We start from the raw sequence: 273,239 nt of genomic DNA on the forward strand, positions 1-273,239 counted from the left end.
AAGGGGAGAAGGACAGAGGCACAGAAAGAAACAGGTGAGCAAGCTGGACAGAGGGCTTGATGGCACGATGGCAGAGGCCATAGGACAGAAAGATGCGGACAGGTAGGACAAGGACCGGAAGGACTACAAGAGCAAAGAGCAGGGCAGATGTGGGTACTGAAACATTAACAGGGGACAGTTGGTGTGTAATTGAGAAAGACGGAACAAAGGACAGAGTGGGGAAAAGAACAACATGGACAGAGAAGGAAAAGCCTAGGATGAGCAGAGAGGAAGGGGAAGTGGGGGAGGGGAGCAGGATAGAGAGAAGAAAGAACCTAGGAAAGGCGGCAACACAGAGGAAAAGGGACAGTAAGCAGGATGCAGTAAAACGTGCAGATGGGAAGTAGGCCATACAGAGAGCAAACAAGCAGGACAGGGAAGAGGACTGAAAAGCAGGCCAAAGAGACAGACGGGCTAGGAGGAGACGGGGGACAGAGAAGGGTTGCAGATACAAAGGGGAGCAAAGGCAGCCTGGGATGCAGAACAGGGGGGACACAGCCTCAGGGACCTGGCGCTTACCACAGCTCCCACTCTGGGCGCTGCCAAGAGGATTTCACGGTTCAGACACTTCTCGCTCGCTCGCTCTCCCGGTTTCCTCCTCTGTAAGGATCTGGAGGCTCAGCTGTCACCTGACCAAGAGAATACACAGGGGTGCATCTGCAACAATGGTAGGTGGTTGTCCACAGCCCTTGTATTTCATAGTAATCTTTCATAACAACTGAATAGTGGAAGGAGAAAAAAGATACACACCATGTCCACAAAAGCTTTTGTGGAGAATACTTAAAGAAAAACAACAAAAATAGAAATATTAAGCAGCCAGTACATCAGTTTTGTTAACATACTAGAAATTTCCACATTCTTTACCCTTTACCTTGAAGATGTCACCCAATTCTGTCACTGTTGACCATTAGCATTTTTTTAAATTTTCATTTAGAGGGAGAACGGGGGAAAAAAAAAAAAAAGAGGGGTGAGGGATTGTAGTGGGTTTACGTGGCAAGGTTTTGGTAGCAGGGAGCCATAGGGGTGGTTTCTGTGAGAAAGATCTAGAAGCTGCCCCATGTTTGGGAAGGGCCCCATTGTTTTCCAGATCTGAGCCAATAAGTGATGTTGTTTTGCGCCTCTGTGAGAGCATATTTAAGACAGGGAAAAAACGCTGCACCAGACAGCAGCCGGGAGTGAGAGAACAGCCTTGCAGCTGCCAAGGTCAGTGTAGAAGGAGGGGCAGAGGTGCTCCAGGCGCCGGAGCAGAAGTCCCCTGTGGCCTGTGATGAGGACCATGGTGAAGCAGGATGTCCCCCTGCAGCCCATGGAGTACCACGGTGGAGCAGGTGGCCCTGCACTGACGGAGGCTGCCGCCTGTGGAAGACCCCTGCTGGAGCAGATTCCGGGCCGGACCTGTAGCCCGTGGAGAGGAGCCCACGCAGGAGCAGGTGACCTGGCAGGAGCTGCTGCCCGTAGGGGAGCCAGGTTGGAGCAGTTTTCTCCTGAGGGATGGACCCCGTGGTACGGACCCATATCTGGAGCAGTTCTGGAAGAGCTGCTGCCTGTGGGAAGCCCACGCTGGATCAGTTCATCAAGGACTGCATCCCGTGGGTGGGACCCCACAGCACAGGGGATGAGAGTGACCGAGAAGAAGCGGCAGAGAAGAAGTGCTGTAGACTGACCATAACCCCCATTCCCCCGCGCCGCTCAGGGGGAGGAGGTGGAAGAGGGTGGATGGGGGGGAAGGTGCTTTTGTTTTTTTTTTTTCCTTTGTTTTCTCACTTCTCTCGCTTGTTAGTAATAGGCAATAAATCTTACTATCTCCTTATGCCGAGTCTGTTTTGCCCGTTACAATAATTATTGCGTGATTTTCTCGTCCTTATCTCAACCCTTGAGCCCTTTTCACATATTTTCTCCCCATTCCTCTTTGAGGAGGGGGAGTGAGAGAGCGGCTGTGGTGGAGCTCGGCTGCCCACTCGAGCAGAACCACGACAGGGATGAAGTGGCACAGCCATTTCTTTCCTCAGTAACACGAGCAAAAAGCTCACTCAGCAAGAACATGCTTTAAATCAGTCCATCCAACCCAAGAGGGGACTCCACCACACACACACACACTCCCGCCGCCTCTTGCAGCTCTTCCCACATCCCCCCTGCCATCTCTCAATGTTCGTCCCCCCTCACCCCCAGACTCCCAAAGCCCAGCACAGCAGAGACTCTCCTCCCCCCCCTGCCGGTAGGGTCTGCTCCAGCACACCCCCAGCCCTGCACAACGGCTGTTTCCCCAGAAGCCACTGACCGCAGCGCCCTGACCACCCGACTGCCTTGCCCCGCACATCATCATGGGGCAGCCCTGACCACCAACCTCGGTGCAGCACTGTGCCTCGCCATCCCGTCCTGAGCAGAGCCCGGCACAGCTCCTGCTCCGGAGAAGGGCGCTGCCATGTTGCCATGGCCAGGGCATGCAGTGCCAGCCCTACAGCATTGCTCGGCTCTTGCTCCTCAGTTAGCTCCGCATGTGCATGGAATCAGAGCAGCAGGCATGGCTTGCCGGAGCAGCACTGCTGTTCAAGCTTAAACAGAAAAACAACAACAACAACACACACAGCTTTATGCATTTACACAACTTAGGGCAGAGGTTGCCCCTTTGTTGGGGTGGTACGCAATAAAGGCACCTACTACTGTATAGATGGCTTTACTCTAAATTATCCTGCTAGTTGCTACCTCAAAAAGATATGCTTAACTCTCTCAACATTGAAATGCATCAGCCTATAGACTCTGACCTACCTAAAAAAAACCTGCAACTGACTGAAAGAAAATCAACTCACTTACCCCAAAAAGCAGCTCGGGCAGGATGAGCTCTCTGATGGGATGCCTGTGGCTCATATACCATTAGGCACTACCCAGCACCCCGCCCCAATAGCCTGGAAAAGGGGAGGAGCAAAGCAAGGGAAGGGAGAGAGAGCAGGAGTAGCAGCCTCTGTGTTAAATATCTGCCTTAGATCAACAGCTTGCAGTGTTACTGGAAGCAATAATTCATATGCTTTTGCTTCAACTTTTAATATCAAAAAGACAATAATCTAGGAGGGTAACAGATTACACGCCAAAAAAAAATCAATTCAATGTAATAACATGACTCACAGGAGAAATCAGGCACTTGAGTAGGCTATCTGAAAACAAAAGGTTACACAGCTGGGTCAAAAAATAAATAATAATAATAATAAAAAACAACAATCAAGGTCTGAAAAGGGTACAGATACCCTCAAAGGGCACAGGAGAAAAAAACAGTGGTATTTAAAAGACCTACAGAACCTCAGGAGGGACCTGAGCAGAGCACACAGGTTCTTTGGGAGGAGGGAGGATTGAGAGCAGGTAAGGCAGGGACTAGAAATGCTAAATAGAGGAGAAAACAAGTGTTGGGGGCCTCAGGCATGTGCAAAGAGAGTAAGGAGGGCTCCTGAGAGGACAGGGGAACAAAGGGAAAGCTGCTTACCTCTGGGAAGTCATCCACGATCTTTGTGCCATGGATGTTTGTCTCACATGCTCGACACACGAGTTAGGGGTCCCCATACGTTGAAGGCTTCTTACCTCTGATAAGTCCCCCCTGGGGCTTTCTTCTAGTAGATTATGGCTTTCCCAGAGACTGCATGGAGAGGCCCTTAGTCCCCCTTATAATCGGAGAGATCTCTCTTGCACAGAGAGATCCTTGCCTGAGCCTTCACAGCCTGTGATGCCATGTGCATGCAGCTGTTCTCAGGAAAACAAGCAGCTTTACAGTCTGAACTGTAAACAGCACGCGTTTCTTCTGGGCAGGTTTCACATCATCATCTCCCTTCGCAGGAAATGGAAAAGTCACTCCTGTTTGCTGCTCCACCTCTCCCAACATCTCCCTCCCCCCCGCCCCCCATCTTCCCCTGCTGATTTTGCTCCTCTTATGTCGCTGCACGCCTCCACCTTCCAGAGCAGCTCATTCTCATCCAGTTCTCCTGCATCCTGTCCCCAGCTGTTCCCATCCCACAGTGTTCTCAATGGCAACATTAGCTGTCACTCGGAACTCCTTCCCGCTTGATACCCTCTGCAGCTATCCCTGTTGTGGGAATGGCAGAAAACTCTGCAGGGCATCTGTAGCCATAAGGTTGAAGAATGCATTTACCTGGAAGTTTCTGATGAAAGATTACAAAAAGAGTCACACCTCTTCGCAAATGCATTACCCCTTTCCAGAGAGACACTAAGATGTCACATGCCATCTCTCTGTAACTTTTTCAAATTCAACAAGGATTTGCGGTATTACAAAAAATAACATTAGACAGAGAAGACCAGTAGTCCTGACAAATTCCCTAAGTCAGGAGAACCTGTCCAATCAACCCCAAACCGTTCATTACTTTTGAAAGCCAAACGAGGAGGTGCGTATTCGACTCTTTCCAATCCGTGTTCTTGTTCTGGCTTAACCTAGCAAGCAGGTAGCGCAAATAGCACCGTGGGAGACTTGGGAAGAAAAAATAGTCAAAGCTCATGGGTTCAGATAAAGACAGTTTAATTGGACAGAAATTAAACACCTCCGGCTGTTTCTCTGCCCCAGCTGCCAATCCCGTGGGTCCCAGCCTCCCTGGCACTCTCCCCTCCCCTCTTCCTTGCCGGGGAACACCAGCCCCCCCCATGACACCTGTCCCACCGTACAAAGACAGCACAGACCTAAGCGCCCCCCCTTCCTTCGCACCACTACCCTCCTGCCCGCTGGCCCCATGCCTGCAGCTCCCTGGCAAGATGACCTGCACACCCAGAGGGACTGTCTGCATCTGTCGACAACACCCCTCCCGCAGCCGGTGAAAACGGGGTCAATCCCCAAGGCCCTGCCCCCTCCGCACCCGCCCCGCTATGGAACCTGCACCCACGGACATGGCGATGGCCACTGGACACAGGGCTACAAACACAGATGGGAGTGCAAGCCAGAAGGCAAACTAACTCGTGCACACGACTACTGGGAGGGAGGGAGGCTGCAGTGGGGCTCCCTGCCCATACGTTCTCCCCTTCCCCTGGGGGACCATGGGGCTTGGGCATAAAACAGCGTCCTTCCCTCTGTCCATCTCTGCATCCGTCCAGTGGGGAACCATTGCCTCCTGCAGCCACAGCCTGCAACGAAGCACAGGAGAAGGAAGAAAAACGAAGGAAAAGGGCACAAGCAGGACACAAACAGTGAGAGAGAAAACAGACAGCGGGCGCAAATGGACAGAAGAACCACCCAGAGGGCAGGGAGCAGGACAAGGATGATCAAGAGGGTTGGTCAAGAAACACAACAGAGGCACAACTGCAACGACACGGACGACTGAGAGTCATAAAAAATTTACTATTACTGACTTAAGACATTTTTTGGTTTGGGGAAGTAAAAAACAAAACACACCATAGCAGAGATGACTGTTTAACAGCCTCTGCATTTCCAATATTTGAAAGGAAAAGTCACGAGGATAAGTGCAAAAGTATGCAGCTATTACCAACAGAGACACCAGAGGTAGGCTTCTCAATATTGCTTTTGGTATTTCAAAGGGAAAACATCAAGCCTAATATTTTTCATCCATAAGGCCTTGGGGAGCAAGCAGAACCCAAGACTCTTAGTATGTCTTCTGAGAATCCCAGCTTACAGTTAATGGCTTCTGGTCGCACAGGATGAGGCAGAGGTATAATTAATTCCTTCATCTCTCTGGTGTGACTTTTAGAAATGTTCAAATATGACCTATGACACATTCTGTTTCACTTGTTTAATTATGCTTGGCTACATATTTCCAATGACTTTTTAACTCAGTGGCTTCACTTTACTTCCAAGTCAGCACTGTGCAAACTTACGTCCCTTTTGAACACAGCACTGGTCCTCATTTTACCTCTAAGAGCTACCACTGCCACCACAGAGCTAATCCTGGGACACTTCATTTGCAGAAAAACAAAGAATAAATTAAAAAAAAAAATCAATGAAGTATACATGCTTGTAATAACTTTATCTCCTAAACCCTTCTCCTTATGCCACCTTTACAAATGCATTCTGGATAGAAAACTGTGATAACATTTTGTTGTTCTTGGATCTGCAAGCGAATAGCTGTCTCACCATGGTGCAGTGGCACAGTTCAGTCCTGTTTGGTCCCAATTAGTGGCTGGTCAGAATATTTCTGAGGCTCAATGAGACGGGCTTTGGGTTCAGGTGTGTCCCAAAGGAGAAGCAGTTCCCACCACCACCAATAAGCAACAACTCCTTTTCATTTGGCAGAAAAACACTACTATGATTATGCAGCATTAATGGCCACTCCAAATGCTCCTGAAAAGAAAGAGATTTTAAGTCCTTAGCCTGAAACAGAAACCTGTGTAGTCTGGGGGACACCAGCCAGTCACATTCTGGAGAGGTACACAAAGGTCAAGATGGGGAATTGGACATAGAGCAGTAGGACGTCTGGACAAAGTACTCAAAAATCAGAAAGGGAATGAGAACTAGTAGCTTCTCTAATTACTCAGAAATTCAACATCTTAGGGTGGGACTTTTTTTTTTTTCCGTACTAAGGAGCAAAGGGAAATGCAGTAAGTTCACCAGTTAGGCACCTGGTAAATTCTGTTTCAATTATCGTGTCCACCAATCTGGATCAGACTTAGGAAGTAATCTTTGAACATACAGGACTTCAACAGATGTATACCTCATACAGTGCTGTAGAGATACTTCATATAGACACCTTCATTAAAAAAATAAGGACAACCACAATGGGTGACCATTTAGTCAACTACACCAACTACAAATATGGACAAAAAAAGATACCTAGAGAAGAACGTAAAAGCAAGAAACCATAATGTACTCTTCTAAGATACTCCACTCACTGAACAACTTGCAGTTCAGTGATTCTGAATGAGAGAATGTCTTCGTACTCTCCAGGCCTCTAGAATTACTGGATAAGAAAATCACCAGGAGTAGTCAGCATGGATTTGCCAAGGGGAAGTCATGCTTGACCAAGCTGATGAGTTCCTACAGTGAAATGACTGGCCTGGTAAATGAGGGGAAATCAGTGGATATTACCTACATGGACTTCAGTAAGGCTTTTCATAGAACCATAGAATCATAGAATGGCTTGGGTTGGAAGGGACCTCAAAGATCATCTATTTCCAACCCCCCTGCCATAGGCAGGATGCCATCAACTAGATCAGGTTGCCCAGGGCCTGATCCAACCCGGTGTTGAACACTTCCAGGGATGGGGCATCCACAACCTCTCTGGGCAACCTGTGCCAGTGCCTGGCCACCCTCTGAATGAAGAATTTCCTCCTAACCTCTAATCTAAATCTCCCCTCTATTAGTTTAAAACCATTCACCCTTGTCCTGTCAATATCTGATTGAACAAAGAGTTGCTCTCCATCTTTTTGATAAGCCTCCTTTAAGTACTGAAAAGCCACAATGACGTCACCCCCCAGAGCCTTCTCTTCTTTAGGCTGAACAGCCCCAGCTCTCTCAACCTATCTTCATAGGAGAGGTGCTCCAGCCCTCTGATCAACTTTGTGGCCCTCCTCTGGACCTGTTCTATCAGTTCCACCTCCTTCTTGTGCTGGAGGCTCCAGACCTGGGCACAGTACTCCAACTGGGGCCTCACAAGGGCAGAGCAGAGGGGGACAATCACCTCCCTCAACCTGTAGGTCATGCCTCTGTTAATGCAGCACAGGATGCAGTTGGCCTCCTGTGCAGTATTCTATAATATGGATGCAGAAGGATTGGTAGCTGCTTTTGCTTATGAATTGTTTGGCTTGACTTAGATGCAAATCTGTAGGCTTTAGAACCTACCAGTTCTGTTCTCAAGTATTGACAGTATTGTGTAGCGTATGTGGATTGGTCCCAAGTTCTGAAAGACTGGAAGTATTGGTTTTCTGTGCAGCACTGGATACTATTAGTATTACTGCTTTTATACATGTGTTAGAAGGTGATAGCACCAAAAGTTTTTGGCTAGTAACTCTCTATGTGCTTAAAGTAGCCATGCACAGAGTGCATGGTCACATACATGGTCACATACATTACAGAATCATATGAGAGATGTCATATACATTAAATTTTATCATATATTTTTTTATATTGCTCTATTATTTTGGATAAAACTTCATTACCATTGTACCATCATCACTGCTATGGAAAAAGCTGCAATGTCAGCCAGATGTCCTCATACTGCCTATCATAAAAAACAAATCTGTTACAAATTCCAGTTTCATCTGTACATGTGCATCCTATCCTAGGTATCTCAGGAAATCTGTTACGTTATGTAAAAGAAAAATAAAAGCTTTTAAAGCAAGAGGAGCTTTCTCCAACCAGTATTAACACAGATTAGGGCTACTCACATAGACAGGTTCAGATTTAGGAAAGTTTTGCCCAGACTATGCCAAAATCCTGCTGTGTAACAAGCACACTTGTATGACTGAGATGAGATCAGGTCTTATGTTTGAGAGATTAAGGCTTATGAGTAACAGCTGAGGGAGCTGGGGTTGTTTAGCTTGGATAAAAGAAGGTTCAGGAGAGACCTTATTGTACTTTATATTTACCTTAAAGGAGGTTGTAGCAAGGTTGGGACTGGGCTCTTCTCCCATGCACCAAGTGGTAAGATGAGGGGAAATAGCTTCAAACTGTGCCAGGGGAGGCTTAGGTTGGATATTAGGAGAAATTTCTTTACTGAAAGGGTTATACGGGATTGGAATAGGCTACCCAAGAAAGTGGTTGAGTCACCATCCCTAGAGGTCTTCAAGAAATGTTTGGATGTAGAACTTAGCAGCATGGTTTAGGGGTGGACTTGTCAGTACTAGGTTAAAGGTTGGACTAGATGATCTTTGAGGTCTTTTCCAAGATGACTGATTCTATGATTGTTTTCCAGTGAATTACAGAAAAGAATCACAGAAAAGTTGAGGTTGGAAGGGAACTCTGGGCATCATCTAGTACAACCACCCCAGCTCAATGTAGGCTCAAGTTGAGCAAGTTGCTCAGGACCTTTTCTAGTCAGTTTTTGCATTATCTTCAAGGATGGAGACTCCACATCCAGAAGAACCTGTTCCAATGTTCAATCACCCTTACAGCAAAAAGTAGTCTCATATTTAATTGGAGTTTCCAGTACTTCCATGCTGTTTTCTTCTTGTACTTCAGGCAGCAGCTACAGCACACAGCAATACCCACTGTGAAGTTTTAAGTGAAATAATACCACAGACCTTCATAAAAACTAACTGAGGCTCTGGTTTAATCTATTCTCATCATCCACTGACATCCTGAAATTGCTATATTTGTGCACATCTTAGTACTGCACCCAGTCTGAAATAGTGCAGCTCTGTGCCCTTCTGTCTTTTGCACACTCAGACTCTCCCTCTCTTAAGGCTATTATGTTCTCAAGGCTGGTCAAAGCACTTCAAAATTTGATTCTACCACAAAGAGGTAGAATCTAAATTCTACCATGCACAAATTTGACTCCTTTGCTTTCCCTATTCCATTTCAAGAAAAGGCCCTGAAGTTACCACCTTCCTTCACACAACACTGTTTACCCTGAAAAATATAATCAGTACTTACCACACTAATTGTGTAGTCCAAGCAGAGACCAGTTATTAAGTCAATGACAGTGATGCCTGGCACAGAGAATGAGTGAAGCCACACTCCACCAACAAGCAGTAGTTTTCCATCATGCACGTGAGCAGTATGTGAATACCTGTGAGTTCAAAATTAGATTGAACTCCATTAATAATGGGAGACAGCTAGAGGCAGGCCAAAGATTCACTGCTGAACACCTTCTACTTACCTTGGGATGAGAGGAGGGTGTGTCTCTACTGTCTGCCACTGAAAGCCGTTCTCAGCCTCCCTCAGAAAGAAAACTGAACCTAAGGGCTGCTCAGCTGCTCCCAAACCTCCTGCAATTAGCACTCCTCCTTTCCAGCTACAGGCACTGTGAGAGTGACGGCCTTCTGGTACTGGACCCTCAACAGGAATCTAAGAAAACATAAGTCCAAGCCTGAAGGTTGCCTCTCTTCCCATTTTGTCTCCTGTGGGATTTAATATTCCTTTCCTTCCTGCCATAGGATAGGTATAGCTGGGGAGGGGAACAGACTGAGTAAGCACAATTGTAGAATCAGAGAATCAAAGAATCATAGAATGGCTTGGGTTGGAAGGGACCTTGAAGATCATCTAGTTCTGATCCCCCTGACGTGGGCAGGGATATTACCTGCTAGATCAAGTTGCCCAAAGCCTCATCCATGCTGGCCTTGAACACCTCCAGGGATGGGGCATCCACAACTTCTCTGGGCAACTTGTGCCACTGCCCCATCACCCCAAGTAAAGATTTTTCTCCTAACATCTAATCTAAATCCACTCTCTTTTAGTTTAAAACCATTCCCTCTTGACCTATCATTATATGCCTGAGTAAATAGGGAAGAATAAAAAAATCCTCAAGCTGCACACATGGGGGTTTCCTCTAAGGATGGCTACATAGAAGTGTTTCAATTTACACTGTCTTCAGTATTTCTCTAGATTTTATTTAATATTGTTCAGCCTTTATAGAGTTTTATTTCTGCACATGTATTAGAAGTAACTTTGTTTTCCTTCTTGCACGCTGCTCTCTGTTCAAGATACACCTGTGAACCTTAAGTTTACAAATACATGGATTATAGAATCATAGAATCATTAAGTTTGGAAAAGACCTCAGGATAATGTGGTCCAACCATCACTCTACCACTAATGTCACCCACTAAGTCATGTCCCTAAGCACCACATCCAACCTCTCCTTGAACATCCCCAGGGATGGTGATGCCACCACCTCCCTCGGCAACTCATTCCAATGCCTGACTACACTTTCTAAGAAGAAATGTCTCATTTCCAACCTAAACCTCCCTTGGCACAACTTGAGGCCATTCCCTCTGGTCCTATCACTAGTTACCTGTGAGAAGAGGCCGACCCCCAGCTTCCCACCCCTTCCTTTCAGGCAGTTGCAGAGAGCAATAAGGTCTGCCCTGAGGCTCCCTTCTCCAGACCAAACACCCCCAGTTCCCTCAACCACTCCCTCTAGGACTTGTGTTCCAGGCCCTTCACCAGCTTTGCTGCCCTTCTCTGGCCACGCTCCAGGGCCTCGATGTCCTTCTGGGAGTGAGGGGCCCAAAGCTGAACCCAGCACTCGAGGGGCGGCCTCAGCAGGGGGACGAGCACCTCCCTGGCCCTGCTGCCTGCACTACTCCTGACACAACCAGGATGCCGTTGGCCTTCTTGGCCACCTGGGCACACTGCTGGCTCATGTTCAGATGAGCATTAATCAGCACCCCCGGATCCTTTTCCTCTGCACAGCTCTCCAGGCACTCTGCCCCAAGCCTGTAGCGCTGCATGGGGTTGTTGTGGCCAAAGTGCAGGACCCAGCACTGAGCCATGTTGAACCTCATCCCTTGGCCTCTGCCCATCGACCCATCCTGTCCAGATCCCTCTGCAGGGCCTCCCTATCCTCTGGTAGATCAACACTTCCCCCCCATCTGCAAACTTACCGAGTGTGCACTCAATTACCTCATCCAAATCATCAATAAAGATATTAAAGAGGATGGACCCCAACACTGACCCCTGGGGAAAAACCTCCAGTGACTGGTTGCCAGCTGGATTTCACGCCATTCACCACTACTCTCTGAACCCAGCCGCCCAGACAGTTTTTAACCCAGCAACGAGCAAGCCATGGGCTGCCAGCTTCTCCAGAATACTGTGGGAGACTGTGTCAAAGGCCTTGCTGAAGTCTAGGTAGACTACATCAACAGCCTTTCCCTCATCCAACAGGCGGGTCAGCCGGTCATAGAAGGAGATGAGGTTGGTCAGGCATGACTTGTCTTGCAGGAACCCATGCTGACTGGGCCTGATCCCCTGGCTGTCCCACACATGCTGTGTGATTGATTTCAAGATGACCTGTTCCATCACCTTCCCTGGCACCAAGATCAGGCTGACAGGCCTGTAGTTCTCCATGTCTTCCTTACAACCTTCATCTGGTCCAGCCAGCTGGTCTAGCCAGCCTCCTACCTCTAGCAGGAGGTCTAGGGGCTTAGGCAGAGGTAGTAGACATATGCTGGTATTCAAGAGATCAATGACTGCAGGGTGCTTGTGAGGTAAGTGCACCCTCAGCAAGTTTGCTGATGACACAAAGTTTGGAGGAATGGCTGATAGCCCAGAGGGCTGTGATGCCATTCAGAGGGACCTCGACAGGCTGGAAGGCTGGGACAAGAGGAACGTCATGAAGTTCAACAATGGCAAGTGCAGGGTTCTGCACCTAGGGAGAAATAACCCCAAGCACCAGTACAGGCTGGGGTCTGACCTGCTGGAGAGCAGCTCGGCAGAGAGGGACCTGGGAGTCCTGGTGGACAGCAAGCTGACCATGAGTCAGCAATGCACCCTTGTGGCCAAGAGGGCCAACGGTATCCTAGGGTGCATTCCAAAGAGTGTTGCCAGCAAGTCAAGGGAGGTGATCCTGCCCCTCTACTTAGCCCTGTTGAGGCCACACTTGAAGTGTTGTGTCCAGTTCTGGGCTGCCCAGTACCAGAGGGACATAGAACTACTCAAGTGAGTTCAGAGGAGAGCTACTTAAATGATGAGAGGACAGGAGCACCTGTTGTATGAGCACAGGCTGAAAGAACTGGGCCTGTTTAGCCTGAAAAAGAGAAGACTGAGGGAAGACCTCATCAATGTGTATAAATATCTGAGGGGAGGGTATCGAGAGGATGGAGCGAGTCTCTTTTCAGTTCTGCCCAGTGACAAGACAAGAGGCAAAGGGCACAAACTGAAGCACAGGAGGTTCCAGCTCAATATGAGGGTGCACTTCTTTACTCTGAGGGTGACAGAGCATTGGAGCAGGCTGCCCAGAGAGGTTGTGGAGTCTCCTTCTCGAGATATTCAAAACCCGCCTGGCTGTTACCCTGTGCAATGTGCTCTAGGTGATCCTGCTCAGCAGGAGGGTTGGACTAGATCATCTTCAGGAAGTCCCTTCCAACCCCACCCGTTCTGTGATTCTGTAAGATATAAGTGTGCACAAATGTTTGCTAGCAAATTTCAAGTTGTACTAGCTGGCAATCAAGAGACTCACAAAGCAGGTAAAAGAGCTCAGGATCTGGGCAGGCATCTCAGATGTGCAGAGGGACTGTACTGATACTTGATGGAACTGCAAATGCACACATGCCTATCAATCTACAGAATAGAGGCATGTGTGCTCTGACTACTGAACTTCCAGTCCTTATCAGCCAAAGAGAAGGGAGGGAACTAAAGGCACTTGACTCTGGATTTCATGTGAGTCCTGGTAATGTTATACATGGGTGCTGTTGAAGGCATCATCTTATCTGTAGCAGTCAGTGTAGCTGGCCATGCCAGTGCACTCTATGTGTGCACATATCTATGTGTCTTTGGGATATACAGTCAGCTTCACTACCAGTTGAACCTGCACACAAGAAAACAGCTGCCATATCTATTAGCCCGGGACAGATACATCCCAGGTCTTTGGGAACACTGGAGAGGATTCCAGTGGCCAGTAAGGAGGAATTTCCAGGCCCAGAGCTGCTGGAAGTGACCGCTACTTATAACAACTGTGAACAGAATTTCCTCCATGCAGTCTGGAATCATGCAGTCTACCATATGCTTAAATATGGTAATACCACTGTGATTTAGTTGAGCTTCCAATAGCACAGCACTTTCTATTCCCCAGGGCCTCCCTATGTTCTTACCACAGCGCAGGAAATTTCTGGAGTGTGCAGGAAATACCAATCTCCTAGCACTGGCTGCACAGCAGAGCGGCCTCCATATATAAAGAGGTACTTCTCACCTGCAGAAAAACAGAATGAAGGAGAAAGAGAAGTTAGAATTTGCAATGTCACAAAAGCAAAAACTTATATTTGCATGGAAGGAAAGCTGAGCTGAGATAGCTGGTCATGCAGCTGTATACTGTTTACTGTTATGTATACTGTTTATATGAAGACATACAGCAACTTAGAATCATAGAGTCATAGAATATCCTGAGTTGGAAGGGACCCTTAAGGATCATCAAGTCCAACTCTTGACACCGCACAGGTCTACCCAAAAGTTCAGACCATGTGCCTAAGTGCACAGTCCAATCTCTTCTTAAATTCAGACAGGCTCGGTGCAGTGACCACTTCCCTGGGGAGCCTGTTCCAGTGTGCAACCACCCTCTCTGTGAAGAACCCCCTCCTGACGTCCAGCCTAAATTTCCCCTGCCTCAGCTTAACCCCGTTCCCGCGGGTCCTGTCACTGGTGTTAATGGAGAAAAGGTCTCCTGCCTCTCGACACCCCCTTACGAGGAAGTTGTAGACTGTGATGAGGTCTCCCCTCAGCCTCCTCTTCTCCAGGCTGAACAGGCCCAGTGACCTCAGCCGTTCTTCGTACGTCTTCCCCTCAAGGCCTTTCACCATCTTCGTAGCCCAATAAATTGTTTAAGAGATACAAGCATCACCCTTTTATCTAGATTTTTTATAAGGCAATTGTAGGAATAAAAATATTTCCACTGAGATGCCGTATACTTCATGCTCGTGATCATTGAGAACACCCCCATCACCCACTTATATTATGTACTGTCTGAATGTTTAAAGTCTGAATGTAATTCACACAACACAGTCACAAAACCAAAAGGAACAAACATGTTTTTAAATACAAATAATGGAGTTAAGGAATGAAAATTCAGACAATGGAAAGATGACACCTCTAGAAAACCCTAAGAGCATAAATCATAACAACACAATGACATGGATTGACAGAAAACAACAAAAGAGATGAATCCTCCTAAGACAACAAGAATGCATTTTTTCATAGAAAAGGGAGATCAAGGTAATTTAAGTGTGTTGGAGAATCTGGAGAAGCCTCAAAAAGGAGGTACAAAAGGTGCACTAGTAGTCTGGGTAGATGTCAAGAATGTGCATCATGTTTTCATAATGGACTGTGCAAGTAACACAAGTATTGATCAATTACTTTTGCTGAAAAGCAAAATCAAGGCAAAATAAGATGATACAATACAATCTAACAAAGACAAAAGCACTGTATTATTCATAACATTTTATTTATGCATTTAATTAAACACTGCCCCACAAATTCAAAGTACGCTTATACTATAGAGTAGACTAACAACTACTTAGCAATCTCCTGATGCTCTCCTTCAGTAACACCTTGCCAGCTAGTAGAGAATGACATCGCTTAAGAAAGGACAGCTTTAACCTCCTGAATTCCACTCTCAGTCTCACCACTGACTAGCTAACAACTGCTCTAGTTTTCATCCATTACAATCATTATCTTTACTAGAGAAACCTTCAGTGTGCCATTGCTGGTCTTGATTCTACACCTCACAACTAATGAATAGTTATCAACTGCTAACAGAAGTGCAACATTTCTTCTGAGGCACTTCTTCCAAAAAAAAGAGCCATGGATCCTACTCCATAATGCTTTAAAATTAAAATACTGCTCTTCAGAGAAGAAGTCCTGAAGCTTTTTTTCTGGCATGATCAATCATGAATCACTTCAGCCATAAATGATCTCAAAAAATCAGTCTTCCAAAACAAATTATATACCTAGGTTTCAATTCGGCTTACCACTGGGGATTATGGGGCATATGTAATCAGAAATTATCATATTTCACGTTTCAAGAAGAGCCCTTTTGAATATATTTTCTACTTTAGAGGGTACTCAGTCTGTGATAGTTGTATTAAAACTAGGAGTGTGTGGTAGTTTTACCCTAATAAGCAGCTGAAATCCATCATAGCCACTCTTTCACTCCCCTTCCTCAAAGGAAAAGGAGAAAATATGGAAAGGGCTGAAAGGTTGCGATAAGGACAGGGATCACTCACCAGTTATCATTATGGGCAAAACAGACTCAGCATAGGGAGTTTAATATAATTTATAACCTATAACTTATGGGCTAGAACACTGAGAAACTAAAAGCAAACTAAAACACCTTCCCCCTGTATTGGGTTTATGTGGCAAGGTTTTGGCTGCAAGGGTGAGAAGAGCCCAGAAGCTAACCCGTGTCAAATAAGAGCCAGTTACGGCCAGCTCCAAAAAGGAATCTGCTGCTGGCCAGAGTCGAGACACTATGTGATGTTGTTTGTGCCTCTGTGAGAGCATATTTAAGAAAGGGAAAAAAAACTCCTGCACAAAAGGAGCTCAAGAGGAGTGAGAAACAGCCATGCAGACACCAAGGTCAGTGCAGGAGAACAGGAGGTGCTCCTGGTGCTGGAGCAGAAGTTCCCCTAAGGCCTGTGGAGATGCCCATGGTGGTACAGGCCATCCCTCCACAGCCCACGGAGTGGAGCAGATGGTGAAGCACCATGGTGGAGCACCATGGTGGAGCAAATTTCCATGCTGCAGCCTGTGGAGGAGGCCACGGTGGAGCAGGTTAATATGTCTTGAAGGAGGCTGCGGCCCATGGAGAGCCCCTGCCAGAGAAGAATCTGTCCTAGTGCTGTAGCCTGTGGAGAGGAGCCCATGCAGGAGCAGGTGATCTGGCAGGAGCTGCCACCTATGGGGGACCCCTGTTGGAAAAGTTTGCTCCTAAAGGATGGACCCCATAGTATGGACCCATATGGGAGCAATTCTTGAAGAGCTGCTGCCTGAGGGAAGCTCACATATGATAAGTTCAGGAAAGACTGCATCCTGTGGGAGGAACACCATGCTGTAGCAGGGGAAGAGAGTGTCAGCAAAGGAATGGTAGAGAAAAAGCATCATGGAATGACCGTAGCCCCTGTTTCCCACTTTTACCTTTGAATATTACTTCAGTTGTACTGTGTCTCCAGCGCAAAGCAAATGGTTCAGCAGCAGGCTGCAGACTTACAAGCTCCACTGTAATGTCATTTGGATCCGAGTCGTTACAGGTTTTGGGGAACTTTAGCCACAGCATTCCCAAAGCTGCATTTGGGGATGTTCGTCCTCCTACCACCAGGGCCAGGCTGCTTGAGAGACATGACACAGTATGGTACAATCGCTCGTCTGTAGAGACATAAGACATCACAGTTCACACTGATCTTCCATGAAATTCAGAACCTTTGCATCTCTTTGACTGTCAGTGTAATTGCACTCTGACGTCACTTTCCACTAGATGCTATTTCATAGCTAGCATAAAAACATCCTCCTTATCCTTGCCATCAATACCCACCTTGTGATACTCACCCCATCTTTTATCATGATTTTCCTTTTTCACACATCCAGCCTTCCAGTAGCCTTCATGCTTAATTAGCACATGAAAATTTCTCATACGACAGTGCTGTCCATTCTCCTCCCCAAAGCCTCCAGTGGTCAGAATTACATTGGGTGTGATAAGAGCAGAGTGGTGACCATAACGTCTCAAGCCAGAAGCTTCAGAGCGCACTTCACACACCAATGCATTGATACTCCCAACTATCCTGACAGGACCATGATGATGAGGAACTGAAGGCAATGAGAAACAAAGCATGTTAAATTTCATACAAAGAAGCAACACCCACACTTAAAATGACAGATTAAGCACAACTATTCAGCTTTTCAAAAAGAAAAAATCGTAAAGCAAGTCGGTACTTCCAATTGACAATCTGACATGCCCTAGAAATCAAGCTGTAATGATTTACACTACCCTGAGTCAACTTGTCTCTAAATTGGAGACATGGATTTAGCGGATGGACCACTAGTTGAGTAAGGAATTGGCTGGATGGTCAGTCTTAAAGAGTTGCAGTCAACAGCTCAATATCCAAGTGGAGATCAGTAACAAGAGGTGTTCCTTAGGGGTCAGTATTGCGACTGGCATTATTTAACGTGTTTGTCAGTGATGTGGACAGTGAAATTCAGTGGACCCTCAGCAACTTTGCCGATGACACCAAGCTGTGTGTGGTCAACACGCTGGAGTTTAGGGATGCCATCCAGAGACTTCAACAGGCTTGAGAGGTGGACCTGTGCAAATGTCATGGAGTTCAGCAAGGCCAAGTGCAAAGTCTTTGCAGCTGGGCTAGGGCAATCCCAAGCACAAATACAGGCTGGGTGGAGAACGGATTGAAAGCAGCTCTGAAGAGAAGGACCTGGGGATGTTGGTTGATGAGAAGCTCAACACAAGCCAGCAATTTGTGCTTGCAGCCTAGAAAGCCAACCATATCCTGGGCTTCATCAAAGTGTGGCCAGCAGGTCAAGGGACGTGATTGTGCTCTACTCTGCTCTTGTGAGACCCCTCCTGGAGTACTGTGTTCAGCTCTGGGGTGCCCAGCACAAGAAGGACATGGACTTATTAGAATGAGTCCAAAGGAGGGCCATGAGGATGATCAGAGGGCTGGAGCACCTCCCCATGAAGACAGGCTGAAGGAGTTGGCTGTTTAGCTTGGAGAAGAAAAGGCTCTGGGAAGACCTCATCGCAGTACCTAAAGTACCTTACAGTACCTAGAGGGGGCAAGAGAAGGACTCATTATCAGGGATTGTAGGAAAAGTAGTAATAATTTTAAACTAAAAAAGGGTAGATTTAGATTAGATATTTGGGAGAAATTCTTTACTCTGAGGGTGTTGAAGCAGTGGAACAGGTTGCCCAGAGAAGTTGTGAATGCCCCATCCCTGAAGCGTTTAAGGCCAGCTTGGATGGGGCTTTGGGCAACCTGGTCTAATGGGAGGTGTCCGGGCCCATGGCAGGAGGGTTGGAATCTTTACGGTTCCTTCCAATCTAAGCCGTTCCATGATTCTATGATTCTTTTCCATCCTTTTCTGCTCCCTGTAACACAGATTTCAATCTTCAGATGCAGACAGAATTGCTTGTGGTGCTGTACTATGAACAAGACCAGTGATGCTAACCAGGTTAAAAATAATCTGCTTTCCACTCTGAAAAAGGAAGCAAACAGCCAAATGCAGGAATTTCTTGGACTGCTACTGCTGCCAAGTCTTTTTCATCATGGAAGCACAGCCTTGGTCTTGGCTTTACTCCTGCTGTATCACTTTTCGCCCATTTAAAAAACAAAAAAACAACATACAGAAGATTTCAGAAACAGAAATGCTACATACACAATTCCACCCACAGGAGATAACAAAAAAAAGAAAAGAAAACTTGTGTTACACAGTCCCGAGTGCTCTCCTGGACTGCTTTGATGGTGCACTAGGTATAAGATATAACAACCTATCCTGGAAGAACAGAATGGCCCAGAGAGCTATATATGGAGGCAAGTTGGAATAAATTGAAAAGACAGAGTCTGGTGGATCCCAAAAATAGAAGGAAAAGCAGGGTAGCCTTGTGTTGCAGCCATCTATAAACAAAAGGAAGAACTGTTGGGACTGGAATGTTCAATAAATTAACAGAAATTAACATGAAACTGATCAGAACCACTTGCCAGGACACAGCTCTGGCTTTGCTAAAGACTGTGAAACCATTGTGATGAGGATGGAGAAAGCTAATCAGGTGGTAGCATCACATGCATTCCTTACTGAATTTTACTGCCTCCTAAAATTTCTCACAGGGAGACACATGAGATAAAAGACTATAAAAACTAGTCAGTATGTACCTGTCGTACTGGATAACAATGGAGTCCAGGAAGGTTCCATCCCCTTTGATGCAGTCAAGACAAAGTAATGAGAACATTTCAGATGCCATTCCTGTAGAAAGCCAAAGAAACAAAAACAAACAAGGGCTCTCAAAAATCTCAGAACAAGTGGCAGTAAGGATCTAAGAATGGCCAGAGTGATAAAGTCTTAGATCAACCTGGCTTAACAGTGTTTCCAACAGTGGCCAAAATAAAAAGCTTAAAGCTGAATCTGAGAAAGAACAAGTACATATACAGTAATACCTTCCCTTCTCCCAAATGTTTACAGCCCAGGGCTTTTCTGTTTTATCAAACAATCCCTGGATTTTTCATCCAAGAACCTATACAGTTGCTTTTTAAACTCACATAAACCTCTTTCACCTGTAACATACTACAGCAAGGAATTCCATAGCTTCATTACAAATTGCATGATGAACACGATTTTTTGGAACCAGTTTCCCTTAATGCTACCCAGTTCTGATAATAAAAAAAGACTGCAGGTTGTATACCAGCGGAATTAAGATTTCTTAAAGGTCATGGAATGTAAGTGATTCCAAAGAAATGACAAATGTTCAAAGGTGCCACTTGGTCACTGACGGTCGACAATACCTAAATATGATTTACAGTTTCGCTGTGGAATCACTCAAAGGCAGAAGCACAAGCAGAGTACTGTACTGGAAGTTAGCAGCAATACCAAACTACACCCTGGCTTTTGTGGACATCAAGTAATTGAATATGTTTATCCCGAGGGAACTGAATAATTCAGACAATTATGTGACAAGAAGGCACAAACATGAAATTAAAAGGCAAAAAAACCCACAGAATACTTAAAGTGGAAGAATACACTATTTGTCTCTAGGAAAATTATTCCAAAAACAAGTCACCCTCAGCAGTAAGTATGTATTTTACATTTCTAACCTAATTCTATCAAGCTTGTTGCCAATAAGACTTGGATCTTACTCTATCTGAAAGGTTAATTGAAGAGCTCTATGCTTATATGTATCTTACTCTTATGCAGAATGTCCGTTGTGGACTTGTAAACCTCCTCTGTAAGGAAATGGTAAACAGTCTTTACTTTCTCACTGTATGAGTATTTTCCTCGATCTACAATAATTACTGTAGATATTGCTACACCACTTTGCAAATCTGCCAGAATCTTTCAGTCAATATTATTTTTTCATGTAGCACAACAGATCCTGCGTGGAGGCAAAATAAATGCAAGTACATTAAATTGTTTTCATACTGTGGGCTATTAAATTTCTAGAAAGAATTATAGAGAACCACAAGGTTGAAAAGGAAACTTATAGTAAGCATCCTACACAACATTCATCTCAAAGTTACTTCAAAGTTACTCATTGTCCTTGTCCTATCTTCTCTCCTAGACTTCCAATAGTTGCAAATTTGCCATCAGTTAACATAAAAATGGCAGAGAATATAGTCATAACTGAATTTCAATCATTATTATAGGAATGGCTTCACAAAATCAGACCAAAAGATATCTGAAGCCAGTAAACTGTATTCAACAATGACAAATGGTAGTTGACTAGGAAAATGCAAGAGAAGCACATACTCCACCCAGGAAAGCTCCCAGACATTTGCAGATCAGGAACCTTACACAAGGTATATTTTTTATGTATTTAAATGATCCTCTATTGATTTCTTTCATTAAAAGAATTGCTCCTTTAACCCATGCAAACTTTTAGCATATATAGCATCCCTTATGCCACCAGCTACTTTGCTACGCTGAGACTGCCTCCTCAGGAGATCACTCACTGAGGAAGGAATAAGAAGCTTTTCTAATATATAAGAGAGTCTTCTTCCGATGTTACTTGAGGAGGATTACCTCATATTCATCAAAAGGCTCCAGAGACTGCACTCTTTGTTGTTCATTTTCTGGAGTACAACAGGTGAAAAACTCATTCATATCCATGACACTGCACTCAGTCCAGCCCTAAAACAGAAATCCCTCAAAATCATTACTTCTGGAAGAACAGAGACTCACTTCCCACAAGAAAATAAAGACCTTAAATAAAGTGCCTCACGAGCCTTTAGGACTGTCTAGCTGAAACAGCAGCAGCCCAGATTGCAATGAGGATAGACCTCTTGCCTGTAAAATTCTGAAAAACGTAATTACATTAAAAGCCTTAGAGGAACCCATCTTGCCTTAATTCCATACCAGAACATAGGCTGCAAGTTTGCAGAGACCTTCAAATGACTAGTCATGTTTACCAGAAAGGGCAGTGGCTTTGCCTTGTCCCTGTTTGCTTCAAACCATAGGTGGCCCAGATGACAACTTCGAAAATAATTTAAAGTTACAATCTACTATAATTTAAAGTAAAATTAACTTAAAATTAACTTAAAATCAAGTTAAATCTACTATAATTTAAAGCTACATCTACTAAGATGTTGAAGGGCTTAGAGCAGAAGACGTATGAGGAGCGGCTGAGGTCACTTGGTCTGTTCAGCCTGGAAAAGAGGAGGCTGAGGGGAGACCTCACCACAGTCTACAGCTTCCTCACAAGGGGGAATGGAGCAGCAGAAGCTGATCTGTTCTCTTTAGTGACCAGTGATAGGACCCAAGGGAATGGACTCAAGCTGTGACAGAGGACATTCAGGCTGGATATGAGGAAGAGGTTCTTCACTGAGAGGGTGGTCGCACACTGGAACAGGATCCCCAGGGACATAGTCACAGCACCAAGCCTGTCAGCATTTAAGAAGCGTTTGGACTGTGCTCTTAGTCATATGGTCTGAATTTTTGGGTAAACCTGTGTGGTGCCAGGGGTTGGACTCGATGATCTTATGGGTCCCTTCCAACTCAGGATATTCTATGATTCTATGATCTTTCCCAGGTAAATCAGGTTTCACAGAATCACAGAATCACAGAATTTCTAAGTTGGAAGAGACCTCAAGATCATCAAGTCCAACCTCTGACCTAACACTAGCAGTCCCCACTAAACCATATCCCTAAGCTCTACATCTAAACGTCTTTTAAAGACTTTGAGGGATGGTGTGCCCTAGGGCTGCAGGTACTTACTTTTTCAAAAAAGCGCCTCTGCTGAGCCTCACAATCAGGGTATTGTGACAAAGAATGAAGTGCAGAGTTCAGCTGGCTAAAATGCTGCTGCATGACACGTCCAAAGGAGTCCTCAGGGTGCATCTGCTCATACAGCAGAAAGCATGCCTGAGAGAAATGCTCTGCTGCCCACTGAATCAAGGCATCTGACCTGTCAGGCAGATGTACATAAGAATAATTAAATAATTGTGGGTCCAGTTATTATATGGCACATGCAATAATCTTCCTGCAACATCATAAAGCATGCTATTAAGGCATCCTGACAGAGATAATTTACAAAAGAGAAGCCTGTGCTGGGGACCTATGAACATGTCCTCCTCCATGCATGAAGAAATAAATCAATCATTTGAGGTTTTTCCCTCTTTTTTTTTTTCCCCTTTTTCTTTAAGAAAATAAAAAAACATAGAAGGTTCACAGAGTAACAGAACAACTGAGGCAGCAGGTACCTCTGGATGCATCTGCTCACATCCCTGCTCCAACAGGGCCACCCAGAACCACTCATCAAGGACCATGTCCAGATGGCTTTTGCAGATCTCCAAGGAGATTCCACAGCCTGTTTGGACAACCTGTGCCAGTACTCCATCACCTGCACAGTAACGAAGTGCTTCCTGATGTTCTGATAGAAACTCCTGTTTCAGTTTGTGCCCATGGCCTCTTGTTCTGATGTCACCTGGAAATCAACTACCACATTATACATATGATATAAGGAGCTGTTTGGGACTTGCACAGAATCCATGAGCTTTTAGTTATAAGACGGCTGGTCTCCCAGCCCAAGATGACTTACAATGAAATTGCTTCTTTTCACTTTACCACCTAGCTAACACAGGGTAATTCAACTGACCTGCTGTTTTCCAGATAGGTGAGCACCACCTCTGCTATGAAAAGGGTGGGGACTTCATTGTCCAGTCCTGCTTCTTTTAGGGCTGTACTCAGCTTAGACAACTCTGATAAATCCACTCCCAGTAATTTATAATCTTCTCCAGAAAAGGCAGTAGTGACTCCTGTGGGACAAAAATGATACAAACTCACTACAGTGTTCATGCAGTACTGAAAACAAAAAGGACAAACAGGAAAATCAGCTCCACCAGCAATCATTTATAAGGCTCTGTCCATCAACTCGATTTCTCTGCAACATATACAAGAAAAACCCGTAACTGAATGAACCACAAAGGGATAGCAACAAGAAGCATCAGTAAGAGACCCATTAAACTCAGAACTAAAATTCCATTATTCCTAATACAAAGTTCTCCTACTGGTTTCCAATAGAATTATATTTACTATTACAATAAAACTTTATCATGTTTACTTTAATAACATTTTTATATTACCACTATAATTCAGAATCAAGAGCTCTCATTTATGGACCCTTCAGTTCAGGCTAAGAAAGCACCATTGCTTTGTTACAATTTGAATGTTTTCCCTCACAACTGTAAGAATATTCTCAAATTTAGTTGTGGGTTTGGTGCTTTTGTTTTGGTATTTTTTTTTGTTCTTTTATTATTACTATCTTAAAACCAAACTTCATTTTTGTGAAAGGGTATGGGATTTTGAACTAGGACATGCTAACTGTCTGCAAATACTAAGACTAGTCTTATAGATCCCTGTTCTCAGAAATAACTGTCAACTTACATGTACATTATCACAGCACGCCTCTGTACTTCATAAGAATATAAGTTGTATGCTGCTTGAACCTTTTCAACCAAAATCAGATCATAAACTAGCAAGTTTGTAAAGTGACTTTAGAAATTGCCTGCTCTATGCCTCTATACTAGTGCAATCCAACAATTAAATTTGTCCTGAGAGCTGATAATTTACACTGTTCTCAAAGGCATCCATTAATGGAGGTTAAATGGCCTTCATAAGCATCCCATGCCAGTGTTCCCTGTTACTTTCTTCTAATATCTAACTTGCCTATCCATCACTTCTTGTCCTCTAGACACAGAGAACAGAGTATTGCCAGATGTTTTGACAACTGTCTTTTACTTCAAGTATTTGGAAAGTTACTGGTATGGACAGAATTCTTTTCCATAGGATGTTGTAGATATTAAAAACGAGGATGGATTCAAGAAGAAACTGGACCAGCTTATGGAAGAGCTACTCACTAAGACATGTTCAGCTGCTCATGGGAGACAGGAACTTGTGTTCTACTTCACAGAATCACAGAATTTCGAGGTTGGAAGAGACCTCAAGATCATCGAGTCCAGCCTCTCACCTAACACTAACAAGTCCTCCACTAAACCGTATCACTGAGCTCTACATCTAAACGTCTTTTAAAGATCTCCAGGGATGGTGACTCCACCACTTCCCTGGGCAGCCCGTTCCAATGCCTAACAACCCTTTCGGTAAAGAAGTTCTTCTTAACATCCAACCTAAAACTCCCCTGCTGCAACGTTAGCCCGTTCCCCCTCGTCCTGTCACCAGGCACGTGGGAGAACAGACCAACCCCCACCTCGCTACAGCCTCCTTTAAGGTACCTATACCGAGCAATAAGGTCGCCCCTGAGCCTCCTCTTCTCCAGGCTGAACAAGCCCAGCTCCCTCAGCTGCTCCTCGTAGGACTTGTTCTCCAGACCCCTCGCCAGCTTCGTCACCCTTCTCTGGACCCGCTCAAGCACCTCCATGTCCTTCCCGTAGCGAGGGGCCCAAAACTGAACATAGTACTCGAGGTGCGGCCTCACCAGAGCCAAGTACAGGGGGACAATCACTTCCCTAGACCTGCTGGCCACAATGCTTCTTATACAAGCCAGGATGCTGTTGACTTTCTTGGCCACCTGAGCACACTGCTGGCTCATATTCAGCTGACTATCAACCAATACTCCCAGGTCTCCAACCACTCATCTCCCAGCCTGTAGTGCTGCTTGGGGTTGTTGCGCCCCAGGTGCATGACCTGGCACTTGGCCTTGTTGAACTTCACAGTGAGGGCCACATTCTGCTCCCCATTCCCTTCCACCAGTTCAGGGTACTGGGTATCCAGAGAACAACTGGTTTTGCCGCTGAAGACTGAGACAAAGAAGGTATTAAGTACCTCAGCCTTTTCCTCATCTCTTGTAACTAATTTTCCCCCCGCATCCAGTAAAGGATGGAGATTCTCCTTAGTCTTCCGCTTTGCATTGATGTATTTGTAAAAACATTTTTTGTTGTCTTTAACGGCAGTAGACAGATTGAGCTCCAGATGAGCTTTAGCCTTTCTAATTTTGTCCCTGCACAGCCTCACAACATTGTTATAGTCCTCCTGTGGACTGCCCTCTTTTCCAAAGATTATAAACCCTCTCTTTCCTCTTTTTTTACTTAACTTAATAGCTGTTCTCCATCTGTATTTAAACTGCAAATTACAGTCTAAATGTAGTGGCTTGCATATGTCTCTGTTGTATTTCATTCCCCATTTTCCAGAACATACTTCAGTCCTTAATCATTCTCCTGACCTATCACAGAGCATGCAGCAGTTTGCCATTGTTTTTGTATTGGTAAGCTCAAAGTTGGACATAGTACTTCAAAAGATGTCACAGAATGAAATTGAGCTCTTCATAAACCCATTGTCAGCTACACATCTTCTAGTTATCTCCCAATACTTACAAATGGTTTCTTTGTTCCTTTTTTTTTTTTTTTTTTTTTTACCCAGAAAATGAACATATACAACTTCGTAGTTCCTCTGCCATCATGCCTAACATTTAAAAGGCTGAAGCTTTGTTTGTTTCTTCTGGAACATTTAGCATCCACAACATGTTCCAGAAGTATCATACCTAATCGCTCCCCTTCAGTATCTCCCACAAGTGCTGACAACTCTTTTGTTGTTTTGATCAGAGTAGCTTTCTGGCATGCCACATTTGGGAAATCCACCTCATACATCACAGTGTGATGCAGAAGACCCATGTCTTTCAAACGGAAGTACAAGGAGTCAAAGCCAGCACCTAAAGACAGGATCTGCAGATAAAGTATCAGAAAATAGTTACATTCAACTCTAGCAGCACCCTGAGCATCTACCCGTGAAGAATATTCAAGTTCAAGAACACAATCTGTTGAGTGACAAAAACAGGCAATGTACCAAAAGACGTAGGATATTGTATAGACACTGTTCCCTCCCAGATATTGCTGTCAGAGTGACAAATGGAGAGCCAGTAGCGACAGTCAGATTCTCCGTGCTCTTCCAGGGAAAGATCACAATAGATGCACTAATAAGCTAAAAGTGCCAAGATGCAAAAAAGATTTTTCACAAGTACAGTGGAAACTACAAGTATACCCAGACAAAGAAACTGTACCTGTGTCCTAGGATAGCTTTGGGTCTTTAGCAGAAAGTCTTGAACACAGTGATCTACAGCACGGGCACGGATATAATAACCCCTGTGAAATGAAATTCAATTATTTCTCCAATACTGGCGCCCTGTTTCAAAAAAAGAACCAGACCTTGATAATACATACAGAATTCCTGTATTCAGTGTCTTAACCATCAAGACTACGAATAACCCAGAGAAAACGTGTAGATATTCTAACTGGACCTGTTCCATTTTGCATGCATGAATATTCAACGGGTGAAAAGTACGAATCCAGATGGTTCAGATACTTCCCTACAATGTGGGTGGCCAACATATGAACTCCTTCTCCCAAATCAGACAGCATAGCAATATGAAATTAACTCCTTTATACGCCCTGTTGCTCCTCCAAGCCATCAAATCCCTCACTGGAATGGCGACGCCGGGCCCCGCGCACCGCCCGCTCCTCACCGGTGGACAAGCGGCGCGCGCCGCCGCCGCCGCCCCGCCAGGAGCCGCAGGAACCGGTCCTCGAAGTAGCCCCGCTCCGCCGCCGAGCACTTGCTGATGGCGCTGCTGCCGCCGGTGCCCTGCACCTGCCGGGACACGGACACCGCGCTGGCGCTTCCGACGGACTCGGGCGCTTCCCCGCCAAGGCCAAGAGGCACCCGGGCCCACCGGGGCGGGGCGGCGGGGCCGCGCACGGCCAAGCAGCGCCCAGGGGCTCCGAGGGCTGGGCGGCTCTCACCGGCGCCGCCGAGCCCCAGCCTCTCTTCGCCCGGTCTGCCGCCCCCCTCCCCGAAGCCCGCCCAGGCACCGCCGGCCGGGCCGAGGCCCCGCCTGCGCGGAGACGTCCCGGGAGGCATCGCCCCGGCCGGCGCACACTCACGGCGGCGTCGCGCGGGGCGCACGGGCGCCCGCGGCCCATCCCGCCCGCACCGCCCGGCAGCGCCGGGCAACCCGACCGCCGGGCGCAGGCCGCGTCGCACCGCGCGGCGCGTCAGGGGCGGGACGCTGAGCGTGGAGCGCGCCCCCTGGCGTCCCGGCCCGCCCCGCGGTCCCACCCCCGGGCGACCGGCCTGCAGCGGCCCCCCCGCGGGACCCGGGGACCGCGATCCGCCCCGCCGCAGTGCCTCGCGCTGCCGCCGCGGCGCTCGGCGGATCGCGAGCGCGGTCTCGTACCTGGGCCCGGTAGCGAGGGAGGGCCAGAGGCACGTCGCCATGGCAACGGGCAGCCTCCGCGCGGTAAGCGGAGGGGCGGGGGGAGCCGCGTCAGAAGCTGGGAGCGGGGCTCCCCGGGCAGGGCGCCGGGCTGCCCGGAGGGTGCCGATCGCCCTGGCGGTGCGGAGGGCTCCGAGGCTGTCGATCTCCGTGACGGGGCGTGGAGCGCTCCGGAGCAGGACGCAGAGGTGCCCGGGGTTCGCCGGGCTCGTCGTGGCCCTGCTGCTGAGCTCCCCGGCGGGGGCGCAGAGCTCGCTGGAGCGGTGCGGAACTCCGTGCGGCGCTGGAGTTGGAAGTGACACCGGCGACTGCACGTATTTTGGAACATAGCTTCTTGGGGCTCACAATCTGGCAGTCTTCACGACAGACGGGCAGGGGCAGGGGGGGTGTCTGTGGTAGAGGAGAAGAATGTTCCATGTTATTTCTCTTCAGGGCTTGCGCTAGGAGTTCCAGAAGAGCCACGGAAGCCTGAACTGTTAGGTGTCTTGAGTACTGTGCTTGCATCCTGTGCAATATATCTCTCTATATATTTCACTCCACAAATTACTATATTGTGCATTAAATAAGTTAGAATCTGAAAATGTCACTTTTACAGAGAAATGATCAGTATGCATATTTCTGACTGGGACCCATGTCCCAGCTCAATCCTCAACCCACTGTTAGCATTTTTTCAACAACCACGTGTAAATTTGAGGTTTAAAATAAACCTCTCTGAGGTTTATTTTATTAGTGTTACCTCTTAGGTGATGCCTAGCATATTCAAAATAGCCTGTAGCTCCCATACTTGTATTCCAGAAGTTTGCACAGTTTCTGCAGAGATCAAGGCTTCCCTTCCCTCCAAGTTCCCTTTTTGGTAGCTGTTCATCATTTTGTTGGGCTTGTCACGTTTCTAGAATCTGGAGATGATATTTTGATTTAGTTGCAGTTATCACTCAGAGGGAACGTTAGCCCATCCTGCTGGCACTTCAGGTCCTGCAGTATTTCTAATTCTACAAGCATCCTGAGAATGATGATGGAAAAAAATGCTTGGCAGCAAGTTGGGGAATGGTTACTCAATTTACTGCATCCAGCTGTCCCAGGAAGTCCTTTCAAGTCCTACATTTCTATATCCATAATCTTCTGTGCAAGCTCTGTGAGAAGACACTGAAACGTGAAGTAGACATCTTGGGTTTAACATGAGAAGACAGACCCAAAGAGCTTTGAGGGAGACTGGGAGGTTAGTTTCCTGTCCTCAGGACAAGGTACCACATGCATACTCCATGAGGGGAGGCTCTTTATTGGATTTCCATGGTGAAGGAAAAGATGGTGTGCAGCCATTCTTGTGCCTTTGTGTCCAAACCCTATCTTCCACGGGTATAAAATCCTGTAATCACTCGTAATTTTATCAGGCTCTAGTTTAAAAGCAACTGGGATTTTTGCTTCTATCTCTTTCTTACTTTGCAAAGATGATTTAGAGCCTGATTGCTGTAATAGCTAGAAAACTCATCCAGACTTCTTGTTGCATGTATTCATAGCCATCTTATATCCATCTAGATTCACAGTTAGTCTTAATATGAAATGGTTCCTTTACCTTTCTGGCACTGGCTCCAAGTGTACAAGCAGACTAATTTATCACCACTTGGTCTGTGTTTTGCCAGATTAAGTTTAGCTAAGCAAGTTCTGTTGGTGGGAAGTAGAAGGCTTTTAAATGCATTTCTGAGAGGGGATGGATGCTATGTGCAGCGGGTGTGCTGCCGTAGCACTACTACATCTCTGGAGGTCCCTTCCAACCCCTTCAATTCTGTGATTCCCTCTGGTTTGGACATCTTTGCAGGCTGACATGGGGGAGGGATGCCTCATCCTGATGTGCATGGCAACCTTCCCGCCTGCTCTCTCCTTCCACTCCTTTGAGGATTCCCCTGGGGCTCTGCATGACATTCAAAGCCTGTGAGGAATGCACAACCCACCCCCTTTAACATAAAACACATCTCAGAGCAGCACAAGCATCTCGGGGCCCCATGCTGCTCCCACCCCCAGCCAGGCGGGCGGTCTGAGGAGAGGGGAGCGCATAATGAAAAGCATTTGCTGCAGCAGCTATCTATAGTCTTTTGTTTGGGAGCAGGCAAGGGACAGGCGTGGCCCTGCCTGCCTGACCTCAGAGCTGACGTCAGAGAGCCCCAGATGAGTAACTGAGTGCTCTAAAGGGAGAAGCGCAGCCAGGATATACGGAGCACAAGGTGCAGGGCATCAGCATCACCGAGAAAAGAGGTAAATGGGAGGTGTTATCTCCCACAGAAGGGTACACTATATACACATGAGTCAGGCTCTGGCGGCAGTTCTAGGTGGCCCAAAGATGTTGGGGCTTCTCCATAGATTGACTCAGCAACACAAAATATGTGCTTCTGATCTACAGTAAAGCATTTTTCCTTATTTGTCTTGCCATTTTAATCACTTGGATGCATGCTGCAGGTTATCAGTTGCAGCACAGTCTCTGTGTCAGCTTGCATCTGCAGAGCAGCTCTAGGAATGGTAAAATGGTTACACATCTGCCTTGTGCTATCCAGTAGGACTGTGTATGAACAATATTGCTAACTAAAATAATTGATTCTTACGTCACCTATATTGTCCTGTTGCTCCCAGTCACTGCAACAGGGAAGGGCTGGGCTCATCTGCTAACCTAGGGCAATGTGGTAAGATCCTGGAGAACATATGGTATGAATCTCAGATCTCAATCATTTTATTTTAATGTAATATCACAGAGAGGTCTGAGTGACAGGACAAGGCCTTGTCAGGCTAAGGCCAATATGGCAAAATTTAGAGACCATAACTTATAATCGTAATTTCTAAGTCCTATACATACATGCTACACTTGAACATACAACCTAAGTACTTAACAAAATACAACTGGGTCATCAAGGACAATTATTAACAAAACAAGCTACAATCACAGGAGCCAACTCCTGGTCATTTTTAAGAATTTCAAAAAGGAACCAAAACAGTACATTATAATCCAAAATAATCTGCTGCCAAGGAAGATACTGTGATTTTTTTCACTGTAGTGCTCACCGGAATCTTTTCTCCTCTTCAAAAAGAATTATGGAACAAAGTTCAGAAGATACCAATAGATACTAATGACAGGGACGATGGAAAAGGAAAGAAGACATAGTTATCTTATGTCTGGTGATAAGTTAAGAAGCACACAGGACAGTTATGAGGGCTCTTAAAAGACAAAAGAAGTAGTGCACTTTATTGCCTTGTAGAAACTGCAGTAGAGAAGGGGGAACTAAGGTGGAATGTAGCTATACTAGCATGGAAAGAGAATATTTGCAGCAGTGTTATAATGGATGAAGACTCGTGAATTGACAAAGAGGGTGAAAAGAACTGGCTGAGGAGATGTGAGAACAAAGAATGTTGAGGTATGGTTTTGTTTTTCTTCTGTTTTTGTTTTGCAGAGATCTTGGACCAAAACATCTTGAGCAATTACAAATGCACTGATATTTATAGGATGAAAATGGCATATCTTGTGAAATTGTTGTATCCTTAATACAGTATCAGACCTGGGCAAAATGGTGGAACGTTGCTACACACTGTGAGAGGGAGCAATGGTTGTCATTAACTATACAAGCATTATACATTTCTGAGCAAGATAATAAGTTTGTTTGTAATGCCAGTGGAGATACATTGATATGCTAGGAGGTTTGCTTCCCCGTTTTATTCCCATGCAATATTATGGTCTTTTAAAATATCCTTTCTAATAATTTAGAACTTCATTAAGTTATATTATCCATTCCATATTGAAGAACAAAAGCTTGATCTCAGGCAATGCTGTGGTTAAGTTTTTCTTTAAAAATACTTAAGCTGTCTGAAAAATGTCTTGAAGTCTTCTCCTTGCAGGAAGATGCTCGTATGCTTCACATCAAATGATACTGACCTCCCAGTCTGGCTTTCATCTTCTTGGTGGGAGGCACTCCTTATCTTGTAACCCACCATTAGAGTTCCTATACTACCTGCTGCTTTCACCATTTTAAGTAATACATTACCAAATGTGTCTTTTGTATTTACATTCAGTGATTCTCTGGACATTTTGTGAATAAACATGGATTGTGGCAAAGCACCCATGATACTTTTGGTAAACTAATATGGCATTTTTTGCTGCATTACACTTATGTTTATGCTATTCAAAGACCTTATCACACCTTCTCAATTTGCTTTCTCTCTCTAAACAGATCAAACTCATTTATTGTGCAGTATGAGGTTTTTCAAAAAGGTGTGAGCAAGATTGGACTCTTTAATTTCTGTTTAGGGAAGTTTCAGAAGTAACCTTTCTGCCTTTGTTTACAGTCCTGATGTATGGGGGTGTTGCTCCACCAGCCGCTTTAATCATCAGACCTGAGCATCTCCAAGCTCACTTTGTATTTTAGAGACAAGGACACTGCCTTGTGCTTCTCTCCAAATGCAAAAATGAAACACTGTCTGTTTAGTAATTTCTCTGGTGATTTGAAAGCCTTCAAATACCTGGCTGTTACATTGTTTCCTCCTCAAATCTCTGGAGGATTTGAGATCAAATTTTCCCATCTGTAGAATGGAGATAATAATTTTCTTACTTCCAAGGTGGAGAACATGAGAAAAAAAATTAAAGAATTTTGGCTCATGAGAGACAGATACAGGATTTCGATAAGGTATTTGGCAGTAGTGTATGAAGACCAACGTCTTTGTGCAGGTGCTAAGGGAGCCAACTAGGAAAGGTGCCCTCCTAGATCTGTTGCTGGAGAACAGAGAGGGTCTTGTGGGAGACGTGGCAATTGGCAGATGTCTTGGTCATAGTGACCAAGTTTAAAATTTTGGGGGACAGGAGGAAAACTGCCACCAAAATTTCAGCCCTGGATATGGGGAGAGCAGACTTTAGGCTGCTCAGGGAACTGGTTAGCAAGGTCCCCTGGGGAGCTGTTTTTGAAGGCATTGGTGTTCATCAGTGCTGGTCAGTCTTTAAGCACTGCCTCTTAAAAGCACAGGAACAGGCAATTCCAAGATATTGGAAGTCAAGCAGGTGGGGCAGAAGGCTGGCTTGGCTGACCGGGGATCTTCTTCTGGAGCTTAAGCAGAAAAAGAAAGTGTATGGCTGCTGGAAGTAGGATCAGACAATGTGGAAAGAATACAGGGATGCTGTTTGCATTTGTAGGGGAAAAATTCCTGCAGCCAAAGCCCAATTAGAGTTGAAGCTGGCCAGGTCTGTGGGAGCCAATAAAAAGTGGTTTTTTTGTTTGTTTGTTTGTTTTTAATTTGTTTTATTGTTTGTTTATTTGTTTAAATATGTGAATAGAAAAAGGAGGATCAAAGAAAACACAGGTCCACTACTTCATGGGGAAGGTTACCTCACAGACAAAGACATAGGCAAAGCAGAGACATTTAATGCTTTCTTTGCCTGTGCCTTCAATGCTAATGATGGGCTTTGGCACCCTGGGTGCCCTGAGCAGGAAGACCATGATGGTGGCAATGATAAACTGCTAATCAACACTGAACGTGTGCAGGATTTGCTGCTCCACCTGGATCCATACAAGTCCATGGATCCGGATGGGATTCATCCCAGGATTCTCAGAGAGCTGTCTGATATCATTGTGGGACCTCTTAATTGTTTTTCAATGATCTTGGGAATCTGGAGAGGTCCCAGTAGACTGGAAGCTGGCGAATATACCACTTTTCAAGCAGGGCAAGAAAGAAGACCCTGGTAACTACAGGCCTGTCAGTCTCACATCAGTGCCTGGTAAAGTTATGGAGAAGATTATCCTTGAAGTTACTGAAGTGCACCTGGGAGACAATGCAGTCATTGGTCCCAGCCAACATGGGTTCATGAGGGGAAGGTCCTGTTTGACTAACTTGATTTACAATAAGATTGCCCGTCTCATTGATCAAGGGAAAACAGATGATGTGATCTTTTTGGATTTCAGTAAAGCTTTTGACACAGTTTCCCACAGGATCCTACTGGACAAAATGTTCAGCATACAGTTAAAAAAAAAAACATCATACAATGGGTGAGCAATTGGCTGATGGGCAGGGCTCAAAGGGTTGTGCTAAATGGGGCCATATCAGGCTGGTGGCTGGTCACTAGTGGGGTCCCCCAAGGCTCCATTTGAGGGCCAGTTCTCTTCAATGTCTTTATAAATGATTTGGATATAGGACTAGAAGGTCTTTTGAGCAAATTTGCTGATGATACTAAACTTGGAGGAGTTGTTGACTCTGTCGGGGGTCAAAAGGCCTTGCAGAGAGACCTGGACAGATCGGAGAGATGGGCAGTCACCAACCACATGAAGTTTAACAAGAGCAAGTGCTGGGTCCTGCACCTGGGACGAGGCAACCCTGGCTATACATACAGACTGGGCGATGAGACGCTGGACTCACAGGGTGGGATCTGGGAGTTTTGGTTGATAGCAAGCTGAATATGAGTCAGCAGTGTGCCCTGGCATCCAGGAGGGCCAACCAAATCCTGGGGTGCATCAAGCATGGCATTGCTATTTGGTCTAGAGAAGGGATTGTCCCACTCTACTCTGCGCTGGTGCAGCCTCGCCTCAAGTACTGTAGGCAGTTTTGGGCATTACAGTACAAAAAGGATGTGAAACTATTGGAGAGTATCCAGAGAAGGGCTACTAAGATAGTGAAGGGCTTAGAGGGGAAGACATATGTGGAGCGGCTGAGGTCACTTGGCCTGTTCAGCCTGGAGAAGAGGAGGCTGAGGGGAGACCTTATCGCAGTCTACAGCTTCCTCACGAGGGGGAGTGGAAGGGTAAGCACTGATCTGTTCACTTTAGTGGCAAGCGATAGGACCTGTGGGAATGATGTCAAGCTGTGACAGAGGACGTTCAGGCTGGATATGAGGAAGAGGTTCTTCATTGAGAGGGTGGTCATGCACTGAAACAGGCTCCCCAGGGACGTAGTCATGGCACCAAGCCTGTCGGAGTTTAAGTAAGTGTTTGGACTGTGCTCTTAGTCATGTGGTCTGAATTTCTGGGTAAACCTGTGTGGTGCCAGGAGTTGGACTCGATGATCCTTATGGGTCCCTTCCAACTCAGGACATTCTATGATTCTATGATTCTAAGAGCTGATGGAACACTGAGCAGTGTTTTTAAACTTTTGGTTTAAAATACGTTTCTGTATGTAACAGTGGATAATTGTCATCCAGCAGGGTTATTTCAATGGGAGTCCCGCAAAGCAGTTCATGGTTACAGAGTGGTAGCTGTGTCCTGGAAAGCAGGAATTAAAGGATTTATTGATTGCATTAGATGACCAATACAATATGAATTCTCAGTTTGATGATAAAACTAGATAATATAGCTAGACCAAAATCTATTTTGAAGAGTAGATAAAAAGGGCAATGTCACAGAATCATAGAATCTTTGAATAACTTGGGTTGGAAGGGGCCTTAAATATCATCTAGTTCTAGCCCCTCCTCCATGGGCAGGGACACCTTCCAGTAGACCAAGTTGTTTAAGGCCCCGTTCAACCTGGCCTTAAACACTTCCAGGGATGGGGCACTCATAACTTCTCTGGGCAACTTGTTTCACTGCCCCACCAGTAAAGAATTTCTTCTGAATGTCTATTTTAAATCTACCCTCTTAGTTTAAAACCATTCCCTCTTGTCCCATCATTATCTGCCCACATAAAAATTTGTTCTTCATCTTTTTTATAAGACCCTCTAAGTATTGAAAGGCTGCAATGAGGTCTCACTGGAGCCTTCTCTTCTTCAGGCTGAAATATCATGTACAAAGGATGATTGGTACTACTTATGTATATTTCATTGCTGCAATGAAATATAAATTTCCCACAGCATTCTCCTGAAGAAACTGGCTGCTCAAAGCTTGGACAGATGTATGCTTCATTGGATTAAGATCTGGCTGTTTGGCTGGGCTCAAAGCGTCGTAGTGAATGGAGTTAAATCCAGCTGGAGGCATGAGTGGTGTCCCCCAAGGCTCAGTATTGTGGCCAGTTCTCTTCAATATCTTTATCAATGACCTGAACGAGGGGATCGAGTGCACACTTAATAAGTTGCAGGCGACACCAAGTTAGGTGTAAGCATCACCAAGTTAGGCATAAGCGTTGATCTGCTTGAGGGTAGGTGGGCTCTGCAGAGGGACTTGGATAGGCTGGATCTATTGGCTGAGGCCAACTGTATGAAGTTCAACAACGGTAAGTGCCGGATCCTGCACTTGAGGCACAACAACTCCTTACAACGCTACAGGCTGGGGGAAGATTGGCTGGAAAGCTGCCTGGCATAAAGGAACCTGGGGGTATTGGTTGATAGCTGGCTAATATGAGCCAGCAGTGTGCCCAGGTGGCCAAGAAGGCCAATGACATCCTGGCTTGTATCAGAAATAGCATGATCAGGAGGACTAGGGAAGTGATTGTCCCTCTTTACTTGGCTCTGGTAAGGCTATACCTCAAATACTGTGTTCAGTTTTGGACCCCTCACTATAAAAAGGAAATCGAGGTGCTAGAGCGTGTCCAATGAAAGGGCAACGAAGCTGGTGAAGGGTCTAGAGAACAAGTCTTTAGAGGAGTAGCTGAGGGTGCTGGGGTTGTTTAGCTTGGATAAAAAAAGGCTCAGGGGAGACCTTATTGTACTTTATATTTACCTTTAAGGAGGCTGTAGCGAGGTTGGGACTGGGCTCTTCTCCCATGCACCAAGTGGTAAGATGAGGGGAAATAGCTTCAAACTGTGCCAGGGGAGGCTTAGGTTGGATATTAGGAGAAATTTCTTTACTGAAAGGGTTATACGGGATTGGAATAGGCTACCCAAGAAAGTGGTTGAGTCACCATCCCTAGCGCTCTTCAAGAAACATCTGGATGTAGAATTTAGTAGTATGGTTTAGGGGTGGACGTGTCAGTACTAGGTTAAAGGTTGGATTAGATGATCTTTTCCAGCCTGATGTCTTTTCCAGCCTGTGTGATTCTATGATTCTATGATTAATTACTGGCATAATATCAGTGTTCTGAGATCAGCACTTAAACTCATTCTGGTTTTAAGTTGTAAGGAGTTCTGGTTTGAGACCTCCCTTTTAATCAGAGAATGAAGGTACACAGTCTCTTTAGTTTTAAAATGATTGTAAAGTTATCTTTGTATCCACAGTGGGGCTTTCAGAAAGTCAAGTCCGATCTGGATTTGGACTGTGAGTTCAATTTTGTCAGCATCCTAGGTATGAGGCCTTCCATGTTCTTCTAACAGATGACTATTTCTTGCCAATTTCCTGATGTTTCAGGAAGCAGCATGTTGGCATGTTTGCCATCAGACATGGTGCTGCTTTCCCCACATTAGATCTCCTCATCCAAATGGTGTTAAAACTAGAATCACATTCACTGATTTCTTTGCAAGAAGCTCAGATGAACTGCACTAGCAAAGGAAAAGTATCTCTCCAGTGTCTTAAGCCCCATTTCTTCACCTTTCCTTTATCAGCTTCACTATTATCTTTGCTCCCACGAATTCATAACCTAACACACATCTAGCCATATTCCAGGAGTCTCTGGTCCATGAATTTGGCCTCGTTTATAGCATCTGAACCAGGATGTCATCACATTGGGGCCCCACACATAGATGGCAAGGGAGGAAACAGTATAAATTATGTTGGGCCCTGCTTTCTTGTGGTGAGATCTCTACTTGCCAGAAACTTCTGGCCTTTGTTCTGAGCTGGGAATGGTTTTCGTAATGGAGAGGGAGGCACTTTCTATTTTGAGTGGAGAAAGCAATACCAGGGAAGGTTTTAATTATCTCTCATCAGTACAAAGCAGCCAGCCTGCTGTACAATTGCAGGAGTTGATGAACAGTGTAGTCCCAGTCCAGTCCATTACAGCAAGAAGGGCTGCAGGAATGGAGCATGTTCTTACCCCAAGAGAAAGGGGTCTTTGAGAAAGGGGTCTTTGTTGGAGGATAAAAGGAGTTCTTAGTAAGATCCAGAATGGACTTGCTCCCAAGAAGAAAGGACTTCCTCTCTCAGGTTTGGAGCAATAGAGAAGCAAACACCAATTAGAAATGTAAGGGAAGCACAGTAGGCTTTTCTCACCTTTCTTCCATCTCTCAGCTGAGGTGACATGACATTCTGGTATTGTCCTTCTAAGACATTCTAAAGACTAATGTACAACCTGGGCTACTGCAGTTCATAACCTACCAGGGAATGTTTCAATCATGTGGAAGATGCTCGTCTTCATTTTCATGCCTTGCCTTGCAACCGTCCTGTTTTTCTTCAGTGTAGCCTGGTAGTCAAGCACTTTGGGTTCCTGGTATGAAAATTATCTGATCAGTATTTTTCAAATGCTTTGGGGGGAAGTGTTTTTGTTTACATTCTGCTCCTACTTTTTAGTTCTTCATGTGTTAATTCTCCATCTTGTTACCACTATCTGTTAGTGGTTCACATCATCTTTGCTAGATCCTTTCTCTGCTTTGTTTTTGCTTTCCCATTGTAATCTGTACTGTCAGATGCATTAATTTTCTATAAATGATAAACAAGCCTTAAATTTTGCTTCTTTACTTGAGAAATAAAGAATCAACAATAAGCACAAAACAGAAAACCTGTAGTTGTGTGGAATGGAGGGGAAGGATAATGTTTCTCAGAATTACAGGCTTCTAAAAGCTACATATTGTTCATTCTGTCACATGATTATGGTAGAGGATCCTAAAGCCACTGTGAGTCACAATGTTTTATAGGTGATTGAAGTTGGAAATGCTGTCTTGCTGAGTATGGATCTGCACATCAGATATGACAGTCCTGGCAAAGTACTAGAATCATAGAGTCATAGAATCATAGAATATCATGAGTTGGAAGGGACCCACAAGGATCATTGAGTCCGACTCCTGCCACCACACAGGTCTACCCAAAACTTCAGACCATATGACTAAGAGCACAGTCCAAACGCTTCTTAAACGCTGACAGGCTTGGTGCCGTGACGATGTCCCTGGGGATCCTGTTCCAGTATGCGACCACCCACTCCATGAAGAACCTCTTCCTGATATCCAGGATCTTTGGTTTAACTTAACATGATTAGCATGATGCCCAGAGAAACTGTGGATGCCCCATCCCTGGAGGTGTTCAAGACGAGGTTGGACAAGGCCCTGGGCAACCTGATCTACTGGGTAGCATCCCTGGCCATGGCAGGGGAGTTGGAACTAGATGATCTTTAAGGCCCTTCCAACCCAAGCCTTCTATGGTTCTATGATTCTATTATTAGTAAAGTATGTAATATAATGTTTATAATATATTAAATATATATTAGAATAATATGTTTATATGTGTGTATTATTTTAATATACATAAGCATACATCTACCAGTTCTCCCTTTTTTATAATGCAAACACACATGCTCCTGAGAAATGCCATGAAGTTTATCTTGTATAAATCATCTAATCTTCCAGACAAAAAAAAAAAAAAAAAAAAAAGCCATCTGTGTTTTCATCACAGAGATGCCTCCTGTGTAGGCCTAGACTGTTAAATCATAGTGTTTACTGGAGATGGTGGCAGGAGAAAGAACACCTGAAAGTTAAGCTTCATCCATTTCTTGGATAAATAGTTTGTTTTAATGAAATTAAAGCAAAACTGCACTGAAGATCAGTTTCACTGTGTTACACTTGCTATGGTAATACATTTCTGAAGAATTAGAAATGATACTCAAACTGCTGGTGGAATTACTGGGATGAGCAATCATCTACTGAAGTCCAAAAAAAAAAAAGTATTCTTCTGATTTCTCTATTATTGTGACCCTTTCTCACATAATTTTACTTTGAACACTTTTTTTCAGATTTGCCAGGTGCCTGAAGAATGGAGAATGCTTAAGTTGTTTAAGGTTATTTTTTCCCTTCATTACAGAACCACAGAATCAGAGAGAAGGGAGGGTCCTCTGAGGTCATCTTGTGAAAGCTCCTTCCTCAAGCAGGGTCAGTGAACCAAAGATATTTCCTCCTCAAGCTTCTTTAGACTGAGAGGTGCAAATGACTGGTCAGTTGATTTAAAAAAAATAAAAAAATTGTTATTGTTAGACCACTGTTTACCACCTTATATTTTCATCTCATATTTCAATATAGAAAAGAGATAACTGACCAACTATTCTGTCTTGACATCATTAACAGTTTATTGCCACATAACAGATTTCCCTATGCTGGATTTATTTTGTTCTTAGTTTACTTCAAAAACAAAAACATGCTTTTATTATCTAATATTAATATACCAGTTAGGTATATTTTCTCCTTTCCTTTTTCATTGGTTTCAGTTTTACATGATCTAGGGGAATTATGCCACTTAGAAATTACCTCTTTTCCTTTTGCAATTGCCACCTTTTCTATTTGCAGGATACAGATTTGACATGCTGAAAGCAGACATGATCCCATAATTACAGCTTAATTACCCTTTTTTATTTTGTTTTGTTTTGTTTTGCTTTGTTTTGTTTTTCAGTCCATAGTAATGTAACTGAATAGGGAAGGGAAGGGAAGGGAAGGGAAGGGAAGGGAAGGGAAGGGAAGGGAAGGGAAGGGAAGGGAAGGGAAGGGAAGGGAAGGGAAGGGAAGGGAAGGGAAGGGAAGGGAAGGGAAGGGAAGGGAAGGGAAGGGAAGGGAAGGGAAGGGAAGGGAAGGGAAGGGAAGGGAAGGGAAGGGAAGGGAAGGGAAGGGAAGGGAAGGGAAGGGAAGGGAAGGGAAGGGAAGGGAAGGGAAGGGAAGGGAAGGGAAGGGAAGGGAAGGGAAGGGAAGGGAAGGGAAGGGAAGGGAAGGGAAGGGAAGGGAAGGGAAGGGAAGGGAAGGGAAGGGAAGGGAAGGGAAGGGAAGGGAAGGGAAGGGAAGGGAAGGGAAGGGAAGGGAAGGGAAGGGAAGGGAAGGGAAGGGAAGGGAAGGGAAGGGAAGGGAAGGGACACACAAACAGATTTTGATTCAGACATTAACAATGGCAAGATATTCACACAATTAGCTCATTTGTATTGTTAATTATTTGGGCTGTTAAAAGTTTGTATTCTGCATTTGAGTTAAATTGATCTCTTTCTTAGCATTCCATCAAGGACAGTTTTGCATTCTGTTACAGTCAAGCTAACAGACCTATAATTGTTCAAAATACTTTTTATTAAATATAGCTAATGCATTTGGTATTTACCAAATATTTCACCTCTAACGTGGCAGAACCGATTAAAAATTGCCTCCATTAACAATTGCTTCAGATACATATGCCCATTCCTTCCTTCTGGGATGGAGAGGAGATGAGGAGATTTAGTACGAACTAAATTAAAAATAAATTCTAATTGTTTTAATCTGAGAAATTATCATTTCCATATTCTTGTTCCTAGTAGCACCTTTGTTTTTGATACCACGCTTCTCAGGTGTAGAAATCAGTGCCTTCGCATTTCTATAGATTCTACATGAAAGTCTATCATCTTTTCCAAGTAGGTATTCATCCAGGGAAGTCTGGTGCCTTAGCCTATGCAAAGATGGTATTAGGCCTCTGTACAATCACAGAACAAAACACCTGCTTTTGTATAGTGACTCTAAATTGGAGAGACGTGGATTTGATGGATGGACCACGTAGGGGGGATGGTCGTGCTCAAAGAGTTGCAGTTAATGGCTCAATGCCCAAGAGGAGATCAGCAACGAGTGGTGTTCCTCAGGGGTCGGTATTGGGACTGGCACTATTTAATATCTTTGTTGGTGAGATGGACAGTAAGATTGAGTGCACTCTCAGAAAGTCTGCCAATGACACCAAGTTGTGTGGTGCAGTCAACACACTGGAGGTTAGGGATGCCATCCAGAGGGACATTGACAGAAATCAGGTTGGCCAAAGCCCCATCCAGTCTGGCCTTGAACACCTCCAGGGATGGGGCATTCACAGCTTCTCTTGACAACCTGTACTAATGCCTCACTACCCTTACAGTGTAGAATTTCTTCCTAATGTCTAGTATAAATCTAGCCTCTTTTAGTTTAAGACCATTCCCCCTTGTCCTATCATTATCTACCCAAGTAAAGAGTCCTTCATCTTTCTTGTGCTAGCGGCCCCAAACCTGGATGCAGCACTCCTGGTGGGGCCTCACAAGGGCAGAGTAGAAGGGGACAATCACCTCCCTCAACTTGCTAGTCACACCTCTGTTGATGCAGCCCAGGATGCAGTTGGCTTTCTGGGCTGCCAAAGCGTACTGCCAACTCATGTTGAGCTTTTCATCCACCAGAAACCCCAAGTCCTTCTCTTCAGGACTTTCAATGAGTTCTTCTCCCAGTCTGTACTCCTCTCTGGGATTGCCCTGACCCTCATGTGGTTCAGATGGGCCCACTTCTCCAGCCCCTTTGAATGGTATCTCTTCCTTCTTTGGTATCAATCACACCGCTCAGCTTGGCATCAGCAGCAGACTTGCTGGGGATGCACTTGATCCCATCCTCTATGTCATTGATAATGATATTGAAAAGTACTGGTCCCAAGACAGAACCCTGAGGTACACCACTCATCACTGATCTCCACCTGGACATAGGTCCATTGACCACTACTCTCTGGGTCCAGCTGTTGAGCCAATTACTTATCTACCAGATGGTCCATGCTTCAAATCCATATCTGTCCAACTTAGAGATTGGAGTGTCATGTGGGACCATAAAATCATAGAATCATAGAATATCCTGAGTTGGAAGGGACCCATAAGGATCAAGTCCAACTCCTGGCACCACACAGGTCTACCCAAAATTTTTGACAATGTGACTAAGTGCACAGTCCAAACCCTTCTTAAATTCAGATAGGCTTGGTGCAGTGACTACTTCACTGGGGAGCCTGTTCCAGTGTGCGACAGGCTGTTGCACTGTGTCAAAGGCCTTACAGAATCCAAGCAGATGGCATCAGTTAGTCTTTCCTTGTCAACTGATGCAGTCACTCCATTATAGAAGGCCACCAGATTGGTCAGGCACAATTTGCCCTTGGTGAAGCCATGCTGGCTGTCTTGGATCACCTCCTTGTCTTGCATGTGCCTTAATATTGCTTCTAGGAGGATTCATTCCATGATCTTGCCAGGCACAGAGATGAGGCTCACTGGTCTGTAACTCCTTTCCTTTGTGTCTTCCGTTGTACCCTTTTTTAAAAAGGGAGTGATGTTTCCCTTTTTCCAGTCACCGGGGACTTTGCCTGACTACCATTGTTGGACAATAATGGACCTAGTACTGGCCCCTGGGGGAGACACCACTAGCTACTGGCCTCCTACTGGACTCCACACCACTAAGCACAACCCTTTGAGCTCTGCCGTCCAGCCAATTATCAATCAACCTCAATGTTGATCAAGGCTGCACTTCCTGAGCTTGTCTATGAGAATTTTTATGGAAGACAGTGTCAAAAGCCTTGCTGAAGTCAAGGTAGACCACAGAATTTTTTTCTAGGTTGGAAGAGACCTCAAGACCACATTCACTGCTCTTCCCTCATCTACAAAGCTTGTCATTTCATCATAGAAGGCTATCAGATTTGGTTAAACAAGATTTCCCCTTGGTGAATCCATGCTGATTTATCCTGATTTCCTTCTTATCATCCACATGCTTGGAGATGACCTCCAGGATGAGATGTTCCATTACCTTTCCAGGGATGGAGGTGAGGCTGACTGGCCTGTAGTTGCCAGGATAATCCTTCTTGTAATTTTTGAAGACTGGCTTGACATTGGCGTTCTTGCAGTCCTTGGGCACTTCTGTTCTCCACAACCTTTCAAAGATGCTTGATAATGGCCTAGCAACAATGTCAGCCAGCTCCCTCAGCACTTCTGGGTACATTCCATTAGGGCCCATGGATTTGTGGATGTCAGGTTTGCTTAAATGATCTCTGACCCGATCCTCTTCGACCAAGGGAAAGTCCTACTTTCTCCAGACTTACTCTCTTGTCTCCACGGTCTGAGATTCCTGAGGGCTGATCTTAGCAGTAAAGACTGAAGCAAAAAAAGACATTCAGCAACTCTGCCTTCTCTGTATCCTTTGTCACCAGGGCACCCAACCCAACTACATTTTCTCAGTCTTCATTTTTCTACTGATGTATTTGAAGAAGCCCTTCATATTGTCTTTGATATCCCTGATGCACGAAGAAGGAAGAAATGACTAGAATCTGTATCTTGTTCTGGTACTAATTTTAATTAATGAGAGTTGCTGAAGGACTGAAGAACATGAAGCAAATAGCCACAAAAGTTTTCTTGGAATCAGACAGTGAAAAAGCTCAAGACTCCCTCTAGTCTTGCATCAGTCTCCAAGACTGGATACAAATGGATGCACAGGAAGGTGTGGAAGAACAGGAAAAGCATGCTTCATAAGGTTTTCACCTCAGTACATCCCCAGACCCAACATTTTGTGACTCACAGAGTTCATGAGCTGGAGACAGTTTCCTTTATTCAGAAATCCTCAAATATTTCTATTCTGTGAACTAATCCAGGTACCCCTTGAGCCAATATAAATTTTGAGCATCCACAGCATTCTATGGCAAAGAGTTCCTCAGTTCCATGAGTTCTCATAAGAAGTACCACCATCTTTTGTTTATTTTGATCTTGGCTTCTGTTAGCTTTATTTCATACCTCTTTTATATTAGAAGAGGCAGTGTATGAACAAAATCAGCTCCACAGAGCTGAGCAAAATCACCCTCCACAGACTGCTCATGATTTCATTATCTTATTCCATATTCCCCTCATTTGTCTCCTTTCCAGAATGGAGACTAAATTGTTCCTTGCATTGAAGCTGATCTGGACCTTTGGTCATCCTTGCTGCCATCTTCTGAACTTTCTCCTGCTCTTCTGTAACCTTCTGGAGATACAGTGACCATTAAATGCACACAGCATTCAAGATGCATGGCAATTAAAAGTTTGCACAGTCACATAATGCAGTTCAGTTTGGGGTTTGGATTTTCTTTCCCTAATTGCTCCAAATATTTCTTATGTTCTTTTGACTGCTGAGCACTAGGATGATGTTTTCACCAGACTCTTTTAAGTTGAAGCTTTCACTCTCTGTGTAGTAATCATCTCAGATCCCATAATTTGACATGTGAAGCTGAGACTGTTTTCCCTTAGGCTCCACTTTAGATTTGCCTCTGCTGAATTTTATCTGCCACTTTTATTATGAATTAGCTCAGTCTCCTAAGGCCATTCTGTTCTCCCTCAGCAGTCTGTCATCCAAGCTTCCCTCAACACTTAGGATCAGCCACAAATGCTGCCTCACAGATTATTCTGTTTTGCAGCCTGAACATATATAAACTGAAAGCAGAGGTCCTAGTACAGAGCCTGTAATTCTGCACTGGCAGCTTCCCTCTGTGGAATGATCCAACAATTTGGAGTCTTTCTTGGAGATCTTCAAAAGCCAGTTTGACGTGGTCTTGGGCAACCTGCTGAAAGTGGCCCTGCTTGAGCAGGAGGGTTAAACCAGATAACCTTCAGAGATCCCTTCCAACCTCATCTGTTCTGCCATTTGGTGATTCTGTAACTTTCTCTTTCTCTCTATTTCCAGTCTTTTAACAATGTTTCCATTCACTTACTTTCCCACTTTTTTCCAAAAAAAAAAAAAAAAAGTAGGAAAAAAAGTAGAAAATTGACACTACCAGGAAGAGTCTGTCTTCCTCTTCTTCGTTCTTTTCTATTGGGTTTTTATACACATTGGTAAGATCTCCCTAAGCTATATCTTTTCCAGGCTCAGCATTCCCAACTCTCTCAGCCTCTCCTCATATGACAGAGTTTTCAGTCTCTTAAGCATTTTTGTGGACCTTTGCTGGACTCAACCAGACACAGTACTCCAGATGTGGCATTGTCACTTCTGGCTCGAGAGGAGTGATTGCCCCGCTGACCTCTTGGTAACCTTCTTGCCTTCCTCTCTGGAGGACAGCACAACACTCTAGTGTATCTGCCACTCTTCCCAGTTCTGTGTTATCAGCCAGCTTGCTGAGTGTGTGTGCTGCTCCATCTTCCTGATCATTAATGAAGATGTGAAACGTGACTGGACAAACTGGTAACTTCAGGGTACTCCACTGGTGACTGGTCTCCAGCTGGACTTTATGCCATGGATCACAATCCTTGGTCCTGGCATTTCAGACAGTTTCAGATAGTCCACCTCACTGTCCCAGTACTTCATCAGTTTCTCTATGAGGATGTTATATGTGACATCTTTACTAAAGTTGAGGCAAACAATATCCACTGTTCTCCCTTCCTGTACCAATACAGCCATCTCATTGTAGAAGGCTATCATTCCCTAAGGTTAAGTCTTCCTTGCTGCAGTTTCCTTTTGGTCTTTGTGACCTGGGATTCCTGAAGACTACTTTTCTGTGTCATTTGTCAGCAGGGCACCTATCCCATGTATCAGTGAGCCTACATTTTCCTCAGTCTTTCTTTAGCTGATGATGTGCTTGTAGAAGCCTTTCTTGTTGTACTTCACATCTCCCTCCAGATTCAAGTAAAATGGACTTCAGTTTTCCCTACCCCATGACCACATGCTTAGATATATTCCCCGAGTCACCTGCCCTTTCTTCTACCTCTTGTCTGCCTCACAGTGGCCTGTGTTATTTTTAGACTTTTAAAACACATTAAGGCAGTTCATATGTCAAACCTTTTCTGTTTCTTTTTTACTTCTGCTAGGTCAGATGTGGTCTTTAAGTATTATGTAAAGCAGAATCAGCTAAATTTCTTTTCATAGTCTGACTCTGTTGCTGGAGAAGATAGGCATCTGTGATTTAACCTGGTCTAAATAACTTTTTTAAGGATGTGGTAGGCTTATATATTCATTTCTAACCTCTGGGCTGGTTTTGGTTTATGAATGATTTTGATAGCTTAAACCATTTGAGTTCAATGGTGACTTCTTTGTTATGTTCATCACAGTAGCCTAAATTGAAAGTTTATGCATATTTTTTTTTCACTTTTTAAAATATTTTAAACATGATAAGTGTCACACAGAGTTTTCTTGGTCTGTATCTAGGATTCATAAACAATTCTATATTACCGAAACAAACAAAAAACACTAATTTTAGAGATTAAGACTGTGTAATACATATATTTCCACTAGATGGTGCTGTATCATACTAGTTCGTTCGTGTGTGCGTGTGCGTACGTGTGTTTGTATGTCTTCCTCTCTACATTAAGAAACCCAGCTTCCTGTGTCTATTTGTGGCAGGTATATATAGTGCTGTTCCAATGTCATATATGCATGTGGTGTATTTAATGTGGAATAATGGACTGTTGGGTTAGAGTGTACTTTGTTGCTATTTAGCTGATGGCACATACAGTGTATTTGTGGCATATCCTAGAGCATTCCAGTGTACATTGGTTGTAGATGACAACCTTGACTTGTCAAATGGATGTTTGGCCATCTTCAGTTTTCTTTTCCCCATAGGAATTATCAGATCTTACTTCAGAACCTGTTCCTGTGTGACACACCAGAGTTTGAACCCAAGGTCCTGGTAAGTGTACAAGTGTAGATGGGTGATTCCTGGACAGCCAACTTGTCCTTGCAGACTCCTCCTCCCAGTTCTCTGCTGCTAGGCAGAAGAGCCCAATGGAGCCAACAGCATGTGGGTGAGACTTGACTCTGCTGATCTCAGAGCCTTTCCTTCCTGAACAAACATTTTCCATTCTGAAATAATCACCTCACTATATATAGAAAGCACCACCTCCTCCAAAGCAAAAGCCTTTTTCTTTGGAAAGGGATATCCCTCAAATTGTTTTCTTCCTTTTACAAAACACCAGCAAGCCCTTTGCTGTCAGGTTTTTATCTGCCTGTGAACAGTGCTGATCAAAGGCACATGTTCAGCTCACACCAAAATAATCTGGATTCCCCATGCAGGTCCTGTGCTCCCTACCCCCATCACATGGATTTTGAGACTATGTCTGTAATCACAATCCACAGTATTTCGGAAACCACCTCCCCATCTCACTTCCTCCCAGCTGATTTTCAGGGGAACAGAAGGAGACTTGTTTGCTACCAGGGAGGAAGTCCAGGCCTTACCGAGCAACTTTCTAAGAGGCACCTATGAGAATGAGGCACTTTAGTCAGTGTAAGTTCTCAGAGGTTGCTGCCAAATGAGGTCACCCTGCTGCAGAAACGTGGATGAAGAGATTCCAGGAGGATGGAAGAAGCCAGGACAGGAAGTAGAGCAGTCAGTAGCACAGGGCTCAGCTCAGTCAACTTCCCTCTCTGGAAATGTTGATTTCAGTTCTGTCTTGGCTCACAGACTAAAATGTGTTAGATAGTTTCCTTCTCATAATTTTCTCATTCCCTTTTCTCATCATAAAAATCATTCCATGGTTTGATACAGTTCAGCCATCTCTTTAGGAGGGTGTAACAGGGCAAGTAGCACACAAAGGGCAGTTCAGAGACTGGGACTGGGTGACACTGACTTTTCTGAATCACAAAACCCACAGAACTTCAAGGAGAGACTCCTCTTTAAAAACCTGCTCCTTTGCTGAACTATCACATCTCTCAATAAAGATGGATAATCCTGTCTGCTGGGTAGCTGTTATGACCTTGTCTTAGTTATTCTAGTGATTAATTCCTCTCTCCATTGAATAGCAGCTCTTTTCTTTCATTGTTTACAATTTTAGTTTCCTTCCTATTGCTCCTGTTCTGCCTTCATTTTCTAGATTTGAAAATAATATGCAATTTAATTTTTTGTCTCTTACAAATCCTTAGAATTCACTTCATTTTCTTATCTTTCTAAGCTATCCATGTTGAAACTTGTTCTCTGGATTTTAACTCATTCTTGTGACTTTGAGGTCACTTTGACTTTTCTACAGTCTTTATAAAGATTGAACACTAAACATATTACTAAAATTGCAATAACATAATTTTCCTATTGTTCCATGTACTTCTTTTTAGGCAGTTAATACTTCCTTGCAGATTATTGCTAGAGAAGATACTAAAAAGCATTGGACTGTAGAGAATTCTGTGCAAGACCCCATTAGGAAAACTGCTGGAAGTGGATTTCTCATTTGCAGTTAATCATGTGATGTAATACGAAACATGAGTATGCTGTTTAATCTTGCTTTGATCTGTCTCTCATGAAAACCGAGGTAAAACACCTTAAAGAGATCTGTTATATCTGTGTATGCATATATCAAACAAATTAAACAGTCATTGGAAATATTAACAAGTAGACTGATTTATTTTGTTGTTGTTGTTATTATTATTATTTGCATTGTTGTTGTTATCATTTCAAGTAACCAAAGCCTTTCTGTCTCACTAGCAATTTTTGCAGCTAGTGGAAAGTGTTTTGGCTGCATTATCTTCAGTGACATTTGACTTCCAAGTCCAAAATCAAAATGTAACCTAAAAGTGTTTCACCTTAAAGCATTCTTACTATAACTTATATGCATGCCTCTGGATTGGTAGTGATTTATGAAACAATCTATTCAGCGGTCCCCATGACCTAGAGAACTAACATATTTTTGATGAGTTTTACAACAAACAAATAATCTTGGCCTTCTTCTGGGTTTATGCATGACAGGCAGATCCTATAAGATGTAATAAAACTATTAATGGAGTTGTTACAGATTATTTTGTAGTTGGAATTATTGTGGCTATTACATTGTATAAGAATAAGAATTACTATTATTGCTGGGTAGAAATGAAAACAAAAATGTAATTATTCCTTGGTAGGAAGATTATCTATGGTGTAAGAATAATCAGCTGCACCAATATAGACTGAGAAATAATGGTCCAAACAGTAGCTCTCCAGAAAAGTGTTGGGTTTAGAGTTATCTCTAGGCAGAATATGAATCAGCTGAGGGCACACTCAAATAAAAAACAAATAAACATCATATAAGATGGTATAATCAGGAATATGACTTGCAAGATACATCAAGTAACCTCTCTGGCTCTACATTGCTCTGATTAGGCCCTTACTTGTAGTACTGCACTCAGTCTTAGTGAGTGCACTTCAGAGAACATAGACAAATCTGAGAAAGTCCAGTGGAAATGATTAGAGGTTGAGAAAATGCAATATGGAAATATTAAATGCTCTGGGGTAGTGTCTCTTAAAGAAGAATGAAGAGATATGATAACTGCCCTTGTTTGTAGAATAAAGTTGCAAAGAGAACAATCTACTTCTTCTAGTGTTCATGATAGGTAGTACAAGAAATAATGGGTTTAAATAATAGTGAATAAATTTAGCACTGGATAGATTGTCTGTCAAATTTATAAAATGTTTGTTATGGGAGAGCTTTAAGAAGTAGTTAGATGCACATCTGCAGAGCCTGACAGGCACTTCTGGGTTCTTCTGAACTGTCTTTGAGGTATAGGAATGAAGCAGTTGACAACCCTAGATTATTTTTTTTTCTACTGTTTCATATCTGCCTATTCTACGTTGTTTACAAATTAGCTGCAAAGAATAACACTGCTACCTCACTTGCAGCCTTATCCTTCCATTGTTCTTTATTGTACCTGCTTGTTTTCACTTTTGATTACTTTGTCTTCTGGGCATGAATTGTCTTATTGCTGCACTTGAAATCTTTACCTTTAGATGCTGCTATAACTTAAATAATACCAAATGATCTGTCTGAGAAGTCCCAAGTTGAATTACAAGAGAACTGCAGGATGTGAATCCATGGAACTGGCAAAATCGAGAAGACCAGGGCAGAAACAGGTAGCAAAGAGCTACATTTTAAACCCAGCTATTTCAAAGGTTTTGCTGTGCTAGAGAAGTCCACTAAAAAGGAAGACAGAATTCACAATCAAGTGGTCAGGTCATTTAGGGCTGGGCTAGATAGAGCCCTGAAAAGAACAGAGACTGTCATACTCATATCCAGGATACTATGAGAAGGATGGGATGAAAGGGAAGGTGATGGCTGGGCATCCTTACTTTAAGCATGATGTAGTGTAAGTGTGGTGTTAAGACCACTGCCCAGTCCAGCTGCTTCTAGGACTGCCAGATTTCTTAGATTCATTCTCAGAAACAAATGAATGGAAGCCATGATTTCTTCTTGCTGTACCCTAAAACCATGCATCATAAGCAGACCAGCAAAGGGACTTACATTCAAGGCTGCTCATGAATAAAACCATGGCATCTAAATATGCCTGCTGCAAGAACCTTATGTGACAGGAGCTTAGTGTCCATTTAGAAAAATGTAAGAGATGAAGAACTATTTCACTGTAAGGTTCAAATCCAGCTAGTCAGGTTATATCTAGCATCAGTGCCCCAGCAGCATTTCTTTTTAACCAGGCTGTGAATATAGAGCTGCAAAGCTGAGATGGCTGTGCTGTTTGCCAGGTGAAATGACCTTGCATCTCTTTCCATATACTTCATGGATTTCAAAAGCATTCCACATGGCAGAGTTAGACTTGGGATCTCAACTGAAAACACTTATGCATGTCTTAGAGAGAGCTGTACTCCTGACCCCCACATCCTACCCCTCTTTGCCATGTATGCTCCTAGCAGGTGCCTGATTTCTTTTATTTTTAACCTCCATTCTGAATGCAGGAAGCCTTTGCTTGCTGTGAACATCCGAGAATCAGAGCCCAAGCACATCCTAGAAGGATTTCCTGTTTGGGACTTCTGAGCCAGACTCAAACATGCAAGAGTGGAAGCCTCCCAGCAACTTAATCATTCCTCCTGGGCTATCTGCCAGATTGCTCCTATCTAGTTTAGCAGCAGAAGACCATAAGATGCCATCTAGCAGGAAGGTGCTAAGCTGCCAGACCACTCTCCACATGCTGTTGAAGAAGGTGGGAACATGCAAAGTCAGTTCCGGGGTAGGGATGTGTGGGACTCGAGGATCAAGGTCATTGTGGTGGCACAATAGATACATGAGGGTTATCATGGCATCACATTACTCTTCAGTATTTGCCTATTGAGCTAGAGAAACACAAAGAACGCAGAGACCATGTTTTCTATCTATGGCTATCCCACCAGTTTCTAACCCAACGAAGCGTACGCCAGTCCAAGCCAAGAGCAGCCAGTTTCTTGAGAAGAATGCTATGGGAAACGGTGTCAAAAGCCTTGCTGAAGTCAAGGTAGACCACGTCCACATTACTATATATATATAGTAATAAGTTCTAATTTATTAGAATTAGACAAAAAGGACCAATTTTCATCTCTAGCTAGAGGTGATATTTGTGTAAGAATTGCTGGTCTAAGAAGAGAGGTATTTAATGATCAGGCTTGATGTCAAGGGAATAACAAACATCACAGATACTGAAGAAAGGACTGAAGTGAATGATCTAGGCAAATGCAGATTGCTTGTACAAGTTTACAGGGTTTCAGTATAGATTTTGATAACATGACAATAAATTTGAGACCTCATTAATGTACATGTATATAAATATCTGAGGGGAGGGTATCGAGAGGATGGAGCCAATCTCTTTTCAGTTGTGCCCAGCAACAGGACAAGAGGCAACAGGCACAAACTAAAGCACAGGAGGTTCCAGTTCAATATGAGGGGGCACTTTACTGTGAGGGTGACAGAGCATTGGAGCAGGTTGCCCAGAGAGTCTGTGCAGTCTCTTTCTCTGGAGATATTCAAAACCCGCCTGGCTGCCATCCTGCACAACATGCTCTAGGTGATCCTGCTCGGCAGGAGGGTTGGACTAGATGATCTTCAGGAAGTCCCTTCCAACCCCGCCCATTCTGTGATTCTGTGATTATGTGATTCTGTCATTTTGTGAAATGGCAAATGTGATAAAATGCAGCAAGTTTGTCAGACTAGCACATTAGACGACTTTCTTTATAAGTGATCTTTTAGGGGGAGCAGCAAAAAAGGTAGATCAGACTATCTGAACTGCAATGCTATAATGCCACATGAGAAATTATTTGTTCAGATGGAGAAGACAGAATTTAATACAAAAACTGTAAGATGTATAAGATTGGAAAAAAAAAAAAAAAAAAAAAAAACAGCAAGGTTATCAGTGAATCAGAACTTCTAGGCTTGAGAGAATGCACTGGTTTTTCAAGATGCAGTTCTGGAGCTCATCTATTTCATTTTTTGCAGATCTTGGGGGAGGAAGTTATACTGATAAGGTTGATCAGTGAAATAATGTAAAGAGGCCTTGCGAGAATAGCGGGTGACCAGAACATCATAAAAGAAAAAAGATATTATTAAGGACTGACATAATAGAAATAGTATGAAAACTGTAATTTCATAGTAGACTATTCCTTCACTGTTAAAAGGGATGTCCAGAGGTGCATAGTCCAGCCTCTCATTTGAATCAGGACTGTCAACAATACTAGGTCAGATCTGCCTTGAAAACTTGCAAGGGTAGAGATTGTGTGAGTAGCTTTTTCCAGTGTTGCGCTGCTCCCCAGTGAAGAAACTCCTCCTAATGTCCACTCTGAATATCACAAGCTATAATTATGGTGATTGTTCTTGTTCTGTTGTCTACCACTATGAAGAAGCATTTGGCTCTGTCATCTTTTTACCTGTCCTTCAGCTAGGGTGCCATTACGAAGCCCCTTAGCATACTTATCACTAGACTAAGCAAGCACTGCTTAGAATCATAGCATAATAGAATCATAGAATATCCTGAATTGGAAGGGACCCACAAGGATGGTCGAGTCCAATTCCTTGCTCCACGCAAGACCACCCAAAAATCAGACTATATGTCTGAGAGCATTGTCCAAGTGTCTCTTGAACTCCACCAGGCTTGGTGCCATGACCACTTCTCTGGGAAGCCTGTTCCAGTGCCTAACCACACTCTCAATGAAGAACTTTATCCTTAGCCTCCTCTGATGAAGCTCCATGCCATTCCCTTGGGTCCTATTGTTGGTCACCAGAGAGAAGAGATCAGCACCTGCCTCTCCTCTCCCCTTGTGAAGAAGCTGTAGGCCACCATGAGGCCTCCCCTCAGTCTCCTCTTCTCTCGGCTGAACAAACCAAGTGACTTCAACCACTCCTCATATGTCTTGCCCTCCAGACTTTTCACCTTCCTCATAGTCCTCCTTTGGCTGTTCGCTGATAGTTTTATGCCCTTCTTATGCTGTGGTGCCCAAAGCTGCATGCAGTGCTCAAGGTGAGGCTGCACCAGGCAGAGCAGAGTGGGACAATCCCTTTCCTTGACTGGCTAGCAGTGCCATGCCTGAGGCACCCCAGGGCACATTTGGCCCTTTTGGCTGCCAGGGCACACTGTTGACTCAGATTCAATTTGATGACAATCAGTACCCCCAGATTCCTTTCCACGGGGCTGCTCTCCAGCCTCTCATCCCCAAGTCTGTATGTACAGCTAGGGTTGCTTCTTTAGTCTGTCCATATAAATCTGTGTGCCAGGCCCCTAACTATCTCCTACAGTTTTTCAATATCCTTCGTGAATGGAGGGAACCAAAAATGTAGATAGGTGTCCAGGTGCGGCTTCCCTGTATGCCAGGCTGAGGGGATGACTTTTTCCTGTGACCTGCTGCTTGCCCTTCTAATGTTGCACAGTGTGTTGATTGCCTTCTTTGCAATGAAAACATACTATTGACTTCATTCAGTGTCCACCCCAATTCCATGTAGATCTCAGCAGGACTGCAACTCATCGAGTTGGTTCCCAGCCTGTACCAGTTACGGGGTTGTTCTGCTTCAGGTGCAGAGCTTTGTACTTTTATTGAACTTAATGAGGTTTCTGCTGACTCAGTTCTTAAAACTTCTCTCTGGATCTAAGTTCTCCTGTGCAACATATCGGATGCCCCTGCTAAGTACCACCTGAAAATTTGCATTTTGTGTCATCATAGATATGAAGATACTGAACAATATTAGCTCCCAAATCAATGCTTGGCTAAAACAGGGAGCCATCCGCTAGTGGAGCAGCCTTGACGGTAACCCACTCTTGTCCTGTTTTCTTTCTTAGTAGACACTGGCGGGGCCCCAATCACTTGCATGGCAGGCACTATAGATAAGTACTGTCCAGCCCAGACGTTTCAAGCCCTGATGTGAGACAAGGTGTTAGCAGGTTACAGAATCTTGTACCCGGGGCTCTGCACTTGAGAAAGTAGCTGTGGTAAAGACTGGCGAACAGGCTGTGCCCCTGTGATCCTGTCCCCACATCCTTGCAATGCCACCCACCGACTCTCTCCGTCGCCTTCTGCCCAGCCCTCTGTCCCATACCATCGCACCACCTCCCTGCCCTTTGCTCCTTCCTACCCTTTCCCGTTCCCCGGGCCCCCGGCGCCCACTGCTTCCTCCCCATCCCTCTTTACCCCGGTTGCAACCCTTCCTTCCCCGCCGTGCAGCCCCTATCCCCGCCGCTGCTCCCTTGGCCCCTTCGTGCTCCCTGTCCCGCCACACCGTCCCACCGCCACGGCTCCCGGCACGGGACCGCTCCGGGGCCGCGCTCCGCCGGCGCGCTCCGGTGGCGGGGCGGGGATGGGGGCGGCGGGGGGAGCGAGGGGCTGAGGGCGGCGCTGGGTCGGGTTTCAGCAGGAGCCTCCGCGCCGAGGCAGCGCCGACCCGCCGCCTGCCGCCGAGCTCTCCGCGGGGCGGCCGCGGCAGCGGGACGGCCGCGGCAGCGGGAGGCCGGGACACCGGAGCACCGCGGGGGCCGCGGCACCGGAGGGCACCGGAGCGCCGGAGGTACCGGAGCGGCCAGCAGTAACGGAGCGGCTGCGGCACCGGAGCACCGGGATACCGCAGCACCGGGGTAGCGGAGCGGCTGCGGGGCGTCTCGCCGGGGCCGTATCCTGCGGGATGTGAGCGCCGCCAGCGCGGGACGCACGGCGTAAGTGCCAGCGCCGGGGACCGACCCGCGCCCGTTGCCCCGCCGCCTGCGCCCGGTGTTCCGCACGTCCGCATCGCCGCACGGCGGGCCGGGCCGGACCGGGACCGGGCGCTTTGTTCTGCCTCCGCTGCGCAGACAATGAGGCGGGGGGGGGGGGAGGGGGCGGGGGCGCCCGCGGCGCAGCACCGCGGATCCGCGGCTGGACCGGCCTCGCCCGCGGCGCGACGGCAGCGGGGCCGGCGGTGGGAGCGGACGAGCGGGACGGTGCGGGCGCGGGCTCGGGCGAGGCGCCGGGGGTGCCACCGCAGAGGCAGAGCAGCCGCGGGGCGGGCGCTCAGCGGTCACGGCAAAGGAGCCGCGGAGGCGCCGGGCGGGGGCTGCGGGCCCGAGTAGAGCCGTGGCCAGGGCCGGGGCTGGCATAGCTCCGGCACGAGGACTGCACCGTGCAGGGCGTCCCAGGAGCACCAGGGAATAGGGCTGTGCACGGGGACCGGGAGCACCAGCAGGCGGGGGGGCGCCTGACGGCTGGGAGTCCCCGTGGGGCCAGGAGCCCCAACAGTGCGGGGTCAAACGGCCCAAGAGCTCTGAGTGACAGAGAACCCTGGTAGCCTGGGAGTGCCAGTGACCAGGGAACCCACTGGACAGCAAGCAGCCAAGGACATGGACCACCTCTGTCGTGGGCATACAGTATGGCAGAGGCCCAGCCAGTGCTCAGATGCCTGTGGGCCGGGACTGTGGGAACTGGCTAGTGCGAGGAACTTTTATTAGAGATGTTTCCTATGTGGGGGAGTGTTTTCAGAGACAGGACAGGCTAAATGGAGCCCTGGCATGGCACAGAAATGGGGTACACCAGGGATGAAGTGGAACTTGATTGCATCCTCATGAGACTCATTACTTGGGTCTGATATTAGAGGGAAATAAAGCTGTGTGGCAGGGCAGGGAGCGAGCAATAGGGAATGGGATTGAAGTGCTGGTGCAAGAGGGCCAGGTAGGAGGAGATGGAATGGCCAGGAGGCATCTTAACTGTAGGTCATGGTAGACAATAGAAGTTGAAAGTGAGTTGTTAGCCTTGGGCTGCACTGCAAGTGAGGCTGGACTGTGTCTATCTCTGAAGGCAGAGAATCTGAAAGTCTTCAGAGAGACCTGTGTGAATGTAGAAGAGAAGAACATGTTCCAGGACAGTGGAGTGGTACTCAGCAAAGATTAAAGAGGATTCTGCATCCTTCCTGATCTGGACTGGAGTCTCAAAAACATGATAATATGAGTCATGGCCTCTCATGTGAGGCTTTGGATATGGAAGCAGCATCTGCAGCTTTGATGGAGCTTTTGCACAGCAAGCGCTCTGACATATGTTTGTGGCATGCACAGTGGGTGCATTTCTAGCTTCTCTGCTGGGGCCAGTGTAGGCCTGCTTTCCCATCCTCATGGCTGACAAGAGATCCAATGCCACTGGTAGGCAGACAGGGATGCATGCATTGGCCCTTCTGTAAATCCTTATTTATTTTTTTTTTCTAAATGTGACATCTCATAAGCCTAGGCTTGGTGCTTCTGGTGCCCTGGCATATCAGCCCTAGGCCTGGGGATGCCTCTGTATACTGCAGCACCCTTCCTGTCAGCCTCCTTACTTGGCTCTGGACCCCAACCTCCTCCCTGGACAGACTGTGATGCTAACAGTTTTCTTCAGAGGCTTCTGCTGCCAATTGTTACTAGGGAACTCAGTGCCCAATGGTGGGAGGGACATAGAGGGAGCAGGGCAGTCTGGCTCACATTACACAGGCTGGGCCTGGACCAGTTGAGCCAGCCCCTAGCACTGAGCTATCTGCTAATTGGAAGCAGCTGTTTGGATTTGGTGACTCTGCATGCACTGAGGTCACTGCCGTCTGTCTTCCTTGCCGACCCAAGCCTGCAAACTTCATAGGAACAGAGGGCTGCTAGTACTATGGACTCGTGCAATCTGGCAACCTGCAGTTTCGTCTTTTGCCTAAGAGGTAGCTAGGCTTTGAACCTACCCATATGCATCCAGGGAGCATAGAAAGGGAGAAGTTCACACAGACTTTCATCACCCCAAGAACGCTTGTTCCTCACCCCAAGAACCCTAGTCTCTGTTCCTCGGTTGTCCCAGTGCTCTCAACTGCTCTTTGCACTCTCCAGCTTGACTTTACCAGTTTCCCTGCCCCCATGCCAGTAGCCCACAAAACCTCACTGCACTCCCTTCTGCTTCCCAAAAGCCATATCAAGAATCAAACCTTTTTTTTTTTTTTTTTTTGTTCCCGTATCTGTGCCCTGATCAGTGCTGGGCATTATCCAAGACCTTCCAGCTTAATCCTTTCCTCAGCCACTGAGATCACCTCATTGCCTCTCTCTGTATGTCTGTCTACTAGTTCTTCTACCCTTCTTTTCCTTAAGTTTTCATCTACTCACCTGCCAAGGTTTTGAACCCTCTGCCTTGTACCTTCCCATGACCTGGGCAACTGAGTCACAGTTAGGATGATGCAGTTTCATCACAGAAGCAAACTTGGGCCCCATTCCTCCAGTTCTGGATGTGTTTAGTTACCCCTTCAGCTGTAGAAATTTAATTAATTCCAATAGAAAGAGACGGACCTGACCGGGACCACTGAATTGGTGCAGGTCACCAGCTAGCAGCCCACAAGTACAAGTAACTTCTTTTTACTTCTGCTCCTGAAAGAGAGGAGCAGATATGAGGATTCATATTTGCTAGGTGCAAGAACAGTGTGTGGCTTTACTTGCCATGGATGAAGTCAGGCACTGGGTGTATACATACATGTAGGTTTCTAGTTTGTATAGCCCATTGAAGTAAACAGATATTTCTTCATATGAAGAAAACACTTTAAAAATTTTATTTCTGTCACTAACCCAAGGTTTCCACAGGAAAAATCAACCTAAACTGATGTCCTGGGGTGGAAAAGAAGACCAAGGAATAACCATACTACAGCCCCTGGAAAGGGTTAACACTGCTGTAGGGTTCTGTAGACTAAGGGCTGCCATTCTTAGTCCCTAAACTAAGGCAGTATCAGCCACCTCCGTCCCCCAAGACAGGGAGGTTCCTGCCGTCCTATGTCTGACATGAGCAGCTCCTGAGTGTGGTTATGGGACCAGCAGCAAATGCTTTCAAGAGAGTCCAAGTGTGAGCTCATGCTGCCGCCATCCCTGCAGACCACTAAGCCTCGTTTACCGGGGGCTAAAAGCAGCACTGGGGCTGGTGTTCTTCACAAGGTCTTTGACTGCTGAGTTGCTTTGGCTACTCGCAGGGAGGGTGGGCAGAGCCCTTGGGGGCTGACTGCCTTTGGGCACCGGGAGTGTGTCCAGCGTGTCCAGTAGTGGTGTTGCTGCAGGGAGCTGCTCCTCCCTGCTCGTCCCTCCCCCACTGCTGCAGTGAAATGAAGCTACAGCAGGGGGAAATGGAGTGAAGGAGCCAGAATGAGCAAGGAGCAGTAAGAAGGAGACAAAGGAGGAGAGTGAGCAGGGGAGGGTGTGGGACGGGGAAGGAGCCAGAGCAGCTGGCAGTTCAGAGGGAGTTGCTGCGTTCCTACTGTACCACCACCACCCTCCATGGTACCAGCTTGGGGCATCCACAGATCTCTGTGCCAGGCCAAACAATGGGCCCTGTCCGCCCTAGGAGGACAGGATTTTATCCTGGGCATTCCCAGCTGTGGGTATGTCCTTTGCAATAGAGCCATTCTGATTTATTGTTCACTGGATGTAAGCCCACTCCAGTTCTGCTGCTCCCTTCTAGGGACACCCGATTTGCACTTCACATTTTTTTGAGCCTAAATCCCTGTTGTCCTGAAAAGCATGCTACTGGGGAGGGGGGGATTCAGCAGGGTCACTTGTTGGGCTCTCTCCCAGTTTAAGATTGTATTTTTCAGTATAGAGAGGTGCTAGGCTGCTGCTTGTCCAAAAATCTCTGTGGTCTTGCAGACAGCCTTTCTCAGCCTCACTGGAAGCATTCAGCTTTTAAAGGCACAGGAACCCTCTGCTGTAGGGCAGCTGGCTCCAATGTTGCTGGGAGAGCTGGTGGTTGGGAAGAATGCTTGGCTGTGTAGAAAATAGCTTATGTGATAGGGTACCAGCTAGTAACCTCAGCAAGAGGTCAGGTGTGCTCTGCTTATCTGACGTAAGGCACTGTCCTAGGCCTTCCTTCTGGGCACCCTCTGCTCTAACACCTTTTAATCTCATGAGGGATAAGTGATACAGAGCAATCAGGCAGGAGATACCTGGTAGGCTTTCCCTCCACATGTTTTTCTTTTGTCATTCCTTTGCTGCTCCCTCTTAACCAGCCTCTGGTCTGCATTCCTTGCAGGATTAAAGCACACTGCAAAGAAGATCGAGCAACCTTCTGCTCTGCAAGTCCCTAGTAATGGAGCAGATGAAGGGGTCAGCCGTGCTTCTTCTGGAGCTGCTAATCCTTGGGGGCCTGAGAGCAGGGAAGGGCTCTGCCGTCCTGGGTACCCTGGATCTACAAATAGATGAGGAACAGCCAGCTGGCACCATCATTGGGGACATCAGTGCTGGCCTGCCACCTGGTACCAGTGCCTACATGTATTTTATATCAGCACAGGAGGGCAGTGGTGTTGCCACTGACTTGGGAATAGATGAGAACACGGGTATCATCAAAACAGCCCGTGTCCTGGACCGAGAGACCCGGGACCGTTACAGCTTCATTGCTGTTACTCCAGAGGGCATCACAGTAGAAGTGAATATCCAAGTTAATGACATCAATGATCATGCTCCAGCCTTTCCCAAGCAACACAGTACCTTCCAGATTCCAGAGCACACACCCATTGGCAGCAGATTTCCCTTGGACCCAGCCTTTGATGCTGACAGTGGCCTGCTGAATACCCAAGGCTATGTGATTAAGGGTGACAATGTGGGGCAGGCCTTCCGCCTGGAAACACGGCGAGGACCCAATGGGGTCTTGTATTTGGATCTGGTGGTCAGCAATGTCTTAGATCGGGAGAACCGATCATCATACTCCTTGCTTTTGGAAGCCTATGATGGTGGCTCCCCTCCCAGGAGCACCCAGATGACGCTGGATATATCTATCCAGGACATCAATGACAATGCTCCTACCTTCAACCAGAGCCGCTATCATACTCTTATATCAGAGAATTTGAAACCTGGCAGCAGCATCCTTCAGGTCTTTGCCTCTGATGCAGATGAAGGAGAAAATGGGGATGTGGTTTATGAGATCAACCGTCGACAGAGTGATCCTGACCAGTACTTCACCATTGACTCCCGAACTGGAGTCATCAAGCTCAACAAGGGTCTGGACTATGAAGTCAGGAAGGTGCATGAGCTGGTGGTACAGGCACGGGATAAGGCTGTCCATCCTGAGGTCACTACAGCTTTTGTCACTATCCATGTGCGTGACTACAATGACAACCAACCCACCATGACTATCATCTTTCTGAGTGAAGATGGCTCCCCTCAGATCTCTGAGGGAGCCCAGCCCGGCCAGTATGTGGCCCGCATCTCTGTTTCTGACCCAGATTATGGTGAATACTCCAATGTCAATGTCACACTGGAGGGAGGGGATGGTAAGTTTGCCCTCACTACCAAGGACAACATCATCTACCTTATCTGTGTGGACCAGCTCCTGGATCGTGAAGAAAGAGACTCCTATGATTTGCGGGTGACAGCTACTGATTCAGGAACACCTCCACTCCGGGCAGAATCAACCTTTGTGCTGCAGGTGGTGGATATCAACGACAACCCTCCACTCTTTGACCAACAGGAGTACAAACAGAGCATTCCTGAGGTTGTGTACCCAGGCAGCTTTGTCCTGCAAGTGACAGCTCGAGACAAAGACCAGGGTCCCAATGGGGAGGTGCGGTACAGTATCATGCATGGCCATGACACCCACTCCAGCTGGTTTGCCATTGACCCTGCTACAGGTATCATCACTACTGCTGCTCCACTGGATTATGAGAAGGATCCTCAACCTCAGCTGACAGTGCTGGCCACGGACAGGGGAACTCCTGCCCTCTCTTCCTCAGCTGTGGTGCATGTGGCCCTGCAGGATGTCAATGACAATGAGCCAGTGTTCAGGAGTAATTTCTACAATGTGTCCCTGAAGGAGAACACCCCTGTTGGGACCTGCTTCTTACAGGTAGGCACAACTGTCAGGAGTTGATCTTGAGGAGGGCACAGCCAAGGCTATGAGGGGTTTGGGATGGGAGACCTGCCACTGAAGGATGTTTAGTGCAGTTTTCATGGCTTAGATAGGTCCTGATGGCAGCAGGAATGCTAGAACAAAGAAATCCCTACTCAATGTGAGTGGGAAATGGGGCAGAACAGTGTTACACCATTTCTGCATGTAAGTACTGAGTAATATCGCTGATACTGTGGGCAAATCTCAAGGAATTCCTTTGTGCAAAGCATTTCATTGGCATCAGCTAACATTGTGCACCACAGTACAAGGCATTGCTGGCACAAGGATGGAGCAGCCTTTCAGGCCAGGATACTAGAAATGGTGCTCAGGAACAAGGGTCAAATCTGTAGGAAGCTGCTAACTTCTCTCTACCCCTGTGAGATGATTAGGTGAAGTTCATCAGTGTTTGAAAGGCTACTTGTGAATATTAGCATTAATTATGCATGATTGGCGTTGTTGTATTACTTTGGAAGCAGCATCTTTGGAATTTGACCTGAGACGCAATTGCTGCATCAGCCTTCAAGCAGTAAGAGGTCTCAGGTGAGGCCTGAAGGGTTCGTGCACCTCTATCAGGTTCTGTGGATGCACGGCAGTGATGCCATTTGTATGACTCCGAAGGTCTGTTCAGGGCAACACGCTGCCTTGTCCCAGGTGGGTGGGGTGGGGCTAGGGCCAGGGCTGGGGACAGAGGTAGGGCAGAGGCCAAGGGTGGGAGTGGGCTCAGGGCCAGGGCAGGGGTGGAGCAGCTCTGGGGAGTGTGGAGGCCCCAGGTGTGCGCAGGGACATCTTGGCTGCAGCAGCCCCAGGGGAAGTCCCCGCTCCTCTGTGCCGTCCGGCTCAGTGTTGCTTGCTGGGCAGGAAGGTGTTCTGGAAATGCAATTGGCGATGGCAGCTGGGCTCCTGGCCACAAGCACGGGTAGAGGCAGGAGGGAGAGCGGGTTCCACAGAGGAGCTGGGGTGGCGCAGAGCCACAGGGATGGCATGAAGAAACTGTTTGGGTGTGCGAGGCCTGGCCACGGTGAGGACCGGCACAGCGTGGGGGCCAGCCCGGCTCGCACAGCACAGGGGGAGGCGCTGGCCCGGAGGCCAGCAGCAACTGAGGATTTGGCCAGATTTCGATGGTCTTGGCTCAGCCCTCATGTTTCGTTTGGAAACAGCGCGTCTGGGCTGAGCGCAGGTAACTCCCGCGTGGCCCCAGCACAAAGCAAACAGCTCACACATCTGCTGCTGCTTCCTCTGAGCCGGGAAACGTGAGAGGATGGGAAAGGAGGCAGGCCAGGCTGCCGGCTAGGCACCGGGCCGCAGCTGGAGTGGGCCAGGTCGGGGAGCTGGGCAGATCTGGGGTGGGGAGCCTGGATCTCCTGCCGGTTCAAGCCACCCCTCCCCCAGAAGAGTCTTCCAAGGAGCCATTGGGGTCAGCAGTGGCCAGCAGCTGGCACCGTCCCACGGGGTTGCTCATGTCAGCCCGTGTGCCCCCTGCTTTATTCCAGCTGTCTGTGACCTCCAAGCATCAGGGCTTGTCCTGCCTTAGGAGGTGAAAGGGTCTGTGGCGAGGTCTGGATTTGGTCCAGACCCATATAATATTCACAAGAGCCCAGACCATGGGCAGGCACTACCAGCATGATGTGCAGAACACAGCTGCCAAGGCCAGCACAAAAAAAAGGGTTTGGTTCTCCATTGGACCACCATATTTCTAAGCAAGAAACCTTGGGAGGACCAGGTCTATTTTCAGATGTTGATATCTGCTCTCTGTGGGCAGGACAAAATGATGGGAAAGTGAGGAGTCAATGTGAGTGTGAGTGACCAGGAGAGACTAGCTGCAGGTCTCCTGCATGCCCACACACCCCATCCGCTCTGCCAGGTTGGTCTTTGTGTTTGGTGTATGAACAGGGCTGAGCAGAACAGGTTGCTGGCCTGAGCTCCAGAGAAGAAAGGAGTCTCATAACATCTTTGTTTATTACTTGTGTTTATTATGGGCCAGGTCTCACGGTAGCAGACTCTGCATAAGCCCTAACCAAAGGAAACAGCAAACTCACAGTTCAGGTCTCAGATGAGAGAGAAATGCCAGTAGAGAAGGAGCCCAGGGAATCAGTGGACACAGCACCTTCAGGCAAGAGAGCAAGGGATAGTCAATAATCGGTTGTCTCTGTTTCTCTGTGGCCATGAGTTGATAGTATAGATGCTTTAGGGCTCATCAGACCACATTCAAGTGCTATGTTTATATGATGCAAAGCACTGTTCTGGTATAAATTCACCCTGCTGGCTTAAATTTGCTTTAAATATTCTGTTGGATTGACTTTGTACCAGCAAGCTGCATGCATGGTCAGATGTCTTTCTGGGCCTTTCTAACTTTTCATGCTAAATCAAGTATTGTCTGTCCTCTGGCAGCCACTGTAAAGCACAGAGAGAGCTGTGTAACCCCCATGTTGTGAATGGTGGCTGATTTGACTGAAATGTGAATGAGATGAGATGGTGGATTACTGATTCTTGCATAGATTCAATATTAATGATTTTGGAGCCAGGGTTTACATATTTCCCTTGCACCCATACACACAGTTGTTGGGGAAGAAGATCACCACCAATCAAAAGCTGACCAGCAACACATGCAACGTATATCCGTATCTTAAAATTTTGAGGACAGGTCTGATGAGCTTTTGAGTTTGAGTACTGTTTTGTGATTCTGTGGGACTGGCTATGCTGCATGCACAGCACTGGGACAGCCTCTGGGGCTGCACCATGACCTGCATGAAGTGCTCTAAGCTAGATCAGGCTGCAGGAACTGTATTACAAAAAGAGAGTCCTAAGGGATAATCATGATGCATTGGTTATGGTACTGAAGGGGACAGCTGTGAGAGGACACAGCGAGTAGTCACACATTGGGACTGGAGCAGCAGGAAGACTAATACTGACTTTGCTGCTAGAGAGAGTGGTGGAAGGACATTGTTACATTCATTCATTTTCTTGGGACAACGGATTTGGCATTAACCTATTTTCAGACCTTTGCACGACATAGAACAGGCCTCCTCCTGCTATGAAACAAGAAGACAAGTTTCCCAAGACAAGATCGGGAGATGCCTGTGAGCTCCTTAGGGATCAGCATGAGGAGAGGGAGTGCATCATGCTTCTGGGAGAGAGGGCTGGGAGAGCGAGTCTGGGGGTACAGAGGGACTGGGAACATGGGGGAGATGCTGGTACATGGGGAGGTTGTGGGGGAGGTGAGTGCTGTTGTTACCGCCAGAAGAGCTGCATTTGTTCCAAATTCCTGTGAAAGTTATTTCCTTGCGCTGCCAGCAGCCTCCTCCTGGGCTTGGCACAGCAGCCAGCGCCATGATTAATTCAAGTAGCATTTCCCCTGGAGCTGCAGCAGCTTTTCCACTGCAGCCGAGAGGCCCCAGCCCCTTGCGCTCCTCTCCCCCATACTCTGCTCCTCCCCCAGCCCCCTCCACAGCTCCCTCCTTCCTCTGCACTGATCTCCAGCCCCCTCACAGCTGCCCCTCTTCCCTCACCTCTGCTTTGGCCCCAGGCCCCGTAGAACTCCCCTTCCTCCTATAGTCCTTGCTCATGCCCTCCCTCTTCCATGCTGCCCACAGCCCCACACCTGTGCACACTGCTCCCCCAAAGTGCCCGGCACTGCTCCTCCCCTCCCAGAGCCCCAGCCTGCCAGCATACTCCCCCTCCCCTTCCCTCAGTCTCTGCTCCCTCCTGTTCTTCCACACCCCTTGGCTGCTGCCAGCTGCTGTCTTCTGCCCCCCAGGGACCCTTGCTGTTTTGCCCCTGGGGCAGATCTCACTGACAGTGCTCTCCCTCATGGGCATGGCCATGGGGCAGGCACCCCAGCCTCTTCCTTCTCCCCTTCCTGTCTGGTGTTCCCCTGCTTGTCCTGCTCCCTACTCTGCTGCCCCAAGCTCCAGTATCACCTGCATGTCTTGCATCATCATGCCCCATCCTGCTGTGCAGACCCGCTCTGAAAGCTCTCACTACCAGAGCTTTGTGCAGCCAAAGCTCAGCTCAGCACCCTTCTCTGGAGTCCTTGGCATCAGCACCCTCCAGCAGGTCACTTCCCACCCTGCACTGCTGCTGCCCCACTCAAGCCCCCTTGAGCACTCTTCCTTTGCAGGGTCGTGACTTCTGCCCTCCCTGCTCAACACCCAAACTTGTCCGCTCTGCCGAGGTTCCCAGTGCCCTATAACTCCTTGCTGCTCTAACAGAGCAGACATCTGTGTGCTTGTGTGTGAGTCTTTCTCCTACTCTTTCTGCTCCTTACTTTGCCCCTGCTCCTGGAAGAACTGGGACTCCCGGAAAGTTTGTACTCACCCTCGGGTTCCTGTAGCCAGTTGCCCAGCCTCACCCTCCACCAGTCTTATCACCCTGCCAGTGTCTTTGATTAAACTGCTTCCCTTCCTCCTCAAACCCAAGGGCTTTGCTACATTACATTCAATTCTTGGATGTCACAATCTGCCCCTGTGCTCCATACCTAGCTGTGTATGGATACAGCAGCCCTGCGTCTGCCCATGCCTTGGCTGTGGCTGTGGAGCTGCCAGCCAGAGCCTCACCATGTCCTGTAGCTGCTGGGCTGCAGGAGCCAGTGGTGCAGGCATGCAGTGACTGCAGCTGTGCAGAGGGGTCTCCCTGGACGTGGCACACCCCACAGCCTCAGGGTCTGACCCTCGCCTCAGCCACGCGTGCTGGACAATCACTAGGGCCGAACCCTGACCCCACACACTCCCCTGAGGCCTGAGTATGCTGGAGGCTGAGACGCAGTCCGGGAGCCAGAGACAGCTCCTGAAATAGCAGCCGTGGCCGCTCCCTGGCTGCTTTTAGCTGGTCAGCAGCTGTGCCAGGGCTGGGGAGGGCAGGACGCCTGGCACACACTCAGGCAAAGGGAGCCGTGCGTGGGATCGTTGACCACACTGGCGCCAGCCTCCCCTCCTCTCCCACCAAGAGCCGTCACTCTGAGGGGCGGGAGCCCAGAGCCAGATGTTTGCCAAAGCCACAGCGTAACATGTGCGTAGCAGAGATCCAGCCGGGGCAGGGCTCCAGATGAGCTCCCTGCCTGCTGACTGTGCTTGCTGGAGATGAGGAGGATAGCCAGAGAACGGCTGCTGAGAAGCACTCCATCCTTTTCATGAACTGTGGACTGCATAGGGGAGTAGAGAGGTCAGTAGTAAGGCTGGGAGGACAAAGATGGCTGTATTCAAGGGACTCTGGTGTTGCCCTCTAGATGGATCTGTGGGAGGGAAAAGCCTTGACTCCAGGTGATGCAGCTGAGGACTCTAGTGTGCGGCTTTGCTTCTCCATCCATTCTCTGCTCTGGAAGAACCTAAAAGCTTTGTGGTGCCTTGGTTCTACTTCCTTGCATCTTGTCTTGCCAGGGTAGTAGGAGGATGGTGAAATAACAAGACCTCAAAGTTTCGATGACCATGTTTGTCCTGCCAATTCTCCATGTGGTGTGGAGAGGCACACTTTCCCAGCATCTGCCGTCCTTTGCTCAAAGCAGTCATAGCTCCCTGAGATTCGTGCTGTGGTTTCTTCCTAACCCTGCAACATCTTGCTGCTCTTTTCCATCCACTGCTGCTACTTTGACTGCATTAGTCTCATGGGTACCCTTTTGCCCAGCTGCTCTTGACAAGTGGCTGCAGGCTATACAAGCAAAGTTTTGAACCAAACAGGAAAGAAGAGTCAGGTAGCAGATGCTGCTGCACAGTGGTCCCAGGGCTGTGTGCAGGGCTGATGGAGCAGAGCCACTCTTTCAGAAGGACTAAAGCTGACTGGAGTTCTGGGATGTTCAGAAGGGCCTTTGGCTGCAGATCACAGAATGACAAAGGCTGAGATTGAAGGGACCTCTTGTAATCATCTAATCCAATCTCCCTGCTCAAGCAGGGCTACTCAGAGCTGGCTGCCCAAAATCCTGACTACACAATGCCTATGGGCAACCTGTGACAGTGCTCAGTCACCTGCCCAGTAACGAAATGCTTCCTGGTGTTCAGACAGAACCTCCTGTGCTCCAGCTTGTGTCCACTGCCTCTTGTCCTGGCACTACCACAGAAAAGAGCTGGGCTCCAACATCTTTGCACCCTCCCTTCAGGTATTTACAGACACTGATGAGATTCCCAAGCTTTCTCTTCTCCGGGCTGTACAGTGCCAGCTCTCTCAACCTCTCCTCCTATCAGAGATGGTACAGTCCCTTCAGCATCTTTATGTCCACCAGGCCCCCCAGGTCCGTTTCTGTCAGGGAGCATTCCACCTTGGGAGCTCCCAGAATGTCCTGGTGCCTGGACTTGTTCCTCCCCAGGGGCAGGACTTTGCACTTCTTGGTGAACTCCACGACGTTTCTGTCATCCCATTCCTCCAGCCAGTCCAGGTCCCTCTGGAGGGCAGCACAACCCCCTGGTGTATCCGCCACTCCTCTCAGTTTTGTGCCATCTGCAGCCTTGCTGAGGTTACACTCTGCCCTATCACCCAGACCATTAATGAAGATATTAAACAGGACTGGACATGGTATTGACCCCCAGGACTCGTTACTGGCCTCCAACTAGGCTGCACCACTGACCATTACACTCTGTGTCCTGTCATTCAGCCTGTTTTCTATCTACCTCACTGTCTGCCCATCCAGCCCATACGTCACCAGCTTGTCTGTGAGGATCTTATGGAGCACAGCGTCAAACGCTTAACTGAAGTCTAGGCAGACTATATCCACTACATTCCCCTTTTCTATCAGGCCAGTCACTTCATCATAGAAGCTTCTCAAGTTGGTCAAGCATGGGTTTCCCTTGGTGAATCCATGCTGACTGCTCCTGATGATGTTCTTGCCCTTCGTGTGCCTAGAAATGGTTCCAGGATGAGTGGCTCCAGCACCTTCCCCAGGATCGAGGTGAGGCTGACCGCCTCTAATTTCCAGCTTGGAATGGGCTGCTCTTGGGCCTGAAGAAGGTGATCCTTGAATACTAAACAGCTTTCCTGGGGTCCATACGGTGTGCATTAGCGTACAGGCACTTAAGAGAGGCATCCCAGCATAGAAACAGTTTGGGAGATTTCTCCGTAATGGTGCCTTATAGGCGCTTCCCTGCCTCCATGCAAGTGCTGGATATGACCCTGGTTAAGCCCCATTTTGCTGACTTTGTGATCCATTCCTGTAGGTCTATTTCTCATTACTGCTACTACCTCGGAGTCTAATTGTGCTCTTTTAAGACTAAGAGGTGGTAGTTCTCAGAAACTCTTCCCTTATTGGTACTGGTGAGTGGACTAGACAACCCACCTCCTCCCTGAACAAAACAGCCACATGCTCAGATAGTTTTCCAGCTTGCAGCTGTCCTGTTCTAGCCTGTAGAACACCATTCTCTAAAGGGAAATCCTTTGCCATGAAGAGATAATGAATGCATCCTGCTATTGTGTATGGGAAGTGTTTCTGTCAGCAATCAGCTCCTTGCTCTTGAAGACAGAGGGAGATTTGAGACCCATCCTGCTGTAGTCCAGAACGAAGCCAGAGCAATGCAGTTCCAGTGCTCCCACTTGTCTTTGGGTTTTGTTATGATGTGCTTGGCTGCAACATGGTATTTCTCTGTAACCTGTTGTAGTTGCGTAGGGCAGACATAGCATTATTTCTGCTACACTGCCTCTGTGCCTTGCTCTCTCATTCTGCCTACAGCATGCTACTGGGACAACCCAGCCTTCACCCAGCCTTCTCTCAGCCCAGGGTGCACCAGAGTCCCCCCCTGCACACCATGCTAGCCATGGCCAGGTCTAGTCTGCAACAGGCTAATACACCTCTCCCATGTCCTACAGCATACCCCATCCTTATCTGCCTCTTGTGCCCCATGCTGTTCCACTATATCCTAGGCCCCGTACAGATGCTCCCATGGATGCTATCTTTGGCACCTTTCTGTTGTCACCCCCAGTAATACCTCCATCATTTCGCTGTATTGCCATCTTCCTCCACCACCCCTTATCCAGGGTACCCCCCCAGCCATCCAGTGTTGCCTCAGTTCTGTGAGGGACGTACAGATCCGGCACCTGCTCGGGCTTGGGGCACTCCTGGCCTCTTCTCATGACTGCCACCCGCATTGCAGGGCAGCCAGCTTCGTCCCAAACCATCAGGGTATGCTCACAGCACCCTGTTTCAGGGCCAGCCAGAGCTGGTTGCTTTCCAGCAGTGCAGAGTTCAAGAAAAATGCACTCTGCTCTGGAATTCCTTACTTCTGGGTACTGTGGTATCAAACTGTGTAAATTAAGAAAGTAAATACCCACATTCACAGAGAAAAATCCACCACACACTTTAAGCACAAGGACATCAATGCTAATCCAAGAAGTTGAGGCTGGTACAGTGTGCCAAGGAGGTGGCAGTACCGGAGGGAAGTCTCTGAATCATAGACCCTGGCTCTCACAAAGAACTTCAGTTTCCCAGGCCAACAAGGGGTGACACACAGTTGGACCAGATGTTCACTAAAAGGAAGAACTGCCTAAGGATGTGGTAATCAATGATAGCCTTGGCTCTAGCAACCATGAAATTATAGTAATGTTCAGTATCCTAAAGGGAGTGAGGAAGGAGAGTAGTACAGACCAAGGACTTAAGACCTCAGCTTCTACAGGGATGTGTTAGGTGGAAGGGTTCTCATGGGAAGCAGGTCTGAAGACCAAAGCACAGGAAAGCTGGTAAGCCTTTAGGAAATCATCTTCCAAGCACAAGAACAGTCCATCCCAGCACTTGGGAAAACAAGGTTACATATTGGGAGACTGCTTTGGTTAAGCAGAGACCTGTGGGCTAAGCTGCAAAAATGCAGCATATGGGAGGTAGGCACAGAGGCAAGCTACAAAGGAAGAGATTATAAACAGTGCCTGGGCATATAGGGGTCATATCAAGAAAGCTAAACTTCAGGTGAGACTTGTGAGGAAAACTGAGGGTAGTAAGAAGAGCTTCTACCACTGTATTGGTAGCAGGAGGCGAAATAAGGACTTACTGCTGAATGGGGTGGGTGATTTAGTGACAGCAGACTGAGACACTCAATGCCTCCTTTATCTTGGTCTTCACCAACAAGCCCTCCCAGGCCCTTCATGCTTATTGAAAGGGTTCAGAGAGCTTCTTGACAGGGTTTAGGATTGAGTCAGTATTTCTTCAGTGACCTTGACCCATATGAATCCATGGGACGCAACAGGCTGCATCAAAGGGTGCTGACAGAAATGGACTTGTAGAAGTGCTCTTTCAAATGTGGTGGAGACCAGAGGAGATCCCTGACAACTGGAGGAAAAGCACCCCGGCTTCAAAAAAAGGCCAAAGGGATTATCTGGAGAGCCTACCCTGTTGTCAGTGTTGCTTTGGTCTCTGGAAAAATCATGGAATTAGTCCTCTTGGACCATGTGTTTGGCCACACAGAGGAAATTGGGAAGGCAGCAGCCAGCAAAGATTGAGCAAGACTAAATCATGACTGAGCAGTCTGTTTGCTTTCTGTGGTTCATGGCCTGGATCTGTTAGTGAAGGGAGAGCAGTGGATGATGAGTGCCTTGACTTTAACAAGGATTTTGACACCTTCTCCCAAGGAGAGGGTCATGGCTTGGAGAGGCACAACCAGGTGGGTAAGAAGTAGGTTTCTGTATGGTTGGGCTCACAGACTGGTGGCTCGTGAGTTGTGCTATACTTGGAGGTGGGGGCCAAGTGGAGCACCACATCCCTGGAGAATGAGAGCCCATTGGCAGAGGTGGAAACATGAGTTTCAGGCTGGATCTAGGAAAAGGCTTTCCCCATGAGGACTGTCCGGTAGTGGAGCAGGTTGCCCAGAGAGGCTGTGCAGCCTCCTGTGCTCTCCTTCCTTGTGTCCATTGGGCTGGGCAAATGCAAGGCATTTGGGAGTGCTCCAGCAACACAGTCCCCAGATGCCTGTTAATCTAATGGACAGGGGTTTGCAGGACTAGCTGTTTTTTTCCTCACATACCTGCATTACTACAAGAAGGCAGGAGCCTTGTGACAAGCTGAAGACATACAGCATCCTATCAAACAGAATCACAGAATCACAGAATCATCTAGGTTGGAAGAGACCTACAAGATCACCCAGTCCAACCTCTCACCTAACACTAACAAGTCCTCCACTAAACCATATCACTAAGCTCTAAATCTAAACATCTTTTAAAGACCTCCAGGGATGGTGACTCACCCCACATGCATGACCCACCATGGGGGTCTGCAGTTGTCCCCACTTCTGTTCATAGCCCACAGCAGGAGCCACAGCATGCTGAGGTCCTGTGGGGAACAGCAACAGGCACAGATTCCCAGGAGGAGGTTTTTCCAACAGAATCTGCATCTCCCTGACGCATAAACATGCCCACTGCCAACAGCAGTGATTCAGTATATTACATCTCACATAGCCTCTACTCACCAGTGCCACACAGCAGAATATTCACATGTTCCTGTGCTCCTTTTCTGTTCCCTTAACCTTTCTTTCAGGCTCTCTCCTGCAGTACATCTTTGGCTTTACTGACCACCTGTACTCGGCCTCTGCCAATCTCTAGCACCTACTAAACTTCTTTTTTGTATAACACATGGTCTGTCTTGGGTGTTCTCACAGTTCCAGCATTCCCAGGGGCCATTTTTCATAGCACTTTTTCCCATCCTGGCATCCTGCAAGGGTAAAACCTCTTCTTGCTGGCACATGTTGAGAGTTCCAGGTGATATGTAGCCAAAGAGAGAAAATACTCCCTGGTAAAGAAAATAAGAAAGAAGCAGGAACTACTTTCCCAAGAGCCATGAGAGACCCACTGCATTTGGCTTGGAATGGGTTTATACTAAGCTAAAGATGCAGCATTGGCTTCCTAGCCTGTATCTGTCACCAGACCCTGCTGGATTAGGCACTGTCAGACCCAGGCTGCATGGCTTGCAAAGAGCCACAGCCTGATGGTTGCGGTCCCACACAATCCAAACATGGTGAGCAGAGCCAAGTGCTGGTAATATGGTCCATTGACAGTCCTGGGCAAAGCAAGCAAGAGCCAGTTTCAGCGTCCTTCCAGAGAGTCAGGTCAAGGCCAAATGTAGATAGGGACAGAGACAGAGATAGAGTTAAGGCTACAATATACATCTGAGGGGTCTGTCCAGGAGGTGAGCTGCCTACAGCATAGGTCTGGGGTCAATCTAGGAGGCAGGACTAGATACAGTGTTGGAGATGAGTACGCTAACATAGCTCTGGCCAGGCATGGGCGCCCAGACCTTAGCTTGAATGGAGCCCCTAGAGCCATGGACAGAAGGTGTGGGCTAGGTTCCCTGGCTGAGGCTGATCAGGGCCATTAAAGCCTATTAGTGCCCTTAGGGCTCAGATTCTCCACCATCTACCTCTTTAAGGAGGATATTAGTTTGTGTCAGGCAATGTCAGCTCCACATTACTGTGTAGCAGGTACCACTCAGCCAAGACCATGCAGCTAAGGCACAGAGGGCAGTGATCAGAAGGATCCTATTCCCTTAATTAATTAATTATTCAGTCCTAGTTCATATCTGAATTCTAAAAAAAGATAGGCTGGCAATTCTAAGGCTATTTGGAAATAGGCTGCATGCCTGTGGGGTTTGTTTGTTTGTTTGTTTTGTATGTGTTTGTTTGTTTGTTTTCTATTTCCTTCTTACATCAGATGAGGGAAATAATAGAATATGAGAGAGACTACCCCCAACAACACACTGTGCAGCAGCACAGACCAAAAGCTGGGTTGCAGAGGAAAAGCTGACGGAGGAGAAATTAAGATTTTGCTTCCTGCACAAGTGAAGCAAAAGGCAGAAGAGGCAGGAGGAAGCAAGGGAGAGTGTGCCTCTTCAGTATGATGGACCAGCCTGAAAAACGAGCATCCTAATGCTATCGAAGGCATTAGCCTGGAGATCTGGTTGGAGACAAGGGTGCTGGAGACTGACCTTAGGGCCTCACAAAAATCCCTTTAAGGGATTCTGCATTTCACTGCAGACTTTGGAGACAAAATGTTCAGTATGGGTAGTTGTTCATCGGTTCTGCTGCCGTGTTCCAAAGCAGGATGGGAGAGAGGGGACAAAGGCACTCAAATGCTGACAGCAGCTGAGTGGGCAGCAAGCCCTTATGGACAACCCCAGCAGGACATTTTGTGCATCATATAGCACCTCAGCATCTACAGGGGTTGTGTGTGACCACAGTAAAAAGGCTGAATATGTTCTCAAGTCTGTATGCAGGCCGAACTGTGAATATTAAGTGTTTAGCCAGATACTGTATACTCAGACCTAGGAATATCACAACAGCCATGTCAATACTGGTATGTAAAAGGCATGGTAGCAGGAGAAATGTACTAATTGAAAAACACACAAAAATGTGAAATGTTAAAACAAAATAGCTACAGTTTGGCACCGTCACCCACAAGGATCACTGAGTGCAAATCCTGGCTCTATACAGGACCACCCAAAAATCAAACTGTATGTCTGAATATTGTCCTGTTTAATATCTTCATTAATGGTCTGGGTGATAGGGCAGAGTGTAACCTCAGCAAGGCTGCAGATGGCACAAAACTGAGAGGAGTGGCGGATACACCAGGGGGTTGTGCTGCCCTCCAGAGGGACCTGGACTGGCTGGAGGAATGGGATGACAGAAACGTCGTGGAGTTCACCAAGAAGTGCAAAGTCCTGCCCCTGGGGAGGAACAAGTCCAGGCACCAGGACATTCTGGGAGCTCCCAAGGTGGAATGCTCCCTGACAGAAACGGACCTGGGGGGCCTGGTGGACATAAAGATGCTGAAGGGACTGTACCATCTCTGATAGGAGGAGAGGTTGAGAGAGCTGGCACTGTACAGCCCGGAGAAGAGAAAGCTTGGGAATCTCATCAGTGTCTGTAAATATCTGAAGGGAACACCATCTCTACTTAGCATATAGGGTTGTAGCTGCACATTCTGTAGCCTTGGTCAGAAACACAGCATGCACTTTGGCTCTACACATTGTGCCTAGTGTAACCATGGTGATCCTGCAAGCTTGTGCAGGTGTTCTCTACAGGTGAAGTGACCCCACAGCTTTGTCCACGTCTCGTATCTTCAGGCCGACCTTCTGAGCACATGCAGGTGCCTTATGCAGGTGTCTTTTATGCACATGGGGACATGCAAGTGTCTTGGACAAAAGTGCAGTGGTCCTGTGAGCTCATGTAGGGACCTCATATTGGTGTTGTGATCCTGCAGGTTAGTGTATTTCCCATACTCACACAGTGCCCCTGCAAGTTCATGCAGGTGTCTTGTTCCCAGCTGCAGCCTTCTCCTCTTCTTTCTCCTCCCACATAAACTCCTCCTGGGAAGAGCCAGTCTTGGCTCTGCAGGATATTCAAAATCGGAGGCAGGGCTGCTGCAGAGGATCCACTCAAGCTCAGAGGTCTGCCTCCTGCAGACACACGTTCAAGCAGCAGGCCTTGCACAACCCCAAGTGGAGGGCTCTCCCATAGACAGGCTGACCCCATTTTCCTCGTTTCTCAGGCAAAAGTCAGAAGCCTCCTAAGTTACAGTAAATCCAGCTGTTCCAAAATTTTGGGTGGGCACTAAATAGAGAGCCTGGGGCTGATCTGGATTAGCTTTTAGCAAAGTTCCTAGAAAAATGTCCAGACTTGGTTTAAAAAATTCCAGGAGTGGTGAATTTGCCACAGGCCTTGCTGAGCCATTTTGGTGGTTAATTAACCTCACAGATAAAAATGTGCAGTGTCCCAGATTGCCTGTGCTCTGCAGTCTGCAGCCATGGATCCCAGCTGTGCATGCCTGATGGACTGTGGTGTCTGCCATACCTAGTGGCTGATCAAACACTGCACTGCCACTTGGAGAAGTGCCCAGGCAGCATCAGTCCCTACCAGAGACAGCATCGTGCTGGCCTTCAGGGGCTGTCAGGCCCCACAAGCATGGGCTAGCTAAAGGCAAGCAGCCAGCCCCATCCCACAGGAGGCAGGCAGAGGGCATCAGCGGTCTGCAGGCAGGAGGGCTTGGGCTGGGGTCACTAGGTACAGTCCTGTGCCCTCTCCATACAGTGACAGAGACACAATGTGAATTGTACAGCAGCCCCACACTGAACTAACATGGTCAGCTGCTCCTTCAGATGTGTTTGCTGTTCCTGTGTCTTTTCTCTAGACTCTGGTTTAGCACCACACCTCCAAGTAAGACAAGGACCAGACACAAATCTACAGTGCTGGTATAGCAGTGACACAACCTCTCTTGGACAATAAGTGGTCTTGTGCACGAACAGTTTGTGCTAAACCTCTTACCTGCTTCTTGAGGGGCCATCAAAACAGGACAGGGAGGTGGAGTGATAGATACACATTAATGGGGAACTTCTCTCAGGATCCCTTGCACTGGCTGTACAGCTAGGTTTGTGTCTGTTGCCAGACTCTTGGCTCCATCAGGCATTCCTGCAGGGAGATGGTGCTGGGTACCGGGGAGCAGGCAGGGAGATGATACTGTATTGTACGATAGTGAGAGCTCACCTGTTTCTCCCCTGTTCCCAAAACCCCACCCAGCTCCTGTGGCAGAAAGGTGGAGTTCCAGATAACTTCCCCTGTAGGTGTCTGTCTTATGACAGGTCAGATTCATACTCTAATATGAACAACTCCAACTGCTATCTGTCTTTATCATTAGGTCTCTGACTTAACACCCTCCTGTTGCTCCCTGACAGCCTCAGCTTGATATCTGGGGCTCTAGATGGATTCTGATCTGAATGATGCAGGTTCATAGTAATCGCATCCAGACTTGGGGCCCTCATGCTGCACCTCACCTGTGGCCCTGCCAACCAGATACTCAGCCTGTGCTGCACACAGTGACCATTTCCACTCAGTGGCCCCGTCCCAGCCTACTTCATGAGCCCTCTGCAGCCAGCCATGCCCTGCTCTGAACCCCTGAGCCAAAGCTTCCTCAAGCCAGGAGCTCCTGGCATGTCCAAGATGCTGTTGCTACTGCAGGAGCAAAGAGAAAACAGCAAAGGGAGCTGAGGCAGGATGGAGGGAGGAGTTTGAACAGAGCGGGAGGCAGGTGGGGCCAGTTCCCCAGGCTGCTGTCATGGCACCTGTGTCTCTGAGTGCTCTGCATCTGGAGCAGGGAGGGAGATCTTGTTCTATGGCACTTCTTCCAGCAGCTGCTGTATGGTAGGGGAGCGAATCTCCTCTGAAGCGAGCACTGTGCTTGTTGTCAATGTGAACTCAGGTTCTCTTCCTTGGCATCCCCTTGCAAAGGGCCCACAGGCCTTGGGGCAGGAGGGCTGGCGGAGGAATGTCACAGGTGCTGCCTCCCCTCCCTGGGGGAGGGGCTGTGGATGCCAGGCAGGAGAACCAGCAAGGGGCTCCCTCAGGTGCTGCCTCCCCTTCTGGGGTGAGAGCATAATGAAGTCCTACCTTTTCCCACTTTATTCCTTCTTCCCTGGCCCAGCAGTCTCTGGTCTCACTCTGGTTGTTCGTCCATCTCTGAGGATCTGGTGGTAGCTCAGGTTGGGGGCCCTGCCCGTAGGAAGGAGCTGTTTGCAGCCCCCAGCTGGGCCCTTTCCTTGGCGCGCATGCAACGTTCCTGTGCTTCTCGCTCACGGGAGCCGAGGCCCCAGCGCTGCTGCTGGGAGGAGCTGTGGCTGACGAGGCCTGAACTCCACTTCACCCGGGCCTGGCCCAGCTGCCTCCCTCCTGGCTCCGTCCTCCAGCTTTGTTCTCCACACCGAGCTCCCAGCTGGTGAAAGAGCCATGGGCAGTGATGCTGCGGTCAGGGGGAAGAAGCTGTTTTCTACTGAGCTGAGCTGCAAAGAGACAGAGGTGGAGCAGGACCTTGCAGACAGGGAGCAGTTTTAATCTTCCTGCTGTGTCCGTAGATGCTAATGCAAAGCCTGTGCCACGGGGTCTGGTAGGTCCAGCTGTCAGAGGGCAATGCCACCCCCAGGCATTCTTCTCAAAGCCCAGGGCTGCCAGGCACAGAGCTCTGACAGTGGGGCAGAGCCTGGGACATGAGTAAGGAGGGTCTGGTTTGCTTCCCAGCTTGTCTTAAGTGTCCTTGCAGAAGAGAAAGAGCAGAGGGCCAAGGCCAGCTGCTGCATGAGTGTGGGTTGTCTCTGGATGGCCGATCAAGCTGGGTGCAGGGGGGATGCTTGTCTGCTAGATCTTTGGCATCTCTGCACCTTTTTGCACCCACATCCTCCCCCTGTACAGGCTTTTTCTTTGCTAAGGGAAATCTGTAGACCTGGGTAGTGGATGTTGCCCCAGGGTTGCAAGAAAGGTTTTACCTGGAACAAGCCACCTCTGGCATGCAGGCACCCATGGCAGCGCTGTAGACAGCAAGCATGGTGCAGCTCTTGCAAGTCCGCAATGCAGTGCTCCCCAGCCCTGTGTCCCCTCCTGGCAAGTGCCAGTGTAGGCTGACCCTGGGGTGCCTGCTTCTGCCTGCCACTGCCTAGGGCACCATCTGAATCCGTGTGACCCTGCAGGACCTGTCCTCCTTCAGAGAATGCTGCAGAGGAAGTCATCTTGTCTGGGACAAGGATGTCAGGAGTGAGTCATTAACAGTCAGTATGCTTTGCTGTGGCCAGCTTTGAGGGCTGTGCAGTAATTGTGGGCTGTGGAGTAGAGGACAGTAATGGGTTATGAAGGTGGTGGGCTGGGTCTGTCTGCTTAGGCTGGTGGTCTCAATAGTGCTGCCCTGCTTAAGTAGTGCCTTCTCCTATCCAGGTGACAGCCACCGATGCTGACAGCGGCCTCTTTGGCTCCCTTTCCTACTCTGTTGGTTCTGGCATCGGCAGTGTGGTCCCCACACAGTTCAGCATCGACAAGAACACGGGGCAACTGTGTACGGTGCAGCCTCTGGACCGTGATGAGGGCACGTCTGCCTATGATTTCACCATCACTGCTGTTGATGGGGTGAGTGCTGCAGATGCCAATGGGGATGCAATGCTGCTGTCGCAGCACTGTGCAGGGAATACAATTGTCCTTGCCCCTGCTGTTTGCCCCATCTCTGATCTGTTTTTTTTCCACAGGGTGGCTTGAACTCCATGGTGTATGTGAAGGTTTTCCTGGAGGACATAAACGACAATCGGCCAGTGTTCTACCCGCTAGAGTATGCTGCCAGCATTAGCACACAGAGCATGCCGGGTACAGCTGTGCTGCGTGTTACTGCCCATGACAAGGATGAAGGTCTGCATGGGAAAGTGACCTACCGCATTGTCTTGGGGAACTCACCCCCTCTCTTTTCTCTCAACAAGGACACAGGTGAGAGAGCTCAGGGCCAGCCAGAGGAAGCATCAGCCAGAGCAGTGGGATGTGGGAAGATGTGAAAGTCATTCTGAATGTTTCTGTTTGGCCAACTCAGCAATTCAGGCTGCCACCAGAATATGTCTGTTCCTCTCCTGGACATTTCTTCCTTGTCCCAGTGTCTTGGTCTCCCAGCTGCTCATTCTGAGACTCAATCTCTGACTCCTTGGTTCTGCTTCCTGCTCTCTTCTTTATTTGTCCCCTTTTTCTTCCTCACTTTCATTGTCATCCCGAACTCACTGCACCTTTTCTCCTGCACACTGCTTGTTTTGTCTCATGAAGCTTTATCCTGCTTAGTTTCTTGTCCCTGCCCAGTTGCCTCCTCTCCCCTGATCAATTTACTCTCTTCCCTCATAACTCTATTAGCCACACAGTCCAACCTTTCTCATTGCCTGTCTTGTCTCTTGCCTTCTTTGGCCACCAAAATCAGACCAGTTTCTGCTGGGGAGGTGTGTGCATGGGTGTATGGTGCCAGGGGCCCTCAGTGGGACAGGATGGTGTCCTGTGCTTGGCAGAGGCATCAGGGTCTGCCCACATTGGTCCCCAGGTTGCCAACATTTGGCTGGGATGAGAACAGGCCTACTGGCCATCCTAATGCAGGCCCACCTCCTTTGTAGGATTTGTCTTGGAAGGTTCTGCAGTTCTACATTTCCTCCAGGAGCCTACTCACAGCCCAGATCCCACCTGCCACTGCTGCACCCTGACCATTGCCCTGTGCCCCCACATCAGAAGTTCTGTTCCCTCCTTCCCCTCTCCCAAGACCTGCTCTCTGTCTTACTTGTCACAGCCTTCATTGCTGCTTAGCTCAGGATTAGACTTGAGGCTGAGAAGGGAGAATTTGGGGAGCTTTTCCCATCAGGGTTCCTATTTACTCCAGTTCTTCCATGGCAAGTTGCCTTGAGGCACACATTGTTTGCTACCCTTTTAGGTTTCTCATTTCCAGATCAATCTGATCTAGCTGGTGGCATCCCTGCCCGTGGTATGGGTGTTGGGACTATATGATCTTTAAGGTCCCTTCCAACCCAAGCGCCGTTCTATGATTCTACAAATTTCAAGCTTATAGTTTGTCCTGTTGCTCTGGTGCCACGTGATGTAGGGGTGCAGGCTTAGTGCCCTCTGAACATCTTTATTCCCTAGGTGTCATCTCCCTCTCATGGTCCCTGAGTGGTAAAGCCAACACCCTGGTGCAGCTGGTGATCTCTGCACAAGATGGAGGAGGCCTACAGGCACAGCCAAATGCCCGAGTGAACATCAGCATCGTAGAGGGCACAGTCTCGCCCCCCATCTTTGAGCAAGCCCAGTACTTCTTCACAGTGCCTGAGGACATTTTGCAGGGCACCAACGTGGGGGCTGTCCGTGCCCAGAATCCTCCAGGTATGGGCCTGGCACTTTTATATGCAGTCACTTTCCACTGTTCCTGCATTGTTTTGAAAGTCTGGTATCACACTTCCTCAGAGAGCAACCCCATTCTGGGAGCTCCATGCATGCTCAAAGGCATGCACATCTGAATGTGCACCCCAAGATTGTCATTCTGTTCCAGTACTTGCTCTCAAACATGCTTTGTGTACACACACACCATGCACACAAACATGCACAGTGCTGCTCTATATCTCCAGACCAGAGTCTGCCCTAAACAGCAATGTCCGACCCTGCTGCTGTCTGTAGCAGGCTGAGGAGGTGGGCCAGGTACACAAATCATTCCTTCTGTCTTCATTTCCCTATCTGCAGGTCATGCCGATGACATCTTTTATTCCATCTCCTCGGGGGATCCTCATGGCTATTTTTCCATTGACTCTGGATCTGGGCAGCTCCGCACCAGCCTGCCTCTTGATCATGAGTCTCAGGCAGTCCTCATTCTAGATGTCCAGGCCCGAAGTGGTTCACCCCCTGCCTATAGCAACACCCGTGTGAAAATCTCTGTGTCAGATGTGAATGACAATGCACCAGTGTTCCCAGCCACCTCTGACTCCATTCTGCTGCCAGAAGCCACAGAGCCTGGGACTACAGTGTACACTTTGCAGGCTGAGGACCGTGACAGTGGTGCCAATGGTCAGGTGAACTTTGAGCTTGTGTCAGGAGGTGATGGCACCTTCAGTGTTGAGCGCTCAACAGGGGCAGTGCGACTGGTCGGGGCACTGCAGTATGAAGCCAGCGCAGCATACAGGCTGGCCATTGTGGCCCGAGACAGTGGAGTTCCCCAGCTCAGCTCCACCTTCACACTCCTGGTGCATGTGCAAGCTGAGCATGACAATGGGCCCATCTTTGACACACTCACCTATCGTGTGGAGGTGCGGGAAGGTGTGCCTGTCTCCACTCGCTTCCTGCAGGTGCGGGCCCTGGCACGCGATGCAGAAGCCATGACCCTTACCTACCACTTGCGTGCAGATGGGGATGCTGCCAGCTTTGGCATCATGCCCGAGAGTGGTTGGCTGTATGTCAAAAGTGCCCTGGACCGGGAGACACGGGACCTGTATGTGCTCACAGTGCTGGCATCGGCAGGAGGCAGTGCCACAGGGGGGGAAGCCCGGAAAACAGGCACCAGCACTGTACGAATCAGCATCACTGATGAGAATGACAACAGCCCTCGGCTGAGTGAGGAGCGTTACTTCTTCACTGTTCCTGAGAATCAGGCTCCCGGTAGCAGTGTGGGAAGGGTGATGGCAAGTGACCGGGATGCTGGACAGAATAGCCGTCTCACCTACCGTCTGCTTCAGCATGAGCCCAACTTCCTTATCCACACACAGACAGGTGAGAGTCCCCCTGGTTTCTTGGGCTGGGGCTGGCTGGGGAAAATACCCAGGGCAGGTCGAAAGTGATGCAGGCCAGGCCAGTATCACAACAAATTAATCATCTTCCTACCCCTGCAGTGCTGGGCTCCCCAGCAACATGCTTGAGCACAGGCCCTTCTCTAAAGAGGATTTCTCCCTCACAGGGGAGCTCAGCACCAAGCACAGCCTAGACCGCGAGCAGCAGTCCAGCTACCAACTGTTGGTGATTGTGCAGGATGGAGGAGCACCACCCCGCAGTGCCACAGGAACCATCTATGTCACTGTCCTGGATGAAAATGACAACACTCCTGCTTTCCTTCATGTGGCCAGTGGTCAGGAACTGCCTGTGCAGGTAGGTGCAGCAGGCTGAGGTCCTAGTGGGGCAGCAGCATGGTAGCCTCTGGGCTTGGGGGCAGGTAGGGGAAGGGCACACAGCAGAGTCTCAGGGTGGGAGAGCAGTCACAGGTTGCACCCATGCAGCAGCCAGGGCAGTCTGGCAAATCTGAGGGAGATGTGCTAAGATGGGCATGCCCTTGGGAAATAGAGGCCTCCTTGTACACAGAGTGGGGACTGCAAAGGGCTCTGGTGCCAATAGGACTGAGAAGCAGGCAGAAGCTCTTGGCTCACAGCTGCTTGCAAGGAGGAAAGGTGAAGGGGAGCCCCAAACCTGAGCCAGCAGACCCAGGAGTAAAATGCTCACAAGCAGGCAGGCATGGGGTGCATTTATCTTCTGGGTCTCAGGACTTTCAGCATAGCCACTGAGGTTTCTGGGAGGTCAAGAAAGCACTGCCCAGGTTGTTGAGAATCTGTGATGGTCTCCAACCCAGCTTTCCTTCTCAGTATGGCCTGGTGGCTGTGGTCACCCATGCTCCCAGTGTGCTGTGGACTGAGCTATGTCTGTGCTGCTGAAGAAAAGTGGTAAGGACCAGACCTCATCTCCCAGCCCTGCTCTGCTGTGGCCCCTCTGGAGCACCTTCTGTGGCCAGGACACCAGCAGTGATGGATGGTGGGCGATATAGACCCTGTCCTCATTCTGTATGGAATGGGGAGCACCTACAACTGAAAGGATGCAGTTGCACTGCATCCTTACAGCACTTCAGGCAGCCTGCTCAAAGCCACTTGTGTCCCACTGGGTTTTAAACATCCTGGTGATGGGAGCCTTTCCCATGCTGCAGGTCCTGCCAGGGCCAGGCTGTGCTGGCAGGTCGCTGCTGCAGCTGGGAGGCCATTGACATGGCCTGAGGTGCTACAGCTCTGGTCAGGCCTGCCCTGATGGTTACTGCTTCCCTTCCTGCTCCATCCACAGCTCCCCTTGCCCAGACTTTCTCGTGCCTGTCCATCTGACATTCCGCTTGCAGATCTGTCTGGGAAGGCGTGGACTGTATGATAGCATCTCTCAGGGCTTGGTGGAGGAAGGGAAGGCAAAGTTAGTCTCATGCACTCTCTGAGCACTGGCCTTTGGATCACTCCTGCAGGCCAGGGCCAGCTGGCCATTACACTGCTGGGTGTAACAGAACAGGCTCTGCGGAATGGCATTGCTAGCACTCTCCGCAGTCTGCTAAATGTCCTTGCTTATGTGTGGGGACACCGGCAGCACAAGTGTGCTGCAGTGGATTCCATCGTCTGGGCCATGAAACAATGGGAGTGTTCTGCTGGAGCTCAGGTCTCTTCTCTTGCAAAGATACCACAAAAGCATGTGCATCCTTGAGGAGACACAGCAAGGCTGAGGTGTATTTGGAGTTCTGAGGGCAGGTAAATGCAATGAGAGGAAAAATGGGAGATGGCATTCATTGTTGCTAAGTAGAGAGTGCTAATATACATGGCAAAAAGCAATATGAATTTCACTTACATAGTGATGGGCTCTGAAAAGGCAACTGAAGTCTAGGAAGAAGATCAAGGTACCGCTGTAAATACTTTGTGAAAATATCAGCTCAGGACTCAGCAGCAGTCAAAAAGGCGAATCAAATGCTGTATTTTATTAGAAAATGAACAGAGACTGAGAGAAAAACTCATCTCAAATTCTGTGTACATTCTATTGTGCCTTCACAGAATCACTGAATCACAGAACGTTAGGGATTGGAAGGGACCTTGAAAGATCATCTAGTCCAGTCCCCCTGTTGGAGCAGGAACACCTAAATCATGTCACACAGGAACATGTCCAGGCAGGTTTTGAATGTCTCCAGAGAAGAAGACTTCACAAGCCCCTTGGGCAGCCTGTTCCAGTGTTCTGTCACCCTCACCGTGAAAAATTTTTGTCTCACATTTAAGCGGGACCTCCTGTGTTCCAGCTTACACCCATTGCCCCTTGTCCTGTCATCGGGTGTCACCAAGAAGAGCCTGGCTCCATCCTCTTGACACTCACCCTTTACATATTTATAAACATTAATAAGGTCACTCCTGTGTCCTCTTCTCCAAGCTAAAGAGACCCAGCCTTTCCTCGTAAGGAAGATGCTCCACTCCCTTAATCATCCTTGTGGCTCTGTGCTGGACTCTCTCAAGCAGTTATATGTATTATAGTCATTTCATTGAATAAGCAGTAGTGCTATAAAAGGCTCAGAAAAGAGTGTTAATGTGATCTCTAGTAGATAATGGCTTCCATGCAGAGAGAAAATACTTGAACATTCTTTGGCATGACAGATACTGCAGGAATATGACAGAGGTGTACATTGAGCGGCACAGAGCGAGTCATGGGGAAATTAGAGGTTGCACTTTTCACAATACAAAAACTAGGCAGCTTCAGGAAATGACCGGGCAGCAGGTTTAAAATAAACAAAGGCAGTACTTTTTCATGCAGAACATAATTAAAATGTGAAATCATTGCCAAAAGTTGCATGGGTTCAAAATTAGATGAATTCATGGAAAGAAAAAAATCCAGCAAAGGCTGTTGAACAAAAATATGATCTGTGGCTCAGGAAGTGACTTAGACACAGACTGGTGGAAGCTGGGAAGGTTTCACAGGAGAATTATTCCATACGTACCCTACTTCTTGCATCTTCTCTATCCACTGCCAGCCACTGTTTGAGTTGTGCCTCTAGTTGAGACAGTTTTCTTTGGACCAGGTTGGTATTTGCAACAGCCGTCTTGGAGGGTGGACATCTGACCTGGACAAGCCTGCCTGGTGGTAATTTTACTAAGGTGGAGGTTTTTGCAGAGGCAGAACCACTTCTATTGCTATTTATTTCTCTGTTTGTGCACCTGAAATGTCATTTGTAATGGAGCCTGTGTGGATGCTGCTTTTTTAACTCACCCACTGAGTCACTGCTTTCCTCAAGTGGAGTTTGATTTCTGGTGGAAGGGCAGTGTGACCATGTGCATGAAGTTGGAGCCCCTTGTATCTTCGAAGGTGATTATGAACAGTATGGGGGCAAGCCCTGTCCCAACTTGTTACAGAGAAGGGCTTGGAAGGGGCCTCCTAAGCATGGCCCTGCTCAGAGGTGTCCACATAGATAGTCCTTTTCATAAACAGCTGAGCTATATTTAGAAGGTCCTTTGCCTCCACCACTGCTGTAAAATGCTGTTCCAGATTCCTTGATCTGGTAGTTAGAAACCATCTCTTAATTTCCAGCCTAAACTAATTTCTGACCACTTTATACTCATTTGTTCTTGTGCCAATATTGTGTTTTTGCTTAAATAGCTCCTCTCTCTCCTTGGAATTTCCCTCCCCTTTCCTCTATGTTTACAGAGTGCAGTCACATCACTGTTTGGCCCAGCTAAACAAGTCCAGCTCCTCTGGTTGTTGTCCCCCTCCGCCCCCGCTCCCCTTCTGTGAGCGCCACCAGCGTGGTGCCAGCAGCTTGTGCAACAACATTAACACTTGCCTCCTCTCAAAAGCTTGCAGACTCTTTCCTTGGACTCTTTCTTGGATTGCATTTGTCCTGTGTATGCATGCATTGAAGCGGTACCACACAGAGATCAGAGAGCACAGCTGGGTCTGTGAGGATGATTTGTGCTGTAGGATGTGAATTTGGTCTGTGACAGCATCATATTGGTGAGAAAGAGATCAGAGAATCTGTGCCAAGTGGGCTGCCTGTTCTACTGTTGAGGTGTTTATGGGTGCAAATAGTCACCACTGGAGGAGAGACGGGTCTGCCAGCAGGTGTGGGTTGTTTGCTGAGGGTACCCCTAACACTGATGGATGGTGAGGGGCAGTAATGGGGATGTGTCTATTTCCATAACTATCCACGAAAGGAGTGAGTATCCACTAAAGGAGCCTGTGCTCTTAGTCATATGGTCTGAATTTTTGGGGGTTAGACCTGCATGGTGCCAGGAGTTGGACTTTATGATCCTTACAGGTCCCTTCCAACTTGGGATATTCTGTGATTCTATGATTCTAGGAGTTTCCATGCAATGCTGTTAACGTGTGGCCCCTGTCAGGAAGCATAGAGTGTAGTGTTAGCTGAGGATGTGCATAATTCATGCCTTATAGGTACTGTGACGCACTGACACAGAATGGTAGTCTTAAGTGCCTGCAGACAGCCAGTCAGTAGTGCTAACTAGAAGAAAAGGAGAGAAGGGAAAAGCCCTAGGAGTCGGAGTGTTTGGATGCAGGAAGAACTGCCTGATGCATTTCCATTGATCATGAACTGCCCTGGGCTGGCTGGTGGGAATTAAGGGGACCCTTTCCATCGCCAGTGTGAGTGGCCTCTGCACTAGTCAGAGCTTGAACATTTCTATTCCCCTCCAAAGGGGTCAAATGGGCATAGAGGGGGTTTTCTTTGCTGCAGAGGCCTTGGGTGTAACTTTGGTGGTGTCCCTCCATCACCCTGCAGCTCACTGCTGCAACATGTGCCAAGGCTGCTGAGCTGCGTTAAGCTGGGCGGCACAGGGGGATGGCAGGGCAGGACCTCTGTCTGTCTGCTTGGCTGCAAACTTCCCATGTTGTGCAGACTCAGGTCTTGGATGGGGGGCTGTGCCCTGGGCAAGGTGCAGGATGGGTGTAGGAAGACACAGATGCTGTGCTTGGGGTCGGTGGGAATGGCTCTGTGACACTCAGCTGCTCTCTGGGCTGTGCTGCAGGTGTTGGAAGAGAAGCCGTCGGGACTTCTTGTTGCCTCCCTCCAGGCCAAGGACCCTGACGAGGGTGAGAATGGGACCATCACCTACTCACTAATAGGTAGGAGCTGCTGACCTGGCTACCTGTCACTGTTCTCTGTCGTGCAGCCATGACCCTTGTGGGCAGATGGGTGACCACTGCCCCAGCCCTGTCAGGCCACAGTCCTTCCTCCATCCCAGCATGTTCTCTGCCCCTCCCTCCTCTGCCTCTCCCTGCAGCATTTCACCTTCTCTCTGCAGGAGCCTGGGCAGAGCGCTTCACACTGCATGTGGCCACTGGAGAGCTGCGGACTGCCACAGTGCTACGCCGGTCTGACCGTGCTGAGTATATCTTCACTGTGACAGCCAGTGACCGGGGCACGGTGCCCCGCAGTACCTCGGCCATCATCCGCATTCAGGTATCCAGCACCCCAGCTGCTCTCGTCCCTGTACCATCCACCCCTTGCTCATCTCTTGGAGGACACCATTCTGCTACTTGGCAGCCTTCCTCCATACCCTTCTTGCCCTCCACCACCTTCATCCCAGGGCACCCTCTGCCCTTGCTCAACTGTTGCTCCAGCCCCACCATAGTGGTGGAGAACACGGGATGGGAAGAGACTAGCTGCCACTCATTCATAAATGCTCTCATTCGTAAAGTGGTCAGCATCAGCATTAGTAGTAAACATTTTTCTTCTGCAGACTGGGACAGCCATCCCAGTCCTACACATGTTGTTGCAGAGACAACCTTAGAAGTCCCCTGCCCAGAGGCATTAATTCTTCCCAGCATCTACTGAAAACATTTCTCTTGATGTACAGGAATTTCTTCATGTATGCATAGCTTTTGCACTCACCGTCTGGCGTGTTGGCTCAGATAGCTGAGTCCTTTCTCTGTTGTTAGTAATGAATTTAATTTTACAGCAGAGACTCTGTTTCCCCCCCCCCAGTCAATGCACTTTCACAGTACACCATTTCACATCCTGTCCCCATTGTTGCAGTTCCCATGGTCACTTGACTCTCTTCGTTTGATGTTCTGTTCTTTCTCTGTACTGGCAGTGCCCTCTAACTCTGTCAGCAAACCTTTAACGTACACAGCTTTCTTTTATTATTATATTAAATTAGATCTACTGTGTTTCCTTTGTGTTTGAGGAGAGAAGTACTGTGTTAGCCTGGCACATCTGCCTTTAGCCATTCTGCAATACATTTTAAAACTATTTCCTTTTTATGCCATGTCTAACTGTTCTTGTTTTTCAAGTTCCTTGGCCTTCAAAGTGCTGAGACCAGGCTGACACGCTTTTTGTCCCTGAAGTGCTAGTTTGCATGCCCATAATGTAGCTATTTGCTTGGCAGTCACTAGTTCTGATACTCCTCTGAGTTGACAGTTTTGCTGGACTTCATTTTTCCCCAACTCCTTGACAAGAATGCACTGAGTTCTTCAACATGTTTTCCCTTCAGATGACACAATTACTTTCTCTCACTCCCATCCACAGGTGTACATCATCCCTGAATTAACTTCACAATCTTTAATAAAAGCAGTAATAGTATTTATTTAGCTTCAGATCACACTATGTTGTCTTTCTTCTCTGCACCTCTCATCTGAATGAGCATTACTTCTCTTCTTGCCCACTCTTGCTTATGTTTTGCAGAATTGTTTCTGGTGGCATCTGTTTCTATTACAGTGTCTAACCCAGTCACAGAATCACAGCGCGGCTGAGGCTGGAGGTATCTGGTCCAACCCCCGCCTGCTCCAGCAGGGCCACCCAGAGCCACTTGCCAACAACCACATCCAGGTGGCTTTAGAAGACCTCCATGGATGGAGACTCCACCGCCTCCCTTGGCAGCCTCTTCCATTGTCTAACCACCTTTTCAGTGACGATTTTTTTCTTTAAAAAATCTAGTATTAGTATTAATCTAGTAATTTAATTAATTTAAATAATTTAAATAATTTAATTACTCTAGTATTAGTATTAATCTAGTATTATTATCTAATCTAAACCTACACTGGTGCAACTTGAGGTCATTTCCTATTTCCTGTTGCTTGTTACTTGGGGGAAGAGATTGACCCCCCACACTACAACCTCCTTTGAGGTAGTTGTAGAGAGCGGTAAGGTTTCCTCTGAGCCTCCTCTTCTCTAGGCTAAATAACCCCAGTTCCCTCAGCCATTCCTCATAAGATTTGTTCTCTAGATCCTTCGCTACCTTCGTTGCCTTTCTTTGGACATGCTCCAGCACCCTAATGTCTTTCTTGTAGTGACGGGCCCCAAGCTGAACTCAATGTGGCCTCACCAGAGCTGAATACAGAGGGACAATCACTTCCCTAGTCCTGCTGGCCACATTATTTCTGATACAAGCCAGGATGTCATTGGCCTTCTTGGCCACCTGAGCACACTGCTGACTCATGTTGAGTCTGCTATCAACCGATACCCCCAGGTTCCTTTCTGACAGGCAGCTTTTCTCCAGCCTTCCTCAAGCCTGTAGCATTGCATGGGTTTTTTGTGACCCATAGGGTGGTAGGACCCAGCACTTAACCTTGTTGAACTTCATACAGTTGTCTTCGCCTCATCAATCCAGACTATCCAGATCCTGCTGTAAAGCTTTCCTGCCCATGAGCAGATCAACACTCCTGCCCAACTCTGTGTCACCTGCAAACTTACTGAAGGTACACTTACTCCCCTTGTCCAGATCATTGACAAAGTTATTAAAAAGAACTGGCCCTAATACTGAGCCAAGATGGATGCAACTTGTGACCAGCCTCCAACTGGAGGGTAGACAACATTCACAGCCTTGTGCCCAGTGCCTGCTCTCTCATCACTGGGTGCCACAGAAAAGAGCCTGGCTCCATCTTCCATACACCCTCTCTTCAGATATTTGTATACATTGATATACCTGAGCCTTCTCTGCTCATTCAGCAGCTCTGTCTGTCCTTACTTATTCTAGTTCCTCCGGTGAAGCTTGTCTTTCATCCTGTCAAACCTGTGCTCCTTCTCAGCATGTTTTTCAGGTTGTTACTCATCTGTTAGGCCACAAGACCTGTGACCTTGCCTTCATACACCTGCACTCCTCAGGCCCCATGTCCACTGGCTCCCCAAGAGCCCCCCTCCCCACCCTGCCTCCCCAACATGCAAGATCCTGGTATGCACCCCTGACTGCTGCCTCTCCTCTCAGGTGCTGCCATCCTCCCGTGTGCTGCCCCGGCCCGATGCCACCGTGCTGACACTGCACCCTCTCGAGGGGGTCAAGCCAGGGTCTGTGATCGGCTCAGTGGCACCCCCAGATGCCCCTGCACGAGGACAGCTGACCTACACAGTGGTAGGAGGTGGTGGGGATGGCACCTTTGTTGTTGACAGTGTGACAGGGGAGATCTACGCTGCCCAGGAGCTGGATTATGAAGCCGGGGCACGGCACATGCTTCAGGTGAGTGCTGAGGACACACAGCATGGCTATCCTTCCAGCCGACTGGTGCTGGTACAGATCCATGTGCAGGACTGCAATGACCAGGCACCCACCTTCCCTGAAGACCCCATCACCATTGTGGTGCCCGAGAACGTGCAGGCTGGTTCGTCCATCTTCACCTTCCAGGCGCTGGATGGGGATGGCGTGGGCCCCAACAGCCAGGTGCGCTATGCCCTGCTGCGCCAGGAGCCCCCTGGGGCCCCGTTCCAACTTGACAGCCGATCGGGACTGCTGACCCTTCGCCAGGGCCTTGACCGGGAGGCTGCTGCCTCCTTCCTCTTGGTGGTGGAGGCCACAGACCAGGCACGCAATGTCAGTCAGCGCCGCTCGGCAGCTGTGACGGCCCGTGTGTTTGTGACTGACGAGAATGACAATGCACCCGTGTTTCTGTCACCTGCTGCTGTCAGCGTCATGGAGGATCAGCCAACTGGGTTCGTGGCTCTGCACGTGGTGGCCCAGGACAACGATTTGGGAGAGAATGGGCGAGTGAGCTACTCGTTACGAGCAGGCAACAGTGATGGCCGCTTCCACCTTAACCCCAGCACTGGTGAGGGCCTGGGAGGATGCAGGGTGGGCAGCAGAAACACTGGGAATGTGGGGGCTGAGGAGGGTGCAGGCACATGTGGGGATGTAGCATGGTGCACAGAAGGAGAGTGTGGGCTGGGGATTACTGATCACCTGGAGGTAAGAAGGACTTACAGGGTGTGGACAGCCCCAAGCATAGCACCTGGCTGGCGTGACCCTGCTGTCTCTCAAGACCCTGGCTCACCCCAGTGCCTGCAGCCTTGTGACACCTCTGTCCAGGGAGTGGTTGGCCCTGATGGCATGCAGTCCCAGATCATCCCTCTTCCCCTGTCTGCAGGTGCGCTCTCTGTTGTGCGGGCACTGAACCGGGAGGAGGTGGTGCAGCACAACCTGACTGTGGTGGCCACAGACCATGGCTTCCCACGCCGCTCAGCCACACAGCTACTCTCTGTGCTGGTTCTGGATGTCAACGATGAGGCTCCCAGTTTTGAGAAGCCTGAGTATGAAGCACACATCATGGAGAACCTGCCAGCTGGCAGCCCTGTACTGCAGGTGCTGGCCACAGACCGGGACCTGGGTGAGGATGCAGGGCAAGAGTGAGCTGCCCAGTTTGGTCAGGAGCCCTTCTTGGGATGCAACTTGCAGGACAAGGTGCACTCTGCTCCCTCCCATCTGGTTTGGAGAGCCTGGGTGTCCATGGAGGGAGGAACCATCACCTGGCCTGGTAAAGAGGGATGGGATGGACCCTGGGAAAATCTGAGAATGAGAACAGAGATTGATTCCCTTTACTTCACAAGTCAATGGGCTTTGTTCCTTGGAGGTTCCTTATCCCATTTTCCCTTCCACAAGCTGGGCTGGGCTGGGACCTCCCTCCACCACACATCTCTGCCCACACCTTTACTTGGCAGGCAGTGAGAGCATCCTCCTCCACAGTCTGTCTGCCCCCTGGATGGGAAGGCTGGGAGGAAGGAGGTGCGGGGCTGGGAGCCAAGTGAGAGGTTCTTGGCATTTCTGCTGGGCTGCCCTCAAATGTACTCCTCCCTGCAGGTGCCAATGGGCAGGTGACCTATGGGGTTCTCTCTGGGGGACCATTCTCCATCCACCCACAGACGGGGCTTATTGTCACTACACATGCCCTGGACCGTGAGGAGCAGGAGCAGCATGTGCTGATGGGTATGGCTGTGCTAGTGCATGAGAGGGAGCAGCAGACATGGCAGGGTGGGTTATAGGGAGCACAGAGAAGACAGATGAGTGCTCCTCACTGCTGGGGAAGGGTGGTGTTGCGAGGCGGGCAGGCCATGGGAAGTGATGAGGGATTGCAGAGCATGCAGGGTTGTTGGGTGGTTTGAGCATGTAGGAATGCCAGTGATCCCATGCCTGGCTCCCCTGTAATTGTCTGTGACTTGCATGTGACAGCCTTGGTAGTAGCTCCCAGTTAGCAGGGTACTCTGCAGCACTCTTGCTGTGTTCCTGCAGTCTATGCACGGGATGGTGGCCTGCCCCCCAACCTCTCCAAGGCAACTGTGCGGATAACAGTAGGGGATGAGAATGACCACACACCACACCTAGAGAGTGAATCCTGGTCTGTGGAGGTCCCTGAGAACCAAAGCTGCGTAGCACTCTACACCCTGCGGGCCACCGATCCTGATGGAGGCGAGAATGGGCGCTTGGAGTACCGTGTGGCAGGTGAGGAGCATAGGGACAGAGAGAGCTCTGTAGTTTTGTTCTTGGTGGTTGGTAGCAGCTGTTCACCCAGGCTTGCTAGGAGCTCTTGGAAGCATCACCTGTGGCAATTCCCGTTCCACATCAGCTCTCTCCTGCTCCAGACCATATGTTGCTACTGCTTCCTCTCAACCCTCTAGTTTCACTGCCCCCGGTAAATGTGCACAGGCCACATTGCCTCATTCCCCAGGCTCTCTCTGGTTCCTCAGGCTCAAATTAGTTCCACACCTCTCTTACCTGCTCTGGCCTGTTGAATTTACAGCTTGTTAAGTGAGATGTCTTTGTTGTTACACCAGGCATTATCTGTGGCAACAGCACTGCTCTGTGAGCTGGTGGATCCAGTTCTTACACATACACACACACGGCTGGACCAAGCAGGTTCAGTCCCACTTAAGTCCCACTAGGGACTTACAAAGAACAGTTCACTCTACCCTCTCTGGCAGGCCACACTGGGATGGACTTCATGCTGTCCCTCCACGCAGCATAAGTTAGGTCCCTCCTTGTGCCAACCTCAGGTTACAGTAACGCTGTCTTGCTGTTCCCTGTCTTCTTTTCCAGATGGAGACCCTGGGCAAGATTTCATCCTAGACCCTGTCTCAGGTGTCCTCTCCACTGCACGTGCTCTTGACAGGGAGCAAGTTGCTTTCTACACCCTCACAGTGGTGGTGCAAGACCATGGTACCCCTCCACGCAGTGCCACCATGTCAGTCAACGTGCGGGTGTTGGACCTAAATGACAATGCACCTGTTTTTGCTCAGGCCAGTTATGTGGTGGAGGTGCCAGAGGACTTGCCTGTTGGTGCCCTGGTTCTGCAGCTGGAAGCTGAGGACCCTGATGAGGGCACCAATGGGCAGGTTACCTACTATCTGGGCAATGAGTCACTGGGCATGTTCCAAGTAGAACCACAGAGCGGGCGCATCAGAAGTGTCCAGGCACTGGACCGGGAGCGCCACGCCAGTTACAGCTTCCTTGCCAAGGCTGTGGACTCAGCACCATGGGAACCCAAGAGTGCAGCTGTGCGGGTCACTGTCACAGTGCGGGATGTCAATGACCATGCTCCTGCCTTCCTGCACAGCCCGCTGACTGTCAACTTGTCTCGCCACACATCACTCAAGCAGGTTGTGGCCACCATGAGGGCAGAGGACAGGGATGCAGGTGCCAACGCCTCCATCCTGTATCGCCTTGCCACCCCCAACTCTGCATTCGCAATCAACTCCTACACAGGGGATATTCAGCTGCTGCAGCCCCTGGGCTCACTCAGCCAGCGCCAGCGGACTCTCTTCATCCTGGCCACAGATTTGGGGCAACCAGCGCTTTCCTCTACTGGCGTGGTGGTGATCCATTTGCAGGAAGAGCCCTACCGAGGGCTGCGCTTTCCCCGGAGCACCAGTGAAGTGGCCCTGCCAGAAAATGCTGCCCCAGGTATCAGCTGAGCAGAGTGCCCGGCACAGACTGGGATGAAATGGGAGAAGATGGGGAGGAAGAGGGATATTTAGACTGGGGAGCACTGCAGGGTTTTTGGAAGTCATCGTGCTTTGTGTATATCCAGGGGACAGCAGGGCCTAACTGGTGCCCAGGGTATTGAGGGTGGTAATCCTGTGGGTCACAGGTGCACAGATGCTCCTGGAAGGTCTGCAGGGTTCAGTGAGACCATAGAAGGGCTGCAGACAGGCCCTAGAAGTCCTGACTCTCACCTCCTTTGGCAACAGTATCCTCAGGCGGGGCCATGTTCCTCTAGTACAGCATGTGCCCCTGACCTCTGGCACCTGCCCTGAGACTCTGCTGCCCCTTCAACATTGTTCCCTCCCTTACAGGTACTGCTGTCGCTAGCATCCAAGCTGTGCACACAGGGGGCTCTTCCGGGCGCATCACATACAGCATCATCAGTGGCAACGAAAAGAATGCTTTCCTTATCCAGCCCAATTCAGGTACAGCAGCAGGACCACTTGGGGAAGCAGCAAGGGAAGGTCACTTGTGCTCTGCCAGTGCCTGCTCAGCTATCACAAGTCTCAGAGCCCTCCAAAGGCACAGGAACATAGTCTACACCTCTACCAGTAAATTTAATGGTATTAGGATTTGGACATAGACGCTATCCCATCATTGTCCAGAGGTTGCAAATGCAGCTCTTAGCACAATTTTGGTCCCTGCTAACTGGATCTTTCCCCAAAAAATTTGCAGGCCCAGTTCAGAAGTTAGCAGAGGGCAGTGTTCAGGATTTATCACCAGGGTAGCTCACCAGGGCTGATGAGAAGGCTTGAGATTTGGAGAGGGCTCAGAAGAGCTCAGTATACTACTTCTCTCTATTTGAGAGTGGATGGATGGGCAGAGGGATGGATTGAGTGTAAGGGAACAAAAGAGAAGATGGGGACTGGGTGTGCTGGTTCCTCACTCACCCCCTCTCCCCCTGACCCTGCTGTTTCCCCAGGTGCCATCTCAGTTCAGGACTCCAGCAGCCTGGATTTCGAGGCCAGCCCCCGGCTGCGCCTTGTGGTCCAGGCAGAGACAGCAGCTTCCTTCAGCTTTATGGCCATAAACCTTAACCTGCAAGATGTGAATGACAATTTGCCACGCTTCCAGCTGCAGAACTATGTGGCATTCATCTGGGAATCACAGGGCTATGACTCCCCAGTCATCCAGGTAGCACTGGGGGCACAAACAGGGACATCTGAGCCCCTGGCTGCCCCTGCCAGGGTGAGGAGGTGGGGGGCTGTGCCATAGGCCCGTGGCTGGCACCTATAAATCTGTAGGTCTGGCCTTGGAGGTCTGTAGTTTGTAGGGCTCCACAACTGCACTGCTGAATCTCTGCTGTGGCTTTGCAGGTCCTGGCAGATGATCTGGATCAAGGAGTGAATGGGCAGGTGACTTATGCTATTAACCAGTCCCTGCCAATGACAGGCTTGTACCACATCGATCCTCAGACCGGCACTATCACTACTGCTGCCATCCTGGACAGGGAGATCTGGTCACAGACCCGGTGAGTAGGGCCGGAACAACTTGTACTGTAGGTATGAGAGGGGCATAGGAGCAGCATCCCCAAGGCTGCAGAGGATAGTCTGTTACTTGGTGCCACCCAAAGCCATTGCCAAACAACAGCAGGAACTCAGACTTAGTAGTAGCATGTGTAGCAAATGGCACTGAGGGCATGGCAGATAGTCATGAGATGAGCCTGCGCTCTGTTCAGCCTGGATTTCACAAATCTGAAAAGGTTGTGAAGGGGGCAGTGGACTCTTCAGTAGCTGCATCCATTCTCTTTCCTGCCTGCTTAATCCAGACCGTATCTGTTCAGTCCCTTCCCATTCCCACACATTGCACCCTCCTGCTCTGCCACATGCCCTCCAGAAGCTATCTCAGCCCTCTTGCAAGTCCCTCTGCATTCAGCCCAAGTCCTCTAGGTCCCTCACCGCATGTGCACATTCTTGACATCCCACAGTCAGCCTAACCACAACCATGTAAGGTGATGACAAACTCTACAAACCATGAATTTAAACCTCCCCCTACCTTTTTACACATGCATGGTTCAGATACAAGGAACAAGGAACAACTTTGTCCAACTCACCAAGGCTATGTTCCTGCTGTCATATGTATGTTTCAAATCTCTCTTCACTCTTCCAAGGCACGTGGAGGCCTAGGGGATTCGTTCCATTCACATACACATCACTGCTACATGCAAACAGAGGCTCCATGTATTCCCCAGCTCCCAAATATGCTCCAAATGCTGTCACCTGTCTCCTTGCATGCCTCAACACACTCTGCCCACATCTTTTCTCACCAACATTCCAGATTCCTGCCCCTTGCACATGCTATGCTATGCAAAAATATAATACGTGAAAAATGCTATGGATGCATCCACTGTAACCCCCTTGCAAAAGCCCCCAACCATGCATGTGCACATGACAGGGCTGTGCATGCTCCAGACTCTTGTGCCCACATCCCTGCCTGCTCATATGTTCCAAGTGCTGGGCACAAATCCACTGCCCTCCAAACACAAACCCCAAATGTACATCCATCTGCTGCCCCATATTCCGTATGGGCCCACATCCACTGACCCACGTGTACTCCAGATGCTCTGCACATATCCATTGCCCCATATACTCCAGATGCTGTACGTAGTTCTACTACCATGTGTACACACTCCAACCCTGCACACATGTGCAGTGCCGCCTTGCACCATGTTCCAGATGCTGTGCATGCACGTACTGTCCCTCACACATATGGCCACATTTGTGAACCTTGTGCCGTGCCCTTGTGCTTTTCCACAGTTTGGTGGTAACAGCAATGGACAGAGGGACACCTCCTCTTGTGGGCTCAGCAACACTGACCGTTGTGGTGATGGACATCAATGACAATAGCCCCACCATCCCATTTCCTTGGGAGGTGCGGGTCCCAGAAAGTAAGTGCAGCTCAGCCCCATAGGTCAGTGTGTCCAGCAGTGGCAGGAGCTGAAGCATGATAAACACCTGTGGGTGGGGGAGAGGCCCCAGAGAGGCTTGCTCATTCCCTTGATGAGGGATGGCTTGTGCTGACCCGCTGGCTGAGCTTCCCCAAGCCCTTCGCCACTGCCCTGTTTGTCATGTCCTGGAGCTGGGGGTTGTATGGCTGTCTGTGATGCAGCAGCTGTGTCCTGATGGAACCAGCTGAACCCGCAACTTCTCCTTGGTCTCTGCCCACTTCATGGGGGCTCTGGCTGCATGAGTGGCCTGCTGGCTCTCTGCCCTTGGTACACCTGCCCAGTCCTCCTGCCTGGTTCCCAAGACCTGCTCCTTGACCACTAGGACGTCTCCCTTATCCCCAGTGCTCAGGCTGGTTCCCCCACGTGAGCTGGGTTCTCTTCTGAGGAGATGGGGCTGCTTGCTCATGCCTTGCCTCTCCTCAGACACACTGCTAGGCACCCAGATAGCACAGCTGACAGGGAACGATGTGGACTCGGGCCCCACACTCTCCTACACCCTCGTGCTGGATGGTGATGCTCTGGGCACATTCAGTGTGCTGCGGTATGGGGGACGCATTGCCCTTACGGGGCCACTGGACTACGAGCAACGCAGCCACTACACCCTTACCCTGCGTGCCTCTGACACCCGCCATGAGACCGAGGCCAACCTCACCGTTGTCGTGGAGGATGTGAATGACAACGCACCGTCTTTCAGCCAGGGCTTCTACCAGGTACTGTACACACACGCACCTGAACACGCACGTGCTGGCTCCCCTGCATAAGCCCCTGTGCTGCTCCTGCACACTGCCTGGCTCACCTGGGCTTAGGAGGCACAGAGATCCCCTCAAGGATGGGTCTGAGCCCATCCCGGCCCTTCTCCTCCTGAGCCTCTATCCACATCCTGACACACCTCCTGCTGTCACTGCAGTGTGAACAGGAAGCTAAAACCAGGCACACGGCACTGGGATCAGCAGCTGCAGGCCTGCACAGCTGCATGCAGATGGTACATGCCAGAATAAGTAGGAGCAGCAGGAAGGCCAAGATTGGTGGGAGATGGGTCACAGGCTGACGTGTTTCTGGTGAGGCCTGGCCAGAGGCCCCATAGGGAGGTAAATGGACAAAAGCTGACCAGTACCATGTGATGTATCTCTGGAGCAGAGATGCAAGAAGTTAGGAAGACACAGAAATGCTTGAAGGTTGGGAGAGCAGACCAGTGGAAGACTGCCTGTTTGTACATGTTGTTTGGCACAAGAGGATGAGAGGTGTTTTGCGTTGAGTAAAATACCTTTTATAGAAAAAAAAATAAATATAAAAAATAATATCATCTAATACGTTTTTCAGCATAGCAGAGGATGGTAGAGAAAAGGATGAATAACTGGATGCTGAAGTTTCTCAGAAGTCACACTTACAATGCTAGGTGTCATGCATATGGGACAGGTGACCTCAAGTGTGTGGCCCTGGTACAGAGGTGGGAAGGCCCTGGTCAGCGAGGAAGTGAGCTACTTTGGCCATGGCTGCCCTGGCCAGCCCAGACCTTCTCCCAGCTTTGCTGGCCAGATCCAGTCAAGCAGGAACAGATGCCCACAGAGGGACACGATTTTGACTGGGGCTTTCTTCTTTTCCAGGTGACGTTGCCAGAGCACACACCTGCAGGCAGCATCCTTCTCACTGTGAGTGCCACTGACCCAGACTCTGGCAGCAACGGGGATGTCACCTTCCACCTGGCTGTGCCCAGCCCTGACATCGCCATCGACCCCAGCAATGGTGTGTGGGGCTAACTGCTACATAGGGTTCATGCTGTAGATTGATCCAACAGTGCATGCAGAGGGAGGGGCCCCCATGCTGGCCCCTCATTACGGCTGGGGTAGTCAGAGAGGCAGACATAGTGGTGGCAGCCATCAAGGCACACCACCACAGCATCCCAGAACACCATGCCCACCTCCCTGCTGGCTCCCCATGCTGACTCTGGCTTTGTGCCCTCACAGGGACCCTGTTCACCATTCGGCGGGTGGAATTTGATGCCAGTCAGCCTACCCTGGACCTGGTGGTGGAGGCCCGTGACCATGGTTCTCCCAGCCTTTCATCTTGGGCCACTGTGCAGCTGCAGGTGCTTGACGTGAATGACTACAGCCCCAGTTTCCAGGTGCCATGCTACAATGCCAGTGTCCCTGAGGACTTGCGCCCGGGAACCACTGTGCTGACACTGGAGGCAGGTGATGCCGATCTCTCACGGGAGAACGCTGGCTTTGACTACACCATTGTCAGTGGCAATGGTGGCAATGCCTTCCAGGTGGAGAGCCGTGTGGCCTGGGCAGGAGGACACCTCCGCACACAGGGTGCCTTGGTGCTTGTGGAGCCCTTGGACTTTGAGGCCATCCCAGTCTACAACCTCACTGTGGCAGCCTCAGACCGGGGCCTGCCACAGCGCAGTGCTACAGTGCCTGTGCTCATCACTGTGCAGGATGTCAATGACAACCCACCCGTGTTTGCCCGAGCTGAGTACCGCACAGCAGTGAGTGAGAATGTGCTCCCTGGCACAGAGCTGCTGCGGGTGATGGCCCATGATGCTGACTCAGGGCCCCACGGCCACGTTCACTACACCATCAGCTCAGGTGACCAGCATGGGCTCTTCCAGCTTCATGAGAGTACAGGGGCCCTGTGCCTGGCACAGCCTCTTGACCGTGAGGCTCAGTCACTGCATGCCCTCGTGGTACAGGCTACAGATGAGCCAGGCGGCCACTTTGCACTGGTACCTGTAGCCATTGAGGTGAAGGATGTCAATGACAACAAACCATACTTCCCAGTGGAGATGCTGAGTGCCAGCATGCGGGAGAACCTGCCTCCTGGCACATTGGTCACCACCCTGCGTGCCATCGATGCAGACACTGGCGTCTTTGGGGAGCTTCGGTATGCAGTGCTGGAGCAGCCAGTTGGGGAGCCTGGTGTGGCAGAGGGCCGGGATGCCTTCGCCATCAACAGCAGCTCTGGGGAGCTGCGCTCACGTCTTACTTTTGACTACGAACGAGCTAAAGCCTTCCAACTCCTAGTCAGGGCCACCGATGCTGGCAATGCTTCTGCCACGGTGACTGTGCGGGTACTGGTGACTGGGGAGGATGAATATGATCCCATCTTCCTGAGCCCTTCCTTCAGCTTTGAGGTCCCTGAGGGTGCCCGCAAAGGGCAGAGCATTGGGCGAGTGCTGGCAACAGACGAAGACGAGGGGGCTGATGGAGTTGTGCTGTACTCCCTCACAAAGCCATCACCGTACTTTGCCATCAACCAAACCACAGGCACCATCTACCTGCGCATGGACAGCCAGCCCCAGGCTGGGGCTGGGCGCGCCAAGAGGGAGCCGCGTGAGATGAGTGTGGAGGTGCAGGCACGCAGCCCCCTGCCTGCCTCCCGCTCAGCCTCTGCACAGGTCACCATTGACATCACACACACGTCCTTCGGCCTGGCTCCGGACCTCAACCTGCTGCTGGTGGCTGTGGCTGCCTCCCTGGGGGTTGTGGTGGTGCTGGCTGCTGTGGCCATCGTGCTGGCACTGGTCCGCTCCCGTCACCGCCGGGGCCACGAGAAGCCAGAGGGGGACAGGCCACTGGCCCGCGTGCAGAGCGGCTCCCTGCAGAAGCTGGGCCGCGAGGAACCGGCGCTTCCTGGGGGTGAGCACATTTACCATCAGGCCCTGCCAGGGTATGGGGGTGAGCCAGCAGGGCCCTACACACGAGGTGGCTCACTAGACCCCTCGCACTCCAGTGGCAGAGGTTCTGCTGAGGCTGCTGAAGATGACGAGATTCGGATGATCAACGAGTACCCACGTGTGGCCAGCATCACGGCCTCTATGCAGGAGCATATCTCTGCCCGTGGCCCTGACTCTGGCATCCAGCAAGATGCCGACCAGCTCTCCGACATCTCCTGTGAGCCGGCCGCCCTGGAGAGCACCCAGTGGTTCAAGAGCAAGAAGGGCTCCGGGCTGCTGCTGCCGGGACCACCCCCGCAGCTGTACCGTGAGGATGGGGGAGGCAGCGCCTTCCTCGGTGTGCGCTGCGGCCTCAGTGTGTCCTCCCAGCCCCAGGACTATGCCTTCCCAGAGGATGGCAAGCCCTCTGTGGAGGGCTCGCTCACTGCCATCGTGGCCAGCGATGAGGAGCTCCGAGGCAGCTACAACTGGGATTACCTGCTGAACTGGTGCCCCCAGTTCCAGCCGTTGGCCAGCGTCTTCACAGAGATCGCACGCCTTAAGGATGAGAGCTCCCTGCGCAAGCCCTTTCCAACCAAGCCCAAGGCAGAGCCCAAGCCCCGCATTGATCCCCCACCCCTCATCACCTCAGTAGCCCACCCAGGTGCCAAGTCTGTGCCCCCCAAGCCACCAGCAGGCAGGACCTTCCCACACCCATCCTCCCTGCGCCGCTCACCCATCAGCCACGAGGGCTCCATCTCGTCCTCTGCCATGTCGCCCAGCTTCTCCCCCTCGCTGTCCCCACTGGCTGCCCGCTCCCCCGTGGTCTCGCCCTTTGGCATCTCACAGGGGCCCTCAGCCTCTGCCATCAGTGCCGAGCACTCACTGGAGCCCCCTGAGGAGGCCGAGCTCAGGATTTAGACCTGGGCCCGTGGACTCCGCCACCCCACCCTGCAGCCATGGGGCCAGGAGCAGGGCCAAGCCCAGGGCCACTCTGCATGGGTGCTGATCCTGCTCTCCCAGCACCTTGCCTGGCCCGGAGCCCCCATGAGCTGCAGGTTCCCATGTCTTTTGGGACTGCCGGCTCCTGTGACTCCCTGTGGTCTGGCAGATTCAGTGCTAGTTTTGATGCCCTATGGACTGCTGATCCTAGTACCAGCACCCCAGGGCATGGTTTCTTGTACTGCTCATGGTGTCTCAGATCGGCGCCTGGCACGCTGGTGCTTCGTGGTACTCTGTGCTCTGAGAGGGGCCGGGAGCAGATGGGTGCTCCCTGCCCTGCTGGGCCAGGGCACTGCAGACTGCAGACCCTGTTCTTGCCTGGCTGCTTGCCCAAGCCATGCAGCACCCTGGGTGCAGTAGGAGGCTGGCCCATCCCTGCTGGCCCCATCTCTGTGGGAGCTTATGGGGCCGGGGAGGAATGCTCCCTGGACAGGGATGCACTGCTTGGACAGCACAGCCCCAGCTGCCTGCTGGTCTGCCCATGCTGCCTGTGGGAATGGGGATGGCTGAACTTTGCTTGCTGATAATATGGGGAAACACATCCCAGGCCAAGCTGTAGGGGGAGAAGGCATCAACCACTGTCTGCTTGCCTATCCATGGCTGATGGGGGGGAAAGGGGATCCTTTCAGGTCCCTCAAGCCCTTCCACCTGCCCCCACTGCATTTGCCTCTTGTAAGGGCTCTCCCTCCCAGAATTGCTGGAGGACACTGCTCCTCAGGGGCTGGCTGGGAGGCTGGGTGCCCTACACAGCACAGAGAGGCTACTCCCAGGCCCAACTGCCTCTCTGAGCTGTGGGCTGGCTGAAGCATCAGGCACAGACACTGGGCAGGCTGTGGCAGGGCTGGCAAGAGCATCAGCTGGCCCCAGGATGACAAGCCCCCCAGGAAAGGCACCGATGTGGCCGCTCAGGGACTCAAGTCAGTGACCACCTCTCGCTCTGTCTGCCCCAGGCCTGGTGGGCAGCATGCAGCTGCAAGGAAGCAGGGGTGGGGGGGTACCCTGAAAAACCACATGGCCTGAGGCTGGCTTGGTGGCAAACAGCACGTTGTCTTGCAGCCACAGTATGGGATACGGGGTGGCAGGCCTCCCCCAGGGCCCTGCAGTGCAACCTGCTCACCAGGACAGGCTGGGCCACCAGGAACACCTCCAGAATGTGGGTGGTTGCCAGAATCCCCAGCCCTCTGTGCAGGGGCTGCTCTGCACCAATCCTTCATGTTGTGTTGTGATCATGGGGGAGAGCCACATTTCCTTGGGGCTGGTCCCCATCCACACACCAGCACTGCTTGCAGCTGGCATCAGCTCATGCCAGGGCCAGCCCCAGCCCCAGTGCTCACCCACAGCCCACAAGGCATTGCATGGCCCCGCACCTTGGGAATGCAGTCCTTGTGCCAGCCACTATGGCCCTGGATGCTCAGGATCACTGTGACCCACACACACGTGGTACAGGATGCAGGGTGAGGCTTGGGAGCAGGACATTCGGGGCACCATGGCAGCCCCAGCTACACAGTCAGCCTGGGAGGACACCCAGACATCTGAGAAGGGGGTCGGGGGCTGTTTATTGTATTTGGGAATTCCCTTCCTATCACACTTCTCCTACACCCGCTCTGTAGCCTCAGTCCAAAGCCTGTCAGCACCATAGCTGCATCCCATCTGTCATCCCAGCCCCAAATGTTTTATCACAGCAGCCACAAACAACCATTTTTGCCCACTGCCCCTTTCCCACTCAGAACCTCCTGTGACTGCAGCCACATGTCCACCAGTGTCTCAGCTCCAACCTCCCCCACACGCCATGGGTCCCAGCCCAGCCCATGCAATGGGTGCCCCACACCCGGCACTGTGCTGCCCATGCAAGTGCGTGCTCAGTGCTGGCAGCCCCAGGAGCTGCCCTGGACAACAACAGGGCTGGGATCTGCAGCAGCAGTGGTGGCACCAGGGCCATGCCTTGGGCCCGTGAGGGAGACAGGATGGCTCTGGGAGAGGAGGACAGTTCTTGCCTCACGTGGCATGTGGAAAGCCTAAAGAGGCACCCCCAAGGAGCCACATGTGCTGTGAGCCTTGCATTGGGCTAGGATGGCCAAGCAGCCCTGCTCCCCTCTGCACGTTCAGGATGTGGGGTGTAGACGGGTCACCCCCTGCACGCCATGTTAGAGGGTCAGACACACGGCCCCTCTTTTGTCTGGGGGGATACAGCCACGTGCTGCTGAGCCCAGCCAGGAGCCAAGCCTCCAGTTATTTATTTTTACACATTGTACTACGATTCCTGTTTTCTACTTTGTTTGTACCTTTTGTATCGTGTCTCGCTGAGCTGCATGTATTGGGCGCTGCTCGTCGGCCTGCACACTGGGCCGCTCCAGCACAGCCTGGACCCAAGTGCCAACTTCTCAAAGAAATGCCTTAATAAACCACACTTGTTTGTACAGAGCTAGACATTGTCACTGCTGCTCTGGGCTTGTGCTGTGCTGGCACTTACGGCCTTGTGGTTGCTGGCGTGGCCAGTGGGTGGAGGACAGACCTGTGGCACTCAGGGGCTCAGCACATGGCTCAGCTGCTGGCAACATGCTGGGGGTTGGGGGCAGCCAGGGGGACCTGCACCCTGCACTTGGCCCTGGGCAGCAGCTTGGGTGGCAGAGCTGGGGCTACCTGGGGCATGGGGGCTGCACAGAGGCCACTCTGTGCCCTTGGGGCAGACAGCACAAGGAGCCCTGCTGCCCAGCCACAGCTGCCTGCCTCCTGGCCTCTGCAATTTGTCAAGCCAGCACAGGAGGTGCAGCAATTTTAGGCTTTAGTGCAGCAGAGGACATTGAGAGCCTGATCACAAACTGTAGGCCTGGCCCAGGTGCTAGCTGCTGCAGCAGTGTGTGCGGTGCCTGCGCCTGTCACTGCATTGCCACACAAACAGCCCCAGCTTGGCTGCTGCCCAGGCCAAGCCACCAGCACCCATATGCATCACTGCATCTTGCAAGTTCCTTCCTTTAGCAGCTGCCAAGCCCAGCAGGTGAGGCTGCACCACACCATACATCCAGGTCGAACCAGTGGTGAGGCTGAGCATGCCTCCCCTACAGCCACACAGCCCAGTGCTGGTGTGCAAGTGGACACAAGCAGAGGGGCACACAGGACCGTGCAGACACACTCACATGCTGACAGCACTGCAGCTTCATCCTGCTCCCCTTTCTGGCTGACAAAGTCTGTCATCGGGAATGCACGTGTATGAGGTGAGTTCCCCTGGCAGCCAGGCTCAGACACCCAGTCTGCCCAGCAGCTGCCCCCAGTTGCTAGCACCCCAACATACGATCCCCTGAGGCACAGCTCCACTCCTGCTTTTGGTATTGCCCCCAGCTCAGGAGCTCTCATTTGAATCTGCTCATCTGCAGTTCCCTGACACAGACACACACAGACACCCCGAGGGGCTCAGCTGAGCCCAGACTCTGCACTCTCTCTGGCAGTAGGCTGGGAACCCCCTGGTCCTTCTGACAGCCTCCCTGCTGTGGGCTTGCCCCTAGGTACACACACCTCGGCTCCCAGGCCACTCCAGCTGCTCACTGCCCAGTCTGTTTTGACACCCGTTAGCGAGGACAGGGGCTGACACCCCTGCATCTCCCACTCAGCTGCTGGCACCACAGGCCCTGGGACCTGTGATGTGACTGCAGCTACTGACACTTGGACTCCATGGACACACCTGCACACAGAATAGGGTCCCCAAGAAAAATACTTTGCCGTGGAGTTAAAGAAGATGGGACAGGCTCTGCAGTCACCTGATGCAGCGCATGGCCAGACACGTGCTGACTAATCCATTTACGTGCAACCATCAACTTTTATATCCTTTTCCCTCTTTTTCCACTTTTGTTCTTCTCCAAGCTGCCTCAATCCCTCTCTTTCCTCACCTCTGCTACACATCCCATAAGTCTTGTGCAACCCTAAAATGCTCTGCATTCTGCCTCTCACAACATGCTCTGTGTACCAGGCAGTGTCCCCAAAACCTGTAGCTGCTCAGGGCAGCTACTCCTGCTCCTGTTTTGATGGGCGCCACCCTCAGCCCTGGGGTGACTGCTGCTGTGACAGCCTTGGGTGGAGCTGGGCACAGGGATCCCCTTCTCTGACTGGGTTATTGGGGTTCCCCTGCCTGCCACTGCTTCTCGGTGCTGCTTTGTCACATAACCTAGCACCTCCATCTCCCTGACTGGTATAACTGCCGTGCTGGGCATGCTCACTGCTCTGTGGCTGAGACCAAGGGGGTCCCTGTGAGCAGGGAGTGCCGTGATGTTACTGCTCTCTAGCATTTTCCAACCGCAGGTATCCCTGACAGTCTGGAGACGAGGGCACCCTTGATTCCATCCACAGGAGGAGCACCCACGGTGCACCAGGATGGGTGTGCCCAGGACACCCTAGCAGCTTTGCTGGCTGCTCCAGTGCTCCCATCCCCTGCTTGCTGCAGACCAGCTAGTCAGACTAACAGCTTGTCAGAGTAATTAGCTCTGTCAGAGCACCCTAATCTTTGCAGGCCAGACAGATCCAGGAAATAATCTCCTGCAAATCTCATCCCACTTACAGCCCTACCCAAAGCTGTAAGCAGCTGGACAGCTGGGTGGGCTGCCGCACTCTGGCAGCGCCTCCCAGTGCCCCAGGCCCTTAGCCAACATGCGTGCGTCAAGGCTGCGCAGCAGCGAGTCCCTTCTCTGTGGCTGCAGCTGCTGGTCAGGTCCATGCAGACTGAGACAGCCAGGAGCCAGCCCAGGGTGCTGGGCCACCCCTGGATGAGGGGCAGGGTGGGACAGGATGGGGGCCAGCACATGCCGTGGCTGTGTGCCTGTGTGTGGGACGAGGAAGTGGCTGGGGCTGCATAGCTGGGAGCCGCTGGGCATGGCCTGGGCACAGGGACCACGCTCTGCCTGCAGCCACCCACCCCGCTGCTGCCCACACCTCCCTGCACACCTTGAGCACTCGCAGGGTGCTGGTAAGGGATGGTAAGCAGAGCCACCTCCAGCTGGGAGACCCTTACACGTGAGGACAGGCAACTCCCAGCCCTGGCAGACAGCTGCCCCTGCGTGGTTCAGGAGCCTTCCTGTGGCACAGTGGAAAGTTCATCCTAACAGGGCTGCGGGACAGGGCTCAGCTGAGACGTTCCCCCTGAGCCCTCCCTGCTGCGCTGGGCCCTGCGTCCACTGTCAGCTGCACCCACCATGCCCAGTTCCTTCCTGTGTTTCCTGGACGCTGTCTCCCGCAGCTCCCCCATTCGTCCCCCCAGCCCCGCAGGGCGCAACTGCACAGCTTCAGGCGGGCAACCAGCTCCAGCTGCTGCAAACCACACAGCGCCGCATGCATGGAAACTCTGAGTGGCCCACATATGCTTCCAATTGCAGGGACCAGAAGTGCCCTAGGGCTCTGCACACACACTCACGCTATGGGCAACACCCAAGCAGGACTGCTGGAGTCCCGCAGGAAACGGGGACGGAACTGGGGATTCCTGGAGGACATGAGACTGGCCTCACGGTGGCAGGGGAAGCACCCTGAAGGCCTGACAGGGAGCTTGGGTGGGCCTGAGGAACACGGGCTGAGGTCCCAGATTCAAAGAGATGCCAAGTGCTGCTCTACGAACAGAAAAGATGCTGCTCAAGCCCCACTGGACCTCCTGGCTGCCTTACTTCACCCAAAGGGAGTGGGGCCAAAGTCAGCAGCAGGCACTGCCTGCCTGAGCATGTGGCATCTTCACGTCCCTGCTGCACAGATGGTGCAGGTGAAAAAGCACTGCCTGCACAGCAGGTCTGAAGGCAGGAAGGAGAACAGAACTGCTACAGCTCATGACACTACCGCGGCAGAACACCTCTGGCCTCTGCCCAGTAGCTGCTGCTCTGGACAGTCACAGTGCGGCTCTGGTGTGGGAGAGATGGCAGCCTGGGCCAGGCAGGTGGTTTTCCCATTGTCACTCTTTCTGGCTTGGACTCTGCTCTGCAGAAACAGAAAAGCAACTGGGAACCGCTGGAGCCATGGCACGCAGCATGTCTGTACATGTGGCCAGCACGGGGACAAGGACTTGGAAAGCTGGCCTGGTCAGATGGGGTCACAGCACCCCCTTCCTCGCCGGCCGTCTCCGAGACAGCCCCTCCTGGGCTGCTTTAGGGCTCACAAGCAGGGTAACAAACTCCACGGCACCATTTCCAGAGCTCTCTTTAGCACTGGCAACAATTGCTTGAACTTTCCACAACCCCAAGACCACAAGTATCATGATACCACTTTTGTGATACTAATTAGGAGGGCTCCTAGTGTGGGAACAAGCATCCAGAGGAACAAGCGCAGGAAGCCGAGAGCTGCCGCTCCGCAGCGCCGGGAGCCAAGCGGCTGCCGGTGCCGGTGCCAGCTGGACGGGACAGCGGCCGCACCGCCCGCAGCCCTGCAGGGACACGGCCCCCCCGCCCCGCGCCCCCCCCCCGCCCTCCCCGCACCCGCGGCTGTGCCGGGCCCCCGCGCGCAGCCGGGCGGCAGCGGTGCGAACGCAGCCGGGGCCGGGCGGCCGCGGCCCGGGACGCGGAGGGGACGCAGCCGCCTCCTGCCGCTGCCCCCGCAGGGGTTCCGGCGGCTGCCCCGGCCCCGGCCCCGGCCGCACCTTCCCGGCCCGCTCCTGCCCCGCGCCCCGAGGTCGCTCCCCGCCTCCAGCCCCGTCCCTGCAGCGGGGCTCCGGCACTCCCGGGGGGCCCCGACCCCCCCCGCCAGCGGCCCGGCCCCGGGGGCTGGGCAGGGCCCGTCGCGTTCCGGCCACGCCCCCCCCGGAGCCCCCCGCCCCGCACGGAGCCCGCAGCCGGGACCCGCCCGCCCCGCACGGGCCCGGCCCGAGGCAGCCGCCGCCGCCGCCCGCGCCCAGGGACCGGCCCCGAGCCGCCTCCGCGGCGGCCCCGCGGGACCCTGAGGGCGGCCCGCGACGGGGGGCAGGGCCCCGGGACCGGCACCGGCACCGGGACCGCGCCCAGAGCCCGCCCCCGGCCCCGCCCCCCCGGCGGCGGCCTCCCCACGTGAGCGGCCGTCACGCGCCCCGCGCCGCACACGTGACCGGGCGCAGCGGCGGGATGGCGCGGCGGTAACGGGGGCGCGGGGCCGGGGGCGGGGGGGCGGCCCCGGGGCTCCCCGTCGCGGCGGGGCTCCGCGGCCGCCCGGCACTGACGGCCCCGCCGCAGGTGCGGGGCGCTGCCCGCCGTGCTGTGCCTGTGCGCGGCCGCCTGGAGCTGCTGCGCCGCGGGGGTGGCCCCGGAGCGGGACCAGCCGTGCCGGTAGGTGGGGGCTCGGCCGGGGCGCGGGGCCCGGTGCCCGGTGCCCGTCGCTCACGGCCCGCCCGCAGCCCGCCCCCCGGCTGGGCCCCCGCCGGCCGCGTGAGCCCCGAGCACGACGTGCAGCTGACGCTGGCGCTCCGGCAGCAGGGCAGGGCCCGCCTCGCCCGCCTCGTCCGCGCCGTGTCGGACCCGCGCTCGCCGCGATACGGTAACGGCCCCGCGCCCCTGGCCCGCCGTGTGCCCGGCCCCCGGGCAGGGTGCCCTGAGCCCGCCGTGTGCCCGCAGGCCGGTTCCTGTCCCTGGAGCAGCTGCGGGACCTTGTCCAGCCGTCGCCCGCCACGCTGATGACGGTGCTGAAGTGGCTGCGGGGGCACGGCGTGGAGAGCTGCAGCAGCGTCGCCACCCTCGATTTCCTGCAGTGCCACATGCCCGCGAGGTGAGCCCCGGGCAGCGCCGGGCCCTGCTGCGGTGGCTGTGTCTTGCCTGCCAAGATGGGAGAAGCCAGACCCTGCCCTGCGGGCTGGGACGTCCCCTGGCCCCCATGGTGCAGGCGAGCGGCAGGGGGCTGAGCCCCCCTTCTGCGTGGGCTGTGGGTGCTCTGTGGCCAAGAGCTGGCTGCTGCCGTGCAGCCCTGGTGCTGGGGGAGCTGCAGCCCGATGGCTTGGAACATTGGGGGCCAGGTGCACACATGTGATAGGTGCTCAGGCCAGCCCACGCCTCCTCTTGCCCGCTTTTGGGGTCGCAGTACACACACAGTGGGTGAGGTGCGGAGTGCTCTTTGCTTCATAAGGTCAGCTGTGCTGATGGGAAGGGGCGCTCGTCCCTGTCTCCTCCTGGCAGCAAGCGGGGTGCAAAAGGGAAGCAGGGATGGGCACGGGTGGCCAGGCTGGCAGCGGTTGTGGCGTGAGCCCCTGTGTGTGGGGCTGTCCCTGTGTTGCAGCACGGCGGAGCGCCTCTTGCCTGGGGCTGAATTCCACCGGTACCTGAAGGACCAGCGCAGCGTTGTGCGCTCCCCGCTGCCTTACACCATCCCCAAGGATCTGGCTGAGCATGTTGACTTCGGTACGGTATGCATAGGGGTTCAGGCGGCCCAGAGCTTGTGCTGCCTCAGGTACAGGTGCGAGGTCGAACATTGCCCAGCCAGGAGGGGCCACCTCAGCACCTCAGAGGATGGTGTGGCCGGCCCTCTGCCTATGGTCTCAGCTGACCTGGACCCTCCTGAGGAGATCTGTGCCCAGGGTCTGGGCAGGCAGTGTCCAAAGTCTGTGTTTTTTTAATAGTGCTCTCGGCCCTGGGTGCTCAGTGCTGTGCGTGTGGGTGTCTGTGGGTGTGCAGCTGCCTCTGGGGTGGGAACGCTCCTCACATGAGGAAACCACAGTCATTGCACAATGAGAGCGGGGGTGTCAAGTGGTGACAGTGGCTCAGCAGTGGGGTAATGGAGCTGAGCAGCCTGGGAGCACCTCTGGGGACTGGGGAGGCACCCAAAGGTGTGGTCTCTGGTCAGGTGCATCCCTGCGGGCAGGGAGGGGGAGCAGGGGGCTATTGCTGAGTCCTGCCAGAGCACCAGGCCCTGGCACCTGCTGCTTCTCCTTACGTGCGCATCAGTGGGTGGCCTGCATCGGTTCCCTGCGGAGAGGAACGTGGTCAGCAGAGCCTGGGCCAAGGAGCAAGCAGAGCCAGGACAGCCCCATGGACAGAGAGCGGCTTTCCACCTGGGGGTGACGCCGTCCGTCATTCGGAAGAGATACAACATGACGGGAGGAGACGTTGGGCTGCTGCCAAACAACAGCCAGGCCTGCGCCCAGGTAACTGCTCCCAAAGCTGGTGGGGGCAGAGGCCTGCAGGCCTGGGAGTGCGGCGCCTTGGGGCTCCTCCAGCACTTGGCTGGTCTGGTCTTCCAGGACGCTGCAGGGAGGCTTCCGCAGCTGTGGGAGCACCGTGGGGCTGGCATTTCACACGCATGCTGAGCCAGCTTTCCAAGTTGGGAAAGAAATCTTAGTGTCCCTCCTTGTCCCCCCCAGTTCTTGGAACAGTACTTCCACCAGGCTGACCTGGCTGAGTTCATGCAGCTCTTTGGCAGCAGCTTTGCCCACCACTCCAAGGTCGACCAAGTTGTTGGGCACCAGGGCTGGGGCAAGGCTGGGCTGGAGGCCAGCCTGGACGTGGAATACATCATGAGCACGGGTGCCAACATTTCCACGTGGGTCTTCAGCAATGCAGGTACTGATCCCGTGTCAGAGTTGGTCTGCTCTGCCCTGTGACCACTTCCGTGCATCCCGCTTGCTGTGGCACTGACACATCAGGCTGCTCTTTAGGGAAGTGCTTGCTCTCTGCCAGGCACGTAATGGGCTGCATTCAACCCGTCTGGTACCCGTCACAGGGGCACACTGGGTGCAGTACAGTGCTTTCACAGCTGCTGTGGGCATGTAGCATGTGGGCTTCCAGAGCTGGAGCTGGTTTCAGGGCTGTCAGGGGATTCATCTTGATTTCTATAGCTGCTTTTGGACACATGAACTTATAGCATCCACAGCATCCTGCAACAAGGACTTCCATGCCCTGTGTAAAGCAGTCATCTTACTATGCTGCCTTCCCACAGAGAGAGAGATGATCTCTTGCCAGTGAATCTGACAGTAGAGTGGATAAAGGAGAGTGAGGCAGTTTGAGGAATATAGGTTGCAAACCAGCCTGCACAAAAATAGCTGCTACACTGCAGGATAAAGTGTGATCTGTCCAGATCAGAAGCTGCCTGGCTGGAGACAGAGCACACTTAGGACTGCTGGCTCTGTCGTCCTGGTGGTGAAGTCTACCAATGAAAGCTGCTTGGCTTTGGCTTCCACGTGTGCGGTGCCTGTGGTGTGGGAAGGGGGCAGAGAGACCCCTCTGGGCCGCTGTGAGGCAGCAGGAGTCGCCGAGGCCTCGCACTCCTTGCTGCATGGAGAGAAACAGGAAGGGACCTGGGCAGGGGGAGGTGAACTGGCGTCCTGCCGCTCTGGGGTATGTGGTTAAGGGCAGAGGGCCCAGAGCTTGGCTGAGCCTTGGGCTTTGTCACTGCCTGGAGCTGAGGGTGGCTACAGCCCTGCGGAAGGTGTTTAGAGGAGTGAGTGAACGCAGGCATCATGCTGTGGGTGCCACGCTTTGACCAGAGCCATGGGCAGAGCTAGCCATCCCTGCTGTCAGCCGTGCTGCCATCGCCCCTGCTACCAGCAGGAGCTCACAAGTGTTCAGATGCTCCGTGCTGCATGTCTGTGCTCTGCAGGCAGGGATAGGGGCCGGCAGGACCTCCAGCTCCTGCTGGTGCTGCTGAGGCAGGGTAGCTCCTGCCACTCCACTGGACCAGCCCCTTTGTCTCTGCAGGGCGGCATGAAAGCCAGGAGCCCTTCCTGGCCTGGCTGCTGCTGCTCAGCAACATGTCATCGCTGCCGTGGGTGCACTCCGTCAGCTATGGGGATGATGAGGACAGCCTGTCGTCGGCCTACCTGCAGCGTGTGAACGTGGAGTTCATGAAGGCGGCTGCCCGTGGCCTGACTGTGCTGTTTGCCTCGGGTGCGTGGTGCTGTTGGGGTGACATGGCTGTGCGTGGGGTGGGTGCACGGGCTGCTGCCAGGACCCCGCGGGGAGGCAGGAGCTTTCTCCCTGCCCGGGGGGCAGCCTGTGGGCCACCACCTCACCCGTTTCTGCTGTCAGGTGATGATGGTGCTGGTTGCAGGAGAGTGCCAGGGGGGAACCACACTTTCCGGCCCAGCTTCCCAGCCTCGAGGTAACCATGGGGTGGTCTGTGAGGGTCTGCACTGACCTGGCTGGTGCCAGGAGCTGCTGTCTGCTCTTCCACCTTGGCCTGCAGCTGGGCTGCTGCAAATGCTGTTCGTGAGCACTGTGGGGGCTCAGGACAGCTGCATGGTGGGATGGGGTGGAAGGTGGCAGGCCTTGAGGTGGGGGCTGAGCAGCTCCTGGCGGGGCTGCTGTGTGCTTGCCCCCCAAGCCTGCCTGTCCCACAGCCCCTACGTGACCACCGTGGGTGGGACGTCCTTCAAGAACCCCTTCCTGGTGACCGCGGAGGTGACGGACTACATCAGCGGCGGGGGCTTCAGCAACGTCTTCCCCATGCCCGATTACCAGGTGCGGGGTCGCAGTTGCGCGGGGCTGGGTGGGGGCACCGCGGGCGGCCGGGGTCGGGGACCGGGGGCTGGGGTCGGGTCGCGCCGGAGCCCTTCCCTCCGCTGTGTCCCCAGGCCGCGGCGGTGAGGAGCTTCCTGCGCTCGGCTGCCAAGCTGCCCCCCAGCTCCTACTACAACAGCAGCGGCCGCGCCTACCCCGACCTGGCCGCGCTCTCGGACAACTACTGGGTGGTGACGAACCGCGTGCCGCTGCCCTGGGTGTCGGGCACCTCGGTACGGGGCGGGCGGGGCCCCGCGCGCGGTGCCGGCGGCCCGGGGCTGAGCCGGGCGCTGCCTCCCGCAGGCGTCCACGCCGGTGGTGGCGGGCATGCTGGCGCTCGTCAACGACCGGCGGCTGCAGCGCGGCCAGGGGCCCCTCGGCTTCGTCAACCCCGCGCTCTACCAGCTGCGGGAGCGCGGCCACGGGGAGGCCCTCTACGATGTGAGCGGGGCGGGGGGGAATGGGGGCAAAGGGGGGGGGAATGGGGGGAAAGAGGGGAAGGGGGGCACGGGGGGGATGGGGGGAATGGGGAGGACGGGGGGGGAATGGGGGAGTTGGGGGCGGATGGGAGGGGGATGGGGGGGGGATGGGGGGAGGTTGGGAGGGGTTGGAAGGATGGGGGGGTCGGGTGGGGGACAGAGGGGGATGGGGGAGACGGGGGGGTGGGGGGGACACAGGGGTGTTGGGGGTGTGCGGGGGGGCGCTGAGGGGGTGCCGTGAGGCACGGGGCAGGGCGGCGCTGGGGCCGTGCCCGGGGGCGGGGGGGGCTCGGGGGAGGTGGGGGGGCGGTGGTGCTGGGGGCCGGGCTGTCCCCGTGGGGCGGGGGCCCCGGGTGCGCGGTCGCGGTGCCCGCCCTGACGCCCCCGCAGGTGACGCAGGGCTGCCACCTCTCCTGCCTGGACGGCGCGGTGCAGGGACAGGGCTTCTGCGCCGGCCCCGCCTGGGACCCGGTCACCGGCTGGGGCACCCCCAACTTCCCCCGCCTGCTGCGCGCCCTGCTCGAGGCCTGAGGGGGGCGGGGCGGTGCGGGGCGGGGCGGCTCCAGTAAAGGCCCCGCGGCAGCGGCGCGGCCCCTCCGAGCGCGTCTGCCTGTCTGTGTGCGCCGCCAGGGGGCGCGGGGCCAATGGGGAGCGGCGGGGGCGGGGCCGGCGGGGCGGCGGGGCCAATGGGGAGAGCGGGCGGCGGGGCCGGTGGGGCGGCGGGGCCAATGGGGCGGCGCGCCGCGCGCAGGCGCGGGGCTGAAGGCGGCCGGCGTCGCTCGGCGGCGGGCGATGAGCGGCAGCGCCGAGGCCGACCCCGCGCCCGCGGCCCCGGCCGCCCCGGCGCCGCCCGCCCCCGCGCCCGCCCCCGCCGCCGACAACAAGCCCAGCCCGGCCGCGGGCGGCAGCGGCGTCCCGGGGGCGCCCCCGGGCGCGGTGGGCGGCGCGGCGCGGGGAGCTGAGGGCGGCGCGGCCGCCGGGAGGGGACCGGGTGAGCGCGGGGGGGGGGGGGGAGGGGGTGGAGCGGCCGGGGCCAAGGGGCCAAGGGGGAGCGGGGCTGGGGCTCGGCGGGGGGCGGGCGGGGGTGCGGGGCCGGGCCGCGGCTGCCGGACGGTTCCCCCCCGGCTCCCCCCCGGTTCCGGTGAGCGCGGCCCCGTCCGCAGCCGCGGGGCAGCCCCGGGTGGGGGCGGCGGTGGCTGAGTGCCTCTGCCCGCAGCGCCCGTGTCGGCGGCCGTGGCCGCGGCCCCGTCCGAGGGGGCGATGTCCAACGGCGTGTACGTGCCGCCCAGCGCCGCCAACGGGGACGTGAAGCCGGTGGTGTCCACCACGCCGCTCGTGGACTTCCTGATGCAGCTGGAGGACTACACGCCCACGGTACGCGGGAGGCCGGCGGGGCGGGGGCGGGCAGCGGGCGGCCGGGCTGCTGACATCTCTCCCGCGCAGATCCCGGACGCCGTCACCGGCTATTACCTCAACAGAGCGGGCTTCGAGGCCTCCGACCCACGCATGTGAGTGGTGGGGGGTGCGGTGGTGCGGCCCTGGGGACCCCCGTGGGGTCGGATGGCCGGGGGGCCCTGCAGGAATCCCCTCGTCCCCATGGTGCACGGTGCTCCCCATCTGATGTTGTCACTTCTTTCCTGCGTGGTAGCATCCGTTTGATCTCCCTGGCCGCACAGAAGTTTATTTCTGACATTGCCAACGATGCGCTGCAGCACTGCAAGATGAAGGGAACAGCCTCAGGCAGCTCCCGCAATAAGAGCAAGGTGAGAGGAAGTGGGAACGGCTGCATGGGTGAGGGAGAGCATCCTCTCCTGGGGCTGCAGGACCTAAATGTTCTTCCATCAAACGTGGCTGTTGTAAACATCTTTGACTCCTGCCCCCAAAAGGTCAACGTGTACTGATGAGTAAGGGCTCTGCTGTTGGGAAGGGACTCTGCTGAGAAAAGGAGGCGGGCAGTGGAATGCACAGGGCATGCCCTGAAGGCCCTGCAGAAACGTGCGGGTAGCTGTGCGTGGTCAGACTGAGGGCCACCTAGCCCTGTCGCCTGCTCTGACAGGGACCAGACTGGTGTGTAGGGAGGAAGTGTGGAGAAATAGTTTCTGGGAATTCTCACATTCACTATCTATTTGTGGTTCAGGGGCTTCATGACAGCCACGTAATTCATCTTCATAGCGTTGGGAAATGCTCAGCATGTTTCTCTGCAACTGGGTGCAAAGCACATGAAACCTACAGTAGTTAAATGCTGGTCAATGCCCCAGCCACTGTTCTGTAGCTGCTTCTGGGAACTGTGCAGGTACAGGTTGCCACAGCTTGTAGGAGAAAAATCGTAAACCAACAAGAGTCTGAGGAATGCCAGGCAGCAGAAGTTGTCCTTGCTGTGACTGATGTTACTCATTGTCCCTTCAGGATAAGAAGTACACGCTGACCATGGAGGACCTGACACCAGCACTCGCGGAATACGGCATCAATGTGAAAAAGCCACATTACTTCACATAAAGACTGAGGAATTGTCTCTGGGAACTTTTTTTAGGGTTGCTTCTGTGCCATTAAACAGCTGGGTAGTCTTTTTTTTTTTTTTTTTTTTTTTTGGAAAGACACCTTGTTTCATGCCCATGTGCTAATGCCCTGCCTGCAGTAAGTGAAACAGTGTTGTCTGGCCTGCAAGAGCTTCTCTTACTGCACCAACAGAAGTTGGTCCTGTGCCTTTGGAAGCTGATGCAGAGAGCTGCTGGCTGTGGGATACAGCAAAGAGAGAGACTCCAGCTGCACCTTTCCTGGAGGGCTCAGCCAAGGCACTGCAGGGAATCAGGCATGGTGGGAATAGATGTACCCAACCCTCTTCATTTCTTTCTCCCTAGCGCTGCTCTTCTTTCTTAAGCGGAATGCTCAGGGACCTGCATGGATGCTACTGCAGCTGTAGCCAGTCTCGTCTTGCCCCAGCACCAGAGGAGATTTGACGTGGGAGCAGCTGCAGGGCCTAGGGCTCTGCAGACTGCTAGGCAACCCTTGCCTCAATGCCCCCCCCCCCCTTACACAACAGCCTGCACAAGTACGCACCCCTCTGCCAGCAGGCAGTTTTCATAACAAATGTTTATTTCAGATGCTGGCGGCTTTTCCATGTGGCCTGGATGGAAACGATAAAAAGTGAAGCGCGAAGCTGGGGTGGTGCTGGGCGCAAACAGGCAAGCTTCACCCCACTGTCCTTAGCAGGGACGAGCACCAGGGCTGGGCATTGTCTGGGGGGGTGAGCTGCTCTGGGCCAGGGAGGGCAGGGTGGCTGTGCAGCGCAGCCCGGCCTCGTGGGCAGCAGAGCCCAGCCGCACTCGGTGCCCTGGGCCAGGCCCCCCACTCAGTCTGCCCACAGCTGCCAGGGAGGGTGGAGGTGCTGCCATAGATTGGTTCTACAGAGCCCAAAGCCTGCAGAGTGGCTCCAGGGAAGGCAGCGTTGTCTGTACCGTGTCCGTGGCTGGCTCAGGGGGAGGGGCAGTCCCTGCTCCGCCTTGGCTCTGGGGTTAAAGGCACTTGGGGGTGGCGGGGAAGGGAGCATGGCAGCATCGGGTGGCTGGGAGGCACCTCCCTCTACTTGTCCTGCATCTTCTCCAGGATGGGCACTATCATGTCAAACTTTGGACGCTTGGCTGGGTCCTCATTCATGCAGATCTTCATCAGCTTACAGATGTGTGGGGAGATGCCGGGTGGGATGGTTGGACGTAGCCCCTCCAGTGCCACCTGGAAGCAAAGCAGGGCAGAGCAGGATCAGAAATTCAGACCGAGCCCTGCCTTTGACAGTTGTGTGGGTACCTCAGGGCAGAGTGCTGCCAGGCTCGCCTCTGTTGGGCCCTGCCTCCTCATCCCTGCTGGTGGCTGTAGGCCCAGTTATGCCCTGGCTGATCTGGTTTGGACTGGTGCAATTTAACCAGCCCTTTCCTCACCTTCATGCCTATCTCCATGTTGGACAAGTCTGCAAATGGCACCTCGCGGGTCACCAGCTCCCACAGCAGCACTGCGAAGCTCCACATGTCAGCTGAGCGCCTGTTAATTTCCTCAGGCTTCTTCTGCAAGGCTGCAGGGAATCCAGCACAGGAGGCTCATCAGAGCAGAGGGTGAGGAAAGGGGCAAGCATCAGGAGGGGCCTGACTACCTGGCACTCACCTTCTGGTGCCACCCAGGCTGGTGCATACATCCTCCCTGGGCACTGGAAGGAGAACTTCACATCAGCCATGCTGATCCTCGCAGTCATGTCCTCGTCGATCTGAGGAGAGAGCGAGGGTTATAGCAGCCCACACATCCCCGTCTGCAAGGGCGTTCAGCACTGGCACTCACCATGATGCTGCGGCTGTTGAGGTGGTGGCGTGGGATGAGAGGCTCCAGCGTGTGCAGGAAGGCCATGCCTCGTGCAATGTCAAAGGCAAATTTCACCGCCTGCATCTGGTCCACCACGAAGTCTGCAGGGAAGGAGGTGGCATCAGGGTCACTGAGGAAGGGGTGCTGCACATGTGGGCAGCGAGTGGCAATGCCAGTGCTTGGACTGAGTGTGTGGAAGGCACGCGGGCTGCAGACGGAACTCCTCCCATGCCCAGGAAGGGTCCCTGCTGCTGCCCCAAACGTATGGAGAAGCAGCTCCCCAAGGACAGTGGGACTAGTCTCTGCCCCAGCTCTGTCACCCCCGTCAGCACTCACTTGTCCCCTCGTGTAATACGTTGTAGAGGGATCCATAGGGCATCCAGTGGCTGATGACAATGGGGTGAGGTGCTGGGGGGGACTGGCAGGCACCCAGCACTGGCAGCACGTTGGGGTGAGAGAAGATCCTGCAAGAGAAGTGACAGCCCTGAAACCAGGGGTGCTACCCACGCCCCCGGCTCCTGCCTTGCTCTGCTCCATCTTCCTGGGGGCTCCTCACACCCACCAGCCTCTGCTCTCTGGTGGGCCCCTGCCTATCTCCCGCCCCACTGGGGATGATGCCCACCCTCAAAGACCTTGGCTGCTTGGGAAACGATGCTGGCACTCACCGCAGCTTCGGGTACTCCTCATTGAAGTCTCGACTCTTCCGAGTTGTCCAGTCCCGGATTTTCAGCATTTTGATGACAATGTCGTTGCCTTGCCAGCGTCCTTTCCACAGCTGCAGACAGACAGGGGGACACTGTCACTGTGAGGGGTACGCGGTCCCTGAGCACCTGCTGGTTCTTCATGCAGGGCTGTGGGACCCACAGATCTCCTAGAACCAACACGCCCGCAGTGATGTGCAGTGAGTGTGACAAAGTATGTAAGGAAACTTGGGCAGGTGCCCTCTGTGTGGGCTGTCCCCATGCTCAGGCTTGGAAGCCCCCTGAGCAGTTGTGCCCCGGTTCTGCCCTACACAGCCAGCCAGGGGCTGGGGTGCAGCTGCTTGTCCTAGGGAGGTAACAACCTACGTACCTCTCCCGACTGGTTCTCATTGAGTTTTTGGCTCAAGCTCAGTTGTTTGAAGTCTATTCCAGCAAGTTTGTTGAGGGTCCCGTTTCCTGTAAGAAAAGGAGAGGCTCAGCCCGTGGCTGTGGGACCTTCCTCCTGCTGCTCCCTTGGGCCACAGAGGGCAGCAGCACCAGCGTGGTCCAGGCACTGCCACAGAGAGCCATGCCCCCACGGATCAGCACGCCCCACTAGGGAAGGCTCTGTCCTTACGGGGCCGTGTACGGGTCGTGCCCTTCCAGAAGGTGTCCTTGTAGGGGATCTTGGTCAGGCTCTGGCCCAGCTTCTCGGCACGCTCTGGAGAGAGATGAGGCGTTGGGCAGCACGAGTAGGATCCTGTGGGTGCTGAGCACAGGAGCTGCAGCAGGAGCCAGAGGCAGGTCCTAGGGACTGGATGGGAGCCCCCTACCTTTCAAGACATCCCGTAGCGGCGTCTTGGCTTTATCAGTGGGTGTCTCACCGTATTTGTTTGCAATGCTGACCAAGGCCCCGTTGCCCACTAGGTCCTGAGGGAGGAAAAAATGAGTACCTGCTGTTGCTGTCCTCTTCTCAGCCTCTGCCTATGCACCCAGACTCCTCCCTCACCCCTCCTCTCCCTCCCCATGCCCCCTCCTTGCCCTGGGCCCCTTCCTGCCTGTGTCCAGGTGCTGCTGCTCACCTCTGCCACCTGGTCATGTCCCCAGAAGCAGGCGTAGTGCAGAGGGGTGTTGCCATGCTCGTTCACGGCATTAATGTCTGCTTTGAACTGGATCAGCTGGGGGCAGGAAGACAGTGCTGGTAAACCTGGAGCGGGTCCCTTCCACCCCACACCTCGTCCTGGGGCAGGGCAGCAATGCCACCACAGCACAGCCCGGCTGCCAGGAGGGGGCTGAGGCTGGACAGGGGCTTCGTGGGGAAGGCTGCTCCAGGTCCCAGCGGGTGTGGGGATGGCGGGGCAGGGGCAGGGCAGGGCCTGGGGAGGCCGGTACCTTCTGCACAATGTCACGGTGGCCGTGGCTGGCAGCCAGGTGCAGCGGGGTGTCATCGCCACGGTTCATGACGTTGATGCGTGCTCCCCGCATGATGAGCATGTCGACCACATTGGAGCGGCCCTCGCGGCAGGCCCAGTGCAGGGGGCTGAAGCCGTGGTCATCCCTGAAGAGAGGGCAGTGAGGGTTCTGCCAGGCAGCCACAGCGCGTGGTTGCGAGCTCCTGACTGGGCAGGTAGGGCAGAGCCCTGCAGGCCTGCAGCACGCTGCAAGCGGGACAGCCCCAGCGGCACTCCTGCCCTGCCCCGTCCCCAGGAGGGCCCCCGCCAAGTCCCATCTTCCTCAGGGTTAAATCATCGAGAGGCTGGCAAGGGCTGGCTCCCCCCAGCCTCCACCTCCCCCCCCATCTGCTCGCAGCCATGCCTGGCCAAGTAAGGGAGGAGGCTCCAGCCAGGCCTTAAAAGGAGACTAGGGCCTGGCAGGCGGGGACGCTGCATCGCTGCATCCCCACCGCCACCAGCTCCGGCAGGGCAGAGCAGCCAGAGACAACCAGAACCTGCCTTCCCCCCCCCCCAGTCCCTGTCCCCACAGGACAGAGGTACCCCAGCACAGCCAGATGGAGCCCAAATGCCCCAGCAAGTGACCCCAGCTCCTCCAGGACATCCCAGTCTGGGATGTGTGCCTGGGATCCACTGGGAGTGGCTGTGAGACGCAGCCTAAGGGCACAGAAAGGCCCCTCTTCCCAGGAGGAGTTCAGCAGAGGTGCTGCCGTGGGACAGACGGCTGTGCCAGGCCTTCACCCAGCGGGCGGGCAGTGCTCGGGGCCACACGGCCCCGCAGGAGCTGCCCCAGGGCACCACGGGCAGGGCTGGCACAAGGTCGTGGCTGGGGACGGGGGATGCAGTCACCCAGATGCAGCAGCCACCCTGGGGCAGCGGGGGTCTCCCCAGCACCCCCGGCCTGCGGCTGGGAGCGGCAGTGGCCGAGGAAGCGGCCGGAGGATGTGCAGCCCTCATGCCTCTGCGATGCGGTAACTTCCTCCCGGCGGGGAGGAGCCGAATCCCACCCCCTCCCCTGGACACGGAGCGGAAACGAGTCCGGAGCTGCTCCAGCGCCCTTGGGCCTGGGCAGCCCCGGCACAGGTCCCCCCTGCTCACCCCTGGTTGAGGTCGTTCTCGGTGTTGTCCAGCCAGAGGCGCACGGCCACCGCGTTGCCCTCTCGGCACTGCGTGAAGATGTCGTCCATCGCGGCTCTTGCTGCAGAGAGGGGTTTGTAAGGGCACGGCGCCCTGCTGCAGCGCAGGGCTCTCTGCGTCTGCCCAGCCCTGGCACCCAGATGTTGCTTCCCACAGCCCCTCTGCCCCCTGGGGGCTAAGGACAGGAGCTCGCACCCCTCCTGGGCAGTCCCGAGGAAAGCTACAGGGCTGACGAAGACTGGGGATGGAGCTGGATGCGCAGCCAAAGGGGAAGCTCACGGCTGACTCCAGCGTCACGGCTGCCGCTCGCAGGAAGCGGGTTCAGCATCCACGGGCTTATCTGCGAGCCCAGGCAGCCCCGGTGCCCGCATCTCCTGCGGGGGGAGCAGAGCTGGAGGAGGTCCAGCACCGCCCCGCATGGGTCCCGCAGCTCCACAGAACCCTCGTCCCCCTGCTCCCAGCCAGGCCTGGCTGAGCTCGGCACAGCATCACCCTGAGGGACCCCCTCGCTCCCTCACATCCCCCTAACGACCGGACACCGCTGCCCCGAGCCGGGCAGGGAGCACCCGGGGCACCAAGCGGGGACCTGGGGCTGCCCCCGGCGAGTCCCGTGGCAGCGGCAGGCACAGGGGGAGCGCGGGGCCCTGCTGCGGGCAGCCCCCGGGGCTGGGGACCGTCCCCGAGGCCAGGCCCCCCGAGGGGCCGCGGTGCGGGCAGCGCATCCCAGCGGCTGCGGGGAGCCCCGGTCCCGCGGCTCCCAGGGGCTGCCCGCAGCGGGCGGCGCTGCCCCGGCCGGGTCCTCGCCCACCCCCGGAAGGGCCCCCGGGGTCGCCCCATCCCCACCTTCGCCCGCACCCCGCCGCCGCCCTCCTCCCTCCTCCCGGTCCCGGGTCCCTGCTCGTCCCGGGGCTGCGGCGCCCCCCCCGGCCCGGCCCCGCCCCGCCCGGCCCGGGGCTCCCCGCACCCCGCCGGGCCCCTCGCTCCCTGCGCTCCGCCCGCGGTTCCCGGCCCCGCGCCGCCGCCCCCGCCGCTCGTCGGACCGGGCCCCAGACCCGTGCCCGGCGCCGGCTGCCGGGGTCCCGCTCGTACCCCGCAGCCCCGGCCCCGCAGAACGAGCCCCGCAGCGGACCGGAGGCAGCGCCCCCCCCGGCGCCTCCCGCCCCGGGCCGGACCCCCCCGCCCCGCCCCGGCCCCGCTCTGCCCCGGCCCGGCCCGACCCCGCCCGGGCCCACCCGCGGCCCCGCCCGGCCCCCTCCCGTTGCGGCCCGGCCCCCGCCCGGCCCGGCCGCCCTTACCGGCTCCGGCGGCGGCGCTGGGCGGCGGTCGGCGGGCGCGGGACAGCGCGTGGGCTCCGCCCCGGGCCGCCGCCAGCGCCCCCTGCCGGGCAGCCGCCGGCCCGCACCGAGACCCCGCGGCGGGGCCGCGCCGGGAGCACGGCGCCGGGACGGGAGCGAGCGCCGGGAGCGCCGGGCGGGGAGCTGCGGGCGGCGGCACCGGGAGGGGCCTGGGGGGGGGCACCGGGAGCGGGCACCGGGCGGGGGCGGGGCCAACCGGGCAGGGGCGGGGCTAACTGGGCAGGGGCGAGGCGCACGTGTCGGTGGGCGGGGCTAACCGGACGGGGGGGTGGCCAACCGGGAGGGGGCGGGGCTAACTTGGCAGGGGCGGGGGCAACCGGGCAGGGGCGGGGGCGCGCGTGTCGGTGGGCGGGGCGAACCGTGCCGGGGCGGGGCTGCCGGGCCGCCCGTCCTCCCGGCCGCAGGGGGCGCCCTCCCGGCCGCGCTGCCGGCGCCGCTCTGGCCGCAGGCGCGGGGGGCTCCCGGCGCACGTGGGTTCGGTGCCGGGTCCCGGGGCTGCCGGCGGGCCCCGGCCATGTTCGCGGAGGAGGCCTGGGCCGAGGGGGCGGACGGCCTCGCGCCGGGCCGGGTCCCGCCGGTGAGGGGGGCCGGGGGGGGCCCGGCCGAGCCGCCCCGCGCTCCGCAGGCCCCCGGCGCAGCGGAGCGGAAGCGGCGCCAGCGGCTCCTGGCCACCCTGCAGCGCCTCGAGGCGGCGGCCGGGACCCGGCCGTGCCCGCCGGCGGACGGGCAGCCTGCGCGGAAGCGGCCCCGGAGGCGGCGGCAGGCCGCGGGGTGCCGGGCCGAGGCGGAGGGGCGGCCGGCGGGCAGCGCGGAGCCGGGGGCTGGGCGGGAGGCCGCGGGCGGCGGCGGTACCGGGCCGCCCTCCGGGGCGAGCGGGACTCGGGCGGCCGCCGGTAACGGGACCCCGGGCGCCCCGCGGGGATGCGGCGCTGGAGGTCGCGCGGCCGCGGAGCGGGACCGGAGCGGCGCCGAGAGCCGCCGCGCCGCGGTGCCCGCCCCCACGGGGCCCCCCGGGGTCCCGGCCGAGCCGCCCGCGGCCCGGCCCGCGCGGAGCTCGGAGGCGGAAAGGCCGGGGCCGGGGGCTTCGGCTGCGGGACCGGCACAGAGGCTGACTCGGCAGCAGTGGAAGAACAGGCAAAAGAACAAAAGGCGCCAGAATAAGCTCAAAGCGGGCGCTGGGGACGAGAAGGAGGCAGGCGTGGAAGCAGGCACGGGAGCGGCAGCTTCGGAGCTGCCTGCCCTGGAAGCAGCCCCTGCGGGGAGGTCGGCGGCCCTGCGTGCACGGATGGAGGAGCGGCTGCTCTCGGCCCGGTTCCGGTACATCAACCAGCAGCTCTACACTTCCAGCAGCCAGGAAGCTGTAAAGCTCTTCCAGAACGACCCCGAAGCTTTCCAAATCTACCACCGCGGCTTTGCTCAACAAGTGGGGCGCTGGCCGGAGAATCCCGTGGATCGCATCATCCGTTACTTGCGCCGGCGGTGAGTGTGGGAAGAGGCAGGGGCTCTGTGGAGGGCCAGGCCCAAGGCAGTCTCTGGTCTGAGCTGAGGTGGTGGGCAGGGCAGCGTTATCAGCCTGTGTTCTCTGCTTCTCCTCAGGCCAGCTTCTCTGGTCGTGGCAGATTTTGGATGCGGCGACTGCAAGATTGCGAACAGTGTCAGAAACAAGGTTCATTCTTTTGACCTGGTACCTCTCAGCCCGCTTGTCACTGTGTGCGACATGGCCAAGGTAGGGGGGCTGGGGCTGTGCCTGCGGTGCACTGAGCAATGAGGGTCCACGTTGTGCAGAGTAAGGGAGCCTCACACGTGCTCAGAGCCAGGGAGGTGCAGGGGAGGAGGCTGTGTGCGAGGGGTGGCAGAGCTGTGTGGCTCTCCAGGCTTGATGAGACGGCAGCGTGCACCCATGCGGATGTTCATGGTGGCTCGTGGCATTGAAGCTGCCTGTCGGGTTTCAGGGTGTACAGACTGAGGTGTCGAGTTGTGGGGGACAGAAGAAGGTGGTTGGGAGTATCAATGGGAGGGATGAGAACCTTGTGTGTGAGAAGGAGCGTGTGTTTGTTCTCATACGGGGGTACTGCTGTTTGTTCCTCCCACAGAGAAGGTGCTCGGGTAAATCTGAGAGCCATGGGAGTGCCAGAGAGAGGGACAAGCTGCCCGTCCCTGTTGCCATCCTCCCTTTGGGGCTGGTCTCTGTGTTGGTGTTTCATAGGTGCCTTTGGCAGCCGAGTCAGTGGACATTGCGGTTTTCTGCCTAGCGCTGATGGGCACCAACCTGCAGGAGATCCTGGAAGAGGCAAATCGTGTGCTGAAACAGGGGTAGGCAGAGATGTGCGTGCAGCTGGGGCTGGGTGCAGGGGCGAGCCCCAGGGATACAGATGGGTTATGGCGGGCAGTGAGGGGGGAGTCCAGGGGGTCTTGCAGTGCCACCCCTCACAGCGGAGCCGTTCCCGCAGCGGTACCCTGCTGGTGGCTGAGGTCGCCAGCCGCTTTGAGGACACGCGAGCCTTCATGACCGCCATGGCCCAGCTGGGATTCAAAAGCGTCTCCAAGGTGCGTCCCCGAGCACACCGGCTGCCGCAGGGCGCGTGAGGCTCCCCCGGGGGAACCGGGGAGCTCGGGGCAGAACCCGCGGGTCCCGGCAGCAGGGGCTCGGCCCGGCCTGGGGCTGGGGGGGCTGAGCCTGGGCGGTGACGGGGCTGGGGGCGAGGGGCCGGGGACACGCGGCCGCCCGTGACGCCGCGCCCCGCCGTGCCCCGCAGGACTTCTCCAGCCCCTTCTTCTTCCTGCTCGAGTTCTCCAAGGCGGCCCCGCCGCGCCCCCGGCCCTGCGCGGGGCTGCGCCTGCGGCCCTGCCGCTACAAGCGGCGCTGAGGGGCGGGGCCGCGCGGGGGGGCGGGGCTTCGGGGCCGGCCCCCGGCAGCGAGCGGGGCGGGGCCTGCGCGCCCCCGACCGGTGGGCGGGGCCGTGCCCGGTGCCTTCAGCCCGTGGGGCGGCGGGCCCCGCCCCGCGCACGCGCAGTTCTAATAAAGACGCTGTTTCCGTACGGGCTCCCGGTGCCTGGGGGGGGATGCGGGCAGGGCGGGGTGGGGCAGGGCGGGGCGGCGCGTGCGCAGTGCGCGCGGGCCTGCGCGGCGGCGGCGGCGGCGGCGTTTCCTGCCGGGGATGTCGGGGCCGGGCGGGCCGGGCCCGGGCCCCGGCGGGGGGAAGCTGGACATCAACCGCGCCGGCGTGGCCGAGCTCGAGGGGGCGCTCAGCGGCATCGGCCGCCGCCGCGCCCGGGGCATCGTGCGCAAGAGGGAGGTGAGCGGCGGGGCCGGGGGGCGGGGGCGGCCCGGGGCGAGGGTCCCGGCGGGGGGCGGGAGGGGAGCGGCGCGGGGCGGGGGGGCCGGGTCAGGGCCGGGGCGGGCCGCGCTCCCCTCGGCCTGGTCCCGGGGTCGCTGCCGGGGCTGCGGGCGGGGGAGGGCCGGGCCGGGCCCCGCCGTTCGTTTCCGCAGCCTCGCCCGGCGCGGCCTGTGGCGGGGCGAGGCCCTGGGAGCCCGTCCCGGTCGGGGCTGTCGCTCGCGGGTGCGGCCGGGTGCGGGCCCTGCGGAGCCGCCGCGGCGGGGCCGGGGCCGGGGCTGCGAGTTCCGTGTGCCCGGGGTGGGTCCCGCGGGCCGGCGGCGGTGCTGCTGCGCCCCCGGAGGGGAAACGCGGGGGGGGGGGCAGGGGCTGCCCGGGGCGGTCACCGCGGGCTGGAGGTCCTGCCGCCCCCCCCACGGGCTGTGTGACTGCCGCTGGGAAATGACAGAGCCGGAGAGTCACTCACGGGATGACTGAGCCACCCGTGTGACGGAGCCGTGAAGCAGGTACGTGTGATCGCAGGCCGTGCCTGTCATGGTGCTTTCAGCGGAGACAGGAAGATTAATGCCCTAGAGAGCTGGCAGGATCGTAGCTGGAACATGGCATCCGTGCTGAAAGAGGCAGAGAAGTGAGGCAGGTGGAAATGGAAGGCCAGGTTCCTGGGAGAAGACTGGAAGAGCTTGACTTTTTTTGGCCTGGAAAAGAGGAGGCTGAGAGGGGCAGGGTCACCAGCTATAAATACAGCAGGAATGTAAACACCATGGAGGCAGAAGAGCCACGGGGCTCAGCAGCCACAGGGCTGTTGGTATGGGAACAGGTGAGGACAAATTCATAGAAAAAAGGTTTATCATCAGAGCAGTGGTTTGGGGTAAAACTGTTTATTGTGGAGAAGCAGAAGTGCTGTAATGATGCCTGACAGCTTTGAGGGGATGGGAGGGGCCTTGTCTTGGCCCAGAGGTCTGTGTTACAATCACGCTCCCACTGTTCCTGATGATTTTAGGCCCTTTGACTTTGGTTTGTGGCAGAAGCTACGTGGAGGCTGTGCAGGCTGTGGATGTGATACCTTGTAAGTCATGGTCCTCGTGCCTGTGGGGCCAGGCAGTGCCTGACCTGGTGTTTCATGGAGCGAGGGGTGCCCTGCACACGCACGTGTGTGCATGCACCTGGCAGAAGGTCGGGGCTGTGTCCAGTCCTTGGAGATTGACTGTGGGGGCTGGTAAATGCACCTGGCCTTGGGACTAGTGAGCTGAAGGGTGCAGTTCCCCTTTCTGAGCTCTTGTCATTTGCTTTTGGGTGACTTCTCCACCTGCCAGTAACAGCTCTAGTGTTACTGCTGTTCCTTGTGGGTGTGTGTGGTTGGGCATTGTCACAGCTGCTCAGAGCTGGGGCAGTTTGCAGAAACAGCAGGGACTGCATGGGAGAAGCAGCTCGATGCAGAAGGCATCTTACTGCTGATGGGTATAGGAGTAGGGACTTGAAGTACAAAGGTACCGCTTTATTGTGGGACTCCGAGCCTCCTTCCCCCAACACCTCAAATTATTAATGGGAGCTGTGGGTGTAAATGAAATGGAAGCTGCTTGGTCACTGCCAAGAAACAGCCCCTCAGACGAGGGTGTCAGTAAGCCTGGTCCTCCCTGGAGGCTGATCCTGTGCTCCATGTTGAGTCTTACTTCTCCCTCTCACAGGAGCTGAAGGGCTTCAACTCACTCGATGACCTTCTCCACGTCAAAGGTATCACCACCCGCATCTTGGAGCTGAACAGTCAGCGGATGACTTGCAGAAGGAGGCCAAGCAGTGAGGAGGCTGCTAGGGTGAGCCCTGGTCTGCAGGGGGACAGTAAGGCTCCTGTGCCTCAGGTAGGAAAAGAAAGTTGGGGCTCCTTTCTGTGTGACGGGGATGTAATCCTACCTCCAGGAGCTGGGGAGAAGTGTCCTGTGTTGGGCGAGGGGACAGCTGGTGCAGGAATGGGGAGGTTTGCTGGGCAGGAGACACGCCTGCTTTGGCCTCTGCAACAAGGCAGTCCAGAGGAGGCTGCGCCCTTCTCAACAACCGAGCAATCAGTCCATAATTGCCCTGTGAGGTGGCAGTTTGCTGTCCAGGTCTTCCCCAAAGCAGAGGCTGTGCCCTGCTGTAGGGCGGGTGTGGTGGCCCCTGGGTGCAAGCCTTGCTGGGAGCTGCTCTGCTCGGTGCGTCTGTCCCAAAGTCCCCAGAGAAGCAGTGCTCTGACCCCGGAGGACACTCATGACTTGTCTGCGCACACACCTCCCACCCCCAGCTGCAGAGCAGCTATCCATCAGCAGGCCTCTGCAGCCAGTTGTTGAGTTCCAGTAATTGCTCATCATCAGAGGCCAGAACTGGGTGTGGAGGGAAGTTCTTCCCCGAGGCTGGCAGCTGAGGAGGCCAAAGCCCATTCTCACCAAGGTCCCTGCCCTCTCATCCTCATCCATAGGAGCAGTGGCCACACGCCACCTGCCTGGTGCTGGGGACTTCTTCAGGAAGTGCCTCTTCCTGCTGCTGGTCCCTGTGGGGCTGAGGAAACTCCACGGGGCTCAGGAAAGCTCTGCCTGGCCAAGCCCTTGAGCGTTCTGCTGAGCCGGGGTGGGGGGCAAGGGGTTGCTGAAAAGTATTGGGCTGCCTGGAGGCTGTCAGAGGCAGCTTGGGATGCCCAGTGCTACCCCAGCAGCATGGTCCCAGTGCCCCTTGGTAGCCATTACCCAGGCCTGAGCCCCAGGCCTGGATGCCAGAGGAGCTGATTGAGAAGCCTGGGCCCGGTGCTGCCTCCCGGAGAGGCAGATCCCAGCACCCGGCCTGGGCCACTGCCTCTGCCCCCAGCTGGCCTACAGAGGGCTTGGAGGGGTTGGTGGGTGCCGTGAGGCAGCAAGCAGCCAGCCTTGGGGCTGGGCGGTCTGCCCTGGCTGTCTCCTGAGAACACAGACGCCGAGGCCCTGTTCCTAAACTTAAGCAAACCCAGCCCCAGCTGCCCTGAATGTTTTAGTGCCTGGCAGGAGCCCTTTAAAGCACCAAAGTTTTTCCCTCCACAAATCATCTCCATTTCTTTTCTTCTCCTACAAGATTTTTCTCCGGCCTCTGAATCATCTGGGGGAGGGGATCAACCAATGTATTAGTTTTAAGCGTTCTGTTTTAAAACACGGATCGGGCGTTGTGGTAGTGTTGCAATCCTCCTTGCATTTCTTCCCTGTTTGGATTGTTGAGCCTGAAGGTTGTGTGGAGTGTGACCCCTCATTCCTTTTCAGTCACTGCTTTACAGGATGCGCAGGCCCTGGTGTTTTGCTGGTCCTGCTCTCCTTGTCTTTAATGGAGAACATTCTCTGAATGTACTGAAATGCATTTTATTTGAGTGAGCGCAGTGTACCAAGTGATGCAGATCACTGTGTGGCTGTCCCATCCTTGCCTCCTACCCAAATGTTGATCTCAAAATGTAATTGGAAAAAAAAATCTACTTCCTTACTGTGAGCAAAACAAATACTGATCAGTGTTTTACCCACTTGTGGGCCTGCACTCAGCCCATCAGCAGAAAGTGAATTTTCCCAGCGACACCTTCAGAGATCTGTTCGCTGGCGCTGCCTTGATCTAACCCATCTCACCAAACAGCACGTCCGAGGCTGTGGTGTGCCAGTGTTGGGATGAGAAGGCTGTGTCCCAGTCAGTGTACGAGCACGTCTCATTTATGTGATTCATGTAACTGCTTTTGTTAACCAATGTAACGCTTCAAAGAATAAAATCAACTTTATTTGAAAAGACATTTTCAAAGTCTCATCAGCTGGTGCAAAGCGTGTCCCTGTCATCTTACCAGTGGAATCCTGCACCAGCCCCTCTGTTACCAGATGTAAAACTATGTAAAGATTCAGTCGTCTGCCTTCTTCGGTTTTGACACAGTTTTCACACTCCTGGTCTTTGCAATTCCTCCTGTATTCCAAGATTTATTAAAAATAATCGGTGTGGGCCAGTGATCAGCTTGTACTACTCACTGGGACACTTTGGTGCAGATTACCCTGGTCTGCTGGTTGAGAGATGTTCTCGGTGTACTGGCAACAGTTCCTCATTCTCCTGTGATGTAAGGGCATTGTTCTGCTTCTTCCAAGTAATTACTGAGTGCTTCTGCTTTTTGTGTGTGTGTGCAGCTAATCACAGTGCTATATTCTTTGGGGAGAAGGGGTGCAGGTGGTGCTGGGTGGGCACGCAGTGCTCGCACCCCTCCGCTGGTTTTGCTGCCACTGGGTGGGCTGGAGGGCCACTCGCCTTGCCGTGAAGGCTGATGCTCAGCCTGTGCCACCCACACACGCAGCAGCTCTGCCCCCTGCTCTGCCAAGCACCGGGTTAAAGGCTGCTCCCACTGCAGCAGGGAAGGGCTCTCTGCACAGAGGAGCCAGTACTGGTGGGTTCAGTATTGTTCAGTGACCCCCTGACCCTGCAACTTTTGTGTGTGCTGCTCAGCTGTGGAGTGGCCTGATGCTGCCTAATTTGGGTGTGTGGCAGCTGTGCCCTCCTCTAGGGCCGGGAAGCATCTTGTCTCCAGGCCTGGCTTGGCAATGGCTGCCTGTCCACAGAGAGTACCTTGGCTTGGTCGTCTGCTCCCCTCTTCCCATCCCTGGCTTTGCCCAGCTCGTCGCTCCCTCCCTGGGACTGTGGAGGGAAGCCCCTGTGTGCTTTGGGCCCTTGCTCTGGCTGGCAGCCCCACAGCACACCCCCAGTCTGGTGCCCCCGGGCACCTGAGGGCTGGGGCAGTGATTCTGCGTCTCCCTGTCTTGCAGGCAGCAGCCGAGGAGGAAGATGTGTCGGGCCCCTGGGAGCCAGAGCGCGCTGGGGAAGGGAGTCCGGGGTCAGGACCAGAGGCCAATGGTTCCTGCGGGCAAGAGGAGCAGGAGCCAGTCAGCTCCACGGCCTGTGGGGAGCAGGAGCAGGAGGAGGAAGAGGAGGAAGAAGAGGACGAGGGGAGCTGCTGCAGCGAGGAAGGAGAAGATGGCAGCAATGTCTACTTCTACTACACCATTGGCGAGCGCTGGATAGACTACCTGCAGCGGACGGAGGACGGCGGCCTGCTCCGCCACGTGCGGCCCAAGGTAACGCTGCTGCAGGCACGGCCCCGCTCTGTCCCGCGTCCCAGCCTGGCTCTCCCTGTCGCTGTCAGGTGCAGCGTGGTGTGCTGAGCTCTGGGCCTGGCTGTGGGGCTTGTCTGTCAGCAGGCTGCAGTGCGTGTGGCGCTCTGCCTGCTCCACACTGGACTGTGCCTAGAGAAGGGCAAAGCAGGCCTGCTGTTTTTTTCAGCCACTGCTTTTGTCCCTGTGTACCTGCTCTGCTAACCTTTCCATGCTGGGTCGGATTTTGCCCTCGGAAGGACCAAATTCTGTTTTTTCCCCAGAAATTAACTCTGCTGCCAGCTCCAGAGCTCAGCTGGCCTTCAGCTTCTGCAGGTTCCCAGCAAGAGCGTGGTCTTGGAAGACTGGCTGGGCTGGGTCTCCTGCTCTGTCACTCTTGGCAGAAAATCGGTGACCCAGAACGTGCACAGAGGGCTGTGCTCCACCCTGCTTTAACTTGTCCTTCCCCTTGCAGATGAAGCGGAAGTCGGAGAATGGCCTGGACGGCAGGGCCCTCTCCCCTGGTAAAAAGCTGTGCAAGGGCTCTGAGTACAGCAGGTGAGATGAGTGCTCTCTGTGGTGAGCAGCATGTTGGCTTGGGGAGTGGGAAGACCTCAGTTCAGCAGTCCCATCCCTCAGTCACCTAGAAGCCCTGCTGAGGTGGTGCAGTCTCCTTTTTTGAGATCTCCTGTAGCTGTGCCTGGATGTGGTGCTGGGCAAGCGGCTCTGGGTGGCCTTGCTGGCGCAAGGTGGGAGTAGGTGCACCCGGAGGTGTCTGCAGCCTCAGCCACGCTGTGATTCTGTCATTCCATAGAGTGGGTTGGGGTAAGGGGAGTGTGTGTGTAGCCATGGTCCCTGTGGAAGGCTTGGGGAAAGGCGTTAGCCTAGGGGAGGCTCAGGGTTTGTAGTACATGGGGACCGACGTTCCGAGAACTGCTTGTATCACGTGGCCCAAAGTAGTGCTGGCATTTCTCACCTTTGCTTTCGTCTCCCCCGTCTGTGGCCCAGGACCCTGGGTCCCTGCATGCCCAGTCCCACCACCACCTTCGGGGACCTGCGCAATGCGAAGGCAGGCCAGGCACGGCGCCGCTGCATCCCCTCGGTTGCTCCTCCCCCTGAGCTGCAGGACTGGCTCCGCACCTTCCAGGTAGGCACAGAGCCCTGCCGAAGGGTTCACTGGGGGTGGCACCGTGAAGCTGCGGGGCTGAAGGGCAGCACGAGGGGGGCTGAGGCCTGCGGAGTCTGTCTTTGTGCAGCCTGCTGTAGGTGGGGGTTCTGGGTCCCATGGTGGAGTTTCAGTGAGTTTTTGCCCTTAGCTAAGGGAACGCAGATGTGATGTTGGCCCACCTCCTGTTCCCACTGGGCAGTGTGTCCTTTAGGGCAGTGTTGCTTTGTCGACCATCACAGAGCACCCATATCACATTGTGTGTGACTATTGGAGCTCCCAGCCCCACCTGTCTTGAGGTGTAAGTGCTGGAGCCCTGGTTGACTCCAGAGGCCTTGCTCTCCTACGGCTCAGGTGCCCCTGTGCCACTTGGTGTCCCTGCTGGGGTTGGGGTGGGCATAGGCAGACACAGAGGAGCTTGTGAGGGCCTGCCGTGTGTGCAGGCAATGTGACTGATGTCCCTGTCCTCAGCGGTGGAGCGGCCCAGAGAAGCTGCTTGCTCTGGATGAGCTCATTGATCGCTGCGAGCCCTCACAAATCAAGTACATGATGCAGGTCATTGAACCGCAGTTCCAAAGAGACTTCATTTCCCTGCTGCCCAAGGAGGTGAGTTGAAGCAAGTGATGGGCTCGCCCTGGTGCCGTGTGCTGGTTACCAGCCCTGGGAGCCCGCTGTGCCCTTGTAACTCGGCTTCTGATCCTGCAGCTGGCACTCTATGTCCTCTCGTTCCTGGAGCCTCGGGACCTGCTCCGTGCTGCCCAGACCTGCCGCTACTGGAGGGTCTTGGCTGAAGATAACCTGCTTTGGAGAGAGAAGTGCCGTGAGGAAGGTAAACACCTGTCCTGCATGTGGCACACTGAGGCTGGAATCTGCAGCCACAGTACCCAAAGTAGGGGAGCCCACAGCTCTCACTGCTGTGTATCATCTTGGCTCCTACCAGGATGGGGACGTGGACCACCCGTGTGCCAGGAGAAAGTCTGCATCACGCTGCATTTTCTTCCCACAGGCATTGAGGAGCCCTTGAACCTACGGAAGCGGCGCCTACTGAGCCCTGGGTTCATGTACAGCCCCTGGAAATTCGCCTTTATGCGGCAGCACAAAATTGACATGAATTGGCGCAGTGGGGAGCTTAAAGCCCCCAAGGTAGGTGCCTTCAGCAGTGCATGCTGAGAAGCAGACTCCAGAGCTTTGACATGTAGGAATCTGGTTAAAGAAGGAAGCAGCAGAAAAATATCCATGACCAACAGAGTGAGGTCATTAACAATTCTAAAAGCGTCTTGGGAAAACATTCAGGTGTCTGGCCTGTCTTCAGGAAACACAAGCCAGAGACATTCACCTGCAAGTATTTGAATTTAAACTTCCCTGAAGCTGTAGGTCCTGCCAGCTTCCTGCAACTCCTGTCCCTGCCTGAAGAGAGCAGATCCACAGCACAGCTTGTTTGGAGTTTTTGCATGTGCTCTGGCTGGCAGCGCAGCTGGTGTCAGGGATTGCCACAGAGGATGGTACAGGAATGCAGCTCTGCCAGTGGAAAAAGGATTGCCCTTAACCCCAGAAAAGGAGTTTTCCACATGTTCACCCCTTCTCTGAGTGCGTGTTGCAGGGCTGTAGCTAACCTTGGCATGCAGGGAATGGTACAGCCCTCCTAAGGCTTAGCCCAGCCTTGTCCCTGGTACATTCCCTGATAGGGTGTCGCAGAGCGCTTTGATGTTGGTTTTGTCTCTCTCTGCCAAGATCCCTTCCTGCCCCTTGTCCCTATCCTGCAAACAGAGCAGAGCCCCAGCCACCCCTGCAGCCAATCCTGCAGGTGATAGTCTCTGTATTGCTTTCCATCCCCAGGCTTTCTCCAGACCCCCAGTGTCCCCTGCCCTTTCTCCACACCCCTGCAGCACCCGGTGAACAGCGGTGTTGGGCATGCTGTGGGGACTGCAGTAGTGGCAGCAACCCTGAGCCCCTGATGCCCTTGGTCACTGCGCCAGCTGTGAGCAGAGCTCCCCAGGGCCCCGCCACTGGGATGCCTCCCTGCACCACCCCCTCGCAGTGCCTTCCCTGCACTGGGCAGCTCCAGGCTGGCCGTTGCACCGAGCCTCTCCTCACTGTGCTTGGCTAGGTCTGCCTGGCCTGGGGCCCTGCTGAGCTGCCTGTCCTCTGCCCCTGCAGGAGTCTCAGCCATCGCCTGCCTCCTCTGCCTGCTGCTGCATTGCTGCTCAGGGAGGTGGAAGTGGACGCAGAGCTGTTTGTGTTCTACCTTCCTCCCAGGGAAGGTGGAGCTGGTGGTCCTAAATGTGCTCTGTCTCACGGACACCGTTTTGTGATCTAGGACAAAGCGTTGTCTCTGAGCTCAATTGCTAGTGCAGCCTTAATAGCCACAAGGGTCAGTCCATGCGTTGGAATTCCCCTGTAGCCCGTTATCCCCCAGCAGTAGCTCCCAAATGCCCCCTTTGGCTCTTTCCGTAGCTGCTACCCAGCAGAGAAGCAGCAGGGCGGTGGCTGTTGTTACAAGAACCCATCTCCTTGTACTGCACAACTCCCTCCTCATTCATGGTCTTCTCTGTGCAGGTGCTGAAGGGACACGATGACCATGTCATCACCTGTCTGCAGTTCTGCGGCAACCGGATAGTCAGTGGCTCAGATGATAACACGCTCAAAGTGTGGTCAGCTGTCACTGGCGAGGTGAGCTGTTGTCCCACATCCTGTCACAGGGCTGCTCTGCCGGCACAGTGAGAGTCGTGCCGTTCGTGCACTGCTGCAGAGAGGGTGGAGATATCACAGCCATTTGGATGGGTTTATCTGGTCTCTGACAAAAGTGCAGCTGGGGGGAGGAATTGGTAGATCCCGTGACTGCATGAGCAGTGGGAAGAGCTGTCTTAAGCTAGGGGAGTCAGTGTTGGCATAGTAACAGATGAGCAAGAGCTGGCCACACGTCTTTTCACCAGTGGTCAGCAAGTGTGGACCACTCTCCTGAAGACCAGAAAGGTCAGGAAACTTGATTGGTATCAGAACAGCAAGTGACTGTTGTGGGAGGACTCTGGTGGGGACCTGAGTTTGCAGGGAGGTGGGTCTCTGACCTGAAGTGCCTTACCAGTCTCCTGCCCTGGAGAAGTCCTGTTCTTTGCTGTCCCTTCTTGCTGTGTTGTTCAGCCTTTCCCAAAGCAATGCCTCACATCTCCTTGTTCTTTGCAGTGTGTGCAGACGCTGGTTGGCCACACAGGGGGTGTGTGGTCTTCCCAGATGAGGGACAGCATTGTCATCAGTGGCTCTACGGACCGGACACTCAAAGTGTGGAACGCAGACACAGGCGAATGTGTGCACACGCTGTATGGGCACACGTCCACAGTGCGCTGCATGCACTTGCATGGGAACAGGTATGGGGTCAAAGGTGTTTGGGGTCTGGTCGGTGGGGTGGGTGAAGGTCAGGGAGTATTAGGGTCTGGGCCAGTCTGTGGGGTCTGATCTGGTGCAAGTGAAGGTGCAGAGGTCTTCTGGGCCTAAGCTGGTCTGCTGCCAAAGGATGCTGGGTGGGAAGAGGCCCTCCCTGGGGAGGGTAAGCTGGGGCTGCCCCTCAGAAAGCTGCTATGCCCCGGCTTAGCTCAGCTGGGTGAGGTCTGGAGCTGATGCAGGCTCCAAGTGCACCCTTGCTCACAGGGTTGTGAGTGGCTCGCGGGATGCCACTCTGCGCCTCTGGGACATCGAGACTGGGCAGTGTCTGCATGTGCTGATGGGGCACGTGGCTGCCGTGCGCTGTGTGCAGTACGACGGGCACAAGGTGGTGAGCGGCGCGTACGACTACACAGTGAAAGTCTGGGACCCTGAGAGCGAGAGCTGCACTCATACGCTGCAGGGACACACAAACCGCGTCTACTCCTTGCAGGTAAGAGCCTGGCCCCTTCCCCTCGCTGCGGGGACCCGAGCCTGTCTGTTCTGGCACATAAGAGGCCGTCTCCCCTCCGCATGCATGCGCTGCAGAGGCACACAGACCATGCTCTGCATAAGATGCTCTCTGCCCTTCTGCCCTGACCCCTCTCACGTGTGTGCACTGCAGGAACACACAAACCACGTCGTCTCCCTAGAGCGAGGGTGCTGCCAAGGCATGTGCACCCTGCTGGGCCGTAGGGTGCTGCCTGAGCACGGTGGCCTGCCCCAGCCTCTGGTGCTGCACTGCCATGAATTGGAATTGATGATCCTTGTGGGTCCCTTCCAATTCAGGATATTCTGTGGTTCTGTGAGAACAAGCCTCCCTTTCCAGGCAGGCCGTGCTGACCAGTGTCTCTCTGGCAGTTTGACGGGACGCACATCGTGAGTGGCTCTCTGGACACATCAATCCGAGTGTGGGACGTAGAGAGTGGAAACTGTCTACACACGCTCATGGGGCACCAGTCGCTCACTAGTGGCATGGAATTACGTGACAACATCCTTGTGTCTGGCAATGCTGACTCCACGGTGAAAATCTGGGACATCAAGACGGGCCAGTGCCTGCAAACACTGCAGGGTGAGTGCGGGGGGGGTGGAACAACTTCCCTTGCTAGGGGAGTTGGAGCAGTGTCATGTTGTTCCTGGCCACCAGATGTGGCAGGGTCATGACAGATGCTGCCCAGGGGTGGAAGAGCCAAGCAGTGGGTGATCTGAAGAGCCTGGGACCGGAGGTGGGAGCACAGGAGGACTAACGGGTACCCTCTGCCTCCAGGGCCCAGCAAGCACCAGAGCGCGGTGACCTGCCTACAGTTCAGCTCCAAGTTTGTGGTGACCAGCTCGGATGATGGTACTGTCAAGCTCTGGGACCTCAAGACGGGCGAATTTGTGCGCAACCTGGTTGCACTGGAGAGTGGGGGCAGCGGGGGTGTAGTGTGGCGCATCCGTGCCTCCAACACCAAGCTCGTGTGTGCAGTGGGCAGCCGCAACGGGACAGAGGAGACCAAGCTGCTGGTGCTGGACTTCGATGTGGACCTGAAATGAACCTGGCCAGTGCAGGCTAGGAGGGAGGATCCCGCGGGCTGGGCGTAGCAGCTGGTCTTGGTGGGGCTGGCCCCGGAGCAGGCGCTAGCTCCCCGCGGGCTGTAAATACTGTTTGCAGCTGTCTGGGCCTTATTTATATATGTGTGAACTCCCTGTGGGGAGCCTGCGCCCGGCTGGGGCACTGTACAGAGGAAGCAGCATGTTTTGTACACTAATATATCGATTTATTTCTGTACCTGGGGCCTGCTTCTCCACCCCTGCTGTTCCATGAGCCTTTCCTTCCCGGAGCTTGTCTCTTTTGGGGAAGCGACTGGTGGCTGCAGCCTCTTTGGCGGATTCCAGGCAGGAGTAGGGATGGTGTGGGCTTTTCTGTCTCTTCCCTAAGAGTCTGACCTCTGAGACCAACGCTTTCCCTGCGCACATATGCTCTTGTCTGGGGGAGCATCCTCTGCATGGAGTCCTATAGCCTGTGGACTTTGGTTTCATTATGAAGAACTGTGGCCAGCTGACCACATGCATAAGGTGCTGAGCACACCACATCGGGGAGATCTTGCAGGGCAGCACTGTGTGTAGCACTGCATGTAGTACAGCCTGCTGTCTGGCCAGCTGTGTCTCAGGAAGATGTGGCCCCAGCACTGTCTGAGAGGGAGCAGCGCTATGAGTAGACGTTTTTCCTTCAGCACTGCTCTGGTCCAGGTGAGGGAAGCAGACAGGACATGAGTTCTGCAGTGCCATGAGCATGGGGTGCAGGGCAGCAGCAGGCTGGGCAGTGTCTGGCAGCGAATGCGTCCTGAGCCCCATGCGGTGCAGATCAGCCACTGAGGGGAGGGTGATGAGGCCTGCGGCCCTGCTGGGGCTGCTGCTCTGCTGAGCCGCCAGGACTGCCCCACGGCAGGGCCTGTAGCAGGGTGCTGGGAGGCAGAGCAGGGATGCAGAGCAGGCGGCCCTCCTGCAGCACCCTTCTGGGCGTGCAGCAGTTAGTGGCAACTGCACTGCGTTTCCAGCCACTTCCTGGGCCCTGCAGGTGCAGCACAGCTGTGGGCAAGGCCGGCAGCCTTGCTGTGGGGTGGCTGGCTGGCCCTGCTGCAGGCAGCCCTGCACATCGCTGGGTCCTCCACCTGGTGCACAGAGCCAGGGAGCGTCCACTCTCCTCCAGCAGGAGCTGGTGTGAGGGTCAGGGCTTGGGCTGGGGTTGTCTCTTGTGGGACACAGCTTCTGCCTCCTGCCCTCTGTAGTCCTGCTCATAGCAGCGCTGGCCCCCGTTCTGCTGGAAGTCGCTCGCTGTCTGGGTAGGGATGGCAGGCAGCCAGGCCTGCTGGCAGCGGAGGAGATGGGAGAGTGCGGTGAGGCTGCCAGCAGCTCATCCCACAAGCCCTGGGCCATGCTAGAGGAGGATGGCTGCTGGGCTGAGGAGCTGCTGAATGCGCATCTGGGTCTCTGAAGTCACCCCATCCTTAGGCAGACACAGAGGCAGGAAGGGCAGAATGGATGGCTTGCTCATTCTGCTGCAAAAGGCATTATTGCTAATAAGGTGCACATCTTCCCAGCCTTGTCTTTCCCCAAATACACGTGCCACCCACCGTCTCCAGGTAGGTACTCACTGTTACCTGTGTTGAGGCAGCCCTGTAGAGGGGTGAGGAGGCTTTGGGATTCAGCAGGAGCCGGGGTGCAGTGCTTGGACATGGCTGAGCCAGGCTCTGTGCTGCTGCTACATCTCCATCCAGAATAAAGCTTCCATAAGGAACAGACTCTGCATCTAGAAGGGACTGTCATCAGACCAGCTGGTTTGTAGCATCCCAGTGCCTGAAGGCACAGCTCCTGCTGCTGTGTGACAGTGGAGCTTGGAGAGCAGCCATGAGACTGCATCGGGGTGCACAGGCACAGCCCCCAGGGCCTCGTGTGGCTGGTGGTGCTGGGGACTCTGCAGCACGTGGCCATGCTGTGTGCAGCACAGCGTCCCCACTGTGCCCCTGCTGCCCTGACCACGTCTGCTGGCTCAGTGCCTGGCCACGGGTGCGCAGCAGGAGCACCAGTCCAGGCATCTTGCTGGAGGTGGTGCCAGCATGCGGGCACTGCAGGGCTGGTGCAGAGCAACCAGAGGGCCCTGTGGGCTGCAGTCCCTGGTGCTGCTGATGGCAGTGACACAGCTGGGAGCAGGATGGGAGGACGCAGGTGAAATAGTGCAGTTGGTGGTGGCCCGCAGATGCGCTGTGAAGATGCTGGTACTGTTAATACCCAGCCAAGGAAGGTTCTGGCTGTCCAGCAACACACAGGGGATGCCGGCAGTGCCACAGCCTGGCACCATGGGCATTGGTAGCCCCTGCAGCAGGAGCAGGTCAGGCTGTGGTAGGGAAGGCTGGAGCCAACCTGGTGCTTCAGTGGGTGGGCTTTCACTCAGCTTTGCCTATCACAAGGTTGCACACATACGCAATATATTTTTTTTTGTCCTCAGCCAAGCAAACTGAGCTGTTTGAGTGGTGGTTGGCATCTCATCAAGTGAGCTACTGCTCTCTGTTCTCCAGTTTTGGAGAACTGGATGACTTTGCAAGCTGGGGGGTGGGTGGGAAGGGGAAGCAGCCTCCTGGTGAAATCCAAAGCAAAAGGAGTGGCCAGCTACTGTAGGATATGCTGAGCCAAAAGCCCAGGAACTTGAAACATCCTGTGATCTGGAGGACAAAAAAAGAAACAGCAGAAAGCCTAGCCAAGAAACCAGCAGGTCTATGCAGCAGGGTGAGATCTGGCATTGCTGGGTAAGTCACCAGTTTGCAATCACCTGGATAATTAGTCACCAGCTGTGCCGTGAGTGTCCTTATCTGCCTGTGAGTTCCTGTTGCACTAAACAAAATCTTCTGCAAGAAAAAAAAAAGTCTCAAGCAGCTGTGTGAGCTGAAGTGCATGAAGCTGTGTCATCAGCTGCTGTACACTGCCCTCACCCAGCTTGTTACCATAAGTGGTTTGGCAGTGAGTGGCCAAACAAATCTGCCTGCTTGCCTTTAGGGTAAATTATTTCACCCAAATAATATAAATCACCAGGGCTCCTAGTCACAACTGTTCTGGATCATTTTGCCATCTCGGACAGCTGCAAAATGTCAGCGATGAAGGAACTGAGTTCAAGAGAAGAATCTTTGTGCTCTTCCTAAACATGCTATGAAAGCCTAGTCAGAAGATCATGGCTCAACCATTGTTCTTAGTTGTTCATGGACAAAACCCATCTTTCCTGATGAGGATGTTACAGTTTGTCAGAGACTTCTGCAATGGCTCCAAATCCTTTGTGTTATGTGTGAAAGCAATTAAGAACCCTCTCTAGCAGCCCCTGGTTATCCACACGATGAGTGATCCATAGAACTGGTAAGTGATTCTCTCTGTATGGGCGCTGAGGTCTGTGCACTTCTCTCCCAGCAGAGAAACATTTCCACCAACACAACAGCTCATCAACGTGGCTCTTAAAGGTGTTGCCCTGAGACAGAATTGGCACGAGATGGGTGGCACTGGGCAGAGTGAAGAGCTGTGCTGCAAGACAGCCCCCCCCGATCGCACAGCAGTGCATCTGGGAGCGGGGGGCAGCACCGGTGGCACACGGGGGATTGGGTCCAGTGCAGCAGAGATCATTATCAAGATCATTATCGCCATGTGTTAGAGCGGAGCCTGAAGCTGTCCAGCATAAAGCAGGGACCTGGGCACGGTCTGGCCCTGGCAGAGCTGCAGGCAGGGACAGCTCAGGCAACCCTGCTTGGCTTCAGCAGGAACTGCTGCCCTCTGGGAAGGTTCCAGCTGCTGGAGTGTCAGCAGCACAGGGGAAAAGCAACCGCAGGGCTGGCAGCCTGACCGCTGGCATCAGGGAAAACAGGCAGCCCTCAGGAGGAGGGATTTCAGCAGCCTGGAGCTCTGCTCCCTGCAGGCCTGGAGCTTGCAAAGGATGGCAGAGACCTGGAGGCTTTTCCTCCACCACTGCCAGCTGTCAGACTGTAGGGTTGCAGTCAGGAGTCTTGCATTAGTCCCAGGTGTGTGGCTTCACACACAGGCCTGCCAAATTTCTGCAGATAATCTGATTAGGAGCAACAGTGTGGATTAAAGTAAGTGTATGCGCATGAGACAATTATATAATTGCTATTAAAGACACCAATGTCTTTTCTAGTGTTAAGAGTTTGGAGCCACACATCTGGCACAGGTGTGCTGGGTCTGTGGTCTGTAAGAAAGAACGAGGATATTTTCTGCAAACATCTGCCTGTGATATGGAGAACAAAATCTCGTAGTAACAGGAGGCCTCAGTCTGGGAGATGGATGCTGGAGTTGCACAGAATAAATACGGTTTAATTTTTAGGTAGTCTTCTGTAGAGCCAGGAGCTGGATTTCATGGTCCTTGTGGGTCCCTTCCAACTCAGGATATTCTATGGTTCTAAATCATCACTGGATTGCCTGGAACACTTTAATACATATTTTTTAGCACAGAAGTGCTGCAGGTAAAGCATTGTTTTAAGCAAGATTACCTGGATAGGGGCTGCCATGGGGCTGGGAGCTGCACTCCAGCTGCATTCTGCATGGGTGAGCAGAGGATGGGGCAGCCAGCAACAGCTGTAATTGATACTGCAAAAAAAAAGATGAATTTTCCACAGCTGAAGAGAACCTACATTAAAATTATGCAGGAGGACATTTTCAGACAGAAGAAACTTGGGAGTTTTTTTTTTTTTTTCCAGCTTGTTTGATTGTGAAACTAGATTCTTGGCAAGCAAAGAACAAGAAACTTAGAAGGATGCTAAACACCCACTGGAATATAACAATTCTTTGAAATAAAAAGGCCTACGTAACTTGCATTGCACAAAGCAGTTTTTGTTAAAGCCTTGCTCTGGGACTGGCTGAAAAAGCAAGTGCTGCCCCATTCAGCTGTGGGTCAGACCAGGAATCCTGGGCAGGAACAGAACAAGCATCTTCTCCAGCCAAGTCTTTGCATCCTGCTTGCTTGTGCTACGGTGTTTACCACCCTTGCTGCCGCCCTCTGACCCTCTTCCAGGTCAGTGAATGGACTGCAACAATGTTCTGGTTTGTCCTCCAAGATGTTTTTTTTTTTTTTTCCAGTCCTTGGTCTGCTTTTTGACCAGCAGGAAGGGCAATGTTGTCGCCTCTTCCAAGCTTACCTTCCTCAGAGTGCTGTGCAGTAAGGAAACCTTTTAAAGGACATGCCATGGTCCTTGCTGTAGTACTTCAACAAAAATATGACTGCAGGAGCCTGCTGGGCTCTGCTCCAGTCCCACTGCTCTCTTCAGCCCCGTTCCAGTGCCCTCTGTGCATGAAGGCTGCATCCTGTTCGCCGTGGCAGTGCTGCCCTCAGCCTTGCACTGGCAGCCAGCACCTGCTGCAGCCCTTCTGGGTCAGGCCCTGGGCCACCAGCCCATTTCTGTGGGCTGCAGCTCAGGAGTCAGCAGCTCCTCATCTTCCACATCCTTCTCCAGCTCCACTCTCCAGTCGCTGCTGAGCCCGCAGCACAAGACTGCAGCTGCTGGACACTCTGTGTGTGGCAGTACAGCGGCAGTGCAGACCCTCTGGCACAGGGCAGCAGATGCAGCACTGACATGGCACAGCAACACAGGCTTTGCTGCTCAACACCACACAGGGCAGCATCTCAGACAGCTTACTGGACATCTCACCTTTGGGTAGAAAATCAGCTTCTGGAGGGCAGAAAGGAAGAATGACCCTAGACTTAAGGCAGGCCTGATGCTAGATAAAGCAGAGTCCTACCAAGGTCAGACTCTAACGTTCCCATGGACTTGCAAATAGCCTTGGGCTTCTCAGTATCTGTGCCCCTCAGGCGAGGAAGCCACAAAATCAAATCCTAAAAGCTTGCCTGGGGAAAGATGCTTCCAGCTCCCCGCCAGCTGAGGGCTGAGCACCTGGGCACTGCAGTGGTGCCTGCATCCCTGCAATGGGCGCATGTCCCATGGCAGTTGCGGTTCGTGTGGTACGACGCTCTGTGGAGTGGAACATCCTGCAGCCTCTTGGCTGTGGGCTGATGAGTGTGAGGCACAGGGAGCCCACAGGCCAGAGATGCTGAACCAGTATAGGGTAGAAGAAGGCTTTTTGATAGGAAAGGGGGAAGAAAGAGAAATGTTTTGTTATGGAAGCCCTGGTGTAGGTGGGTTCACAGAGGCACATTCATGTGGCTTGGAGGCTGAAATATGCCAGGCGTCTAGGGAGCATGGTGCAGAACACTCATAAAAGCACTGTACTGCCAGGTATGGGCTAGTATCATGTTTACCTTACTCTGACGTATTTTCAAGTCTGATTTTCAAGTCTTACATTCATGTCAGAAAAATGAGTACTTTCTATTCTCTGGCACTGTGGGACACAGCAAGTCCGGCAGAGCAGGGTGAGATGGATGTTTCTGCAGAGGCAGCAGCTCAGCACACACCATGGGGGCAGCTTGCTGAGCATGTGGCTGCCCCCACACCTACCTGGCTGCCACAGCCCTTCCAGCCCAGGAGGGCTTTGCAGCACCGCAGAGGAAGCAGAGGTGGCTGGGCTTGGTGAGCTGAGCAGCTGTGGGTGGAGGCAAAAGGGGTGTTGAGGGGAAACAAAGCAGGAGCCTGATGGAGCTGCTCCCAGGCAGGGCAACACCCAGCTACAAAAGGACCATGATGTCAAGGGAAAATGTGACAGCGTGCCCAGGCCCTTACAGCTGGCATGGCAGAGGAGAAGCCTGTGGGGCAGCTCCCACCACACTCTGCTCCTGGAGCTGTGCTGGAGCCACGGCCATGCTCAGGCAAGGAGCAGGAGATGCAGTGGAGAGGAGGGGGCAAAAGTTCTGAGCATTCGCTGGAGCTGTAAGCTGGCAGCAGGCTGTTCTGGGAGGAAACACCACTGGAAAAAATATCAGAGGGGCAGCTGTGCCATGACAAGGAGTAACTATGAATTATTTTCGACATCTGCAACAGCTTAGTTCCTGAAATGCAACAGATGGGAAATCCAAGGTAACTGCATGCCAAAGAGGAACTGCACTGCAGTGATGCCTTCCTTTCCCAGGGAGGAAAAGCCTGTGTCCATGCTTAAAGTTTTTACCTAACCCTGAGGAACAGGGGACAGAACAAGACTGACAGATGCCTAAGCTGCAAGGGATAGCAGGACCATGGCCACTGCCTCCATTTGCTTTGTACAGTCCAGCCAGCTGCTGGAGCCAGGATGGACCAGTGCCAACCAGGACAGTCCTGCATAGCCACTGGAATCCAATACAGACCAGTGCTATTCAGTACAGTCCTGCCTGGCCACAGGGGTCCAGCACAGTGCCAGGGGAGCTGTGGTCCCTGCCCAAACTGGGGGATGCAGATGCTGTTTCTCCCCTTTCCTTTAGTTTCCTGTTTCTGCCTTCCCCTTTTTTTCCTTAGTTTCCCTGTTGACAAGGTCCTTGATCAGGTACTTTGCTGGAATAAACATTCTCACACTCTCACATACCCTCACCAACTAGTGTGACCGACCAGGTTTGGCTCCCATCACCGCCTTCCTTATCATTTGCCGGTCAGGACTGATGTCCTGTGTGTTCTTGTTCATGGCTTCTTCCTTTTCCCATTGTTCAGCATGGCCTTGAAAATGGCCTGTGCCCCAATACCCCAGAGGAGCAGACACTGCTTCCACACAGCCCTGCATGAACATCCTTTATAAAAATGCCATCTATTAACAAAGCCCGTGTTTTGTTACATGTGCACTCAGTCTACACAGTGTTAGTAAGTGCAGAGAAAAATGGTGCACAGAGCCAAAAGCTGCTCCCGATCTGCTATTTACAGTGTTTATGACTACTTGAAAGAACAGATAAACACACCGAGTGGCCTGAGTTCCCCTGTTTTTGTCAAAGCTGTCCCTGCAGCCTCCTTGCCCTGAGTAGCTCCCGGCAGCATTGCAGCACGGAGGCACTGAGGTGGCTCAGGCAGCTGCGGGAGAGCCGGTGGGGCTCGGGAGTGAGCAGGAGTCTGAAACCCAGGAAGTTTTCCACGCTGTTGCACTAAGCGATAAGTTAAACTAATACTTGACCATTAAGAATTCAGAAAATGCATCAAAGTTTACTTAGTCATGGCCAGAACTGGAGACTGACGTCAAACCTATTGTAAGTTTACGTTACTTTATTTTTATGTTTTTCCTTTATAACTGCTTCCAGTCTCCACATATAAAACCCAAACATTTGCTGCAGTAGGAGAAAGCATGCTGGCTTCATTTCAGCCCATCTCCCACGTAGGGGCCCTGGCCATGCTGAGCATGTCGCGTGCCTGCTTTCCCTGGTAGCTGGCACCAGGCTCCTCACTGCAGCCCTGCTGTCACCACTACCAGCCTCAAAAACTGCGTGCGCCTGGGAATGAGCCCCCATGTGCTGAACCTGGAGAGGGATGCCAGGGAATTGCTATTGCACCCTGGAGGCAAATAAACACTCATTTGTGCTTGAACACAAAGAGATTTAATGGACGATGCATGAGACAGAACCCTCACACTGCCAGGGAGGTCCACAAGGCCGCACACGAGCATATCCCACACACAACAGTGGCAGCATTGACCCTGAGAGCGGCAGCAGAGCTCAGAGCACTTCAGACCAGCTGAGTTTGGCCCAAGCCCCGCAGGCAGCCCCCAGCACTTGTGCTGCAAGAAAAAGCTGAGACCCTCGGTGGGGTCGTTCCACCCCTGGCATGCCCGCTCTCAGAGAGACCCGTTCTGCAGCCAGGCCTCCTTGCCTCTGTGCTGGGCAATCCCTTGGCCATGAAGCACCACAGCTGAGCACCTCCTGAATTTCCCCTTCAGATGCCAGCTGGGAAACCAACCCTGGCGGAGGCTGCACCCCAGGCTGGGTGGCACTCAGCTGTGGGCTCCTGGGGCCATGCTGTCTGGTACACGCTCGATATACATGAAGCTTTCTGTAGGTGCAGCGCAACTCAGAGGAGGCAAACCCCACCGTGTGACAGGGCAGGCATAAACATGGTCAGAATGGAAACACACCAGGAGAGGAAGACGTCTCCTCAGCACCCTGGCCATCTGGAAGCCCGGGGTGTCCTTGATGACTGCAGAACAAAGAAAGCATGGAAAGAACGAGAGCAGATGTCAGCCACAGCTGCTCCAGGCCCCAATGCCCAATGCCCTCTTGCATCTCTATGCCACAGACACAGGAGCAGCGCTCTCCTGCCCAGAGTGGTTTCCCTGGGCAGGGCCCCTGGGCAGAAGGAGCCTTGTGGGGATGCCTGGCTGCCTCCAGACCCTCTGACCCCAATTATCGATAGGAGATTTCCACTGTCAACCAGCCCTGCTCCTGGGCAGTCTGAGGCACATTGCACTGGTAACACCTCACATAATGTATATGGTAAGTGTGTAAGTGAGCAATCATGAGTACAGCTTTGCTTTGCTAGTATTAATTTACAGACAAGGAAAAAAAAAAAACCTCTGTGTCCTTGTATCTGTTAAAATCCCATGGTCCATGGTCACAATCCTTATGTACGTGTGGGCTGGGTATCCCCTACAGGTTGTGACACTACAACTGGTTTCAGGAGTGGGTGTCTATAAATACACAGGTCACAGATACCTGGGAGAAGGCTGTAGGAAACCAGTAAAAATGGCCAGAGAATAAGGGATGGGAGACACCAAGGGGAGAGGAAATGGATTGTTGAAAACTGTCTTGAGCGGGAGACCTCGTGAGCAGGACTGTAGAAGTGGTAAGGGATTTCCAGATGTAAAGCAAAAGACATCAAGGGGCCCTGCACTGGGCTTCTCACAGAGGCACTGGCAGCTGAAGGCACTTTGCTGTAAGCCGCCGAGCAGTGAGCCAAGGGTCAGAGGCACGAGCAGCTGCCTTTGAGTGCCGTGGTCATATTCAGAGCCACGTCAGAGGCTAGAAGCCATCCTCAGACCCCGGCTTCACAAACACCAGAACAAGAGCGTACTCTTCTGGTCTCAGAGAGGGAGACTTCAAAAGATGTATGCTCTGAGGGAGGAGGGTTTCAATCTGATACTTGGGCATCACTAGACAAGCCGACAGGTGAGGTGGAGTATTCCCCTGATACCTTACAGCAAATTGCCGAGGTGGCTCACCCTGCAATAAGGAGCTCTGCTGAGACTTCTGAATGCCAGGATTCTGGCAAGCCCATATCCTGGGGGCAGCAGAACCGCCTAACCCTGGCGTGACCTGCTGAAGGAGCACACGCTGCTTGGGAATGGACAGTGACTCACAAAGAGCTTCATTTTTTAATACTGAGAGTTTTAGAGTGCCAGGCCTTGGGCCCAATAGTGCCAGGGCCACCTTTAGCCTGTGCACCGGAGTTGCAGAAAAAGGCTGTCAGAGGGGACTGCGGCAGTGGGTTCCCGACGAGGCCCGAGGCACCCCAAGCAGCTGGGGTCAGCAGGGCCGCGAGGCTCCCGGGCACGGCGCTCACCTGGGGAAAATCCACTGCTGGCTGCTCAGGCCCAGCTGGGAGCTGAGCCCACCGTGTGGGGTGCGTCCCCACAGCCGGGGCCCTGTTCCTGTCCCCAGGGCTCGGGGCATACCGTCTGCACCCCGCAGCTCAGAGGCTGCTGGTGCCCAGCACGGCGGGCGGGGGGGGCGTGCAGCAAGGCACCCCCTGCATGGGCGACGTGCCCCAAACGGGTCCGCAGCCTGGGTCTGACGTCTGGCAGGGCCGAAGGAGCAGGGGGCCCTGCTGCGGCCCCCAGGCAGCACATCCGACGCCCAGGGCCAGGCGGTCAGCTCAGACGGGGCCCTGCGAGGCACGGCTGGGGCTGCTTGTGCTGGGGACTGGAGGGGGAAGATCAAAGGAAGGGAAGTCTGGGAAAAAGAATTGTGATCAAGGCTGTAACAGCTCAAGAGAAGCAGGATAGCGAGAATCCTCTCTGAACAAGGTGTGTATCAGCATGCGTGAAGGGCAAATATAGGAGATGCAGTTGGAACCATGAAGTAGATAGCTTGATTAAACAATCTAGAACTAGAATCACAGAATTGTTTGGGTTGGAGGGGTCCTTAAAGATCATCTAATTCCAACCCCCCTGCCCTGGTCTGAGCCCCCTGTCCCTAGCCCAGGCTGCCCCCATCCCCATCCAGCCTGGCCTTGGGCACTGCCAGGGCTGGGGCACCCCCAGCTCCAGGGGGCAGCCTGGGCCAGGGCCTCACCACCCTCAGATGGAAGAACTTCTTCCTAATTTCTAATCTAAATCTGTCCCCTTTTAGTTTAAAGCCATTCCCCCTTCTCCTATCACTACACTCCCTGACAGAGTCCCTCCTTTGGGTCTTAGAAGGTTGCTATAAGGTCTCCCTGGAGCCTTCTCCAGGTAGAACAACCCCAACTCCCTCAGCCTTTGTAGGAGAGGTGCTCCAGCCCCTTGATCATCTTTGTGGCCTCCTCTGGATTTGTTCTAATACTTCCATGTCCTTCTTGTGCAGGGGGACCCAGAGGTGAATGCAGGACTACAGGTGGGGTCTCACAAGAGCGGAGGTGTCAATCATCTTCCTTGACCTGCTGGCCATGCTTCTTTGATGAAGCCCACGATAAGGTTGGCTTTCTGGGCTGCAAGCACACATTGACTAGCAGAGATTGAATTCTTCCACATATATGTACTCCCCACATCTCTGGTCGTGTGATGCTCAGTCTCAAGTTGAGCCAGGGAGGTTTCGATCGGATGAGAGAAAGAATTTCTTCACAGTGGTCAAGCGCTGGAACAGGCTGCCCAGGGCAGTGGTGGAGTCCCCATCCCTGAAGACGTTTAAGAGCTGCGTGACCGTAGCTCTGAGGGACAGGTTGGTTGATGGTCAGGTCAGGCTGATGGTCTGACCATGGTCTTGAAGGTCTTTTCCAGCCTAGGTAATTCTGTGACCCTATGCTGGGTTAGCTACATGACAGGTTAGGACAGATGGGTTGCTGGACCTGTATCAACTATTTGGCCTTCGAGGGTGGCCCACTTCTAAAGCACAATGCCTAGACTTTGTGACTAGCCTCCCATTTTATGCAGAAGTCCAAGCCAAATTTTTGGCTGACTGGCAGTGGACCAACCCGAGGGATAGTAAATACCTAGGATCACAGAATCATAGAATACCCCGAGTTGGAAGGGCCCCACAAGGATCATCGAGTCCAACTACTGGCACCACACAGGTCTACCCAAAAATTCAGACCATATGACTAAGAGCATAGTCCAAATACTTCTTAATTTCAGGCAGGCTTGGTACAGTGACTACTTCCCTGGGGAGCCTGTTCCAGTGTGCGACCACCCTCTCAGAGAAGAACCTCTTCCTGATATACAGCCTGAACCTCCCGAGTTGCAGCCCCAAAATACATTTTATAGGAGCCCTATCCTGAACTTCCAATAAATGGGAGTATATTTTAATGGGGGTAGAGACTATTATCAGTTTAGGTATGGCCTATATGCGCCCACAAGCTAGTGCAAAATACAGCATTTGAGGATTGGAACAATGATTTACACACCTACCTTTACCGTCTGAGATTCAGTCATATTGCATTTTAAAAAATAAAGTTATACAGAGATGTAATTAGGTGAATTTTCCTCATCCTCTATCACCAGTGAAATGGTGCTATGGAATGCTGGAAGGGAAATCTTAAAACTCAGCAATGCATTCACAGCCACACCAGGGAGTCCAAAGCCTCAGCCTGCATCTGTGCCAGAGGTGACAACATGACCCTGATGATGCAGTTGCTGCTTTGAACAATCAACAGATCCTCGCCACTCCTCCGATCTGGAAACCTTGTCATAGCACTGCAGTGTTACTTCAGATATATGTAATAATAATCAAATATCTATTGGACCAACCTCTGAGGTTAATCATCTGCAAAAAGGAAGTTTTTCTTGCATGGTACCAAGACCCCTGCAAAGTGCCATGTGGAAGGTGCTCAGCCACCAGGGTAATAAACACCTCACTTCTGAGCAGTGGATATCCAAATTATCTAATATCCAAAGGGAATTAAGCGGTTTCTGTGTTTTCTTTGAGGTTACCCCCAGCTGCAACACTGGCAACCAGGAACACAAATTAACTTCCTTGGCCTTACCTTGTTTGTCATCCTGATGGCTTGTTTGGCCATTTGACAGGAAGCCAAGCAGGAAACAATGTCTTGGGCAACCAAGAATCCCAGAGTTAAGAAAGGTTCTTGGGGGAAACGCCTTTAATTTCCTTTCTGTCTCATAATTATTTATATACTTATATATGTGTATATATATATATATTATTAATATACCCATAAATGCGTGTATATATATATATGTAATTATTGGGTCATATCTATTAATTGGCATAATACTCATTTCCTTGTACCAGGGATGGTATCACAATCACATTTGTGAACACAATTTCTCAAGTGGGTAACAAGTCAGATTGCTGTGCTTACACCACTCTCTATCATTAGATGCTGAACCCGGGTGGCAGAACCTGTTCCCAAAGCATCTCAGTATCGGCCTGATTTGTCACATTGCTCTCCAGCACCTCCAAATTATCGATGACAACCTTTCAGGGCACATCCGTATTACAAAGCCCCATGGTGTATTAGAATGCCCCAGGGCACAAGCTCAACCTGGCTGGAGAGGGCAAGGAATTGTAATTACATTCTGCATTACAATTGCACCCAAGTGCAGTTCCAATTTGAATATAACAACATGAGCTTGCAATGATTCTGACCTGGAAACCTCATGGACCTGTAGTAATGAATCAGCAATTACAAAAGATATTTTTGATAGTCTGGAACTCTGGAATCTTACATGGAATGCTAATAAAATGAGCTGCCAGAGATACCATAATTTTTACGTATCCTCAATCTATGTGCTGCGGTTTACAGAGTGATGGTTAGCTGAGTGCTAATGATAATTCAGAAACATGGCCCAGACAACATATCTGTCTGTATAGGTTGCAGTGCCTTTTGAGCAATCTGATTAAGCCAAACATGCTTAATAACATTCACTTGTTGTTTCCAATCCAAGGTGCTCACTTCGCCAACATTGGAGTAACTCCCGGCAAAGCCAGTGGCCCCCATGTGAATGCATATGTCAAACATCTATCTTGGGATGTGGTTCAAGAAAGGGAACAATGCACAAATGAGGAATCTAGTCTTAAACAAATGCTCACAGGGCAAGCTAAGAGTTAAATCCCTCCAGACAGTACCAGTGAGGCCCCAGGCAGAGACCTGAGAAGACACAGAAGAAACGGCTGAAAGCTGAGGAGCAGCTCTGGGCAAGGAGGCATCTTTCAAGACACTGAAGTTGAATCCACGTAAGGAAAATGGAAAGTACCAGAAGATGTCAGGCCACACATTAACAACACAATAAGAATCTGAGGAACAACTTGCAAATGCAGGTGACTCATTTAATCAACACAGTAAAGATCAAAGAGGTCTCTAAACCCAGGAAGGAACAAGAGAGAGGGTGGAGAGGAGTCAAATATTTGCTCTTTCCACACAGGAGTTAAAAGGCTTCAAGTGGAGCTCGTCATGGGCAAGCTGAGAACAAACAATGGCTTTCATGCAAAGTCCAGCTACAGCCTGAACAACCTTGCTGCAGGTGCCATGCTGAAAATTTGCTCTGATTCAAAAATCAAACCTATGAATTAATGAAAACAAATAAATAAATAAATAAAATAAATAAATCTAGCTGAGCCTACTGAATACAAAGACACTGGGTCTGGTTCAAGAGGTGCTCGGTGAAGCTGTTTATCTCCCCGAACAGTTTGTTCAGGGAGACGACAGCATTCAGAGCGGGAGGGAGTGTGATAGATGTCATTTACTTTCATTTTAGCAATGCTTTTTCCCATCCTTGTGGCATCTGGCAGCTAGATGGGTGCAATAAGGGCTTGATAAAAGGAACATAGGTGGAAAATTGCCTAGCCAATGGGTCAAAGGGTGGTGGTCAGCATGACAGTCTCACAGGCAGCAGCAGCCCTCAGGGACAGACACTGGGACCAGCCTTGGCCCACCCCAGGCACCAGCTCCTGGTGCTCCTGGGGCCAGGACCCCCGCAGAGCGCTGCAAGGGGCCAAGGGCACAGCGGTGCCCGGCTGCCCCCTTCAGCACCGTGCTGCTGCGTCCCCAGCAGCGCCCAGCACTCAGCTCAGGCTTCCATTGCCTGCACCGGGAGATGCTGAGGCACCACGGGATGGCACAAGCCTCCACAGACACAGAAGAGATGTATCCGCAGGACAGGGCATTGTGCTTGCTATGCTGCTGTGGCACGGCTGCCTGAGGCACAGATACAACAACCCTGGCTTTGCCACGTGCCCCAGGGGCACCAACCTGCCCACCCCCACAGACTGCAGGCCCCCGCCACCCCTCACAGCCCCTTGGCATCCATCCACCATCTGTGTCCTGGCTGGGGCCTCCGGTGCAGCAGCAGCCAGGACATTTTGCACAGTGCAGGCTGGAGGAGCTGTGTGGGGACAAACACAATCCTGCTGTAATTTGGTCAGACAGTGATGAAGAATGCCTGGTGGCAGGATGAGAAGCCACGGACATTAACTGGAACATGGAAAATTGCTGCTAGACACAAAGAAAAGTTTTTTCCATAGTAAAGGTAGACCCAAAGAAAAGCTTTTTCACCCTAAGCGTGGTCACCTGTTACAGCAGGGAGATGAGTAAGGGGAAATCTCCATCCTTTGAGCTAGTTAATGTTTGTCCAGACACTGCCTGGAGCAAACTCCCTGGCCCAAACCTACTGAGTATGCTCAAGTCTATGCTTGGTATGTCTGCCCTTGGTTCCCAAACAGGGTTTCATCAGACCTCCAGTCATCTCTCTGCTGCCCTCCAGTCCCTGAGCACCATCCACCAGAGGTGTCATGCATGGGGCACTCGTCCTGCGGGCGCTAGTGGATGTGCTGCTCTTTGGCTCAGGAGCTGCTGCTCCCATGGTTACTCCCAAGCCCTTTTCAGCTGAGCTGTTTATCAGGACGCAGCCCGGCATATCGCAGCCTGGACTTGCATTCCTGACCACTTCGGGTATGCTCTTGCACAGTTAGGCCTGTGAACACAGGCAATCTCTTGTAAAATGACAAAAACATTCCAAAGGTTGGATTGCGCCTCGGGCTGTGGAGAGGAAGGCGGCGGTGGAATGTCCTGCGGTGGAATGTCCTGCGTGGCTGCAGAGGAAGGCTCTGGTTTAAGACAATGAAAGGGGTGTTTGGAAGAAGCTTTGTGGGAGAAGCCAAAGTGCCAGAGGTGCTGAGCAGGCAGGCAGGGCACTGTGGAGAGCAGCAGCATGGACCTTCCCTGGCAGCCAGGAGCCCGTGAGAGCCAAGGCACAGCCCGAGCACCCAGGCACAAACGCTCAGTGCCTTCCTTGACAAATTACGTATGTGCTAGGTAATACATTAAACTCATACCTTTTCACAAGGTGGAAAAAATCTTAGGGGATTGCCACAGGCTGCCCAGAGGAGCTGTGGATGCCCCATCTCTGGCAGTGCCCAAGGCCAGGCTGGATGGAGCTTTGAGCAACGTGTTCTAGTGGGAGGTGTCCCTGCCTGTGGTGGGGGTGGAATTAGGTGATCTTTAAGGTGCCTTCCAACCCAAACCATTCTATAATTATATGAAAATGTATAATTACCATTTTGCAGTCAGCCAGACACTAAGTAATGGTGACCAGGCTAGAGAGGTCACACATCCTCAGTGTGACACACCACCTGCAGCCTCCGGACAGACTTCAGAAAAATGAGACGGAAAACAAAGGATGTGCAGCCTTCACAAACCTGCAAACTGACAGCCTCACAGAAGGGAGGTGTCTGGAACAGAAAGCAACCAAGAAGATGCACCAACTGGCAACTCCAGAAAGCAGCTCCAGAGCCTGCAACTACTGCTGCTGGTGAGGCCACGAGGCCACCGAGGCCAGGAGGCACCTGAGAGCTCCTAGGACAGGACCACTGTGATGAGAGGAGAGAAAGATGGCCTGTGTAGACATCGCCTCCTGGGACGTGCCAGGAGCTACTGACACAGCTTTTGGCAGACCAGTGCAGCCTCCAGCTGCAGGCACCCTGAGCCCTGTCCCCTGGGGGCAGCCTCGTCTGCACTGGGGTGCTCGGGTCCCATGGGGGCAGCCGGGGCTACGCTGGGGCTGGGTGACGTGCTGCCAGGCCCGGGAAGGGGGCCTGGTGCTGGGCAGGGACACGGTGCGTGCCCGCGGCAGTGAGGGGCACCCCTGTTGCAGCTGCATCCCCCAAGGACTGCGGGGGGACAGGAGCCATGCTGCATTCCGCCCCCTGCACCCCTGAAACCAGTCCACGGGTACGGCTGGAGCTCCCGGGCCAGGAGCAGAGTGTGTCCCAGAGGAGATCAGGAGCACGAGGCTCGCGGCTCTGACCAGCTGCCACCCACCCACACTCGGCTCCACCAGGCCTTCCAGAACACGGAACAGATGCTCTGGAAAATGTCATTAATCTTCACAAACTTTGCATTCTTCTTTCCGTTGTTTCTCCAGGGCTTCCTGAATGGGACGATCTGTGCAGCTGCAGTCCGAGCCCGCAGAGCGCAGCCTGGTGCTCTCGCCCCGGCCAAGCAGCCCACCCCAGCGGCACCGCCTCACTGCAGGGCTTCTCGCACCAATGTCCTGCACCAGCAGATGTCCTGCTGGTGATGTGCCCCCAGCCCACACACGTGGCGCACACACCCTTCAAAGGCATTTCACCCCCACACAGAAGGCAGGCTTCAAATTCCGTGTTTATTCCTAGAACCAGTTAACCGCAGAAACACCGTGCCACAAATCCTGCTTTCTAGCAAGGTGTGAGAGGAGCAATAAATCAGAGCTCAGCAAAGCAGCTGGCAGTGCATGAAGCCCCTGCTGCACCCCATGGTGCAGCAACAGGGTGCGATAAGCTGCTGCCTCCCAGTCCTCCTGCAGGCATCAGGGGACATTTCCCCAGATGCAGGCAGCAACCATGCTCCAGAGGTGTCATCACAGAAACACCTGCACCAGCATTCCGTAACCTGGGAAGATGGGTTTGACAGGGGTTCTGGGTGTCCCTGCTTGAGAAGAAGGATTGGACCAAACAACGTCCAGAGGTTCCTAAAACCTTCAACATTCTGTGATTCTGCAAGTCCTGGCCCTGTCTGTGTCCCCAGGATAACATCTAGTGCAAAGTCCCCAGGATGGCTGGCCAGGCAGGCTCTGCAGCCTCTGCAGACACCTCCTGCAGCAAGGATGTGCCCGGCCCCACAGGGCAGTGTGGCCCCACAGCCCGCGGCCACACTGCCCCTCGAACACATCCTGAGTCCAGGGACAGCAGCTGCAGGGCACGTCCAGCCAGCCCCAGAGCCCTGCATGCGCTGTGCCAACCCCACCACTGAGGCAGGAGCAGGAAGCCTGCACTGCTCGCGCCAGTGCCGCCTTAAGTGGCAGCAGTGCTGATCCCAGGTGTCTGTTACAAACCATCTGTGTGTCTGTGCACCTTCAGTCTTGTAACCTGGATGAGGCCAACTCCAGTTGGCAGCAGCCTTGCAGTGGCACACAGGGCGCTGGAGCAGGTCCTGCTCTCTCCAGGCTAAGCCACCTCTAACACTGCCCTGCCTGGCTGTAAGACTGGGCCCAGCCATGCTGCAGCAGGCATCCCACCACCCCCAGAAAAAGGGCTTGTCCCAGCACCATCACGTACTGCAGCCTGTTCTAATGCCAGCAGCCACAATGTGGACAAAAGAAGGGTGACCAGAAGGAGCAGTGTGAATCCCTGCCCCAGGGAAAGCACCCTTGGCCCAGCAGAATGCAGCGCGCAGGGGGTGTTTGTGGAGCAATACCTGTGTTCCCTCATGACATATTAGCACTGAGACAATTATGAAGAGAGTGTTTAATTGTACCAGGAAACAGCCTCCTGGAAATATGGGAACCCCCATTCTGGAGCATGAGAGCCCAGTGCAGGAGTCGCTAAGGCAATGGACAGTTCAGCTGGGAGCTCTTCCCAGCCAGAATGGCAGCTGCCGCAGATCCCTTTCTCGTTATCTTCAGGGCCAGGGGGCTGCCCCCGCCCTGATGCCCCTGGGGACAGGCAGACCTGGCTGTCAATGTAAATGCACGTGGATCTGCGAGGCCTGGCCTCGGCGCAGAGCAGCTCTGCTGCTCCACACCCATGGTACCAACACCGCGTGGAGGCCCAGGAACCACGTCTCACACCGCGAGCACAGGGCCCGGGGCTGCCCCGCAGCCACCCAGCCCTCTGCTGCCGCTGGAAGCTGCAGACGGACTCACGGCTCTGCTACGTGCTGGCACCCGCAGGCCCGGGCGAGGCTCCACTGCCGGCCACAGCTGCCGGTGCGGGAGGAGAGGCACCGGGAGCGGCGTCAGGAGAGGTGTCGGGGGAGGCACCAGGAGAGGCACCGGGAGCGGCGTCGGGGGAGGCGTCGGGGGCAGCGGGCGCCGCCGGTGCCTCCTGCGCCCGGGCCGCGCTGGCCTCGTAGTCGGCGGCGCGGCGCTGCGCGATGCTCGGCATCAGGGCCACGTAGGCGGTCATCAGGCGGTGGTTGCAGCGCACCAGCTTCCCTGCGCAGCGCTCCAGGCACAGCTCCTGCGGGCACGGGACTCAGCGCGGGGCGGCGCGGACCCCCGGCCCCGGCCCCCGGGCCCCGCTCACCTCGCGCCGCGTCAGCAGCCGGTGGTTGAGGTCGGAGACGCAGCGGCGGAAGCAGAGCTCGGTCATGCGGTTGTAGAGCAGCAGGAAGTCCCGCAGCTGCGGGGGACACGGCGCTGCACGGCGGCTCCCCGGGACCCGAACCCGGCCCCGCGCCCGGCCCCCCCCGCCCGGCCCCGGCCCGGTGCCCCCCCGCCGCCCCCTCCCCTCCCCTCCCGCCGCCCCCCGCCCCGCTCCCCGCCCCTCACGCTGCGGAGCTGCTGCTGCTCCGCCGCCGGCTCCATGCCGCCCTCCCGCCCGGCCGCGCTTCCGGAGAGGCCGCGCCCGCCCCGGGCCGCCCCCTGACGCCACGTCCGGCCCCGGTCCCGGCGTCCCGCACGCGGGGCCTGGCGTCACCGCGGTTCCGGCGCGGCCGGGCCGAGGCGCAGCGGGGCCGGGGCGGCGGCGGCGGGGGGGGCCCGGCGGGGCCGGGGCGGTGCAGGTGGGCGGGGCCGGGCGGGGCGGGGGGGCCGGGACCGGGCCGGACCGGGAGGGGGGGGGGGGGGTAGGGACCGGGCCGGGGGGGCCGCCCCGGGAGCTGCGGGCGGGGTCCCGTTGGTCGCTGCCGCCCCCGGGCGGGGACACGGGGCCGCCCCCACCCCCCCAGCCCCGAGGCCGTGCCCGGGCCGCGGGGTGCGGGAGCAGCGCGGGGCCTCCCCCTCCCCCCCACACTCCCCCCGGCCGTGCCGCGCTTCCGGTGCGGGGCCGCGGTCGCTCCGCCTGCCGCGGGGCCCGGAGCCGCCGCTCGGAGCCCCCCCGGGGCCGCGCGCACGGCCCCCGCTAACGGGCGGCGCCACCCGCAGCGGGCCCGGCCGCGGCCTTGCGACGTGGCGCCCGGGGCTGCGCCGGGCCCGGGGCCAGCGGCCGCTGCTCAGCCCCTCCCGGGGCACGGAGCCCGGCGGGGCCGCCCCCGGCCCTGCCCCTGCCTTCGGCCCCCAGCGCGGCCTCCGTGTCCCCCCCGCAGGCCCTGAGGATGTCGGAGGGGATCATGAGCAAGGCGGCCACCATGGAGATCCCCATCAGCAGCAACGGGGACACCGGCAGCCTGCCCGAGGACGACGGCTTGGAGCAGGTCTGGGCCTGGGAGGCGCCGGGTGCGGGGCAGCCGAGGGCTGCGTGGCCCCAGGTCCCCGCGGGGGGCCCCGTCCCTGTCCCCACGCCTCACCCCGCTCTGCTCCCCCAGGACCTGCAGCAGGTGATGGTGTCGGGGCCCAACCTCAACGAAACCAGCATCGTGTCTGGCGGCTACGGGGGCACCGCCGAAGGCATCATCCCCACCAGCACCATCAAAGGTAGGCGGAGGCTGGGCCCTGTGCGGGCAGGCGGAGACGGGGCTGGGCGAGGGGTGGGCTGCATGGCAGGCGTCGGAGGGGAGGGGAGGCAGAGCAGAGCGCGCTGCCTGCCCGTCCTGCCTGCTGCTGGGGGCAGGTGTCGAGGCCGGTCCTGCCCCGGGGTGCGGCACCCAGTGGGGGCAGCTGTGCCTCACAGGAGGCCCGGGGACATAGGCAGAAGCTGCTCTAAGCCGCAGCTGCCCTGGGAGGTGGCGTGGCCCTGCAGAGGGCAGCCCATTCCTCGGGGTTAGCCCAGCTGCTGTTTTGTGGGGCCCCTTGCTGGGGTTGTGTCCCCCACTGGCACAACGTGCCTGCAGCCTCTCCCTCCAGGGCAGGCTGTAGCAGCAGCCTGTGCCCCAGCTCCAAGCTTTAGCCCCTTGTGTTGGGCAGCCACGGTGGTGCCACGGGCCCAGGCCGCTGGTGCCCAGCTCTCCCGCAGGTGCGGGGCTCCCGCTGGGGGCTCTGCCCCCCAGGGCAGGTTCTCCTGGCGCAGCGCTGCAGCTTGTGGCACATGGGCTTAGCTCTCGGGAGTTCTGCTGGTGGTGGGGAAGGGCCTGGTGACACAGCTTGTCCCAGGTCCTGGAATTGCACGGTGCTGGTGTGGGCTTGTGGTGGCTGTGCCTAGGGGACAAGGGGTGCCCTGCAGGTGTGTGGGGGGAGAACAGGGCAGGGTGACTGAGCCCCGGGCTCTGCTCTTGTTGCCGCTTGTGGCTGATACCAGCCTGGGGGTCGTGGGTGCTTCGATGGCAGAGCCTGTCTGCGAGCACCTTTCCATACCAGGGGCAGTGCCTGTGGGCGGCCGGGTCGCTGCTGGTGCCGCGTGCCTGCAGCCAGGGCACGTGCTGGCTGGTCCCAGCAACCACTCTCACCCTGTCCCCATTTTGCATGAGTCTCTGTGTCCCGGCTCTTGGCCGATGCATCCCTTCATCAGCAAACAGATGGCTTGACTACGGGCTCCTCTGAGCTGTGCCAGGCTGAACAGGTGAATTGGCACAGATGGAAGGGACGTGGGATTTTGCTGACAGCCCGCTGCAGCAGGGAGAACGTGTGCAGTGGTTTCCATCCCCGTGTCTGTCAGCCCTGGCCTGTCCCAGCTCTCAGCTCAGTGGCACAGTGATGTGCCAAGGGGCGGGGAGGGAGCGGGAGAGGAGCCTGGGCACCTCTGGTGCGGTGCTGTCTGTCCGGCAGCCAGCTGTGTGTTCTGATTTCACATCACACTTTCATCTGCTCCCCTGCTGCCGTCCTCCCTGCACACTCGTCCTCTGTTCTGGCTGTTCCTGCTCTCGTGTCCTTCGCACCATCCCACCTCTTCCCTCCCCGCTCACCTCCTGCCAGCCCCTCCATTTCCAGGCTGTCTTGTCCAACCTCACTCACCCCGAGGACCATCCGTCTCCCCCAGTGCATCTGCCGCCAGCAGGATGGCCAGCCAGGCTGGTGCTTCAGCAGGTACTGTGGCTACCCCGGCCCCACTGTGGCGCCACGTGGCCTTTGGGGTCTTCCCACTTGTGACATTTGGTGCGCTCCGGGGTTCCTCAGAGCTCACTCCTTCCCCTGCTGTGGTGGGGAGCGTCCCCAGCACATGCCCCCCCCCAGCAGCCATGCCTGGCCATGGTGCTGGTGCAGGGGGCACAGGCGGTGCTGCTGAAGCCTGGTGGCTGGGTGGTGACACCGTGTGCCTGCCCCCTGCTGCGGTTTCCTGGTCTCACCTCCACCTGCGCTGTGCCTGGGGGCGTGAGGAGTGCCAGGGCTGGCACCACCAGCAGCACTGCAAGTGGATGGGGGGGGGCAGCACTTCCTATCTGAGCAGCAGCCACTGCTGCCAGCACTGTAGCCTGTGCTGGGACCTGTCTGGAAGGACGTTGAGCACCAGGTTCTCTGCTGCATGCTTGAGATGCCTGCGGGCAGATTAGAAGGCGTGTGATACCGAGGGCTCTGTCTGAGCCAGTAACGGTGCTCGGCTGGCAGGGGAAAGCCATCGCCTGCCCTGCCCTGTGTGGGGTGAGGCACCTGGTGTGGGCTGTGCAGAGCCAGGTGCTGCTCATACCTGAGTTCCCTTTGCTTGTACTTTGTCAGGCCCTGGAGCAGCCCTGCAGGGAGCACGGTGCTGCCCCTGGGAGCAGCCTCGGTGCCAGCCGTGACTGGGAGCGGGCAGCCCAGCCTGCAGCTGCATCCTGTGCTGAGCCCCACCAGTGTGCTGTCTGTTCCAGGCTCTGGGCTGCACCAGCCCCATCCCAGCCCACCAGTTGGAGGGGAGGAGGTCGTCCGTGGTATCGCCGTGGAGAAGTTTGACATTGTCAAGAAGTGGGGCATCAACACGTACAAGGTGAGCAGGGGACCCGGCCACGTGGCAGGGGGTGGGCTAGGCCAGGCCTCTCCGTGCAGCAGACCTACAGGGATGGAGGGACGGGGCCCTGACACCCCCTCCCTCTTCCTGCAGTGCACCAAGCAGCTCATCTCGGAGAGGTTTGGCCGGGGCTCCCGCACAGTGGACTTGGAGCTGGAGACGCAGATCGAGCTGCTCCGGGAGACAAAGCGCAAGTACGAGTGCGTGCTGCAGCTTGCACGGGCTCTCACCAACCACTTCTACAGCCTGGTGCAGACACAGCATGCCCTGGGGGATGCCTTTGCGGACCTCAGCCAGAAGTCTCCTGAGCTGCAGGTATGCCTGCTGGGGTGGTGGTGCTTGCCTTGTCTTGGCTGGTGCTGCGGTCTGCTGTGTCTGGGAGGGAAACTGAGAGACCCAGAGTAGCCTCGGGGTCTGCAGCATGGCCTGGGCAGTGCTCTGCTGGGCAGCACCCCCAGGCATGTGGGGAAAGCAGGAGGTGGCTGAGGGCAGCTGTGCTTGGTGAATGCTGCGGGGCTGGGAAGGACTTTGTGCAGGACTTTGTGGCAGCCCTTCCTTGGTGCAGGGCCAAGCGGGTTCTGGGCACGTGGGAGGAGGGCAGGGGCACAGCAAGCTGTGTTGCTGCAGACCATGACTCGTCCTCCTCTCTGCCCCAGGAGGAGTTTGGTTACAATGCAGAGACACAGAAACTGCTCTGCAAGAATGGAGAAACACTACTGGGAGCTGTCAACTTCTTTGTCTCCAGCATCAACACGCTGGTGAACAAGACCATGGAGGACACGCTCATGACGGTCAAGCAGTATGAGACAGCCAGGTAGGACAGCAGCACGGGCCAGGGCTGGGTTGCTGCAGGTGGCTGGAGGGGCCACTGTGCAGCTCTGACTGTTGCTGCCCCTGTGCAGGCTGGAGTATGACGCCTACCGCACGGACCTGGAGGAGCTGAGCATGGGTCCCCGGGATGCCAGCACCCTGTGCCGGCTGGACGCAGCCCAGAGCCAGTTTCAGAGCCACAAGGACAAGTATGAAAAGCTGCGTGCTGATGTGGCCATCAAGCTCAAGTTCTTGGAGGAGAACAAGGTGGGGAGGGCCGCAGGGTGCCAGATGGGACTGTGCTGCGCACGCGTGTCCCTTGGCCCTGTCTGTGGGCTGCGCGGCCTCACCGCCCCATGCCCGAGGTGCACCTGCAGATGGGCAGTGCCCGTGCAGCGGCTGGGAGCCGCGAGGGGAAGGGCAGGTGAGCGCCCGTCCGTCCGCCTGCCTTTTGCCCGCTGCAGGCAGCTGCTTTCTGGCTGGCGGCAGCAGCTCTGGTCCCGTCCCGTCCCCCCTTGTGCTGGGCAGGTCACGCCCTGGCCCCTTCCCACCGTCCCTGGGTGCTGGGCAGTGGGTCTGGGAGGATGCACACTGACTCCTGCTCTCCCCAGATCAAGGTGATGCACAAGCAGCTTCTGCTCTTTCACAACGCCATCTCTGCCTACTTTGCTGGGAACCAGCAGCAGTTGGAGCAGACCCTCAAGCAGTTCAACATCAAGCTGAAGACCCCTGGTGCTGAGAAGCCCTCCTGGCTGGAGGAGCAGTGAGCCCCCCAGCCTGCCCCACCTTGTGCTCTGGCCGGGGAAGCCATGGACCTGAACTCGGACCTCTGACTGCTGGTGCAGGGCCAGACCGCGTGCACGAGTGGTGAGCGGGGGACGCGGCCTCGGCCCTGCTGCGCCTGCAGCCGGGGGCACCGACAGGGCAGGAGCCTGGCGGGGTGCGGGCAGGGGCTCTGAGTGGGTCGCTGCTCCTGCCTGGGGAGAGGAGCCTGGAGAGGACGGGGCTCCCCTGGCCTGCGCCTCCCCCTGGGGCAGAGTCCTGTCCTACCTGGCCCCGTGCTCCCTCCCCAGCGCAGACCCCTTGGCGAGATGGTGGGCACCCTCTGCAGCCCCCCACAAGGCCACAGGTCCCCCCTCCCCAGGGTGGGACTCTCAGATCCCACTAGGCACCTTTGCAGGATGGGATGGGGTTCACTGCAGCTTCCCACTGCCTCCCCATGGGGCAAGAGGGTGCGTGGGCTCCACGTGTCCCTGCTGCTTCCCCCGCTGGCCTCCCCTGCTGCCCTGAGCCAGGCTCTGCAGGGCCAGGCCAGGCACACCACTGCCCCCTCGCAAAAAAAAGTTTATTTTGAAATGAAGACAAAGCTGCAGAGGGGTAGCATTGGCACTCCCAGTCCCCTCCCAGTCCCTGAGAGGGGTGGCAGGGGGTCCCAGCCCCACTGTGGCAGGTGGCCAGGGCTCCTGCTGTCTCCCCCTCCAGCTCTGGGCTTGCCCTGTCTCTCCCGGCTGATCCCTGGTGTTCCCAGGCAGCTGCTCTTGCACTCCCCCTGACCTGGCTGGTGCTCCCGGCCACACACTACACTCCCCTGCATGGTGGGGCCGCTTGTGCCGGGCTGCCTCCCATGCCACGGCGCCCATCCCTGCTTTTCCCTTGGCCAGGGCCGTGCGCGTCAGCTCCGTGGGCGGACATGGGCTGGGGTGGTCACGGCCGCTGGGTGCTGCTGTCCCGAGGAGCCGTGGACGTGCTCCCACCCCGCGCTGCTCGGAGCCAGCCAGGCAGCCCCACTCCCCCAGCACCCACAGGGACCTGGCTGCCACCGAGGGGCGGCGAGGACTTGAACCAAGGACCAAAGGGCGGCCACGTCCTAGGGCCGGTGCATGTGCATGTCCGTGTGTGTGACGCAGGTGCGCTTCTCTGCGCAGCCATGCTGGGGCTCCGGCCGGCGTCCCACGCCTGGGGGAGCTCATCCCGCTCCAGCTGAGTGTTGCTTCTCGCCCTGGCCACATGCAGCACTTGGGCACTTTCTCCTGAGACAAGACAGTTTGTTTTTCTTGCTAATTTAATTCCTGGTAATTTAATGTCTGGATCTTGACAACCCCCCCCCCCCTTTCCTGGTGAAGGTCTGCCCCCCTTTCCCTCTCCACTTCTGTAAGACTCCAGAATAAAATGGTACGAATCAGAATAAAACGGTACGGATCAGAATAAAACTACAGAATATAATGATACAGTTCGCCTGTATGTGTGGTGCTGTGGGCACAGCTCCCAGGCTGGAGGCTGGGCCTGGGGGTTCCCCGGGTGCCAGCGGTTCCCGATGACAGTGGCTGGTTCTCCTGCAGGCTGCAGCTCGTGTCCCACCGTTGCTTCTGTGGGGCTTGAGCCGAGGGTGTTTGGGGGCACAGCAGCAGCGGGGGTCACGCTGCTCTCCAGCCCGAGCTGGGCTCGCTGCCTCGCGGCCGGGAGGGGACGCGGGGGCCTCGCGCTCACCCCGAGGGCCCCCGGGCGCTTGTCGGCCCTCAGGGGCAGGGCCCGGGGATCGGTCCTTCTCCCCGCCCGCCCGCCGCCGCTCTCGCCCGTCTCCAGGGACCGGCCTGGGGCTGGTGACGGCAGCGGGGACGGGAGCGGTCCCGTTCCACCGGGAGTGCTGCGCCCTGCGCTCCCCCGGCCCCCGGCGGCTCTCGGTGCTTTCTGCGGCTGCGGAGCAGGGCCCCAGCGGCCGCCCCGGGGCGCGGTGAAGCCGGACGGGGCCGGCGGGTGGGAGCCGAGGCGGCTTTGGCCACGAGCAGCTCCTCCCGGGGCCGTGCCGACCCGCACCGAGCCGTCGGGGCCGGGACCGGGGCCGGCACCCGCGGCCCCCCGGCGGGGCGGGGCCGGGCGGGGCCGTGCCGGGCCGTAGGAGCGGCGGGGCGGCCGTGCCTCCCCCCGACGCTGGCCATGGGCTCCCCCCGCCGCCCCCAGCCGCCGCCGCCGCCGCCGCCCCCGCCGCCCCCGGCGGTGCCCTCCCCGCCGGCGGCCGCGCGGGGCGAGCGGCTGCGGGCGCTGCACTGGGAGCCGCTGCCCGCGGCGCGGGTGCGGGGGCGCCGCTCGGTGTGGGCGCCGCGGCCCCCCCCGCCACCGCTGGACCTGCCCCGCCTGCGGCTGCTGTTCCGGGAGCCCCGCGGGGCGGCCCCGGGGCAGCGCCCGCCGCCCGCGGTGAGTGTCCCGCGCCTCCCCGGTCCCCCGTCCCCGCCGGTCGCGCCCCCGCCCGCTCTGACCGCGCCGCGCCCCGCAGGCAGCGCTGCTGGAGCCCAAGCGGAGCCTGGCCCTCGGCGTCTTCCTCAAGCAGCTCAAGCGGTGAGCGGAGCCCCCGCGGCCCCCCGGGCAGCCCCGGTCCCGCACACGGGGCGCGGGCGGCACCTGCGCTCCTTCGGGGACATCGCGTGGCTGGGCGGGGGGGGGGACGGGAGTGGCTGCCCCGGGCCCACGCGTGGGGGAGAGCAGGGGCACGACACGCGGGGCTGTCTGCTCCCTGGGGCCCTGCTGCCCCGCGTGCCCCCGGCGGGAGCGGGCGGGGGATTCCTGATCCGGGGGGCAGCATCCCGTGGCTGATGCGCTCCTCCCCCCCCGCCCAGGCCGGTGCGCCAGATCGTGCGGGACATCCAGGAGGGCATCGGGGCACCCTACGGGGCTGAGAAACTGCTGGAGCTGTCCCGGCTGCTGCCTGGTGCCGCAGAGGTGAGGGCTGGGGAGCGGGGGGTGCCCGGCGCCCCCCACCTGATGCCCCCTCTGCCCACAGGTGGCGCGGCTGCGTGCCTTCTCTGGCAGCCCCTGGCAGCTCCCCGACCCTGAGCTCTTCATGCTGCTGCTCACGGAGGTGCCCAGGTGGGAGCTGGGGGAGCCCCACGTGCTGGGGGGGCCGTGTCCTCACCCCGCTCACCCTGCCCTTGCCCCCAGCTACACCCAGCGCCTGGAGCTGCTCGTGCTGCAGGAGGAGTTCTTCCCTCGGCTGAGTGCCCTGCGCGGCTCCATCCAGACCCTGACAGATGCCGCCACGGGTGAGTCGTGCCGTGGGGTGTGGGAGCACCGTCCTGTGCCCTGCTCACCCTTTGCCCCCTCCCCAGAGCTGCTGGAGTGTGAGGAGCTGCACACCATCCTCCACCTCATCCTCAGCACGGGCAACCACCTCAACTCGGTGAGCTGGTGCTGCGGGCGCTCCCACCCTGCGCTCTGCAGGGCTGTGGTGACTGCCCTGCTCCCATCCCAGGGCGGCTACGCCGGCAGCGCTGTTGGCTTCCGCATTGCCTCGCTGCTGAAGCTGCCTGACACCAAGGCCAACGAGCCAGGCATGGACCTGCTGCACTTCGTGGCCATGGTGAGCTTGGGCACGCTGCCCCTGGGGATGGGCTTACAAGTGAGGGGCTTGTTCATGGCAGAGCACTGAGTTCATACCGAGAGCTTCTCCCTGCTGAGGGGTCCCCACACCCCTTGCTCCTCTCCCTGGCCCTTGGAGCAGCTCCAGGCCTGGCTGCCATAGGCATGGTCTCACTGCCTGTGCTGCTCTTCTGCTCTCCTCAGACCTGCTGTCAAACCCCACCACCCCAGCAGTGGCATCTGTGATTCTCATGTGCCACCTTGGGCAGCAGCAATGTGTGCTGCCTCAGCTCCAACTTGGGCTGCCATGAGGTGCAGCAGGAGCAGGGGCAGTGTCCCCACATGCTGCGCTGTGTGCCTGCAGCCTCCCGCTCCCTCCCCTGCCATGCCCAAGGTCGTTCCCATGCCGCCCTAGCTGAGATACACCCAGCCTGCACATGTGGAGGAGGCTGTTTTCCTTGCAGATGCACTCCAGCACGTGTTTTAGCTCATGCACTCCCTAGTTCTGTCCATGTAGAGCCAGTGCTGCCCTTGCCTCTGCCAGTATGCATGCTTACTCCCCTCTGCTTCCATGCTGTCCCTTGGCATTGGCCTGTTCCTCTGGGGCCAGGTGTGGACCCTGCTGCCACTGCTGCTACGTATCCCCCAAAATCCCCGTGTGCCCTCGAGGCTGTGTCTGTCATTTCCAGCACATCTACTATTTGCACAAGTTGCTTTCAGTGCAGGCGTTAACAGTTAGGTTGTGCCCGCACCATCCTCGTGTTGCATCCGTCTGGGGCCCTGGGGGTGTACGCCCTGCTCTGGCCACCAGCCCCACGGGGAAGTGGGCAGCAGCTGCTCTGCTCCGTGGGGCTGCGGCTCTGCCTGGCAGTGAGGGTGCCCCCTCGACTATCCCGGTGCTGCGGGGGCCGTGCTCTGTCTGCCGTGCCCCGCAGGAGGCGGCGAGGATGCAGAGGGAGCTGCTGGACTTCCCGAGCAAGCTGCCGCACGTGGGCCCGGCCTCGCGGTAAGGGCTTCCCGGTTCCCGGGACGCGCGTGGGCCCTGCCCCGGGACGGGCGCGGTCCGCGTGGGGCCGGCACCGGGCGCGGGGCGAGGCGGGGCCGTGCCACGGGCGTCCCGCGCCCCGCAGGATCGAGCAGGCGGAGGTGGAGGGGGAGCTGCGGCGGCTGGCGGGGCGCCTGGCCGGGGCGCGGAGCCTGGGCGCGGCGGGGCTGGGGCCGCGGCTGCCGCCGTTCCTGCGGGCGGCCGAGGAGGAGCTGCGCGGGACGCGGGCGGCGATGGAGCGGCTGCACCGCACCGCGGCCGCCGCGCTCGACTTCTACTGCGAGGAGGCGGCGCCGGGCGGGCTGCAGGAGCTGTGCGCGGTGCTGCACGGCTTCGCGGGGCGCTTCCTCGGCGCCGTGCAGGTACCGGCCCGCCCCGCCCGCCCCGCGCCGCCGCCCCCCGGCCCCCGCCGCTCCCTGACGCCGCCGCCCCCCCCCCCCCCCCCGCAGGAGAACCGGGCGCGGGAGCAGGCGCGGCGGCGGCGGCAGCAGCTGGAGCTCCAGCGGCAGAAGCGCCGCTCCGTCGCCTCCTGCTCGGCGCGGGACGCGGAGCCGGGCGCCCCCCGCCCGCTCCCCGCCCTGCCGCCGCCCTTCGCCGCCCCCCCCGGCCCTGCAGCGGCGCCACACGGCCCCCGAGCTGCCCGCGCTGCCCGAGCCGCGGGGGGGCCCCGAGCCCCGGCCGCCCGAGCCGCCCGCCCCAGCCCCCGCGCCCTTCTTCGGCCTGGCCGGGCTCTTCCAGCGGAAGGGGCCCGGCGCCCCCGGCCCGGCCCGCGCTGCCCCCTCCGAGGGCTCGGCGCTGCTCGGCTTCCTGCGGCGCCTGGCAGCGGGGCGGGCGCGCGGGGCCCCCCCCCAGCTGAGGGCCCGGCGGGAGCCGGGGGCTGCCGGCGCCTACCCCGAGCCGACCGGGTTTTATCCTTCTCCGCGCGCGTCTCCTTTCCGAGTGTCAATAAACGTTGTGGGACCCCCCCTCCGCTGTGGGACCCCCCCCTGCTCTCCCCCAGCCCCCTCGCCCGCTGCCGGCCCCCGTCCGGCCGCTGTCAGCGCGGCGCAGCCCCGCGGGCGTTCCTCGTGCCCGGCCGCGCCCCCCCGGCCCAGCTGCGCTCCCCCGCTCACTGCGCCCTTTGTTGTGCCCCGGCCGTGCCAGGCCGTGCGGGGCAGCTGGGGGCGCCCCCCCCCCCCGCCCCGTCCCGGCCGCCTCCCTCTGCCCCCTCCCGCCCCCTCGCTGCTGCCCCGGCTGCGGAGAGGGGGGAAGGGGGGCACTTGGGGACCGCCAGCAGCACTCGGAGGTGGCCAGAGGGTAAAGGGTGCAGGGGCTGGGCGGGGGGCTGGGGGCAGCTGGAACCTGGGCAGAGAAACAGTGCGGGGGGCTTGGAGACCTCGGGAGGCCTCTGGTCCAACCACCTGCATGGGTTGCTGTGGGGTCAGACCACGCTGCTCATGGCTTTATTCAGCAGCATCTTGAAAACCTGAGCAGATGGAGGCTGCTCAGCCTCGCTGGGCAACCTGCTCCAGTCCTGGACGGTCCTCGTGGGAAAGCCTTTCCAAAGATCCAGCCTGAAACTCACATTTCTGCCTCTGTCTGTGGGCTCTCCAGCCTGCAGCACTGTGCAGAGCCTGGCTCCGGCTCCTCAGTAACCTCCCTGTAGGAGCCATCAGGTTGCTGCTAGGTTGGAAGCTTCTCTCCTGAAGGCTGAGCAAGCCTCAGTCTCTCCTTGCTCCCTCCTCACAGGGCAAGTGCTCACAGCATCACAGAATGACAGAATGGTTGAGGTTGGCAGGGACCTCTGAAGGTCATCTGGCCCAACCCCTGCTGAAGCAGAGCCACCTAGAGCAGGCTGCCCAGGACCATTTCAAGGCAGCTTGTGAAGATCTCCAGGGCAGGAGATGCCACAGGCCTGCGTTTCATCACCTCCTCAGTAGAGAAATGCTTCCTGATGTTTAGACAGGTTCAGCTCATGACCACCCCCCTGCCCTCCCCCCTGAACTCGGGGTCGTTTGTTGAGGTCTTTCACGTGCTGGGGGCCCAAAACTCATAGCAGTGTCCAGATGTGGTTTAACAAGTGGAGAGGGGGCTGATCCACCCCGGCCTCTCATCTGTGCCCCCATACACATGGGCTGGGTGCTGTCAGGCTCTCCTTGCTGCCAGGGTGTCCTGCAGCTCCTCATCCTGCCTGCTGCCCATGAAGACCCCCAGGGCATTTTCCCCAGGACATCTTCCCCAGCTGGGCAGTCCTGGCTGGTGCTGTTGCAGGGCTGTGTCCTTCCTGAAGTAGGGCTTGGACTAGTCCCTACCGCACATCACACCGTTCCTGTTGGCCCTTTCCTGCAGCCTGCTCAAGGCTCTTGGGGTGGAGTCTTGCCCTGGTGATGGTTTTCCCAGCCCAGTGTCACCCTGGCGCAGTTTCCCCAGCCCGGTGTCACCCATAACCTTCACGAGTGGGCACTGCCTGCACTGGGCCATTGCTGAAGATGTTCAGCAGGAGAGGGCCCAGGGCTGAGTCGATGGCGCTGCCGTGTGGGGCAGCACGGGTGGTGGGGACAATGGCAGGGTGGCGGGTGGCGGTGCTGTGCTGGTGGCGCGGTGGGAATGCCGCCCAGCCGGTTCCTCTGCGGAGGCCTGGGCAGCCCCAGGCCTGGGCCGTGGCGCAGAGGTGTTGGTGGGGATCGGCCCCAGCAGCACCCATGGGACTGGGGCAGCAGCCCACGCACTGAACCACCCCGCGCCCGCCCCGCTCCTCGCCATCGGCCGGCACCTGCAGCGCCAGGTCCTGGGGCTGGGGACTCTCCCGGCCCCACCGGCGAGGACCTGGCCGTGCCTGCATGGCTCCGCCGCAGAGGTGAGCGGCAGCGGCGCGGAGGAGCTGGGGGGCGGTGGCAGCGGGGGGGGAGCAGCGGGGTCAGCGCGGCGCTCCCGGCACTGCTGCGCCCCGCGGGGGGCCGGGGCAGGAGGGCAGCGGGGGGGGCAGGTGGGCGCCGCGCCCCCCAGCACGGCGGGGCTGCGCGACCCCCCCCGCGGCCAGCAGCAGGCTCCGGCCCCGGGGCGGGGGGCGCGCACCCCCTCTTCGGCGGCGCCCCCGCTCGGGGCTGCTGTCGGGGCGGGATGCGGTTTGCCGTGGCGACAGCCGGGTACCCCCGGGATGCGGGGGGGGGGGCGCGCCCGGAGCCCCCCCACTGCAGAGCCACAGCCCGGGCGCGACCATTCGTGGCGGGGGAGGCGGGGGGGGGCGTTCCCGCGGGTCGTCCCACGGCGGCGCGTGGGGACCCCCCCTCGCGGACCCCGCGTGGCGCCGGCGCGCCGCACAGCGCCCACGGCCCGCCGCCCGCCCCGCGGGGGGGGTCCCGGGGGGATCCCCGCGCGAGGCCGCGGTGCCGGGCGCCCCCCCCCCCCCCGCAGTGGTGCGGGCCGCTCCGGCAGATGCGGCTGCGGACCGTGCCCAGCCCTGGCGCAGTCCCTGCCGCGCGGGGCCGAGCCGAGCCGAGCCGAGCCGCGGCGATGCGCCCTGCCGCCCGCCCGGCACCGGCTGCCCGCGGCGGGGGCTGAGCCGAGCCGAGCCGAGCCGGGCTTGAAGGTGACAGCGGGGCCGAGGGGCGGGGCGGGGGGGGGCAGGACGCGGCTGGCACGGGTGGGGCCGGCACGGCGCTGGCACGGGTGGGGACGGGGGGCGGCCTGCGAGGGGATGCGGGGGCGGCGCCGCCACGCGTGGGGGGGGGGGGGGGCGAGCGCGGCCGGGGGTGCGGAGAGGCCCCGGGGGGGGGCACGGGGTGGGGGGGGTGGGGGGGGTGGGGGGGCAGGGCCGGGCCCGCGCCATCCCGGTGCCGGTGCCCCCCGTGCCCCCCCCGGGGCGGGGCGGGGCGGGCGGTGACGTCGCGGTGCCGGGCCCGCACAATGGCCGTCGGGGCGGGGCCGCGCCGGGGCCTGCAGCCGTTTGGCCGCCGCAGCGCCGTGAGCGGGGACGGGGCGGGGGGGGGGGGGGCGGGCGGCGCCGTGGGGAGGGGGCGCGCGTGGGGGGCCCCGCGGGGCGCGGGGAGCGCGGGGCGGACGCGGAGCCTCGGAGCGGGGCGGGGGCAGCGCAGAGGGTGCGTGCCGGGACCCCCCCCCCGCGTGGGGTCGGGCACCCGTGGGGCGGGGGGGGGCGGCGCTGTCCTTGGTGGGGCGCGAAGGTGCCGGGCGTGGGCCCGGGCCCCGGTCCCGGAGCGGCTGGGAGGGGGCGGCCCGTGGGGCTCCGTGGGGCGGGCGGGGGGGTGGGTGGGTGCTCTGCGTGGGGGGCAGCGCTCGGTGGAGGGGGGGAGCCCGCTGCCCCCCCCCGGCTCCGTGCTGTGGGGCTCGGCCGTGGGGCGCTGTGTCTGGGGTGGTGGGGGGGGGCGGCCCTGCTCGCCCTTGCCTGCCCCATGGTGTGTGGGGCGAGGGCTGTGGCCGCCCCCGAGCCCTGCGGGGTGAGCGCACGCTGCGTGCCCAGCCCACGGGGCCGGTGTGGGGCTGGGGGCGGCGTGGGGCTGCTGACCCCCTGACCACCCCCCGCCTCCAGGCTGAGCGCCGCGGGGCCACGGGAACGCCGCCATGGCGAAGCGGGAGGCCAGCGCCAGCCCTGGTGGTGCGGCAGATTGACAAACAGTTCCTGGTGTGCAGCATCTGCCTCGACCGCTACCGCAACCCCAAGGTGCTGCCCTGCCTGCACACCTTCTGCGAGAGGTGAGGCCCTGCCCCACGGTGCCCGTCCACACCCCACCGCGGGGTTTGCGCTCCCCACTGCAGTCGTGCCGTGTCCCCTCTGTGCCCCACTGCACCCACAAGGTGCTGCGCCGCATGCCATGGCATCCCTGCTGCATCCCCGTTGTGCCCCACTGTATCGCTGCTGCGTCTTGGTGCATCCCCGCTGCATCCCTGCTGTGCCCTGCTGACCCCAAACCGCATCCCCACTGCACCCCCCTTTATCCCCATTGTGCGCTGCTGCGTCCCTGCTGCACCTTGTTGCGCACCCATTTCACCCACACTGCATCCCCACTGCATCCCCTCTGTCCTGCTGCCCCCAAACCCCACCCCCACAGCATCCCTGTTGTGCCCACTGCATCCCTGCTGCGTCCCTCACAGCATGCCCACTGGCTCCCTGCTGTGCCCTGATGCTTCCCCCCTGCAGCACACTGCATTACCCACGGCACTCACCGTGTGCTGCGCTGCATCTCCTGAAGCACTCTCCCTCCCAAACCTCCTGACAGAGCTGAACCGGGGTCCCACCGCACCCCCAGTGCCTGCTCTGGGCGTCCAGACCCTCATGGGCCCCCTGCATCCCAATGCTCCCCACTGCAGCACCCCCGCCTGCTGCCAGGGCCCCACTGCATCCCTGCTGTGCCCCCACTGCATCCAGCTGTGTCTGTGCTGCACCCCGAGCCCCACTGCACCCCCTTGCCGTACCCCATCCGTCTGTACTGGCTGCTTCCCCCACTGCACCTCCTGCAGGTTGGCTGGGTCACTGCGCCCCGTAGCGTTCGTGCTGCATGCATGTACCTGCAGCGCCCTCACTGCACCCGCGCTGTGCCCAGCTGCATCCCCTGCACCCCCCTCCCGCAGCTCCCGCAGGAGTGGAGCTGGGGCTGCTCTGTCCCGCTGCATCCCCGCTGCCCCCAAGCTGCACGGCACTACGTTCCCACTGCCCCCTGCCGCATCCATGCTGCCTTCAGGCTGCATCCCCACCATGCCCCCGTGGCATCCGCGCTGTGCCCCGCTGCACTGCCCACTGCACCCCTGCAGTGCACTGCTGCCTCCAGGCTGTGCAGCACCCCATGCCCCTGCACCCTCACTGCTCTGCACTGCAGCACCCCGTGCACTGCCCAGGACACCCCCATGCCCCCAGGATGCCTGCCCCCCATCAGCCAGGGGGGAGCAGAGCCCCACTGCACGTTTCGAATGCAAGATGGGGTGAAAGCCCCCCACCTGGAGGCGGGGGCCACGCTGCCTCCAGAGCTCTCATCCCATGGGCAGTGGGGTTGTTTCTGCCCCACAGTGCGGGGTCTGGCTGGGGGGGGGGCTGCGGCATGGCTGGGGGCTCTGTTCTGATGTCTGCTCTTTCTGTGCCCTCCAGGCCCCTGCCAGCACCTGGCGCTTCCCTGTCCCTGCCCTCATGGTCCCATTCCATCCCATCCCATCCCATCTCTGTCTGTCTGTGGGTCTGGCCCCATGTCGGGGTCCAGTGGCCAGCTCTCCATTGGCACTGCAGCGCTGTGCCCCCCTCATCCCCAGTTGTCCTGCTGTCTGTCTGATACCCCAGCCCTCTCCCCATGCACCCTGATGCACCATGGCATAGCCCCTGTGTCCATCCTTCTGCCTCGTGTCTGTCTGTTCCCCCAACCCCTTCCTCTGCCCCCGTCCTGTGCACCCTGAGGCACTGCGGTGCAGCTCCCCATCTGCCTGTCCTGCTGTCTGCCCTTCCAGTCCCTTCTTCTCTTCATACCTTATGCTCCCCAGTGCATGCTGGCACAGCCCCCATCCCTCCGTCTGTCCCCAGCCCCATCCCTGCCTTCTGCCCTGTGTGCTTCTGTGCACCATGGCACAGCCCCACGTCCGTCCTCCTGTCCCCCCAGTCCCTGTCTGTCTGCCCAGCCCCATCCTGCTGCCCCACACACTGCCCTGCGCCTGCGTGGTGGTGGCCCTGACCCTCTCGTTGTCCCCGTTCTGCCCCAGGTGTCTCCAGAACTATATCCCGCCCCAGAGCCTGACCCTCTCCTGCCCCGTCTGCCGCCAGACCTCCATCCTGCCCGAGCGGGGCGTCGCGGCCCTGCAGAACAACTTCTTCATCACCAACCTGATGGAGGTGCTGCAGCGCGACCCTGACAGCCGTGGCCCCCACCCTGGCCAGGGGCTGGACCCCGTCAGCGCCGTCACCCGGGCCAGCCCCTCTCCTGCCCCAACCACGAGGGCAAGGTGGGTCGCGGGGTGGGGGGGGCAGGGGGTGCCGGTGATGGGGGGCCCTGAGTGCCGGTGCCGCAGGTGATGGAGTTTTACTGCGAGTCCTGCGAGACAGCCATGTGCCACGAGTGCACGGAAGGGGAGCACCGGGAGCACGTCACGGTGCCGCTACGCGACGTGGTGGAGCAGCACAAGGCGGCCCTGCAGCAGCAGCTGGAGGCCATCAGGGGCAGGTAGGGGGGTACTGGGGGGGGGCATGGTGGGGGGAGTGGGGCCCCGGGGTCCCCGGCCGCGTACCTGTGCCCAGCCCCGGCTCTGCAGGCTCCCGCAGCTGGCAGCCGCCATTGGGCTGGTGTCAGAAATAAGCCAGCAGCTGGTGGAGCGCAAGAACGAGGCCGTGTCCGAGATTGGCAGCACCTTCGAGGAGCTGGAGAAGGCTCTGCAGCAGCGTAAGGGCTTGCTGGTGCGGGACCTGGAGGCCATCTGCGGGGCCAAGCAGAAGGTAGCGCTGCCTGCCCCTGCCGTGCTCCCCCAAGCCGCCACTGTCACGGCACGGCACCTGCAGGGACGTGGCTGCCGGTGACCCTGCCGTGTCCCCAGGTGCTGCAGGCACAGCTGGACGCGCTGCGCCAGGGCCAGGAGAACATCCTCAGCAGCTGCGCCTTCACCGAGCAGGCGCTGCACCACGGCACGGCGCCCGAGGTGCTGCTGGTGAAGAAACAGATGAGCGAGCGGCTGAGCGAGCTGGCCAGCCAGGAGTTCCCTGAGCACCCGCACGAGAACGACCAGCTGGACTACGTGGTGGAGACCGACGGCGTCCGCAAGTCCATCCTCAACCTGGGCGTGCTCATCACCACCAGCGCCACGGCGCACAAGACGGTGGCCACCGGCGAGGGGCTGCGGCACGCGGTGGTGGGACAGCCCGCCTCGCTCAGCGTCACCACCAAGGACAAGGACGGGGAGCTGGTGCGCAGCGGCAGCGCCAGCCTGCGCTTCCAGGTGACGGGGCCGGACGGCAGCGTGGCTGAGAGCGAGGTGCTGGACAACAAGAACGGCACCTACGAGCTGCTGTACACACCGCGTGCCGAGGGCGACTTCATGCTCTCCATCCTGCTCTACGGGCAGCCCATCCGCGGCAGCCCCTTCCGCGTCCGCGCCGTCAAGGCCTGCGACGTGCCCCCCTCCCCGGATGATGTCAAGCGCCGCGTGAAGTCTCCCAGCAGCGGACACATCCGGCAGAAGGCCGTCCGGCGCCCCTCAGCATGTACAGCAGCGGCAAGAAGAAGGAGAACCCCATCGAGGACGAGCTCATCTTCCGTGTCGGTGAGCCGTGGTGGCGGCGGGGGCCGCGGGAGGCGCGGGGGGCGCCGCTGACGGCTGCGTGTCCCCCCCCACAGGGAGCCGCGGCCGGGAGAAGGGCGAGTTCACCAACCTGCAGGGCATCTCCACCTCCAGTGCCGGCCGCATCGTGGTGGCCGACAGCAATAACCAGTGCGTGCAGGTAGGAGCTAGTGGCGCTGCCGCGGCCCCCGGCCCCCGCCCTGCTGAGCCCCCCCCGGCTCCCCAGGTGTTCTCCAACGAGGGGCAGTTCCGGCTGCGCTTCGGCGTGCGGGGCCGCTCCCCCGGGCCAGCTGCAGCGCCCCACCGGCGTCACCGTGGACATGAACGGGGACATAATCATCGCCGACTACGACAACCGCTGGGTCAGCATCTTCTCCCCCGAGGGCAAGTTCAAGGTGAGGGGGGGGCCGGGGCCGGGGGGCAGCGATTCGGCGCCCCCTCTGATGTCTCTGCCTGCCGCAGACGAAGATCGGGGCTGGGCGGCTGATGGGCCCCAAGGCGTCGCTGTGGACCGCACGGGCACATCATCGTGGTGGACAACAAGGCCTGCTGCGTCTTCATCTTCCAGTCCAACGGCAAGCTGGTCACCAAGTTTGGGAGCCGCGGCACGGCCGAGCGGCAGTTTGCAGGTACACTCGATGGTAATACACCGATGGGCAAGTTCCCTCTTCCTTACTGCATGCCTTTGGCTGCCCGCTGGCTCGGGGCCGGGCCGGGTGAGTACTGCATGCCTTCCCTGTGCCGGTGGGAGCCGACCCAGCGGCACCGCGGCACCTGGGGCTGGGGCCGGGGTTGGTGTGGGCTCTGGGCTCGGGTGGTGGGGCTGGTGCTGGGGCCCGGGTTCTAGGTTCCAGTGCAGGGTCTTCTTCTGGGTCTTGGCGCTGGTGGGGGTGGCTGGGCTCCGGGTTCCAGTTCTAGGACCTGGGTTCTGGAGGGGGTGCGGGTTCTAGGCCTTGGTTCTAGGGTCTGGTTTGGGGTTCTGTTTCTGATGCTGGGGCTGGGCTTGGGTTCTAGGTTCTGGTTCTGGGTCCTGGATCTGGGCTCTGGCTCTGGGTCCTGGCCATGGTCTCTGGTTCTGCCCCGGCAGCCGGGGCACTGGGTCCCCCCTCAGTTCTGGGCTCCCCTGGGACCCCTCTGTAGCCACCCCAGGGCCATGCACTACCTGCACTAACGCCTTTGCAATGGCCTCATGGCTGCCTGTACACACTAACCCCACTAATCTGTGCTGGCGCTGGTGCTGGCACGGCGCCGGGGCATCCCCGTTCCCATGGGCAGGACCCCTGTGCTGGGCGCCCGGTGTCCTCATCCCCACCTGGGCTCAGCGCTGCTCCCCCAGGGCCCCACTTCGTGGCGGTCAACAACAAGAACGAGATCGTGGTGACGGATTTCCACAACCACTCCGTGAAGGTGAGCCTGGCATCGGCGGGCAGTGCCAGCGGCGCGCCCAGCGCCGTGCCCGTCCCGCTGTGCCACTGGCCCCCGTGCCAGCAGCCACTGACACCCTCGTCCCCAGGTGTACAACGCGGACGGTGAGTTCCTCTTCAAGTTCGGGTCGCACGGGGAGGGGAACGGGCAGTTCAACGCCCCCACGGGGGGTGGCTGTCGACGCCAATGGCAACATCATCGTGGCCGACTGGGGCAACAGCCGCATCCAGGTGGGAGCGCGGCCCCAGCACGGGGTCCTGCCTGCGGGGGGCTGGGACAGCCCCATCCCTGCCCCACAGCCCATTGCCAGCAGGGGGTCCTGAGCAGAGAGCGGGGTTTGTGGCCCTGAACAGTAACTTAACAAAGGGTAGATCGGGGAGCAGAGCAGGGACAGGGTGTGCACCCACACGGGGGGGTCACTAGGGTGGTGACAAGCTCTGTGCATCCGTGGGGACTGCTGGGACATCTGGGGCATGAATGGTGAGTGTGCCCATGGCGGATACAGGGGCTTGGAAGGGTGTGTGCCCACGGGGACCCACTGGGGTGCGGGTAGGGACCTCATGCCCATGGGAAGCTGCAGGACAGAGATGGATCCTCGTGCCCATGGGGGCCCTCATGGTGGGGATGGGACCCTGGGGCTGCTGGGCAGGGCTTGGACAGCCAGGGCAGGGCCAGGTCCCCGTGTCTCTGGGACCTCAGGGGCAGGGATGGGTGCATGGGAGGGCGCAGGGCCGGGGTCACAGCGTGCTCTGCCACCACCTGCAGGTCTTTGACAGCTCAGGCTCCTTCCTCTCCTACATCAACACGGCGGCCGACCCGCTGTACGGGCCGCAGGGGCTGGCGCTCACCTCGGATGGACACGTGGTGGTGGCCGACTCGGGCAACCACTGCTTCAAGGCCTATCGCTACCTGCAGTAGGGGCGGCGGGGACCCGGGGGGCAACGGTGCTCACCCCACGCGGGAGCCCCCACCGCCCGCGCTGCCCCTCTTGTGCACTTTATCCCCACGCCAGGGCGGCCGGGCCCAGAGCAGGGGCAAGGACGGGCATGGCTGGCGTGGGGCGGGGGTGGCCGTGTTCCCCCCACAGCAGCGCCCGCGGGGCTCCCTGAGGTGCACGGGGTGAGGGGGCCGTGGGGCGGGCATGGGGTGGCCTTGCAGCCCCCCGCAGCCCCCTGCTGCCGCCACGCGCCCGGCTGCGCTCGCACGCTCTGTATGTACAAAATAAAGTATTCTGAGGGTACCGTCGCCCCCGGAACGTGTCACCGGCTGCGGCCCCCCCATGCCACGGGGGTCGGGGCCAGCGTCCCACGGGATGGGACAAGACCGGGAGCTCTGCCGGGATGGGTGCGCCCTGGGGACCTCAGGACTGGGGGGTGGTGGTGGGGTTGGCAGTACCGGGGGTCCTCCGGGATCTGCGGGGTCCGTGCCCCCCACCCATCCCCCGCCTCTTTGCCCCCCCCGCCGTGCCCCGGGCTGCCCGGCACAGGTCGGGCTGCCGGCTCCTGCCCGCGGGGCCGTGCCAGAGCAAACAGAGCCGGGTCAGGCGCTTCCCAGCACGGGGGCAGCTGATGGGAAGGGGCTGGCCCGGGGCCAGAGCCACGCACCTGCGGGGGGGCCCGGCCCGGCCCTGCCCTGCCCCGAGCGGGGGCTGCCCCGGCCCCCACCGCGCCGCGCCCCCCCGTGTACCCCCCCCCCCCGGGTTGCGGTTTTCTTCCCCCCTTTTTCCTCCCCTTCCCCCTGACCCCCCTCGACCCGGTGCGCCTGCCCCGGCCCCCCCGGCCGAAGGTTGCGCGGGGCGGTCCGTGTTGAGCAATGGGGCAGGGAGGTTGTGCAAGGCCCCCCCCTATATATAGGGCCGGCGGCGGCGGCGGCGGGGGCCGCGCTCACCATGGGGGTCCCCGCCGCTGCCCTCTGCCTGGCCGCCGCCCTGGCCCTGGGGTGCGCCCGACCCCTGTGAGTGGGGGGCGGCGGGGGGCGGGCGGGGGCAGGGCTGTGGGGCCGGGGGGATTGTGCGGGGCGGGGGGCTGCGGGGCCGCTTGGGAGGGGTGCGGGGCCGCCCCCGTCCCCAGGACCCACCTGCCTGTCCCCAGGACCCACCGCAAACCCGATGCGCCTGGAGGAGGGCACCCCCACGGGGCCGAGCCCCTCGGCAACGACACTGGTGAGAGCCCGTGGGGCGGGGGGAGTGGGGGGGGGGCGCAGAGGTGCGTGTGGGGTCACACAGGCAAGGGGTGGGGGGGTGCGGGGTGGGGTCCAGGCACAGGGTGCCATGGGGCACACCAGGAGCTCTGGGGCAGCAGGCAGCACCCAGGGGTCCGTGCCAACCACCTGCCTTCCCCCCCCACCCCCAGACCTGTCCCAGCTCTGCGGGGACAAGGGTGGCTTTGACGCCGCAGCGCTGACCGAGAACGGCACCATGCTCTTCTTCAGAGGTGGGGCTGGGGCGCGTGGGGCTGGGGCACGGGAGGAAAACGTGGTCTGGGGGGCATGGGGCTGGCATCAGGAGTGCGGTTACGGGCTGGGGGGAAATGGAATCGGGGGAAGTGGGCGAATAGGAGGGGTGTGGGTGCTGGGGGAGTGGGTCTGGCACTGGGAGCTCTGGAGGGGAAGTAGGGGGGAAGTGTCCAGGGGAAACGGGGGGAGCTGGGGTCTGTGGGGGCAGATCACGGTGGGGACCGGAGGATACAGGGGATGTGGATAAATGAGGGGTGGAGGTGGGGTCCTGGGAGAAAATGGGGGGGGGGTTGCTCCCATGCCAAGGCTGGGCTAGGAGCAGGGCTTTGGGGTAGTGCAGGGGGGCAGCGCCAGGACCCATGCCAGCTGCTGTGGGGCAAGCACGGTGCCCCTGCACAGGCACGGAGGTCTGGGAGACCTCACCGCGGGGACCCCTGCCCCACGGCCACCCCCTGGCTGCGTCCTGGCTGGAGCTGGAGGGCCCCGTGGACGCAGCGCTGCGCATCCATCGCCGCAAGCACCCTGAGGAGCACCAGAGCCTCTACCTCTTCCAGGCACGGCTGCGGGCTGGTCATCCCGGGCTGGGGGGCTTGGGCTGGGGGGCCTCCCGGGGTCCTGCTCCCTGGGGCCGGGAGGATTAACCCTGTGCTGATCCCTTGGGGTTGGCCCGTTGGGTGGGTGGTGCTGGCAGGGACAGTCCTGGGGTCCCATCCCACAGTCTGGGTGCTGGGGTCTTCTCTGGGACCAGCCCTGTGGGGCTGGCTGGGGACACGGCTGAGACCGGTGGGTCTCAGGCTGTGGGGCACGTTGCAGGGCGAGCAGGTCTGGGCCTACGCTGGGGGGCAGCTGCGCCCTGGCTTCCCCCGGCGCATTGGGGACGAGTTCCCGGGGGTCCCCGGGGGCCTGGACGCCGCTGTGGAGTGTCATCCCGAGGAGTGTGGCGGGGAGACCATCCTCTTCTTCAAGGGTGAGCGGGGCCCGGCTGGGAGGTGGTGGCGGGGGGGCACTGTGGGGTGGGGGGGCTGGGGGTGGCTCAGGTGCTGGGGGCTGTGCTGAGCCGGACGAGCCGTGCCGCTCCCGTGCGCAGGGGACAAGGTGTTCTCCTTCGACCTGGCGTCGCGGATGACAAAGCAGCACACGTGGCCGGGGCTCGGGCCCTGCGACGCGGCGCTGCGCTGGCTGGAGCGCTACTACTGTCTGCAGGGGGACCCAATTCCAGCGCTTCGACCCCGTCACTGGCGAGGTGCCCCCCGGGTACCCCCGTGACCTACGCGACTACTTCATACCCTGCCCAGGACGAGGTGAGGGCCCCTTCTGGGACCGTCCCAGGGTCCCACGTCCTGGGAACCCCTGCCCTGGGCACCATCCCGTGGTCCCATGCTGATGACCTGCACTCTGGGGACTCATCCTGGGGACCCGCACCCTTATGACCTACCCTTGCGATGTGCACCCCGAGGACCCCTCCTCTCCTGCAGGGCCCTGACCCTGGGCACCTGGGCTCCAGGACTATGGTGGCCAAGGGACCCCAAGGTCCCCCCCTGCAGCAGGGTCCCTGCTGGCTGTCCTGGGGTCCCCCCGTCTCCATACTTTTCCCTGTTCCTGCTGCCACTGCTGCCACTGCCCTACAGGCCATGGTCATGGGAATGCCTCCTGGGGGGACGCCGGTGACCGCTGCAGCAGGTTGCCTTTCCAGGCCGTCATCTCCGATGACACCGGCCGCATCTACGCCTTCCGCGGTGAGGGGTGCTGACGGGGGCCATGGGTCGGCTGAGCCTGCAGCAATGCTGGGGCTGCAGGGCCATGCTGTGGGGTGGAGGGCTGTGATCCTGGATGCTCTATGGGGCCACGGGTTGTGGGCTTGGCTGTGCCGTGGGGCTGTGGGATTGGGGAGGTGTGGGCTGTGGGAAAGAGGGTTGTGGTCCAGTCTGCACCGTGGGGCTGTGGGGCAAGGGGAAGGGGGCTGTGGGCCATTGTCTGCGGGGCAGGGGCAGGGCTGTGGGGCAGGGCCGTGGCTGACGCATCCTGCAGGCGGGCTGATGTTCCGGCTGGACTCGTGGCGGGACGGGTGGCACGCCTGGCCCCAGGGACACAGCTGGCCAGGGCTGCAGGGCGACGTGGATGCTGCCTTCGCCTGGGATGGACGCACGTACCTGATTCAGGTGGGACCCCCTCCCCATGCACGGGGCTGCTCAGGGACGTCACACCTGGCATGGGGGCTGCTGAAGGGATGTTGCTGCTGGCACCAGGGCAGGGGGAGGCAGTGGCACAGTGCCCCCCACGACTGCACTTCTCCCAGCCCCCACCCGGCACCTCCAGCCCCTCCTGAGCTGGCCCCAGCCGGGGGTCTCCATATGGCCCTCCCCATCCCTGATGTCCCTGCCTGCCCCATCCCTGTCCCGTGCCCTGTCCCTGTCCCCACAGACATTTGTGACCATCCACATGCCTGTCCCTCACCTTCACCACTCTCTGCAGGGCTCCCAGGTCTCCATCTACCTCTCGGGCCAGGGCCACCGCCAGGTGGAGGGGTACCCGAAGGCTCTGCAGGATGAGCTGGGTGTCCCTGTTGCAGACGCTGCCTTCACCTGCCCTGGCTCTGCAGAGCTCTACGTCATCGCAGGTGGGTGTGCTGGCACCGTTCCGGGGCCAAGTGTGGGTGCAGGGCAGCACCGGGGGTCCCCGGGCTGGGCCCCACAGCACCGGGTGACTGGCTGTGCCGACAGGGGACCGCATGCGGCGCGTGGACCTGACACAGACGCCGCGACACGCGGGCGAGCTGCTGCAACTGCCCCACGACGGTGTGGACGGCGCCATGTGCACTGCTGATGGCATCTTCCTCTTCCGCGGGGACAGATACTACCAGTACCGCAGCTTGGACGAGCTGCTGGGGGCACGCCAGCCTGCCCCCCCCAAGAGCATTGCCGTCGACCTCTTCCACTGCCCGCAGTGACCGCGGCCCCTCCTGCTGCCCCAGGATGCAATAAAAGCCAGGGAGTCCCCAAGGCCCTGCTCTGATCTGTCCCGGGGTGTTGCGATGGGGGAGGAGTGGGGGGATCAGCGCAACTGTGATGTGTCTTTTTCCCCATCCCATTGCCAGTCAATCCCCATCCCTCTGTGGATAACCGTGTGGGGTACCCCGCAGGGGCTGGGGGCTACTCCCCACGGGCCGGGGCACCCCCAGAGGCAGTGGGGTCCCCAGTGGGGTGCCCTGGGGGGGCTGCAGAGGAGTCCCAGAGGATGTGGGGGGGCAGCCCATGGCTGTGTTGGGCTGTGCCGTGCCATACTGCTCTGTGCTGTGCTGCACCACCCAGCTGTGTGCTGCGCTGACTGGTGTCAGGCTGTGTTCGCCCTGCCCTGCAGTGCTGGGTCAGACCAGAACGCACCGTACCGTACCGTACCCATACACGTACCACAGCCGTACCACGCCGTGCTGCACCTATCTGCTGGAGGGACAACCCAGCAGGGCATAAGGAATCCAGGAGGTTCCTAGAGTGCGTTAGTGATAACTTCCTTCTCCAAGCAATAGAGAAGCCAATGAGGAGAGGTGCTCCACTGGAGCTCATCCGCACCAACAAGGAGGGGCATGTTGGGAATGGGAAGATCAAAGTCAGCCCTGGCTGCAGTGACCAGGAGATGGGGGCTTTCAAGATCCTCAGGGCAACGGGGAGGGTGCACTGCATGTTCACAACCCTGAAATTCAGGAGAACAGACTTTGGCCTCTTCAAGGACCTGCTCAGAAGAGCCCTGTGGGATATGGCCCTGGAGAGGAGTGGACCCCAGGAAAGCTGTTTAGTATTCAAGGATCACCTTCTTCAGGCCCAAGAGCAGCCCATTCCAAGCTGGAAATTAGAGGCGGTCAGCCTCACCTTGATCCTGGGGAAGGTGCTGGAGCCACTCATCCTGGAACCATTTCTAGGCACACGAAGGGCAAGAACATCATCAGGAGCAGTCAGCATGGATTCACCAAGGGAAACTCATGCTTGACCAACTTGAGAAGCTTCTATGATGAAGTGACTGGCCTGATAGAAAAGGGGAATGTAGTGGATATAGTCTGCCTAGACTTCAGTTAAGCGTTTGACGCTGTGCTCCATAAGATCCTCACAGACAAGCTGGTGACGTATGGGCTGGATGGGCAGACAGTGAGGTAGATAGAAAACAGGCTGAATGACAGGACACAGAGTGTAATGGTCAGTGGTGCAGTCTAGTTGGAGGCCAGTAACGAGTCCTGGGGGTCAATACCATGTCCAGTCCTGTTTAATATCTTCATTAATGGTCTGGGTGATGGGGCAGAGTGTAACCTCAGCAAGGCTGCAGATGGCACAAAACTGAGAGGAGTGGCGGATACACCAGGGGGTTGTGCTGCCCTCCAGAGGGACCTGGACTGGCTGGAGGAATGGGATGACAGAAACGTCGTGGAGTTCACCAAGAAGTGCAAAGTCCTGCCCCTGGGGAGGAACAAGTCCAGGCACCAGGACATTCTGGGAGCTCCCAAGGTGGAATGCTCCCTGACAGAAACGGACCTGGGGGGCCTGGTGGACATAAAGATGCTGAAGGGACTGTACCATCTCTGATAGGAGGAGAGGTTGAGAGAGCTGGCACTGTACAGCCCGGAGAAGAGAAAGCTTGGGAATCTCATCAGTGTCTGTAAATACCTGAAGGGAGGGTGCAAAGATGTTGGAGCCCAGCTCTTTTCTGTGGTAGTGCCAGGACAAGAGGCAGTGGACACAAGCTGGAGCACAGGAGGTTCTGTCTGAACACCAGGAACCATTCCTTACTGTGTGGTGCACAGTGAGCCCATCTTCAGCAAATCTGCAGATGACACAAAACTGGGAGGGAGCAGCTGAATGGCTTGTGCTGCCGTCCGGAGGGACCTGGACAGGCTGGAGAAAAGGGCTGACAGGAACCTCCTGGAGTTCATGGGATCATAGAATATCCTGAGTTGGAAGGGACCCACAAGGATCATCGAGTCCGACTCCTGGCTCCCCAGAGGACTACCCCAAAATCAAACTCGATGTCTGAGAGCATTGTCCATATGCTCCCTGAACTCCAGCAGCTCGGTGCCGTGACCTGGGCAGCCTGTCCCAGTGCCCAACCACCTCTGGGTGCAGAACCTTTCCCTCACCCCCAGCCTGACCCTCCCCTGCCCCAGCTCCATGCTGTCCCCTCAGGTCCTGTCGCTGTCCCCAGAGAGCAGAGCTCAGTGCCTGCCCCTCCACTCCCCTCGTGAGGGAGCTGAAGGCCACCATGAGGCCTCCCCTTGTGAGGGGGCTGCAGGCCGCCATGAGGCCTCTCCCCAGCCTCCTATTCTGTGGCCTGAACAAACAAAGTGACTTCAGCTCCTCCTCATGCATCTTGCCCTCCAGACCCTTCCCCATCTTTGTAGCCCTCCTTTGGACGCTTTCTAATAGTTTTCTGTCCTTATATTGTGGTGCCCAAAGCTGCATGCAGCACTCAAGGAGAGGCCAGTGCCATGCCTGGGGCATACCTCCAGGTACCCTGGGGTACCCTTTCGGCTGCCAGGGCAGGCTGTTGACTTGTATTCAATGTGCTGACAACCAGAACCCCCAGACCCCTCTCTGTGGGGCTGCTCTCCAGCCTCTCGTCCCCCAGTCTGTACGTATAGCCAGGGTTGCCCCGTCCCATCTGCAGGACATGGCACTTGCTCTTGTTAAACTTCATGCATTTTGTGATGGCCCAACTCTGATTTGTCCAGATCTCTCTGCAAAGCCTCTCTACCCTCAGCAGAGTCAACAGCTCCTCCATCGTGTCGTCTAGCTCCTCCTAGTGTCGTCTGCAAGCTTACTCAAAACACCTTCAAGTCCTACATCAAAGGCATTTCAATGGAAACATCAAAGAGAACTGGCCCCAAAATGGAGCCCTGGGGAACCCCACTAGCGACTGGCCGTCAGCCTGATGTAACCCCGTTTACTAGCACCCTTTGAGCCCGACCCACCAGCCAGTTGTTCACCCATCACATTAGGTACTTGTCTAGCTGTATGCTGGACATTTAGTCCTGAAGGACACTGTGAGAAACCAAACGCTTTGCTGAAATCCAGAAAGATTACATCAGCTGGCTTCCCTTGATCAACTAGGTGGGTAACCTTGTCATAAAAGGAAATTAAGTTCTTTATGCAGGACCTTCCCCTCATGAACCTGCTGTTGCCTATGACTTTGTGCTTTCCAATAACTCCCAGAACAGTTTTCTCCATGATTTTTACCAGGCACTGAAGTGAGACTCAGGCCTGTAATTACCAGGGTCTTCTTTCTTGCCCTTCTTGAAAACTGGGACAACGTTTCCCAGCTTCCAGTCGACTGGGACCTCTCCAGATTCCCCATACTGTTGAAAAATAATTGTGAGGGGTCTTGTGATGACATCAGCCAGCTCTCTGAGTACCCTGGGATGGATCCCATCGGGCCCCATGGACTTGTGCATCGAGCTGGAGCTGGTTTTAAGCAGGAGCTGAGCAGCGCCCTAGCCCCAGGGGGGGTCCATCCCCATCCCCAGGAGGTGCCCTCTGGGCCCCAGGCAGCACTGCTGTGCCGGGCGGGTGCCGGAGCCCTGGCACAGGCTGCCCAGAGAGGGGCTGGGGGCTCCTCCGCGGGGGCTCCAGCAGCCGCCGGGACGTGGGGCTGGGCGAGCGGCTCTGCGGGGCCGTGCTGCCGTGCCGTGCCGTGCCGCACTGATACCCCCTGTCACACGCCGTGCCATGCCGTGCCGTGCCGTGCCGTGCCGCACTATTCCCCACAGTCACGCGCCGTGCCATGCCGTGCCGTGCCGTGCCGTGCCGGGCTGTGCACCCAGGCGCTGCCCCGTGCTGCCCGCACCGCTCCCCGCCGCGCCGGGTTGTTCCGTGCTGCCCTCTGCTGCCCGGTGCCGAGCCGGGCCGAGCCGAGCCACCCTGCTCCGTGCCGTACCAAGCTGCACCGTGCGGTGCTGCCCCAGCACCCTCGTGCCGCACCGCGCCGTGTCAGCCCGTGCCGTGCCATCCCACCCCGTGCCGTGCCATGCCGTGCCATCCCGTGCCGAGCTGTGCCGTGCCAAGCCGTGCCTTGCCGAACCGTGCCGAGCCGTGCCGTGCCATCCCGTGCCGTGCCGTGCCGCCCCGCAGCATCCCGCGCCGCCCCGCGCTGCAGCATCTCGCGCCGCCCCGCAGCGCCCCGCACCGCGCCGTGCCCGCTCCGCTCCGCCCCGCCCTCGGAAGCGGAAGCCGACCCCCCCCGCCCCCCCGGCAGCGGAGCCGCCGCAGGTACCGGAGGGGCCGCAGCGGGGCCGCTCCCCCCGGGGGCTGCGCCGGGAGGGGGCCGGGGCCGGGGGTCGGGCGAGAGCGGCTCCGGGCCCGGCGCAGCGGGGGCACCGCGACGGGGACGGGGACGGGGCCCGGGGGCTGGGGGCGGCTGCGGGGGGCCGGGCTCGGCAGTGGGAGCCGGGCAGCACCGGGCCCTGGGGCGCTGCGGGGCCGAGCCCCACGGTGCGTGGGGCAGGGTCGCGGCTGCGGGGCCGCCGAGGGGTGAGGGCGTCCCGGGGCCGGGGGGCGGCTGGGGAAGGGCAGGGGGCCGGGGGGGCACCCCCACCGCCCCCGCCGCCCCCGCTGTCCCCAGTGCCCCCTGCCCGCAGGCCCCATGGACACGGAGGAGCTGGCGCCCCGGGGGCTGTAGGAGCCTCCGCCACCGCAGGTGAGGGATGGGGCTGGCCCCGTGGGGGGGCCCCACGGGCGATGCCGGCCCCACGGGCGGTGCTGGCCCCGTGGCAGCCGCTCCCCGTGGTGACGCTGGTCCTGCCCCCGTCTCTGCTGTCCCCAGGCCCCGCGATGTCGGGGTCCCTGAGCAAGCGCAGCGACCTGGCCAACGACAACAGCTGCCTGGGGCTGAGCCTGGCGCTGCAGGGCCCCCCCGAGCACGGGGAGCTGCTGCCGGCCAAGGCCCCCCCCGGCTCGCCCCACGGCCACCACCTCCATGGCAGCACGGAGCTGGGAGGCGGCGGGGGCCCAGCCCCCCAGGCCGGCGAGGAGCCCGCTAATGCCAAGTGGGTGAAGGAGGGCCAGAACCAGCTGCGCCGGGCAGCCGAGCGGGACCAGAACCGCAACGAGCTGGGCCCCCCCCCCGAGGAGCTGGAGGTGGCCGCACGCAACGCCCGCAACGCCGCCGGCAGGGGGGCCCTGCTCATCGACCTGCGGGGCGCCCCCGAGGAGGAGGAGGACGAGGAGGAGGATGACGACGGGGACGACGCGGAGGATGGGGACGGGGACTCCACCCCGGTGCAGAGCGACCCCGCCACGGCCGAGTCAGAGCCCAGCGGGGAGCGGGCGCCGCGTGAGCAGGGCCGCAGCGCCAGCCGGCTCTTCGGGGCGCGCAGCGGCACCGCCAGCGACGAGGACTCCAGCTGGGCCACGCTCAGCCAGGGCAGCCCGGCCGGCAGCTCCCCCGACGACGCAGGTGGGCCCCGTGTGTGCCCGCTTGCCTGTGCCACAGCTGCCCCTGCAGCCCCCAGCCCAGTGTGCTGCCCCCTCCTGCAGTGCCCATCCTGCTGTGCCCCTCTCCTGCAGTGCCCCCTCCTGCTGTCCCCCTCCTGCTGTCCCCCTCCTGCTGCCCCCCTCCTGCTGCCCCCCTCCTGCTGCCCCCCTCCTACTGTGCCCCCCACCTGCTGCCCCCATCCTACTGTGCCCCCCTCCTGCTGCCCCCCTCCTGCTGCCCCTATCCTGCTGTGCCCCCATCCTGCTGTGCTCATCCTGCTGTGCCCATCCTGCTGTGCCCGCATCCTGCTGTGCCCCCATCCTGCTGTGCCCCCATCCTGCAGTGCCCCATCCTACTGTGCCCCCCTCCTGCTGTCCCCCTCCTGCTGTCCCCCTCCTGCTGTGCCCCCTCCTGCTGTGCCCCCTCCTGCTGTGCCCATCCTACTGTCCCCATCCTGCTGTGCCCATCCTGCTCCTCTCAGCCCCACGTCTTTGTCTGCCCTCCCCAGCCTTGCACCCACTGCTGCCCCCAGCCCTGCCCCCTGCCCACAGCTCCGTGGCATGCGCACTGCATCGCTCCCTTCTGCATGGTGGCCCCCGGCCGGGCTGTGCCCCCCCCGTGCCGGTCACACATCCATCCATCCATCCATCCATCCATCCATCCATCCATCCATCCATCCATCCATCCATCCATCCTGCCGTGCCCCGTGTCGTGCTGTCCCATTGCGGTCACCCAGCACCCTCCTGGCTGTGCATCCCCATGCGCTCCCCATTGCCCCCCCCGGCCGCGGGGGTCCCCCACGGTGCCCCAGCTGCCCGTCCCCACCCGCTCACCCCCCGTCCCTGTGCCCCCGACCCCCGGCTGCCCCACACAGCCCCCCCGGCCCCCTCCGCACGGCCCCTGCTGTCCCTGTCGCCCCCTCCCTCCCTCCCCATCCCGGTCCCAGCCCCCCCCATCTGCGCATCCCCGCCCCCCCCCGGCGCATCCCAGTGGCGGCCCCTGGCGATGCCGTCAGCGGTTGCCGGGGCAACGCCTGGACCAGCAGGGCCCAGGTGAGCGCTGCCCCGAGCCCCCCCCGGGAGGGGCCGCAGGGAACGGCCGCGGTGCCGGGGGGGTGGGCGCGGGGTGCCGGGGGTGGGGGTCCCGAGGGGCAGGGGCTGGGAGGGGGGCCCTGGTGTGACGGCCCCACGGCGTGGCGGGGGCTGCGGGATGGGATCTGCGGGTGCTGGGGGGCACCGAGCACAGCGAGGGCCTCGTGGCCATCGCCCTGCTGGGCAGTGTTCGGGTGTCCCACCTGGCCTGGCCCCGTCTTGGTGGCCATCGGGACTCCTTATGGCAGCGGGGTCTCTGCCCTGCCTGGCTGCGCCCCCCCGCTGCGTGGCAGCTCCCCCCACATGGCGACCACCCCGGGGTCCCCGCCCGGCTGCGTGGTGCTGCAGGGGTCCCAGCCTCGGCTCCCCCCCTGCCCCCCAGACTCCTTCTGGACCCGTAACTCCTTCGAGACGGACTCGGACCTGCCTGCGGGATGGATGCGGGTGCAGGACACCTCGGGCACCTACTACTGGCACATCCCCACTGGCACCACGCAGTGGGAGCCCCCGGCGGGGCTCGCCCGCGGCTCCCAGGGCAGCACCCCCTGCGAGGAGCAGCCGGTGAGTCGGGGAGCACGGGCTGTGGAGCTGCCCCACGGCGTTTGTCCTGAGCCCTCCGCTCTGCCCACAGCTCGCCTGGACGGGCTTCGCTCCGGCTGAACGCTTTGGCGATGGCGATTTCTGGAAGGTGAGGGGCTGTCGGGGCCGGGGACATCTGCTGCGCCCGGCCCTGCCACCCTCTCTCCTTCCCAGGACCCCACGGCAGAGGAGGCCGATGGCGAGCCTGGAGTGCAGGACGCGGAGCCACCGGCACCAGACCCGGCCTCGCCGGGCATCAGGTGGGGGTTTGGGGGCTTGGTGGGGGCTGCGTTGACCAAGCTGGGCGCAGGGTTCCCCGTGCGCAGGGAGCAGCTGGTGGCAGCCGGCGGCAGGCGGTGACAGCCCCGCTCTTGCAGTGCGGCCCTGGCTGAGGAGGACGAGCCGGGCTCCAAGGTAGGCTGGGACAGCGGGGGCTGAGTGGGGCCGCCCTGGTGGGGGGCTCCTGCCCAGCTCCCCTGGCCCCTTCTGCCCCGGTGTCGCGGGGACGTGGGGGCCCCTGGGGCGGTGGCTGTGCTGTTGCCACTGTGGGGGGGGGGGCTCAGCTGGACGGGGTGCTGCCCCTGGCCCCCCTCCGGTGCATGGGGCTGGTGGGAGCCAGACTGCGCCCACCCGGGCCGTGCCCCGCAGAGCTTCCCTGTGCGCTCGCTGGGCTGGGTGGAGATGAGCGAGGAGGAGTTGGCACCCGGGAGGAGCAGCGTCGCCGTCAACAACTGCATCCGCCAGCTGTCCCTGCACCAGCATGGAGCGCCGGGTGCCTGGGGGGGGGTGAGTGCCTCCCTCCCCAAGCACAGCATCACCCCTGGCCCCCAGCACATCCCCTCTCTGCCCTGCATGCCGTGCTCTGTCCCTGCACCCCTCACCCCAGGCTGCCCCTGGCCTGACACGGCCCCCCCAGGGCCGGGCCATGCTGCTGCTCCTGCAGAGCCAGACGCTGAAGCTGGTGGACCCGCAGGACCAGACCCTGCTGCACGCACAGCCCGTGGCCAGCATCCGTGTCTGGGGCGTGGGGCGTGACAGTGGCAGGTGGGGGCGCGGGGCCAAGGGCTGTTCAGGGTCTCCTGGGAACGCAGGGGGCATGCAGGGGTCCCCGTGGGGTGTGCAGGGCTGGTACAGAGGGGGGTGCACACACAGGTGTCTTGGCACGCCGGGTGCAGGAATTTGTCCAGAGCTGAGGTGTGGGGTGGGTCCCTGAACTGGGGGGTGTGGGGGCGTCCTGCGCGTGCGGGGTGCTGGGTGCATCTGTCGGCATGCAGGGTGTGTGTGGGGGTCCCCGTACTCTCAGGTTGTGGGGTCCTGGGGCAGGTGGGGGTCCTGTGGGCTGGGTGCTGCCCCGTGCTGGTGTGCTGGGCCCCGTGCTGGGTGTGCGTGTGTGCGCCCAGCCCCCCTGACTCTGTTCTCTGGCTCTCTCCTGCTGCTCTGGCCGGGCACCCAGGGAGAGGTATGGCAGCGCCACGTGTCCCCAGCCTCTGCACACGCTGTGCTGGGGGGCCGTGGTGGCGGTGGCCCACTTCTTGTGGGCAGGGGACAGGGGCCCTGGTGGCCTGTGAGGGGTCCCTGAGCGCAGCCCCTCCTTGCAGGGACTTCGCCTACGTGGCCCGGGACCAGCTGACGCAGATGCTCAAGTGCCATGTCTTCCGCTGTGAGAGCCCTGCCAAGGACATCGCCACCAGCCTGCATGAGGTCTGCTCCCAGGTGAGCCCAGGGCTGCCCTGGGTGCTCCCCTCACCCCTCTGTCCCCCGGCTGCATGTGCCGGGCAGAGGTTGGGGGCTGCATCATGACAGGCTGGGGGGGTCCGTGGCCCCCCTGCTCTCCCCAGATCATGGTGGAGCGGCGAAGCGCCCGGGCACTGGCTAACGGCCTCTCCATGGACTCCTCCAGGATGGTGGAGATCCCCTTCCAGGGTATGGCAGGGGCCCGGGGTGGGGGGCACAGGCACCTGGGGACCAGCTGTGTCCAGCCCGTGCATGCAGGGGGCTGGGGCCTGCACAGTGGCAGTACCACGGGGCTGCAGGGGCCGTGTGGGTGGGCGCACAGGGCAGGCAGGGGGGGCAGCAGGCTGTGCGTGGGCTGGCTGTGGGGCTGTTGGGTGCAGCTGGTGCAGGGGGGACGCTCGGGGTGTGCGCTGTGACCCTGCCCCGTGCCCGCAGTGGAGTTCCCGGTGCCCAAGAGCGAGGTGGTGCAGAAGTTCCCGGTCTGCTACCTGGGCTGCGTACCTGTCACCAAGCCCGTGGGTGAGCCTGGGGGGCCGTGGAGGGAGGCTGGTGTTGGGGCGTGCCCCACACCGGGAACGGGGCCCTCTTCCCCCCTGCCCGCCCCGAGCCCCCACCTGCCTGTCCCAGGCATGGACGTCATCAACGCGGCGCTGGAGGCGGCGCTGGCCACCAGCAGCAAAGAGCACTGGACCCCCATCGTGGTCAACGTGGCCCCTGCCACGCTCACCATCACCCACGAGCAGGTGCGGCAGCCCTGTCCCCATCCCCATGCCCTTCCTCTTCCCCGTCCCCGTCCCGCTGCTGAGCCCGGCGCTGTGCCCGCAGACGGAGGCGGTGCTGTGCGAGTGCCGCGTGCGGTTCCTCTCCTTCATGGGCGTGGGCCGGGACGTCCGCTCCTTCGCCTTCATCATGGCCAGCGCCCCCGGCGCCTTCCGCTGCCACATGGTCTGGTGTGAGCCCAACGCGGCGGGGCTGAGCGAGGCGCTGCAGGCTGCCTGCATGGTGAGTGTCCCCGGCCCCGCGCCCCCCCCCCCTGCACCCCCGTGGCCCCGCTCACCCCCTGTCCCCAGCTGCGCTACCAGAAGTGCTTGGATGCCCGGCCCCAGGCCTCCAGCTCCTGCCTGCCCGCGCCGCCTGCTGACTCAGTGGCCCGCCGGGTGGGCTCCACCGTCCGCAAGGGCGTGCAGACCCTGCTGGGCAGCCTGAAGCCCAAGCGCCTGGGGGCACAGACGCCGTGATCAGAGCAGAGGGGAGTGACCAGACCCCTGCCCGCCCCACGCTCCTGCCTGCCGCAACCAGGACGGGACTGGGACGGGGCAGCTGCACCGGGTGCCGTGGGGCGCATGCCTGCGCCGGGGCACGTGTGTGTGTGTGAGTGTCCCCGGGCGGGTGGCAGCTGCGTCCCACGCGTGGGTCCCTGTGCTCGTGCGTGCCCTCGGGGTGGCAGGGCCGGGCCCGGGGCCCTGTCCCGTGCACGGGGCGGCCTCGCCGCCTCCTGGGACGGGCGCTGCCCAGCCAGGGCACAGGCTGCCTGCCCGATGCATGCGGTCTAACCTGCAGTGCGGGGGCCCTGCCGGGGCTGCCCAGCTCCGGAGCTGCCCCTCCTGCTGTAACAAAGATCTGTGTTGTACTAAATAATTAATAAACCCATTCCACCAGCCCGGCCCAGCCCCTTCCCTGCAGCATCCCTCGGCTCCACACCGCTGGAACGAGGTTCCTGGCCCCCCAGGGCCAGCAGCCGGCTCTCTCCATCACCAACCTTTATTATGCAGCCAGCTGGGGCTGCCACCAGTGGGAGTGCAGGGCCAAGTGGTGGCCCCCTGCAGCCAGGATGGGGCCCCTTCCCATCCCACAGCGTGGGTGAGTATCTGTCCCCATCCCCACGTGTCCCCTGGCGCCGCTGCCAGCCCCGGGCTCAGCAGAGCTGCCGCTGCCGCCAGAGCTGCAGGATCTGCCGGAAAGGCCGGGCTGGGCGCAGCACCCGGCAGAGGCTGGGGTCGGCTGAGCGGCCGGTGCGCAGCGCACAGAGCAGGGCCGCCTTGCAGGCCTCCAGGCAGGGCTCGCGGGGCGGGTGGCCCTTGTGGAAGTGGTACCAGAAGCGCTGGAAGAGGTGCTCGTCATCCTGGAAGCGGCGGATGAGCAGGTCCCAGTCGGCGGGGAAGGCGGTGGCCATCCCGTAGGCCTCACGGGCGCGGTAGAGGCGCTGCCAGTGCGGCTCTGCCCCAGGCACGTTGGCCTCGGTGAGGTTGAGGATGAACGTCTCGTGGTCCAGCACGGCGTGGGAGCTGCCGTTGTAGGCGCCGTCCACCTCGTACACGCGGTAGCCTGGGGGCAGCAGTCGGGGTTTGTGGGGCAGCTCCACAGCCAGAGAGGGAGGAGGGGAGGGGAGGGGATGGAGCGCTCACCGGGGTTGAGGTTGATGTAGGTGGTGACGCTGGGTGCCACGAAGGCCACAGAGACGGGGCGTGTCAGGGTCTCCTCATCGTAGAACATCTCAAACTCGTCCACGTGTGTGTGCCCGAAGAACTGTGCTGCGATGGTGCCTTCAAACCTGCGCGTGGGGCAGCAGGGGTGAGCACAGCCAGCTCCAGACCCCGTCCCCTGCCCCGCGGCGCTGCTCGGGGCTGGCCCCACCCCGCGGCACCGCTGCTCCCGGGACTCGTTGCACCAGCCTGGCTGCTGCACCCACGGCACCCGCTGGCGCCAGCTCCCACCCGGCCCTCGCCCTTGGCCTCCTGATGGCACCAGGCGCAGCAGGGCCCCGGCACAGAGCGGGTCCTCCGCAGGCTGACCTGTTGATGATGCGGTAGTAGTTCCAGCTCCAGCTCCGCAGGCAGTGGGCCGGAGGGATGTGCCCGATGATGTGAACCTGGGGGCAGCAGCCAGGAGAGGGGGAGCTGGTGGGGGGTGCACAGGGGTAGTGGGGCCCCGGGACCCCCCCACCCTGCTGCTGCCCACCTTCTCCCCCTGCTGCTCGGCGGCCTCCAGAACGCCCACGAGCCACTGCAGCTGCCCCGCGGGGTCGGTGGAGTTGATGAGCAGCCAGAAGTTGGCCTGGGAGCAGAAGTTCATGTTGAGCGAGACGAGGCGCAGCCCGGGCCATACCTGCACCGTGTAGAAGCCAGCGGCTCTGCAGGGAAGGAGGGGGTGTCAGCGCTGACTGCCCGGGGCTCTGCTATCCCCGTGTGTCTGGCTCACGTCCCCCAGCAGCCTGCAGTGCCTCAGACACCCCCCCGCCCTTCCTCCCCTCACGTCTGCCCCAAGCACCAGTGCCCCTGGTCTGCACCCCCCAGCCTGCCCAAGCACCCTCCCACCAGTAGTCCCTCCGTGCCCTACAAGCTCCTTGCCCCTGTGCCCCCCAGCCAGCCCAGAGCCCCCCCAGCCCCTCGCTCCCTGTGCGGCCGCCCCACCGGAGGGTCTCCAGCGCCGGTGGGGGCAGCCAGTCCTGCCAGGCCTCAGCCATCGCGTCGTACAGCCACGCCGAGGACTGGTTGCCGTGCACGTAGGGTGGGGGAAAGGCATTGACGGGGGTGGCCTCGTGGTTGCCCACGGCCGGGTAGACGGGCAGGGCGCCCAGGTGCTGGCGCAACAGCGCGGTGACAGTGCGCAGGGCCAGCAGCTGGTCCTCGCGGCGCTGCTGCCAGACGTTGTGTGCCGGGATGTCGCCCGTCCAGTACGCGGCAGCGAAGGGGCCGGCGTGGCGCAGCTGGGCCAGCAGCCCCGCGATGGTGTGCAGCGGCAGGTCGCACTTGCTGTACTCGCCCCAGAAGCCAGCGCCGCCGGGGCCGGGGCGGGCGGCGCCGCGGCAGCAGAGCGGGTCGGGGCAGGCAGGATCGCTGCCCGGGGTGTAGAGCCGGTCCCAGTGCAGGTCGGTGAGGAAGAGGACGCGGGCGCTGGGCGCGCCGGGCGGCGGGGGCGCCGGGGGCCGCACCGGCGGCTTGGGAGCGGCGGGCAGGGAGACGTTCCAGGCGCCGTAGATGTCCCAGTGGCCGCAGCGCGGGCCCAGCAGCAGCCCGCAGGCCTCGGCCGGCCGCAGCACGGAGCGGGCCCAGGCGGCCACCACGTCGCGCTGGAAGAGCTGCACGGCCTGCCGGCAGATCTCGGGGCGCGCCAGCCGCAGCTCCTGGCACAGCCCCGCCGCCACGCGCCCCACGCGCGCCACGTTGGGCTCCAGCTGCGGTGGGCGATGGGCACACGCTGTTCCTCGCGCCGCCGGCACCCGGCCCCGGGGGAAGCGGGCGGCCTCGGCCGGGTTCCCCTTCCCCTTCCGGGCCCCAGCACCTGGCCCTGTCCCCAGCTGTCCCCGTCCCATCCCTGTCCCCATCCCGTGACCACCCCCAGGCACGTCCCGTCCCGACAGCGGCTGTCACGAGGCCCCGGCCCTGCCCTGGCCTCGCTGCCCCCATCCCTGCGACCTCCTGGCCCCGGCCCCGACCTCGCTGGCCCCGCTCTGCCCGTTCCCGTCCAGCCCCGGCCTCGGCCTCCTCCCGGCCCTGGCCCTAGCCCCGTGCTGCTGCCTCCCCGTCCCGTCCCGGTGCCCTCCAGCCCCGGTGCCCCCCACTTCCCCTTTCCCTTCCCCTTCCCCTTCCCCTTCCCCTTTCGTCCTGTCCCGTCCCGGTGCCCTTCCCCCCCGGTGCCCTCCCGTCCCGTCCCGTCCCTTCCCCTCCCCCTTGCCTCCCCCCCTTCCTCCCCCCGTCCCGTCCCGGTGCCCTCCCCTCGCCCTCCCGGTGCCCTCCTCCCCCGTCCCCTCCCCCCCGCCCCCCGTCCCGTCCCGGTGCCCTCCGGTCCCGGTGCCCTCCCCTCCCCTCCCCTCCCGCCCCGTCCCCTCCCCCCCGTCCCGGTGCCCTCCCCTCTCCCCCGGTCCCCCCCGCCCCGTCCCGGTTCCCCCGGCACCTGCAGCGCCAGGTCGAGCGCCCCGAAGAGCAGGCGGCAGCCCGGGCACGTCAGGTTGCGCCAGCCCCAGCGCGGCCCCGCCGCCTCCAGCAGCGCGGCCCCGGGCGGCGACAGCGCCACCGACAGCGGCAGCGCCAGGGCCAGGGCCAGGGCCAGGGCCAGCGGCGGGGCCCGGCCCGCGCCCACCGCCATGGCCGGGACGGCTCCGAGCGGGGCGGGGCCGGGAGGGAACGGGGCGGGGCCGGGGACAGGGGGCGGGGCCTGAGCGCGTGGAGGGGGGGCGGGGCGCCCCGCGGGGCACGACGGGAGATGTAGTCCCGCGGGGTGCGGCCCCACCGGGGGCACGGCCGGGGACGGAGCGCACCGGGACGCGGCGCGGGGAGATGGGGCCCGGAGGGGAGTCCCGGAGACGGGGTCGCGTGGGGTCACGGCCAGGCGGAGCCCCCCTGGGGCACTGCGGGACGTGGGGTCACGGGGGGGCTGTGGCAGATGGAGCCCGGTGGGCGCCGTCTGAACAGGAGCACAGCATGGGCAGCCCGTGGGGACCCCCCGCTGCTGCCCACGGGGACATCTCCCCCCCCCGTGGGTCCTGCCCTGCTGCCCACGGGATCTGCTGTGCTTGTGTCCGGGGGGCGCAGCTGTGTGCATGTGCTGGCACGGGGGGGTGTGTGAGTGTGTGTGTGTGTGTGTGTGTGTGTGTGTGTGTGAGTGTGTGTGTGTGTGTGCGTGTGAGTGTGTGTGTGTGAGTGTGTGTGAGTGTGTGTGTGTGTGTGAGTGTGTGTGAGTGTGTCTGTGTGTCTGTGTGTGTGGGTGTGCAAGTGCCAGGCGCAGCTGTGTGCGCGTGCACAGGGGTGCAAGGCGTGTGTGCAGGGCTGTGTGCCCGAGCATGCAGGGCTGTGCAAGCCCGAGCAGCTGCGTGTGCATGCACGCACACGAGTGTGCACACACCTACGCGGGGGTGTGAGCCGCGGGCGGAGCCGGGGCCAGGCAGGAGCGGGGGCAGCACCCGGAGCTCAGGGGCTGCCCCAACCGCGCCGAGCCGCTCGGGACCGTCCCCGTCCCGGTGCCGGTGCCGGTGCGGAGCATGCGGGCGCTCCCCCCCTGCTCCCGCGAGGCTCCCCCCGCTCGGGGCCGTCCCAGTCCCGGGGCTCGAACCCACCGAGGGCCGGGCCCGGGGCTCCCGGCGCTGCCGCTCCCCGCCCGGCTCCGTGCTCCGCGCTGCCCGGTGCCGGGCGCGGGGGGGAAGAAGCGGAGCGGGTGACACCAGGCAAAGGCTTTATTGCGGCCGCAGCCCGCGGGGAGTGAGCGGGGAGGGCCTGGGCTGGGCTGGGGGCTTCCCCCATCACCCCCGCCTCCAGCCCCACGGGCGGGGCGAGGGGAGCGCGGGGGCTGCCGCCGCCACCCTGCTCAGCTCGGGACCGCAGTGCAGAGCCCGCAGGCGCGGGGGATGCCCCGGGACAGGTTGGGGGGGGGCGCACGGGGGTGCCACTGAGGCTGGAGGGGTAGAGGGGACGCAAAGCACAGGGAGCTGCGTCAGGACACGAGTGGGAGGTGGCGGGGGCGGAGGGGCACGGGGCTGGGCTCATGGGGGCCCGAGGCTGCTGACAGTGGTGTAGCTGAACTTGGAGAGCGAGGCATTGACGTTGGCCACGTCCTCATCGAGCGGGCGGCGCGGGCAGGCGCGGCGGCAGCCGGTGCAGGTGCCCAGGAAGGCCTTGCGGAAGCGGCGGTTCATGAAGCAGTAGATGAGGGGGTTGGCACAGGCGGAGGTGTAGGAGAGGAGGTGGATGAAGGAGATGGGTGTCCCCGAGAGTGCGCGCTGGGCTGCCCGCGGTGCAAAGGCACGCCAGGTGTTGGCGGTGAAGATGGGCAGCCAGCAGAGGAAGAACATGGCCACAATGACCACCAGCATGCGGATCACACGCCGCTTGGCCACCAGCTTTGCCTCTGAACTGTTGATGCGTGCCCGGTCCTGCTGTGCGCCTGCTGTGCCCAGTGCACGCAGCTCCAGCGCACCGCCTGGCCGGGAGAGCTGCAGGTAGCAGCCATCTCCCTCATCGCAGGCAGGTGCCGGCTCCGGGCCACCATTGCGCTGGGCTGTGGGGGGTGGAGCGGGACATGGTCATGTCCCCAGCCCCATGGCACCACCCGGACCCATGCAGCGCCAGGCATGGAGCAGCACGGCCTCCCCAGCATGCGACAGGTGTCAGGAGGGGATGCAGCTCCGGGGGCCCAGCCCCGCTGCTTGCCCCAGGCAGGAGGTGCTGAGCAGAGCTGTGTCCCGCAGGACTCTGCAGGTCCCCAGCTCCCCATCCCCTCACCTGCAGCCTCCCCCTTGATGTCCAACTCAAAGCGGATCCCTCGATAGAGCTCACGAGAGATGAGCCCGTAAGCCACGATCATCACCACACCCGGGATGAAGAAGAGGATGAGAAGCAGCAGAACATACCTGAAAGGACAGCACCTGTTGCACGGCAGCCCCTCTCCCAGCCCTGCCGCAGCGGCTGTGCTGGGTGCAGGAGCGCACGGTGCGGGGCTGGGGCCAGCTCACCAGGCCTGCCGGACGTGCTCACTGGGCCAGTCGTGCGTGCACTGGCTGAGGGCTGGGCGGGTGCCGCGGGCGGGCACGGCCCGTGTGGTGCTGTAGATGGCGTAGGGCAGCATGAGCAGCGCCGAGAAGAGCCAGGTGCTGGCGATGACCCGGCAGGCATGCGAGCGCGTCTGCCACACGCGGGATTGCAGCGGGTTGCAGATGGCGCTGTACCGCTCGATGGCGATGGCCACCAGGCTGAAGGTGGAGACCGACACGGAGACGCCTGCGGGCAGCGAGGGTCAGCGCCCACAGCATGGCGCGGCACAGCCCCCTGGCCCCCACCCACCGTACCCATGAGGTAGGCCATGAGCTTGCAGACAGCCTCGCCGAAGATGAAGGTGCCCATGAGGTTGGGGACGAGAGTGAAGGGCATGCAGCAGAGTGCCAGCATCAGGTCACTGAGTGCCAGGGACAGCAGGAAGGAGTTGGTGACGGTGCGCAGGCGACGGTTCAGGAGCAGCACGGCCACGACCAGGGCGTTCCCGCAGATGCTCAGCACAAAGATCAGCGCGTACAGCAGGACGCGCACTGTCAGGTCCAGGTCTGCGGGGCAGCAGGGTCACAGGTGGTCAAGTGCGTGTCTGGGTGCAACGGCCATGGCGAGGGCAGTGTGGCCGCGGACGGTAGCCAAGCGCCCGGGCTCTCACCAGCCCTAGCAAGCGTCTGGTGGTGGGCAGAGCCGGGACGTCCCCGCGGCCATCACTGCAGCGGACGCGGTGCCAGGATGCCCGGGCGCTCTCCCTCCCCAGCGCGGCTCGGCGGGCACGACGCCACCCAGGCTGGGCTCCAGCACCCGGGCAGCGGGCGGGCGCCGGAGTCGCGGCGGTGCTGACGCTCCCCGGGGCCGGGCGCTGGCAGCCCCGCGCCCCCCGCTCCCCGGCCGCGCTCGGACGTGACCGCGCCGGGAGCTGAGCGAGCCCCGGCCGCGCGGCCAGCGACGGGCACCGGGGCCGGGGCTGCGCGCCGCGGGGCTCCGCGCCCGCCTCCGCCCGGCACCTTCGCTGTCCCCGCGCGGGCACAGCCCGGCCCCGAGCCGCGCTCCAGGGCTGCCGGGTGCTGGGCACCGGGCACCGGGGCCGGCGGGGCTGGGGCACACGGGGGAACCGCGGGCGCGCCGGGTTGCGCCGGGCAGGAGACGGGGCGCACGGCGGGACGGAGCGGCTGCCGGGTCCCGTCCCGTCCCACCCCGCCCCGGTCTCACCTTTGGGCGCCGGGGGCCCGCGGAGGCCCCTGCGGAGGAGGTCGCAGGCGGAGCTGTTCCAGGAGGAGCCGGAGCCGGTGCCGGTGTCCGTGCCGGTGCCGGTGCCGGTGCCGTTCCCGGGGCGGCAGAGCAGCTCCTGCAGGGACTCATTGAGGCGCCGCGGGTCCATGGCGCCGCCGGAGCCGCCGTCAGAGCCGCCCCGTGCCCATCGCGCCCACCCCGGCGGCGGCACCGGCGGCGGCCCCGGGAGGAGGCTCCGCGCCGCCCCGCTCGCTCCGGAGCCGCCGGGAGAGTGAGCGGGGGCGGCGCCCGGCGGCGGGGGCGCGGGGCGGGGGCGCGGGGCGGGCCGGGGGCGCGGCAGCGGCAGGGAGCGGGGGGAGCCCGGGGGGAGCCGGGGGGAGCGGGGGGGAGCCGGGGGGAGCGGGGGAGAGCGGCAGCGGCGGCGCGGGGAGAACCGGGGGGTGGCGGGGCAGGGGGACCCGGGGGGGGCGCGGGCCGCGGAGCAGCGGGGGCCGCCGGCCGGCAGCGGGAACCGGGTTGGAGGGACCCCACGTGGGGCCGGGGCTCGGGGACCCCGGGGCTCGAAGGGCTCGGGGGGCTCGGGGGGCTCGGGGGGCTCGCGGGTCTCAGAGCGCTCGGGAGGCTCGGGGCGCGCACCCCGCCCTGCCGGGGCCGTTCCGGCCGCTCCCCGCAGCATTCCCGGGTGCCCGGGCAGCGGCTGCCGGCGGGTGCCGCCCGCTGTTTGCCCAGGCTGCCCGGGGCTGTTTGCCGCAGCTGCGCCGCTCCCAGCCGGGGCCGGGCCGGGGTCCGCCCGGGGGCGCGGGGCCGCTCCCGTTGCCGCCGCAGCCGGGGTCCCGGAGATGCCGGCCCTCGAGGCCGCTCCCGTCCCCAGCCCCATCCCTGTTCCGACCCCATCCCCTTCCCACCCACACTCCCGTTCCGTCCTCATCTCACCCCCTTCCGTGTCCCTTTTCTGACCGTCCTTCTCCCCACCCTATCCCCATCCCTGCCCCTGGTCCGAACCCATCCCTGACCCGCTCTCTTGGTCTCCTCCCTTCCCTCTCCCCTTCCCCATCCCGTCCCATCCCCATCCCTGTCCCTGTTCTGAACCTTGGTCCTGTCCCATCCCCATCCCTGTTGCATCCTGACCTGCTTGCCCATCCTCTCCGTTCCCTGTCCCCATCCCTGTCCAGACCCTGTCCCCTTCCTTTCCCACCCCCATCCCCATTTCTGAACCCATCCTTTTTCCCATCCCATCCCCATCCCTGTCCCACCCCCATTCCTATCCCCTCCAGCCCCATCCCCTCCTGTCCCTTCCCACCCCATCCCCGTTCCTGTCCCCTCCTGTCCCTTCCCACTCCTGTCCTCTCCGCCCCAGGTGGCCCTGGCCCCGTCTCTGTCCCGCTCTGGTTCCTGCGGCCGCTGTGCCTGCTCTGCCCCATCCCTGCAGCTCCCGTTTCAGTCATGAACAACCATCCCTGTTACCTAGCAACTGTTGTCATTGTTACATAGCAACTATTGTCACCATCACCTAGTGGTTGTTGTCCTTGTTACCTAGTGACTGTTGTCATCGTTACCCAGCGATGGCTGTCACAAAGCACCCAGCGTCACCGCTGGCACACACCTGACAGCCGGACAGGTCCCTTGACCTTCAGCGCCGGGGGCCTCTGCGTCTTGTGCCCCGCACCCCCGTGGGACCCTGGCCCCTGGTGGGTCCCTGAACACCAGCGGGACCCTGTACACCAGTGGGACCCTGCATCCCCATGGAACCCTGCACCCTGGTGGTACCCCGTACACCAATGGGACCCCGTACACCAGTGGGACCCTGCACCCTGGTGGAACCCTGCACCCTGGTGGGACCCTGCACATCAGTGGGACCCTGCACCCTGGTGGGACCCTGTGCCCTGGTGGGACCCTGTACACCATTGGGACCCTGCACCCTGGTGGGACCCTGTGCCCTGGTGGGATCCTGCACACCAGTGGGACCCCGCAAGCCCATGGGACCCTGCACCCTTGTGGGACCCTGTGCCCCATCAGGACCCCGTCCCCCATCAGGTCCCTGCAGCCTGGCGGGCCCCAGGTCCCTGTCTGGAGCCTGTTCCCTGGCCAGGCGCCGCTGCTGGGCCCTGCTCTCGAGGCGCCCGATGCGCAGCGCCAGCTTGAAGGCACTGGACTCCAGCTGGGCCAGCAGCCGGGCCACCCGTGTCTGCAGCTCCTCCAGGGCCACCTCCAGCACCTGCACTCGCTGCTCAGCCTCCTCTGCTGCTGCCACCGCCGCCGCCTCAGCGTGCACATCCAGCTTGTCCATGCGCAGCAGGATCTCACGGCCCTTGGCCTCCATCAGGGCGCGGGCGCTGGGGAACTCGGCCAGCACCTCTGTCAGGTCCTCCTTGGAGAGGCAGAAGAGGTCTGAGTAGCCGATGCTCTGGATGTTGGCGGTGCGACGGTTCCCTGACCTGTTCCCTGGGGATGCAGGGCTGCGGTGAGGCCAGGGCTGGGGGTGTGCTTGCAGGGGTGCGTCAGAGGCTCACCTCGGATGTTGATGAGGCTGATCTCCCCGAAGTAGAGCCCCTCGCCCAGGATGGCGAGCTGTGTGACGCCGTCGGCCGCCACCACGGCCAGACGCCCCTCGCGGATGAAATACATCTCTCGCCCCACGTCGCCGGTGCGGCAGACGAACTCTCCGGGGCTGAAGACCTGGGGCCGCAGCTTGAGCACCAGCGCCTCCAGCACACCGCGCTCGCAGCTCTGGAAGAGGGACACCTTGCGCAGGGCAGGCAGGTGCACGCTGGCGGCCACCTCGGCCCGCAGCCGGCTGGGCAGGTGCCGGAGCACGGCCCGCTCCCCCACCAGCTTCCTCTGCGCCCGCAGGTGCTGGTGCCAGCCGGCCACCCGCCGCAGCAGCCGCCCCCCGACACCATGTGCCTGCAGGTACTGCTGCACCGGGCCGTGGTCGGGGTAGAAGGCGGCGTCGGCTGCGTTCATGTTGGCGATGACGGAGCTCATGCTGCCCATGATGGTGGCGAAGCCCAGCACGGCCAGCAGGAAGCCGGCGGTCATGAAGAGGAACTCCTCCTCGCGCTGGGGCTCCGGCGTGTCACCCACGGTGGTGAGGATGAGGGTGGAGATGTAGAAGCTGTGCAGGTACTGCCGCAGCGGGCGGGCGAAGCCGGGGCGGCTGGCGTTGGGGTAGACCCAATCGTCGGCACCCAGCCCCAGGTAGGTGGAGAGGGCAAAGTAGAGGCAGCCGTTCCAGTGGATGGTGACGAAGACGTAGAGCATCAGCTTGGCGATGCGGAAGGCATAGGGGTGGGCAGTGCGTGTCTCCCGGCGGTCAAAGGCTTCGAAGAGCCGCGGGGTCCGCAGGAAGCGGTTGGCTCGCACGGCCGGCACGGCTGGCCCCAGGTGCAGGTAGAGCAGGTCGGTGGGCAGCACCGAGGCCACGTCCCAGGGGAAGCTGGCAGAGCGCAGGTAGCGCCACCGGATCTGCGCCCGGTCCTGCACCAGGATGCCCTCCTCCAGGAAGCCTGGGGGCAGTGAGTCAGCACTCGGCCCCCTGGGGAGCCCCTGGGGGTGGAGGGCCCTGGGTCCAGGAGGGATGTGGCTGGGCTGGGGACAGGGGACTCACGGGTATGGGGGCTCCCTGTGGGATGGGGGCACCCAAATGGGGGGTGAGAGGCTGTGAGGTGGCCCTGTGCTGGTAGAGGTGGGGGACACCACATATGTCACCACTGGGCCCTGTGCTGCCTGCGTGGCTGTACTGCCGAGGGGCTCGGCAGATGGGCGCCCACCCCAAAATGTCAGCCCAGCCCCACCCCTGCCCAGTGACTGCTGTGCTCCCAGGTCTGTGTGTGCCTGACGTGTGTGTGTGTGCCACGTGTGTGTGTGCACGTGCACATGCACGTCACACAGGTTTGTGCATGCGTGTCTTTGTGTGCAAGTACGTGTATCTGTGTGTGCACACGTGTGACTGCGTGTAGTTGTGTGTGCGGGTACGTGCCTGCGCACACACGTGGTGTTGGTGCAAGCGGCCGGGCGTGGGGCGGGCTGGGGCACTGACCGGTGTGGAGGTGCACGGCGATGTCCAGCAGGTAGAGCGCGTCGCTCAGGCAGTCCAGGCTCAGCCACAGCACCGTGTGCTGCTCCTGGAGCTCGGCGAAGCAGGACCTGGCGGCGCCGGCACCGTCACCGGGCTGCCCGGAGCCGGCCCCAGCCCCCGGGTCACCCCCCTGGCTGCAGCGCCGGCGCCCACCCCGCACCCCGGCACCTGCAGACGATGACGATCCAGTTGTACATGATGGGCAGCACCATGGCGCTGAGCCACCAGTAGTACCAGTCCCCGGAGGGGTCGAGGATCCAGCTCTGGGGAGCGGCAGCGCTGCTGGGGAGGCACGGGGGGGTCGTGGTGGATGGGACCCCCCGGGATGGGCCCTGCCGCCCTACCGTGCCCCCCCGTGCCCCCCCGTGCCCCCAGTGACCCCCCGTACTCTACCGTGACCCCCAGTGCCCCCCCGAGCCCAGCTCCCCGGCTCAGCCCCACCCCGCACGGGGCAGGGGTGCTGATGGGGATCCCCCTCGTGCCCCGGTCCCGGTCCCCCCGGCGGGGCACCCCCCGGCCCCGCTCACCCCTGCGTGCGGCCGGTGCGTGGTGCCGGGGCCCGGTCCCAGCGGCGGGACAGCACCGCGCTGAGGCTCCGCATCCTGCACCGGGGCTGCTGCGGGGCCGGGGCGCGGCCGGGCGGTGCCGGGCGGGTCCTGGCAACCGGGGCTCCCCGGGGGCTGCTCACCGCGCACCGGGACGCCAGCGCTGCCGTGCGCGTCCCCGGGGCCGTGGGGGCGGCGAGCCGCCGGGGCTGCCGCCGGGCTCGGGGCGCTGCGGGGCCGGCACCGGGACGGGGGGCGCCGCGGGGGCGGGAGGGGGCGGCCGGTGCCCGGGGCAGGCACGGCCGGTGCGGGGGGCGCTGCGGGGGGCGCCGTGCCCCGGGCGGGCTGCCCGAGCCCCGCGGCGGTGCCCGGTGCCCGGTGCCCGGTGCCGGTCCAGGGGCAGGGGCAGGTCCCGCACAGCCCCGGTGCCCCCGCCCCGCCCCGCCCCGCCCCGCCCCGCCCCGCCCCGCCCCGCCCCGCCCCGCCCCGCCCCGCCCCGCCCCGCTGCCTACCTGGCCCCGCCCCGGGCCCCGCCCCGGTCTCCGCGCAGCCAATGAGCACTCGCCTCGAGGCGGTGGCCAAGCGCCGACCCCGCCCCTAGAGGCGCAGGCCCCGCCCACGCCGGTGTTCGGGGCGGGGCCGCGGGCGGGGCCGTGCGCGCGCCGGTGCGTCGGGCGGCGGCGGGAAGATGGCGGCGGGCGCGCGGGGCCCGCAGTGGAGGCGGCCGGTGAGAGCGGGGGCGGGCGGCGGGGGGCGGCCGGGCCGGGGGGCGGGGCCCCGGGAAGGGGCGGGGCCTCCCGGGAAGGGGCGGGGCGGGCGGGGCCGGTGCCCTTGGCCGCGGCGCGGGGGGACCCGGCCCGGCCCGGGGCTGTCCTCGGGCGGCGGGCGCTGGGGACGGGGCACCCGGACCCGGTCCCGGTCCCGGGGGTGGCGGCGGCCGCGGGTGTCCTCGCGGGGGGCTGCGGGGAGCGGCGCGGCCCGGCCCTGGCGGGTCCCCCCCGGGGCTCTGCCCCCGCTCCCGGTGTCCCCGGGGAGCCCCGGCCGGGCCGCACCGGGGCCGGGCCCCGCGCCCCCCGCGGCCGCTCCCGGTTCCCCCGTTCCCCCGTTCCCCGTTCCCGTCCCCCCGTTACCCCACCTCTGCTGTCCCTTCCCAGGCGCGGCGCTGACGGACGGAGCCCCGCGACCTTGACCCCAGGTAGGAGGGCGCCGGGACGGGGCTGCGGGGGGCGCGGGGGCACGGCCGCCCCGTCCGTGTGTCCCCGTGTCCGTCTGTCCGCCCGTGTGCCCGTCCGTCCCCGCGGGGTGTCCGGGTCCGGCGGGCCCCGGTGTGGCTGTGCCTCCACGAGTGGCACCGGCACGTGGTGCGGCCCGGCCGTGGGGCGATGCTGCCGGCGGCTCGGGGGCGCGCGTCCCGAGCACCTTCTGGGACACCCCCAGCTGTGGCACCGGGCGTGCGGCCGTGCCGGGCGGCGGCGCTTGTGGTGCCCCGTGCCCACCGCCCGCAGACACCGGGCTGGCGGCTGCACCTGGTGCTGCCTGGCTGGCAGCAGTGCCATGGGGCGGTGGTGCCATCGGTGCCCCTGGAAGCAGCCCGCACCTTGCCCACAGCGTGCGAGGCCCGGGGACCGGGCAGGTTCGACGCCATGGTCACCTCTCGGAGTCCCCGCTTGGTGCCAGGCGGGTGCTGGACACCGGTGAGGGCCAAGCCCCCTCCAGGCCGCGTCCCGTGGGGGATCCAGCCGGTCCCGGTGCAGCCGCAGTGCCCCGGGTCTGGTTTCTGAGATGCATTGCCATGAGCTGGGCCTCACGGAGCGCCTCGCTCTGCCCGGGTCCGTCTGTCAGCAGCCTCCCCCTGCCCGGGGTGGGGCCCGGTGTGGCTCGGTGCTGCGGGTGCCGCCCGTGGCTGTCCCGGTGGCGGCAGCGCTGCGGGCGCTTGGCGCGAGGTGCCGGGCGCGCTGACTCCTCAGGGTCTAACTTTAGCAACTGCAGTAAGGCTGCGCCCATGTTGGAATGGGAAGCTCCTCGCCGCGTGGTATAAATACATCTGGCCGGTTCCTAAAATACCCGGCGGCAGCGTGCTGCCTCCCCCGGCGGTGCTGCTGGCAGCGCGGCGCTCGGCTGCCCTCAGCGCCAGCTCCGTGCCGCTCCCGCCGCGTGGAAGCCGCCGGCACCGCTGCCCGACAGCTCCTCGCGCTTCCCACGCCGGGTCTCTGCCTGCGCTCTGGGTGTGCCGCTGCTCACTTCCCTTTTTGTGCCTTTTGTGGTTTAGGTTTCCCTGAGTGGCCTCTTTCACACCCCGCCTGTGGCCCTGTGGTGTCCCCCCGGCGCTGTCCCGGTGCTGCCCTCCCGTCCCCGGTGGTGTCCCACCAGTCCCAGCAAGGCCGTGCTGGGTGCGTGCTGGGATGGCACCACACGCAGCACTGGGACCAGGGCCTCGCCTGTGCTGGGGGCAGCAGGGGATGCCCGGCACGAGGTGTGGGGATGGAGCGCAGGCACTCTGTGGCTCTGGGGGTGGGCAAGGAGTGTGGGAGCCATGGCTCCGTGCGCTGCCCCCAGCTGCCAGCTCCTGGTGGCCGTCAGGGCACAGCCTTCCTGCTGGGGATGCCCTGGTCCTGTGCCCCTTGCTCCTGCCCTGCCCCTCGTTGGGTGCTGCCACAGCCCCAGGGCCAGGCTCTGCTGGTGCCCTGTGCCCCCAGTGACCCCGAGCAAGTGCCGGTGGCTGTGTTGGGGCTGGAGGATGCTGGGGACAGGGACTGGGACTGGGACAGTGCTGTGCCCTCGGCAGGGGCTCATGGCCTGGCCAGGAGAGCCGCGGTGCTGCCCTGGTGGGGAGAAGGGGCTGAGCACGTGGGGACTCGTGCCTCTGGCTGGGTGCCTGAGCTGCTGTGCCGCACCGTGCCATGGCTGCGGGGCCCCGTGCCTGGCTGAGCCTGCTGCCGCTGCGGGGCCGGGCTGGGGGCAGCCCTCCCGGTGCCACCGGGTGCCCCCGCGCTTGGCTCCCGGCTGGCTCCGGGGTTCAAAGTGCAGGGCTGGGTGTGGAGGCAGAGCCGCGCCAGAGCCCTCCTCCGCTCTGCTTCCTCGTCCGTCCCGTCCCGTCCCGTCCCTCCTCCTGGCAGCCGACGCTGCCGCCTCTTCCTCCCGGTGCGTGGGGCCTTGTGCTAGGCCTGGGAGCTGCTGCCCCAGCCCTGAGCGCAGGTAGGTGATGTCCTGCCCGTCCTGCTGCCTCGGGGCTGGGCCTGGGGTCCCGCCAGGCTGCTTGTCCTCTGGGTGCTCCCCTCCGGGCTTGTGCCTCCCGTGGTGACCTGGGGCTGCTGTGAGCTGGTAGCGCTCGCGGAGCCATCCCCATGCCGGTGCTGCTGCTTGCCTGTGCCCTCCAGCCATGTGCTGCTGGAGCTGATGTGGGGTGTGGGTGTGTGTGTATGGGGGGCTGCCTGTCGGCTCCATGCCTGTTCCCTCCCCAGGCCCAGGGTGGCCACAGCAGCTCCCTCACCCCCCACAGCCGCAGCCAGTGTGCGGGCAGCCAGTGTCACCCCTGGCTGTGTGACCCAGTGCCAAAACACGAGGAAGGGGTGGGTGCGGTGCAGGCGATGGCGGTGTGGCTCTGCTCCTGGGGCAGGGGTCCTGCCGTGCCCTGCTGCACGCTGGCACGCCTGCCTGTGGGTGCGGGGCCTGGGAAGAGCGGTCCCGGGCCGAGGGTCCCTGCTGCCCCAGCTCACCCGTGCTGAGCCGCTGCTCTCCCACAGCCCAGGCCGTGGTGACAGCAGCATGGAGTGTGGGGCCCTGTGGGTTGGCCGCTGCCCCGTGCCCCCGCAGCGCCGCCGTGCAGACGTTGGATCTGGCCCAGCCCTCAGGGTGCTGCACCGCTGCCTGTGAGCCCCCCCCTGCCACGCGGCGCGTCCCCATGGAGAGGATGAGCTGGCTCAGCAAGCTGAACCCCCGGGGGGCCGGGCACCGCACCGCCCGCAGCGCCAGCTTGCAGAGCCCCGTCACCGCCGACCCCGAGACCTGCCTCATGGTCTTCAAGAACCACTGGTCCCAGGTGAGTGAGCCGGGGTGGGGGCGAGCCCAGGGCACCCCCCCCCGGCCAGGCACTTAACCTGCTGCCCCCAGGTGCTGCGGATCCTGGAGCGGAGGGGCTGCAAGCCGGCCCCTGATGACCTGAGCGCCGTGCGGAACAACACCTACCAGATGCTGAACCTGCTGGCGGAGGACCGGCCGCGGGGCGACGCAGCTGCGGGGCCCATCCTGGAGTTCGTGGTGGCAGAGAACCTCCTGGAGCGCCTGCTGTGCTGGCACCTGCAGGGGGACTTCACGGAGGAGCGCAAGGTGGAGCAGCTGAAGCTCTATGAGATGCTCATCAGCCAGGCCCGGCAGCCCCTGCTGCAGCACAAGCCTGTGCTCACGCCCCTGCTACGGCTGCTCAGCCTCTGTGCCGAGCCCGCCTCGGCGCTGCTGGAGAACAGCCTGGTGCTGCTGCTCAACCAGCTCTGCGTCTCTGTGGCCAAGGAGCCCGCCATCCTGGAGCTCTTCTTCCACAGCCACACGGACCAGGGCCCTGCCAACCTCATCATATTCTCCCTCCTCATCCCCTTCATCCACCACGAGGGCGTCCTGGGGCAGCAGGCCAGGGACGCGCTGTTGCTTATCATGGCCATGTCTGCCAGCAACCACGCCGTGGCCAAGTCCATCACCGACAACTCCTACTTCTGCCCAGTAAGGCCGGTGCTAGCGTGGTGCCTGCGCTGCCAGGGGCTGTGCCCTGCTCGGGGCCGCACGTCCCAACTCCATGCTCGATGCCTGTCCCCCCAGGTCCTGGCCACAGGCCTGAGCGCCCTGTACTCCTCGCTGCCTCGCAAGATCGAGGTGCGGGGGGATGACTGGCACTTCCTGCGCCGCGAGGACTGGATCGGCGTCTCCTCCCTCGTGCTCTTCATGAACTCGCTGGAGTTCTGCAACGCTGTCATCCAGGTGGGGCTCGCTGCTGGTGGTGGCGTGCGCAGGGTGGCGTGGGCGGCCCTGACCCCTCCACTCTGCAGGTTGCCCACCCGCTGGTGCAGAAGCAGCTGGTGGACTACGTCCACAACGGGTTCCTGGTGCCCGTCATGGGGCCAGCGCTGCACAAGGTAGGGGCTGCCCCGGCCGGGGCTGTTTGGGTGGGCAGCAGGGCTGCGGGGTGCCCCGCGCAGGTCCCGGCCTGGCGCACGCCCAGCTGCTGCTCCCGCAGACCTCCATCGAGGAGATGATCGCCAGCACGGCGTACCTGGACCTGTTCCTGCGCAGCGTCAGCGAGACGGCGCTGCTGAAAACCTTCCTGCGCTTCGTGCTGCTGCACCGCCACGACAATGCCACCATCCTCGACACCCTCGTGGGCCGCATCAACAGCAACTCGCGGGTAGGAGGCAGGGGGGCTGCGGCGGGGCCAGCTCGTGGGGTGCTGCGGCTGCCTCACACCCCCTCGGTCCTCAGCTCTGCATGGTCTCCCTGAGCCTCTTCCGGACACTGCTCAGCCTCAACTGTGAGGACGTGATGCTGCAGCTGGTGCTCAGGTAACCTGCGCCGTGCCTGCCGCTGCCCTGTGGTGGCAGGGTATGGCTGGGGCACTGCCTCGTGGGTGCTGGGGTGAGACACGGCTGTGGCATGGAGGGGCAAGCGCCTGGGTGGGGGCACCCCTGGGGGGTCTGGCGGTGGAGTGGGACGGTGCTGGCCCCTGCTGTGTCCGTCCTGCGGTCTCGGCACTTCCCCGCGCGCAGCCCCGCGTCCCCCCAGGTACCTGCTGCCCTGCAGCCACGTCATGCTGAGCCAGAAGCGGGCGGTCAGGGACCTGGACATCTACGGGAAGACGGCAGCCAAATTCCTGTCGCTCATCCCACGCTGCTGCCGCCCCGAGAGCCTGCCGCTGCCGGAGCGCGAGGAGGAGCATGCCGCCTGGTCCAAGGGTACGGTGCCGGTCCCCTCGCCACGCCTGCAGCCCCTGCGCCGAGCCCCCCAGCCCCGCGCCGCCCTGAGCGCCTGCTTCTGCTCCTGCAGGCCAGGGCAGCCCCAACGTGGATGCCTCCTCTGTGGTCACCGTGCCGAAGCCCTCCACGCCATCCCGCCTCGCCTTCTTCATGCGGCAGCAGAGCGCCGGCCCCGAGGCAGCTGGCGCCGTGCCGCCGCGCTCCCCCGGCACGCCGTGCGGCAGCCCCGGGCACCGGGCCGGCCGCTGGGAGGAGGTGTCGGAGCTGGACAGGAACTACCTGGAGTACCTGCGGGACGCGCGCCACAGCATCGACCGCTGCGCCTGGGCCTGCCGCGTCTGGTCGGCCCCCTACGACGGCGAGGAGCCGAGCGCCACCGGCGCGGCCCCCCCACCCGATGGCAGCCACCCGCCCGGCCCCGAGGGCTGCGGCGCCCCGCGCCCTCCGGGACCCCCCACCCCGCGGACTAAGAAGCGGGGCCTGCCCGAGGAAGGGGCAAGGGAGGGCCCTGGGGGGGCACCCGTACCCGGTGAGCCCTGCTCTGGGGGCCCCAGCCCCAACGCCCAGGACTCGGGAGCCCTGGTGAACGGGGCGCATGGGCTGGTGGAGCCAGGGCGTCCCGAGGGGGACGTGGCGGTGAAGAAGGTGCGCAGGAGCCCCCAGGGTGAGGGGCTGGCGCAGAATGGGGCCGCGGCCCCCCCCAGCCCCCGGCCACAGCCTGCGGGCTGGGAGCCGCTGCCCTCCGTGGACTCGCTGCTGGAGGAGCTGCTGGCCAAGGCGCCGGCCGAGCCCAACGGGGCGGGCGTCAGCATCGAGGCCTTCACGGAGGAACTGCGGGAGATTGAGGCCGAGATGAAGAACGGTGGCGTGGCCCTGCCCAGCCCCAAGGAGCCGCCCGGACCGCCTGAGCTGCCCCTGTCCCGCGAAGAGGAGGAGGCCTACGCCAGCTTCGCCGCCCTGCCCGAGGGCGAGCTGCTGGCCGGGCCGGGGGACGCTGCGGGGCGGGTGCTGCCCCGGCCCCTGGACCCGCTGGCGCAGCTCATCGCCAGCCCCCCGCGCGCCGTGGGGCCGCCCCCCAGCCAGCCCTTCACAGGTGGGGCCGGGCGCAGGGTGCGGGAGGGCGGCCGGGTCCCCGCTGCCGCGTCCGACGCGTGCCCCTGCCCGCAGGCCCCTTCGTGACGGCGCTGTTCGGCAAGCTGGAGAACATGCTGCACAACTCGCTGTACGTCAACTTCCTGCTGACCGGGCTGGTGGCACAGCTCGCCTGCTACCCGCAGCCGCTGCTGCGCTCCTTCCTCCTCAACACCAACATGGTCTTCCAGCCCAGCGTCAAGTCCCTGCTGCAGGTACCGGGGGTGGCGGTGCTGGACGCCGGCCAGGCGAGCAGGGACGGCCTGTGGGGTTGTGGTTGGGTTTTTAAATGGGTGGGAAGCAGAAGTGTGGAGGTGCCAACGGGCCAACTCTCTGAAGAATGCTTATCAGTATGGTGATAAGCAAATATAAAATACTATATATATATTATATGCATATATAGTATATATACACATATTATCACTATATGTTATATATATATGTACATATTATCAGTATATGTATTATCTATATATATATTATCAATATATACAAATATATATACATGTTATGAGTAAGTTGATAAGCAAATATAAAGTGTCTATGGTGATAGACGCTTTACATTTGCTTATTTTTATATTTATATCCATACTATGTATTTATATTCGTTTATATATGAAAAGCACACATCTGCCCCGGGGCTGGCTGCGATTCCCTCCCGCCCTCCCTCCCACAGGTCCTTGGCTCGGTGAAGAACAAGATCGAGAGCTTCGCTGCCAGCCAGGAGGACTTCCCCACGCTGCTCTTCAAAGCCAAGAAGTACCTGATTGCCCGGGGGAAGCTGGACTGGTCGGACACGCCGAGCGTGGTGCCCGCCCTGCGCCGCTCCGAGCCGCTGGGTGAGGCTGGGGCCGGGGCCGGGGGGAGCAGCGCCCACCCTGAGTGTCCCCCCACGAGGGCCGGGGGCTGGCACGGAGGGCTGGGGCCGCACCAGTGCGGGGGGCTGCGTGGGGCCGGGGGGCTGCTGCTGCGGTGGGGAGGGCGCAGGGGGCTGCATGGAGCACTGCATGGGGGCTGCGTGGGGCACTGCATGGGGGCTGCACCGCACGCAGGGCTGGGGGCTGCCTCTCCCCGGGGCCCCGAGCACGGTGCTGACGCTGTCCCTTAGCCCGCAGCCGGAAGCCGTCGCTGGGCGAGCTGATCCTGCGGCACGCCAACAGCCCGACGCGGGCGCGCCAGGCGGCGCAGCTGGCGCTGCAGCAGGTGCGGGACGGGCCCGTGCTGCAGGCGCTGGCGGGGGCCACGCTCTTCCGCGGCTCGGCCGAGAAGCAGAGCGAGGCGCTGCGGGTCAAGAACGCCGTCTACTGCGCCGTCATCTTCAGCGAGTTCCTGAAGGAGCTGGCGGCCATCGCCCAGGCCCACGCGGTCACGTCCCCGTTCCTGACCGAGCCCCCCGAGGAGTGACCGCGGCGGGCGGCTTTTTAACCACGCGCAGGGCACGGACCTTTTTAATTTATTGGGGGTGAATGTTGTGCTGAGAGCTGGCTGCGGTGCGGCAAGGGGAGGCGGCTGCCCGCGGGGATGCGCCGGGGTCGGCAGGGCCGGATCCTGTGCCGCCTCACGCGGGGCGGGCCGGCTCTGCCCCCCACCCCCGGGTCCCCACTGTCACCCCGTCACCTACCCCCTCCTCTCTATGCAACACCCCGTGCCGTGGGGCAGCCCCGCGGGGGCTGTGGGGCGGCGGGCCGGGGCCGGGGCATGGGGCGTGGGGGCTGGGTGGTGCATGGGGAGGGCTGGTGTGTCTGTGCTGTGTCAAAGCCCTTCTGTAATAAAGGGTCTGGTCGAGGGCACTGCTGCTGCCGTCCCTTCAGGGGTACCCCCCCCCTGCTAGTGCTATAGCTGCATCCTGCACCAGGGCTGTGGGGGGCTCCTGCCTTGGGTCCCTGCCTCCCGCTGGGCCCCAGCAGCCCCCTGCCCTCCCAGCCCCCCTGCGCCTGGAGGATGTCCCCCAGCAGCACCCTGCCAACCCCCCCAACACTCAGGGCAGGGACAGGGCTGCAGCAGGTCACGGTGTTTATTTTTGTACCAACATCTGCACAGTGTCAGCCCAGGGCACCACCAGTGGGTTCCAGCCCCCATGGGGCTTGGCTCGGGCAGGGGGCTGCAGCCAGGGCTCCCACCCCACTGCGTAAGGCTGGGGTGACTCCTGTGCCCAAGCCCCTGCCTGCACTGCTGCTGCTGGATGCGCCCTGGGCTGGCACCGCTGCCTGCCCTGCCCAGCGCTGGGCACTGCCTGTGCCTGGCACTGCCAACCTGTCCGTCCGTCTGTCCTGCAGCCAGGCAGGCACCTTCATCCAAGCACCTCCGTCCACCTCCACGTGTAGGCAGAGCAGGGACGGTAGCTGTAGGGTAACCTGCTGATGGGGGGGGGCTCACAACCACCTCCCCGGCCAGCCCCCTGCCTCTGTCCCCAGGCACGGGCTGGGGAGGGCCACACACCCTCACCCTGAGCAGGGTCTCCTTCTTGCAGCCGTGGCTGTGGGTTGGCCCCTCCAGCCGCAGCTCGAATGCCTGCTTGGGGTGCAACCGGGCACCCTGTGGGGTGAAGGGCAACAGTGGCCACGGGAGCCCGTTGTGCCCAGGGGGCAGCTGCAGAGTGACAGCACCAGAGGCACGGCCACGGCCAGTGAGCAGCCAGCGGAGGAGGCCGGTGGGCTCCCCAGGGAGGTGTCGGACAGGTGAGTGGCTGTGTGGGGCTGGGTGGGGTGGCACCGTTGGGGTCCCCTGATGCTCCAGCAGGCACAGGGTGGTGATGTGGCCACGCTGGGCAGCCAAGGCAGGGGTCCTGTGATGGCTGTCAGCACAGCAAGGGTTGGTGCCTTGTTCCAGCAGCACCCAGTGGTCTCCTGGGCAGCGATGCCCAGTGCTGTCACCCCTTGGCTGCAGCCCTGGCCAGTGTGGGTGTCACAGCCCAGCTTCAAGCAGGCAGCAGCCTGGCCGTGACAGAAGGCCAAGCACAGGGCTGGGCGCTGCTCCCTGTCCACTGCGTCCCCATGCTGAAGCAGCTGCACTGACTGCCCCATCATCAGGAAAGGTGCAGTGCAGTGCACCCCTGGGTGTCTCAGCCCTCAGGGTTGGCCCTGGGCACCAGCAGCAGCTCTGCCAGCACTGGGTGCTCCTCCAGCACCAGCAGGTACAGCAGGATCAGCCCTCAGCATCAGGCAGGTTGGGGTCGACCCCGTAGTGCAGCAGCAGCAGTTCAGTGTCGGGGTGGTGGCCATGCAGGGCAGCAATGGCCAGGGCAGTGTGGCCCTCGTGGCTGCAGCAGTCCAGGGCTGGGCAGCTCTCCAGCAGCAGGGGCAGTGGCCGTCCCGTGCAGCCAGGTGCAGCAGGCTCCAGCCCCATGTGTCACAGTGCTTCTTGTCCAGCCCCCAGGCCAGCAGTGCCTGTGCCATGGCTGTGCTGCCCTGCACTGCTGCCACAGCCTGCACTGTCTGCCCCTCGGGGTCCACGCAGTCCACGGCTGCCCCCCAGAAGAGCAGGGTGCTGACCACTGCCCTGTGGCCCATGGTGGCAGCCTCCAGCAGTGCTGTGTGCCCAGCCACATTCACCTCATCCACCTGGGCGCTGGCCTCCAGCAGCAGCTCCACCATCCCGGTGTGGCCCTCGTAGGCAGTTCCAGCGGGGGCGTGAGGCCATGCATCAGTCGTGCTGCTCCACACGGGCACCATGCCGCAGCAGCATCCAGGTGACATCCTTGTGGCCACCCCAGGCTGCTGCCTGCAGTGCTGTGCAGCCCTCAGCATCTGCTCCATCCACCTCTGTGCCCATCCACAGCAGCACGGCCACAGCCTCAGCGTGCCCGGCCCAGGTGCTGAGCGCAGGTACCCAGCCCCCTGATTCCAGCCGGTTGATGTTGGCACCGTGGGCCAGCTGGCACTGCCACGCTTCGGTGTGTCCCTAAGGGGCAGCCAGTGTCAGAGGCGTCTGCCTGCTGGCATCAGCCACCTCCACCTGCACCCTGCCCCAGCAGCAGCTCCGGGGCGCAGCAGCGGCAGCAGCGTGGCCCTGGGAGGTCCCCCAGGTTCCTGGGGGTCTGGGGGGCACGGGGCATGCTGCGCCCTGGGTGCCCCGTGGCCAGCGGGGCGGGGGGGCTCCTCCGTGCGGACCCTGCTGCCGGGCCCTGCCAGGGGGCTCCGCGGGGCGAGGGGTCCGGGGCACCGGCAGCGCCGCGCTGCGCCCCCCGCCCCACCACGGGAGGGCTCGGGGCAGCACCGGGGCTGCAGGGACCCCGGCGCGGCCCCCCCGAGCCCCGGGGCACCGGGACCCCGCGCGTGGAGCCGGGACCCCCCCCGGCTGCGGGGTGGGCTCGGGGCGGAGATGGGGGCGGCTCTTACCGTGCCCGGGAGCGGGGCGGAGCGGCGGAGGTTCCTTCGGCCGGGCGGGGTTGGAAGCGGCGCCGGCGGCGGCTGAGCCCGGGGCACCGGCAGGCTCCGTCCGCGGGGCTCCGCCGGCGGCGCCCGGACCGGCCCCGGGGCCGCACGGAGCGGGGCGCTGCGGGGCTTAGGTGCGTGTGTCGGTCTGCTCCAGGGCAGGAAGGCTCTGCTGGGGGATCTCGGACCGATGGGCTGAGGTCAACTGCATGAAGTGCAACAAGGCCAAGTGCCGGGTCCTGCACCTGGGGCGCAATAACCCCAAGCAGAGCTACAGGCTGGGAGAGGAATGGTTGGAGAGCTGCCTGGCAGAGAAGGACCTGGGAGTGATGGTGGATAGTCGGCTGAATATGAGCCAGCAGTGTGCTCAGGTGGCCAGGAAGGCCAACAGCATCCTGGCTTGTATCAGAAGCAGTGTGGCCAGCAGGGCTAGGGAAGTGATCGTCCCCCTGTACTCAGCTCTGGTGAGGCCGCACCTCGAGTACTGTGTTCAGTTTTGGGCCCCTCGCTACAAGAAGAACATCGAGGTGCTTGAGCGGGTGCAGAGAAGGGCGACGAAGCTGGTGAGGGGCCTGGAGAACAAGTCCTACGAGGAGCGGCTGAGGGAGCTGGGCTTGTTCAGCCTGGAGAAGAGGAGGCTCAGGGGCGACCTTATTGCTCTCTACAGGTACCTTAAAGGAGGCTGTAGCGAGGTGGGGGTTGGTCTGTTCTCCCACGTGCCTGGTGACAGGACGAGGGGGATTGGGCTAACGTTGCAGCAGGGGAGTTTTAGGTTGGATGTTAGGAAGAACTTCTTTACCGAAATGGTTGTGACGTATTGCAATGGGCAGCCCAGGGAAGCAGTGGAGTCACCATCCCTGGAGGTCTTTAAAAGATGTTTAGATGTAGAGCTCAGTGATACGGTTTAGTGTAGGGCTGGTTAGTGTTAGGTGAGAAGTTGGAGTAGGTCATCTTGGAGGTCTCTTCCAGCCTAGATGACTCTGTCATTCTGTGATTCTGTGAGGGATCCTTGCCACTGGCAGCCGTTTCCATGAGATCCATCACCTCTCCAGGTCTTTACGTTATGCTCTGTTTTATTGATGCTGCCTAACACTAATTTCCTGGTGGAACACCATGCAATGCATTACCTGTGTCAATCAGTGCATGTTGCATCCAGGCTCTCACGTTTGTCAACCCAAATATTTGTCAGAGCTGCTTTCTACCGAGCAGTGCTGATAGGTGTTAATTATTCCTGTAGTGTTTTAAGTCTTCATTTATAAATGCTAGCTTTCACCAGTTGAGTTTTGGCATGATTTTAGCAGTCTGCCTGCCAGCCAGGTTTTCTCCGAAAAGCTCTCTTGTGCTAAACCAACAGAAGTCCACCTGTGCTGCCCCACTCCGAGGTGTCTGCGTGGTTGGGAGCATTGGTGCGGGGTGGCTGCGGGGGCTGCTGGCAGCTGAGACATTTCCCAGACTGTGACCCTGCTCTGCCTGCTCTGCAGGGCTCTGCCCACACCAGGGAGCTTCCAGAGCTGCTGGGATGGGGTGGGGAGGGGATGGGATGGGATTGCAAAGCATCCGGGCCCTGCAGCCAGGGCACTGGGCAGAGCTGGGGCAGAGCTGGGGCAGAGCGCGTGGCCCCCACCCATGCACGAGCCCTGGGGAGGACGCCCGGTGCCAGAATCAGCACGAGCAGGGGCTGAGACCTGACACAAGGATGTCTGCAGCATCCCTCGTGTGGGGTAGTAGCAGGCTGGGGATGGCAGTGAGGGGTGCCACCCGCAGGGGGTGTCAGTGGCTGTGCCCCTCTACAGGAGTGGGGGCACAGGACCGCTGCCAGCCTCGGTTGGGCAGGTTGAGAGCACGCTGAGGCTGCTGTGAGCTGTTGTGGAGCCACCTCTGGAAAGCCTCGAGAGTTGCCCTCTGGAACATGGTAACGCTGCTTCTTGCTCTTGTGTCCTGCCTTTACCTGTGAATTACGGATGATGTGTTTTCCTCGAGTACTTTGGGTTTTTCTGTACACACCTGCGAACACCTCGAAGGGAGCTGGGCTTGTTCAGCCTGGAGAAGAGGAGGCTCAGGGGCGACCTTATTGCTTTCTACAGGTACCTTAAAGGAGGCTGTAGCGAGGTGGGGGTTGGTCTGTTCTCCCATGTGCCCGGTGACAGGACGAGGGGGAATGGGCTTAAGTTGAGCCAGGGGAGTCTTAGGTTAGATGTTAGGAAGAATTTCTTTACTGAAAGGGTTGTGAGGCACTGGAACAGGCTGCCCAGGGAAGTGGTGGAGTCACCATCCCTGGAAGTCTTCAAAAGACGTTTAGATGTAGAGCTTAGGGATATGGTTTAGTGGGGACTGTTAGCGTTAGGTCAGAGGTTGGACTCGATGATCTTGAGGTCTCTTCCAACCTAGAAATTCTGTGATTCTGTGATTCTGTGATTCTGTGCCACGCCAGAGCTCCGCAGGGCCTTTGGTTCTTTGCTCCATCCAAATGCACACAGTGCAGCCGCGATCAGCCCCTGCCTGTGAGGTTGTCATTGCTCTGCGGTCATTCACAGCTCGAGGCCGAGCCCATGGCGCAGCGTGGGGTGGTGGCCGAGGGCACTGGACTGCGATGGGCACTGCAGGAGATGTCCTTGTGCTACTGCTCCTGGTCTGCGGAGCTCCTGCTGCTCTCAGGCAGCCTGGAGAGCAGGGCAGTGGCAGCGGGAGGAGGACCGGATGGTTGGTGCCTTCTGCCAGGTCCAGGCAGAGCATGGGGAGAGCATGGTGCTGGCAGGGGCCTTGGCACGGCACCACCCCGCGCTGTGCCCCTGGGGACGGGGCAGGGGAGTGGGGCTGGACACCCTGATCGAGCAGGGGCTGTGTGGCACGCGCTGCCCTGCTCCGTTGGGTCCCGCGCTGCAGGTGGCCTGGTGCAGGGCTGGGTGCATCCAGTGGAAGGGGTGAAGGTGATACGGTTCGGTCAGGGAGAAGGCAACGTGGAGTTTGGTTCTAGGGAGTGTGGCTTATTTTAGGATATAGCAAGCAGCTTAGCAACAGCACTACGCAAACCCGAAGTGACCCACCCTGACAGCACAGCGGTGTCAGCAGCATTTGAATCTCTTTCAAGTGATACGGGGGATATGCAGGCTTTTCGTTCTGGCAGCAAACCCAGTGCAATGTCTTGGCAGAGGCAGCGGCCCCACAAGGCAGGGAACAAGCCAGAACCCTTCTGCAAGGAGCATCCTGAGCCCAGGGCCAGCCCGGGGGTCTGGGTGTGGGGGGAGCAGGGGTGGGGGTGGGCAGGGGGCTGTGGCCATGGCCGTGGCACCTGGGACCCCTCCTCATCCCACAGAGCTGACAGAGCCAGTGAACAGCCTTCTTCTCCCCACCCCCGCGCCATAGTGCTGCAGCTCGTGGGGGAGGTGATGCTTGGGGAGCCAAAATTAGACCCAAGAAGAATTTCTCATGTTTTGATCCTGGGAACCATTTCCCCCACCAGAGATTTGCAGATTTCCACCCAAAAACCTTGTGTAGATGACACAACCCAGGCAGCTCCCACATAAAACCTACTTCCCCTGATGGTGGGTGATGCCCCGGGCGTACTGGGGGCTGTGGGAAGGGCAGGGAGCAGGGGGCCCAGCGGTGCTATCTGTGTGCAGAGCCCCTGGTGCTTCTAGCCAAGTAAACCTGGTGTCTGTGTGTGCACGTGTGAGTGTGTGTGGGTGTGTGTATGGGTGTGCAAGGGCTGCTGCAATGCACTGCCTGGATGGGGTCAGCAGGAGCAGGGCTGCTCGGAGCTGCAGGGCAGCCAGCACTGACAGCATGCGGGCACTGCTCTGCCTTGGCCCCAGCTCTGCCGAGCTCCTGCTTGGCCCCAGCTGCCCCCTGAAGATGGGAACTGGGATCTCACGGCTCGTCACCCCTCTGGTGGTGTTGGTGGGGACGCTGAGCCTGGGTCTGGCCACGGCTCTGCTCTGGGGGAGCTGTGCCCAGTCGCAGGGGATGTGGTGCTTCTGTCCTGCCTCTGTGTCTGGGGTAAGGGGATGGGGAGAGGAGCAGGCAGGTGGGCAAATGGGCAGGAACCAGGGTATGGGGGAACAAAACTGCAGGGAGTGCTGCCACTGATGTTGCCAAAATTTGCAAGCACGCAGAATTACCTTGCTGTCAGCCCTAAGGAGGGCTGACATGCCTCCTGCCCCTCCAAAGTGCTGTAACAAAACGGTGCAAAACATCCAGAGAGGAGCAGAGCAACCCTGCCGCAGCACCCCTGAGCTGCACAGGGACGGTGCCGCTCCCGTGCCAGGACCCAGCGGGACTGATCCTGCCCCGAGCAGCGGATGTGTGGAAGGGACACCGGCAGAGCCCTGGGAGGCTGCTTGGAGGTGCAGGGGAAGGGCTGCCGGGGAGGTTTCCTCACGCCTTTGCTTCCTGCCCTCGCTCTGACCGACACCGGCCCTGACTCATTTCTCTCTCTGCCTTTTGGGGGCTGTGCTGGGTGTTCCTGCTCCCACACCACAGCAAGGAGCCTGGCTTTGCCTGCTCTGCAGGACAGCAAGGGGCCAGGCAGCCACCGTCGGTGAACAAAGCTGGGGCCCCAAAATGTGGCAGGGAGATGGACACGGAGCTGTGGAAAGTGGCAGGGGCAGGTGGGGTGGGGATGTTCCCACACCACCACCTCTGCCACAAAGCAGTGCCTGAGCTTTATTGTGCAGAAACTCTGCCATCCTAACATTCCTTCATCCCAGATGTCCTTGGAGAATTAACACAGAATTAAGATATTAACATAGAATTAGCATAGAATTAAGATATTAAACAGCACTGTTCCCAGGACAAACCCCTGAGGGACACCACTCGTCACCAGCCTCCGCCTGGACACAGAGCCCTTGACCACCACTCTCCGGGTGTGACCTTCAGGCCAGCTCCTTATCCACCGAATGGTCCACCCACCAAATCCTCTCTCTCCAATTTGGAGACCGGGATGTCATGTGGGACCGCGCCAAAGGCCTTGCAGAAGTCCAGGCAGACGACATCAGTTGGTTTTCCTTTGTCAGCTGATGCAGTCACCCCACAGAAAGCCACCAGATCGGCCAGCAGACGGGGCTCAGTGGTGCCTTGTCTGTCCCCGTCCCCTCCAGTATTTGGGACAGCCCACAGCCGAGGACAGGCCACCAGGGGCAGGGGACCAGTGCTCTGCTCTTGTCTGGCTTTGCAGAGGACATCTGAAGCTATGCTCGGGTCAGGAAAGGATTTCCTGAGGTCAGGGATCCGGGAGGTATGGCAGCTTGCTCTGGGACCTCTGGTGTTACTGTAGTGGGTTTACGTGGCAAGGTTTTGGTAGCAGGGAGCCATAGGGGTGGTTTCTGTGAGAAAGATCTAGAAGCTGCCCCATGTTTGGGAAGGGCCCCATTGTTTTCCAGATCCGAGCCAATAAGCGATGTTGTTTTGCGCCTCTGTGAGAGCATATTTAAGACAGGGAAAAAACGCTGCGCCACACAGCAGCTGGGAGAGTGAGAGGAGTGAGAGAACAGCCTTGCAGGTGCCAAGGTCAGTGTAGAGGGAGGGGGAGAGGTGCTCCAGGCGCCGGAGCAGAAGTCCCCTGCGGCCTGTGGTGAGGACCATGGTGAAGCAGGATGTCCCCCTGCAGCCCATGGAGTACCACGGTGGAGCAGGTGGCCCTGCACCGACGGAGGCTGCCGCCTGTGGAAGACCCCTGCTGGAGCAGATTCCGGGCCGGACCTGTAGCCCGTGGAGAGGAGCCCACGCAGGAGCAGGTGACCCGGCAGGAGCTGCTGCCCGTAGGGGAGCCAGGTTGGAGCAGTTTTCTCCTGAGGGATGGACCCCGTGGTATGGACCCATATCTGGAGCAGTTCTGGAAGAGCTGCTGCCTGTGGGAAGCCCACGCCGGATCAGTTCATCAAGGACTGCATCCCGTGGGTGGGACCCCACAGCACAGGGGACGAGAGTGACCGAGAAGGAGCGGCAGAGAAGAAGTGCTGTAGACTGACCATAACCCCCATTCCCCGTTCCCCTGCGCCGCTCGGGGGGAGGAGGTGGAAGAGGGTGGATGGGGGGAAGGTGCTTTTGGTTTTTTTCTTTGTTTTCTCACTTCTCTCGCTTGTTAGTTGTAGGCAATAAATCTTACTATCTCCTTATGCCGAGTCTGTTTTGCCCGTTACAATAATTATTGCGTGATTTTCTCATCCTTATCTCAATCCTTGAGCCCTTTTCACGTATTTTCTCCCCATTCCTCTTTGAGGAGGGGGAGTGAGAGAGCGGCTGTGGTGGAGCTCGGCTGCCCACTCGAGCGGAACCACGACAGTTACGCCTGGGTGCCGCACGGCTACGGCTGTGGGCTCAGAAACCAGGGCTGGCCCCCTCTGCCTGAGAGCACCCCGTTTTACAGAAAAGCGTCTTCTGTTAGTCTGCCAAGCACGGCCCTGCTCCACAAGAGGTTAAGTTTAATCCTGGTTCAATTAATCCAGTCTCCAACATCACTCGGTGTTCTGGAGCAATGCCCAGCCCTTGGCACGGCAGCGTCCCCTCGCTTCGCCACCTCCTCCTCCAGGGCTTGGCACCGTGGCACTGAGCTGCAGCAGCTCCCGGGACAGCCCCAGCACCCACCTTAATGCACAAATGTCCCCCCTAAACAAATGTCCCCTGCTAAACACAGCCTGCCCTGTCTGAGATGCTGAGCTGGATGCGCTCACGGTGCTGTGCAGACGTGCCTCCGTTGGAGGGGGAGCCTTGGGAGAAATGCTGCCCCAGGGCTTTGAGAAAAGAGGAGCTGAAGGCTCTCCCACCCCACACAGGAGCTGCTCCGGCTGAGCGTGGGGTCCTGGCAGCCTCCTGGGAGGCTGCTCGCGAATTGCAAATATCTCCAGGCTGTTCTCAGAGAGATGGCAAGGCTAGAGGGGTGTACTTGGTAATGCATGCTGCAAGAAGACCTGAGAAATGTTCCCAGTGTGCACAACGGGGAGGAGGAAAAACATCTTCTGTGGGCAGCTTCTGTGCTGCCAGGCAGTGCCGTGGCACGTGGGAGATGGGGGCAGCCCCGGGGGACCTGGGGGGTCAGGGCTGAGTAAATGGCAGCTGCAGGACGCTGCCCCGAAATGTGAGCAGCCGGCTTCTGCCTTCATCTGAAAACCCCAAGTTCCCGTGCCGTGACACAGGAAGCCAAAGCCGTGCCCCCCGGTGAGTCAGGAGATGCCCCCCCCATGTCCCTTGCACCCCGCAGGCTCGGTGCCCGCAGCTGGCAGCGGGTCGGGGCAGGGCGAGACGCGGTGTGCTGCCAGGCGCTGCCCCGCTGGGCGCCGTTCCAGCAGCCCTTCCTTTCCCTTTTCAATTCCCGTCTTCACCTTCTCACAATAGTGACTTATTTTTCCCATTTTTTCAGGTGAAAGAACACTCCTGCAGCATTGGAGATCCTCCCCATGTGCCAACGCAAAGGCTGAGCCGTGGCACTTTTCAGCCTCCGTGCTCTGAGGCTGAGCTTTTTGGCTCCTCAGCTTCAGTTCCGAGATGAATTCCACCCCGGCCCATTTCTGCAGGCTTCCCCTGCACCCCAAGCAGGTTTCCAAGGTGTTCTGTGCAGTGTCCCCTCCGGCAGCAGCCCCCACACATGCCGGCTGCACTGAGGCTCCGTCGGTGTGCCCGGGCAGCGCAGTGCCCAGTGCTGCACTGCCAGGCCTGGCCCTGCCGGTCACCATCACCAGTGTGCTCGGAGCGAGGACTGGAACCGAGTGGTTGTGGTGGAGCAGTGCAGGCAGTGCGGTGCTGGTGCTGTGCCACTGCCTGCTGCAGGAGCAGCCGGAGGCGGGCGCGTGCCCAGGGAAGCGGCCGTGGGTGCCCTGTGGGGACTGTGGGCTCTGCTCCCGGCAGGCAGTGCTGTCACCCAGCAGCATCCTGCCAGGATCCGCACCGACCCTGCGCTCAGCGCCACTCTGCTTTGAATCAATTAACAGATATATTTGGAAATCTATTCCCTTTGTAAGCCACTTCCTCTGTGATTTGCCGATGCATTTTTAATAAGAATGTTATGCAATTGCTAAATAAAACTCCTTCCAGAAGTTAATTGACCAGGACAGATTTTCCATTAAAACCGGGCTGAAGCATTAATTTCTGTTACTGACTGAGAGCTGCAGAGCGGAGCTGTGGGGGGGTTTCTGCACCTGCTTGTGGGACCAGAATGAAGCAGCCACCAAACCCGTGTCTGCTCCACTCAGTTCTGCCAGGGGCATTGAGTAGAGTAGAATAAAAATAAGAATAAGAATAAGAATAAGAATAAGAATAGAATAGAATAGAATAGAATAGAATAGAATAGAATAGAATAGAATAGAATAGAATAGAATAGAATAGAATAGAATAGAATAGAATAGAATGGCATACATGTAGCTCAGTGGGAAGGGATCTTCAGAGACCATCAAGTCCAACTGTCCGACTGCTTCAGGCCTAAACAAAGTTATAGCACATTACTGAGGGCATTGTCCAAATGCCTCTTGAGCACACCAGGCTTCGGGCATCTTCCAGTGTTTAACCACCCTCACAGTAAAGAATTTTTTCCTAATATGCAGTCTAAGCCTCCCTGGCTCAGCTTTGTGCCATTTCCTCGTGTTATAATGCAATTCCCTCATGAGTTAAGCTCTCGTATAAAACCTTTAGCCATTTTCACTACAATTGTGGTGAAATTTTACTTCTCATAATCCATTATAGTAGAAGCAGTGATTTCTTTTTCATGCTTAGCCTTTCTTCAGATCTGACGATGCCTTGCAGAAGACACCAGCCACAGTACATCAAAACCTGATTGCTCTGTGGGGCTGAGCAGAAGGGCTCACACGGATTTCCAAAGGAAGTTTGGGAAACTACACAGTTGCTTTATCTCCTCTGGAGACTGGATTACTGAAAACCCCACTTGCAAAGACTGCAGCTGTCCCTAGTGGGAGGAACAACAGCCCAGAGGCACGGGGCTGGAGCCAATGCTGGTGATGATGATGCCAGTGCTGCTGCTGGTGCTCAGTTTCGTAATTCCTGTACTGTCAGCCCCATGGCAGGCAGGGCGCACTGCATTCTGCAGCCCTATTGAGGGCTGCAGCCCGCTGGTCTCATCCTAGGATTGGGATGCAGGGCCTGGAGCCCACCAGCCCTGGGGGCTCAGCGGGACCTCAGGCTGCAAGGGGACACCCCTGAGCAATGGCAAAATGGGGTTGGGGTCCACACCAGAGAGCAGCAAGCCCCCACGCAGAGGGGGATCCTGCAGCCACTGAGGGTGCAGGAAAGGAGGAGAAAAGCAACCTTCACCCCCTGCTGGGCTGTGAGCTGCTGCTCGAACATCCACGCTGCCCCCTGGCCCAAAAAAACACACTCACCCACCCTCTGAGGAGGGGGTGTGCAGGTTTTGTCCCCCTCCATCCCCATGGGCTGCCTCAGCCCCTGCCCCAGCAGAACTGAGCAGAGGCTGAGCTGGCTGCTTCCCGACGTGCTGCTGAGTGCTACCCCCGGTGCGGGAGGTGCAGCGAGCTCGCAGGGGGTGGCAGTGAGCAGCCCCCATGGGGTGGCCCTGGGGCACCCACAGAGTGCTTGTGCTGGGGAAGCCACTGCATTGGGCAGCAGGGCACAGGCTGTGCGGCTTTGTCCTGGCCTGGCAGCCCTAATTTGGAGCCGTCCTGTGCTCCTCAGCCCCTGGGCCACCCTCCTGCACATGGGCTCTTGATGAGCTTCTTGGTCCTGAGCGTCCCCAGGCCTCAGGACATCCTTGCTCATCAGGACAGCCTTGCTCAGTGCCCAACTGCTCCAGCCCCCCGTGACCCCAGGAGCACCACGCACCCATCTCTCGTGGGCTCTGCTGACCTGCAGCCCTCTGCCCGCTCTGCTCCCGCTGGGACAGGGCAGCGACACCCCCAGATGGGGGGATGCTGAACCAGAGCTCAGCCAGCGTGGTTCAGGGACCCTGTGCTGCTGCCTGTGCCCCGCTCAGTCCCTGCCTCCAGCACCAGCCCTACCGAATTCCTCCTGGCCACAGGGGGAAGGAAGAGCCTTGTCTGAAGGTACACGGCAGCATGGACCTATAAGGTCTCACAAACACCACTAATAAGTTTTTGCAAGCCAGATGCACATTCATACAGGACTTGCCACTAAGCTGTATATTCTGCTAGCTGTGGGTCACCTAACCTCCTCCTGGCCCTTTTCAGCATTAACTACACAAACTGCTGCCAGACACAGCCTTGGGTTAAGACAATGCTGCCAGATTATCTACTGGGGGTCTAAGTGGGGCCTAAAATACTGAACTGCAGTTGTTACCCCTCTGGTTCATGAGTCCCTTCTGCTCTGAGACAAGAGAAGTGCCATCCATACTGCACACCATTGCTTCTCTTGCTCTCCCCCAGATGTGGGACCAGAGTCCTATGGGGCCTACTCAGTTCTGAGAATGACTTCTCCTGACTGCTGGAACTGTAAGCAGCTCTCACCCCCAAATAAATCTGTAGGAGAAGCAGTTCCTTTAGCATTGATTCCCATTTGCTCCAACTGCTGACGCACTGCATCCTTGCAACTGTGCTTACACCTTTGTGTGTGAAAACACCACATGGCATCTTCCTCTTTAAATACACATTTAAGCTGAGAAACGATCTTTACATTCACAACCACCTTTGTTACCACCGAGTTTACACTCTAAACCAAATTATTATGTAATCTCCAATCTGTTAGCTTCTGCAGCTATGCCAGGGAAGGTGAAACAGCACACCCAGGATCAGCTTAGAACTGGGGTCAGAACTCTGCAAAACGTGACTGATATCAGGCAGAGAACGTCCCTTCCTCTTTACTGGGCAGTTTACCCACATATTTAACATCGAGTTTTGCTCAGCCTGCCCTGTAACACAAAGCCTGGGACAGCAAAAGGCAGTGCTCTTCAGGGCAGGCTGAGAGCTGGCCACACGCTACTGACTGAGGACCACTCGCTTGCTAGGACTAGCCAGATTGTGTCAGTTCCACAAAAAAAAAAAAAAAAAAAAAAAGTCACCATTCCCACTTACTGACAAAGGCACAACAAGCATTCCCCGACCCTCACTTGTACCAAACCTTCACCTCTCCTAACCAGGGAACCGGTAATATCAGAGCAGTGTCTCTGTAACACCCTCACATTTCCTCAAGAACAGCTCACCCACTTCTGGGGTCTGAGGTGTGCTGTTACATTCCTGTACTATTAATTTTACATCATACACACAGGGTAGACTTTTATAAAAGCTTTATTTTTCCTGATTACGCTGGTTTTAAAACTTCTGGAATTGCTTCTTGGTGCCAGCAGCCTTTGTGACCTTGAGGACGTTGAAGCGGACAGTCTTGCTGAGGGGACGGCACTCTCCGACGGTGACGATGTCCCCGATCTGGACATCCCTGCAAAGACAACACCAGCATTGCAGGGGGTGAATTTCCTGCATTCACACCTGATTAGCACAGACATCTGCATTACGTGATGCTAGAAATGCTGCTGTGTAGCAGCACTGAAAGGGGCCTCGCATACTTCGAGCTCTAAGTCCAGAAGGTACAACTTGAAGCGCTGCAAAGACGTGTGCTAAGAAAGCAGCACTCACTCCCCGAGCTGCCTCAGGCCTGTCACTCCACATGAGCACCAACTCAAGACAAGACCAAACGCAAGCTTTTCACAAAAGCAGGATGAGCGCCAAGCACCTGAAGGGAAACCCTTCAGCCATCAGGAGTTTCCCCTCGGGTCACAGGCTTGAAGCACTCAACCCGACTCACCTGGACTAGCATTCATCTCACCCAGGTTTCCCTGGAAACCCTGCGCTCCATGGATGAGCTTAGGAAGCAAACTGGAGGCAAAAATACTTTGAGCCTGTCCTCATTGGCCTCAGCACTTACTTTGGAAGCTTCAGTCCCAAATGTTTTGCCCTTTTTCAGAAACTATAAAGCTGTAAGGGTGCATGGCTTCAGAAGGCAACAGGCAGACTGACCACAACGTGTCTGATGGTTCAGCAATTGCCACTGGCATTGTCAGCAGCCTCCTTCACCAGCAGGGGCTCTGAAGACCATCGTGAGATCAGACATCACCACCAGCAAACACGTTCCAGGTCAGAAGCAGCAACAGAACTGCACTTGCCCCACCGATGCGCAGCCCCCTTCAGATTTTAGGCAGAAGCTAGGAGCGGCAGCACGCACATTGGATACAGGACTATCAGGCCCCTGAGCACATGGCACTTCTGCACCCCTGCTCTGCGTGGGTCAGCACTCTGCACAGCCACTGCTGCCCCGCGGGGCTTGCACGCACCTGAAGCAGGGGGAGAGATGCACAGACATGTTCTTATGGCGCTTCTCAAAGCGGTTGTACTTGCGGATGTAGTGCAAGTAGTCCCGGCGGATGACGATGGTGCGCTGCATCTTCATCTTGGTAACCACACCTGGGGGCAGGAGGAGGGAAGGTGACAATGAGCACAAGCAAGGACACACCGACCGTTAGTAAGTCAGCTGGGGATCTGCACGTAATTAATGGAGAACAGACTTTCAGACAAGCTATCCAACATCAGCGGTGAGGAGCAGCACCTGACACCTGAAGGCAGTGCCCGACAATTCTGGTAATTTCTCCTGCCCTACCTCAGTAAGTTATAAAGCATCCTTTGAGAGATATTCTAAAACCCTCATTCTACCAGGATGAAAAGCTTTTCTTCTCACCTATCAAGCTACAGCCTCCAAGTTTGTATTATGAATTAAATGATTTTTTTGTATTTTTGGTGACTTTCTAAAGCAGTCTGGTACGCTTCCTAGCACCATCGCTCCCTGTACTAACTGCTACTGAATTATATCAACATCAACACTGCAGCATGGTGCAGCCAGAAGGGTTAGCACCAGCAACAGGTCCTTGCTGCAGGCATCAGCAAAGCCACAAGGGCATTGTCGTCAAAGCCCCTTCACCATGAGGCTTGGAAGACCATCGTGAGAATGGCATCATGTGCAGCTCAAGGACCACAGCTGAGCTTCCCAGCAGCTCCGTACTGACGCTCAGAAGTCACGGGCTTCGTATGCTCACCACAGCAGTGGGTAACATGGCCGTGTTCACAGCATTACTCCTTAACGAGCTTCACGACTCACCTGACAGGATTCGGCCACGGATGGAGACATTACCAGTGAAGGGGCACTTCTTATCAATGTACGTGCCCTCAATGGCCTGCAAAAAGAACCAGTTATCAGTGTTGGGTCAAACAGTCCAGGCAGTGCAGGGGCTCAGTGATGGTGCAGAGGATCCATAACGACCCCAGCCCACGAGCAGACCCACGTAGCCCCACAGCAGGCCCACCACAGCTTTCAGGGCACGGCTGCCCAGGCCACGAGCCCAGGAGCGGGGCTGAGGCAGCGCTGCTGGCCCTGGTGCTGCGAGGAGGCCGGGCCTTACCTCCTTGGGAGTCTTGAAGCCGAGGCCGATGTTCTTGTAGTAGCGGGGGAGCTTCTCCTTGCCGCCCTCGCCCAGCAGCACCCGCTTCTTGTTCTGGAAGATCGTGGGCTGCTTCTGGTAGGCCCTCTCGGTCTGCGGGGAAAGAGGGGGGCATTACAAAGGGCTCTGGGCACAGAACCCCCCCGGGACCTCGCTGGGACCCCACCCCCGCCCCGGGGCCCGGCTCCTGGCTGGTAGCGGGGGCTCCCCCCCGGCACCCCGGGGCCCCCCGCCCGCCCGCAGGCCTCCTGCCGCCTCCGCAGCCACTCCCCGGCACCGGCCGGCCCGACCCATGCCGGATGGCAGCCCCCAGCCCGCAGGAGGCCGGGTGCAGGCCGGGTGCAGGCCGTGCCCAGGCCCCGCGCCCTCCCCGTGGCGGCGCGGCCCCACCTGCGTGTCCGCCATCTTGAGCCGCGCGGCGGAAAAGAGCCCGGGGCTCCGCGCGGCGCCGCTTATCCGGCGGGGCGGGGCGAGCGCCGGAAGTGGCGTCACGATTTGGGGCGGGGCTAGCGCAGCGCGGCTCGGGGCCCGCCGTGGTGGTGGTGGTGGGGGTGCGGGGGGGGGGAGCAGAATGATTTAATTGGGCTTCGTCAAGGTCCCCTTCAGAAACTGTTAATAATTTTACCAGGGTTGGACCGAAATTTGAATTTTCAGCAGTCCTGGTCTCCCGGCATGCAGTGGGGCGCCTCGGGAAACACAGTGAATCTATCTTAGCTTAGCTTTATATAAAAAAGCTTAGCTTTTATATAAAAATAGCAGTGTAATATTATTGTGATGCAAATAAAGTTATTTTAAACCAATCCCGTGTGGTACCCTGTTTACAGCACGTCACACAATTAATCAGCTGAAGATGAAGGAGAGGATAATGGCATTTTAGAGCTCTTTTAAGAGGCATCCTGTCCGTCACCCTCACCGCCTCGTCAGGGGCTGAGTGCACGGGGAACTTCTGTCGCTGAAGTCAAAGTCACTTCCAGCAAGGCGGAGTTAATTTGTGTGGATGTTTGACTCTCCCAGTGCCTCTTCCAGCACTAGAAATAAGGAATGAGCCAGAACCCAGCAGGAGTGAGGTTCAAAACGAAAGGCAGCTTGAGAGTAAGCCCCAGCGGAGCTCCTTGCTCAGGGGCTGCTGATGCTGAACACATGGGACTGGTGGGGGGGCTGGGCAAGTTCACAGAGCAAAAATCCGTTTGTGTTTCCTAAATCTGCATCAAAACCAGCTCAGGAGGTCTCTGGGGCTGAAAGTCCTCAGCAGCTGGGCACATTCAGAGGTGTCGCAAATGCTTTCTCTTCCCCGTGCTCCATGGAGCTGTGGCGCGGGGCCAGGTGGGCCCCTGGCTCTCGGTGCTGTTCTGCCTGGCAAATTGATGTGCTGCTCCCAGCCTGCCTGCACCTTGAGCAGGATTGCACCCCCTGGCACATGGCAGGGGACAGGAACGTTTCTGAGTTTTGGTCAGTGGGCCGTGGATCTTCCTGCAGCTGCATAAGGGTCTGGGTGGGCTCTTGCCCTGGAGCCGCTGCGGTATCGTGGTCTGAATGGATGGCAGGGAGACCGCAAGGGTTTTTATATGGATTGTCTTCAAAGTCTTCAAACTCTCAGGGGGAAAGCAACATGAAAAGGTGATACGTAACTAAATTCTCCTGAAAATTACCATTAATTACTGTCTCCACTAATTACCCATAAGCTGATGAATAAATAAAGAATATAGCATTGCATAACTCACCTGTATGACACTGAAAATGAAACTGAGTCATATACTGCCTTTAACTCATCAAGAATTGTAAAGAGTAGGGGAATAAAAGATGATAGCCCTTTTTTTTTTTTTTTTTTTTTTTTTTTTATCCTTTAGATGGGCAAACCTGTGGGTGTCTTGCAGCATTCAGATCAGCCCGCTGCCAGTGGGGAGCAGCTTGCCCCTGGGTGCAGCGGCTGCAGCAGCAGGCCAAGAAGAGCTGGGTCCACATGGGCAGAGCTGTCTCAAGACCAGGGATGAAGCTGGTGGTGTCACACTGCTGAGCTCCATTGATTTAAAGCAATAAAAAGGGAATTTCAGACAACAGGATGATCAGGAGCCCAGCTGTCAGCAGCAGAGTGCAGCGCTGTGGCTGTAGGGTGGGTGAGCACCGGCTCCCTGGGTGGGGTGAGGGGTCTCCTCTCCACTGTGCTGGTGCTGCTGCCTTCCTGCTGACCCTGCAAGCAGCCGTGCATTTCAAGATAGGGCTAAACATTCCTTTCAATGGCCCTTGGCTGGAAACATCTTCAGAATATTGCGTAGGGGCTGAGGAAACGGCAGAGCACAGACACTGTCTGGCCAGAGAGGACTTTTTCCTCTGGGCATTGTCTGGCCACACAAGAGACCACAGATCCGTACTGCCGTTATGGAGAAAACTAGAGGATGCTTCACCAGGTCCAGAAGCTGGGCTGAGAGCACCAGGGACGAGCTAGCAGCAGGTGTCTTCTGGCAGCTGGAGGGGAAGATCTGAGGTGCTTTGAAATGACACAGGAAGGAAACAAAATTGTGCTTGTTGTATGACCTGCAGTGTTAGGTTGTGAGACAGATTATGGAACTGTTTTCCTGCTGGTTGTTTGCAACAGACCAATAGCCACTGAAAATGCTGTGTTTGGGGCAGCCAGATCCTGTCCCAGCATGCAGGTTTGGCCTTTGGGGTACCTTGAAGTGCATTTGTATTGCTGTGCTTCCCACCACACTGCCCCTTGCCAAGGGCTCTGGCTGCCCGGGACACCGGTCCCACATGTCCCACTGGTGCCACATGTCCCACCAGTCCCACTGGTCGCAAGGGTCCCACGGCCACAGCCCTCGGGCTCTGCTGCAGGGCAGAGCTTCCCTGTGCTGTGCCTGGGTGTGTTGGTCGGGGTTCTCAGCCCAGCAGTGCTGCAGATGGTGAGGGTGCTGTGCTGGGGGTTGGTGCACGCCGGGGTCCAACTGGAATGAATTCAGTTTGGTTCCTTTTTACACTTGATTAAATCATACAATCACAGAATAGTTTGGGTTGGATGGGACCTTCAAGATCATCTAGTTCCAACCCCGTATGTGCAGGGCCCCCTGCCCCCAGCCCCTCCCAGCCTGGCCTTGGGCACTGCCAGTGATGGGGCACCCCCAGCTCCTGGGGTCAGCCTGAGCCAGGGCCTCAGTGCCCTCAGAGGGAAGGATTTCCTCCTAACATCTAAACAAAACCTACTCGCTTTTACTTTAAAGCAGTTACCCCTTGTCCTATCACTGCCATCCCTGATAGCATCTCTCCTTCACGTTTTCTGCTGGTGATGTTCCTTGGGTGATCACTTCATCCACACACTGAACACTCCCAAGCACCAAACATCGATAGCACTGTGTGCTCATCACGTTTTATTTGAATTCAGTTCTGCCAATCCTCTTTGTTACAGTGTCACACGTGTCCTGTTTGGACCTTTGTCAGGCCGTTGGTGCTTATTTGGTGCTCATCTGGCATGACCTGCCCAGTCCCCTTGTCCAGCTCCTTGTTCCAGGCAGGGAGTCCTCCTACCATCTAATCTAAATCTCCCCTTATTTTAGTTTAAGACCATTCATTGGTCTTAGTGACAGGACATTTGTTCCTTGTCCTGCCATTGTCTCCCTGAGCAAAAAGTCACTCTCCACCTTTTTTATAAGCCCACTTTAAGTATTGAAAGGATGCCACGAGGTCACCCTGGAGCCTTCTCTTCTCTGGGCTGGACAGCCCCAGCTCTCTCAGCCTTCCTCCACAGGGGAGGTGCTCAGCCTCTGATCAGCATCGTAGCTCCAAACCCCGCGGGGCAGGGCTGTGTGCTGGAGGCAGCACCCTCTGCCAGGGAGCCTCTCTGAGCTCGCAGCTCCGATGGTGTGAGTGCTGCCGGGCAGGGGCAGGGCCCAGCGCCCCCCACCAGGATTCCCAGGCTGAGGACTCGATGGTCTTAGGGGCAGGCTATCACGGACCTCACCAACAGTATGGGCACCCGTTGAACTCTGTCCTGGGCAGCTCGGGTGCTTTGGCCCTGCTGCCCCTCGGGCACACCCCACGTGGACCCAGCCCACCCGTGCTGCACGTGCTGGGTCCCAGCAGGGCAGGGATGATGCCAAGACCTGCGTTCTCAGCAGTGAGGGCTTGGTCATGGTGGCTGGGCCCCCATGACACCCCCTTTCCCCACCCTGCCCTGCAGCTCAGCTCTTGAACAGTTATTTTTCCTGGGTCTACAGTTCAGTGTGATTCCAAGGCTCCTGTCCCTCTCTGAAACACGGGTGTGACCCAAGGGTTTCTCTGATAACTGGGAAACGGCTAGGACGGTTCCAGCCCTTCAGAAGGAAAGGCAGGAGAAGGCAGAGGACTGTGGAGCGCTCAGCCACAGCCCAGTCACTGGAAAGAGCACGGAGCGTGTCCTCTCGTGATCCCTGTGTCCAAACAGGCAAAGCGAGGGGAGGCAGTCGGGAACAGCCAGAGTAGATTTTACCAGTGGCAAATTGTGCTTGACCAAGCACAAAGTTAAGGCTTAAAGTGCTCTAAAGCAGTAGCCCATTAAACATTTTGCCTGTTATCTTCCTGCCGTCCCTCCTGTTAACGTCTCATTAGGTCTTGCAGCGATTGTTAGCAGCCCTGATGATGAGGGTTTGCAAAGCAGCAGCTTCACATGCTCCTGGCACAGCTCTGTGCTTGAGCAGACCCCCAGCACCGAGTGGGCACTGGGTGGGTGGGGGGGATGCGAGTGCTGCCCGAAGCCTCCCTCCCTCTCCTGTCTTCCTGTGAGTCTGGGAGCTCCTGCACCACTTGAAGGGGACGGCTGGCATTGATGGCATGCTGTGTTGAGGAGCACATCACGTCCTGGGTGAGGCAGTGCAGAGCCAAAGACGAAAGAAAAGCTCCCTGGGTGGTGCAGGCGCCGTGCTCCTGTGCTTGCCCCTTTCCAACCACCCTGGCTCAGAGCAGGGAAATCGCCTGAGGGTGGCCACGGGCTCAGAGATGCCTCAGGTCTGGTGCTGACTTGGCTAGCCAGCAGACTGGGGGAGCCTTCCTGCCAGTTACAGCGGCTGACACGTGGTTGCTGGTACAATCACAGAAGCACAGACACATTATTGGAAAAGACATTAAAGTTTCCTTTGTGACTGTCACCCTGACAGTCCCACCACTAGCCCATGTCCCTCAGTGCCACATCCACACATCCCCTCAGTACCTCCAGGGATGGGGACTCACTCCACCACCTCTCCGGGCAGCCCATTCCAATGCATGCCCACTCTCTCCATGAAGAAATTCTTCCTGACATCCAACCTAAATTTCCCCTGGTACCACTTGAGGCAGTTTCCTCATGTCCCATCACTTGTCACATGAGAAAAGAGACTTACTCCTGAGAAACTGGAGAGCCTTCTGCACCGTTGCTTGTGGTCTCTATGTCGGAACCCACACCCTCCTTGTCTGTTGAAGCACTTTGCTCTTTCTCAGTGTAAGTGCGTGGCTGTGCTCCTGCAGGTCTGTGTGACAAGGTTTGTTGGGAAGTTACAGGTTGTCACACTGAAGACCTAGTGAAATTAATGGTACTTGTATGACCTTAGCTTAAACCCTGACGCTTGTTCAAATATTCCAAACCTAAAATATTGCCAAAGGCTCAAAAGCAGTCAGCTCTAGCACATCTGCAGGGGCCAGTAGCTCACATAATGCACCTGAGCAGGGTGAGAAGGTCAGAGCTCGTGCCATACTGCACATCGTTTATTGTCCTATCCTAGTTTTATTTGCCTGAAGTGTGTACCTGGACCTTGGGTAGACTCAAACTCCTTCCTCTAGACATTATCATCTAAGATTTTGAAATCTAGCAGATTTAAAAATTAATTTGTAGTGGCACTTTCTCCACAACGTGCTTAGTCCTGCAGGAAGAAGGCACAAATGCATTCTTCAAATGGTTTGCAGCCTCGGCACAAAGATGCAGTTAAGTAGGGCAACAGCGACTGAACAATCAGCAAAACAGGTTTATAGGTTACTTACACAAAACTACAGCCCAGCTGTGGCTGTGGGCTTTGCATTGTAAAGCTCTGTCAAAGACACGGGTGGGGAGGTCCCCCACTCTTGCAGCCCCTGCACTCGGATGTGGTGCGGAGCTGTCCCCTGGGGAGGAGAGCACCAGGACTGCTTCCTGGCTCACATGGACGTAGACCCTGTCTTTGAGGGAAAGCAGCCAGACAAAGCCTCCTGCGCACAGCCTTCCCCTCCAGCCAGGATGCTTCAGGCTTCGAGGTGGATTTCTTGTGTCTTCACGCCACAGGAGTACCTGCCTCAGCCCTGGCTGCTGTGGCAAGATCACAGAACCCCCGGGTGTGACCATGGAGCCGCTCACCCAGCCTCACGTCCCGGTGGCTGCTGGAGCCCCCGCGGAGGAGCCCCCAGCCCCTCTCTGGGCACCCGCCCGGCACAGCAGTGCTGCCTGGGGCCCAGAGGGCACCTCCCGGGCTCCAGGCTGGGCCCGGGGCCTCTGCTCCTGGGCCTGGGCACCCCTGGCGAGAGCCTCCCACAGAGCCAGCCCCAGCTCTCGCAGCCTCTCCTCACGGCAGAGGTGCTCCAGGCCCCCCGGCTGGCTCGTGCTCAAAGGGGCCGTGGGCCAGGCTCCCTGCCAAGCTGCTCTCCCCTCACGCCCTGCAGGTACCCTCGGGATGGGGTCACCACCCGGGCTCTGTCATCCCAGCACTTGGCTCTCACCATCAGCTTTCATACTCCCTCTCAGCTGGTCTGCTGCGTGAGCTCTTGTGTCAGCATGCCCCCGAAACAAAATCCATCCGACTTCCCACTGATGTTGTCCTGGAAGTCTCGTAGTGGCTTTTAACCAAGAGAACAGAGCCCGCGGATTGTTGCCCGTGGTGCTGCAGCTCCACAATCATGATCTGTTTGTCTGCTGGACTGTTAACATCAGCACGAACGCATGCAGGCAGATATGTTTATCGGGAAGGTTTAGGAAATTAGGGACTGTCTGGAGATCTTCAGAGGAAGGGATTGCATCTGTCTGGAAATTTCTTGAATGTCTTGAAAAAGAAGCGCTGCTGCACTATATGCCAACAACTTGATAATCCAATTTCAAGTTCATAAATAAAGCTTTGTTCAAAAGTTATTTCAATTTACCCTGTACCCAGGTACAGAAACACCATATTGCACATTTATTGTTCTCTCTTAATGTGTGTCTGCAAGGAGGGCACAGACAGGCTCGATGTCTGAAGTCAGTTATTGCAGAGGAGAGAATGCCATGGATGAGCACCGAATACAAATGTAAGGGGAATTAACTTTTTCTGTTCTAAAGTTCAGGCTTTCAGATTCTTTCCAGTACACAACTTGGCTTCTATCTACACACATATGCAGGATTATGTTCTGCTTTGAGGGTCCCCCAATACAGTGCTTCTCCTTTTCTCAGCAGATGAATGCAAGCAGCAGAATAGATGGAGCTGTACATCCTTGGAGGGGACACGGGGATTTGTAGTGATTGAGCAGGGGTGGCACTGGGACAGTCTGGCTTCTTGGTGACTATGCTGCTGTTCATGAGATTTGGCTGTGGTAGCTTATGATATAATTATTTTGTCCCCCATTGCTCATTCTGCTATGCAAATCAACACTTCAATCACTGTGAGTCTGGATGTGCTGTATCGAGTGCTTGTCCACGTCTTCATGGATTTTGGAAGGTGAAATAATACTATATTGACACCTTAACGTTTTTCATGAAAACATTGGTTAACCTAGTTTGCCCAGAGAGGTCCTGCAGTCTCTGCGCTTGGAGGTCTCCGAAAGCTGCCTGGATGTGGTGCAGAGTGGCCTGCTGTGGGTGGCCCTGCTGGAGCAGGGTGGGAGCGGATGGACTTGCCATCCAGCGGGGCACAGTGGATGGGAAACTTGCAGAGAAACCTCTGCAGGTCTTCCTCTGCTGGCCCTGCTCCTCCTCGCTTTCTCCACTGCCTGGTCAGATGTCCTTCACCCAATTTTCCCCTTGCTCTACCAAACTGCTCAATGCAAGCTTCTTGGAAAGGCCGTTCCTTGATGAAGACCCCTCTCCATCCTCCCTATCCCCCCTTCATATTTTGTAGCCCATTTCCCCCCAGTTCCTGGACCTGCCTCAGGCTTTCCTACCGCAGTGCTGTTGTGGTGGCCCTGAGGCCACCTCTCGTGGCAAGTGCCAAGTGTGGCAGGGGTCTGTCACTGGGGGGAGTCCCCAGGGCGGCCGCTGTGATGGGCAGGGGTGGCAGGAGGGGCAGCAACGCCCATGGTGAGGTGAGGTTTTCTGAATCCCCTTTGGTGCAATACTGATGGTAGTGCTGCCTGGCTCCCATGGCACCAAGCCCTGGGACCAGTTTGTCCCCACGCTGCCCAGCCACCCAGGTGTGATGCCAGCATCTGGCAGTGCCCAGAGCCCCACTGGCTGCCGGGGAGGCTGCCATCACCTCCCATGTGGAAATGCCTTGATCATTTTGTCCTTGGAAGATTAACCAGAGCCTTTATTCGCCAGAGCAATTAGTCCTTCGCCTTTACTCCCGTGCTTTCCTTAAGCAGATTTATCTGGCTGATGTGCTGCTCTTGCGAGTAATCCCAACAAGCCCGTTTGTAACAACCCAATTATAATTCTTATCAGAGACAGGTGCCGTACAGGAGGTGGGAGGCTGACTTATGTCTGCGCCCTGCTTGCTCCTTGCCTCTCCTGCCGAGCAAGGAGCATCAGCAATGGCAGGGCGAGCAGCCCCCATGTGACAGCGCTCGCTCCTAACACCCAAAGCTGTGCTGGCTCTGCCCTGCTGCCCTGGCCAAGCCCCTGCTGCTTCCCCTGTGTGGCTGGGACATGGGGCTGCTGCACTTTGGAGCTTTGCCAAGGCTCTGTGCTTTCCTGCTCGTGCCGAAATTTACAGAATCTGCAGTGTCGAGGACAAGTGACAAAAAGCACTTCTGGAGGTGGGGGCCCGGCTCTTTGCTCTCTAAAATCCTTAGCTGGGGCTCTGGGGATGGGGGAACATGTCCTGGAAGCCTGCACTGCCCAGTGCGGTGGCAGCAGCCGATCATCATCCGGGAGGTCCCTGGCCAAAGACGCTTCGCTGTGGTGGGCACGCGGCAGGAGGCTCTGTGTGGTTCCTGGGGACCCTGCCTGGCACGGGCAGAGCCCAAGAGAAGCTGGTGGCTGAGGGCATAGTGTGGAGCAAATGGTGTCTGTGCCACCCCAGGCATGGGAGAGTGGCAATCTCATTAATGGCTTCAGTTTTAGGGTGCACTTGATCACTTTTCTGTCTACGTCCAACTTTCCCAAGGTCAGGGATCTTCAGATAAATTTTGGAATAAATTCTCTCGTCTGGAAACTAAATTACCCCACACTGCACTTATTTCAGCTCCTCTTTCCCTCTCTGCCACTTGCTGCTCTCTTCGTTTCAGCCGCCGTGCTATGGAAAATGAATTTACTTGCCTTCAGACTGACCATGTTCTGTAGTCTCCAAGCCTCCTCACTGACATCCCTTTGCTGCAGCATAAGCCCACATAAGCCGTTCAGGCTGCCCAGCATGGAGCTGCCACCCCAACAACGGTGGGGCCTCCACGTGCCTCCATCACCCTTCCTGTTGCATGTACAGGCTGTACGTGTAACCTTTGGAGGGGCAGAGCCCAGAACTGCCGATACAACACTTGGAGAGGATATATTGGCATTTTTTAAAGGCCCCTTCCTTGTTCCTGCCTCCTTTCTGTGCACATGCCTGTGCCTATCCGTGGCTGCCCACGCTCCTCCTGATGCCACCACGTGCAGCACCCATCACAGGACAGGACCTGGCTGAAACACAGCATCCCCGTGTGCTGCCAGGGGCATGGGGACACCGGTGCTTTCTGAGCTGCTGCTGCCGCTGCCAGCGTCCCCGGCCCCAGGCAGTGCTGGCTGGGTGCTGCTTGGCATGGGACAAGGGAGGATGGCAGTGGTTGTACTGCTGGGCAATGAGAGTGTCGGGGTATATCCACAGATGTATACGTAAGGAGGTGTGATGTCTGAGGGGTTTCTATCAGCTCTAGGGGCAGCAAACACACCGCGCATCTATTGACGTTTACTTGGCTTTAAAAGCAGAGCTTGTACCAGAAGAGAAATATAAACCACGGCTGAGGAGTCAAACAGAAAGCACAGATCAGAGCAATAAACGGCAGAGTAATGAAAGACATTTCCTCTGGCAGCAGGCATGATTCAATAAACGTGGATGGCAGCGCTGGTCCCTGCGGCCCCATTCCAGGCACAGCCCCATGAGACTGTGGCCCCTGAGCGCTCACCCTCCTACAGCCACAACACCCCCCGGCGAGCTCCCTCCACCTGCTGCAGGCACCAGGACGCTTCCTCTGGTGGCTCCCAGCACCCACACGGCTCTGTGGGGGCTGCAGTTCTGTCCGTGCCTCTGTGTTAGGCTGCGTTTGGCCAAGGTCTCGCTTTTGGCACCCATCTTCGTGCAGGTTGGCGTTCTCCAGAGGCAGTGCTGGGACGAACGCCCCCGTGCTGAGCTGTTAACCGCAGTGTGAGCACTCTTGCTGCCCATGTGCTAGATGCAAAAGTGCTCAAAGAGGGGTTCAGGGACAAAGAGCCCTGGGCCACCAGTGAAGCACTGTAGCTCATATCTCAGGGACTAAAAGTTTCATCAGCACAAGGCAGTGACTTATTTCTTTATTTCCAGCTCCTCCAACATCAAACCCAAACGGGTTTAATGAGGCTGCGTTTCAAAGACTCAGCGATGTGCATGATGGCCACAGAGCAGAGGTCGCTTTCCTGCTGGGTTGTGCCTTGGAACTTCCCCTCTGCTCGCACCCACGTGTCCCTCTGTGCACACTGAGGTGGCCGGGGCATTCGTGTGGTCCCACAGGTGTTGCAGCCCCACAGTTACCCTGCGGCACCTGAGCACCAGAGGTGAGGGAAAGCAGCGCTGGTTGCAGGGCAGTGCTGCCACCTGGGCACAGCGCTGGCCACGGGGCTGCTCCTGTGTTGCTGCTCCCCTGCCCAGTGCCATCGTGTCCCTGTCCCCACCACGGCAGGCTGTGCTGTGCCTGGTGTCAAGAACCAGCCTCAGCCTCCACGTGGAGTTGGGGGAGAAGGCTGCAGCCTGAATTTTGTGCAGCCATCAATTGCTTTAGGCCTCGGGGCTCAGTTTTTCTTAGAGGTGCCCCAAGCCTGTCAGTGCTTGAGACATTTGGACAATGTCCTCAGTAATATGCTTTAATTTTTGGTTAGCCTTGAAGTGGTCAGGTAGTTGGGCTAGATGGTCTCTGGACCTTCCAGCTGAACTGTTCCATGCCATGCCATGCCATGCCATCCCCATCCCATCCCATCCCATCCCATCCCATCCCATCCCATCCCATCCCATCCCATCCCATCCCATGCCATCATTTCCTTTGGTCTATGTGGGAAGGTTTGGTGGGAGGTTGAACGATACAGATGACAACACACACCAGAGCCAGCACCCTCACGGTACAGCTCCAAAGAAGCAGTCAGGCTCCAGGTGACGCTGCCGCCGAGACAACATTTCCTCCATCTCCCGCAGCAATGTGAAGTAGAGAGAATTCAGGGGAGGTGTTTCATGCAAGCAGCACCGAAAGGTGCAAAGTCGTACCAGAACAGACATCAAGGTAACAGGTCTGACATGAAGGTGTGAGAGCGGCTGTGATAATGCAATAGCCCCGGCACGGCCAACAGCGGCCGGCTGCTGCCAGAAGCCCAAGCAGACCTTTGATTTTGCGGCTCTTGGGGGTAATAAAAGGGCATTTCATCAGCCAGCCTGGCTCAGCCCCTTGTTTGTGTCATTTATCCACGATGTTTTTCCTCTTTTCTACTCTCTAGGAGGAACTGTGCACATGTACCAAGTGCATTTTAAAAGATTAATAATTATTTAATAAATTATTAAAAATGTGCTTTCTTGTGGTGCTGCACTGATGGATGCACTTTTGTCGTGACAAATACCCTCCTGCTGAGGTTTTCAACACAGAGCCTCCGCCCAGAACATGTTTTAAGTGTTTGTGATTGAATTGTTGTTCTGTGACCTTCCCTACCACGGAGAGGCAGGATGGCTGCGCTTGCCCCGGTGTCTGTTGCAACATCTTTCTTCAAAGAGAGCAGGCTAAATATGAATTTTGAAAAGCAGCAGCTGAAAAGGTCAAAATGATGTTATCAGTCAGTTTAAATTCATTGAGTACAGTTCCTGCTTTTTACCAAGAAAATACTGCTGGTGGAGGAACAGCGCTAATTAAAAAGCCCATGAGATGTGACGAAACCACTTTGCAGACAGCACAATGAAACATTTATCAAGGCAAAAAAATGGCAGGAGCATAAGTGACTGAGGGTAATGAACGGGTCGTCCAGCGTCGGATGAGGCTCGGTGCTGAAACATAACACAGCATGCGCCGTGCAGGGGAGCCTTTCCCTTTCCCTTTCCCTCCGGTGTCAGCACGAGGATGTGACCGTGGGGCTGGCACAAGCAAGGGGTGAGCTGGTGAGCCCAGCAGAGCGCCACGAGGGTCTCGCCGTGTTTTGGCCAGGTCCTAGGGCCAGGAGCACCTCTTCCATCACAGTGCCACGTCCTGGGGCTTTCTTCTGGGAAAACTGGAGAAGCAGCAATGCCGTCCTCCGTAAAATGCCTGCTGGTCACTTTGGGGTTGGTGGTCAGCAAGAAACACAAATAACCTGTCTGCCTTCCCTCTGGGGGCCCCATCGGCCCTGGGGCTGGGACCACCCCTCGCTTGTGGCTCTGTCTCGTGCCCTGCCCTGGCCGTGCTCAGGGAGGAATTTAATGAGTTAACTCAGTTTGGTCGGGTGCTCTCTGGGACATGGGGGAGTGCTGTGCTGCCAGCAAGAGCTCCTTTCCCTTGCTGCACACTGCTTGGTGTCAGCATCCTTGTGGCTGTCTTTTTTTCCACCAGGCTTCCAGGATGCTCATTACACCGGTGCGTTCAGCCAGGGCCAGGCATTCCAGCGTGCGTTTCCCAGCCCCATAGCAGCGCTGTTGATGTGAGCGTGTTGCTGTTTTGGTTCTCTTCTCTGCACTTCTATCAAGTGTCGCTCTGCTTCATTTTCATCCGTTCCCATCCTTCACTCGAGGACTCTCTGTTTCTGTGCTCCCCAAGCCGCAGCCATTTCCCCTGATGGTGCTGCTGCTCCACCACGCTCCTGACCCATTGTGGCTCCCCTCCCGCTGCCCCCTGCTCTTCTGTGTTTGGCCTGGGGTCTGCGAGCCCCTGGCATGCTGCCTGCCGCGGTGGGCGGTGGATGGGTGCTGAGAGCACTGCGGGTCTGCGCCCTGGTGGTGTCCCAGGGAGAGGAAGCACCTGGGGGGGTCTCACTGCCACTGCTGGTAGGGAGCAGGGCAGGGAAGGGTGGGAGCGATACATGAACACACACTGTGGAAATGACCAGCCTGAGCCAGCAAGTACATTATTTAATACCTGATTTGTCCCCGAACTATGTGCTCATATGCCAAGATTTCCCTACCAAGATGCCTCAGAGAGGACAACCCACAAGCAGCGTGGTGCTGACACGGGGTGGGCTCAGCGTGGCACTCAGCATGGCTTGCAGTGGCTCGGGGCACTGGAGAGTTTCTGGGCTCGCCTCTCCCCATCCCTGCCCAGCGGTGGCTGCAGGAGCTGGGGTCGGGTGTGGGTGCTGGTTGTGGTAGCAGCCACCGCTCTGGTCACTGGCACGTGGAAACCTTCTCACGGGGTTGTTTACGAGCAGAGCAAGGGTGCTGTGCCTGGGCAGCTGCACAGCAACTGGGAGATTCTGTTTTCATAAGGATGGGAGCAAAACAAACCGTGGGTGAGGTCACTTATTTAGCTCTTATTGCAAGTCCTACAGAGAGTGAACCCCGCCAGGAGCCTTGGAACCACCACGCAATCTGTGGCCAGCCCTGAGCTGTGCTTCCCTGCACCCAGAGAGCAGTGCAGACAGACAGACAGACAGACAGACAGACGGGGCTGTCACAGAACTGCCGCTGCTGGGACAGAGCTGCAGAAGGGTCCTGGTTCAGCACCAGGGCTGAGCAATCCCGGTGCCCCGACACCACCCCAGGCCTCTCGCTGTCTGGGACACAGCTTTCTCTGTGAATGGATTTTTAGATAATACCTTCTGGACTAATTAAAATTTGCTGCAGTAATTGGGAGATAACAATCTCAGCACTTATTGGAATATGAAGCTTAACAGCCTGATTATTACATGATTAAATTTCCACTGGCTCTTAGAAATTTCAGGCATAATGCAAATTACGACACTTTCAACTTTGCAGAATATTGAATTGCTGAAAGACCTGGAGCCACCAAGTGTCCCCTCCACTGGGGACGGGAAGCATGAGCGCAAGGGTAACAGGGCCATGGTGGCCTCCCCTCCCCTCCCCTCCCCGTCCCCGTCCCCGTCCCCGTCCCCGTCCCCGTCCCCGTCCCCGTCCCCGTCCCCGTCCCCGTCCCCATCCCCGTCCCCGTCCCCGTCCCCGTCCCCGTCCCTGTCCCAGTCCCCATCCCCGTCCCCGTCCCCGTCCCCGTCCCCGTCCCAGTCCCCATCCCTGCCCTTCATAGGGAACTGAAGCACCTCAGGCTGCCAGGTGGGGTGAAAGCCAAACAGGCTGGGAGCCTGCAGTTTTAGAGCCCTTCAGGTCCCATCATGGAAGCTGCTAAATGTTTCCTAAGACAGGTGAAGGACAATATTCATCATTTCCTAGGGCAATGTCCATCATCTCTTGGGGCCATATCCATCATCTCCTGGGACAATGTCCATCACCTCTGGGGACAATGTCCATCATCTCCTGGGACAATGTCCATCATCTCCTGGGGCCATAGCCATCATTTCCTGGGGCAATATCCGTCATCTCCTGGGACAATTTCCATCACCCTTGGGGACAATATGCATCTTCTCTTGGGGACAGCTCAAGACAGCGTAGTGTCAGGTCCTGGATGGGTTTGTCCATCAGCCTCCCACATGCAGCCCATCCTGCAAATGACACGGGGAGAGGCGCCCACGTGCCCGGGGATGTGCAGGGGCAGCCCCCACACTGCTGCGGGCTCTCTGAGCCGCTGTGGTGCATTCACAGCTCCTGCCCCGTGAGGGTGCTGCCCGGCAGTGCCCGCTCAGCTCTGCCACCCCGTGTGCCCGTGGCAGAGGCATTGCTGCTGCTGGCGTCCCTGTACTGCCACTGCTGGAGCACAGAAACTCGGCGTGGTTCCTGTGTGGGGACAACGCTCACAGAGGTTCCTGAGAACTCTCCCACTTCCCATGCTGTCAGATGGTAAGACTGAACGTGGAGTTTCACGCCAAAGGTCTCTCTAGCCCTGCAATCCACCAGGCATGGCCCCTGAGGAAGGATCATGAACAGGGCAGGCACGTGCAGCTTTAGGCTTTTTAGGATTAGAACAGTTGAGCTGGAAGAGACCTGCAGAGACACTTAGTCCGCCTTCCTGACCACTTCAGGGCTAACCAAAAGTTAAAGCACTAATGCTGGCGTTGTCCAAATGCCTCTTGAGCAGTGACAGGCTTGGGACACCAACGACCTTGCTAGAAGCCTGTTCCTGTGCTTGACTGTCCTCACAGTAGAGGAAAGTGTCCTAGTGCCCTGTCCGACCCTCCCGTGGTGCAGCTCAGTGCTGTTTCTGTGTCCTGTCATCGGCTGCCGAGGATCAGAAGCCAGCAGCTCCCCTGCACTGCCCTCCCAGGATCTTTCCCAGGTCCCTGTCCGCTCCAGGCACCTCCTGAGCCCATCGCAGCCGATATGCTCCCTGCGGGCAGGGTGCCAGAGCAGACCACGGCTCTCGCTGTGTCACGGGCTCTCCATTCCCTGCAGGTTTGCTCCCTGCAGGCTGCCTGGCTGTGCCAGGGCACCGGGGCGCAGCCACATGAGTCACAGGACTTTCTGCTCAGCCCCTGCGTGAGGAAGATGCTCTCCCCGGTATCTGACGGGGGTTCCCCTGCTGCCTTTTGCCCTGTCCCAGCCCCCAGTTTTGGGGCTCCCAGGCATCAGTGATGACTGCATGCCTGTCTGACTATGCACACCCCATGTCCCTGCTCTGTGGGGCTGCATCCAGCTCCGGATGGGACCCATGCCCCGGTGACCCTGCCCCATGCCTGGATGTGCACACAGCGGCTCCAGCAGGGACCGGTGCCTGAGATTGGTTTCGCACGTGAATTTGGGGCTGTTCTTCCTCACGTGCATCACGTTGTGCTTATGCAGACTGGCTTTTATCTGCAGTCATGAAGCCTGCTGTCCTGCAGGATCCCTCTGCAGTTCCCAGGATTGTTCCTCCTCTGCGCCACCCTGTGCTACTCAGGCTGACTGTAAATTAGCAGATAATGAAGTAGGAGAAGAACAGTATGTGTTAAGAGGAAAAATCAGATATCAGCAGAAAATGCAAAAATAAAAACAAACCCCAGAACAATAATGTGCTGTGATTAAGCTGCTTAAAGAAGTGCAAACAAATTGCAATGAAAATGAAAACAAGTGGTGTTTACAGCAAGCACCAGAAGTAATTACACCAAAAGCACCAAAAACTGGTGACATTTTTAACTCTTAGAGCAAACCAAGAGTGCCATTTGAAACAGAACACAAGTTAACATTGTGCTTGAACAAGCCAGTTTAAACATGCTGAATTAACTAATGAGAAGGTTTGGCTCTTAAAATTCCTCTTTAAAGCGCTGCCCTCACAGTGCCTGTGTTCACACTGGTGCAAAGAGGCAGCCAGGGAGAACCAGAGGCTGCTGAGGGCTTTGGGGAGGATTTGCCACGGGCAGAGGCTGAGCAAGGAGCCCACAGGCACAGTCCCAGCAGCAGGCTGGGTGCTGCAGCCCCCTTAAAACATGAAATTATGGCTCTAATTTCACCAACCCCACTGTGACCTGCTCTGTGCCGGGGAGGATGCTGCCAGGACTGCCAGCAGGCACTCTCCAGCTCACGGGAGTGTCTCTTCACCATGCAGGTGTGCCTGGAAAATTACCTCTTACCTCTGCCGAACTGTCATCGTGGCAGTGCCGTGTCTCATGGTGGGGCTCACCAAATACATTCAGCTTGTAAGTAATAATTACAAAGGCACTCTTCTCCTTCTGGCTGCTCTGCATCTGCCAAGAGTCAAGCTGAGATTTCTGTCTTGCTCAGGCAGAAGTAAGGACAGATTTTTGAAAAACAAACCTCAGAAGGAAGTCTGCAGCCCCCCCTTGGCTCAAGGGATGCTGTGAGGGGAGCCTGCAGCCCTGTCCTGAGAGGGGCACAGAGGGAACCGTCCCTGTCCCTGCAGGGCTGCTGGGGGGACAGGGCTGAGGGAACCTGCACAGTGCTGGCGCTGCTCTGGGATGTTGCTGCCCTCGGTCTGCACCCAGCAGAGAGCAGGGCTTCGTGTTCAGCACGAGTCACATGCGTGCAGCTATACGAAACTCTTCTCATGTACTCTGTGGAAATATCTGCTGCAGGTAATTCACCACCTGCCAGGGCAGCAGTTCACATACGGCTGCATACCACGAGACTTCCCCTGTGGGGCTGTCGTGCTGCCACCCCATCCACTTTCTGTGGATTCAGGTGTAGACATTTACGGCCCTACGCACTGGGCTAATCACAGATTATCCCGAGCTGGAAGGGACCCAGCAGGGTCATGGAGTCCAGCTCCTGGAAGGTGCAGTGAAAGCAGAAAGCAAAGCTTGCCTGCACAGGGGGGCAGCCCTCTGACAGACACTAGAGCAAAGGGGAGCCCCCTGTGGGGGGTTTTGGGCCTGCCCCCTGCCCTTGGCCTCCCTCCTGCAGGCAAACACCTCGTCACCCACATCGGGGCCTGCTGCCCTCTCGCATGTCAGCCTGGGCTCCGGGATGATTTGGAAGGTGCTGGTTTGCCTCATTTATCCAAAATGTGTGAGTGTCTCAGCTCCCAGCTCTCTGCTGGGAGGGAAGGGCTTGGGTCCCTTGGGACACAGCTGGGGCAGACTCAAGCAGAGTTTTGGCATATTGGCAGATACACTGGGTCTACCGAGTCAGCCACAGGACTGTGTTTTAAGAAAGCTGCTGAAGACTGAGGGCAAGGTGTTACCTTTGGGACTACGTTAGGACCACTGTGTACATCCAAGCTTGATTCACACCCGAGCCCCATCTGCAGACTGGTCCTTGCTGGCTCCTGGTGTGCTGGGGAAGGGGAGGCGATGGAGGAGCAATCCCGTGAGCTCTGCATGCCCCGGAGGTGGCAGTGGCTGGCCACAGCAATGGACTCTTGGTGTTGGTGCCTGAGCTGGCCAGATGAAGGCTCTGCTTTTGGAGCTCTGCTGCTTCTCCCCTCCCAGTACGCTGCCCCAGGCACCGTGCCCAGGGATGGAGGGCTTGGTCTGTGGGCACCTGTCGGGGCGAGGGCTCAGCTTCATGAACCTGCACCACTGCAGCACCTGGACGCTGGCTCTACCTCACTCTTTTCCGCCATTGAGTGTCATGGTTGGTAGCCTGCCGTGCATGAGACAGAGAGCCTGGGTGGGGACCTGCCTGAGCAAGAAGGACTGCTTGGTCGGGCTGAGGCAGGTGGAGGCTTAGCATGAGCCAGGAGCCAAAAAATCCACATCCCAGAAAATGCTGGGGTAGAGAGCACAGCTTAAACTGCAAGCCAAATACGTGGTTGAGATTAAAAGCAGAAGGACAAAGAAAAAGGATTTTTATCAGCAGCCACAAGGTCTAAACACTCTGATGTCTTGCATATTAACGTAACCATGACTGTCACATAATAAAAAATACCAGATGTCACTAGATTTGTGAGAAGTTCCCACAGTTTGATGGCCCCCCACCTCGCCCAGGAGGGCTGTGCTGGCTGTTCTGTGGGATGGCTGGAGGACAGCCACGGCCTCAAGACAGGCAGATACTCCTGTTGTGATGAGAGCAAAGGCAGACGTCTCTTTCTTCCATGCACCCACAAATTCTGCCAGCTCCCACCCACAGCACGTTGCCCTTCCTCCACGTGGGAAGCAGTTACTATTTCAGGATTATTATTTGTATCTTGGAGGTTTTCTCCTCTCTGCACTCCCCTCTGCTTCCTTGGCCAGGTGGATTTGCTTCCAGCACCCATACTGTTAACTGTCAAATCTGCATTTAATCACCTGTATCTGGAAGCACCAGAAGAGAAGAGCCCTGTGTCTCTCCCTTGGCTCTAAGCATCCTCCAGGGATGGGCAGGAAGGGATGGCAGCCATGCTCAGGTCTAAGACATTGCCGCTGCAGAGCCCCCACCATCACCTGCAGCAGCTCCTCCTTCCCGTCCCGGGTTTATGTCACCTTGCTGAGGCCTCAGCTGTGGAGCTGCCCCGTTTGCCCCAGAACAAGGGCTCTGAGCCCTGAGCATCCCAACGTGACGCAGATGCTGTGGTGCAGGACGGGTGCTGGGCTCTGGTGGAGGAGGCTGGGCTGGGAGCTCACGCTGTGTTCTGGCAGCAGGAAGGTGCAGGCGTGTTTTAGGTGGGTCCCAGCCCCTGTGGTGGATGTGACATGGTCTGCATCCACCTGGCTAACTGCGGGTCTCGGGGGGTGGGCATGCGGCCAAGAGGGACCTGCAGCCTGATGAAATGTCCCCATCCGTATAGTGGCCCCATGGCTCGCTCACAGCCTGCCCTGTGGCGAGCTGCAATTTGAGCATCCCTGTGTCTCTCCTGTATTTCTCCTCTTTTTTCTCTCCTCTTTCCTCTGCCCAGGCTTGACCAGACCTGGCTCAAGTTCTCTCTGCTCCCTGCCCCATCTGGCCTTGGTCCTTTGGTGCCCTGGGACCTGGGGGTGAGTGCTGGCCCCTGCAGCCTGGTCCTTCCCCACTGCACTTATCCTGGCATTAATCTACTTGGTCAAACAGGAAACCCGACCCTCAGATTTTTTGTCTTCTCCCACCAGTGACCTGGAATGGATCTGGCAGCTTTCAGCCTCCTTTATCCTCCTCCATACGGGGACCGTGGGGCAGCAAATCTGTTGTATGGAGTCAGCCCAGGGTCCAGCCAGCTCTGCACAGGCTCTCTTGACATTTACATCATGCTGGGTTTCTGCTGTGAATGATAAAAATCAAGTTCAGCGGAGACAGGGACTCACCCCAGCGAGTGCTAAGTCCTGCTGGGGTCTGTTGTTCCTCTTATGCTGTGCTTTATTTTCTTAGGTGTTTTAAAACAGAAGATCAAAAAGCCCCGTGGCAGCTGCCAGTCACACAGGCTCCAGACCAGGGATGCTCATCCTTGTTGGAGTCCCAGGCATGGAGCAGTCTCATCTCTATTTCTGTCCCTTTTGGCTGCAGGTGTATCATTGCACTTCCTGGTAACCTGTTATCTGTCATGCCTTCATACCCTTAGCCTCCCCACTCCAGTGGGTGCCTCTTCCCTCCTGTGCCTGCTCTCAGGGTCCCCCAGTCCCCTGGGTGCCCATCTCCAGGTAATTTTCTCCTCTTTCACCCAGTGCTTTGCTGGGCATAGCATTCACACGTTCTTCTGGCCATTGCCCATGTAGTTTTTTCCCCTGTGCTCTTACAGAGTTAAAAACACACAGATTGGTCAAACAGTGATGTGTACACCCTGCACAATACGCAACCTATGACCCTTGTGTGCGGGCTGACTCTGTTTGGGTAACATTTGGGTGATGCAGGAGCTGGAAGTGACTGCACCAACAGCCCTGGCCAGAGGTGCAGTGTTCCAGAGCCTCGGTCACACTGCGGGACCCGACCAAAGCTGTGACCACAGCTGAGCTGCAAGGCTGAGCCTGCGTGGGTGCTGCATGGCACAGGCAAGGCTCTAGCCTGGAGAGTGAACGGGGCATGCACCCAGCATCAGGGGGGCTCCAGAACATCATTGCTGAGGGATGTTTGTGCTGTTGTGCTGGAATCAGCTCAGGCAATGACAATGGAAAATGGGTTGCTAAAATTAACTGTGTGGCAGGGACATTTTTTTCCCTAACAAAGGACTCAAACCACTGTACTACCAGATAAGATGACAAAGACTGAGAGACAGAGATAAAGCCATGAACCACAGCCAGAGATTTCAGCTGCTGATGTCATGGAGGCAAGTAAATTCCTGCTGCTTCTGAAGATGTCAGTGCCTGTGTGCTTTTACTGAGCTTCAGCTCCGCTGTGGGATAGATCAACAGTGATAACGATGCTGCTAAAAATAGTGGCTTCCTAACCTGGGATACATATTTGGTCGTTATTAAGTTTGTATCTTTTGGTGAGAAAATAAACCCTTAATATTATAATGTGGGAGCTGCTCATGATGGGATGCACTGCAAACCAGGACACGGGAAGCCTCTCCCAGACCCTTGCTTCTGCAGAGACCTGCTGTGCTGCTGTGCTGGTGTCACACCGACTGCCTTCCTGTGGTTTTGGGGCCAGGGCTGTGCTGGTGGCTTTGGGAAGGGGAATTCATGCATCAGGACTGCCAGCCTGGGCACGGCCACCCCCTGCCTCCTGCTGCTCTGCAGGGCCCTATGTCTGCTGGAAGGTCCTGGTGCTTGCCTTGCCTCCATGGCTTTGCTGTGACTCAGGGCAAGGGGGATCCTACTGCTCCTGTGCAAAGCTCCCGGCTTGATGCAACACAAACCCTTCCACCAAGGCTATCAGGGCCCTTGCAGCACCTTTCCCCTTTGTGCCCTGTCTCTGCTGGTGCCCTCCTGAGGACCTTGGGCTTGATGGTTTTACTCTGGGGGATATTGCTGGCTGTGGTTTGGGTAGTGGAAGCCAGGGTTGGTGAGTAGTGCCCGCTCTGCTCCTGCAGCATGCCAGGTGTCCGTGCTGCAGCTGATGCCCAGTGGCTTTGGTGCTGCCACCACTGAATGGCAAGGTCTGTGCAGGGCCTGGGAGCTGCCCATCCACCTTTAGGCTTGTGCTGCTTTGTGCTGAGCTGCTTGCAGCCCGAGATGTCCTCTGTCAGGTTTGTGCTTCAGCAAGTGGCCTGGCTGCTTGTCACCACGGCAGGCACCGTGTAGCACCGCTCCCAGTGCAGCGCTGCTTTCCGGCTGGGTCCTCCTCAGCTTCTTGTGTCCCTGACAGTGGAAATGCCTTGAAGTGGAACAGGATCAGCAAGCAGACGATTTCCGATGCCCATCTTCTTTCCAGTATTTCCTACCCAAGCAGCCATCTGGGCTGTGTTATCTGAGCATCATTAGTTATTGCTCAGGTCTGAGATACAATCAGGTTTGTCCTGCGTGAGGGTGATCCATTAGGAGCCTTTCTTGGTAGTGTTCAGAAATGATTCCCAGGCTGTGTTTACCCTGCTTGTTTCATGCAACACTAGACAAACATTGGCACAGTGAACACAGCATGCTGCTTGCAGTGCTCCGGAAGGCAGTTTCTCCCTCCTCTGTGCTTTTGTCCCCATCCAGTCACTGGAGGGGAAAGGAATCATCCAGGTGGCTCGGGATGTGTACCCAGTGCCCTCCAGTCTCAGCGTGACGCAAGCTGTTACCATTCACCTGGAGCTACCTGTGTTACCTGTGTCCTCGTGGCACATTATGAGTGGCCACCACCGCACCCTGGCTCTGCAGGCACAGCTACGCTGCTGCAGCCTGTGGTGGAAAACCGGTGCGTGGGATGGCTTGGGGACACAGCAACACTGATGTACATGGCAACAGCATGCCCCAGCACGACTCTTACTGTGACACCCCATTTTCAGTGCTGTGGCTTTCCTTGTGGGGCATGGGAGTGCTGGGGTCTGATTCCCAGTCTCAAGAGCCCCGTGGGATGATGTCCGTGGTAGCAGCCCTGTCCTCTACGTGGCCACTGACAGAAAGAAACCACCAAGGAGGCAAGCAAGGGAATGCAGCAGGTTGGGATGGGCTTGGATGGGAAAGGAGCAGGCTGAGCACTGCTTGCCTTTCATGGATGTGAAGAAAAAGCTGTGACTGTGCCTGCTGGGGACTTGGAGGCTGGACAGGAGCCCAGCAGGGCCCCGAGGTGTGGGAGGGCCTGGAGCACCTCTGCCGTGAGGAGAGGCTGCGAGAGCTGGGGCTGCTCGGCCTGCAGGGGAGGAGGCTCCGGGGGAGGCTCTCGCCAGGGGTGCCCAGGGCCAGGAGCAGAGGCCCCGGGCCCAGCCTGGAGCCCGGGAGGTGCCCTCTGGGCCCCAGGCAGCACTGCTGTGCCGGGCGGGTGCCCAGAGAGGGGCTGGGGGCTCCTCCGCGGGGGCTCCAGCAGCTGCCGGGATGTGGGGCTGGGCGAGCGGCTCCACGGGGCCCTGCTGGGGCAGGGGGCAAGCGGCAGCACCCGGGGGTGCCTCCAAGCACTCTGGGATCCTCTGGGGCTGCTCCTGGGACAATGCTCCCTGTCCCAGAATCCAGCACTGTGGGGACAGGAGATGGGGCAAGGGCAAGGGCAAAGGCCCAGGAACAGGGTGAGTGAGGGGTTTCTGCAGGCTGGCCTCCAGCTCCATGCCCAGCCTTGTCATTGCTAACAAACCGCGCTTCTGCAATGCGCTGAGCATGGGGAGTTCACGGTGCCGAGCCCCCGTGGGCATGAGCATGGGTGTGCTCCCCTTCTGCTGGCCCCAGGCTGGGGTTTGGGCAGGGCTGCAGCTCTGACAGCCGCAGGGCAGTTTGGTGCCTGCCACCACAGGGGACCCCTGCAGAGCTGTCCTGCTCTGATCCCCTGCCCGGGGGCTGCTCGCACAGTGGCTGCCAGTAAAGCCTGCAGGAGGCAAGCCTTGGAGCTGCCTGGGGACGGGGTCCAGCAGCTCAGCCTTGCCCCTGGCTCTCTGTGGCTCCTGACTGGGTTGAGCCCTGCTGGGAGGAGGACAGAGTTATCTGCAGGCATGGGCAAGAGTGAGACCAATGGCAGGAGGGGAGGAAGAGGCAGATGCAGCCATGGCCACAGCACCCATGCAGGTGAGGGACGGTGCCGCTGCGTGATGCTTTGCTGGTGCTGCATGAATAAAAGCTCCATGTCATCAGCTGGCTGCTTTTGATAGTGCACAACTGCTGTTTTGTACCTTTGCAGCTCGTGGTAAGGGTGGTGATAAATGTGCCGTGGCAGTTTGTGAGTGCCGAGGTCAGAACAGACTGAACTTCTGCTGGTTACAGTCCTGCCCTCCAACCCAGCGTCCGCTCGCTCTCGCTGCGCGCTCTCCACCTCGTGCAGGCAAAGCTCTCATCGGGAAGATGATCCTGAAAGCAAAAATAGCATCTGTGGAGCACCAGTGCTGTTGTTTCTCTGCATCTTTGTTCTCTTGACCTCAAGGATGTGCAGTGTTTGCTGCTGAGCTATTATGAGCTGTGAGCATCATGTTCTGCCTCCCCTCGCTTACTGTGCTCTTCTTCCATGGAGAAAACACTTAAAGGTTAAATACATACTAGTGGTCACTCAGGGAGTTTCTGTAGCTGAAAAGACAAACATAAAACAAACACCGCGCGTTTGGGCAAGCACTGAGTGAGGATTTCAGCGTTGCTCCCCAGAGCAGTAAAGCCCAGCTTTGGTGTTGGAGCAGGAGACAGGGCTGCTCCTGAGCATCTTTTCTGGTGTGAATGGTTCCCCTCCATATAGAGAAAATGTATAAAAGAAACATCAAAAGCACCAGCATCAGCCCAGTGGGGTTCTCCTTAGCTGGGGCTGTGCCACAGCAGAGGGACCAAGTCTCATCCAGGGCAGTGTCGTGCTTTCTGTGCTCATGGCACACCGTGGAGTGGGAAGGAAAGCGTCACACGCCTGCTGTCCCTGCCTTGTGAGCTGCAGGTGCTGGGAGGAAAAAAGACTGTGCAGTAAATAGTAATAATTAAAAATCCTTCCAAACAATGGGCTGTGTTAGTGTAGCTGGTGGGAACCAGCTGAGCCCTGCCTGGGAAAGTGAGCAGGTGAGGCTGCTGGGCGCGGGCAGGGAACATGGACTGTGCCGAGCCTGTCTGTCCTCCTCGTCCTCCTTCCTCTCAAGCTGCCAGACTTGTTCCTGTCCCCACAGCCCAGCTGCGGGGCAAAGCTGCACTGAAGGTGGGGAGATGTGAAGTGGGGGGTTTGGAGCAGTAGACCGGGGCCTCCTGGTAGGTGCTGTGCCCCTGGGCTGTCCACGGTCCAGGGTGCAGCCCGGGGGGCTGCAGAGATGCTCCGGTGCATCACAGGCAGCCCCCAGGTGAGGTCTGAACCCTCTGGGGACCAAGCCACGTGCAGATCTTCACTGGTCAATGTGCCCGTGTGTGAGGTTGTGCCATGCCATCGGGGAGCAGGATAGAGCAGCCAGGCTGGAAGCCAAGGAGCTGTGGCAGTGCTCGCAGGCTGCTTCCCGAGTCTGACGGGTCAGAGCTCGCTGCAATGTGTTCTGCACACCGGAGGTACCCCAGCGAGCAGTACGAGGGTCCAAGCAGGGCTGCACCAGGATGCATGTGCCTTGGAAACCCACCATGTCCTGGGGGCTGGTGTCCCCAAGTCATGGCAGGCTGTGGAGCCCCCTCACCCCCTCTTCTTGTCCCCCACCGCAGCACTGCATCGTGGCTGGAGCCTCGGCTGCCACGGTCCCACTGCAGCAGGTCTGTCCCTGAGTGTGGGACGTGGGTCTCCGTGGGCTGCTGCCTCTGCAGCATTTCTTACCTCGCAGAGACCTCTAGAGTCCACTCTCCTGAGCACTCAGCGTTTCTCCAGACTCGTACACACGGTGCTGGCTCCAGAGGCTGCAGCACTCACAGAGCAGCTCTTCAGCCCCGCTCTCGGCCAAGCCCCTTGTGTCCCAGACCCAGGGGGCCCCACAGATGTCCCTGTGCATGATCCATGCAGGGACAGCAGGGGACACGGAACCTCCCCTGTGTGCTCACCCTCAGGGCTCCAGGGCCCTGACCCTGTTCCTGGGCCCTTGTCCCATCCCCTGTCCCCACAGTGCTGGATTCTGGGACAGGGAGCACTGTCCCAGGAGCAGCCCCAGAGGATCCCAGAGTGCTTGGAGGCACCCCTGGGTGCTGCCGCTCGCCCCCTGCCCCAGCAGGGCCCCGTGGAGCCACTCACCCAGCCCCACGTCCCGGCGGCTGCTGGAGCCCCCGCGGAGGAGCCCCCAGCCCCTCTCTGGGCAGCCTGTGCCAGGGCTCTGGCACCCGCCCGGCACAGCAGTGCTGCCTGGGGCCCAGAGGGCACCTCCCGGGCTCCAGGCTGGGCCCGGGGCCCCCTGTCCCAGTGCTGGGCATCCTTCCAGTGCCCACGAGGGTGTGGGATGCAGTGTGGCTGGGCAGGTGGGGGCTGTTCCAGGACTCCTGGCCACTTGCTCTGCTGCAGCTGCTGGCACTGAGCATGGGGAAGCAGCGTCGGCAGAGCAAGTAGCTGGTGAATGGCCGTGTCTGGGGGCAGGAGAGGCAGAGCTTGCCTGTTCATGGTGCAGCAACAGCACGTCTCTCTGACTGTGGCAACCTGGTGCTCGCTCTCCACTGGGAAACAGCAGCTCAGGAAGGGCAGCTGTTGTTCCTGGCTGTAGAAGAGACTGATACCCACCCTGGAGGAAACCCAACTTGTGCCGTGGTCAGCTTGGCATAATGCAGATTCCTTCCTAAAATGAGGAGTGAGGGGAATCTGAGTGATGCATGTTGAAATGCACAGTGCATACGAAGAGAGACAAAAGCATTTTTTCTCATTCTGGGCATGGCTCCCTTTGAAAATTTCCATGAGTACTGTGTTTGTTGTGACCTGCTACTGCCCTCCCAGGAGCCCAGGGCCTCCCCTCCACCCCAAAGCCATGGGGAGGCATTACCTGGCTGGGGAGGAGAGGTGCCTGGGAGGGGGCAAAGGGTCCTGAAGGGATGGGGTGGGTCAATGTCTGTGCAGGGATCTGCTCAAGTGTTGTCTTCTCTGGCAATAAAGACTTTCAGACAAAGTGTGATAAGCACGATATATTCATTTCCTGCCCTGGAAGATCCCACCAAAGATAAAGGGCTTTTAAGGTGAAACTTGCTTCATGATGCCAAGGTCTTGGGAAGGAAGCTGGGCACACAGCCCTGCTCTGCTCAGCCCTGGCAAGGCTGGAAGGGCCTTGATTCCCCCAGCATGATGCCAGCTGATGGCCTCTGCAAAGCTCTGTGCACCAGAGGAGCTGCAGAGGCTCCGATGTTACCTCCATCCCCACGTCTGCAAGCTCTGCAGGGTCTCAGGATGCCCAGGCTCTATCCGCAGGGAAGCAGTAAGCAGGGACATTGCCTGGACCTGGGCATGGGAGGGATGAGGGGAAATCCCAGACTGGCACATCCCAGAGAGGCAGCAGCATCATCTGTGCTCTGTGGGAGCCTTGTCCCCAGACCGTGCACCTCACCATCTGCTTGATGCTCCTTGATAAGATGAACCTGCCACGTGTGCTCGGAAGACCTCCTGCACGTGCAGGTGCCAAGGTGCAAAGCATGGTCTGATGGGAGAGTGATCAGCGTTACCAGAGCAGCCAGCGGGAACGGGCACATTGCTGGCACAAGCCCTCCCGGACACTGAGCTGTTCATGAGCCTTGGAGCATTCTGCAGAAATGGGGTCTCCTTGGGGCATCCTCAGGCACTGCACTCTGTGGTCCTGCACAGAGCAGGGCAGCAGCTGGGACGTGGCAGGAGGTGCTCGGTGCCCCCATCCCTACACCCAGGGGCCAGCAGAAGCCGGCGGCAGCACAGCCCTGCCTGGCGGGGCTGATCCCTCCCGGCCCTGGTGGTCCTGGAAGCCCCTGCCCAAACTGGGAATTGCTGCAGTGCTCCAGGAGCAGACCCCTCTTCCTGAGCAAACGCCAGCAGCAACTCGGCAGGACTGAGCGTGGCGTTACTGACAGTGTGCACAGCGCTCAGAGCTTGCCGAGTGTTCTCCGGGTGGATGAGGTGTGCAGCTCCTGCCCAGTTACCTTGTGTTCTGAGCCTGAGACACCACAGCAGTGAAACAGAGCAAGACACCGCTAAATGATGGATGCTCCACTGCAGGCCAAGAATTCACACTCCTTGGTCTCATCCAAAAAAATACAATTACTCTGAATCATTTTGCTTTGGTTCTAGGTGGAAAGAAATAATCAATTCATAGAGTCCTATGAGTTCAGGCCCATTTTTCTGCAGCATTGATGGATCTTGGACATGTTGGTTGCAGGCAATATCTGACTTTAAAATAATCTTTTATTATTATTATTATTTTGCATCCTTTGAACAGAACTGTTGTTCCAGCTCCTTCTTTGCAACCATCACATACTTAAAAATGACTTTGCAGTAACGGTGCATTATAAATGATGCAGTCCTGGTGTTTCTGGGTTTCCAGCTGGTGCCAGTTCAGTCCAGCAGTTCAAGCTGGGCAGAAAGCTCTGCATCCTTTGCTGTTTTGCAATGCAATCAAGCCAGCTTGGTGCTTGCGGCCACTCTCAGACTTTGTAGATCATTGACCAAAGGCTGCAGCCTGAGGGAGAAACCCCTCCCACAGAGGCATGGGGCATGGGAAGCAGAGCTCAGAGCCTATTTTGGGAGGTTTCACCAGCACAACAAGACGGTGGCTGCTCCATGGGGGACACAACGTGACCTGGGCACCAGCACCCTGGCTGCAGGCACGTGGCTGGCTCTGCTGGCAGCCTGCAACGCAGCCTATGCCTGAGCAGGGAGAGCACGGAAACACTCACAATGCAAATGATGGAGAAGCAGGAAATGTCTTGAATCACCTCAAGAGCGTTACCTGTGGTTAATCTTTAATGCACTTGCAGTTTAAATGCCCACAAGCTGCCAGGCTGATGCTCCTGCTGCGGCTCAGGATGGGGAAGGTCCCTGCTGCCCCGTGCCTGTCGGGGCTGAGCTCCCCAGTTGTGCTGGGGCTGCTGGGGTGAGTCGCTTTGTGCTCACATTGGCACCTGGGGCACCGCATCCCTGTTTGGCAAGAACCAGAGGCAATAAATTGGCAGGTGAGAGAAATCTGTTTCCATACCACTGAAAGGGGAGGCGTAAGGGCTTGCAGAACTGCTTTGACCATATGCATTTGTGCACCAGCAGGCTTTGGGGCCCAGGAATGTTCCCAGGCTCATTTAATTTACTATTCTAGATCTATCCTACCTTTATCTGTCTCTGTTGAGTTATTACTGTGTTCAGTTCTGGGGCCCCCTGCACTAGAAGAACATAGATGTATTAGAACGAGTCCAGAGGAGGCCACAAAGATGATCAAGGGGCTGGAGCACTTCTCCTACAAGGATAGGCTGAGGGAGTTGGGGTTGTTCTGCCTGGAGAAGAGAAGGCTCCAGGGAGACCTTTTAACAACTTTCTAATACCTAAAGGGAGCTACCGGAAAGCTGGGGTGGGACTTTTTGTCAGGGAGCGTAGTGATAAGACAAGGGGGGTTAGTTTAAACTAAACTAAAAAAGGGTAGGTTTAGATTAGACTTAAGGAAGAAACTCTTTGCCGTGAGAGTGGTGAGGCACTGGAGCAGGTTGCCCAGAGAAGCTGTGGATGCCTCATCCCTGGAAGTGCTCAAGGCCAGGTTGGATGAGGATTTGAGCAACCTGATCTAGTGAGAAGTGTCCCTGTCCATGGCAGGGGGTTGGAATTAGATGATCTTTAAGATCCTTTCCAATCCAAACCATTATATGATTCTATGATTCTACATGACTTTAGTAATGGAAGAAGTAGTTGTCTAAATATTCATGATGTGCTGGAGGTCTTTACTGACTGATGTTTTCATTGGACTTCTGGCTCAGAGGACAACTTCCCTTCTTCATGAAAATGCTGAGAAACACCAACATGTCATGCACTCAGGTACCCACAGTTGGAATAAAAACAAAATCCTCTGCAAGTGTGTCTGAAGATGGAAGGTTTAGCTTTGGTCCAAATCAAATCAGTTTTCATAGAATCACAGCATGGTTTGGGTTGGAAGGGACCTTAACAATCATCTAGTTCCAACCTGCCTGCCATGGGCAGGGATGCTATCCTTTAGATCAGGTTGCCCAGGGCCTCATCTGCAGTTTTTGGCTCTGTAATTCCTGTGGAATGAGCAGAAGGTACCCTTGTTAAAAACAAAGCACTTTGCATCATTTGCAAATAGACAAACGTGCTTCTATGTTGGAAATTCAGGAAGAAACAAGTCCAGCAGAAGTTTGAGAGGTGATAGCTGTATGTCAGTCACACCCAAGACATGTAACCATGTTGGAGTGAGCACGGTTTTTATTCCAGTTTTAACATTTTCTACAAGGAGTTCTCAGAAATGAACTAGTCACTGATCTGAACATATCAAGACACTATTATTTTGTCTGCCTGAAGGAACACACACTACAACAAATCTGAGCATAGCCCACAGGCTGTGACTGGGCATATAACAGCAACTTTACAAGTCTTTTTGTAATAGTGCATAAAACAGAGATAGATAGGACCTGGCCTGTTGCACAGTGCAAAAGGAGGGACAAAGATGTTTTTCTTGCAGGCACAGTTCATGAGGTTGATGGGGAAGAACGAATAGATGCCTCCATACAGCAAAATGCACCAAGCGAGGCCCTGGCCTCATGAACAGCTCAGTTGCAATTAGGACATTGCATGCAGTTTTTAACATGTCTGGAGGTGGGCATGGGCTGGCTTGCCAGGCATTTATCCTGTTGTCTTTCTTGTAGATAGCAGAATCATACTGACAGTGAGCACAGCAGCACCATGTATGAGCTCAACGAAAGCAGCTTTGATCCCATCACCTTCGTCCTGACAGGCATCCCAGGCATGGAGGAGTCCCACATCTGGATCTCTGTCCCCTTCTGTCTGATGTACATCACTGCAGTGTTCAGCAACTCCGTCCTCCTCTTCGTCATCATCACGGAGAGGAGCCTCCACGAGCCCATGTACCTATTCCTCGCGATGCTGGCTGTTTCTGACCTCATGCTTTCGACCACGACAGTGCCCAAGATGCTGGCAATCTTCTGGTTCAGTGCCAGAGAAATTTCGTTCGATGCCTGCATTACTCAGATGTTCTTCACCCACTTCAGCTTCATTGTGGAGTCGTCTGTCCTGCTGGCTATGGCATTCGACCGCTACGTTGCTGTCTGCGACCCCCTGCGGTACTCGTCCACGTTAACGCCCTCAGTGATTGGGAAGATAGCGGTGACTGCCGTGGTCCGGGGCTTCTGCATCATGTTCCCACCCATCTTCCTGCTGAAGCGGCTGCCCTACTGCGGGCACAACATCATGCCCCACACCTACTGCGAGCACATGGGCATCGCCCGCCTGGCCTGCGCCGACATAAGAGCCAACGTCTGGTACGGGCTGACGACGGCGCTTCTCTCCTCCGGCCTGGATGTCGTGCTCATCGCTGTCTCGTACGTGCTCATCCTCAGGGCTATCTTCCGGCTGCCATCCCCAGAGGCCCGTCTCAAAACCCTGAGCACCTGCGGCTCCCACCTCTGCGTGATCCTCATGTTCTACATGCCCGCCTTCTTCTCCTTCCTCACGCACCGCTTCGGCCACCACATCCCGGGTCACGTCCACATCCTCCTGGCCAACCTCTACGTGGTGGTCCCACCGATGCTCAACCCCATCGTGTACGGGGTGAGGACGCGGCCGATCCGGGAGCGCGTTGTCCGCCTCCTCTGCCCCGCTGGGCAGTGCCCCTGCCCCTGCCCCAGCCGGGGGGGCCTCTGCTGAGCATGGCAGAGGGAAGGGGGGTGCAGGATGGGGCCTGGACTGCAGGGCCTGGAGCGGCTGCTCTTCTCACCCTGGAGGAACAGACTTGCCTAAGATGTTCTGGAGAAGCGGAGGGTGATGGGGTTTCTGGAAACACGAGCTTGGCTCATCAGGCTGTTCATTGCTATTGGTTTCTCCTAAAGAAGCTGTCCCTGAGTGCTTCATCTGGCAGAGACTGGGGCAAACAGGTCAGGCGAGGAGCATCAAGACTTGTGCTTGCTCATTTACTGTTGCCTTATTTCGTTTGCTGTCCTACAGATTCATTTCTGTTTGCTCCTTCACTTGTTAGTGCCTAGACCGTGAGCACCTTGCTGCTCATCAGAGCAGAGCCTGGGAAGCCACCCAGCACAGGGTGGTCACAGTGCTGCTTGCTGTGGTGCAGATAACGATCTGCCCTCCTGTCCTCACAGGCACAGCTTGCATTGCAGAGGGACTCCAGGACCTCCCACTGCTGAACGTGTTTACATGCTGAGAGCCCTGAGAGGTCTGGATGGGCTCTATTGCCCTGTCTTTAAAGGAAACATCCATTAAACCACAATGTCCAAAACTGAATTCAAAGCTCTAGTACGGACTTCAGAGGGACAGCAGTCTCCCACACCCCACACATCCCATAGGAGAATTTCTCTCCTTACAAAAACATTGCACTGCTGCAGAGCCCAGTGTGAGGTACAGCACACTTTGAGATCCTTTCCTGCCCATCCTTCTGTCTGATGACCCACCACGTTGTTGCTGTACGTTCAATTTATCCTTGAACACCAAAAGAGCTTTGCTGAACTTTTTGTTGTTCCTCACATTGCTGTATGTACCAGTTGTATCAATAATGCCTTGTTACCCGAGGTCTACCTAAGGCTGTCAGTAATACCTTGTTTTACCTGAAGCCAGTGGCGATCTGCCTTGATGCAAAGACACAGTGTGAGCACCAGATATTGCTGGAGGAGCAGCAGGGCAGTTCTGTACACGTCTACAGTCAGAGTGTAGTTTCGTTATCAATCTGATCAGCAAGGAGAGCCCTTTTCCTTACCTCTTCCTTCCTCAGCAAAGACAATGCAGGCTTTCAGGGCAAACTCATCCACTGCTTCCCCTGCGGTGAATCTCATGTGGCAGCATCAGAGGAGAAGCTCTCGTCCCGGTGCAGTGAGCATGGGCACTGCTGAAGGTCCCATGGGCAGAAGGGAGCAGAGGCAGCACAGCAGACCTTTGGGGGAAGCTTGCTGGAAATTCAGGTCTCCTGCTGAAAGGTCAGCGTGCTCTGCACCACTTTCAGGGTGGGCTTTTGTCGTGTCGTGATGAAGTGCAGGACCATGGTGACTCCGACAGCAGCAGCCACAGTCCAGCCAGGATGGGACAGCCTCTGTGTCAGCCTCATGGCAGGGCCCTGGTGGCCGTGCTGGCTCAGCCGTTAAATGCCAAAACTGCCGTAACACATTAGCATCGCTGGGGTGAGGAGGAGGACCAGAGCCTGGAGACCTTTCCTTCATGCTTTCCTTTGTGTTTTACTGGGTGGGAAGTTGAGATAAACACTTGGTTCTCCTTTCCACATTGCACCTATTTTCTACTCCATGTCTCATACACATCACTCAGAGGCAGTGGAGTCTGGACACTTTTTAGTGCTGCTGTTGAGCTCAGGGGCTTCCTGGGTCTGGCCAGGGACAGCCTTCCCCAGCTGGGAAGCTGCCAAAGTCTTTTAAATGCAGTAATTGGGTAATTCGGTAATGTCTGAAGGCTCACACTCTGCAGTCCGGCTCCCACAGCAGTGCCAGGATCCAGCATGCTCTGGCCCTGTGTCAGCTGTAGGACCTGAAGAAGTGTCTGGTGTACTCGTGTCAGTGGACCAGACCATCCCATGTTTCTGCAGAACATCCTTTTATCCCTGACCAAAAGGGCAGTGGGCACATCCCAAGCCCACAGCCTGACCATGCTGCAAAGCCACTCCAGACCTGGGGAAGCTGCCCCGAAGGTGGATGCATGCCTGGACGCTGGAGGCATCTCTCTTGGAGAGCTCACCTTGTCTATGTGCCCCACAAAATCTTGTGCCCCACACAAGGGGCCAGGAGCCAGTGGCTGGGGCTGGCCTGGCACAAGCCAGCACCCAGGGCTGAGAGCAGGAGCAAGAAAGCTCTGCAGGACCCGGCTGGCTCATGGCTGAAGGATGTAGGAGATGGCAGGGCTGCAGCCACCCAAACCCTGCTCTGCTCTGGGCATCCCAGTAGCACTACTGGAGCTCCAAAAGAGAGGGAAAGAATCACAATTTCAGAATTTAAAACAACAAAAAAAGGTGTTTTACTCTGTCAGCATTATTTTTTTTTTTTGGGTATTCTCTGATTTCATCAAATTGGGGAACCCTGTGACAGGCAAAATTGATTTAATCAAACTGGGGAACCCTGTGACAGGCACAATGGAAATGAAAGCGTTCACTAAGAGCTGTTTGCTCTCAGTGATGATAACGGAGCTGGTTAAACAGCTGCTTGTATTGCTGGGCTTCTTTAATGTCCTCAAGATACATCTGTGCCTCTCTCAGCAAAAAGAAAGAATATTTGCACAGAGCAGCCCACATGATTTCTAATAGGAGACAGGGCTGTCTCAAAGGCAATGTGTCAGGAGAGCAAACTGGTATAGGCAGAACATGAATATATTTGGGCTGAAATGAGATGCTTTAGGGTCTTTGGGGCAGTCACAAGGGTTACAGCAGACTGGAGGCTGTGGTGAAGTGCTGGAAAGCTCATGACAGCAAGAGACGTGTTTGCTGAATCAGGGGTTTCCTCCAGCTCTGCTTTCCTACCTGGAAACAAGAACTGGTTGACAAAGCAACCCTCTGCTGCAGTTTTCTCCTGAAACCTTTCTAAGCAGCTCAAGTAGCAGTTGATCTGCCACCCAAATTTGTCAATATTAAAAGACAATTCTGTACCTTGGTGTCTTGGTTATGTGGTTCAACTCATATGGTTATTTCTGCTGCCTTCTTCACTGCTTCCCTTTTCTTGCCTTCCATCATTGAGGAACTTAAGCACACGCTAAGTACAACAAATGTACATGCTAAGCACAACAAGCGTGCATGCTCAGAGCATACCAGGCAGTGGTGCTGTGAAGGGCCCCTTTATAAATGCCCAGGAGGAGCCTCATGCCATCACCAACAGCCTGGAGTTAGGGAGGAGGCGGCACTGCCTTGGGCAGGTGCTGCACAGATGAGACGCAAAGCGATAGACCTGCTTCAAAGAGCTTCCAAACCAAGTACGAGTAACAGAAAATGCATAGGGATCCACAGCAATGGGTGACTGCTGGCCCACATGCTGCGTCTTGGCACCCCAGTGACCAGAACATCACCGATTTCAGGACCTGTTGACACTTGGACCGCTCCAGTACGTGGTCCTGCAGCGCTCAGGGGAACCTCTCAGGGGCAGGCATTCCTGCAGGTACCCGCATTTTCACCTGGATTTAGTAGTCAGCTAGGTAGAGGTGGGCTTTGTGTGTACCAGGCGAGTTCACTCCTTGTACCCTTCTGCTTCTCTGGCTTTCCAGGAACAGCTTAATGCGAGTGAGGACCCAGTTTGGAGCTCCCAGTCCTGGCACTGCTCTGCGCCCTGGATGGATGTGGTGGCTGGGTCAGGGAGCAGCCTGCATGGGAAAATGTCCCTGAGTCAATGAATCACCAGCTCAGCAATTAATGTCCAAAGGGCATGCATAATGGGATATTAGCCCGTTGATCAGGAAGATTTATATTCCTAACATGGTTAAAATGTTAGCTTAATAACTCACAGGAACTGTGAAGCCAGAACTTCTGCACTTTGAATTTAATTTCTCTTGACAGACCTATTTTGTTGTTGTTTTGGTTTGTTTTGGTATTTAGCTCAGTTGATGTGGGCTGTTTGTAGGCATGTTGGGACTGCAAGGACCCTTTCCTGGGGAGGAGATTTTGGAGGGATTTTGGCTGAAGTTGTTCGTAGTTGTAGCACATGTACAATGTAAATGGAATCTCAAAAACTTCGGGACATCAGGGGAAATCAACGGAGAGACTCAGTCCGCAGTGAGTGTGTGGGCAGGCTTACCACGCTTCCATGCTCGGGGGAATCAAGCACAGCCCGAAGTGGGACCAGGCTTCAGGTCTGTGCTGAGTCAAGCCCTAAGCATACGCTTTTATGGCGAATGCTCTTCAGCTGCATTTGAGTGCTTCACCGAACTGAGGCTGAGATAAGCACGGCATTCAGCGCGAACAAAGCCTTAAGTGTTCTCTGTTTAAGTACTGCATTTCCATTCCTTTTGCTGCCTCCTACAATGGTGCTTTATTAATTGTTCTTCATCTGCAGACTGCTGTGGGTAATAAATTATGGTGGCAAAGCTTAACGGTTTTACTGCACCTCTCCTCCATCATCATAATGTCTTAGCAAATGTTAATTAATAAAAATCCCCAGAACACTTCATAACTGGCAGGCAATACATGGCACATCCTTGTAAGCTGTCCTGCCTTCACTGGCTTGCTCTGATGTATGGGAAGCCCCTGCTGGTCCCCCGGGGTCCTGGGCAGCATGAGGCGGCTGTTCCTCTGACCCCAGTGCCCAGTCTGCTCAGGGTCTCTCTGCAAGTTTCTGGAGCAGAAACATCAGTCCAGTAAGCCCATTGCTCTTCTTGGAAGTGAGGAAACACTGGAAATGAGGACAAAATCAGATAAAAAAGTTTGCAGCAGCAATGTTTGCTGATCTCCACCTCTGAGGTCCCAAATTCTCCATTCTGTTCCACAAAAAACTGAAACAGGACCTGCTCACCAAGCACTTTCAGTCCAGGTGTGGCGATGACTTCCAAACTCACACCTGATGGACAGGACCTGTTTTGCCCCTGCTGGCACCTCCGTGGCCAGTGAGGTCTCAGCCTGTCCTCGGTGCCAGGAAGGGTGATGGAACAGGTCATCTTGGGTGGAATCGCACAGCATGCACAAAGAGGAGAAGAGGAGGCTCAGGACAGAGCTTATTGCTCTCTGCAACTGCCTGAAAGGAAGGGGTGGGGAGCTGGGGGGCGGCCTCTGCTCACAGGGAACCGGGGACAGGAGCAGAGGGAACGGCCTCGAGTTGTGCCAGGGGAGGCTCAGGTTGGCAATGAGGAGACATTTCTGCTCAGCAAGAGCGGTCAGGCCTTGGGACGGGTTGCCCAGGGAGGTGGGGGAGTCCCCGTCCCTGGGGGTGTTCAAGGAGAGGTTGGACGTGGTGCTTGGGGACACGGTGTGGTGGGTGACATGGGTGGTTGGGGGACAGTCGGACCAACTGTAATGATTCTATGTTTCTATGATCCTATGGCCTTGGGAAGCCTGCAGGAGCCAGGAGCAGGCAGTGATTTTGCACAAGCTGCCATGGTTGGGGGGGGGGGAGGGCAGTGATGCTTCAGCTGATTCACCAAGGCTGCTCTGGGGATAATCCAGAGGTCTGCAGGGCTTGTGCAGTCCCCACACAATTAGCACTACTTGGGCATAACGAGTTGGTGACAACCCCAGTGCTTTTGGGATGGAGCTAGGAGCACAACTTCCATTGCTGGACCACTGCAGGACTGCGTGGGGTCTGACTGGTGACCACCTAACACCTGAAGAGCACTGGCTTGGAGCTACTGCAGAAGTTCACCTGTAAATTTTCCATAGCCTCTAAAATAGCAGTCCCCAGTGCCAGGTGGTTCATCACTCTTTGTTCATGGTACTGGCTCAACAGCACCCTGCAAACCAACAGCTGCTCAGAGCCCTGGTTTGTGCTCTGTGGGCATAAGACAAGAGGTAGAAGCCCCTGACACACAGCTCCGTACTCCTCGTGGTGCTGTAAAATCCTTTCAGACCCTGGGCACTTTGATAATGCCCTGCTGCTGGTGGCTTTTAATTGCATCTTTGTTTATTGGATGAGGATTTCTCCAGATACCTGGCTGAGCAGGCACTGCAGTCTGGGGCTCTCCCATAAAGCAGAGAATTTGGGGTGGAAAGGGCTCTCCCCTGCCTTTCATGTGCCTTGCGTGCTGAGGATGCATTACAGACAGCTTTTGTACGGGCAGCCAAGGACAGGACTGATCCAGGTTCCTCGTGTCTCAATTTCATCCGTAGGTTCCAAGCTGCTCTGACTCCCTGAAGCTGGGTGCTCTTCAACCAGGATCCCTGAGCAGGATGGACACTGCACATGCCTTGTTTGTGGCAGTCATAGGAGAGTAGGGAATTCTCCTAAAAATATTTCCAACCCTGAAGATTTTTCAGTTACAAAATAAATTATGGTCATATCCAAAAATGTCTCCCAGAGAGGCATCCCTGTGACTGATGACTCAGGAACAGATCTTCTGCTTATTTTGCTCTAGTTCCCTGCAGGCAGTTGGAGGCAGAAGACTCCTAACTTCAAAGGCTCAAAGAGCAGAAATGAGGCTGCCAAGCTCCAGTGAGGGGACTTGGACAATGGAGGGAAACCCTGGTAGACCAAACTGCCCAGCATTTAGCACTTCTAGACAAAATATGGTTCAGAAGGTAAGTGTCTGAGCCCTGAGCAGTGATAATCACGAGCTCTGCTCCTGTTTGTATCCTGGGCACCACTTAGCTGCTCTGAGCCTTTCCTCCTATAATTACACAGCGATGACAGGCAGTGAAGCATTGCACTGAGTCATGCTGGTGACAAACTTGTCAGGGTCCCACCCTGCATGCTTCATCTTGGTGGGGATACCCGGGATGGAGAAGTCTCACACCTGGATCTCCATCCTGGTCTGCTGGATGTACACCGCTGCCCTCCTGGGAACACCGTCCTGCTCGTCACCATCGTGAAGGAGCACGGCCGCCACCAGCCCATGTACATGTTCCTGTGCATGCAGCGTGCGACCTGCTGCTGTACCCAAAACCCTCGGTGTCCTCTGGTCTCTCTCCACCTGTATCTCCTTCAATGGCTGCCTGGCACAGATGTTCTCCATCTATTTTGTTTTTGTGACAGAGTTGGCCGTCTTGCCGGTGATGGCCTTTGATCGCTACATCACCATCTGCGACCCACCGAGGTACCTGGCCATCCTGACACGCTCTGTGGTGGTGAAGGTCTGTGTGGCGGCCTTGGCCAGGAGCTTCTGCATCATGTCCCCTGCCGTCTTCCTCCTCAAGCGGCTGCCCTACTGTGGGCACAGCATCACACCGCACACCTACTGTGAGCACATCGGCGTGGCCCACCTGGCCTGTGCTGACATCTCCATCAACGTCTGGTACAGGGAGGCCGCCGGCTTCCTCTCGGCCAGCTTGGGCGCCGTCTCCATCGCCGCGTCCTACACACTGATCCTCAGGGCACTCTGGGGGCCGCCTGCCCCATGTGCCTCCCCCAAGGCCCCGCACACCTGCGGCTCCCACCTCCGTGTCATCACCATGTTTTACATGCCGGCCTTCTTCTCCTTCCTAGTGTACTGTTTTGGCCACCAGGTCCCCCGACATGTCCTCATCCTGCTGGCCAACCTCTACGTGGTGGTGCTGCCCATACTCAATCCCATCGTGTATGGGGTGAGGACGTGGTCGATCCAGGAGCGCGTGGCTCACCTCCTCAGCCTGGGGGTCTTGTGCAGGGTGCGCAGCTGTTCACTGGCATCGCCAGCAACACCTCCACAGCTCCTCACGGTGCACTTTGCAAGGCAGGCTCTGCCTGTCTCTATTTTCATTTTCAGCTGCATTCATCCTGTCCATGGCCTTTGGAAGCTGGGGTCAGGCCCAGGCAACATGTGGGCAGGCAGTCCAGAGGGGCTGGTGGAGGAGCCACCAGGCCTGCAAGGCTTCCTTGGCTGATGCCAGGCTCAGAAAAACAGAAGAAAAGCAACTCCTTCTGCCATGTTCCAGTACTAAAAAGGAGAAAAGGGATGATCGGAGGAATTTGACACTGCTCAGTTTGACATCAGCTCCAAATAAAGAAATGGAAAAGTGAATATGAGACTTGATCAATAAAGTGCAAAAAGGCAAGAATGCAATCAGTGGCAATCAGTACTTATTTCTTGTGCTTAGTTTCCATAGAATCATGTCATTTCATTTTCCAATGATTTCCGTATTTGGGTGATAAAGTTACCTGAGGGCTAAATAACACTGTATTTTTTTTCCCCACAACATTCAGATAAATAACTCATTATAACAAACAGATAGTCAAAGAAACAAATGATATGCCTACTTATAAATAAAGAAGTTGTTAATGGAGTTTGGCTAACTGCAAGGTCTTGATGCAGTGATAGTTCCTCACTGAGAGCTTGTTTTCCATATATTTCTGGGGAGATTCAGCAGGGATTTGACACCAGGTCTGATACTAGGTATGATTTTATCAGTTGTGTAGAAACAAGTATAAAATCATTGCTAATGAGGTTTTTAGATGATGCAAAGACCAACATAGCCATACTGTTGACAAAGGAGAGGCTGTTACACAGCCAAGTCAATCGAGGTGGATGCAAAGTCATGCTCGGGAGGAGCCAGGTGCAGAGCAGGGGCTGCAGCCCCTTCCCCTCTGGGGAAATGCGGGGGGCTGAGGGAATGAGCGCTTTGGTGGGGGCTCTTTGGGTGATGCTTGGCCGACAGACTGAGTCCCAAGGTGCTCCCACAGCCATGTAGGGGTGATGGTGGCGATGAAGGCCCCTGTTCCTCTCAGCCTGTTCTCACGTCCTTCCGCCAGTTCCCAGCAGCTCGTTTCTGAAACCAGTTGGGAGGCTGGGAAGGGCCGTGCATGCGTGCTGCAGCCCCCTCCTCGTGGTGGGGAGGGAACAGGGAGGCTGGGGCTGTGGGGGCGTCCCGGAGGGACCCACTCCTTCCCAGCACACCCAGCACTGCCCAGTCCCCGTGCAACAGCTGCAGAGGGGCTCTGCGATAAAGATGGGGACAAAACGAGGCGGGGACCACTGGGAGAAAACAGCACTTTGAGCAGCTTTGTTCTGCAGCAGTAACATCTGAGAGTTGGTTCAGTGTAAGGAGTATGAAAGCAGGGCATCTCACAGGGCTGTGTTGAGAAAGACAAGGTGGGGTGACCCCAGTGGAGTTACAGGCTGTGAGAAATAAACCTTCAGCCCTAGGAACTGCTGGGTGTCACAGCCAACTCATCTGAGCCCGCTGAGCAGACCCACGTGTGCCCACCTGTACTAGCTGTGTAGGTGCTCAGTGCAGGCAAACCTGTGGGGAGACATTTCATCCCAAAACCCACAGGAGCCAAACCGCTGCCTGACCAATGCAGGAGAGCAGCCTCAGCGATGATCAGAGGCACAGCATTGATGGGGTGCAGAGCAGGGCAAGGGCTGGACCCAGAGCTCTGCTCCGATGGCTGGGGCGCTGCAGGGATGCTGCCTGCACAGCACAAGCTCAGGGAACAAAGCACTTCTGACTAGTGACATGTTTACATGAATTTCCCCCCAAATCCCCATTGCTGGGCTTGGTGGAGGACAAGCAGGTGAATTCTAGCCTGGCTCACCTGCCTGTGGCTCACACGAACCCACAGGTTGCTTCAGCCTTGAATTGGCTGCCTGGGGAGGAGCAGGTGAAGGTGGGCTGCACACTCAATGAGGGGCTGGAGTGGTTCGTGGTGTGAGTGGTGCTGTGGTCCTGCCTGCTGCTCTGGGGTCATGACCTGAAAGACAGCAGAGATGTCTGGAGGGCAGGGGGGCAAGCCAGACATGTTGTGTGAGTGCTGGAGAAAATACTTGATCTGTAATGGGAGCAAAACATTAATTCCTGAAGAGGTGTAGAGGCATCTTCATTGCAGAATGGCAGCCCCGGGAGAAAACATCTGATGCTGAGGATCACTGTAATGCCCTTGAGAATGATGAATTTGAATGAGTGGAAAATGAAGCCAGACATATTCTGATTAAAAGTAAGAGCATTATTTTGAATAGTGAGAATTATTAACTGCTGTGAGAAGCTCCTGAGAACAACAGTAGTCTTTCCAACAGTGACTATCCCAATCCAGATAATATGCCCATGTGGAGAACAGAAGTTATTTGGTACAAAGCTGCGCTCCCCTGAGCCCCACCAGCCCCTGCACCAGCAGCAGCACCGTGGGCCCTGACGGAGGTGCCTGCAGCAGCACCGCTCACCCGCTGGGGCCAGGCTGCTGCTCGAGCACTGCCCTGGGCAGGAGCAGAGACGGCCGTGGCAGGAGGTTTCTGGAGCGTGTCCCTCCAGGTCACGGTGTCCCCCCATGGCTACTCATCCTCACAAAGAGGGTGATGTCCTTGCTGCTGGGGGGGTCCCAGCAGGCGGCACCATCTGTGCTCTCCACCGAGGACGCACAGCAGCAAAAAATCACACAGAGGATGACTTTTTTTTTTTTTTTTTTTTTTTTTTTTTTTTTTTTTTTCCAGCAAACCTAGAACTCGGAAGGGCTGGCAACAGTCTCTAATGCAAAGACCTCTCAGGCTTGGTCACAGATAAACTGCATAGATAGTCTGCAGCTCCCTATGGTGGAAGCAGCAGTCAGTTCCATGGTTTGTGCTGTCTGTGGGCCCTGGGGGGCACCAGAAGCTCTGCACAAGCTGCAAGCACCAATTCTGGGTCAAGAAAATACCCCCTCTTTCCCCCCCCCCGAGTATGAACAATGTCTGAGGAGGAGCAACAGCTTCTAACATGCTGTAAAACCACAGGCAGTTCCTGGGACAGCCTCCAAGCCCAGCAAGCTCCAGAAATCAAATTCCAGGAAGAACCAAAGCTGCTTAGGTTAATGGCCCTCCTTGATGGGGAGGGAAGTGGAAGAGTGGCTGGAAAAGTCCTTCCTTCTAAGTAACCATCCCAGATTTACTTATCTCCTGATTTATTAGCGGAGAGGCACTACATAGGCACATTATTGGCATTTAGGATAAATATGGGATGCGGGTAGGGAAGAATATCCCAGCTGTGAGACTGCCAGGCTGTTCCCGGGGGTGCAGAAGGGGTGAGCTGTGGGAGCCTTTCAGCACGGAGCTGCGCTGGTGGCAAACAGGAGGAAAAGGGTGCCGTGGAGTGATAGAGCTGGTGCCAGCACAGTCTGGTCAAACAAATAACTGCAGAGGAGCTCTTTGTTACTGCAAGCAAGTGAGCTGGGGCTCTGGGCGTGCTCTTCACCTGGCACTCTGTCCAGAAGCAGAAACCACACCGCATCCTTCAGGGAGTTACCAGGTGACATGGTCAGTGTCCTTCAGGTGTGAAACAAGCTCTACAAATGGATGACTTTCAAATTTTTTATTTTTTGGTCAAAATAATACTTTTATAATTTATAAAATTGATAGCAACATCTAATAACATAAAGGCTACGAAAAAAAGACTGAACAAGTGAAGCTGTAGTTCTGATATGCACCCGGAGTTTTATATTGGCACCATGAAGTTTAGTCGCTGAAGTTTGCTGATGAAGAAACTGAGCGGCAGCCTGGGAACAGTGAGAAGTTTTTCCAAGCACCACATAAGCAGGAAAGAATGGGACGAAAGGAGAAATTTACCTCCTTTTGGCTTTGTTTTGAAGCAAGCATTGGCTTTCACAACTGAGTGAGGTGCAGTTGGTGGTGGTGGCGTTTCCTGGCTGAAGAGGGGAGGATGCCCCAGGCTCAGTCTGAGGAAGGGGGATGTGCCCTGCTCAGACAGCTGTACTCAGAGGGGTGGCTGGCATGGAGGTGGCACTACCAGGAGTCTGTGGGGGGACAATGCTGGCCTGGGTGTGCATGCAGGGCTGGCAGCAAAGCCTCAAGGGGACCCAAAGGTTTGCAGGCACCAGTGTGTCCCTAGAGCAAAGCTGGTGGGAGTGGCGCACAGCAGTCCTGGCAGCATCACAGCAGGGCTGGTGGGGCCAGCCTGCACCTGGCCGGTGCACTGAAGTGGTGGAAGTGGTCCTGGAGTCCCCTCAGCCCAGATTTTCCCGTGTTGCAGTCTCCCTGTGTCCCTGAGACCCGGTTGTCTGTGCATGGCAGAGCCGAGGGTGCCCAAGCTCGTCTCCAGGGGAGGTGCCCCCTGCCCGTGCCCTGCTGGTCTCTCTGACACCAGCGTGATGTCACAACACGGGGCTGGCAGCGTGGCCGGGCTGCGTGGCCGAGGGGACGGGACAAGGAAGATGGGGCGACCCCTGGGGCACTGAGCAGGGGGAGCAGCTGTACAACATCTGGCTGGTATGTGCACTCTGGGCGCACGGTGGGGAGAGGTGGTCCTTGTCCCCGTGTCACTGATCCCCCCTGGCAGCTGTCACCACAGCAGGCACCACTGCCACCCCTTGTTTCAGCTGGCAGCCATTGCCCCCCGTTGCTTCCCACCTTCTGCCAGTGCCTCTGCTTTCTGACAGACTGAAGCACAGCCCCGATCTCAAAGCCACCATGTCTGAAAGCAAAGGGGATAGTCAGCCTCTTGTCACCACGGATTCCTCAGATATCATCAAAGTGACTGTAAAAACCCTCAAACAGAAGGAGCAGTTTGAGGTTGCTCAGAGCAGCACCATCCAGGAGTTTAAGGAAGACATTGGCCAGCGTTTTAAAACTCCCCCTGATCTCCTGGTGCTGATATTCGCTGGAAAAGTCCTCAAAGATCAAGATACTCTGAGCCAGTACGGAGTCCACAATGGGGTCAGCATCCACCTTGTCATCAGGTCCCAAAAGAGACCACAGGAGGGCCTGCCAGATCAAGGAGCTGCAACCACCCTGATGCAGCCTCCCAGCCGCAGTAATTCCAATTTGTTCTTCTTGGAAAACATAGTTGATCTGCAAAACCCAGGCCTGAGCTATCAGGATTTGTCTGAGCTGTTGATGTCTGGCCAGGAAATAGTGGTGCAGACCATGAAAGAACTCATGGCTAGGATCCTCAGTTCAGAGCTGGATATGAACACCATCAACAACAACACGTTTTTGCAGGGGTTCCTCCTTGGGGTGACAGGTGTAAATATCCTAGGCCTGGACTCAACAGATGTGTCGGACTTGGTGAGCAGCATTGAAGGACAAGATGTGTTTGTGAATGGCTTGATAAGCGAGGTGGCGCAGAGCACCTTTGTGCAGAACACCATTCTCAATGCCAGCCTTGTCAGGGACATCATCATGTCCAACCCTCAGGTGCAGCAGCTGGCTGAGCAAAATCCCGAGATTGGTCACATTCTCACCAACCCACACACGATAAGGGAAATATTAGAGGCCCACAGCAGCCCTGCT

General features: G+C 57.0%; 18 protein-coding genes across 29 annotated transcripts; 11 read left to right on the forward strand and 7 right to left on the reverse strand.

Moving 5' to 3' along the window:
- Positions 1-4,610: 4,610 nt before the first annotated feature.
- LCMT2 (leucine carboxyl methyltransferase 2) lies at positions 4,611-27,826 on the reverse strand. 2 transcript variants are annotated; one of them, XM_084295155.1, is made up of 15 exons: positions 27,724-27,826; positions 27,306-27,430; positions 26,844-26,925; positions 26,328-26,508; positions 23,430-23,589; positions 22,550-22,739; positions 21,359-21,466; positions 19,498-19,588; positions 17,165-17,422; positions 16,757-16,984; positions 13,723-13,820; positions 9,795-9,982; positions 9,569-9,704; positions 6,113-6,319; positions 4,611-5,148 (listed from the first exon to the last, which is right to left on the reverse strand). In XM_084295155.1, the coding sequence occupies exons 1-14, from the start codon at positions 27,760-27,762 to the stop codon at positions 6,152-6,154; spliced, it is 2,052 nt and encodes a 683-aa protein (XP_084151281.1). In that variant the 5' UTR covers positions 27,763-27,826; the 3' UTR covers positions 4,611-5,148; positions 6,113-6,151. The 2 variants fall into 2 exon arrangements, with proteins under 2 accessions (XP_084151281.1, XP_084151282.1); XM_084295156.1 differs by lacking the exons at positions 9,569-9,704; positions 9,795-9,982.
- Positions 27,827-60,013: 32,187 nt separating this feature from the next.
- On the forward strand, positions 60,014-101,551 carry DCHS1 (dachsous cadherin-related 1; the record flags this gene model as incomplete). Its single annotated transcript, XM_084305877.1, has 20 exons — positions 60,014-61,765; positions 78,448-78,636; positions 78,753-78,984; positions 80,164-80,400; positions 80,755-81,774; positions 81,959-82,146; positions 86,811-86,907; positions 87,087-87,244; positions 89,988-90,822; positions 91,138-91,377; positions 91,848-91,973; positions 92,277-92,486; positions 93,081-93,944; positions 94,337-94,450; positions 94,948-95,159; positions 95,342-95,496; positions 96,782-96,912; positions 97,396-97,682; positions 98,577-98,715; positions 98,937-101,551. The coding sequence occupies 20 exons, from the start codon at positions 60,014-60,016 to the stop codon at positions 101,549-101,551; spliced, it is 9,801 nt and encodes a 3,266-aa protein (XP_084162003.1).
- Positions 101,552-108,654: 7,103 nt separating this feature from the next.
- TPP1 (tripeptidyl peptidase 1) lies at positions 108,655-114,119 on the forward strand. Its single transcript, XM_084294675.1, has 13 exons — positions 108,655-108,698; positions 108,796-108,888; positions 108,957-109,096; positions 109,174-109,324; positions 109,829-109,950; positions 110,494-110,693; positions 110,910-111,108; positions 112,243-112,431; positions 112,573-112,645; positions 112,884-113,004; positions 113,118-113,276; positions 113,347-113,484; positions 113,913-114,119. The coding sequence occupies exons 1-13, from the start codon at positions 108,688-108,690 to the stop codon at positions 114,051-114,053; spliced, it is 1,737 nt and encodes a 578-aa protein (XP_084150801.1). The 5' UTR covers positions 108,655-108,687; the 3' UTR covers positions 114,054-114,119.
- Positions 114,120-114,314: 195 nt separating this feature from the next.
- Positions 114,315-116,088, forward strand: TAF10 (TATA-box binding protein associated factor 10; the record flags this gene model as incomplete). The annotated part of the gene is made up of 5 exons (XM_084294728.1): positions 114,315-114,513; positions 114,739-114,896; positions 114,966-115,030; positions 115,171-115,285; positions 115,929-116,088. The coding sequence occupies 5 exons, from the start codon at positions 114,315-114,317 to the stop codon at positions 116,016-116,018; spliced, it is 627 nt and encodes a 208-aa protein (XP_084150854.1). The 3' UTR covers positions 116,019-116,088.
- A 494-nt stretch (positions 116,089-116,582) lies between these two features.
- Positions 116,583-122,584, reverse strand: ILK (integrin linked kinase). Of its 2 annotated transcripts, XM_084294709.1 has the most exons (14): positions 122,430-122,584; positions 121,330-121,508; positions 121,096-121,195; positions 119,939-120,104; positions 119,629-119,724; positions 119,380-119,476; positions 119,184-119,267; positions 118,938-119,023; positions 118,532-118,641; positions 118,203-118,330; positions 117,846-117,967; positions 117,675-117,774; positions 117,455-117,585; positions 116,583-117,251 (listed from the first exon to the last, which is right to left on the reverse strand). In XM_084294709.1, exons 3-14 carry the CDS (start codon positions 121,182-121,184, stop codon positions 117,102-117,104), a joined length of 1,359 nt encoding a protein of 452 aa, XP_084150835.1. In that variant the 5' UTR covers positions 121,185-121,195; positions 121,330-121,508; positions 122,430-122,584; the 3' UTR covers positions 116,583-117,101. The 2 variants fall into 2 exon arrangements, with proteins under 2 accessions (XP_084150835.1, XP_084150834.1); XM_084294708.1 differs by lacking the exon at positions 121,330-121,508 and having other exon boundaries at positions 122,430-122,583.
- A 366-nt stretch (positions 122,585-122,950) lies between these two features.
- On the forward strand, positions 122,951-125,488 carry RRP8 (ribosomal RNA processing 8). Of its 3 annotated transcripts, XM_084294688.1 has the most exons (5): positions 122,951-123,968; positions 124,086-124,215; positions 124,696-124,802; positions 124,940-125,036; positions 125,246-125,488. In XM_084294688.1, the coding sequence occupies exons 1-5, from the start codon at positions 123,004-123,006 to the stop codon at positions 125,354-125,356; spliced, it is 1,410 nt and encodes a 469-aa protein (XP_084150814.1). In that variant the 5' UTR covers positions 122,951-123,003; the 3' UTR covers positions 125,357-125,488. The 3 variants fall into 3 exon arrangements, 1 of the variants encoding a protein (XP_084150814.1); XR_014618826.1 differs by having other exon boundaries at positions 124,583-125,036; positions 125,246-125,296; XR_014618827.1 differs by lacking the exon at positions 125,246-125,488 and having other exon boundaries at positions 124,583-124,802; positions 124,940-125,035.
- Positions 125,489-125,616: 128 nt separating this feature from the next.
- On the forward strand, positions 125,617-137,266 carry LOC311218681 (F-box/WD repeat-containing protein 7-like). Of its 4 annotated transcripts, none has more exons than XM_084301465.1 (13): positions 125,617-125,785; positions 127,510-127,680; positions 130,597-130,905; positions 131,396-131,478; positions 131,929-132,067; positions 132,557-132,691; positions 132,791-132,914; positions 133,092-133,228; positions 134,642-134,755; positions 135,266-135,447; positions 135,728-135,953; positions 136,361-136,571; positions 136,767-137,266. In XM_084301465.1, exons 1-13 carry the CDS (start codon positions 125,648-125,650, stop codon positions 137,033-137,035), a joined length of 2,238 nt encoding a protein of 745 aa, XP_084157591.1. In that variant the 5' UTR covers positions 125,617-125,647; the 3' UTR covers positions 137,036-137,266. The 4 variants fall into 4 exon arrangements, with proteins under 4 accessions (XP_084157591.1, XP_084157588.1, XP_084157590.1 ...); XM_084301462.1 differs by having other exon boundaries at positions 125,637-125,785; positions 127,510-127,635; XM_084301464.1 differs by lacking the exon at positions 125,617-125,785 and adding an exon at positions 126,255-126,330.
- An 18,509-nt stretch (positions 137,267-155,775) lies between these two features.
- Positions 155,776-156,900, reverse strand: TIMM10B (translocase of inner mitochondrial membrane 10B). 2 transcript variants are annotated; one of them, XM_084304544.1, is made up of 4 exons: positions 156,821-156,900; positions 156,576-156,671; positions 156,194-156,509; positions 155,776-155,983 (listed from the first exon to the last, which is right to left on the reverse strand). In XM_084304544.1, exons 1-3 carry the CDS (start codon positions 156,854-156,856, stop codon positions 156,201-156,203), a joined length of 441 nt encoding a protein of 146 aa, XP_084160670.1. In that variant the 5' UTR covers positions 156,857-156,900; the 3' UTR covers positions 155,776-155,983; positions 156,194-156,200. The 2 variants fall into 2 exon arrangements, with proteins under 2 accessions (XP_084160670.1, XP_084160669.1); XM_084304543.1 differs by having other exon boundaries at positions 155,776-156,509.
- Positions 156,901-156,929: 29 nt separating this feature from the next.
- On the forward strand, positions 156,930-163,308 carry ARFIP2 (ARF interacting protein 2). Of its 3 annotated transcripts, none has more exons than XM_084304564.1 (9): positions 156,930-157,053; positions 157,576-157,683; positions 157,795-157,903; positions 159,278-159,388; positions 160,150-160,265; positions 160,380-160,601; positions 160,943-161,100; positions 161,189-161,363; positions 161,708-163,308. In XM_084304564.1, exons 2-9 carry the CDS (start codon positions 157,585-157,587, stop codon positions 161,861-161,863), a joined length of 1,146 nt encoding a protein of 381 aa, XP_084160690.1. In that variant the 5' UTR covers positions 156,930-157,053; positions 157,576-157,584; the 3' UTR covers positions 161,864-163,308. The 3 variants fall into 3 exon arrangements, with proteins under 3 accessions (XP_084160690.1, XP_084160692.1, XP_084160691.1); XM_084304566.1 differs by having other exon boundaries at positions 161,189-161,305; positions 161,708-161,851; XM_084304565.1 differs by lacking the exon at positions 159,278-159,388.
- Positions 163,309-171,048: 7,740 nt separating this feature from the next.
- On the forward strand, positions 171,049-177,280 carry TRIM3 (tripartite motif containing 3; the record flags this gene model as incomplete). The annotated part of the gene is given in 18 exon segments (XM_084284376.1): positions 171,049-171,078; positions 171,080-171,180; positions 173,167-173,368; positions 173,371-173,406; positions 173,473-173,624; positions 173,713-173,893; positions 173,992-174,646; positions 174,649-174,714; positions 174,789-174,892; positions 174,959-175,012; positions 175,014-175,127; positions 175,195-175,225; positions 175,228-175,245; positions 175,248-175,361; positions 176,069-176,139; positions 176,246-176,323; positions 176,325-176,387; positions 176,923-177,280. Coding segments are annotated over 18 exon segments (2,223 nt in total). The 3' UTR covers positions 177,076-177,280.
- Positions 177,281-178,016: 736 nt separating this feature from the next.
- On the forward strand, positions 178,017-181,610 carry HPX (hemopexin). Its single transcript, XM_084286972.1, is given in 11 exon segments — positions 178,017-178,110; positions 178,248-178,318; positions 178,509-178,589; positions 179,011-179,165; positions 179,425-179,578; positions 179,699-179,814; positions 179,816-179,912; positions 180,240-180,347; positions 180,640-180,770; positions 181,084-181,228; positions 181,332-181,610. Coding segments are annotated over 11 exon segments (1,350 nt in total). The 5' UTR covers positions 178,017-178,045; the 3' UTR covers positions 181,559-181,610.
- A 4,220-nt stretch (positions 181,611-185,830) lies between these two features.
- APBB1 (amyloid beta precursor protein binding family B member 1) lies at positions 185,831-192,111 on the forward strand. Of its 2 annotated transcripts, none has more exons than XM_084282673.1 (15): positions 185,831-185,855; positions 186,224-186,282; positions 186,409-187,041; positions 188,533-188,711; positions 188,782-188,838; positions 188,904-188,989; positions 189,107-189,143; positions 189,378-189,515; positions 189,646-189,773; positions 190,328-190,442; positions 190,568-190,652; positions 190,899-190,982; positions 191,091-191,206; positions 191,289-191,465; positions 191,534-192,111. In XM_084282673.1, exons 3-15 carry the CDS (start codon positions 186,417-186,419, stop codon positions 191,699-191,701), a joined length of 1,995 nt encoding a protein of 664 aa, XP_084138799.1. In that variant the 5' UTR covers positions 185,831-185,855; positions 186,224-186,282; positions 186,409-186,416; the 3' UTR covers positions 191,702-192,111. The 2 variants fall into 2 exon arrangements, with proteins under 2 accessions (XP_084138799.1, XP_084138800.1); XM_084282674.1 differs by having other exon boundaries at positions 190,328-190,430.
- A 95-nt stretch (positions 192,112-192,206) lies between these two features.
- SMPD1 (sphingomyelin phosphodiesterase 1) lies at positions 192,207-195,577 on the reverse strand. Its single transcript, XM_084288496.1, has 6 exons — positions 195,357-195,577; positions 193,874-194,637; positions 193,422-193,593; positions 193,256-193,332; positions 192,869-193,014; positions 192,207-192,788 (listed from the first exon to the last, which is right to left on the reverse strand). Exons 1-6 carry the CDS (start codon positions 195,546-195,548, stop codon positions 192,379-192,381), a joined length of 1,761 nt encoding a protein of 586 aa, XP_084144622.1. The 5' UTR covers positions 195,549-195,577; the 3' UTR covers positions 192,207-192,378.
- A 1,361-nt stretch (positions 195,578-196,938) lies between these two features.
- On the reverse strand, positions 196,939-199,319 carry CCKBR (cholecystokinin B receptor; the record flags this gene model as incomplete). Its single annotated transcript, XM_084306040.1, has 5 exons — positions 196,939-197,453; positions 197,678-197,805; positions 197,908-198,172; positions 198,241-198,492; positions 199,151-199,319. The coding sequence occupies 5 exons, from the start codon at positions 199,317-199,319 to the stop codon at positions 196,939-196,941; spliced, it is 1,329 nt and encodes a 442-aa protein (XP_084162166.1).
- A 1,438-nt stretch (positions 199,320-200,757) lies between these two features.
- CNGA4 (cyclic nucleotide gated channel subunit alpha 4) lies at positions 200,758-203,850 on the reverse strand (the record flags this gene model as incomplete). The annotated part of the gene is made up of 6 exons (XM_084303859.1): positions 200,758-200,867; positions 200,939-201,613; positions 201,682-202,677; positions 203,211-203,317; positions 203,418-203,531; positions 203,777-203,850. The coding sequence occupies 6 exons, from the start codon at positions 203,848-203,850 to the stop codon at positions 200,758-200,760; spliced, it is 2,076 nt and encodes a 691-aa protein (XP_084159985.1).
- Positions 203,851-204,439: 589 nt separating this feature from the next.
- Positions 204,440-212,566, forward strand: FHIP1B (FHF complex subunit HOOK interacting protein 1B). The gene is made up of 13 exons (XM_084304713.1): positions 204,440-204,521; positions 204,949-204,989; positions 207,538-207,833; positions 207,905-208,507; positions 208,604-208,762; positions 208,831-208,917; positions 209,019-209,186; positions 209,261-209,340; positions 209,561-209,730; positions 209,822-210,844; positions 210,919-211,097; positions 211,559-211,721; positions 211,991-212,566. The coding sequence occupies exons 3-13, from the start codon at positions 207,696-207,698 to the stop codon at positions 212,284-212,286; spliced, it is 3,066 nt and encodes a 1,021-aa protein (XP_084160839.1). The 5' UTR covers positions 204,440-204,521; positions 204,949-204,989; positions 207,538-207,695; the 3' UTR covers positions 212,287-212,566.
- A 13,869-nt stretch (positions 212,567-226,435) lies between these two features.
- Positions 226,436-229,121, reverse strand: RPS11 (ribosomal protein S11). Its single transcript, XM_084287289.1, has 5 exons — positions 229,042-229,121; positions 228,613-228,744; positions 228,312-228,387; positions 227,494-227,623; positions 226,436-226,601 (listed from the first exon to the last, which is right to left on the reverse strand). The coding sequence occupies exons 1-5, from the start codon at positions 229,054-229,056 to the stop codon at positions 226,478-226,480; spliced, it is 477 nt and encodes a 158-aa protein (XP_084143415.1). The 5' UTR covers positions 229,057-229,121; the 3' UTR covers positions 226,436-226,477.
- A 30,018-nt stretch (positions 229,122-259,139) lies between these two features.
- On the forward strand, positions 259,140-260,120 carry LOC311220363 (olfactory receptor 52B2-like; the record flags this gene model as incomplete). The annotated part of the gene is made up of 1 exon (XM_084303869.1): positions 259,140-260,120. The coding sequence occupies one exon, from the start codon at positions 259,140-259,142 to the stop codon at positions 260,118-260,120; it is 981 nt and encodes a 326-aa protein (XP_084159995.1).
- Positions 260,121-273,239: the final 13,119 nt, after the last annotated feature.

Source organism: Netta rufina (genome assembly GCF_964035555.1).
Source record: "Netta rufina genome assembly, chromosome: 1".
Taxonomy (NCBI): domain Eukaryota; kingdom Metazoa; phylum Chordata; class Aves; order Anseriformes; family Anatidae; genus Netta; species Netta rufina.

Bases quoted from the DNA above. Each gene is read 5' to 3' on its own strand.
- LCMT2 (XM_084295155.1), bottom strand. From the start codon at position 27,762: ATGGGCCGCGGGCGCCCGTGCGCCCCGCGCGACGCCGCC. The intron at 19,589-21,358 runs GTAATCCTCCTC...GGCTTTCTACAG, and splicing joins AGCCTTTTGATGAATATGAG to GAATGGCATCTGAAATGTTC. The intron at 9,983-13,722 runs GTAAGAACATAG...ATGTTTTCTTAG, and splicing joins CAGAAATTTCCTGCGCTGTG to ATTCCTGTTGAGGGTCCAGT.
- TPP1 (XM_084294675.1), top strand. The intron at 112,432-112,572 runs GTGCGTGGTGCT...TTCTGCTGTCAG, and splicing joins GACTGTGCTGTTTGCCTCGG to GTGATGATGGTGCTGGTTGC. The intron at 113,485-113,912 runs GTGAGCGGGGCG...ACGCCCCCGCAG, and splicing joins ACGGGGAGGCCCTCTACGAT to GTGACGCAGGGCTGCCACCT.
- ILK (XM_084294709.1), bottom strand. From the start codon at position 121,184: ATGGACGACATCTTCACGCAGTGCCGAGAGGGCAACGCGGTGGCCGTG. The intron at 119,477-119,628 runs GTGAGCAGCAGC...TTCCTCCCTCAG, and splicing joins GACATGACCAGGTGGCAGAG to GACCTAGTGGGCAACGGGGC. The intron at 119,268-119,379 runs GTAGGGGGCTCC...ATCTCTCTCCAG, and splicing joins GCTACGGGATGTCTTGAAAG to AGCGTGCCGAGAAGCTGGGC.
- RRP8 (XM_084294688.1), top strand. From the start codon at position 123,004: ATGTTCGCGGAGGAGGCCTGGGCCGAGGGGGCGGACGGCCTCGCGCCG. The intron at 123,969-124,085 runs GTGAGTGTGGGA...GCTTCTCCTCAG, and splicing joins ATCCGTTACTTGCGCCGGCG to GCCAGCTTCTCTGGTCGTGG. The intron at 125,037-125,245 runs GTGCGTCCCCGA...CGTGCCCCGCAG, and splicing joins GATTCAAAAGCGTCTCCAAG to GACTTCTCCAGCCCCTTCTT.
- LOC311218681 (XM_084301465.1), top strand. From the start codon at position 125,648: ATGTCGGGGCCGGGCGGGCCGGGCCCGGGCCCCGGCGGGGGGAAGCTG. The intron at 125,786-127,509 runs GTGAGCGGCGGG...TCCCTCTCACAG, and splicing joins GCATCGTGCGCAAGAGGGAG to GAGCTGAAGGGCTTCAACTC. The intron at 127,681-130,596 runs GTAGGAAAAGAA...CCTGTCTTGCAG, and splicing joins GTAAGGCTCCTGTGCCTCAG to GCAGCAGCCGAGGAGGAAGA.
- TIMM10B (XM_084304544.1), bottom strand. From the start codon at position 156,856: ATGGAGCCGGCGGCGGAGCAGCAGCAGCTCCGCAGC. The intron at 156,672-156,820 runs GTGAGGGGCGGG...TGTCCCCCGCAG, and splicing joins AGCAGCAGCAGCTCCGCAGC to CTGCGGGACTTCCTGCTGCT. The intron at 156,510-156,575 runs GTGAGCGGGGCC...CCGTGCCCGCAG, and splicing joins GGCTGCTGACGCGGCGCGAG to GAGCTGTGCCTGGAGCGCTG.
- ARFIP2 (XM_084304564.1), top strand. From the start codon at position 157,585: ATGTCGGAGGGGATCATGAGCAAGGCGGCCACCATGGAGATCCCCATC. The intron at 157,684-157,794 runs GTCTGGGCCTGG...CTGCTCCCCCAG, and splicing joins AGGACGACGGCTTGGAGCAG to GACCTGCAGCAGGTGATGGT. The intron at 159,389-160,149 runs GTACTGTGGCTA...TGTCTGTTCCAG, and splicing joins CCAGGCTGGTGCTTCAGCAG to GCTCTGGGCTGCACCAGCCC.
- APBB1 (XM_084282673.1), top strand. From the start codon at position 186,417: ATGTCGGGGTCCCTGAGCAAGCGCAGCGACCTGGCCAACGACAACAGC. The intron at 187,042-188,532 runs GTGGGCCCCGTG...CCTGCCCCCCAG, and splicing joins CAGCTCCCCCGACGACGCAG to ACTCCTTCTGGACCCGTAAC. The intron at 188,839-188,903 runs GTGAGGGGCTGT...TCTCCTTCCCAG, and splicing joins GCGATGGCGATTTCTGGAAG to GACCCCACGGCAGAGGAGGC.
- SMPD1 (XM_084288496.1), bottom strand. From the start codon at position 195,548: ATGGCGGTGGGCGCGGGCCGGGCCCCGCCGCTGGCCCTGGCCCTGGCC. The intron at 193,333-193,421 runs GTGGGCAGCAGC...TGCTGCCCCCAG, and splicing joins CCGAGCAGCAGGGGGAGAAG to GTTCACATCATCGGGCACAT. The intron at 193,015-193,255 runs GTCAGCCTGCGG...CCCCACGCGCAG, and splicing joins TACTACCGCATCATCAACAG to GTTTGAAGGCACCATCGCAG.
- FHIP1B (XM_084304713.1), top strand. From the start codon at position 207,696: ATGGAGAGGATGAGCTGGCTCAGCAAGCTGAACCCCCGGGGGGCCGGG. The intron at 207,834-207,904 runs GTGAGTGAGCCG...TGCTGCCCCCAG, and splicing joins TCAAGAACCACTGGTCCCAG to GTGCTGCGGATCCTGGAGCG. The intron at 209,731-209,821 runs GTACGGTGCCGG...CTGCTCCTGCAG, and splicing joins GCATGCCGCCTGGTCCAAGG to GCCAGGGCAGCCCCAACGTG.
- RPS11 (XM_084287289.1), bottom strand. The intron at 227,624-228,311 runs GTGAGTCGTGAA...TCCTGCCCCCAG, and splicing joins CCGTGGCCGAATCCTGTCAG to GTGTGGTTACCAAGATGAAG. The intron at 226,602-227,493 runs GTGCGTGCAAGC...TTGTCTTTGCAG, and splicing joins CATCTCTCCCCCTGCTTCAG to GGATGTCCAGATCGGGGACA.